The following is a 288,358-nucleotide window of genomic DNA, read 5'->3' as shown; positions in this document are numbered from 1 at the left end:
GAGCCCAGCTAGAAATTAATCTGGCCTCCATGGTAAAGGACAACACTCACTCTTCCTTAGGATAGGCAAACTTTCCTTGTGAGGCACAGGACAGCAGTCTGCTGCGATCACACTCCAAAGAGAGAGAGCTCCAAAGGGCCTCATTTCAGGATTTATGCTGATAGAGTCCCAAGATTGAGTCCCAATACTTCAGTCAGTATTTTTCCATTGTGGCCACAATTTTAGTCACATGACATGTGGACTTACACTACTTTTACCAGACAAGATGCCCTGGTTAGGGAGTGCCTCATCACCCTAAATCACTGCATTTGCACTAGAACAAGAGTTACCCAATTGTTTCAATGCACTGCTCCAGCAAGCAAGATCAGCAAACGCCAGACTGTCTAAGGCTACTGCACGTGCAATTGAAACAAGAATAATGTTTGGCCCAGGGCCCTTTTAACTAAATGAAGAACAATGTTGGCTGGTGTTGACACTGCAGTGAAGCCTGGGGAGGGGGATTGCAGGTCTGAACCACCACAAATACCTAAAGCTGTTTTTTGGTTGTGTTTTCTTTTTTTTCTTTAAATTTAAAGGAAAGTCCCCAGACTGAACATGTTGAGTGTTCTATGGCATTTAATTCATAATTACTGCCTAATTTCCAAATATTTATTCAATACAGAAATTTTTTTAATGGCTCTGTGTGTCTGGAATAGTCGCATAGGATGACTGCCTGGATGCAGTCCTGTGTGATGTGCTCCAGGTGATCCTGCTTTAGTAGGGGAGTTGGATCTCTAGAGGTCTCTTCCAACTCTGACAATGCCATGAAAAAAATTGTTTCTTCATATCTGACTAACACTACTAGATTTTTAAAAAAATAATGCAGTTATCCAGCAGATAATTTTTTTTGTTTTCTTTTTTGAAATTGACATTCATCTGGTTTCATTAAGAAAAAATATCTATTTTCAGATTACAGAAGTATTGGAGAGAGTAAAGCAGGAAACGGAAGAGAAAGGAAGCAGTATGACTGATGGCGGTAAGTATGTTTTTGCCTCAGAACATTCTCAGTGACAGGTACAGAATTTGTCCTTTATTGATGAAAACCAAGGACAGAATGGGTGACTAGTTTAAAATATCTATCAATATTAAAATTTTTAAAGGTGTCTAAGAAAATCAGGAGTCTAAACCTCTTTGAAAAGGTTGGGTAAATCTGCAGAAGGTAGAGATTCCAGGATTTCCCCCTTTGGTCAATAATTTTTTTTTTCTCTGCTTTGAAAAATTATCAACTCACTGGAAGTAATTCACACATTACAGGTTTAAGCCCTTTTACTCTGAAATATGGCAGTAGCTGTTAGGTTCCCTAACTAAGGTTGGCTGGAGTCAGTATTTTGATATTTGGACTTTTTTAGTATTTAAAACTATATACCTATTTGAATTAGGTTGTCTCAGACTCAGGATTTGGTTGTTTGAGATTTTTCCTGATAAATGCGTTCTGTTGCAAATGTATAAGGTGTATGAAATAAAATTAATTGCTGCATGTCACAGTAGGGCTAAATATGCAAGCTGTACCCATATTTAACTGTAACCATTACAGCTAATTTTGTTAAGTAGTTGTAAGCGTTACTGTCTACAGAATTTTTTTACACCTTTGCTTCACTGTGAAGGAGCTACTCGCCTGCCTTGCAACCCCTTTTCTGTATTATGGCTTAGTCAAATGTCAGGATACAATCTAGAGCCCAGAATTATAAAGAGCAATATGATGCAGCAGCAGCATCCCTAGAGTGATATTAGTGGGAAGTGATGGATCTGAAACAAAGAAAGGAGCACAAAACATTTTAATAGCTTTTCACAGGTTACGTGCCCTCCTGCTGAAGGTGTCTTCCATTCTGTACCAAACTCCAAGTTATATATTGGGATGAGGCTTTCAGCTGGGCAAAACACATCACTGACAAACCTATCTTAATGTTGATGCACGTCTTTATGCAGATCCTAGATGTCGAGAAGACAGCAAAATTATCATCGCCCATTTCCATCTTTAAAGTGTTTTGCATATTTAAAATTATGTTTTGGTACAATCATGTCTTTAGAGTAGAACGCCCTTTTGTTCATTCAACACTCCAATTTTAAGGAGTGAATTATAGAAAATAATGCTTTTGTGATAAGTATCTGCAAGAATTGCACTGTTTATCTTTTTTTTTTTTTTTTAACAGCTCCTCTAGTGAAGATTAAACAGGCCTTAACAAAACTGAAGCAAGAAACCATTCAGATGGACATACAGATTGGTGTAATGGAGCACACATTACTCCAGTCAAAGCTGAAAGAGAAGTCCTTGATGACTAGAGATATGCATGCAACAGTGATTCCAGAAGCTACAGTAGGTGCCTATTAAAACTGTTTGGAGCTGCCTCTGACTTGGTTTGCCCAAAATACAGTTTTCTACCATTTGCTTTTTTGGTAGTTTAGAGGTTTCCTTTTTGTTGGGGGAGGGGGATGTTGTTTTTTCACGTTTGTTTTTAACAAGGTACGCACAATGCACTTTTAAGAAGTCACATGCGCACTTTGGACACAACATCAAGCCATGTTTAGTTTTGTGCTATAAAGATTTACTGCGGACCTCTCCCAAATACAATAATAAATTCTTATTAATGAACTTGTGTCTACTTAATTGCAGAATGTTGCATAGTGTGAAAGTCTAGAGAATGATACCGACAGTCTGTAATCTTGATCTGGCACTGTGCTGAAAGAAAATGCAAAGGACTTGAAAGGAATTCAAAATGTCTATTATTTCCATTTACATACATTTAGTATAAAGCATTTAACTGATTTTAACTGATGATATTGAAATAATACAGCATTACCCTTTCTAAAAGGCTGGGTCAAAATTGGTATCAGCCTCCAGTGAAAGTAAATTGTTGAGTTGAATTGAATGTTATGAATTAAGCAACAAACTAATGTTTCAAAAATATTGGCATGCTCCTAGGGTAGCACTACACAGGTTTGTGAATGGACAACCACCCTAGTCCTAATTTTTTATTTATTTTTTTGGGGGGGGGCAGTGATGAGAAGTGGACAGACTGGTGTGGCTGTTTTGTGTAAATATTTTTATTTTTACATTGCGTCTAACAGAAACAATAATTACAAAATCTATGTAAGACCCAAGACTTTGGAGGATACTGTTTGGAAAATACTGTTGGCTATCTATTTTTTTTCCGTGTGTCATCGCTGCTCCAGAGTCACTTTATATTAGCATTGGGTCAAATGCTGCTTTCATTTATAGTATGTAGTAGAGCTCCAGGGACATCATTTGGATTATCTTGTTTTCTGCTCTTGTGTCCAAACACCTAATTCTGATCTCTGTGAAGGAAAAATGTTGCCAAATCTAGTTGTATAATATGGAATGAGAAGAAAAATGTAGGAGAGGGTTGGAAAGGGAATGGCAATGGGGAGCTTCCTTTGTCTTGGTAAATGTGTAAGCAGGGAGTGTCTGTAGATGTTATTGGTAGTGAAGGAGAGTGGAACAAAGAAGTAACCTTGTTAAAGTACTAGTACATCCTTGTGATTACCATTGTTCATAAGCCATGGACAATATTGGTACAAATTCCTCCCCTAACTATTGTAGGCAATTCCATTCACCTTACAGTTTCTCTCACTTAAAGGTGAGCAGTATTTTGCAGAATCAGTGGATCAGTTCTCTGTGTCATAGTTTGACTCAGGATCAGCAATTGAACCAGTGACAAAAATGCTCTCGATCCCCTCCCTCTCCCACCCACGTAGGGATAAAGAAGAGAGACTTTCTGGATTGAAAAGTAAACTACACAGCTTTAATTAAATACTAATGATGAAAGAAAATATGTACAATTATATACAGATGTGTTTGAATGTGCAAAACCCATTGCCATCCCATTGCCACCCCCAGCTCCTCCCCCAGCATCTCCTGAGCTGTGAGCAGCTCTGAAATGCCCTGGAGCTGCTGGAGAGAGCAGCAGAGCAGACAGGAGCTGAGGGGAGAGTGGTGAGGGTCAGGAACGCACAAGCCTAGGGATCAGTGGTGATGGATGGATGGAGTGCTGCCCGAAGCCAGCCATGGATGGAAGAGAAGGGAAGGAGAAAAAGGAAGTTGTCTTCTGTGATCCCTGACCTTACACGGAGCTTATGTAGATATATGAAATGGAATACTTGGTCAATTTGGCCGTCCATTTAGTCCACTCCTCCCTATGGGAGGGTTACAGATAGGACTTTTCTGCTCCTGTAGCAGAAGAGGCTGCAGTTTCAACAAGCAGAGCGAAATGACCTTGGCATCTCAGCAGTAACATCAACATTCCACTGTTATCAATCCACTAGCTGGAAAACTTGCTTCTAGTTAAAAGAGAGCTTACTGAAGGAAAAAAAAAAAAATCAGTAAAAAGAAAATTGGCTTCATCCTGGCTCAAACCAGGACAGTCTGAAAATGAAGATGCTTTACACAGTCAGTACCATAAGCCAGTTTCTTAACTTCATTGTTCTTCAGCATTTGCTAATAAGAAAAAGCCCTGAACCCATCAGCTTTTAATAAATGAAAAGCTGTATGTAAATGTCAACTATTACACTTTACCTGTGCAAGCAACTGTTGAAAATTTCTATGAATCACACTGGAAATCAGTGTCCAACTTCTTTTGCTGCCTACCTATATCCTCCCACATTCAGCTTAAATTAGAAATGTTATTACTCATGTTCCTCTTGTTAGGTGGTGTTGGTACTGCATATTTAACAGTGGATTTATTTCAACTTAAGATAAAGCAATCCCCTTCTGCATTGCCTGCAAAGCAGCTCACTGATGCTTTTGGATTGCGAATGTTGTGCTGTTTAAATGCTGTTTATGTAAATACTTTCCCAAAATAACTCCTCCTTCATGCTAATATAACAAACACAATTAATCAAAAAACCTTCCCTTAGGTATCAAGCCTCTTACTCTATTAGAAAGAATCTGTTGAGACAAGCATGACCAAAAACTCTCTAATGTGGTAGAAAAATCTCCAGAAGAAAAGCTATCCTCCTTTATGCCAAAGTAATTCTAAAATAGTGTGCTAATTATTTGTAATTAATCTACATTATGTTTCACAGCATTGTCTGAAACTGCATTAATCTAACAAGGACATTTCTGTTGTTGTCTCAAAAGGGATACATGGCCCTAACTGTCATCTGACAAAGAATGGTATTTGCCCATTTAGACAGTAAAACCACTTGACCCTGCTTAGAAAGCGGTTTTGCTAATCCAGCAAGTGGCCCCACCACGTTACTGAAAAGCATGAGGAAAGCAGTGAGATCTGTCACAAGCAGCCTGAAAGGCTGTTCTTAAAAAGCAATTATCTCTGTAAGTATTCCAGTGCTGGAGCAACACAGGAAGCAGAAGCCACATTAAAATTAAATCACTTGATTCACATTATTTCAGGCATTGCTTGTTATCTAATGCTATGTCAGATCTGGACCAACAAAACGAAAATGCCACTAAGTGAGCAGGATGCACATGAAGCTGTGCTGTGCTATTAAGCAGTCCCTCTTCTGAAGAATATTTGGGGCAGAAGGACTATTCTTAAGAGTTAACATTTATATACAGCTCTCTTCTTCCAAGGTTCTTCACTGTTTTCACTCCTCTGAAATATGCCAGCACGGAGACATGGTGTCCCTGTTACATCTCCTCGAAGCCAGATAGAACCTAGCTGTAGACAGATCCAGAAGTAGCACAGAGGGACAAACAAGGAGTTTCATTTGCTGAATCTGGTCAGAGAAGACATGGGTTTTGTCCTTGCCATGAGGACTGTAATACATCATTCTCATATATGGCCCCTGGGAGAGCTGAGACTTGGTTCTTGGAAACTTGTGGCTGAGGAAGGCTCATTGGTAGCCACCTCACTCTCCTGCCTGTACCCCCTAAAGCTCCAGAAAAGGAATACTAGCAATGTATTACTTTGTAAGGTTTCTGCAACTCTGAAATCCCTCTCAACCTCATAATATGACTCAATGTCTTATTTCCCTGGGCTGTCTCTAGGCTAGGATGTAACGCAAGCAAGTGCCCTGCTAAGAACTGGCAGTAGCCTCAGATCTCAGTACCCTGTTAGAGGTGCTGTTTACAGGCCATTTCAGATGTTTCAGAGTGATGTTACATGCATTACTACCTTTAATACATATAATACTCCAATCCCTATTCTCTACTATGCAATAGCATGTTTTACTGAATATTATGTGCTGTGCTGGTAAAAAGTGCAAAGTGAGGGCTGGATTTTTACCTCTTAACTCAGTTCTCACATAGAGAGCCTTCTGTGGAGTTAGTGGCTTACTGGTGAAATTGCAAGAGTTTAATAGTGGCTTTCAGTCATATGCGAAGAATTCAGTATTTTGGTAACAACACAAGTTATTTGTTTGAATTTGCATCAGTGAGTGCTGTGCAAGAAGTTCACATGACTTTGAGAAATCACTAACTGTAAAAAACAACACCCAGATCTGGTAAAACATTGTCACTTTTTTCTGCTGATGGTATTCAAGTCCTTCAGCTCTTCCTTCACCCAAAAGGGAGGAACTTCAGCGAGAATTCTTCCTTGGAAAGGAAAACAAATGCCCACCTACTATTAAACATTGCCACTGTGGGTTTGTTTTGTTTTGTTTTGTTTCTTTGAGCATAGCTCTGCTGTGCATTATCATGTACAAAAAAATCACTGTATTGCTAAATGTAAGTTACAGTAAGAGCAATTAAGTCATCTCTGCATGACCTATAAAAAAGACTAGGCATAAATGAAGAGCTTGTATGTGAACATTTCCAGCTTCTGAGCTCTTTGAATTTTGGTCCAAGTTTTGCAGCCTGGGCTTCTCTCCAAGTTTGACAAATGTTAATTTAAAAAAAAAAAACAGGGAGAAATCAGTGCGACGCTGTTTCTTTTCACGCTGGCCCTCAGCCCGCTCCCTGATGCCAAAGCTGCCATGTGCCCCCCCACAAGGCAGCTGCGTCTGCCTGTGCCCCGCCAGGCCCCGCACCTCTGCCTGGCCTTGGGCTGAAACTAGCCCGAGACTCCTGCCTGTGAATAAAACACCCTGTCCCACTTCCCGCCGTGACACTGCTTTCCACTTTCTCGTTGGCGTGTTCAGGCTTTGGGAAAGGGCTGGGTGTTTTCTGACAAAGGGTTGAACCTGGGGAAAAGCCTGGCCTGTGACGGCGGTGCCCGTGAGCTTAAGGAAGCAGAGAATATGAGCTCCACCTTTTCTGCATGAATACAGCTCATGGGTGGGGGGTTTCCACAGGAGGCTCTGAGGTAGCAAAGGTTGTTTTTCTCTGCCAATTCCTACTAACTGTTTATCTCCTCTTTCAGCAAACACCATTAGCAGGGCTTTCTCAGGAATTAGCTAATATTTAGCCATCGCTCCCAGGCTTGGTGTTGTTGGGGATGTCTGCCTTTCAGCCTCCTAGTAACCACCCTACTATTTTGCAAATAATTCCCAGGCAACACTGGTATGAGCAGGGTTGAGAGCTTTTTATTGAGAGCAAGTAGCAATTTGAATGCTAGTTTTTCACTTACTGGCTAGTTTTATTCTGTTCTTTTTCATTCCTGGTTTTAACTAAGACTGTTTGTATCTCAATATTCCATCCCAGAAGTGGCTGAGACATGCTAGTTACTCACATGTCTTAGCAACCTGTTGTAAAAATCAACAAAGATTAATATTTTAAGGTCAGAAGTACAGAATAATTCTTTCTAGTAACATTCCTCTTGATGACTCACTAATTGCAATTGTTCATTCAAAATACTTTCCTGCTTCTGTGGCTTTCAAAGGGTGTCAACATTTGAAGTGACATCCTAGTGTTATTCAGTAGTCACTTGAAGAACTAAACCATGGAGTGTAGGCGTCCCCTGGACCAAAAGTTTCCCAGCCCTCCTCTAGTTTTAGGGCTGAAGTTTCTCACTGTATCTTGTGAAGGGGGCTCTTGTAAGGTTTTTGAGAGTTCTATCCTTTTCTCAGCATTGCTGGTCCATGAGTATTTTATCTCCTTTCAAAGAATCCATTTGGGAAAGAATACAAGCCAGTAGTCAGATCAAGAGAGACAGGGTATTTGTGAAATTTTGCTGGAAACTAGTGCCAAAAAATGATGCAGAAGGTTTCAAGAGGTTTGACAGCATCTGTTGATAATTGTTTCCTTTGTTATGGGAAGTGCACAAGTTCCCAGTCTGATGGCAGGAGGGATTTCTGCCGAGTTTGAAAAATGCTATCTAACAACAGTAAAAACAATTAAAACCCAGTGATCTTAAGAGTGTTGTTCATTAATTTTGTACTCATCTGTCCAGCAGGCATTTCATTACAGCCTGCTGTAGAGTGCCCTTATTATAAGCTCAAGTAAAACGTACTTGAAGATTTTCATCATCTTCAGCTGTATCATTCTGGCAATAAAGAATAAAAAATATTGTTCTGGGAAGACTCTGTTCCTGGGCCAGAAAGGTTTACTCTAGGTGTGGCAGGTTTGAGGAAGTTTTTTGCTATGAGGATGCCAGTAACCTGACATTTCTGTCTAAACAAGAATGTAGTTAATACTGTGTTTGTGTTTCTGAGTTCTCTATTGAAAAACTGAATTGCTGGTAACTGTTAGAGAAGATAAACAATTGAAACTCAAATACATTTTCTCTGTGAACAGGCTTGATATAAAGGTAACAAATTCAAACTGATGGAATGAAAAAGTTTCCTTTAAAAAGCACTTCCATATTATCTCTGCTTAAATACAGATAACATGCCTTCACTTAGTTATATTCCTTTCATTGCTTCTACTTAGTCTTCATCTCTCTCAGGTACACAGCTTACTCCTCTGTGTTTCCCTCCAAACACCTGAAAGTTTGACAACATGACCCAAATATAACTGATGCAGGATGTTTGTATGAGCTTCTGCTAACCCTGGGTGGAAACTAGCTGGTGCATCTCTGTAGAGTGCCACATGTAAGCAGCCACTGCCAGGAGACTTGCTGACATAGATTCAGTGTGGGTGTCAAGGAGATTAGCAGCAGGAAGCTGTCCCCACCTATCCTGTGATATAAACCTTAGCTTCTCTACAGATCATCTAAGAAAACCCTGTAGGAGATTCTAGAAAGCCTGGCAGCCTGAATTTGCTATTATAGCTGCTTACAGAAAAAAAGGTGAACACCATGGTGCTTCATGTCACCCTTATGCTAAAGGCTAAAGCTAATCAAAACTCAGGTCTAATAAGGGGTGTAAGAAAGTGGTGATGAAGCTAGGTGGTAACTTCTGTGCCCAGAATTAATCAAAAAGCAGAAAATAAAGCACAGAGGCTGCTCCTAAATTCAAGTCTTCTCCTGGTGGACTTCATCTCCTGGCTTGTTTTTGGGGTCAGGCTAACTGTTCTTCTGAGTTAGGATTAGCTTTCCTAGCTCACCTGTTTTGTTTTTCAGATCTTCACCACCTAATCTTCTCATATGCTGTAACCTTTATGCCTCGAGCCTCAGAACTAGATGCATCTGCTTAGCTCTTTATCTGGAGAAGTGACATCTTTGCACTGAAGCTTTCAATACCTCTTATATTTCAACCACCTGCTTCTGCAAAGAAGCTTCCTTCTTATCTGCATCTCCAAGAGCTGTATTGCTCTTTCTCCTTGTAGGATAGAAATTCTTATCCTGTTGCGATATATTGTGGGTTGTTTCTGAACACCCAAATTTGCTGTTCCTGATTTTAGCAGAGTGAACCCAGCATTAAGTTTCAAGAATATAGCAATGAACAGGGCCCATAGTATACAGAAGGATCTCTCACTGCACAAGAGGAAACTAACTCTGCACCTGAGAAGAAACATGGCATTTATTTTTTAGTTACTTAGAATACAAAATACCAGTTTATCATTGAGGTTCCTCCTGACAAGCAAAAGATAACAGCTTTGTTGTGATGCAGAAAATGCAACAAGAGTAAAGGGCTATGAAGGCTTTTTATGACACTCAGTTTTTTATTTCAGCCCAGAGAAGGCTGATACGTCCTTTTCACTGTCTTAAGTGTGCTAGCTCTATTATACAGATCCTGATCTGTAAACCAGGCTTTGGCAAATGTATCCTTTGTGGCACTTCTGTGATCAATTATGCTTTACTCAGTGCCATAATTGTTTACAACACTCCACACTCTTCCACTGGGTGAAAACACATTTATTACAGACAATGGTGCCAGTGCTGATCTGTTCTTATTCGTTATTTGAGAACAAAAGCCAGACAAAAAGGCATCTGTTTTCAGCGGCTGGTCAGGTTAGTACTGAAGTCACTTCTTGGTGCTTTTCACCCCGTGTTGGAATACAGCTGCCAGTGCTCTGGGTCCCCTTTCATTCAGGACCACCTCCCTAGAGTCTGCGGACTCAGTTTGGGGCTAATTCTAGCACTGACCTTGCCTTTCATAAGCTGTGCAGGCAAGTTTTCACACTGAGTCATTACAGCCATACCTACAAATGGTGTATACAGTTAAAAGAGCCAACAGTGTAAAAATTAGTCATTTTTCAAGTGACAATTGCTATTTTGAGTGACTGTTTTGCATTACACTACCAGGACACCCAGGAACCAAGTGTATTTAAGCTTTCTGCTGATCTCCATTCCCACCATGTGAGCAGGTAGGGCAGTTATTTTGCTGTACATTATCGCTAAGCCACACCCTGCTGTTACTCAGAAATCATATTCCTGGGCATACACATCACCCCATCAGGAGGAAGTGACTGTGAGTTTCTGTGAGAAGTTGCTTCAGGCAAAAAAAGGCATTGCTCTCAGTGGCCAGCCCAAATTGGAAACCACATACCCGGTGCCTCTGCCTTGGAGAGAGCTGAAAACGGAACCAAGACCTTCTAGGCACCTCCAACGGTATCAGGGTGCAGAGTGAAGAAAGGCACAGTTACAGACCTAATAGTCATGATTGCTCCCATGGAGGATGGACTTAAGAGGACAAAAGTTGGTGAACATGAAGAAACAAGTGGACATTCCTGAAACAGGAAGGCTGTACCATGGAAAGAGTCATCTCTCTGGAGCTGGGTGAGGCTGTTGCTGTGATGCAAAGGGGCAGAAGGTAACTGCTATTGGACAAGAAGGCAGCAGCAAGGAAGCAAAAGCACTGGAGCAAGTATTTTTGCTACAAGAGGGAACAGCAAGAGAAAAGCACAGATGATAGGAAAAAGAAGCAGCTTGCTTAAAGGAAGAGGGGGAAAGAGGCATTGAGGGTGGGAAGAAAAGACTGGTATGAAAACAGAGTTCACTACAGCCTTAACATAATCTAACAAGTCATTGTACGTTCCCCCCAGCATATGTACACATGCAAACACCCCAAACAAACAAACTGTATGTTTACCAGAACTACCTTTGGTGTCCAAAAGGCATGAGAAGAAATCAAAGGAAATAAGCAGAGGTGAAAAAACAAGGGAAAGTCAGAAGGCTGGGTGAGGATGAAGGCTAAGCAATTTCAGAAACAGATCTGCAAGCAAAGGAAATTCTAAACGGAAAGCGAAAAGGAGGGGGAAGGAGCAGGAAGGCAGAGCCCAGTGAGCTGAATATGCTGAAATAATGCTGGGTTTCACATAGACATCCTTTGTTAACAGCTCTTCCCGTTCTGGCCTCTGAATAGCTGGAGTTGTTCCAGCTGCTATGTGGGGAGATATTACATTATCTGGTGCAACCACAAAGAAACAGTTAAGCACAGTGTAGACTGTTGCAGGAGTACAGCAAGCCCCTCCTTGTGACAGCTACAAGCCCATAAAATTGTCCGTGTTTGGCTACTACCTTGAGGAGAAAGGGTGAAAAAATTCTTACAGTAACCCTTTCCAGGGAACTGTATTTTTTTTTCTTGCTTCTTTTTTTCTCTCCCTCTTTGGAGATGAACTGTATTTATCCACTGTTATTTGGTAGATAAACAAGATTTCATTCTTGGGTGTTATATGTCCAGTATAATTTTTACAAGCAATAGGGAAATGTCAAACAAAACTAAAGCCATTTTACAGTTTTTTTCATTCACCAGTGGTAACTCCAATGGAGTTCCTGTTGAACACTTCCTTTTTTTTCCTGTGTGCAAGTTCAAATTTGGTGTCAAAGGGCAGAATCTGGTAATACCACTTCAGACAGGTTTAAAGGCAGTTATATTTAAATAAAATTTATTTGGAAAGACATCCATTGAAGGCCTGCTCCTTGAGAAGAGCTATAAGCTAAATTTAAAGTTGCCTCATATTACTAAAAAAATAATTTCTTCCTTGTTTCTTCCTTGACCCTACTCCAAACTGTAGACTTGTGATGACAAGCTGGTTGAAAATACTCCTGTGTAAGCAAATGCAGGTAGAAGAATGCTCACATGATGAGGCCAAAAAGCTTTACTTGAAAGAAGCCAGTTGCAGAGTTCAAGCTAGGGTTCAGCTGGAGTGCTGCCACATCCCTGGCATCCTGCCCCATTGCCACAGACCAACCATATGTCTCCATGCCCTGGGCCTGGGCCAGCCTGCCTGGAAAGACTCCTGGCTCCACAAACGCCCTCCAAGCTGGAGATACCAGTGCCTCGTGAACTGCCTGCACTGCTCTGAAAGCCTCACAAGCCCCAGCTTTAATGGTCACTTGGCTGTACAGGTAGGTGTTGGGATGAAGCCTGTCTGGAGATGCAGCACTCTGGCGGGGGTCATGGTAGGCAAAAGCAAACATACAGCCCCAGAACTTCATCTTAAGATTAAGCTTAAGCTTATCTAACAGGAAGCTTCTGTGGGTAGGGTTCAGCTGCACCTTTCTACCACTTCCCCCACACAAGTTGCCGAAGTACAGCAGTGTGTTGAGTTGGAATAGCTCATGGATCAAGTTGATAACTAATCCTGTAGGAACTCCCTCTGCCCACCCACCGCATACAGTTGGCTCAGCAGCCTCTTGGGAAGACATAGAATGGGAAACAGAGGAAAGGAAGGCACGTGGGACCTCATCTCCACCTCACAAAAGCTTTTAATTTCAAGAGAGAAGGGATTTTCTTGAATATGATTTTGAAAAAGATCTTCGTGGCTAAATTAAACATTGGACAAGAGAATGGCAGAATGCCAGCCACTTTATCTCATACTATTATAACAACAGAGATCTCATATAATATTATTACCCTTTTATACTCATTTTGGCCTTATCCCTGTTGGCTTGGAACATGTCCTTTGTTGTTCATTGATTTTATTCTTAAGAATAGCATTACCCTGAAACACAGGCTAGACTGAAGTTCATCTGCAAAACCATACAAGAAGACAGGACAGTCACATCCACCCACAGTGCTTTTCAGTGGAAGCTGCACTACTGTGGGCTCTAAAATACGCAGAAACTGGGAGCTTGGGGAGTGTGAGATGAAAAAGAGTGGAAACTGAGGAAGTGAGAAAGTAAGAATTACCATATACATTTGAAATGTATCCCAGGCATCCATGTCTGGGCACTGTTGTTACAGGACACGGCACTAAACTGCTCTTTGGGAAGACCTAGTACAGCCAGTTTCATATATTATACACCACCTGAATTTGGCTCTGAGAAGTGGTAAGAATTAAAAACTGAATCTCAGGGAATTTTTGCCATCAGCTGAAGCTTTGTGATTAGCAAACTACATACCATCACAAATCATATTGAGCATTCCCTGAGGAAACATCCCTCAATCAGTTCTGTTACTCTCTTCCAGCAGCTTTATGCACTATTCATAATGCTGCATAGAAGAGGCATACATGGCATTACATGCACATAAATATTCCTCTGAAAAAAATGAAATGCTTGCTAATCTTGTGGGGACATTGTGCTAAAATTGGTGTATCCATCAAAAGAAATCCAAATTCCATTTCATGCAAGCTCATCAAGGAAACATACACAATATGCAACCATTTCACAGCTGCCAAAAGAGATCAGTCTAATTTCTTTTTTTAGCTAGAAGGGGAAATCTAACCAGGCAAAGCTGTTGGGAGCCAAGAAGACTATTAAAAAAAAAAAAAAAAAAAAAAAAATAGGAACCATCCACACTTTCAACCAAAGACAGAAGAGTTTGACAGTGAAATGCATGCACTGGGCAAAGTGAAGTAGCAGTGATAATAATGTGGCTGCATGTGAGGCATGTCAATTAGTAAATTTGTTGGAGGTTTTTTTGTCAGCCTGGAAACTAGAGCTTCTGAAATAATTTTGTGCAGTTCTGTTTCTGGTATTCGTCTGTCCTTATCTCTTCTGTCTTTCCTTCTCTCTGTCTCAGCCCTCTCCCATACAACAACTGGTTGCATTCTAACAATATTTCTCTTTGTGTCTAAGCAAATACCATTAGATCCAAGTGTATCCCAAGGAATTTGAGATTATCATCTGTTCACATGTAGTGGTGTCACCGTTTGACTCAGGTCTGACAACAATGCTCTCGCTCGCCTCCCACCCCCACCCAGGTAGGGAAGGAGAAAGAGAAAAAGAGAGAGACTTGGCTGGATTGAAAACTAAACTACACAGCTTTAATTAAAACACTAATGAATCATACAGGAAAATATATACAATTATATACAGATATATTCAGATATGGGCAAAAACCTCTCGCCTCCCCCCCACCCCCAGCAACTCCCGCAGCACTCCCCTGAACTGGGAAGAGTCCCGAGGAATCCCGGAGCTGCTGCTGGAGAAAGCGGAGAGTGATGAGGGTCAGGAGAGCTCGAGCCTAAGGGTCGGCGGTGATGGATGAGCAGAGTCCTCCCCGGACGCCGGCCATGGACGGAAGAGAAGGGAAGAAGAAGAAGGAAGCTGTCTTCTATGATCTCTGACCTTCCTTTGAGCTTACGTAGATATATGGAATGGAATATCTTTGGCCAATTTTGCTGTCTGTCTAACTCAGCCTCCCACAGGGGGGTCAGAGATCTCCCCATAGTGTCTGAGCCGGCGGAGTGAAGGTGTAACCTTGAAACCTCAGTAGTTAGAAAAACATTCCACTGTCTTATCAGCCTAGCAGAACACACAGTTGCTAGTTAAAAGAAAGCTTACTGAAGGAAAAAAAAAAAAATAAGTGAAAAGAAAAATTGGCTTAATCCTGGCTCAAACCAGGACATTCCACCCCTTATTCCATACCATATATTACATACAGGCTCTATACTTTACCAGCTGTCAAATTAAGGATTCTCTCCCAAAGTCAGATTACCTTGAGGTACATATTGTACTTCACCATCCTCCATCATCACACACCAGGTATGTCCAGGTCCCTGAGCAAAAGCAATACCCCTGACAGGTTTACCTTTGCCTGAAGCAGGATAGACCCAAACACTTTTACCCAGCAGGTTTCTTTCACATACCACAGGGACTCTATCCCCATCTGCAGTATGCAAAAGGTCTGACTGGGCAGGACCAGCCCGATTGATGGATCCCCTGGTATTAACTAACCAGGTGGCCTTTGCCAAATTTTTATCCCAGTTTTTGAAAGTTCCACCACCCATTGCCTTTAGGATAGCCTTCAACAGACCATTGTACCTTTCAACTTTCCCTGAGGCCTGTGCATAGTATGGGATATGGTAGATCCATTCAATACCATGCTCTTTAGCCCAGTCAGTGACAAGACTGTTTTTGAAATGAGTCCCATTGTCTGACTCAATTCTCTCTGGAGTACCATGTCTCCACAAAATTTGCTTCTCAAGACCCAGAATAGTATTCCTGGCTGTGGCATGAGGCACAGGATATGTCTCCAACCATCCTGTACTTGTTTCCACCATTGTAAGCACATAGCGCTTACCCTGGCGGCTCTGAGGAAGTGTGATGTAGTCAATTTGCCAGGCCTCTCCAAATCTGTACTTTGACCACCTCCCCTCATACCACAAAGGTTTCAACCGTTTTGCCTGCTTAATTGCAGCACATGTCTCACAGTCATGGATCACCTGTGCAATAGTGTCCATGGTTAAGTCCACCCCTCGGTCACGAGCCCATTTGTATGTTGCATCTCTGCCCTGATGACCTGAAGCATCATGGGCCCACCGAGCCAGAAAAAGCTCACCCTTGTGTTCCCAGTCTAAGTCTACTTGGAGAGAGGTGTGGAAGTAAAGGGAATCAGAGAGGATGTCTCCATACTGTCGTGCTTTAAAAGTTACCTCATGTACAGTTGGTCTTTCATAACCTTCAAAACATCCCATGAAGGAGAATATATGGGCATGCGCTGCTGGTACAGCCTGAACAAACTTCCGGAACATTTGTATGTCACACTCAACATCATCAGGATCTGTGATTCCATCTTTATTATAGATCACTTCTCGCACAGCAATCTCTCTCAAGTAGGTGATGGCTTTCTCGAGAGTGGGTGTTCTGCTTCGGCGCCATCCGATGTCACCCTTGTGGGGATATCTCTCTCTCACAGCTGAAAGAAGTCGGTCCCACAGGGTAGTAGTTCCTGTCTTACTACTAAGTGCTCTGTCAATACCAGCATCTCTGGCCAGGGATCCCAACTGCTTGGCTTCTCTCTCATCCACATCGTAGGTCTCAGCACCACTATCAAAGCATCGGAGCAGCCAAGGAAGGATTCCCTCACCATCAATGCGGGCGAAGTCCTTTCTCATGAGGCGCAGTTCTTTCATAGAGAAAGGCTGGGCGAGGTCACCGTCGTCATCTGATTGAGGAGGGCCTGCTGTTCTTTTATCTGCTTGAGAGGTACCTGCTCCATCATCTGATTTAGAATCCTTCCCTTCCTCACTGTCAGCCTCTGTTTTTGTCTTTGCCTTGCTCCTAGTCACAGGGTCAACTAGCTTGATATGCAAGGGATTGGACTTTATCTTTGTAGAAGCAGTTGTTTTTGTAGCAGCAGTGGCAGCAGCATTGCCTGTGGGGGAGTTGCAGTGAGTAGAACAGCATCTTGCCCTACACATCCACAATATATTATAAACATTCAGCAAAAACATCCCCACTGCAACCATGCTATTCACATCAAGAGCTGGGAGATTCAGCTTGAGAGAATATGGAGAGGTAAAATTGAACCAGCTATTGCTGTTACCAACATGGACCGTTCCATTCACTTTAGGAGCTGTACCACTAGGACTTGCAGTGTAACTGTACACATACAGTGCCCCCATAGAGAACAGTATCATCATCCCTAGGATCACTAGGCTGGTAATGATACAGTTGATTATGGCTACAGTTCTGTCAATAAACCACAAAAGAATCACAAGAGCAGCTACAAAGAGCAGAATGCCCTTGGCTACATACCACATGTACAATTGCAGGTTTGGAAAAAGATCCAGTAGATTCATTGCAGCAAGTGTCTGTTCAGTTTTCAATCCGTCAGGACACTCAGCAGAATTATTTCTCATTGCTATCTGAGGAATTCTTCCCATCAGAGATGGAATTTTGGACACTCCCAATTGATGAAAATGTGTAATCTGGGCTTAAAATCGTGCCCCACGTTGGGTGCCAATTAATTGTTGTCACCGTTTGACTCAGGTCCGACAACAATGCTCTCGATCCCCTCCGCCCCCCACCCAGGTAGGGAAGGAGAGAGAGAAAAAGAGAGCGACTTGGCTGGATTGAAAACTAAACTACACAGCTTTAATTAAAACACTAATGAATCATACAGGAAAATATATACAATTATATACAGATATATTCAGATATGGGCAAAAACCTCTCGCCTCCCCCCCACCCCCAGCAACTCCCACAGCACTCCCCTGAACTGGGAAGAGTCCCGAGGAATCCCGGAGCTGCTGCCGGAGAAAAGCAGAGAGTGATGAGGGTCAGGAGAGCTCGAGCCTAAGGGTCGGCGGTGATGGATGAGCAGAGTCCTCCCCGGACGCCGGCCATGGACGGAAGAGAGGGCGAGAAGAAGAAGGAAGCTGTCTTCTATGATCTCTGACCTTCCTTTGAGCTTACGTAGATATATGGAATGGAATATCTTTGGCCAATTTTGCTGTCTATCTAACTCAGCCTCCCACGGGCGTTTCAGAGATCTCCCCATAGTGTCTGAGCCGGCGGAGTGAAGGTGTAACCTTGAAACCTCAGTAGTTAGAAAAACATTCCACTGTCTTATCAGCCTAGCAGAACACACAGTTGCTAGTTAAAAGAAAGCTTACTGAAGGAAAAAAAAAAATCAGTGAAAAGAAAAATTGGCTTAATCCTGGCTCAAACCAGGACAAGTGGGTACTCAACAGTTCCACAGGACAACCATTCTCCTAACCCAGCTTTTGTTTTCTTAAAAATGCCTAAGGGATGGTTGTTGTTTGAGTAGTTTAAATCAGCACCAAGAAAAGCCCTCCTACTCACCTCCTCAACCACCCCCAAACCATTTGCCATCAGAAACCCATTCAGCCCGAAGAGAAACCAGATGTTAAAATCCTCTGGAAAAAAATTTGGACTGTGGGCAGGGGGCTGGATTATTCCTCCCCACTGGAGAATGAACTGTCCGTTCCTTACATGTAGCAGCTAAACCAAGATGAAGGGAGAACATGGGCTGCAGAGTCCTTGCCTGGGCTCCGCTAGGACGCTGAGTGGAGAGGGCGCAGCCTCCTCCCAGGGATGGCATGCAAACTGTCACATGTGAGATGGCTCCAGGTGACTTTGTGCCTCAGAGACACACCTAGGAATCAAAACTTCTCTGCTCTCTGGTAGAGGGCAATTAATGATTTACTCCAGGAGTAAATGACTCCAGGAGTAAGTGAACCATGTCCAGCTTTGGCTCCTAATGCAAGTAGCTCCTACAAAGACACCATGGGGATATGCTTACATTTTTCTGTGTCAGTGGAGAAGTCAGTCTTCAGTCCCATGTTGCTTCCAGACACTTAATTAACCTCTTGGGACCTGAGTCACTGACTCTGAACAGAGTGCTATGTCTCTAGCTAGGTATTCCTCAGATGCAAGAAGTGGTATTACTGTAATTACTACAGTACCACCCTGCTGCAAATGGGCTGCCTGTGCTTGGTTAGCTACCACAGATCTTAGCTGTAAGCACAGTAATAGTCTTCTCTCCATGTTTTCACAGCCTGGTTCTTCAGAGGAAGGCCCTTTGTTCCCAACTAGGATGACAAATGGGTTTTAGTTTTATTTTCTCAAAGGGAAGCTTATGTGATTGTGCTGTCTGTCATCTGTCTACACTGATAAGTTTTTAACTGCCACAGCCAATTATAATTATTTCCAAAGGAAAAAATCGCTAGAGGCAGACATCTCCATGATAATTATATTTATATGGATTTTTGTGGAAGACTGCAGCAGACTGGGTTGAGGCTAGGGAGGAGGAGAGAGAGAACAGAGCCCAAGACCGCACTAAGAGCACGCCACGTGAAGGAAATCTGGGAGGCCTCAGCTGATCCTCAGCTCATCCTAGCCGAAGGCAGCCAGTCAGTCTGCAGGCGCTGGAGAGGCAGTCACCACAGGAGTCTCTCCAAATGGCTCACACGATGTGCTGCCTCTTGCCCCCCATGGGTGTTATTTCAGAGGGGACATCACTGTGGGGGCAGCTGCCATAGTGCAGAGCAGGAGCAGGCACAGACCTTCTTTCTGCTGGCTGCGATGGAAGGAAAAGATTTTGTTGGTTTGATGCAGGCAGTGGCAACACTTTGCCCTGGGCCTGTACTTGCAGGTTGCAAAACTTAGAGGTCGGCAGGTTGGGCTGGTAGGTGCCTTCAGGAAGGACATAGTGGCTAAGTGCAAGGCATGGAACACACTCCATGCTGTACCTAACAACACAATAGGTGCACTGCTAACAAATACTTGGAAGTGTGGGAAGTGTTCTCTGCTAATATACTAGTGAAAGCTGCTGAAGTTTGTAAATGTCTTCAGGTGACTGACCCAAGACACCGGAGAATCTAATTTTGATCTAAAAAGGGCTTCTAACTTACACTGCATGGGAAGTCATGTCTTTACACAGCTTTAAACCCATGAACCTTTCTTCTTAAATATTTTAGAAGAATTGACCCTCTCTTTGAGCAAATCCTGACTGGAATGAGTTTTCTGGAACTGTCCCTGAGTATAAGGTTATAGTTTTTGCTTGATGGAGCCATTCCCTGGAATCAAACATAGGTTTCACCATTACATAACTTTCTTGGAAGGGGAAAAACGTGTAGGCATTCTGCCTAGCAGATCACCATCTTTGCCACCTAAATACTGTGATTTATAATGTTGTTGATCACAGAATCACAGAATCTTAGGAGCTGGAAGGGACATCGCAAGATCATCTAGTCCAACCCCCCTGCCAGAGCAGGGTCACCCAGAGCACATCACACAGGAACGTGTCCAGGCGGGTTTTGAATGTCTCCAGCAAAGGAGACTCCACAGCCTCTCTGGGCAGCCTGTCCCAGTGCTCTGTCACTCTGATAAACTGATCCATTTCTCCAGGTGTCTCATTTAAGTGGAGGGCAGCTGCAGATAACATCCAAGACAGTTGCTCTATCAAGCTGTCTCAGGCAGGGGCCCATAGCAGGTGCTAAGTGACCTCAACTGCAAATATTTAATTCCAGGAGCCCTCATGGTAGGACAGTGTTTCATAGGGTGGTTTTTTCGTGGCTACTAAGGGATAAATTATGTGATGATTCCCAGCAGCTACAGCAGGTGAATAGAGAACACAAAATAAGAATGGAAATGCAAAAAAAAAAAAAAAAAAAGCATTCAGATACACAATTACAGAGTAAGGGAGCAAGGGGAGAGGGAAGCATGATAGAAGCACTGTTTCCCTAAAATAATTCTGTTTGACATTAGGAAAAATGACTGCATTTTATCCCTATCAAACAAATGTTAAATATTAGCACTTTTTCACAGCATTGCTTTATTTTTGACTAAGTCTCCAGCAACTATTACTCAAAGTTAATCCAGGCTTTGGTCTTTGGGAATTTTTTTAATGTCCTCAGAAGTCCATCAGTATTTATAAATGTCACTTGAATCCCATTTTTACCCTCTTGCCCAGGCAGGATCTCTGATAGAAGAAAATATTGTTTGAAAATAAAGTTCAGGGTTGAGCCTGTTCTAAAAATGTCATATTCTATAGAGCTGTGATGTTCAGCTTTCATAGCCTGCCCGTGCCCCCAAGATGGTTCTGAGAGTTAGATCTTAGGCCTGGAGAAATGGATACAGAGGCGAGTCTCAACTCTGCCACTGGCTAATTATACAACCTTAGTCAGTTAATTTAACCTCAGCAAGCCTTGGTCTCCAGATCAAAAAAGAAAGGTATAACAGGCTCCTCTGCAAATGTTTTGTGATGCTTGAGGGAGAACAAGGTATTACCTATCACACTGCTGGTCTCTTGTGACTTTGGGGTACAAATGGTTTCTGTGAGTGTTCTGGTAAGTACGTTGAGCGAATCCAGGAACACAGACTGACCTCTGGCCACTGCATTTCTTGCTGAGGGGGACAGCTCTCAGAGTCAGTTTCACAAATCATGGCTACAGATACCCTTTGCTTTAGGCATGCAGGCTTTTATGTCACTCTTCAGCATCTTCCTGCCAGCCACAGCAGTCGCTGCCTCTGGTATGTATGTCATTCATGCCTGCTGCAGTTTCACTTTTGTTGACTGCAGATAACGATCAATAGTGCTCCTAGGAGTACTAAACCAGTACAAAATGGCAGATCAGTGCCTAATAGTGATAATAAAAAAGTTGCCTCATTAAGAAACCTAAAAGTGTGCCTTGGAAGCCATAAATTATGGACTCATTCGTGGTTTTAAACATGTATGACCTATTGCTTTTGGAGCACTTGGAACCTAATATTCAAGTCAGAGATGGGTCTGTCCTCTTCACAGTGTCTGAGATGTGTCTGTGCAAGCTTCTACCCCATGCACGCACTGGGTGAAGAGACATGCAGGACAAAACGAGAGGAAAATGGTCACACCGATGTTAGGAAAAGAGGTTACAAGTACACAGCTATTCTATTGCAACAGGGTCTGCTTGGTGTACGTGGCTCAGTAGAGGAAGCTAAAACTTCCTCTCAGTAGGAATCATAAGTGTCAGAACTACCTTGCACTGCACAATACGGCTTCCTCTGAAACCATCAGTAAGCAGAGGCATTGCAGACCTTTCTCAGCAGCAGCAGGCAGAGCATTATGAGACAAAGTATTGCAGATGCACATGTAGCTACATCACACAGCTACCTCCAAAAAAACCCCAGGGAAACTGCATGCACAGAGAGTTGTCTTTCAAGGATTCGTGAAACCTGGTTCAGTGGTATAGAAGACAGCATCTGACACAGAGCAACGTTCTCTCATGCCAGGCTCCTGGCTGTATGAAATTCCCTATGCGTGCTGTTTTGCTTTTAGGCTAACGTGGGTGTATGACGTGCTACCTTAGCAACAGCCACAAATGCGTGCTGCAGCTGTAGCCTTCTCCTCTTTGCAGGAGGAAGAGAACATGCCACGTTTTCTTACAGACAACACGACACACTGCACAGCTCGCCACAGTCCTGACCCTGTCCCTCAACACCTGCCTGCGGCTCTCAACGTGCTGGCACTCTGAGGGCAGATGCATGAGCTACAACTGAAGCAGGCATGTCTTCCCTACTACCCTCCTCTCCGGCCCGTTTTTTTCTGGCTTCCAGAGAACATTATCTGATACAGTCTGGCAGGAGCAGGATGAGCTGCTTCGTGCCAGCCCCCTCCGAGTTTTCAGGAGTCAGATGGCTTCCGCTACTCAAAGCTTTTTACTGAACTTGAATGCCTGGAGTGCTTTATGAATATCTGGAGAAAACAAACACAGCAGTCAAGGCATCGCTATCCATTAATCACTTCAGGAGGGCTGAGGAAGAATTTTAAGAAAACAGTCTCGGAAAGCAGGGGTGGTGGGGGAGCGGGGGTGGTGGGGGGGTGAACATCACCTAAGGCAAGATTAACGTTGCAGCTAAAAAAAAAAAAAAAAAAGACCACGTGGGATATAAAAAAATACAGAAACTCAGTTTCTCTCAGAATTTTGATTCTGCCCTGGCTTTCGTCCTCTGTTGAACTTTGGGGCTTGTAAAAATACACACACACGTGTGTGTTCCCCAAATACATGTAGCAGTCCTTTTTTTACTGCTTCTCCAACCCTTGTGCCTGAGAACAAAGTATGCATTCAGCGTGCAAGTATCTGTAGATCCAGAATTTTGCGACGATTCCTATCTTTAAAAAACTCTTATTAAAGTGGGATACGTGTGGAGAAGAAATTCCTTGAAGCACTGATGAAACAGTCAAAGGCGCATTTTTCCAGACACGGGAAGTAAAAAGGAGCCTCTATCCTCTTCTCGACCGAAGGGCAACAACAGACCGCTTGCAGCATTTGTGCCGTCTGTACAAACTTTACATTTCAGTCGTCCGGCCGAGGGGCCGGCCTCTCCCCTCCTTCCCTCCCTCCCTCCCCACCGCCGCTCCCGGGGAGCCGGGGCGGGCGGCGGGATGAGGCGGGCTCTGACTTCTTGCCACGAGTTCCTGTGCCGCTGGCCGGGGCCGGGTGCCCGCAGGGGCGGGAACGGCCGGGAGAACCGGCTTCTCCTCCCCCTCCCTCTCACAAACGCAACGTGACTAACGAGACGGGGAAGAGGGAAACCGAAAGCGCCGGCCGCCCGTCCCCTCCTCCCGCCTGGGGGCAGACAAGGGGCCGGGCGGGGCTTTCGGCGCTTCTGCCTGCCCAGGGGGGTTTCCGCCGCGTTCGGGATCAACGAATCGATCCGGCCGCCGCTTCGGGAAACGCTGCGAGGCCCCCCTCGCCGGCGCGTCCCCCTGCTGGAGGGCTCGGCGCCGTCCCCCCCCGGGCAGCCCCCGCCGTGCCGGGCAGCCATTTTATTCCGCCCGCAGCCAGACGGCGGCCTGCGGCTCCCTGCGCGCGGAGGAGAAACCACGCGAAGCATCACGGCGCCAGGGCTCCCGCAGCGACGGGAAAACACGCCCCGCTCGCTGCCGAAAAGACAAAAAGCGGCTCCGCGCTGCCGGAAGGGAGGAAGGGCGCGCCCCGCACGTCCCCGCACCGCCCCCCGCCGGGCTCCGGCCGAGGGGCGGGGCTCCGGGCTCCCAACCGCCGCCGCTGCAGCCAATCAGCGGCAGGAGGACGCCCCCCCCCCCCCGCCCCCCTGCGCGGCCCCGCCCGCCCGCGCGCTCCCGGCTGCGGCGCTGCGCTCCCGAGGCTGCCGGGCTGTGTGGCCGCCGCTCGCCTCGCCGTCCCCCCGCCATGTGGCTGCTGCCCGCTTGGGCGCTGCTCAGCGCCCTGGGCGCCGGTGAGTTCTCGCCGTCCTTTTGGCTTTTTCCTCCCCCCCCCCCCTCTCCCCCTCGTCGTCCTGACCCCTGCAGCCCTGCCCGCCGCGCCTTCCGCCCGCCTCGGCCCCCAGCGGGTCCTGGTGCGGGCGCCCCGCCGGTCCCGGCAGCCGGGCCGGGCAGGCCGCGGGGGGCGAGAGGCGGCGGGAGGGCAGGAGGGCACGGCCGGCTCCCCTGGGCCGCGCAGCCGTTGGGCGCGCGGGGACGGGGGGACGGGGGGGGGGAGGGGCGGGTGCCGCCGCGGCGGGGAGGGGAGGGGGGGGCGGGGCGGGCACGGCGGGAGGCGGCGGGTCGGTCAGTCTGTCGGTCCGTCCGTCCGTCCCCCCCCCGCCCCCGGGCGAGGCGCCGCAGCGACACCGGGCGTGCAGCTCCCTCTGCCCCCGCAGCTCCCGGCTGGCGCGGGTGGCCGCCGAGCGGCGAGGGTGACGGCAGGCGGGCAGGGAGCTGCCGGGCTGCAGCTCGCCGTCCGCTGGCGGGGGTGGCCTCCCGCCCTGCCGCCTCCCCCGTGCCCCCCGGGGTTGGCAGTGGGTTGCCTCTTGCAGAAGCTGCGGGGTGGGGCGGAGACGCCGTGACCGGCGCTGAGCTTCGTGTGCTGCCTTGGAGAAACAGCGGTGTTTGTTTACGCTGCTCGTCAGCTGTAGGCTTTCTAGGCTTGAAGGGGCTTCTTGATCTTAAAAAAGAAAAACAAACTTCGGGTGCCATTGATACGTAAATGACATCTTGCAATCTTAACTTCCTGGTTTTTGTGTGCTTTAAGAAACTCGGTGGGGAGAGGGAGAGTTAAAAAATGTACACCACTTCCGCTGATGTGCCAATTCTGGATTGTTCTGCTGTCCATAAGCAGCACATCTAAACAGCAAGTATCTAAATTCATGTTCCTAAGTTAGCAGTAGACTGGCTTAAATGCTGGGTGCCCTAGCATGTTTTGTAGACAGTGAGAAATGCAGGTGTCTGTCAGGTACAACTGCCGAGTATAGGTAGTTTTGCCATCATGTGCCGTGCTCCTGATTGTGTACTGTGTATGTCAGTTGAAACAACCTTTCTGTTGCAGCTTCATGACTGCATAGTCTTCAGAAGCAGGCCCCCCAAACTGCTTAGTGTAAGGCTCTAAAATTGTTACCTTTATGTGACGCCTCTAAGCTGCTTATCCTTGAGAAAGTTTGAGGCTAAGAGCCCCCCTGGAAGTCTGCTGCCTTCAGGATTTGAGAACCGTTGCCAGCTTCCTCATACCACAAGAAGGTTGGAAGTTGACAGCGGAAATATCATCGGTAGTAAGCAGTCAGATCCCCTTTAGTGAGACAGCAGCCACACAACCCGCCCTGCTAACACCATCAGATTTGCAGAGGACAGAACCTGCAAATACTTGTCTGTGTGCTTCTGCTGGTGTCTGTCTGCAGCCTCCTTGTTATTTCCCCAGCACTGTCTGCTGGTGGAGCAGTTCACATGAGTACTTCTTAATTGGCTTCAGGCAAAATATGCCAGCTCTCATAGATTACACAGCGGCAAACTGGTGGAATCGGTAATTTACAACTCCCTGCCATTTTGTGCTAACACTAGTGAGAAAATCATGACCAATTTGTTTTAATTCCTTCAAGATGGTTGTACTTTTTTTGCTTTGGTAAATATTTGGCAATATAGTTGCTTCCTTTCTCAGTGATGGAGCCAGTGAAGGTGTGTAACTGTGCTAGCTCTAAAGGAGGGAGAACCCAAACCACCACACAAAACTCAAACCCTATCACTCAGAAACCTTTTATCATGAGGTAGTATTAAAATAAACCATGTGTGAAATTTGTTTCGGGAAGAACCACTGAAGCACTACAGCTTTTAACTGTGCTTTATTTTCCATTAGTGCATAGGTTGGGGGTTGGGTGCAGTTGCCCTTTGTTCTGCTTTTGCTGCTTTTTATTTTTTGAGGTATAGTTTAAAAATGCAACACAATGAGTAAACCAGAGAATAATTATTTCCTCGCTGTTAAGTGGTGTTCTGCATAATTGCGTATTTAGTCAGTTCATTACAAGCTTTACATATTCAGAAGTAATCCAGTGACTTTTGTGAGAATATTAAATCAATGTTTCAAGGGTGACTGCTTTTAAAATTTGATTTGAGACTGTTGCTTTGAAAAAATTGAGCTATTGCAAGTAGTGACACAACTTTTACTGTTTTCCTTTTTTTCTCCTCCTTCCCCCTCACTGGAATTTGTCATCAAATACATAACACGATTTTTGAGCAGATTTAGACATTGAAATACCAGTAGTGCCTCTGAAGTCACTGGAGCTACCCCCAGTTTTTAAGTCTTGTGTGCTTACAGTATTAGGGGTTGTGGTCTTGTTTTACAGTACATATCTTTTCCCTTACTTGGTTTTATTAGGTGGATATAGTCAAGCCACTGGGAAGCAATGACTACTAGGACAGCTATTAAACTAAGTTACAATTTCACACAAACAAAGAAAAATATAGAAAATATAGGATTCAGAGCCTTCATGTTTTGCAGTCAAGTTAATTAACCTCTTTCTGGTTTCTGGTGTAATTTTTAAATACAAATGTTAGGATTTTTTATATTTTCAGCAATTGATAAATGGGTCTTCATTTCAGAGCAAAACTTGGCATAGGGTTTAGGTCTTTCTTGGAATAATATTTAGTCATTGCTCCTGTTTTAGAACTGTGGTGCGATGTGGGAGAGAAACGGTAAAAAACAGCAGTTGTAACGTAATCCTGTGTGATGTTGATTTTTCATTACCTGCGTTGAATGCCATTGTTAGTAGCGTTAATCACAATAATTTATAAGACAGGACATTTGTTTTTATGAAGTCTCCATTTTGAGTTCTACTGTATATACGCTCAAAAACTAAGTAAGTAATAATCTTATTTACTGTATGGTATTGTATATGGACTTCCATCAGAAGAGTGGAGAGAGAATTTACAAGAAACGATCAAAACCTGTGGGCATTTGGCTCCACCTTCAGAGATAAGGAACAAATGACAGAGCTTCGTTGACTAAGCTGCCTTGCCTGCCTTCTTTAGTGAACTGTAAAGAATGTTTCTGTGGAGCTGATGCCTGGACCCCTGTTTTTAGATACCCATGTGATCAAAATTGCAAAAATTTGATCAGTGGGACAACCTGTGGTTGATGTTATGTGTATGCTTTGCAGAAACCAGTCATTAATGCAGTATTTCTGCATATGGCATTTTAGGGGAAGTGTCCAAGTCAATGGCAGCCCCAAGTTTTATTACCTTTTTTTTTTTTAATATAAATTTATGATAGGTTATGGTATCTATACAGTAAATGTATATGAGAATGGCTACGTCTTTGTATAGGGGAGCTATAATAATACGTTTTTTTCCTTGTTACTCTGTTAAAGCATTCTTGTTTTGGGGGAGAGTTTGTTTTGTTTTCCCAAGTTATGTGTTGTAATTAATTTTCCTTTCTTGCATATTAAGTAATAATTCTGAATGTGTCAATTTTCATTTTTCTTTATAGGTTCTGCCCAATTGTTATTCAATGTGACAGACTTTGTTGAAAGAACTCAGTGTAATAAAACTGTCATTTTACCTTGCTGTGTGACTAATCTAAAGGAAAACAACACAAAAGTCATGTTTGTTACCTGGAAAAGACAAGGGAAAGTAATTTTTTCTTTTGATGGAGAAAAAAATGAATTCTACAGAGATCAAATGGTCCCATCAGCTAACTTAGTATCTGAGGCGAATTTACCCAAGGGTATTGCCTCTCTAACAATTAAGAGTGCGGAAGCGGAAGCCGGAAATTACAGTTGTCAAGTAACAGAATCAAACAGAGAAGGAGAAACAAGAGTTGAACTTAGAAACCTCACAGGTGAGTTGCCTGCCATTGTTTAGAATCTTTTGGGAGAGAAAACAAGCAAAATGTTATGGGAAGGGGAACAATAACAAATATGACAATTTATTATTTAAATTGAAAATACAAAACCCAAATGAACCAGGCCTTCTAACTTGAATGCTAGTGTGAGTTATTTTGGATTAAGTTACAGGCGAGTGCTTCATTTGGAAAGATCCAAGCCCATTTTTTCATTCTGTAATAATGTCTGAAGATTGCTCATCTAATGCAGTAAAGCCTGTGCTTTCCTACATCTTTTGGATTTAGTTGGTGATATTTTTAACAAGCTCATGATATTAAGTTACATACTGAAACATCTTTATATCTTTGTAATATTGGGATGTATACATTCATCACAGTGGCTGTAGAGAGTTTTTCTTTGAAGAAATGCATCTTGCAATACTTAACTATGCTGGAAAAATTGCAGATAGAACTAGTTTAAGAACTCTGTAACTTGATCTGAAGGTGTGCAGTTTCCAATGAGGTTGTCAGTGCTTGTTGCTAGATCGTCACTTGTTACGATTGCCTAGCGTTAAATGTCTTCAGAAGACAATGTTGAACTAAAATTACGGTGACTAAATGATGAGTTTCTCATTCAGTGAGCCATTTTACCTTATCTTGTCAGACGCAGCTCATGTGCTCTAGTGCCTCACTTAATGGGGTCTGCTGTACATGTGCAGTCTGTGTAGTAAGTAGTATGGAGAAGTGAGAGCTTCACTGAACATGTGTGTATTGTTAACTGATCTGCACAGGAGACTTGCTTCTTGCTTCTGGAAAGCTGCTAAGAAGCACTGAATTTGTCATGTATGTCTGACACATGGAGTCTTACTGTGCACTGTAGAATTGTCCTTCAGTGTTTTTGCATTTGTCATGAAAATATTTATGAAGCTCAAACAGGTATGTCCTGCTGTTTAATTTAAACTGTGTAATTCACAGTTGGGCCTCGTTACTAACGTAACCATATACATTGCAAAACAAATATGATCCTGAAGTGGATTAAGAGGGGCACAGCCACTGAAAGAGAGAATGCTACAAAATCGTTCTGTTATTAGAAAAAAAGGGAGTTGTAGGTAGTTTCCTTCCTTCTTTTACAACTTCTTTCTCACTCAAACTTTTTCAACTGTTTTTGCTATTCAGTGTTAAGCTCTAGAAGAGAAAACAAGGCTTGAAAGTGTAGTAGAATTAAGTCTCATTTGCAAGTTTTATAGTTTTCTTTTTACTTTATCTGTTTTCAGAATTTTGAAAGCAGGACAAAGATTTCAAAGGAAACTGATGACATTTTTCTAATTTCATTTTCTAGTTGTCAGTTGCAACGAGGAAGGTACACCAGCACCAAAGGAAAAATGTGGTTAGTGAAGAATTTATAGTTGCAAGGTCACAATAGTTTTGAGAGTATATGCTAGAAAATTTAAAACTTTGTTTGAGGGTTTAGCTGAAGGTAAAACAGTCTCTTATTCTCTCTACATTCTGCATCGTTTTTTGTTGTTTGCTTCATGCTGAAGTCCTAGCAGATACCAGGCTTTATGGCTGCTTCTTTCTGTTTGTAATACCTGGTAGTGTCATCTGGAAATGCTACAGAGGAAGTGAAAACTGCTTTAGAGTATCTGCTTGCAGATACTCTCAGTTTATTCTTGGTTACATCAAACAGCACTGCTGGGATTTGCCTGTATAATTTAGCTTATCTAGAGAATGGCATCTATGCATTGAAGTTACCATTTAATATTAGTTGCCTTTTTGAAAATACAAATGAAACAAGAAACCTCCTTTAAACAATTCATTAAATTAGGCTTCTTTTAGTGGTAAGGAAGTTGGCAGATAATCCTCCATTTCTCTGCCTTTAGTATATTTTGTGATTGCCTTGTGTTTGTGTTGTAACCTTGTGGGGGGTGATGAGAGGGAAGAGGAGTATTTGAATTTAAAACTATCCTCAAGGTATTTACTTGGCTTTTTAAGTCTGAGGACTTACTACTTAATTCTCTTTTCTGGAGCTGTAGATACGGCTTTTAAATATGGAGAGTAAGTGGAAGGAGTATGCATCTAGATGCAGATCAGAAATTTCTTCAGAAGCAAGTGTGCAAGCTTGCACAGCAGGAAGTATAATGTAAGAAATGGGGATCTTGGATTTTGATGCATGAGTCTAAATGAAGTTATGAGAAGAGATGCAGGGATCAACTGTATTTTATAGTTCAGTGGAGATATTTATCAGAATTTTAGTTTGGAAGGTGGCTTACATGGTCTTTGAGTACCAGTGACTGAACAGCCTTAGGCATCCCAAGATGCAGGTGGGGGAAAAGCTAAATGGATCATGGTTGGAAGACCTAAAGGAAAATGTATTATTTCTAAAATTGACAAAGCAGTGTTTCCTTCTCACTCAGGTTACCTTCAATATGCCTTATCACACACCTGGATTTGTCAGGAATTGTAGCAGTTGGAGGTAGAATAGAACAGCTGGGGAAGCATTAAATTGAACTTTTCATATCTTGCCCAGTTCCCCTGCTTACCTTAAATACACCATTTTTTTTCTGATCTGCTGTGCTGTTTGTAGTTCCACAAACTAACTAGCTTGTGCTGCCAGACAACAGCATAAATATATCCTCTGCTGCAATGGAAGGTAAGACTTCCAGTTTGGAAAATGTTACAGTAGCTAGAAATACTGAAGAAGAAAAAAGAAGAAAAAAAAAAAAAAAAAAGTCACACACAAGATGAGAATGAGAAATAGCTTTCTTAGCCTATGTGCTGGTGTTGGCTGGGATAGAGTTAATTTTCTCCATAGTAGCTGGTATGGGCCTGTGTTATAATCCACAATGCAGAGATGTTTTCGTTACTGCTGAGCAGCGCTCACACAGCATCAAGAACTTTTCTGCTCCTCACCACCCCCGCCCCCCGGCGAGGTGGCTGGGGGTGCACAAGGGGTTGGGAGGGCACACAGCTGGAGCAGCTGACCCCACTGACCAAAGGGATATTCCATAATATTTTATATTGTGCTCAGCAATAAAAGCTGGGGGAAGAGGGAAAAGGGGGAACGTTAAGAGTGATGACGTTTGTCTTCCCAAGTCATTGTTAGGTGTGATGGAGCCCTGCTTTCCTGGAGATGGCTGAACACCTGCCTGCCATGGGAAGTACCAAATTAATTCCTCCTTCTGCTTTGCCTGCATATGCGGTTTTTGCTTTACCTATTAAGCTGTCTTTATCTCAAATTTTATCACTTTTCTGATTCTTTCCTGCATCCCACTAGGACGGGCTGAGTGAATGGCTGTGTGGGGCTTAGTTGCCAGCTGGGAATAACCTATGATAGCCTATTATATTATAACTCTTAATGCTAACTATAGCATATGTTATTGAACAATCTAGACCATAGCCTGAAAGGAGGAAAAAAATGTAAAGCTAATAATGTCAGTTTTTGTTGTCTTCCTACCATTTTTCTTTGTTTATTCTCTAGGGTCATGGTTTCTTCTAGTGGAAAGGGCTCTCATCATAGCATTGCTGTTCTTAGTTATTATTTTGTGTTCGGCTCAGTTTATTGCTATTGGTAAGTATTGACTCTTTAATTCTTTGCAATTACTGATTTGTCCTAAAATCACTTGTGTAAAGACATCAATGTAAGATGAAAGATAGTGTTTACATCTAAAAATTGTCCAGTAAAATTGATCCTGATAATAAACATCTGCTTTGTCAAATAACTTGATGTTTGGTTTGCTGTGGAATCCTCTGCTGTCATCCACACTGTGAATTTCTGGGCTTTCTTTTGGCATAAATCAGCTAACATGACAAAAGTGTTAAGTTGTGTACACTTCACAAGGTAGTTCCTAATAAGCACTATCACTTACAGACTTGGTCAGTAAGAGCACGCCAAGCTACCCTCTTCATGTGCTGCATAGTGGTCTGTTTCCTCTTCAATAAACCTTGCACTTAAGTACACATAACATACATATTTGGTATCAAACTATGAAAACACTAGTCTGGCGTAGCATTTGCAGAGTTTAGCACCTTTTAACTGAAAAAAAAAAACAACAACAAACAGCAAAACAACACCACAACATGACCTCATCAAAAAGATGTGTGTTTTGAGGCTTCAGTGTGCCACATGGTGCCCCTGTCATGCCGTGTGGATGCAGGCACCATGTTGAAGGCGGTGGAGCCCTAAGCAGTGGGATCTTGGCCAGTCTGCTCTGTTTGCTTGGAGGTCAGGAGTTGCTTCCTGGGGTAAAGTTTTTAGCAGCTGTGTGTGTTCATAGACAGTGCTATGATGTGCAGCCCAAAGGGCCTGTGTTCAGATCTAGTCTGCCGTGTGGTGATACTTCTACTGCCAGAAGTGTTGCAAACAGTGAGGTTTTTTGCATGTGTAATTTATGAGGGGTATAACTGATAATTTCTACTGTCGTTGGTTAGAGCAAGGAAGCTTCTCTGTTGATTCTCCATGGTATTATTGAGTCCTGAGAAAAAGAAATACTGTATTTTATGGTCATGAAGTCAGTATCAGAGAAGGACGGTGCTGTCTTTGTAGTGTAAAATTGATCATTAGTCTTTCAGCAGCTTTACTTACAATTTAACACCTACTTCAATTATTTTGTTAAATTATTTTAGAGGCAATACATTCACCAGTATCAGACATCCTTAGGTGTTCTTTATATACTGTTGTCCAACATCTATGCAGTGTAGAGTGTGCTTTGTGTCCTGGTCTTTCAGATAGTTCCCTGTGCTGCAAGTTTTCATCAGTACTTGAGTTTTTTCAGCCTTTTTCATTTTGTAGACTTCTAAAAAGTTAAAAAAGTCTACCTAAGTGTAGAGTCCATAAGAAATGCAAAGAAATCACACTCAGAGTGATTTATCGTAATCACAGATATATTCAGCCATCTATCTATATATAATTCATTACCTTTTCATGAAGCTCTGAAAGTAATATGTGACTCTTCCAAGGTCCTCCCATGGTCAGAATTAAAACTAATTATTTTTTTATTATTATTTCCATAGCATTAGACCCCTGAGCTTCATTATTGTTTATAATGGTTTAGGAGTATCTGATACATTAAGGAATTGTCATTGTCTTACATTTGGAGCAGAACTTGAACATTTAAAAATGTTCAATTAAAAAAGCCTTTTGATAGGAAAGTAATAATTGTCCTGAAATAAGGATGGATACATCTATGGAGAAACACTGTCATTTTACAGGAGTAAGTTGAGCCTGCCTGGGTTTCTTTTGAATCTCCACACTTTAATGCAAGATCTGTGTCTTCTGTGGGGAAAAGTAATCATGCTACCTCTAACTTAATTAATGTGGGTATACTCACTGTTTGTTTTTCTTCATTTTTTGTGGGGAGGTTGTTTCCTGGAATTGGTACTGTTTTAGTTAACCTTTGAATCCAGCAATGCTACAGTATACTTTAAATAGTTTGTTAAACTGGACATTATTTTTCTGTGTAACACCTAGGAATGTGTTTTCTTGGGTTTGTGGTGGGGTTTTTTTGGGGATGAGTGTTTTGAGGTTTTTTGTTTGCTTTTCTTGGTGGGTTGGTTTGGATTTTTGGGATTTGCTTTTACAGGGTTTGCTTTTAGGATTTAAGTATAGTATATCCATTACATAGTTTTGCCTTTGTGACTTGCTTTCCTTATTTGGCATGTTTATAATATGAAAAAACACGCTTCTCTTATAGATATGCAGGAAATTTTTACTATTACTACTATTCCAAATCAGTTTTTGGTTTAAGTGGCAGTAGTCCTTGAGAATATGACTGGGGTCCTATTGTGTTAGGCAATGTGAATATAATGAAAGACAGTTTCAATTACAAGAGAGAGTATTCAGTAACTCTTTGATAAGATACCATGAAAGATTTTGTTTTATGTACCCTCTGAAATATTTACCTCATGGTATTTTTTGTGCTACTGCATGTAAGTAGAATGCTAATTCTTTATATGCTCCTTGTTTTTATTTTTAAAGGTACTTCCAATATTTATTCTCTGTGATTTCCAATTTCAACACCTAACAAAACTATTGGTATATGAGTTTTCAGGCTTGCAGAAAGAACTGCTGTTGTTTGTGCCTTAGTTTTAGCAGTCTATAAGACAGAAGCAAACACAGTTTATCATGATGTTGTATTTGTTCCGTTCCTTCTTTTCTAAAGACCACTGAAGTGCTGCTGCTTTGAAAACCTCCCCTGGAATCAACAATTTCTGGGATGGCAGCTATTTAGCAGTGCAATTTTACTGAAAATTAGTTTTATCTATGGCACCTGAACGTATGGGTCATGCCATATCTAGTAATTTTTGCAGTGTTCTAGTGAGATGGGAACATCATTCTGTTCCCATGGGCACAGAGTTGTTATGTCTGAGCTCACAGAGTATCACGAGGAAGAGAATTAAACCTGGAATTTCTGAATCCCTGTCTGTCACTCACCCGAGTAACAAATTCACTGCAACATGATTTAAATGTCAGTAGTGCATCTGCTTGAATTAACCTGTAACATGTCTCAGTTATTAAAATAATGTATCACCTGAATTGTATAGAAGGTGAAATTAAGAGTTTGGCTAGAACACCAATGTCAGGTTTCATTTATCTGAGTAGATCATATTAACCATGTCAAACAATAAAAACAAACAAAATCTCAGTAGTACTAATAGTTCTAATTTTTAGGTGCTTGTTTCTTTGTTTAGGACAACAGTCCTAATGATAAAATCTGTTTATTTTAGTGAGACAATCTCTGTATCTGAATGTTTTCCTCTCTCTTTGTTTTGTCTTTAAGCATTAAAATATGAAATTGTAACTCAGAAGAAAATGGCCATTATTGTAGCAGGTATCATCTTCACAGTTGCTGCTGTTGTAGGCACTGTTCTTTTTGTTCAAGGTAAGTATATTAAAATTGCTTTCCTAGTTTAAAGGAATAAAAGCACATTAATCTCTTCATGCAGTAGTATGGAAGTTAGTACTACCTCTTAATTTTCGTCTACTAATAAAACATAGAACACAACATTGTGTTTGTCAGACCCTCAGATGATCATAAGGAGATACAGACTCCAGATTTATTTCTATCTTCTGTTCTGCTGCAGATATTAGGGTGAATGTTAGGGGCTAGGGAGTGACTTCTTGTGCTTCACTGGGATTTTTTTCTGGACCCTAAAAACTTGATGATACTAATAATACAATTTTGTTGCTTTGTGTTTTATTCCAATCAAGGATTTCTATTTTACTAATTTCTATACAAATGTTTGCAGATGGCTACACTGCACAGAATCAAGCTGGTCTTGGCCTAATTGTTATCCCTTCTGTGATTTTGGTGCCACTCCAATACTTGATGTTTCAAATTGGTGAGTATTTGTTTCTTTGCTAGCTCAAGAACGTACTGTGATAAAAACTGAGCTCTCTTTCCACCTCACATAATCTATGTACTCTTTTCCATTTTTATAAATCAGTGCTATGATAGTGTCCTGGATTCCTGACCTTCCTAGTATCTCAAAACAAAATACTTAACCTGTGTTTGTTTGGCTAGGTTGCTTCAGGGAAGAAGTATAAGTTAATGAGATTTAGGGCAGGACATCTGAGTGATTCCTATTCTTCCTTCCTGGGTCTTGGGACTGGGATGAAGAACTAATTATAAGAATGTATGTTTCACTTTTTCTACATGTGGTTATTTGTAATTTTTTATATATACATGTATTCTTATGTATATTTACACACAAGAGGTATAAGTGACTTGTGAGTTTTTTATTACACTGATGGGCTGAGCTTGGAATGTAGGAGAATCTGATCTCTAGTTTTACATGAATGATCTATCTTTTATGTTTCTGTAGTTAAACTTTAAACATTACGATTTTGCTTCTCTTTGTCTTTCCCAGTTTTTGATAGTCTACCACAAGCAACATATGCTCTGATAGGTTTGCAAATCCTTGGTTATATAATTGCTGTGGTTGGTTTTGCACTGTGTGTCTCAGGTAAGCAATCTATCTTCTGTAAAAGTGTCTTTTTACTTTTGTCTGCACCTGATGTTTGTTTATGTGTAACATTAAAATGCTGTGAAAATGGCTTCACTGCATTGAGTGTCAGCAAGTAACTTCTGTAAATGTATTTCAGAACTTCTGTGTAATGCTCTTTTGTCTGGTGAAAGAATAGCCCCAACACAGTATTACGCACATCAGTTTTATTAGTACGACTGCATCCAGTGTGACTGCATTCTATGAGAAGTTGTTTAAAAAAAATATTAATTGTTCTAATTTTGCAGTAGTTAGTGCCCTAAAGTCGCCTAAAACCAACACTGACTTTTATTACTGTACTTCTTACTGAGGCCTGGGGTATTTAGAAACTATACTAGAGTAATAATAATTTTCTCATGTTCAATTAATATGTAAGAAATACCTTGTTAATATCTCCACTTGTATGCAACTGATAACTTGAGTTCTTGGGAAACTAATACCATTGAAACAGTCTAAGAAGGCAAATGCAGAGACAGTAAGCTTGGAAGTGTTCTTGAATTTTTTTTAAGTCTGGTTGCAGCTGGCATGCTGTTTCAACACTGTGGAACAGTCACTCTTGTGAAGGAGCACCAATGAACACCGCATACAGTGGTACCCCTTATCCCTGCCTCTAACCCTGCCTTTGTCCCCTGCCCGCTTTCTCCTCTGCTGACCAGAAAACCCTACAGCAGAGAAAATTATCAATTTAGGACTAGGCATCCTTTGTAGTATGTTTAGTAGTAGAGTGCATACTTGTGTTCATTGGAAGCACTTTATACTCCTGATTTATTGTTTCATAGAGGCATTCTTCATTTTAGTTGCTTATTTGGTTGGAGATGTAAGAAAAACTATTTCTCCTTGAATCAGTTTATAAAGATTTGTCTAATCTGGGTGAAATGATAGATCTTCCAGTGGTGTTGTGCTTTGAGTGTTATTGTTTAGTATTTACAGAAGGATTTATAAGGAGCTCCCAAGCATTGTCAAATGTAATAGTAAACTGATGGGAGCTTTCTGGTAAAGCATTAATCCTCTCAAGTAATATGAAATGGAGGATGTATTTATTATACTCTTAAATGGAAAGCCTCCCTAGTTTTTTAGGGTGATCTTTTCAGAAGTCATATAAGGTAGATATTCTCTCTATCTCTGGCAATTTAGCTTAATGCCCCTTTCCTGTCAGCAGAAGTAGCACATCCCAGGTTGAGCTCACAGCTGCAATGGCTTCTGGACTCTGGAAACAAGGATCAGAGAACAAGAAGTTTCTGTAGTGAACTGTGGTTACATTGTATTAGTCAGTTTCTGCTCCCTGAAATCCCTGTAAATAAGGAGCATTCCTGTTAACTGTGGTGGTAACATTAATGTGTCACTTGTTACTGGTGGCACAGGTAACAGCATTCCTGTTACCATGCCTTAGAGCTACCTTCATATTCTGCTCCCTTCCCTTTTTTTCTTCTGTTTTATCAGTAACAGCATTGTATTTTGTAATCTAGTGCAATTACAGTTCAAAACAATTGGGATTGAAGATGTAAGTTTAAATTTGAAATAGAATGTTTTCTGTAGTATGCGTAAATAGAATAAATTTAAAATGAAACAATGTTGTCAACTGCAATGAATGTAGAGTAGCTAAACTTCAGTAGAATAGCACAGCTAAGCAGGATAAACCAGTAAATGTGTCTGTATCATTAGTAAGTATATACAGAAGAAGAAAGATGCAGAAGTAGTTTTGGGGTAGCTTTGAAACACCAGCTAATTGCATCTGCTTTTACCAGGCTTATTTATTTTGGTATTGAGTTATATCAGAAAATAAATGTGCTTTTACTTTGTCAGCTGATACAGTTTCTTGTATCCTATTTTTTGACAGCCTGTCCTCCATTACATGGGTCTGTTGTGATTGCTGGCTTAGCTATTATGGCTATTGCAAGTTTGCTTAGCCTGGCTGACATATTTATTATGGGTAAGTAACATTTAATAAACTACATTTTATTCTTTTTAGCACTGAAATATTGAGAAGAGCTATTTTCTCTTGTACTTTTCAGAGGCATACATCGCTTATTTGAACATAAGGTGTGATTTCATAATTACATATTTTTTAAAAATACTGAAAAATTATATATATTTGCTTTGTTATGGCCCGGGGGGGGGTTGTGGAATCTTGAATAAAGAAAATTACAGCTTATTATAATCAACTATCTTGAGATCAACACACCCAGATTTTTTAGTTTTTCAGCTGTAGGATAGATGTTGTTGTCTAAGCTCTGCATTTACACAGTTGGCTAGCTGAAGTTTAGAACGAAGGGAGCAAAAGGATTCCAACAACTCTATAGAGTGGGTATGGGGATGGTGCAGACAAAAGCTTATCAACATATTAATTTAAAGAAGCAAAATCTGCCTAGTGATTTCTGTTGGTTAGAGGTCAGTTAAAATAAGAGCAATTTGAATGGTCACCTTTCATTTTAGTGAATTCTAGTCTTTCTTATGCTGAATTTTAAAAGCCAGGAGCAGATAGTAATACTATGTTTTGGAAGGTGGTCTGTTCACCAGATCTCAAAGAGATGAGAAAGTAAAAGGTATAAAAGCTAGTCAGGCCTGCTAATAAAGCAAAAACCACAGCAATGCTGTGTGATTGGAATGCACTGCAGACATCTCTAAGCTGGCACACCACAGTATAACATTGTGTGGACTTTACAGCTTGGCTCTGAGAGCAGGGTGACTTTTTGAAGCTGTGCGTGAAGGCTGTTCCAACAGCTTCTTAGTCTGGATGCAGAACTGTGCAATTGAGGATATATTGCTTCCAGATTCAAGCTGCTGTGTATACAATCAGCGCAGTACCTAGGCTGCACTGAACTATGCTGTCTTCTAGGTTTAATATGTGTACACTGTGTGTGGGCATGGTCAAAAATAACAGAGCCTGAGGCAGGAAGGATTTCCATTAAAGAAGAACTTAAGGGTGGAATACCTAATATTTGATGCCTGAGATAGATGAAGATGAGTAAAAAATGTGATCTTTAAGCCTTTTGACAATGATAAAAGTAATTTTTATTGACTTTGCACTACTTTTATATATGGCTTTGATTCTGTGTGCTAATGGTCTGCATAAATATTGCATTTGTGGATTGATTATGCTGGCTGAAGAAATCAAATGTGACTGTTGGTGTAGATGCCAGCACACAAAATAAGCACAAAGAATAGTGTGTAGTGTAATTCATTTTTAGAGCTGAATTCACGAGTGAGACAATTCACAGATTGTATGTGATGAGATTATTCAGTTCGCAAACAGAGAGGGCTTAGAGGCTTGAAGAATTTGCAGATCATCATATTAAGTACTTCTGGATAGGGCAAGCTTCAATTTTGTGTGTTGCTACTCTTGCAAATTTTAGCACTAGATATTTTTGCTTGGTTGATTGTGACATCTATTCATCTGCTTGGTCACTTTTTTGTAATTATTCTAGGTTCCAGAATGAAAGATCATCCTCGTCCAGGGGTAAGCTTAAAATTAATAAATTTGGGGTGACTAGATGGCTCAGGGGATTGTAGTGAGATACTGAACCTTTCTTCAGTAGTTCGAATTCAGACCAGGTTGGTAGCAAGCAAAAGTTCTGGCTGTGTAACAGATGTCTAATGTTGAGTGAGTTGGTGGTCTTCATTGTCCCTATTGAGTGTGTCTATAGTACTGTAATTGCACTCTTACCGACCAGCTATTCTGACTGTTGTGCCCAAATGGAGTTTGAAGGGCTGTCACAAGAAGGTGGTTTGTGTGAAGGGAAGTTTGATGTTCTTTTAAAATGTAGTTTTTCTGACCTTGGTGAAAAAGATTTTTCATTAAGGTGAGTGTAGAATACAGTACCACTGAATTTTTTTATCTAGGTGGCTTATTACAAAGACTTACTTTTTTAGTTTTCCTGGGGTCTTTTACACAAGAACCCTTTAATATGCTCTTGAATTCCCAGCTATACAGGTGCTATAGCCTTGGTGGTTTTTTTACCTTCTTATTTTCCTGTAATGCCCCTTCATTTGATGAGACCATCTTAAAGCAGACTGTCTGTCCTTAGGTCACACAGAACAAATGGAAAAAGCACTTTGTTTTTTTTAAAGAAGGCTTTTCAGTCAGGTTTGTTTTTGGTGTTGTTTTTTTTAAATTCTAGAGTAATCATTCCTAAACCAGTAATTCTCATAGACTTGTGCAGTTCTTTTGAGTGATCCATTAATGTGAACTGCCTGATTTCTAGAGTTTTGCAGAAGCAACTAAAGATGTATAACTAGAAAATACTAAGATACTAAAAAATCCCATTAGGGCTGGCAGCCCTAATTTGAGACACATTTCCAGTTCTTTTTAGTCTACAGCCTGAGGCCCAACTATTAAAGAAAGATGGTTTCTAACAGTGGGGCAGGAGAGCTTATGCAGTTGGGACAACAGATTATTTAATCTTTTTCCTTTCCTTTTTCTCATCCATTTTCATTTTAAGGAATAGTATTTCAGAGGATTGGCCTCTTATGATGAAAGGAATATAAATGCACAGGGTTGAAAAGAAAAAAAAAATAGAGAGGAGATTCACAAAGTTCATTATATTATAACAATGACCTGAGAAGTGTGTTACAGATGTGCTTCTTTTAAAACACAATCTTGTCTTTAACATGCATGTTTACTTGTCAAATGGAAGCAAACAGGGCAAGAGGAGATCCTTTTTTTTTTAATCTTAGGTTTTGGTTGTAAATGAAATAGAAACCATCACAGTAAATAGCATTCTTTATGGAACTGTTCTCTTGATAACCTATTCTCTTCACAAGGCGATATAAAGAATAAAGAAATAGCCACAATTATGTACTAGTGAATGCTATGTTACTCTCTGAATTTGAGACAGGAATGAAATAAAAATAAAAATAAATTTTTAAAACTTGGAGGACATGTCTAAGGATGGACCTAGGATCTTGGAAATCTCAGCCACTAAAAAAACAGGTTTTGCAACTGCAGTTAGTGGAGGGTCAGATGCGGAGGAATTCAAGTGTTGTTAATTTGTGCCCATGAACTTATGGAAGTTATGGCAAGACCTAGTGGAAAAATTTGTATAGTACTTTGCTTGTTTCTGCCGAGGGCTACTCAGCATATATTCCTGTTCTTATATAAATATGTGTGAAGTAATTTTGAAAATGCATTTGGATTCTGTGTAATCTAAAGACTGTGTAAAACTCGGTGTTTAATTTTGACACTGGGGCACACTTACCAAATGATGCTTGGTATTTTCATGAATCTGAAGGGGAAAAGGTGCCTATTTCAAAATTTTGCATCTTAACCTTTCTGTAGGTTGTGTGTGTTGTTTCTGATGATGATCTGACTAAATGCACTACTATGGTGTATTTACTTTTGAGATTACATGTGATTGCTTGGCTACCTTATTTTTTTATTATGCTGCTGTATTTACTAACTGTTGGTCAAATCACAGAGCTAATCAAGTTAGGTTTCAGAGCTGAAAAGTAATATCTGCATGCCTTTTGCTGCCACCTAGAGGTATTTCTTACGACAAAAAATTTACAGTGGGGAAAAAATAATCTGGAATGCAGTTATTGATTGATTGATTGATTTTTTTCAGAACTCTAGTAATTAACTTTATTAACGTCCAGCTTTCTTCATTTCTGTAGAATCACTACTTACTGTATATGTCAATTAGAGTAATTTAACTGTGGCGAGCCAGAAGTAAACATGAAGGCTTTTTATACATATATATATTTTTAAATGTTTTGCAGAAAGCTGTAGAAGAACCACTAAATGGTAGGTGATATTCAAGGCTTATCTTCTAATTAGGGGATTAATTATGGAAAAAGGTTAAAAAATAATTATAGTTCTCAGTGCTGTTGCAGAGCACGCAAATAGCTTTTTGCCTGCAGCTTCAGACCCTTTGTTCCTCGCTACTGTGCTGGCTAGTGAGTGGCATTGTTTGACTGCTTTAGGACAAATCTAATATCACAGAGTATTGTATCCACCCTCTTCACTTTGCAAAAAGTCCCACTTCTAAGAGGATAAGAGGGACAGGTCTTGAAAGTTGATGTTAGTTCTTCTTCACGAGCATTTAACCTTGGTGGAATATTTACAGTTATAGCAAAATCTACCCTTGTTTTATGCTTTTGGTATTTTTGGTTGGGGAAACTACCATTATGCTAGGAAACTCTGGTAGTAGCTTAAGATGAGGGAAATTTATGGTGAGAAGGGAATGAATGACACTGAAATATTTGTAGTTTTCTGCTATTCTGTTCACTAATTGGCATGCTGAATAGTAGTTCTAACCTGAATTTTAGAATTAATCTGAATATTAATTACTAAGTATTTCTTGCTCTTTGGCTTATTACTAATCAATTTGCTTGGCTTTTAAAGATGCAAAAGGAGTGATGTTAGAGTGATGGTAAGTCCAAATATAACTCCAGATATTTATTTAAATTAACATGTATTTGGGGATTTTTAGAGTTACCCATTGCTAATATGGTGAATCCTGGAGGAGAGGTTTCAGGGCAGGTGCTGTTCTTAGTCAAATTATATTTCTTGGAAAAGAAAGAATACATATTTTCTGTAGCATACATAGGAGAAAAATGTGTATTTCTAAACAGTGAAGAGGATGAGTCAGAGAAGACTATTAAATAGTATGTTTCTGCTAAAATGTGTGAAGTAAAATAATTTGTGTGCTTCCTTTATGCTTATATAGTCTTTAAACTGCATGGACTGTTTCTTTGGTAGTGGGTTGTTGTTTTTTGAGGTGGTTTGTTTTTTTGTTGTTGTGAATATGGCTAAGCCTTCTCTGTGTCTCCTCTTTTAGACATTATTGAAGTTCTCTGGGTTTTGTTAGATTGTTTGTATTCCAAATATCACTCAATTTAGTATTTTCCAGGGTCAGACAGTCATGTTTAAAAGCAAACAGAACTGAAACACATCTTAGTAAAATTTAAGAACTGCTTAAGTAACTTCAACTGATTTTTGACGAGCCTGGGTGTTGAACTTTAAGATCTGAAGATACACTGTGCTTTTTGCCAGATCATTGTGTTTGATGTTTAAAAATCTACCAGATATTGTTAAAAAATATGTATGTTGCAGTGTCCTGGCTCACTATACAATTTCTTCCAATTTGCGATGTCCACAATGTTGGGATTAGTCCTTTCTGATTTTATAACCACCTGTAAGACTTCAACACTAACTACATGTAAATAAACTCTTCCCAATATACAGTAAGTGAGGGACTGCATTAACTTAGCCCAAAATTCCCACACTGGTACCTAAAGCAGGTAGCCAAGTTTGCAACAATTCTTAGTTCCCACTGCTCATATCTATCTGAAGAGTTAAAGTGTGCCTTGCCAGATCCTTGCCAGATTGCTCTCATTGAAGAGCTTAAATTTTAGATTAGATGTTCAAGTTTGAAAACAAAAACAGTATTTTATTGATTCTTTTCTATTCCAAAACTGTACTTCTTTTTCATGGAAGTATGATAAAAGAGCACTTGCTGATGCTGTTGATACTTCTGTTTCTTCCTGGAAACTGAGCAGTCATGTCATGAGGTATCACTACACTCTCAGCCTAGTACTCCTGCATCAAATTACAACAACATTTTGCTAGTCAGGATAAAGAATAAGGTCACCTGAAATCTGTTAATTTACTCAAAATGTTTTTATATCATGTCACTTAGCAAAGGAATGAATCAACTATGTGACAATAAAAAAGGTACTGTTTAGCCCTAATTGGAAGAGGGTTATACCAGCTGATTTTTAAAATGGTCTTCCTTACAAATACCTAGTACTGCTAGGTTTAGGTTACTTGACTACTACATGATTCATCCAAATATGCCATAGGATTATTGTCTGAGCCAAAAGGAATACAAGCAGTTCTGCAGTTCAAAGGACAACTGCCTTGGCATCTCATAAATGCATTAATAAACTGTATGCCGACTAGTGTAATCTGAAGTAGGAGGAGTGGAATGTAGGTCCTGCTTCAGAAGTGGCTGTTGCTTGTTCTTCAAGGCAGTGGTTTGAGATCAAGAAACAAATAGGTATTTGCCAGTCTGTTATATTCAGAACTGACCAGGAGATAAGGACAGGATCAGTACAGTTAGCACATACTGCTGAGGAACAAAGTAATGTTTCACTTGGAGATCCAATTTTAAAATAATTGACTGTTTCTTCTTGGGTCTCATTTAGGCTTATAAAAACCTGCCTCCTCTTCTAGTGCTGAGGAAGAGCTTCCAAAAGCACAGAAATTGCAAATTATCAATTTCATTTTGACTTTTGGGGGTTGTCTCCACTTTCTGACCTGAAAGATGGTTCCTAAAAATAACAGAAGGATTTACAGATAGAAAGCAAGGGCACTGACATGCAAGCTGGAGGCAGGAACTTTTTGAGCTGTACCTGCTTTCTACCTTAGCCTTCCCTTGAAAGTATACAGACACAGACACACACAGACACACAGACACACACACACACACACACACACGAGGGCATGAGTCAGATCCTGAAGGTTAATCACTTACAAAGTGGCATGTGAAGGTAAACCAACATTAGGAGTAAAGACAGGACACTTCGTTTCCATTATTTAAGTGTTAAGTGTACTTTCAAATTATAAAATAAAAAGAAGTAATCTTTTGAAGGTGTAACTTGGGTAGACAGCACAAAATGTTACTGTGCTTCCTGAACAATCATTTCTCTTTTAATTCCCAGAACGGCAGAGTTATGTGATATGTGAAAAGTACACTGTTGTTGGTACACCGTGGCCTTGAAGATGCACTACTCAAAGAGAAGAAATTCAGGAAACTAGTTGTTTTGCATGTGTGGCAAAAGTGCTTTTGATATAAATGATGTAATTTTATAGTCACAGCAGCTGTAGCAAGGAACATGTGTGCTTGCCCACATGTGATCATTATTTTCTTTTGTTATGGTATATTTGGTACAGTTGAGGGTGAGAATATAAAAAGCACTGTTTGCCCACTACAAGGTCTCCCTGCAGTAATCCTTAGTGGTATTATTTTCAAAAACTATAATTAGTCACTGCTTTGATAATGGGCCTGCTCAGCCCAAAGATTGCAATACCATGTAGACTATTGTTTTGTTTATTTGTGTGCATGGACAAGGTATGGTCATATGTCTATGATACAAGCAGGAAGTAGCGATTGTACAAACACTTCTGACAGTCAAACTTTTATAAAAAAAGCAAATTAAATGCTTATACACAATGTTGTGTAAGTACAAAGTTTACTCCCAGCTCTCCTTAAGTTATTAACTGAGTTCTCCTAATTCCACAAAACAATAGTACTCTTCTCCATGGCCAGTAGTCATGTATTCTCTGGTGACTGATATTTTAGTCCAGTGAGAGAGCTCTCCGTGCCTCTTCTGTATTCTTTGATGAAAAACTGCTCAGCTATTGGAGCCTAATTCAGCACTGGAATTACGGAGCAGAGCAGCTGGTAATTTTCATGCTGAATGTGGTTCTTCTGTGTGTTCATGTTGTGCGGTGTGTGGTACTGGAAGCAATTTCAGACTTTCTTAACACAGTGAATTTGTAAAACTCGTTGATGCTTCATAAAAATTGGAGTTATCCTATTTAATGTATTTTTTATCAAGTTTTAAAATCTGTTTTATTTAATGGAAGAAGGAGCTGTTCCATTTCTGACCCAAGTTTGTAATGCTGCCAGTATATCTCAAATACACAAAATAGACAATAAGAGGAGCCAATGAGAAGTGAGGAGGCTCATTTTCTGTATATATGCAAGAGGTACAGGTAAAAATCCATTTTCTAGGACTTGCACATTCCATGAGGTTTCACCATGTTTTACAACTGTTTTGAGAGTTGTTCCAATGTAGTTGGCTTCTCTTGGGCTTTGTGTATACTTTGTATACTTCATACTGTCTCCTGTTCACATTAAGGTAATATGTTTCAAAGGCACACATGGTTTTCTCCTTCTAACAATTAAAAAATTTGTTTGGAAAGCTGTTGCCAAACAATAATGTAATAAAATCCACATTTTAAAAGATTCTGAGTAATTTGGCAAGGCTTAGAGTTGGATGTTATGAACTAAGGTTTATATCCATGTTGTGGGTGCATGTTGCAGAGATTCAAGTCTGAGCATGTTGAGCAGCTCCAAGTCTCCATGCAGGCACCTTGCATCAAGAATATTCAACAAAATAAAATTGAGGTATCTGATTTTGCAATATGTACTCATAAACAGCCCTCTTGCTAGGGCTGCAGGACTGAACCCGTTAGAGCACCCATGGTCCAGCCCTCACTAAGATCAGTAGGACTGGCCACAGTGAAGAGGTTTAGTCATGTGATACAACATTTAAGAAGCACATAAGGTTTACATTTACTTTCATGCCTTCACTTATGTCAGTGGGAGTATTCATAGAAGGTTTGAGCTCCTATATATGAATCGTTTGGTAGAGATTTTTCCGTAATCTCAGCAACCTACCTAAAAATGGGAGATGACTCGCCATTTACAATGAAGTGTAAGAACTTACCGGATGAAGTACCACGCAGAGCTCCCTATTTATAACTAGTGATTCCCTCTGGCAAGTCAGAAGTTGAGCAGTCGAGAAATAAAAAAGAAACCCACTGGAATTCACTTGAGGTATTTTGCCTTATAAAATCCATAATGTACTACAGCTTAATGTTAATTTCTGTAAAGCAAACTGTAGTAGAACCTGTCTTTGTCACTGTGGGATGAGGCCAAACATTGCTGAAGCATGAGGAGCTCGAGGGCTGTGTATGGGCTGTAGAATCAATTGCCTCAGTAATGAGAGAAACCCACCATCCTGTTGTGTTAAGGGCTCTGCCCTGGATTTCTCGTGGGTACAAATTTAAAAGCAAGAGTTTAAAAAGTCATTGGTACACCCAGCCCATTCCCTCCAGGAGTCTTTAAACCAAAGTTGTTCACAACTGTTTGAGGCCATTTGTGTATGTATTTGTGTGTATATATAAATTATATAGACATTTTAAATATCTATAGATCCATAGTATTTACCCAAGAAAATGTTTTTATTTATGAAACATCAAACAATTTTGTAAATATTGTCCTAATATACTTCAAAAATAAAGTAATTTTAAGTTGTTTTTGTGAGAGAGTTTCTTGTTGATATCACACTGAACTTCTGTCACTGATTTCATAAATTCATAGTCATAGCTTTTCTTCTCCCTGCCTTCACATCCTCCCTCCTCCCAGGTTACTCGCTGGATGTACAAGTGTTCTTGGTGTTACTTAGGCTGCTGCTGCTGGTTTTGGTTGGGAGATTGTCATGGGCTTATTCCATGGGCACACACTTCGAGTTACTTCAGCATGACCTCAGGAACAGCCGTTGTTGTGTTGAGGTGGGTTTATCCTTGGACCACAGTCCCTTCAGAAGTGTACCTGCTGTATACATAACCTGCTTTTACATAACCACAGCCACAGATGCTTCAAGATGCACCTGCTGTGGTGCTGACTTAGACATGGCCACAGATGCTTTGGAGTGTCCTTACCCCTCGTGGATTCATGCACAGGTCACAGTCCCTTTGACTCATGTTTGTGCTGGAGTTCCAGCTGGTCTGCTACAGCTGCGCAGGAGCAGCAGTGGTGCCCTGGCCATCTGCTAGCCCAGCCACATGGCCACTGCTGTTATCAGAATGTTCTGAGGCACAGCAGAGCAAGTTGATAAGCGGTACAGCAAGCAGCAAAGGCAAAAAGCAGCCACTAATGAGCACCAGACTAATTTTCAGTAAGGCAAGCAAGTCCCAGGCCAAGCACAGGAGCCGGCCAGTTAATAGCTAAACAGCTGTAGCAGCTATAAATTTGATCTAGCACGTTCCAATGAAATTCATCGTTATCTCAGACTCTCTGAGCCCCATGTTTGGTGCCAAAAGGACTGTTGAGGTTTACCCTCAGCTGGCAGCTGAGCCCCACACAGTTTCTTGCTCACTCCCCTCTGGTTGGGCTGAGGGAGAGAACCAGAAGAATAAACATGAGAAAACTCATAGGTTGAGATAAAGACAGCTTAACAGGTAAAGCAAAAGGCACAAGCAAAGCAGAAGAAATTAATTTGGTACTTCCCATGGTAAGCAGGTGTTCAGCCATCTCCAGGAGAGCAGGGCTCCATCACCTTTAACAGTCACTCCGAATGTCCCCCCTTCCTCCTCTTTCCCTCAGCTTTTATTGCTGAGCACAATGTCATATATTATGGAATGTCCCTTTGGTCACTGGGGTCACCTGTCCTGGCTGTGTCCCTTCCCAACCCCTTGTGCACCCCTGGCCTTCTCACTGAGGGGTGGGGTGAGGAGCAGGGAAGTTCTTGATGCTGTGTGAGCACTGCTCAGCAGTAATGAAAACATCTCTGCATTGTGGACAATAACACAGGCCCGTACCAGCTACTGTGGAGAAAATTAACTCTATCCCAGCCAACACCAGCACATAGGCCTTGGTGTTTCTCCATAAAAAGGTCATCCAGTGGAGGAAGAAAGTTCGTAAATTGCCTTCTAATAACTTGGATTGGGCTGACCAACCATTAAATGTCACCAGAATATGCTGTGTGAGGAAGTATGAGCTGGATAATAAGCTCCTAGTGTAGCTTTAAAAACACTGCAGAGCAGTGCATACTTCTAGTCGGTCTTCGCAACATTGAAATGACATTTCTGTGAGAGGGTAATTTCTTGTGTCACTGCTAAAGCACTACTGCATAAGTTCCAGCTTTTCTGAAGTTGTGTTTGACATGCATTTAGAGTGGAAAAATGAGAAGGCTGTACATCTTGTCTGGAAGTGTTCCTTCTCACACATCCCCTTCAGTGGAGCTGAGCTGATGGGAACAGTTAAAATTATTAGCAATTCCCTGCATGTTTGGGGTGATTTTGAACCATGGCTGTTACGCCTGAAATGTTTTGTGGTTTCCCGACACCTTCCTCAACGCTTTCCTCTCTAAAGGAGCAAAAAACCACGTTTTGAGCTATGAAATTTGAAAGTTTGACATTTTTGCTGTGTGGGGACAAAACTGCAGGGTAAATGATAAGCTTAGAGTGACCCTGGTCCTACAGCTCAGGAAAACTGTGTGCTTGAACCTTGGGGTGAGAAGAACGGTGCTAATCTATGGGGTTGGAGAATATCTCAATGCAATCCTATCTACTACCTGTCATTCAGATTGTTCCAAGGTAAGCCAGGAAAACCAACCTAAACCTGTCCAGTCCAGAAGATTTCTGAAAGATCTCCAGTGTTTTAGGAGAGCAGCATAATTGAATATTTAGTGCTGTGCTTACCTTCCTAATAGCAACAGTGGGTATCTTCTAGCCCCTTCCACTTCACAGAAGAATTGTATTTATTTTTCTCCAGTGAATACTTTTCATGCTTAGCATTCTTTGCCTTTGTCATAGATACAGCTAGTACGGTCTTGGATGCAAACACTTCTTGCTTCAAAGATTTCATGATGAAAAAAAGAGCAAGAGCTGGACGGTCTCACATGCCAAGTGCTCACAGTTGTGTTGATGCCTACTGCCCATGTTCCTGAAATCCAGCAAGGGTACGGCCTGACCTGTTAGAGGTGCTCCAGCCCCCTCACAAGGTGCTCGCAGGGCCTTCCCATTATCTCATTTTACCAAAGTGACCTTCTTGCAGCTCTAGTGTGTAATCAGGCCACACAAAATATTTAAATAAGAGCAGCAGGAGAGATGGGGGAAGAAGACAGCTGCTTTGAAGATACAACCACCATATCCTGCAGATGGTAGGAGACCAGCACTCTCCCAGGCTTGTGGAAGCCCAAACTAACAGAGTGCTCTGAGAGCTGTGCAGTGCAAGACAGTCTTAGCCAAAAGATGCAATCCCTCTTGCTGTTACTACAGTTACTCCTTAGTATATTCCTCCATTTTCTAGCCTAAAATAGCTTGAATGGGGATGCTCCCCCTACTTCCCTTGGGACTCTGTCCTGGTGAGACTCCAGAGGGTGGCTGATGGATCAGGTTTCTGGTTCAGATTTTCTCCCATCACTATTAACTCTCACTCAGAGCCACTGCTGTCGGAGCCCTCAGGTCCCCATAGTCTGCCCACCTGGCCAACACAGCCTGCATGGAGCCATTCCCCAGGCTGCCCAGACTCTGTGAGGTGCAGCTTCTGAAAGGCCAGCTAAAGCATCCCAGACTCCTACACCATGGCACCAGTACCATATTTAATTTGCTTTTGATTTAATAACAGGTCTTCCTCTGTTGGCACTGCGTGAGTAAACTGAACTGCCCATAAAGAAACAGCCTGTGCCAGTGAAAGCAAAAGGTTACTTTCATGTCAGTGTAAAAGCAAATAAAGAAAAAAAAAATACAACATAAGAGCTTTTAGGCTTGAGCTGGCTAGATGTTTGAGGGCTATGGTGAGAAATGTAGGTTGCTTGCCTGGGAATTTCTTGTCTTTTCTGATTCTGCAGTCCTAAACCTGTTTTGGGAACTGTCAGTGCTCTTGAGTCTCAAAGGAACCTCATAGTCCACAGGTGAAAGAGAGAGAAGCCACAACTGATAAATAAAAAAAGCAGAAGAAAGCCAACCAAGTCAAAAGCTGCTCTTAGAGCAGCACAACAGAACATAGATATAAAATAAACAACTTGGAAGCTGTTAAATTATTTAACCTGAGCCTATACTTCAATGTATGTATGTGTTCATGTACACATGCAGCCACAACTTATTTTCTGTGCATTTGCAATCAGGAGGAGGAGATGGGTGACACACAGCCAGCTTTGGTGGGTTGGAAACACCTTGATCATCTGTAGCTTTAGCAGAGGACACAGAGGGAAGGGGAAAAAATGTATGTGCCGCAGCAAGCTGATACACACCAAAATCCACATGATGCAGAAAGGTGTCTCTCTAGTGTTTGATGAATCTGATTGAATCCGAGCTGGCTGAGTCACCTCAGGCTGTTGTTGAGAAATGCATCACATTGGGCTGGAGGAAGAAGAAGATGGCCTAAAAGAGGCTTGTCTCTCTTCCCTTCTGTTCAGAGGATTCAGTGTCCCAGCTAGATTTTGAGAGCTTTAGTTCAGCTGTGGCTCTGTTGGAAGGAGCCCAGGGAAAAAGACTGACCCTAAGTCTAGAAAAACACAGCCTTAAAGAAAGGATAAGAACTAACAGGTTGCTATATATGTATGTATATATAAAATAATAATAATAATAAAATCTGTGGCAAGGTACAACAACACAACGACAAAAGGAATGAAAGGGGCAATTATCACTTCACCTGATCTGTGGCAGAGAAGACAAAAAGTTGACTGTACTGGGGGAGAGACAGGCCAGATGATTTTAAAGCTACCTTTCTCCAGTGCTAATGCTGATGTTTTAACAGCTCAGAGAGACCAACTGGGGGAAAAACTTTCCACCATGACGGTTCCTTCCCATCCATCCCAACAGGGGGCTGCTGCTACATGCAGCACTGGGAGCACACACCAACAGGCTCTGCAGGATTGCCAATCTGGGAATGATGGCCTGTGGAGACCTCTGGTCCCTGCTGTCCTCTCATCCCAGGGCTGCTCAGCCACCACAGCTGCCTGGACACAAAATGACTGAAGGTGAGGGATGATGAGGACTGGGGGAACTGGCACCAGTGATGCTGCTTGAAAAAAGAGGTTAAGAAATGCTGATCTTGCAGAATATGAAGGACTCAAAGCGATGACAAAAATGAGGCAATATGTCTTTATCCATTATTTTCTCTACAGACGCTTGTGAGATCAGTGAAGTAGCACTTCAAGAAAACAATTTTAAAGGTTTGTCTAACTTTAAAAAGATTAACCTGTCTGATTGATGAAGTGTTTGATTTTTGGAGAGTCAGCAAGGAGACTGGCAGAAATCCATAACATGTTTCCCCATCAGATATGCCAAGTGCTGAGTCCAAGTCTGCAGAGTGCTGTGGGTGAATGCTTTTTGCTTTGCCACCCCAGCCACTTGCTCATGCTCCCCTTGGTGGGATGGAAGAGACAATCAGAAGGGTAAAAGTGAGGAAATTCACGGGTTGAGATGAAGAAGGTTTAATAGGTAAAGCAAAAGCTGTCACACAAGCAAAGAAGAAGGAATTTATTCAGTACTTCCATGGCAGGCAGGTGTTCAGCCATCTTCAGGAAAGCAGGGCTCCATCACGCATAATGGTGACTTGGGAAGACAAATGCCATAAGCCTCATTTTCCTTCTTCTGCTAGTTTTTATGGCTGAGCATGATGTCATATGCCACGGAATATCCCTTTGGTCTTTGGGGTCAGCTGTCCTGGCTGTATCTCCTCCCAGTGCCTTGTCCATCCCAGCCTCCTCCCTGCAGGGGGTTGGTGTGAGGAGCAGAAAAGGCCTTGACACTGTGTGAGTGCTGCTCAGCAGTAATGAAAACATCCCTCTATTATCAGCAGTGTTTTCAGGACAAATCCAAAACACAGACCATATGTGCTGCTATGAAAAAAATCAACTCCATCCCAGCCAAAACCAGGACACATGGGAATCCCAGTCTTCCCTCCCAGAGCAACAGGAACAGCCATGGGTAGGTCTGCAGCTCCCATGGCCACAGGTGGGAAAATCAAATACTGCAAAATCTACAAACAAAAATAACCTGCATCTTTTCTCCTCTCTCTCAGATGTCTCCGAAATTTTTGAAAACTCAAGGCTTGTGATGGTGGGAATTGTGTGCTCTTTTTGTTTCCTCTAGCTTACTTTTTGTTCTTCCTTGTTAAAGGAAAACTAGCTATCAATACTGAGCTTAGTGCAACTGTTTAATCTCTTTCTAAATTTTAACTCAGTTTCTAACTGTTCCTGATGTCATACAGTGTGTGGGATGCCTAGAGTGATCCCCATTTGTGTTTCAGAGGAGATTCCTCGCTCTTCCTGAAGATTACATCTGATGAAGGGGAAAGGACTTCATTTCACAGTAGTCATGTAGCAGCTGAATAGCTGAGTGTCAGACTCTAACCTAGGCTCCCTCAACAGCCAAAAAGGAGAAAAAGCACATCCACAAGGCAAGATATATCACCTCTTTTAGGGTGGGAGCAAGTCACCCTTGTGCTAGTATGTCTTTGATGTTGATATCTGAGATACAGAAGATTACCTTTTGGAAGGACAAGGTCAGTCACTAGCTGCATGTCCTAAAAGGGCAACAGCCACACTTAATTTAATAGTGAGTCTTTTTGCTGGTGGTGCTCTCTTAAAAGCCTCAGTTCCTGGTGTCACATAGCTACATGAGAATCTCTGCTTTCATTAAAAGAAAGGTCATCCCTCCTGGCCACTGAATCCCTGAAAATGTCAACTGTCCACTTACCGCAAACATAGATGTGTGCGCACACACACACCAGCTAGGCAGTGTCTCAGTGTAGTTATTTTAAAAGACATCTACTGAGTTTTGGCTGGCCTGGTGTGAAATTTCTGAGGTTGCATTTCAAGGGTTGATATGGTGAGCAGGTATAAGATCAAAGGAGAAGGTCTGGATGGATTTGAGCTCCTCAATCAATGTATGGACACAGCAGAATGGTCTTCTACATGTGTACGCCTCCAGTGACATAGGCCTCGGAGCTGCACTGATTGACTTCATTTCCAATTTGCAAAGCCACACTCCAGCCCCGTTGCTTTATCTCAGCCTGTAGGAGATCTGAGAGATCTGTGAAGATGGTAATCAGATTGTGAGGATGGATATTGCTGTTATGAGGGCAAACCTTCTATTAAGATGAGACAGACATGACTGCAGCTGGGGAACAGTGTGAGAAAGGACACTTTAGAGGGCCTGAAACTAAGTCTCATGAAAAGGGAAAAAAACTGCTTGTGATTCGTGGGATTGCCAATGTGTGCATTTGACTGGAAGAAGACTGGAAACTTGAGGACTCATGCATGAGGTCAAATATGGTTTTAGATCACGACAGATCATGAGGACAGCGGGAGCAGTGAAAATAGTTTCCATCAGGTGTATCTGCACCCTACTATTACTTTGGTTTGTAGCAGCTCCTTCTTTAGGGTAGAGCCTGCAGGACTAACAAAAAGAGAATCAAACCACTGTTTTCTCTGGGAATACCTCTGGAAACGTGTACATCTGGAATACATCTGGAAACGGGTGCCAAAAAAGGCACCTGTGAGGAGGAGGATGGCCAGCATTACATTTTAAGGACAGGTCCATGTGTTTCAGAGAGGGGGGCCCATCTTGCTTCCAGAGGCTGTTTGTCTTTGAGGGTAATGCTGTTCAAACTGACGGGAGTTCTCTTAAGCAGGGGATTATAGCTGCTAAAACAAAGCTAAAAGAGAGCAATTGGGGAAATATGTCATGATTATTCATAAAGGCCATTTAAAAAAAAATGTTTTTAGTGGCTTAGTTCTCCCTTAGTAAGTGTGGTTGTTGGAAACATGCTTTGTTTTGATTCAGATGGTATCTGCAGCTGGGTGAATCACTTGAACTGAAGCCCTGAGCTTTTGAAATACCAGCTTTTCTTAAGGGAAGAAGAAAAACAGAGCTGGAATTTAAATTCAGCTGATTTAAATAAGCAGTTTTAAAATACCTGCTTAAAAATTCTGGTGTGTTTTAATATCTCAACTTATTAAAGCAAAGAAGAAACAGCTTTTGGACTGACTATTTGAACAAATAGGTCTTTTAACTGCTTTGAAACATCATGATATTGACAAATGTAGAATTTGGGGGCTGGGGGGTGGGATGGGAAGGTGAGAAGAAGAAAACATCTACCCTTCTTGAAGTGTGTCTTCTGGTTTTCACACAAGACAAAAGCAATGCTTAAGGCTTATCAGGTACAGTTTCAAAGTGAAAGAGAGTAGCTTTAGGTTAGACATTAAGAAGAAATTCTTTACTGTGAGTGTGGTGAGACGCTGGAACAGCTTCCCCATAGAAGCTGTGGCTGCCTTGTCCCTGGAAGTGTTCACGGCCAGGTTGGATGGAGCTTTGAGCAACCTGGTCTAATGGGAGGTGTCCCTGCCCATGGCAGGGGGGTTGGAACTAGATGATCTTAAAGGTCCCTTACAACACAAACTGTTCTATGATTCTGTGATTCTGTACTGCTTCAGCCCAACCAAGCACAGACCAGGTAAGACCGAGGACCACAACAGCCTCTGGCACATCTGACTTTCCCAGCGTAGCAAGGGGCATGGTCTAGAAAAACCTTAATATTTGGTCCCTCTATGGAGGGGATGCTGGTGGCATTTTGCCTGCTGGTGTGCTACTAACAAATTTAAAAAAATAATTAATATTACTACAATTTTTTTGTCCCATACCCAGTAGTGTCACATACCTAAATAATTCCTGTTGACTCCCCTGAGAACTGAAGTGCAGGAAAGGCAGGGCCACCTCTGGCACTACATGGAGTACAACAGGTAGAAGGATGGCCTTGAGGTGCTTGTTAATGCTGCTTCGAGCCCTTTTCACTCATCTGTGACACTGAGAGTGGGGAAACAAGGTACGAAACAGGGTGACTAGCACTGCCCAGCCCAGGTGCTGGCACTGCTCCTGGGCCAGCAGGCTTCTCCCTTGCTTGTGGGCGATGGAGCCTCAGGGGCACACCATGGCTGCCTCCCCTGTCCCAGCCCTGTGGGACTCCAGCTGAGATGATTAGAAGCTGCTTTTTTGCTTTACTTTTCTTTAGCGATGCACTGGAGGTGATGTGGCCCCAGTTGTAGCTGTAGTTTGACAGACACAAGAAGCCCAGTACTCATTCTTGATTTTCTGTATGGCAAGAAGTAGTTACTTCAGTATAAGGAGACAAAGGGACTTTTACCATTGTATAGTGGTATATATATATAAATTATTAGATATATGCACATACATACATAAATACATGTACGTGTATTGTACATACATTACACTGTAAGGAGTGATGAATGCACTGTATTCAGTGAATCCAGGCAAGGGTAAACTTATTTTGCAGCCAGCAATGGTACATCAGCTTGAAAACAAGGAAAGAGATGGCTATGCAGATCTCTTTTCTTTCACTGTACATTTGCTTCACTCCAGTAACTTGTAGGCTTCATTAACAGACTTTATTAAAAGGCTAATCCTTCTTTCCACTTGGCCAACGGCTGAGAAGCCCTTAATGCACAGTCCCAAAGGGAAGCCTTCAGCAGCAACCAAGAAAGCAAAACTTGACAGCCCAACCAGACACTTTAAGGGCCAAAACTATGTTTTCACCTCTTAGGAGAGCTTCTACCTACAACAAGCCATTTTTAGAGTTTTCCTTGGCCATCATGGAGAGGAAGGATGAAACACCTCTGGCAGGGTCCAGGGCACTGGCCAGGTTCCTCACTGCCAGGGCCAGGGGCTTGCAGGCACAAGCTGGCATCACCCCACCACCAGCAGCAGACGTGGTCTTGGATTCCCTGACCTCTGGCATGAGCCCAGGGAGGACAGATGCCCAGGCAGGGTGAGCACAGCAGTCGTGAGGTGCTGGTTGTCTTGGCAGCTGTACTGCAATGTCTTGGGCAAGGGACAAGCATCTGTGCCACCATTCCAGCTGTAGCTGCTCCCCATTAGTAATAAAAACTACGCTATGCAGAACAAGCAGTTAGTTGAAACTGGTAAATTAAAAGTGTATCTGCAGGTGTAAGTTGCATTCTGTGTGAGTCCAAGCCCACCTCATACTGCAACAGCCATGCGGTGTCTGTTAAGCTGCAAGGAAGGTACACAGCAGTAACACAAGCTTTTCTAAGAGGAGTGGAAGTGTCAGGTCTCAGAAGGAAAGGGCAGAGGAGCAGGCATTCAGAAACATAGCCAGAGGAAAGGAAGAAGCACAGGCTTGGGGCTGGCTTGTAACCAAAAGTGACAAAGGAAATAATTAGGTGAATTTGCAAGGGCAATGGGGAATTAAGACATAAAAGGTATGGTGAAAATAGTAATATCCTATAATTTCCCCCAAATAAAGGAAATAGCATCAGTGCCACAGCAGTGACCAGAACCAAGAAGCTGAATGTAGTTATGGAAATCCCTGTGTCCTGGGAGTTTGGAAGCAGTATAGCTCCATCCTGAAATACAACGGGTACAAACCAGTTCCTGACATGTCCCACACCTCATCCTTGTGCACACAGCCCACCAAGCTGGTGCTAAGCCAGAGAAGTGATACAGCTAAACTGTTTTTAACTTCTAAATGGGACCTGTGAGTAGTTTTTTTCTCCCCCATTTTCCCTACATAGGCTCATCAGCGTGGTGTGTCAGTTTTTTCTAAATAGAAGCCACGGCTGCTTTTCAGCTAGCTTGTAGCAGGAGGAGTACTTTATCTGAGTCACCAGAGCCATCTGTTTCAGACAAATATTTTAGTGAATGATCTCTCTGCTATAGTTAGAAAATGTCTTTATTCTCCTGTTTAAGATCAATTACATGAAGAAAAAAGGCAGAGTGGGCTCTCAGCAGCTTCCTCGCACTCCCTCCGTGAGCACCTGCTGGCTTTTACCCATGTGCCTCGCCCTGCTTCAACATCACCAAATATTAAATGGTCCATGGAAACATTTTTTAAAACTGGGTTAAAACTATGTCTTGAAGTTTAAAAAGAAAGAGCAGTTGTAAATCATTTCTCTTCACTTCCCTGCACATCAGTCAGGGGATAAGAGCATAATGTGGAGGTAGGAGCTCCTCAAAATGTTGACCCCTTCCTATTCCTTGTGGTGCTCAGACATTGTCCAAGGTTCACAGCCAATGCTTCCTGAGTAGCACATCTTCCTCCCCTCCTTGTGAGGGGTTTGGGTGGCTTCAGCCCCAGCTTTCCCTTGCTTCGTGCTATTGGTGGCATTTGCTTCCCCTTCTCCTTCTGCCCCTCCATCAAACCCCAGCAGCCTTCACAACACACACATTGGGGTGGCTTTCCCTCGAGGTTGGCAGCATGAGACCCCACAGCAAGCTTTCCCATGCCACACTGCAAGCAAGCCTGGTGCCACCAGGCTGGCCAGCTTCCCGGTGTCCCTCCAAACACAGCTGTGCAAGGTGGGTGGCTTCAGCTCAGCTGGGTTCCCAGAGCCAAACTCCATACAGAACCAGGCCAATGCCCAGCCTCCTGCCAGCTGCACCAGTTTTGGTGGAGGCTGGTGAGGAAGCTGTGACACATGGGGTTTCTGTCAGGAATGTTTTGTCACCCATACACATAACCATACACAACACGTCTGAGATCAGTCAGCCCTGAGCCTTGAGATGTGGCATGCCATGGTGACCAGCCCAGATACAGGCCTTTACATCCTTGGCATATTGTTTAATGGGTTTTTAAAAAATACCCAAAAAAACTCTGGTGCTGGTTAGTGGTGGTGTTACACATTGTGTCTCCACCAACAGCCCTGCCAGGAATTGCAAATATTTCATTTGATACAAAATATTTGATCCAATAAAAACTCTCTGCAGAAGCAGCATAAGAAAATCATGAAGCAGTTAGTCAGAACTTACATTTTCTCTGTGCATCAATAGGGTGGCTGCAGCAAAAGCCGTCATTTCAGAAGCTGCTGCATTTATTGCCTTAGCAGTTCCTGAGCCCCAGCTTGTGCTAATGCCACATGGATGTAGAGGGAAAGGAGAGACAAAAGTTGCAGCTGAAGACCCTACAGCAATGTGGTCCTAGCAATACTTCACCACTGCTGCTCTCGCTCTGCCTATGCTTACCTGAGGCAGGCAGCCCCAGCCACTGGGGTCTTGCTCCTGCTTGCCCGATCCCAGCCCATGGAGGTGTGAGGCTTCCTGGGCTGGGGCCAGAGAAAAATGTTTTTGGTTGCAGGTCAGGCTTTGCCCTTGGTTTCAGCACAGTTCAAAGCATGGAGAAGGGTTTGGCTTCTCCTTTCTGCAGCCTGCACTTGAAAACAGGAAAGTGAGCAGCCTGCTGAGGTGTGTGAAGGTTGGACTTTCATCTCCTCTTGCTCTCCTTTGCACTCACAGGCAGGCCACATGGTTCAGACAGCTCAGGATTGCTCCTGGGTGGGTGCCTGAACCAAGGCAGGCTCTCCCCAAGGTCCCTCTCCCTCCCCACCAGCCAGCAAGGTGAAGCAGTATGATGAGGTCAGTTGTGGGTAAGTAATTTTTCAAATGACTCATAGAACCATAGAATGGTTTGGGTTGGAAGACACCTTTAAGATCATCTAGATCCAACCCCCCTGCATGGGCAGGGACACCTCCCACTAGACCAGGTTGCTCAAATCCCCATCAAACCTGTCCTTGAATACTTCCAGGCATGGGACTTCCACAGCTTCCCTGGGCAACCTGTGCCAGTGTCTCATCACCCTCATAATGAAGACGCAAGTAATTTGCTGCCAAGGACTAAAACAAAACAGCTGAGCTGCTGACTTGACATTGTAATTTTCAGGGTTTTACATACATCTGGTTGTAGTCTGTCTGTCTATCCCCATGCACACACACTGCATGTCCCCAGCACATGTGGCTGGAAGCTGTTCAAGGGAGGATCCCAAATACTCCCCTTGGCGCTTGCTTGCCTTTGGGACATGCCTGGCACAGAGTTGCCAGGCTATTAAATGCCAGAAGAAAATTAATGCTCATGCACCACCAGTGCAGCAGAGGGGAGTCGCCACAGCAGCTGCTCCAACATCACACAAGTCCTCCAGACCAGCACAGCCAGAAGATGAACTGAGCTGAAACACTATCCAGTGCACTGGTTTAACAGTAAATCTGGCACAACTTGGTGGTTGCATGGTGCCTCTCGGGTTTGGGTGGGACTAAGCCACACTTACTGGGTGTGTGGACAAGGGGGAACAGTTTTAATCTGGAAGAAGGTAGATTTATAGTAGATGGTAGGAAGATGTTCTTTACTGTGAGAGCAGTGAGACACTGGAACAGGTTGCCCCTGGAAGTGTTCGAGGCCAGGTTGGCTGGGGCTTTGAGCCACCTGTTCTAGTGGGAGGTGTCCCTGCCCATGGCAGGGGGGTTGGAACTAGATGATTTTTAAGGTCCCTTCCAGCCCAAACCATTCTATCATTCTGTGTTTTTTCCCTTTCAGCTCCTTTCATTTTTTATACCTCCGCACCCCATTCAGACCTCTCCAGCTGTGATGCAGGGGATCCCCACTTCCCTCCAAATTTAATCTTTAAATCATCTTTACTCCTAGTGCTTTTCCAGAGCTGCTGTACTCAGCTCTGGTGCTTCTGGAAGAAGAAGAGAGCAAAGCACATTGGAAATGGGTTGCTGTGGTGGCTGTGTGCCCTGGGGGGCTGTGGCAGTGGGGCAACCACAGATCACGGACCTCTGCACACCTGTGCTCCGCAAGTTTATTTAAAGAACATGTTAAAGTTGAGGTTTTATAAAAATGTCAGAGGGGTAAGCATGCCTAATTCCCATTAAAATTAACAGGAACTAGACATCCAGCCAGCTGGGGGGAAAAAAGAGAAGAAAAAGACATTAAACACCTGGCTAAACTGTAGTGATGAATCAGCCATACTCCAGCCCCCAAAGGATGAATCAAGTATACTTATACTGACAATCTAGACCTTTCTAGCAACTAAAATTTGCCTTAAAAGTCCATGTGTTATGAATACACCACTTTTTTCAGTAACATGCAAAACAAGGGAATAATTACATCACACGTAAATACCTATGAATATTTTCCATAAACTTAAAGGATCTGGTTTTAAAAATTTATTTTACTGCCTCTCACTCAATTATACAAATAACCCAGAGATTTAGAAACCAAAACTGGGAGCCAGGCCAGGCCAGTTTTTCATGTGGTGAAATTCCATTGACTGCAAGTGCATTTAAGGCACAGCAGCAAAAGCATCTCTTCCAGGAGCAAAAATAATGAGAAAACCTCAGGGGAAACTAAATCCCTTCCAACCAGCTGGCCTTCCTGCTGCCCTGCTCTAGCTTTTACATCAAACGTGCTCTCACTGTAATAGGAGCCTGTTGTAAAAATGGCTAGTCATAGAATGATAGAATGGTTTGGGTTGGAACGGACCTAAAAGCTCATCTAGATCCAACGCCCCTGCTTGGGCAGGGACACCAAGCCATGACAGTGTTTTCACCAGTGTTACAGTTTGACTCAGGATTGACAACAATGCTCTCAATCCCCTCCCACCCAGGTAGGGAAGGAGAGAGAATGAGGAGAGAGACTTGGCTGGATTGAAAACTAAACTACACAGCTCTAATTAAACACTAATGATAAAAGAAAATACGTATACAATTATATACAAATATGTTCAGGTAGCGTGCAAACCCCTATTCCCTACCCCCATCCCCAGCAACTCCCACAGTTCCGAGAAATCCTGGAGCTGCTTCTGGAGAGAGCACAGAGTGATGAGGGTCAGGAGAGCTTGAGCCTGGGGGTCGATGGTGATGGATGGACGGAGTCCTCCCCAGATGCCGGCCATGGACGGAAGAAAAGGGAAGAAGAAGCTGGAAGGAAGTTGTCTTCTGTGATCTCTGACCTTCCTCTGAGCTTATGTAGATATATGGAATGGAATATCTCTGGCCAGTTTTGCTGTCTGTCTAACTCAGCCTCCTATGGGGGCTCAGAGATCTCCCGGTAGTGTCTGAGCTGGTGGAGTAAAGGTGTGACCTTGAAGTCCCTACAATAGCATAAACATTCCAGCATTTGTTATCAGCCCAAGCTGGAACATTTACTGCTAGTTAAAAGAAAGCTTACTGAAGGAAAAAACAAAAAATCAGTAAAAGGAAAACTGGCTTCATCCTAGCTCAAACCAGGACAACCAGGGATGGCTTCCCTGTGCTCTGCACCCCATGTTTGCCTTATGTGCCTCTTTTCTACTCGGCTCTGGTGAAGCTGCACCTGGAGTACTGTGCACAGCCCCAGAGCCCTCAGCACAGGAAAGACATGGAGCTGTTGGAGAGGGTCCAGAGAAGGGCCATGAAAATGATCAGAGGCCTGGAGCACCTCTGCTATGAAGACAGGCTGAGAGACTTGGGGCTGTTCAGCCTGGAGAAGAGAAGGCTCCAGGGAGACCTTAGAGCAGCCTCCCAGTACCTGAAGGGGCTACAGGAAAACTGGGGAGGGGCTCTTCACCAGAGAGGGTAGTGATAGGACAAGGGGTAATGCTTTTAAACTGAAAGAGGGGAGATTTAGGTTCGACATCAGGAAGAAATTCTTCACCACGAGGGTAGCAAGGTGCTGCAACAGGTTGCCCAGGTGGGTTGTTGATGCCCCCTCCCTGGAGGTGTTCAAGGCCAGGTTGGACAAGGCTTGTGCAGCCTGGTCTAGTGTGAGGTGTCCCTGCTCATAGCAGGGAGGTTGGAACCTGATGATCTTTAAGGTCCCTTTCAACCTTAAACATTCTGTGATTTTATGATTCTATGCCCTGGGATTTTGGGACAGTTAAAACCCACTTAGTAACTAGAGGCAGAAAAAGCACAGTAGGACATTTGCAAGAGCCTCCACCTCTCCTGCTGCTTGTATCTGCTGGAGACCCTGGGAGAATACTCCTCTTCTCAGGTTGGTACAATTTGAGATTTTCTCTTCTTAAGGGATGGCTGGCACGGAGAATATTTGTGTTTGGCTCCCACTTGCCCAGTTCTACCTGAATAAAAAGGGATTTCTGAAAGTTTCCTAGAAAATTCCCTTTTCCAAGTGTTCAAGGTATTTTAAATATCATGGTGTGCCATCAGGAGAAAAGCAGACTAGATATCAACTATTTACAGCATAGAAAGCTCAAGTAAGTTTAAGCAGCGAGACATATTAATGAAAAAAAAAATCAATTTTTATGTAGGTAAGGAGAAATTAAAAGCAGGAAAGGTGGAGCTCTTTGGTTAAGATTTTACATGCATGAGCTGTGCTGCCACTTAGGATTCCTCTCCATGCCTTGTAATATCTGGCTTTTAATTAAATACTCAGGTCCTTAAGACAAGCAATTAAGTGCCAGCCCAAGTGTGCCCTCAGATCTATCTAAATGAACAACAGGAAGCTGATGAGATGCAGTAAGAGGCAGGAGGATTTCTCCCCCACATGGCTTGCAGTACCTAGCTATATATTTTTAAAAATCTTATTTTTAAATCCGAGGTTATTGCTGCTGCTCAGTGGCCCACAACCAAAGCTTTGAATTTTTTTTTATATTTTTTTTTTCAGCAGCAGTTTCCATACACAATCAAGAGAGAAAATATGCCTTGTAACTGAGATTTTACTCCAGCACTCACCAGTTGCTGAATAAAGATGTTGTGGGCTGCTGTACCCAGTCAGAGCAACCAGCTTTGCTGCTGCCTATGTTTCCAACTGATTCCTCCAGGTGGGATGTGCAAGAAAGGCTAAGTCCTGGCACAGGCACCCAAGGACCTTAGAGCTGTGTTTTAGGGCCAAGGGAGAAGTACCACTGCTTAGAATGGGGAACCAGCTTTTACTCCTGGCTTTTCCCCACCATACAGCAAGCAGAGCAAGATGAAGCCAGACATTGCCTGGATGCAGGTCTCTCGCTTGAATTCTCTGTTGACCTCAAAACAAATCAAGTAATCTTCCATATAATTTTATTAACACAAAAAGTAACTCTTTTTCCCAGGAGGAGGTGCATTGATGCTAGCGGACCAAAATGAAGGTACTGTTCAAAGGGTTGTGTTGTATTTCTGCTTTTAAATAAAGACAGGACATCTTGAAAATGGGCAGAAAATTATTTGGTAACTTGCTGAGCCATTTGCTTACAATGGAGTAAAATGAAGAGGTTCCCCCTTTGCCCCTGCATCCCCATCGTGAACACTTACTGGTGAGGAGCTCCTCTGTCCCCCTGCCAGCAGTCATGGGCCACCCCTCACCATGGGGCTGGCTCTCCAGTGTCCCTGTGTGATGGCAGGGGCACCTTTGGGGCCCTTTTTGCCCCTCACATGGGATCCTCCATCCCTCCTTGGAGGGCAGTAGCTCCTTGCCCCACAGTGTGTACATGAGCCCTTTGCAGCTGCCTGGCTGGGCACCGGGGCTTGGCGGGGAGGGCAGTTCAGCAGCAGCCTCTGCCTGTCCCCCCTAAAAAAAACCCACCTTGTGGTGCAGGGACCAGGGCGGTGTTCAGGAATAGAGAGGGAGGTTTTTCATCTGTCCCTCCTGGTGGATGTGCATGCAACACACACACACATTCGCCCACACACAAACTAGCAAAATAGGTGATCGTCAATGCTGAAGCAAAACAAATTCCATTTGACTTACAAATGAAGGGATGTTTTTACTGCTCTTTGGGAAGCTTTGCTGCACAGGCAGGGCCACCATTTCAATCCGTTTCAGGGTGGAATGGGGAAAAATGAACACCAGAAAATCATGCTGACCAACGAAGGCTGGATTTTTTTGGCAGCTTCATCTCCTCAGATGTCAAAGCTGTTTGTTTCTTACAAGATTTAGGGGGAAGTGGCTTTGCCCCCTTGCACCCTGTCCCCTGAGCCACCACACAGGAGCAGGGCCACATGCCCTCGTCCTGGCTCCTAGAGAAGGATCGGCTTTATCAGGTGAGTGACCTGACAGCAGCCCCCCTGTGCTGTGCCAAGGCTGACGACTTCTGCTAAAAGGAGGGTATGGTGTGGGGTGATGCTGTGTGTCCCTCCTGGGAGGTGACAAGTGAGCTCTGAGCAGCCATGGCTGAGGAAGAGGAAGGGAAGGGGGCAGAGGACACACTCTGCCTGCACACACAGGACATGGCATGCTCCCACCAGTTGCTTCTGGGGGTGACATTTTTGAAATGCAGAAAAAAACAACACAGATGTCAGGAGGAAGAGGAACTGCCATGAAGAACAGCTCCCCATTAGAAACAGTACAAAACAAAGCAATAAAACCCAGACAAGCAGACCAGGTAAGGTCAGGCAGTTTGCCATGTGCATGAGCATGTTCCTGGGAGCAGCGTTTCGGCACACGCTGCCCGGGTCTGCATGGAGCTGCTGAGGATGGATGATGCCAGCCCCACGCATGGGAAAACATGGAGCAGCCCAGGTGTTCTTTGACCAGCTTGCAGACCACAGCCTGGCGTGCACACTGAGCTCTGCCCATCTCCATACCTCAGGATAAACAGCTGGCACCACTGGGGCACCAGGCTGTTGAGAGAGCCAGAAGCTGCCAGTGATGGTGACAGTACCTGCCACCAGTGTCTGTGTTAGAGAAGTAAAAAGGGTTGTCGTGTGGAACTGGAAGACATGCAGTAATTCATCTCTGCCCACATGGTCTCCTCATGTCCTCAGGGATGGCTAGGAGGAAAGGCTATGACTGCTCCTGGTTGCAGTTCCTTCCTCTTCAGTAGGGAACGACAGTTTTTTTGTCCTGGGAGTTGCCTGGGCCCTGCCTTGTCAAAAGGTGCCGTGGGAGAGGTGCCCACTGCAGGTGGAGACCTGTCCTCCTGCCAGGGAGCAGCTGCAGCTCCACCAGCCTCCACCAACACTGACTCCCCTTTAGTGGACAATTAAGAAGCACACAGCTTGGCTTCAAAACATACAATATACTTTATTGCCTGCTAGATAATCAAAGTGAGGAGTAAACACCATAGCTGGAAAAAGCAGAAAAGGACCAGAAGAAGGAAAAGAATATCCAGTCACCAAACAAGTTATCAGGCAATAAACCATACACAATATAAATAATCTGTTTCCCAAACAACTAAATCTTTATTTTGCTAATGGCCATTATATGGTTAATTATCAGTAGTAAAATCTCTGATTTCCTTTTCTACACAGCATTAGTAGTAAGAAATATATAAGGGACTCTGCAGAAAGCAATACAAAGGAGTTATATACACAGGCACCTTCTGTGGAGCAAGAACAGAACCTCATCTAATAAGGAAGAGCTATCTACAAACCAGAAGACCATGGTAATACAATATTAGCTCAGACTTAGTTTAGCTGCAGCCTCTCCACAAGGTAGGCTAGCCAACTTATGTATACATATATATTTTAATATAGATATATATAGATTTATTATTTTAAAAATAATGTGAACTACCTGTAGTTCCTAGACTAATTTTAAAGAGGCAGTGTACCTTTCTGAAGCTTCATTTCAGGAAGTATATTAAAAATGGTATATAAAAGACTAGCAGACCCAAGCTTGCACATCAACTTCCAGGATCTCCCCTCCACATTTTTTTCTTAATGCCATGGCTGCCATCTGCATTGACAGCCCTTAGTCATCTGCATTGCTATTTATGTTGCTGTAATTGCTACCACTAAGTTTACCAGATTATAGTGTTAGTAATTGTCGATTATAAATAGCAATAATGCTGCAGTACACAGTCGAAGTCTGGCCGTGTTATGAAGATCTAGTCTGTATGTTCATGCAGAGTTTTGTTGTTTAATCTAAAAGAGTATTTCTCAAAGTGCTTCTCCTGCCAAGCCCCCCACGTTGTTCCAACCACGTCAAAAGGACTCCTCTCTCTAAGGAAGATGTGATGCCTCTCACCCCACACCAAACTCACAGCAGCCTTCACGCAGCATCCATCCCCCGTTTTATTTTTAGGGCACAACCCTTCCCTCTCCCACAGCCAACATTCTGAGAGGTACTAAATATGACTTATTAAGATCAAAATTGACTATTTTAAGAAATGCTTTTAACACAGTTAGGGCCAGGTCTCCAGCTGGGCTCTTTTGGCCTCACACTCCCGACAGCAGGCAGGCAGGCAGCAGAGCACTACCTTCCAAGAGCCAAAGCCAAGTGTCTGAGCAGGGGTCAGGGAAGGGAGAGATGGTTTCTGGGGACACCATTAAGCCCCAGCGAGACCAAGGGTGCCTTTTGTTGCACCCCTTTCCAGTCTTCTCCCTGTTTGCATCTTGGGGTCCACTTGGAAAGACAAAGTGGGAGCATGCATGTGCAAATGGGCAGCAACTCTTCTGATCAGACTTGCTGTTAAAAACAGGGATTGAGGGATAAGTGATGTCATTTTGCTCTCAGCCCAACTTTGCTGACCCTGAGGGTTTCCAGAAGCCTCTTCTCAAACCAGGGATGATACCCTGATGTGCAGTTGCTTCACTTCAGGTACCAATCTGGCTGTGAAGAGTCAGGTTTGCATGACGTGGCTCAGGCCCAGGGAAGACCTAAAACACAGCAGTGCAAGCACCTGGGTCTCCCCCTTGGGCAGAAAACCTGTTGGAGAGAGATGGCTGTGGGGGTGGGAGGGATGTTCCTGGCTTCAGCTCCGTTTTTCCACGTGCCCAGGTATCCCTCCCTACCTGCAATGTTTCCTCACAACCTGCCAAGCCAGGATCTGGCCCATGTGACTCTACATGGTCCTGCTAGCATGAGGGACCACTCTGCTTCCCTGAGACTCCTGGCCTGGCACAGGCCACCAGGCAGAAACAACCTCCAGTACAAGCACCAACATCTGGCCAGAAGTGTAGAGCACACCCTCAACAGAGGCTGTCTTTAGAGTATAGCAGAAAATATGTATCAAGAAACATGTGGCAATAAATAAGCTGTTTCCCATAATAAGCCTGGCATTTTGATAGGGGAGCTTATAAATGGGTATTTTAAAAGAAGGACATCCTGATGGAACAGGATGCAGTTGCAGTATTACAGAATGAAGGATGCATTCTATTTAAAAGCATACCTGTCTTTAGTACCTTGCCAGGCACACACATTCTTGCTGAATTCAGCATTACCCTCTGCATCTTTGCTTATCAAACAATAAAGCTAGAAAATTCCTGACTAATATTTTGTAGTGGCCCCAGATGCAATTTAAACTCTCCAAGCAGCAGGTATTCTTCTCTACCTCATCTAGGTGTCCATCTGGAGCATACAGCTAAGTACCAGAAGAGAGGCACACACAAAAGCTAGAACTTGACCTCTATGAAGTAAATAATGACTATACTGGGAAAGCCTCTGTGTACGGATGCTATTCAAAACTCAGTCACCTCAGTCCCGGCACTGCTGCAGAGTATTACTTCATCTTATTTGCATATCTGGACCCTTGGTGTTACACAGATGGACACATAAGTACAGCAGAAGGGACATGCTCTTTTTTTTTTTTTTTTTTTTTTTTTTAAATTTTGGTAAGAATTTTGTGCCTGCAAAGGTTACAGGATTAGTGTCATTTTTCAGTTCTGTTAGTAATTCCCATTCAGCTCTACAGGACTCAAAGCTCCTGCTGATATTCAACAGGAGGGAAAATATGAAAAGCACCCTGCTATGCTGGGAAGGGGGAAAAAAAAGCAAATTTTAAGAGAGAAACACTTCAATTAGATATAAAATACAGATTCTCCATTACAGGCAGCTCTTTTGTTTTTTTTGACTACTGAGGAAAAGGCTGAATTTGGAAGTCATGCCCTGGTCGATCCACTGCAAAGTGCAGCCTTTTTTTGTTGCTTTTGGCTCCACCACAACCTATTTTTGCTTATCCTGGATAGGGTTGCTGGGGCTGAGCAGAAGTGAGGAAATCAAGGGGACCATGAGGGATTAAGAGTCTATTGGATCAGGAGAGGAACCATGAAACATGGAGGAAAACACTTTTCCTTCTCTAAGCATCACTGAAGATTGTATAGATTGTGAAAGCTGGGAACAGCTGAACATACTGGTTAATTTACAACTGAAGTGCAGTTTTGATAGGCATGCACTGTATTTCATAGTTTGTTTGTGAAACCAGGCCCCAAAAAATCCTAATGCTAGGCCATCCCTGCCAGGATGTTTATTGGGTTTGGGGAAAACCAGTTCATCCCATCCATACACTTTGTTTCCCCTTTTATAGTGCTGTTCCTTCACAAGGTTGTGGAGGATATTGCATTTTTTTTAACTGCTCTGATGCACCAGTTTCCATTTTAGCCATTAAATGCTTTTTCTCTCAACACTGAGAATGCCAGCTACTGCAGCAGGTTCTCTGTGGACATACTGCCCTTAAAAAGTCAGCCTCTGGTTAGTATGCAGTTACACTGGGTTTTGCCAAAAGTTCTTACTGGAACTAAATAAACTTGGGTCCCTCCACTGATCCATGTTCCTTGCCATACCCATGCCCATAACTGGACCAGGCATCACCTGGAGCAAGCACCCGTAAGAGGCCAACATTCCTGAGGTCTCTGCTTTGTGTCCTGCCTACAGTATCACTTATTTTAGCTGTTTGATACAGCACCCGCTCTTATTTTCCTTCTTTGCACTTCCCTGTGTGTAAGTACCCAGGTCTGTACCACCACATGGAGCAGCTTAAGTAGGCCTGGCTTCTGAGCTGTGTGGTGCCGTGCAAGAAGAACAGAGCTGGTAGACCTGGGACCAGGTCCCAGCAGCACATCAGCTTGGCCTGGATGACCTTCACCTGGTGCCTGGACCATTAGCGTGGAAGAGGTTTGTTGATCTGTTCCTATAAGCCTACAACTTTGGCTGAGCGATGCAAAACCCTGTCCTAGTGCCAGGCACAGAACCACAAGAGCAGGCAGAGAGCTTCCCAACAGCACAGCATGGGCTGAAAATGAAGGCAGTTGCCTCCCTTGCTTGCGGGATGTGCTCTCCCTTTTGCTTCCCTGTTGGATTCCTGTTCCCAGTAATAGGAATTCTGCACAGAGAAAATCATGGTCTGTCCCCATGTGACTCTTCAGCAACCCCTGGCATCTCCCCAGGTACATCAGCACACCATCAGCTAGGGAGTGCATCACTCTTGCTAACACACTGGACTTGCTCCATTAGTCTCCTAACTGTTCCAAAATTATTCTACTGGTCCTGGTTTTGGAATTGAGGACAGCACTACAGGCACAGTTCTGCATCCCCATCCCAAAGCAGAGACTGAAGGATATCCTGGTCCCTGTGCTGCTGACACCATTGCGGGCAGCTTTTCCCTTGTCTTCCAAGGAGAGTCTGTATCTGACACCAAGCAGGGACTTCTTTGTGAGTGCACGAAATGCCTTGCCAGCAGCATCCCACCAGGGGACAGCCAGGAAAATGCCTGTTTCCAAGCCCAGAGGCAGCTGAGAGAGGAGGGCCACAGAATGAGGGCAGGATCCGGTGCCCGCTGGCTCACCAGGCTCTCAATGTGGCTGGCACAAGCACTGCCTAATGAAATGGATGCTGTTCTCCTTTGGTTTCCTCCTCACAATATGGCTTTAACGATGGACTCATAGTGTCTGAAAAGGATACTGAGGGAAAAGCTGGCAAGCAGGGTTGTTTTGGGTTTGGCTTTTTTTGTTTTTTTTTTGTTTGGTTTTCTGTTTTTTTTACTGTCAGAACTCTGTAAAAAAATCAAAGGCAACTGCTAGATAGAAAACACAGCACAAGGAGAAAGGTCTCTTTGAACCTCTCTGGTATGGCTATTAACTGTCAACCTGACACACCATTCAAAGGAAGAGATTTTCAAAGGCATGGAGGAGTCCTGCAGCTAGCAATAAGGTTGGGCTGACGTTCCTTGAAAATCTCATCTCAGATTTTACCTGGTCATTATTTCTAAGGTTGCATCTATAAAAACAGCTAAAATGCTTCTCTGACTAACATCTTTTGAGGACACTGTTTTTTTTCTCCAATACCCCAAAATTTTGTACTTAGGCACTGGGGGAATAAACACCCTCAAAAAGTAAAGAGAGTCGAGCACTGGAAAAAATGGCATGGGAAAAAGGTTGAGTCTCAACTAATGAAAGCTTTTAAGGACAGGTTCAACAACCACCCATCAGACATGTGATAAGTTTAAACTGCCTTAGGGCAGAGAAACTCTCTAGCTATCATCTCCAAGTCCCTGTTGGCCCTGTGACTGTGTGCCAAGTAAATACTGCCAAGATCTTATCCTGTCATGACTGGGATGTGTTTAATATCCTGACCGGCTGCTCGGTTTTCTGCCTTGGCTTGTTGCTCTTCCAGAAACATACACAAGCTCTTCAGGCATCCTATTAAGAATCAGGTTACATCTTCCTCACAAACCACCAAAAAAGCCTGACTACTTTTACAGTCCCCTCTGAAAAAAAGCAGGGAGCAGCAAACTAAGAACACAGAGAAATGTTCACCCCAAGATTTCAAAAAGCTTTCTTTCAGCCTTTTCTCATCTTGAAAAAGGTTGACTGAACTGTTGGCAAGTTGGTAACAAGAAAGAAAACCCCACACCGACAAGAATCACTGTGTCTTTTTAAGACCCTCTATTGGTTCTTGCCAATAGCTTGCAAAGGCTGGACTTTCAAAGAGTACTTGGTATGAACATGACTCCGTGTCAAAAAAAAAACAAAAGAAAAAAATCAAGCTATGAGCTTCGGACATTTTAAACATCAAAATGAAATGCCATTAGGAAATCTCACCCTACTGTGACATTGGTTTGTGATGCTGCATTTCATGCAATAAAATTGCCCAAAGCTGACCTCACACACCAAGCTCCTCTCAGCCAGCTCACAGTGCACAATTAATGTAACAACACTAATAGCAATCCACCTACAAGGAGTAAAAGGAACTGAACAAGCAGCAGCAGCACCGCCCTGCCACACTCACCTATGGACAGCCGTGGGAATCCATCTGTTTACTGTTTCTACAGTGAACAGTTATTTTAGCAGCTTGCCGACCTGCCCTCACCACAGAAACACAAGTGGAAAATGCAAAAATCGATGCTGGCCTTTCCTACAGGCTTGTCTGCACCCTGATTTTTTTTTTCCCCCCAATGTATCAATTTCACATGGATTAAAAAAGACCCTCTAGTGACAGCATTTCATGATTAAAGTCTGTGGCACCCTTTCAGATTTCAAGTTTGCTGATGAAATCAATGCCTGGTAACAACAATATGAGGATAAAAATGTCTTTACATCAGCAATAATGCCATGCACCCAGGGTCCTGAGACAACCACCACCACCAGTGTTTCAAAGAGACAGAGATTACAAAAGCAAGTCTGTGGTGCTGCTACAGCCAGCATGTAATCTTTGACTGTAACAACCGCAAACCCCCAAGAACTTCTCACCCAACACAAGCTCTGTCTCCCAAAGTGCACAGGACAGCTTTCAAACAGAAGCAGGAGAAAGATACAGAAATTAAAAGCAACACTTCACTGACTGACCAGACAGGCAGAGTAACAGCCCTTACTTTGATACATGAATCCTGCAGGTGCAACTCTCACTGCAGCTTTCAGCAGCAGGCACCGAGGGGGTCTCTCTGCACCCTTCAGCTGGCATCCCCATCCAATCCGTCTGGCCAGGGTGCCTGCTCCAGGGGGAAAGCAATGATGCTTCATATAAAAGTGGTCCTGATCTCACAGGCTTCCCCTACACATACCTGTTTGGCAAATCTATATGGTCAAAGTAACTGGAAAAGCTGGTATTATGTTTACCTGATCTGAAAGTTTCTTCAGTAATTATGGACAAATAACATGTAATTTAATTTTTTTCCCCTTTAAGAAAGAAATCTAGAAATGTGGTAGGAGTTTTATTTGCAAGTTAAGGCTTAGTCTGAGTTAGTGCAATCATCACAGGTCTAACAGGCAGTGCTGATGGGGAGTTTTGTTTTGTTTTGGTTTTTTTATTTAAAAGCATGTGACTTCAAGGTACATTAGTTCTTGTAACAAGCCATGTACTAAAAATGAACCAGGCCAAGTCCTCATGAACTGTGAATCTATTATCAACAATAAACTGTTACGAGGAGGAAATAATTTTTATATTTCAAAAGCCTGTCAGGTTCCTGATGCTGGCATTTTTCCTACAGAAAGCTGGGGTGCAAGAGAGCCCAGGGAGCCTAGCTTTGCTGCTGCACCCACTTTGCTGGAGGATCCCAACTCCTTGTGCCTATCTTTTTGCAGAAGTTGTGTCTGATGCACAGCCACAGTAAGGGAAAATTGTTACAATACCACTAACTAAAAAAATGTGGGTTTTTCAGAGTTGTGCAGTACTTTGGGAAGGTGTGGGACACTGCCCATCCTGCTGAAAATCAGTGGGACATTTTACTACTGATGTCCATCAAGTTTTTATCAACTCAAGCAATGAGAGGAGAGGAAAGGTGACTGAAATAGAAGGTGAGAAATCTGTAAGTGAAGCTTGACATTCTCAACTTCCAACAACATGAACAAAACCATACAACAAAGACATTTGTCTCTATCAAATAAAAACCCAATAGATTTGACAAAAGTGACAAAACCCAACCAGTTCATATTTTTAAACAGCTTTTATGCCCCTTCTATCTTAAGAGCAATGGACTTCCAAGGGCTGAGATTTACTGGACGGTGGTTTGATGTTGAAGGCAGCTGCACATTCCAGACGTGCCACCACGTCCCCCTGCAAGCACTGCCAAGTGTGACAGGCAGTGCTAGCAAGGGGCGCCCATCTAGGTCTGAGGCAATGTGCGGCATCTAAAAAATTATGTCCACCATTTTCTGCTTATCCGAGGTTTGCAAAACTAACTGTATTCGTGGTTTTATTAATCAAAAGTAGTAAAAAGTTGCTCATCTTGCCAAGCACTTGGGAGTGTTTTCTGAATGGTTTAAAAGCCCAGAAGTGTTTATTTAATTGCTAAAGCTGCTTTTAAACCCCTGCTGGCAACCCCTGGCTGTCAATTATAGAATTGCTTTGCCAAGGAGCAACAGCACATTTTTTTTCTAGTTTTTTTAAACAACCTGCATATTAACAGAGTCTCTGAACATTAAAATACTGGTTTTATACTGACTGTTTTCATAGTTCTCGCACATGGAACATGCATCCTGTGTACAACACTCAGAAATTAGTGAATTTCAAAATGTATCTGAAAATGTTAAATTAAGGTCCCAGCCCTACAGATAACCTGAATATTATTGTTCTAACCACCTGATGACCTAGGTACGTGAGGTACATTTTGCCATCTGGCAGACAGAGGAATCTGTAAAAAAATATATATTGTTTCCCCTCACCTTCTTATAAATAACCAAGTACATAGTACATGCTGCACGGGCAGTGCAGCTGTCAGAGGTCATGGCAGCAAACATAGTGTGTTCCAGGCAGTTTTTCTAGAAAACCCATAAAAGACTGAATGGATTCTGTTGTTACGTGTGTATGGGTGTGACTGAGTAAAATTCTGCTTAATTTCTATACAGACTTTTTATGAGCATCCCCGATCTTGGCTGTTCCCAGAGCGTGGCCCAAGCAAAGCTGCCAGTGACCCAAGGCCTCTTTTCCCTGTGCACTCCTGCAGCACTGGGCACAACAGGGTCTGTCCCAGGCTTGCCAGTGCCACCACCCTAAAATCCACGCCCCATCCTCTGAAGCAGGCAGTACTTGCAGTCGGCCACCCCAAGGAAGTGATCTCGGAGTTGCTGGGGAACCACTGGTGACCACTTTACTGCCTCACATCTGCAGCAGGGCTGCTACACCTGCCGGTGGGCAACACGACCGCACCAAGTATCACCGCACCACAGTTGCCACCGATCTGGAAACCTGTGGCCACCTTTAGAGCCACTGGTAAGCTACGAATATTGAGTTTCAGAAAACCAACAAACAGCAAATTCTCAGGACAAGCAGCACAGCAACAGAGCCTCCTGCCGCAGCAACCCTCCCTTTGGCAGGAGCACACAGTGCTGACGAGGTATTTGACTCAGTGAATTAAATGGGTTTAAAATACAGCTGTCCTGACATTTAAACCATAGGCTCTTTTGTTTTTCCCTATTGCAAGTCAGTACAATCCACCGTGAACCTGTGCTGCTACCTGCCAACAGCGTGGCTCCTAGGTCTGCAATCATACATCTTGCATGTCCTAAATCTGATGAGACACAACATTTCCTTTAGCAACCCTCCACCCTGAAGACTCTCTTCCTGGTGTGGATTTCTGCATAAGAATCAAGTAGTTATCTTCACTTTAAAGATCCCAGAGCTGAATGAACTATATCCTGAATATGGCATACTACAGATAGTTACTAGTAAAGGTATTTTGAAAGAAAAAAGTGCTCAGATGAAACAGTCATACAGCGAGTGCTTCCTTCCATTACTTTTCAGGGTAAAACTGCGCCTCGTACCAGTCAAGCACAGCGGCTTTTCTTGAAACACAGCACGATGAATTTTCTTATGCACCCATTAAAATGAACACTTGGTATTATTTATGATGCACACGCAACTCTTTAGCAACGCTTACTTCGCATGCCAAATTCATCCATCCTCCAGAAGCGAATGGGATGGTTTAGAACTGCATGACCCCCTGAGTAGCTCACATACTATTTCTGACTGAAAAATCATCGCCAGTCACTGAAGCAAAACACAGCATCTATTCCAAGCCACTGACTAGAACTGCAATTTCTCCTCTTATTTTTCAGATGAGCTGGCAAACCTCAATCTTGAAATTGGAACCTCTTGAAGACAACAAAGTAGTCCATCTGCTGTGATGGCAATTTCCCTGCCACCTTACTTCCACTAGCAAACACTGCTCTCCAAAACAAAAGGAACCCCAGCTTTGTTGGTGTAACCTGTCAATCTCTGCAGATAATTTACATAGCTGCTCTAACTGAAGACACATTATACCTCAAATTACCGCCTACTGAAACCTGAAGCCTTCATGAAGGTTGGTGGGTTTGTTTCATTTTGTTTTACAAAAATATATGTAAACATCTGCGGGCAAGAAGAGATCCCAGCTGCGTGGACAAAGTTCTTGTGGTATAGATCCACTTTGCTATCCCAAAGGGGAGAAGCTGGGAGGCATGTGGGGAAGGAGCCTCCCTTGGCTAGGACCCTGCTTCATGACAAATGCCGCAATCAGGAGTCCTGGAAAAAGGTTCACCACAGGCAGGAATGGATCTTTGACTGAGCCAATGAGGACCATCTCAGAGTGTAACTGTCTGTCAGAGAGCCATGCAATGAATTTGCTTCAGATGACATCACCTTGATCTGTGCTAACAACAACAGTGTGCTGCAAGCTGTCTGAATCAAAGTCACTTGTTTTGTAAGACTAAAAATACATTAATCCAAGATCTCAGGTTTACTGTTATGTCCACAGCTCCGAGCAAGCACTGCAGAGACAGTGGCATTACAAACGCCACAATTACTGGACACTGACGTCAAAATCAAGTACCTTAAATTACTGACAGATTGGAACTACCTAACTTCCAAATTCTGCTTAACTCCAGAAAGATGGCAAGATGTTTTAATCATACACACTGATAAGACAGCAGCATTTAGCGGGCTCCAATGAGAACAGAAATCTCATTACAGTAAACTTTCTTGATGTTGACATCTAAGATGGTAGACCTTGAAACTTTTGCCAACGTGGTGCTGAATCTTAAAGACCTCCAGCAGCAATAGAATTTTAAGAGTCTCACTCATGAAAACATGAGGACACAAGGTTTTTCATCCTAGGAAACTCTAGGTGTTGGTCAGGTATTAAGGGAACCCACCCAGACCTTGGAAGGAAGGGAATTGATGCTCAGATTGATCTGACTGGAGCCCAGTGGTCTGCCATGAATGGGAAGACTTCGTGGGCCACATTTCTAACTTTAGGATGTACTACAAAAACTACTTTTGGATTAGAAGGACATTTCTGAGAGCTCAGTTTTTTTCTTTCCTCCTCTTTTTTTTTCTTTTGTCTTGCATGTTGCTTGATGGCAATGCCATCCTTGTCTTAGTGTGTAAGCTGTAATAAATGCATCTGACACTCGATATTACTTCTCTGTATTCAAACATTAAGGTAACAGAAGTAAACAAAACACTACACAAGTGGATTAAAGTATTCAGTGTTTGCATTCAAGAAAATAACACTTTGGTGCTAAGCCTGACATTCTGACTGAAGTGGTTTGATTTTTGGGTCTATTTCAACTAGATCCTCTCCTTTCATGCTGTGACAAACAGGATCAAGTGCTGCTTTATATGGAGCAAACTTTTTGTGTCAGTTCATAAAGGCTGGATTTTCAACTGGACTTCCATCTAAGCCTGAGAGAGCTACATCTTGTGCTAGCTTGCTGCTGCTGAAGATCTGATGTTATCTTCTACCAGAAAGTAACTAATGAAGCCTACCTCAGATGTATGTCATTTTAAATATATTAGAGCTCAATTTCTAATGGTTTTTGTGCCAAGAACAGTCCACAAAAAGATGACACTGAATGGATGGTAGGCATTGTATCTTTCAGGTTTTATTTATGAGAACAAAACATATCAGAACTTTGCAGTAGATACAGGAACGCATAATGTATTTTGTTACAAAGTGCTAGTGTCCTACTGAAGAACTGACAGCTTCACAAGCTGATACATAGCATTGTTATGGTATGCTCAAGTATCTTTTCTGTCTCACCTAATGTTGTCACATTGTAGGAAAAAACCCCTCTGTTTGAAAGCAGAGTTAGCTGCACATTAAAAAAACTCAGGGATGTACAATGAAAAGGATCCAACAAATGTTACCAAGGGGAGAACGCTGAAGTGCCTGGCAGACGCGTGGCACTTGAGGAGGATGATGCCTTTCCACCTCGTATTCTTCCAAAAGTATCAGTGGAAATTTATCTTACCTGACACTTAAGAAATTGTCAGTGTAATGCCAAGCAGCTGCAAGAAGCAACATGGGAGCTGGATAAAAATCAGATCTAGATACACTGAGAGCTGAATTCAGCAGGTCTTTTGTTGGGAGAACAAAACGAGAGCAGACGAGAACAGACGGAGTTCAAGAAATGAAGATGACTGTTTTTAAGTAATTTGGTAATATAACAACAGACTAGAGACTTCAATGTCCCCGACTAGGCATACTACATTGAGAGAATAAGCATTAAGATTTCTTCTAGCTTTTTTTGCACACTGATTCAGACCTTTTCTCCCCCTTCCCCAAGTATGACCTTTACATGGCCTTTAATGCTGAAGATCTTTTATTCATGGCATTTCTTCGCAGACATACTGACGCCTACTCAGTAAAGGCAGTGAAAGATTGCATACATTTCTTCTTCCCTGAGTAAATGGCACGTAGTTAAAAAAAAACAAACCCCACACTAAAGGCTTCCCTTCTGCTACTTTTGACTCAGAGACAAGAGTTCTGCTCCCATGTGAATAATCAGCATCTACTGGCTTCATGAAGTCTGTACTTGGGTCTTCTGTGATCAGAAAAACACACTGCAATCAAGAAGACTTCAGGCATCCGAGGACAGGAAGAGACAAGATCCTCACCAGTCTACCTTTCAAGCCTCAAGAGGTCAAAATATATGGGTAGAACACAGTCCTTGTTTAGGTAAATTTCCAAAGTACTGAGGACCTTAAAGTTTAAACACAGACACTTGCTATTTATTTCTAAGAAAATTTACTTCTGAAGAAGTTCTCTTAGTGTCCAAAGATGGCAAATATGGCAAGGGCCTCTTCTTCATGCGAGATGACTTCTTTTATACTTGTGAGGACTATAAATAAGCTTCCCAACAATGCAAAGAAGACAAAATCCAGAAACACAAAGTGGATACCTGGAAAGCTCAGGAGAAAAGGCAAACTTTTCTCCCACAGCCTAAATGCACTGAGTCCTGTCTCTCTCTGTCCTACAATCTCCACCTTTATACAGATATAAATTCATTGAATTGTGGGGCATTTACACAGGCCTATGGATCTTTCCAACGATGTTGACAGCGATGAACCAGACTCCCAAGTTTTTAAAAATAACATGGAAGCTCCCATTATAGACACATGTAAGAAAAAACAATGGCCAGAAGTTCTTTGCAAAATGTGCGACATCTTTATAGCCATTGTGTACAAGTTGTATGGATGAGCTGACAGGAAACTACAGCTTACAGGTCTGAGGATCCATCTCTGGTGTTGGCATCTTCCATTTGCAGGTGGAAAACAAGCTTGCTTCTTTTTAACTATAGAAAGGTCAGCAAATTCATACTATAGCTAAAAACAAATTCTGCAAATACTGCTAACTCATCCATATTTAAAGAAAACAATAATTTGATAGTAAAGCAGATGAAGTATCAAAGAAGCTCTGTTTGAATAGTATTTATTTGCAATCATTAGTTTTAAATGGGAAACTGTTTACAGGCACACACTAGATAACCAAAATAGAATGAACATAAAGAAATCTATTTGAAGGTCCTTTTCAAATATTTCAAATATTTTATTAAATATTTTATTCAGTTTCATTATCACAGTTTAATGTAGTTTAACATGTTATACACATGACTTAACATGTGCACTTAAAAATATCAAATGAGAGGTTTTTGAAGAAAATACGACATTCTATAAATGTGCTTATTGACTTTAAAACTACACACATCTAAGAAGGCAGCAGCTCTGCTATACCATTGATGGAAATTAACTATTGTAAGGCATGTTTACACCAAGCTTTGGAGAGAATAGAGCCAAATACTGGGTCAAAATTCAGTGGAATTAATGTCTGAGTGCAGAAGTTGAAGGACTGGGCTCTAGGAAGAAAGACTATAGCAAACCAGTTGTGTTAAAACTGCCAACAGATACCAGATATTCAAAGTAAGCGCTGCTGAGAAAGAAGGCTTTTCTATGTCAAACCAGGACATTGCAGCATCCAGGTCAGCAGGATCTGTGGGTTTTTTTTTTCAGGTGTGATTTTTGAAAATCACACCTTATGGTGTAATGTTAAGTAAAGAGCCTAAAATCTAGCAAGAAAGTTGGAAAACTATTGTTTGAGAAACTTTGTTTTGTGACCTAACATGGGGACAGTTCTGTACAGAGAACATATTGCAAGTAACTGCATTCCCATGTGTATGTGTTTATGCATATGTATACATACACACAGACACGAGCACATCTATGCCTCTCTTGCTTTTATCACCTTCAAAGCCCCAACCATTGATTAAAGAGTAGCTGCCTGTGGGGGAAAATAAGGTTTCAGTTGTAGGGATGAAAAGAATAGATCAGATTATTACATTCAGAAGCCTGGTTAGTTAGCCTGTACAGGTGTGGGGCTTTTTTCAGTAGACTACAAGTATGGGTCTGCTGGTATACGGTAACAGTCAAGACCCAGAAACAACAATATAATTCTTTGGAAGAATTCAATAAATGTTAAGCTATTTGCAGTCGTTTTTAAAATTCTGTGTCAATGAAGGCTCTAGGTCACAATGACATGCCTCCCCCAGGAACATCACATGCAAGCCCAAGCTTAACTCCAAGAGCATAGTGGTCCATCATTGGGGTTTCTGCACTGTCATGGTGCAAACAATGCTGCCCCTTAAGTAAGGATGGTTTTCAGTGTAAGCTCATATGTGCTGAGTGGAGATCTCCTGTCATGTCTTCCTAGATTTCTGCCTTAGATGAGTTAGTGGGGGAACATAAAATATACATCCATCTGATAAGCCTCTTCAAAATTGTTGATTCAGTAGAAAATACTGAGTATATAAATTACTATAATAGTGCTTAGGTGAGAGCATAAACCTCACTGTGCCTTTTTATTGGGGAATTCAGGGGAGGAGGCCTGAAACTCTTTCACAGCCTAAACGCACTCGTTCACAGCGCTCAGGGTCCTGAAGAGCCTCAGCGTCCTGGCAGTTGTAGGTGACAGTTTCACAATATGTACAAGATAAAGAGAATGCCACAAGTAACACAAAACATGGCAAAGATACCTAGCAGCTCTACAATCTATGAAACAAGCACGGCAAACAAACGGCATCTAGTGGGTAATGTATGGTATATAACACACAAGTTGCACAGTCACGTTTCCTTGCGAAATCAGGATTGCAAACGTAAACTCCAGAGTAAGTTTCAAGAGCAGCATTCGGCTTACTGTGTCACCTCTGGCAGTATCTGAAGTCCCCCATCCCATCAGCACTGAATTTTCTGCTGACACAAAACCCGATCTCCCTGAACCAACCAGAGCAGGCAAGGCCCACGTCCTGCAACCCATATGACTATGGCAGAGGTTAAACAAAAACGCTCCAGCAACAGTTTGGCTACCACTGCATATTCAACCTTTATGTTGTCTGCGCTATATAAATGTTGCTCTTGGAAAATAAAGCACAGTGATATACAAATGGTATCAATGGCTGAAAAGATCACACCAATGAGCCTGAAAGCAAATGGAAATTAACAAAAGTAGTCTTTTAGGAGAGGTAGCCGTATTAGACTCAGCATTCCAAAAAAGGGAGTGCACTCGAAGGGTCAACATACATTATAGTCTCTTGCAGACCCATTATGGTTTTTTTTCTGTAATTTTTTTTTGCAGAATGTACACACCCAGGCACACACACGCGCTTATACACACACACATATATACATCTATCTTTTTTTCCCAATTCCCCTTTGTTGCCATAACTTTGCCATACTGAGAACAAAGGGCAGCTTTCCTTTCATCCTATCTTAGCTGTCCCATGTCTACAACTGTTGCCTTCAGTCTGTTCAGTACCCTTACAGCAGCTAAACAGGCAGTGGAAATTAAAACTGCTTCAACTTAATATCCTGTTCCAAAAGACAGCATCCAAACTACAAGGCATTCCCTCATTCTGATGTGAGTTACAACTCTCCTCGGTTTCTACTTGATACAAACTGCGGAGTGTTCTTCAGCCTTGTGCTACAAAGGCAGCTTTCACCCAGATAAAATGACCAAAGCTGAAATTTAAACACCACAAGTTCACACACTTCTACCAGTCCCGTGTTCCTGTGCCCCTTTCTAACAACACTTATCACTTTAGTTTCAAAAAGTCATGCACCAATGCTATAAAATAGAAACCCAAACTACCAAGAAGTCTCTTGCTCATTACTTTGGGATATTATATTAGTATAAAAGAGCATTCAGTCATCTTAAATAAATATATTCTATTTCTGAAATCACAGCACATTCAAGGGCTAGCTACTGCCACAAGCAGAGCACTAAGTAATCTCGATAGATGTTTTTAGAATCATATAATCATTTAGGATCAAAAAGACCTTTAAGATCATTGAGTTTTGATTGATTTGGTCTTATATGTGGAAAATAACCTACCGTGGGGTTAAGAATCTGCATCTCAAATGTTCTGCAGAACATTTTTCCCGTATTTGTATACAGTACTAGAACAATTAAGAAGACATTACAGTATTTTCCTCCCAGCTGCTCAGATCTGTAGCTTTGGCTACAGCAATGTATTTAGTATACCTCAAAACTACATATGAAATATCAAAGATCACTAAATAAATAAAAGCCAAGGAAAACTGGGACAGTACTGCATTTTACACTTGAGACAAGATTCCCCCCCTCCCATGGATAAGTCACAGAGGACGAATACGGTAAATGCTTTTTTTTTTTTTTTTTTTAAAGAAAGATTTATACACAGGTTCAGATCCAGAAAATAATGTGAAATGCATAAATATCAATAGCTTTAGCTAAGTTAAAATGGGTTCAGTAAAGTATGATACAACATATTCAGAATAAACAAAGCAGAAAAGCATCATATTTTGGTTTGCTTGAGATATACATAAGGTGCAACAATTTCTTCTCTAGAGGCATTTGTGGACAACGTGTTAACGGGTAACAGTGTTTGCTGGTATACTGAAGTACACACAATAGCAATTAGATTTTCCAAAATGAAAGCAGCTGAAATTAATAAAATTTAAAACAAAACAAACAAGGAAAAAACCCAACCCCAATACAGTAAGATATTGGTCTGAAATTTTTGTTGTGCTAACAGACTTTTTTACCTGAAAATACTGATACCCCTTCTAGTAGATTAAGGGAAAATTCTAGCTACTGAAATCAAGACATCACTCAGAGAACCAACAAAGGCAAATGCCTAGTGAACTATAAAGCTTTGCAGGATTTCTGCTACTCTCAGTGCCTAATCGCTTAAAAATTAAGCATATCTACAAAAAGGTTTATAAGTATCTGAAAACAGTCATATCCAGTAAACTGACCCAACCCTACCCCCTCTCTAAGGGAAAGTCAAGGAAAAGCAGATCAAGTAAGATATTAATCCATATAGAAAAAAGTAATTTTCTGTTTCTTTTAAAAAAGGTACCATTAATATACAGAAATATCTTCAGGAACAATATTGAAATTTAAATCGAGGAGGGATGGGGTGCTTTGACAAAAATATATCTACTCTAAAGGTTTCTGGAGAAATAAGTTAGTACCATTGTCAACGTGAACGGCCTGCACTGTAACATATTTGGATTTCAGCTAATTATAAAGTGGTCCAAAACTCCAACAGCCACCTTGCTGTGACCCAACAGTTTAAGTCTTAAGTTTCTCCTCTTTCGTTAAAATAACTTACAAAACTTTAATAAAATCTTATTAAAAATACTGCCATAGGCTGCAATGGCATTCTAGGGGCTCTTAATTATATAATCACCTGAATTTTTAAAAAGCCTTTTCACTGACTCATTGGCTTGTAAATTTTCTTGTTCTTTTGCTGTTGTTCCCTTCTTCCAACACATGTATCCTCCATGGTGCTGCTTCAGTGACACTTCTTCCCCAGCTACCTGCCTTCTGTCAGACCTTTAATCCTGTTACATCTCATGTGGTTTGTTGTATATTGTTTTCCCAACACTGAACCAAAGACTTTCACTTAACTACAAGAATGAAGGCTAAACCGAGTAAGCATTAATAGAGATACTGTCCATATGGCTATTACATCAAATTAGTTACAAAATAACCCCAAAACACATTATCAATTCAGTCAAGTATAAATAAGAATGCCTGGTAGAATGATGTAAACTTGCATCATTTCAAGACTTAATTCAAAGAACTTCAAACTCAATCTAATACTATCAAAAGTTCAGCCAGTATGACGAAGACTAATAGAAAATTATTGCTGGAGTCCAATTTGGTAAATTGTTGTGCTACAATGCAAAACGTAGGGAAACATCTTGTGCTATAGATGAAGTACCCTGTTGAATTTGTAGCTTTAGCTCAATTACTAGTGATCATTTTGCAATTGTTGGTAGGAATCAATGCTTGGTTATACAATGGTGTAAGTCAAGATAGCCAAGGTAACAGGCCAAGTGATACACTTTGCCTGCTTTTGGGATGTACTTATGAGAGCAAAACACAAAAATTCAACATAAGCAAAGACAGAAACTGGCAGATGGGTCTGTTTGGTAGTCTGAGTTCAGTCAAACGTTACTCTTCAGTTGTAGTTCATCTGTATACAACTTCCCACTTTTCCAACACAAACTGTAATTGGCCCTTTATGCAAACTCTGAGGCCGATTTGGACTGTGCATAGTAACTACAACAATGCCAGTGGCTGTAAAATATAACAGGTATGTGTGTTGGTGTACATGTGTATCGAAAAGTCACAATTTCAGGTTTCTCAGAACAGTGAAATAATACTAAGGTCACTTTTGAAAAACGCATTTGCAGTACTTTTTGTTTATAGGAAAGTTTCACCAAGTCGCTCAGATATCTAGGCAAAAAATAAAGGAACCCTTCAAGGCATGAAACAGAAGTCAATTATCTGCAGTATCTTCTTTTCCATACACCACTCCTTTTTCTAATGCACATCATCCTGGTTATTCAAAGCTAAATTAAAAAGAAGCAAACCCAAACATAGCCTGTCACAATTTTTGCCAGTAAACTCTACCACTCTGGTGGCAAATATAAAAGTGCAGAACATCTGGACCACATGGCTGCCCAAACACCGCTAACAATGGTACATCTGTCCAGGCTGCCTTGAGTTCTCTGGAACAGGTTTTAAATTCATTCTACAATATAAACGTAGGCATAACCTATTAATATAAACCATCTTAGAACTTAAATCTTCATGTACAAAAATGACTAAGAATATCTAATAATAACTAGTGCAGTGCGTCAGTGTTTTTGTCGTTTTTTTTTTTTTCATTTTCATTTAGAATAACTAGGTATTATATGAAACTAGTTGCCATACTCTCTGGTTGGTAAAAGAGTGTGAGCTAACAGTAAAGGCAGCCTTTTTCACACCAACCACCTATTTACTGTTTAAAAGCCTTCAACAGAAAGCAAGCTCTAGGATCATTCCATTTCTGTTCATGAATAGACAATTAATATCACCCTCCTACATACTGGGTTCCGATTTGAGGACCTGGCCCAAGTTGCTAATGTCTGGCTTCCAGTGAATTCTGGGCCACTCAGAGCAATAAGCACTCGCTTGCAGTCTATAGTTTCCATCATATGGACTGACTAGCTTCCCTTGGTAAAGAAAAGGCTAGGTTATTAGGTAAAGCACAACGTTTTACAATAAAGTGGAGCTTCACTGGTCAGCGCAGGAAATAAGCACTGGAGCCTGAGACATTTCATTTGGCTGTCCGTCATGTGGGAGAGGTGTGGCCCTCTGACTTCTGCAAAATAAGAAAAGAAAAGCCACTTATGATTATTTGTGGCACAGGAGGTGCTTTTATCAGTCCAGAAAGGATGGAAAACAGCACGTGATTTGGTTTAACATCTGACATGACAGCACCATAGCTCTCTGCTGCTACAGATGCTGCCATAGCAGTGTCAGACACTCATTTTGGAGGTATTCCTGCAATGGTAACACAATGTCCTGAGGACAACCTGCAACGCAACACAATGTCAGGCAAAACCAAGACGCAGTGGTATTTGTCTACACAAACCAAAATGCACAGCTGGAGAGTTAAGTTGGAGAGTACACAAGTGCTGCTACTCATTTTGTGGGGGAGTGGCTTCAGGCCTGCAAAGCAGAGAATACAGCTCACGTGTAGAAGGCAAAAGAAAGTAAACACACAGAGGCACGTGTCATGTTAATGCGAGTCAATAGTCAGCTTTCAAGCAATACGGAAATATACTCATCAGCAGAGTTGCACACTGGAATTACTCCAAGTTTCATGACCTAACACCTCATCGGCACAGCACAACATCTCTTTCATTACTACAGCAGTGTTAATGTACAAATGATCCCTTGGCACCGGGTATCATAAAAATAAACTGTGCCAGAATTATGTGCTGGAAATCAACATCAATCATTGTAGCAGATGGGCTTGGGAGGACTCCTTTGCAGCTTGCCTTTTAAAATACATACACAAAGCACGTCACCACCTGTTATCTAATCTCACAAGTCAGGTTCTATTTTTGTTACTGTATGTGGCACTTGCAGCAGCAATGAAAATCTGGGGCCCACTTCTCATTTCCACAAAGGCCACTTTACTTCACTCTTGCACAGCTAAGACCCCAACAGAAATCGAGGTACCAACTTGCTTCACACAGCTGGAGTGCAATGAGGTGGCTTTGGCACAAGCTGCAGCTCAGGCTCACAGTGCTTAACCAGGGCATGCACGAAGTAAATGAAGCTAAACAGGAGCCTTCAAATGAAAACCATGCTGCCACTTCCAGACATGTTCTAATTACAGGTAAAAACGACTTTAGGTTCCATGGCCCAAGGCTCGTTAAAATTATTAAATAATCAAATTCAGACACCGACAAATCACATCAAGGAAACCTCTAATGCTGTTCTCATTTCTTAATATTTGCAAATAAAGAGGTGAGCTGCAAAAGATAAAAAGTTATCAGAGCAGAAAACAGAGAAGCATCTAACTTGTCAGATTTAGGTTTCTGTTCTGACTTCCACTTGCCAAGACTGTGAGGGACCTGGCTAACTTTATACTGGGAAGAGTCCTCCCTTGTTTTCTTCCCCCTGGGATGATTAGAAGCTGGAATTTGCAATAGCTCCTGGACATGTGATGGTTTGGTGTTTCCAAGCCTCATGGAAAATGTTGCATTGCTCTAGCTACATGATGAGATGACAAAAGGTGGGCGTATAAAAGACCCAACCAGAAGGCTACGTAAAGCAATAGCTCACTTAAACAGGGACAAGAAGAGAACAAGAACTCTTAGAGGAACAAAGAGGGAAAAACCACAGCGAAGTGAATTTTGTTGTTCTCGTGCAATTCTGGTCAGTGTTAATGGAAATAAATGAAACCACAGGGGTGTGTGGGAGAGCAGAGCTCAGCACAGCACTTCCTAAGTTTCCATTCATGACTTCTGACCAAGGAAAATAACAAGTTGAGACTTTTGCCATCTTGCCCTTGTATTGCGAAGCTGGGAAGAAAGGCCAGGCCAAATACAGTGCGAAAACACTTCTCATCCAAAACAGAATTGTTTAAGCAAGACAACTGCTTCCGTCGAGAAGAGCTAGCAGACTTTGACTGACTGCTTTTTCTGGTAAGGCCCCTGAACTTCTAAAAAAGCCTCTCAGTGTTTGTTGCACAGCCTGAATGCACAGGATAACGTTGGCTAATGAGGGCCACAAGGCCACCAGTAAACTGAGGTTGTGAATGGTTTCACTGCCTTGTGGTTAGGTAGCTAGCAATCTAGTAATTGTCATTTGCAGAGACTGATGGTTTCAAACTGGCCCAGCACTTCCTCACTGACCTTCCACTGCAGAAAAGGATGCTGCAGCACCAAGGAAAAACACTGGATAATTAAGAGCCAATGAGAACTTGCTGTCATTGGTTTCCTGCCATCACAAGTCTAACATGCAGGATCTAACCATGCTGAAGTGATCCAACAGCCCTAAGTAACCTGCACATTCTCCATCTTAGCTGTGTGGAAGATCTACTCAGTAACTGAGAACCAACCCAAACTGAACCATCAACCAGAGTTACTTTGTCCCATGCCATTCTGCAGATGCTTTGCCTCCCACACAGCAAAGCACAAGAGTAAAAATAACAAGTTAGCTTCCTTCAGCCATGTTTAGCACAAAAGCTTCAACTGAAGTTCTATGAAATTGTGTCCACAGTCTTAGGTCACTGAAAAAATGCAAATCAGCATGCAATACCTACTTAAATCTGCTATTATCTGACAATCAGCATCTGGTAATTAGAAACCCTCAATCATTAGGATCTAAAGGAGCATACAAACCTGTTTATATATAAAAATTGGTGGGTAAGCTTACCAGGATCATTTTACTGATTGCTGAAATAGATTACATTATCGTTTAGGTGAAGACATAACACTACTAAGCATGCAGTGTAAAACAGACATTCACAGAAAGCTGTGAAAGAGGAAACACAGAGGCCAAACTAAACAGTCTGCAATTCACGTGCTTTCTGAAGAAGCTGGAAGCCACATACTATTCACTTAGACAACAAGGGGAAAAGAAAACCATACCTGTGTACATTTTCCATGGCTGCTACCTCTGCCAGAGCAGCTAAGCTAAAAAATGCAGACACTGCTGGCATATCTGATGTAATACTATTATTTTCTTCTCTCTCTGTATTTCTGGAGCATTCACTGTTGCAATCCGTTTCTGCACTTGATGTGTTTTGAAGAGTACTTTGTGGCAGCTCTTTTGGCTTCTCCTCTGCAAAAAAAGAAAGTTAAGCTTGCAAATGTAGTCCTTAAATTCACAGTAGCCCATTGATACTGGCTAGCGTGTTTTTAACTGAGTCTTTACCTTCAGGACTTCTGATTTTTGAGGTTTATGAAGTAGTTTACTCATTTTGCATTTAACTGACTTTGATCTTTCAGGTCAGGCAACAGAGCTTTTGAGTACTTTTTAGATACAGAGGTCCTGAAAGATTAACTGCAGATGATTCCTATAAGGACTGAAGCATTGACTGTCATATAATGGAATTAATTTTTACATCCTGTAACTAGGTGCCGTGTAATTTCTTTGCTGGACTGGAAACAAATAATGAAAGGTAACTGTTATCCATTTATTTCTGTATCAGCTCTCAGTTCTTAGACAGAAATATCCAGGGAGATAAGGCAGATTTGGGCATTCAAACAAAGTCATCCATTATCAACTCACTGATTCCCCAATAGGTTGATATCTGCATTTTAAAGAATGGCCTTTCTTAGCATGTATGGAAGCTAACTGAAAAATACTTCCCCAATAGGTTGCTTGTACTCTCAAACCTTCTCCAACCATTCAGTATTAAGAAAATTCAAACTCCCATTTTCTTACCCAGTGTCCCTCCTGCTGGTGACACTCGACCATCTGCTGTTCGGACAAGATGTGTGATCTTAGTTTTCCTTGCTTTCCTCTTCTGGCTGCCAACTAAAGGCTCATGCATCATTGCTGGCTCTGGAGTGTTTAGGGCAGATAGAGAAATTTTATTCTTCCAGGCAAACTCACTGGAATTTCTGTCTTCTGAGAGTATGGCTGAAAGAGGACAAAAACGTAGTTTTACATGTAGAAGGATTCAGCTACTAGCTACATTCTTTTAACATTTTGCATCTATCTGCATAAAGCCTTCCCTCGCAGGTACTCAAAGCATAACGCATGGCAAGGTATTATCTGAATGTGGCAGATGTTTGCAAGGGCATAGTAGTATCAGCTTTTAAAGACATCCCTGGAAGGCTCAAGTTTATAAAGTTTGCAAAGAAAACTGTGAGATGGACAGTAGTGCTTCAGTGGGAGCAGGGTATCCAACAGCCTGTATAAAACACTGCAACAGAAGATGCCTGCAAGTAGTCAAGAGACAAAATGTATTTAAGGAACAATAACAGTCCTCAGGTAAACTGATCTTAGCTCACAGATGGACTCACAAGCAGAATTCAGGAATTCCTGACTAACACCCAGACTTCCCTCTATAGTTTCTGTTGTCTCCTCTAAGCAGAGGGAAATACTGCCTTTTACAAAACAGCAGACCTTAAAAACCACCCAAAAGACAGCAAATATAAAAGCAGATCTGCATCACAGTTGAAGACAAGAATGCTAAAAAAGGAAAGCAAGCATGGGATAAAATTACTGTGACAGAAATACTGCCCACATAAAGTCAGAGAGCGAGAAAGAACAGTTTGAATCTTCCTCAACAACATCAGTGTTGGTGCTTCAAAGTAGCCTTCTGCCCTGAACTGGACCATGATCACAAATTTTCACCTGACTAAAGAGCCACTTCAACCTTCTCCATGAAGAAACTGGTCAGACAGCAATCACAAAATGTATTTAAGCTTCCAAAGTCTGAAATCGGTGTGTAGTCATCAACCATTTGTAATTTCCATTGATTTAATAAGCCACACTGCTGGTACCACTGGGTATCAGCACATCATAAACTCAATCTGAGACATCCTTTTTCCTCCGATAGAAGTACTATGAGGCCTACCCTAAGCTAGGGTTAGAAAGAAACCACAGGTAGCAAAGGATATGTCCAAGTAATTTCTTACAGATGTCTGTCTAACCTGTTTTGAACTGGGGGCACTCATGGCATCTGCACCAAGTCCTTCAGGTATTTTTTCAGTGCCCTGTGATCTTGAATGATTACATATTTTTTTCCAGTGCCTGCACCTCATCTCCCCTGCTGCATTTTCAACTCACTACTTTCTTTACTACCTGTCAGGTTGTATGCCATTTATTTGCAACAGTCCTTTATATACTTAACATCTGTTACTGTACCTACAGTTAGCTTTCTCTTCCCCACGATTTCTCTCAATTTTTCTTTCCATTTTAAAGATAAATTTAAAACCCATTTGTTCACTTTCTGGGCGGTGGGACCAGCAAAAATTACATGCATGGAATTCAAGCAAACAACTGCTCTTTCAGAAGGGCCCAGCACGGAACAAGACCAACCTCCCACACTGAGACTGTTTGTGTCACACAGGAGCACCCAACGCCACAAACCATGCACAACAGCCAAGCAGTCTGCAGGGACTTTGTCCTCTTTCATTTTACTGTGCATTTACTGTTTATTGTTTGTTTTGTAGATTTAATGAGCTTCCTATTTAAAGATATGGCTAATACAACCTTTATCTTTTGCTAGCTTCTGTAACTGTTAACTGTGAAGATGTGGACTAAGTGAAGGGATCAGCTATAACAGATTTTAACTTGTTAGCTGTTGCCCTTTATTCTTCTAAGCTGGAAGGGACCTTTTAATGTTTTATGGCATAAATATAAAATCAGATATAGTACATATGTATAAAAAACATTTGGAAATGTTCCAAAACTTAGCCTGCTTATATTCTTAATTAACCTTCGTATCTCCTCTCCTGAAAACATTTTGGAAGTTGTGCATTCTCTTTATTTTGAAAAAAACCCACACAGCTTCAATCTGCTTTTGTCAGTGTTTAGCTATAGCTGCTAACCTTTCCAGAGCAGAGCTACACTGTAAAACTTATTTTTTTGTAGAGAGAGCAAGAGAAATCACAAAAGATCTGCCCCATAACAGTTCAATTCAGTAAAGAGCTAATGACTGCAAATATGACTTTAAAAGTAATGCAGTTGGGCTACTCATAAGATAGTCTGATAAGCTGACTACACTGACTGAGACCAAAATCTTAATTGGAATGTGTAATTAAATAAGCGGCTTTCTCTCTAGATTTCTTATTTGGGAATTCAGAAGTGTTGAGTATGTATTAATGTAGTGGTTTGGTTGTAGTCCAACAGTAACTGTTAATTCTGATTTTGGGATTTGCTCTAATTAGAATAGTACTTTGACAGTGCTGTTTAGTTCCAGTTTGACTTAGTTTATGGCATTAATCTTAGTAATACAAGTAACTTAAAAAAAAAAAAAAAGTGTTTAATAGAAGTATTAAGACTTGATTTAAACAATAAACAAATGATAGAAAGAAGCCCGATTTGGTATGTTTTTATTAAATGTATTGTATATTACAGGCCATGTCAAGTCACTGGAAGTTAACTAGGTTAGTCAATACAGCAGACAGCTCCCTTTTGCATTTGTTTTCTTTCTCATATTGTACGCATCAAAACCCTCAAGAAATTAAAGACAAAATCTTGAATGGTAAAAATAAGTGATAGTTATTAAAGACATAAAACTAAGAAAATATGCAACAGGTTAGTTTGCAGTAGTATACCATGTTGGCATGTTTGACTAAGAAATAGCTATTAGGTGGCTGACAAACCCAGGATGCAGCAAGCATATTCCCTTTCCATGTTTTAAAGTTTCTCAGTCACTATAAAGACACCTGAGATTCCTTTATTTTTTGATCCTCCCCTAGCTCCAAAGCAAGGTCTTTATCAGTTCATCGTAACATTGCTGCCATACAGCTTTGAAGACGGAAAGATTAAGGGTGAAGAGTGAATGAGTAATTTTTTTTTTTATGGAGGGGGATGGGGGAAGAGGGTGGGTGTTGAAGGAAGAGCTTCTTTCTTCTCTAGCAGTCTTAGTGAAAACTGGGATGAGAAATCATTTCACTGACTTCTTTACAGATTGTAATTCTAGCAGACAAGAAACCTAACTCGGAGGAAATAATAAAAAGGCCTAATCCCCACGACCTTTACACTCAAGTCCAGAGGAGAAAGGAGTGTGTGCTTCAACAACTGCATAGCTTGGGTAGGTGCTGATAAGGGTCTTCATCCTGCACCCCCTTTCAAGATGAAGATCACCCCACTGCTTCCACTGACAAAGGTATATCTGTATGGATGTTCCAAACCAGGACTTGGTTTTCTGTGCAGAAAAGACAAGGCTAAACAAGTTCAATGCCCTGTATTTGTCTCTATTACTTCCTTTAATCCTTTTCATATCCCTTGTAGAGCTCAGCTGATTTTCAGGAGAATGTCGTCTAAAAATGAAATGGGGTTCTGCAACTACTGTGCAGTCCTGCAAACAGGTATCTGTATGATTCGCTTTCCACGACAGTAGCACACGCAGAACTAGAGCACTATTTTTGCAAGCAGAGCTGAGCACATGATAGGAAGATGTGGGCCTTCTGGCATGCTTACACCACAGTCACAAAAATGGCTTTGAGAGAAAAACATGTAGAGCTCTATGCTAGATGGTTTCCTGAGCTAGGTTTGTTGAAAGTTAGCATGGACAGTTTACTCTGTAGCCCTGCAGAGGGACATGTGGTCTCATTTCCACCCATCTACAATTGCAAGGAACCAAGTGTAGAGCGCAAGACGACATGCAACAGAACACAAGTCTGCCACAGCAGATGAGATACTGCCTTACTTGTAACTCAAGTCTTAAACTTATTAAAAAAAAAAAGGGAAACGCACCCAATGAAGAAAGAAAACAAACAACAAAGAGACCCGACTCACTGCTCTGGTGTTGCTCATTTATACCACTTCACTGTTTATGCAAAACTTGGGGCTGGAGATTGGAACAGTTCTGCTAACCCTGATTTTAAGGTTGCAATGCACCATGATACAACTAAAGCAAAACAAGGCAAGGTGCTCTCAGGCGCAGCAGTCATATGCACACAGTGTCTTTATCCCATGCTGAACAAGGATGGGATAAGACAAAACTTCCTTTGGAAAATGCACTCAAATCACAAAGGGGGTTTATGTTGAAAATGCTGAATTCGCTATTGATCTCACTCAAGACTAAACAGCTATCACCTTTGCATACATGAAAAATGAAGTCAACTGGGCTGACTCAGCACACCACAGAAGAAGATAAGCATTTCAGACTAAACCTCAGCAAGTCATGAGACATGTAAAACCATTTCTTCAGCAATGCCAATTTATCAGAGCGAGCTGCAGGAGTTCAACCACATCTAACAGAGAATGAATGCTCTGTAGGTCCAAGCATGCTGGTATCAAGAAGCAAAGGTGGCCTGTGAAGGTTTAATAATCTTTATTAACTCTCTTCACCAGTGCCTGGGTAACGACTTCACCAAAGAACTGATCCCAAGCACACTGACCTACACCCAGGTGGGTGGATTTTCCATCTCTTCTGATAACAGGATACTGTTGCAATATAGCTCATGGGGTCAAGAGGCACATGGAAGCTGCAGCATGGGCTGGGGACTAACAAGCAGGGCAACATCAGCTGACAAGGCAACAAATGGTCAAGCCACATGTAGGGGAACAGCTGCCTGGTTGGGAAGCTCTGCTGCATTCGCCTATGCTGACCCAGCCCTCTTCCAGCCTGGATGAATGCCAAAGGCACAGTGGCACAGAGATGCTGGTTCCCTCTGGTCTGCAGGCCCCACACAACAGGGCTTTCTCAGCAGAAAGTGAAAAAAAAGATCATTCTACTCACTGTCTGTTCTTGCTCAACCATACGTGCTAGGGCTGTACAGACTGATGTGTGTGTGGGAAAGCTGGTGGGTAATCAGTGGCAGGCAGTTAGCCCTAACAGCCAGTGGAGACTGGGGTCCTTCACATACCAGCTACTGTTAAGACTGGTCTATACGTCCATCTGGTGCAAAGGCCAACACTGTCCTTGGCTGTTACACAAATCACGTGAGAGCCCCAGCACAGCTCACTAAACTGCACCTGCAAGGAGTCAACAGACGTGACTTACCCCTTGTTATTTAAAGTATTGCTTCCCACGGGAAAGCCTTGACTGTGGAAGAAAGTGAATTTCTCAGCTGAGTGGTGTTCACACTCCCAAATGGGGATGGGTCCAGCTGTGCTTCTGTCAGCCTTCATAAGGAAGTGACATATCTCTTAACATATTCAGTTACATTACTGTGTGCTCTCCACTAGGAGCAGGGGTTGTGACATAACCACTGGTATTTTACTGGGCTGCATCTATCTCTATAAACACCTGCAAACTTTTTATCTGTCGACTTGCACTGCTCATGCTGTGTATGATGGCTCAATTCACTTAGGTACTCAGACCACAGACAGACCCAGACACCATCATCCAATCATGTCAAAATTTGCCTTTACTGCACTTTTTCTTCATTCAAAACACAGATGCACACAGGCACACACACTTTTCAAGATGACAAAATGTGAATCCAGCATGACCTCTGCAGACAGCAACCATTCCAAATGTTTCCTCTCTAGCTATAGGAATATTCAAGCCTTTTTCTCCAGCAAAATTAACTCAACAAAAACCAAAACCACACTTGTGACTCACCACAAAAAGGATTTGAAATTTTCATTTCGTGTTTAATTCACTGAATTGTGTATATTTGAACTGAAATAAAAGTGCTGGGTGAGTCAGAGTTTAGGGCTTTGCTGCCTAGGAACTCATGACAGGATGCAATTACATAGGCAGCACACGATGGTGAGGCTGCATGCCACCTGGCCAAGACCACAACCACAATGCACTTTGCTGATCAGTGCTTTGATTTCAGCATCACTACATGATACACTTAAAGAGCCGGCAAATTCTCCCCCATTGCAACTCAGAGAAAATGCAGTTCCCCACCAATACATATATGTCTCCCGTCTTTCCTTTGATGATTCCTACGTGGACTGTGTATGACTGCTAAGCTCCTTGTATCTTTCCTTCAGTCTTGGGAGTAACTTAGCAAACTGGCCCTGATCCAGCAAATGCAGACGTATCTTTACTGTTTCGACACGATGACATTATTCACATGCTTAACTTCCAAGGACATGCCTCTGCACTGTGCTGGAAAGGGGCCAGGGTACTCAATGCTTGTCAGGCTTGAATCTTTGATCACAGTGCACACTTCACTTGATATCAAAACAGGCTGGTTTTTTTTAATGAAATGGAGGTTTTGACATTCTGTTTAGCCACATTTTGTATCTGCAGATTTTAAGATACTTGTATTTTTTACTCTATCATGTAGCAAATGCTTTCTGTTTACCACTGGAGAATTTAAACACCTATTTTTCTTACTAATTTGTCTACAGTCTATTAATAATTCAGGGAAAAAAATCTGAATGGCACCCAATAAAAGTTGTGTTAAAGTATGATGCCTTTTTCACACCAGCATGGAAGCAAGATAGTTACATCTCACATGTGACTCCCACAACATGTTTGTTGTACAAACACAATGAACCAGAGGAAATAATTTCAAAATATGTGCGTCATTGAATGCAGCAGAGCTGGCAGAGTCTATGTGGGAAAACAGTACATATGCACCATAGAGGACTGAAAACACAACCTCAGGAAAGGACAGGAAAAGACTTGGTCAAGCCTTAGGGAAAGATACTAGGCATAAAAGGTAGCTGGGGGAACTGGAGAGTGGGACAGTAATTTTATTATCTTAGAGAGGGATACGGATGGTGGAAAAAAATAGAAGAAATTCACAGAGCTACTGAAGTAAGCAGAACCAGAGAGGCTCCTCTACATCACAGGGATGATGTGGGAGAGAACTCCACTGTGGAAGGGCTAAGGAACAGCCTGGGCATGATTTGGATAGCGTGGGCTACATTACTACAAAAGAAAGAAAAAATAAGGGCCCAGGGGAGCAGGCTAAGCTATAGTCCTGCATATACTGTACACTTGGAAATGTTCTTCAGAGTTGTGAGCATGTAGGTATGCAGGACAACAACCCTGCAACCACAAAGAGACTTCGGAGAGCTATCAGGAGGACAGTGGGCAGAGCAAGTCCAGGACGTAACTTAAAAAGCTGTCAAAGTTATCTTCAATCTGAGGCAAACAGAAAGCTGGATTTCTACAGAGGGTTGGTTGGTTTAGGTTAGTATTTCTGAAAGCTGGTGCAAAAATAAGCTGTCACATCCTGACCAGCTGCAGTCTGCAAAGTTCTAGACAGTGGGAAATCACAGGGAAAGGAGATAAGGGACATGCACAAATGCTTTGGAAAAGGGATAAATAATACGGTCTCTGATATAGAAGGGATGGAGATAAGAGCAATCAAAGGACTAAAGAGCTACAAGCTGTGAAAGATAAAAAGAGTTCAGACCCAACTGCAGAACTGCCCTTGTTTTGTCACCTCTGCTGCATGGCAACTGGAGCAGGGAAACTTTAATTAAGGGAGACGCGTATTAAAAACAAAACAGCGCCATACCGGAATAAGGTAGTATGATTGACTGGAGCCAGGGCCTAACTGAACCAAAGGAGACAAGGAAATGAGGGACTAAAGCAATCAAAGACTTGAGAGCTGAGTAGCCTCTGTCTAGAAGCATTTTCCAAGACTGAATTGAGAGAAGGTGATCCAAAACCTTATCTAAGTAATGCACCAGTACCTGTGTCCGGAACATTAAGCTTCTTTCTGTGCTTACATTTGCTGACAATTTTGTAGAATAAGTTCTTTTTCTGAGACTGGAATGAACCTACAGACAACATTAATAACACAGACTTTTAATTAGCAGTTTTAAAAACAGCACAGCAGTCACATATGTACTATACAACCTCCCTTTCCAATAATACAGGATGCCATTTCATGAAGAAGCACAAAACCTAACCTTCTTTCCAGAATGGACTCTGGAGGCTTTCAACAGGCTGTACTTCAACTCACCAACTCCCAATGCTTAAGTACATAACAAAGCATTTTGGAGAATTATGACCTTAGGAAAGCTTAGTCATACAATAAACCAAGAGTTTTGCTTGCTTTTTTGTTGAAAGATATGCATTCTTTTGGATGTGTATCAGGTTTGGCTAGAATGGAGTAAGCTTTCCTCACAGCAGCCTGGATGGTGCTGTGTTTTACACTGGTGACCAAAAGTGTTGCTAACACACCAATGTTTTAGTTCTTGCTGAACAGTGTTTACACAGGATCAAGATCTCTCTTTCTCTGCCACCCCAGCCACTAGGCTGCAGGTATGCAAAGGGCTGGGAGGGAACACAGTTGGGACCATGATGTATTTCATACCATATATAACATGGTGCTCAGCAACAAAACTGGGGGGAGAGCTTTTTCCAAAGCAGTCAATGCTCAGGGATGGGCTGGGCATCAGTTTGTTGGTGGCAAGTGCTGGCTTTTGCGTAACCTGTTCTTCCCTCACTTATTAAACTGTCTTTTATCTTGAGGCTTTTTTCTCTTGCTTTTGCCCTTCCAATTCCCTTCCCTGTGCCACTGCAGAAGGGTGAATGAGTCACGGAGCGGGGACTTACCTTCCAACCAGGGCCAATCCACCACAGAGTACTAGAGACCTCTGCCTTTTTGGTGCAAATGAGTTTATACTAAGTGCAGAAGTAAAAGGTGCCAGGAGAACAAGGTGACACTATGCACAACTCATAGTATCATTCCTGCTTTGATAGCAGAGTCTTTGCTAGAAGTAGTTGGAAAACATCTTATGTGACATCAAACCACAAAGTATGCCACTAGAAGAGGTCATCAAGAAGCCATCCTTTGCCTCATTAATGCAGTAAACAGTGATACAGCAACAACATAGACATAACAGATCAAAGATGTAAAATCTCTACACTGCAAAGCCACTTTTTTGGAGTTACTTTTAAAAAACTGCACTTTAAAGTCTTATTTCAAAAGACACACCAGGCAAGCAGGTCCTTCAGCTAGCTCAGAAGAGACCTGCCCAAAGAGCAATGAGATGCACTGCAGGTGACGAGCCAGCTTATAGCCTAACAAGAGGGTGTCTTTCCCACCTGCAGCTGACTTGGAACAGGATTCTCTCCACCAGAAGAGCTGGTCTCCTCACCTCCTCAGGAATCAGACACACATATCGGCTACTCAAACACAACTGCAACCATGTAGTAAAACGTGTTTAAGGTAATTCTACATCACACATCTGCAATTTACCATCACTGACTTTCTATATGCAGGGAAAGGAGAAAACCATGTAGTACATGGAAGAAGGATGGGAAAACCATTCACAGACAGTAGTGAATGGTTTTGAAATTCCTGAGAGAGTAATATTGAAAATTCCTGAAAGAAAGCTGAAATCCAGCCAGAAACGGGCAGAGAAACCCTAAGATTTTGTATCTGTTGGCTCACTGCTTTTTAAAACTGAAGAAATCACAACTCTGGGAAAAAATCAGTAACCTCCCAAAAATCTAGAAGTCAAACAACGAACCAAATAATGTCCAAGTCAGACACCATCTTAGGCAACAACAGTTTCACTCTGAATAGCTTCACTACAACTTGTATAGAAGTATCAGAAAGTTCAATGGAAGTTGAACTCAAACTGATTCAAGTGTTCTGCAAACTTTACAATAGCTTCCTGAGTATCACAGAGGAGGATAAGCAGTTTAATGTCACTGCAAAGGAAGGAATGAAAAAGCTCAGGTAGGCTGAGGGGAAGCCTGAGCAAAAAAAGAGAGTGTTTCTGAAAACTAAGGTCAAACACTTCATCCACATTAAGAGAGACAAGTCTTCCCACAACAGTTCTGCCAAAAGACACAGGCAGAGGTAAGTAACTAAATGATTTTTAGGACTTTTTTTAAAATTAGCATATTAGTGATTTTTGCAGGTGTTTGAATTAAGCAACGTTATATAGTACCACAGAAGTCTCCATTTCTACAGATCATTTCAATCAATACCACGGACTGTCAGCCAGCGCCAGCAACTCTAAGCAGAAAAATCGAGATGAAAAACCCAACAAAAAGATGCCAGGCATTGTAGGAAGAAGGAAACTTGTGCCTTTCATCTCTTCTATCATCTAAGGCACCTTTGCTCATAAGCTTGTATCTGCAGTATATAGGGTACTGGAAGGCACATGCCACTTGCATGTAGAATTTTGTTCCCAAACGCAAAATCCAAGGACACTGACTTCAGTGGGGTCAAAAGAGAAGCTGCCTTTTCATAAGGAAACTTCCAATTTCCACCCTTTTGGCTGTTACTCCTGTGAGACAGTGCCTGTTGACACTTGAATACCCTTCAGCCATGAATGCAGTGAAAGAGAAGATGGGCTAATAGCTAAATAGGTCAACATGTCATACTTGGACCTGAGAATGTAACTTCTGACTCGTTAAGAAAATTCATCCACACTTTCTCTGTCTGAAATACTCAAAGAGTGAGCTAGTGGATGTGTGCACAGTTCTCTGTGAAAAGCCAAATTACAAATCACTCTCACACTTGCACATACAGATTCTACAGTAACTGCTGAACAGACTATCTGGTTCTTTGAAAATGGCCACATCCCATCCTGCCTTTAGATTAAGACCTAATACAATGAACTGCCAAATACAGGACCTTTGCATGGCACATTCAGGTATGAAAACCAGTGCTTTTCTTTTAGTAGAAATGAACTGAACTAAACCAATATGGAGATGGGAAAATACAGTATGTGGACACTGGTGTGTAGGAAAGGCTGAACAAAGGGGCATTCCCAAGCCGCTGTGCTGGTTTTGTCTGGGATAGAGTTTATAGCCCTTTTCAGGCTCTCACTAGCAGAGGCCCTAGGGTCACTGTTTAGGCACACTTGCCCACGCAGGAGTTTACAGGATGCCTGGCTGGGATATGGCTGTCTCATGGTGACAGCAGGCAAGTACTCCAAGACTTCAAACAAATGACACTTGTCAATATTCAATACAAAGATAATAAATGATTGAAAAAACAAACTAACCTAAAAGGCTTGCTGTTAGGCAGCGGACTCTGGATGAGATTTCTTACAGAAAACTTAAAAACACTTCTAATGTTAGCTTACTTGCTATTGTTATACAGCCATCTGTAAGTGCAAACTAAGCTTTTTTCTCCTGCTTATCGCATACTCTACATGGCTCTTCCCTTCCCGAGCATTTCAGCAGTTGCCACAGGATTTAACCACCTGGTAATCCCAGGCTCATCCATTGTGCTCATTGAAGGCGGTAGGGATTTATTTCCTCCTGGGAATACTTCCTGTGGCCAATGGCAGCTGCTCTGGCAAGCAGCAGGCAAGAAAATGAACCCACTGCATGTAGCAAACCACAAACGAATTTCCTCTATATCCTCACCCTGCTTTCACAAAGCTCCCTATTTTAAAGGGCCTGATAAAGTAGAGAACACTTCAACATTATAATAAAAAAAAAAAACAACAGGACAAACAGATTTGTCTGATGCTCTATTTTTAGGTCATGATCTTTGGAACACTACAGCATGCAATCTCCAGGCATCTGAACACTCTGAACCGAGTCAAAAACAACCCCCTGAGCTAAGACTGAGAGGGATGCCACAAAGAAATATCTGCTTTAAGCTGATGTTTTATTTCTAATCCTGGAGGCCAGAGACAAAAGAAATATGTTGATAATCCCTTCCCCAAATAAATGCATTCCTCTCCTTGCCTTCCCAAAATGAAAGCCTTAACTAAGAGCTCAGTGTAAGTGAGCATTTCTTCACAGCACAAGGCAGAAATAATGACTGTGCCTGTTGCTCATTTTTGCATACAAGCGGATTAGTGACTCACTGCAGACTGCTGACTTCTATGTGGTGGGATGTTTTGGCATAGATGCCAGTGGAAAGAAGGAAAAAAGAAACCAGTCACAGATCCAGCAAATGTTGGAGCAGGCCATCTGCACAGATTCAGTATAGCTGAATTTTTCAGCAATTTTGTGACATTATTATTGTATATTCATGCTCCCAGTTCAAAATGCTTGAGATAGAATTTGCGGAAGTATTATGGCTTGTTCAGTCCTGCTCCCACTGAAGATCCCCAGTGGGAGCAGAATTTGGAAAATTTGGAAAGCTTGGGGAAAAAAATTGCCTCTCATTTAAGACAGTTCAAATTTTCCCTTATACATGTAGACTTGAAACAGCTTTCACACTACACAGTTTATATGAAAACAACTGGCTGAACTGAGGACTGGTCATGACAAGCACAACAGAAGGAGTTAGTGGACACTGACTCACTGATTTTCTACTTAGGAGTAGGAAAATGTCCTAATAAACCTGGCTGTTTGGGTTAGGTAGCAGATCAGGGTTCTTGCAGGTGTAGGTTAATGGCATTTGACAGAAAATCAATCTGGCATAATTCAGTGAAAAATACAAAGTACTAAGGCACAGAGCCTTAGTTATAAGGAGGGTGGGCAAGAAACAACCCCAAAATAAACAAAAACATTTGTTTTTATTCACCTGCTATCCCCCAGGGAAGTTTCAGTGTGCAGTACTCCAACCTATTTTCCACCTTTTAAATGTAATTTAGTTGCCACTGATGTGTAGACTGCAAAAATTAAGTACTTATCTGAGGACTGAGAATGTCTGGGAAGGTTATGATCCTGCAGATGCTCATTCAGAAAAGGTAGGGAATTATTTTAAAGATTTTACCAAACCTAGCCCCAAGTAATTACTATCTATTATTGGAAACATCCAGAGGCCCCAGTCACTACCAGACAACATTTGTGCGACACCTCTTCTAATTACCTTACAGAGACAACCTCAAGGAAGAACCAAGTAGCAGGAGCAACTCCACAAGACACAAAGCACAGCAGAGCAAACTTAAGGTCTTCTACATTCCAGCACAGTCATACCTGTAAGACTAAATGACCCTTCATGGCTCATGCTCATCACATTGCAAGAGTAAGATGTTACTTCTGTTTAATTCCAAAGGGGTACAAAACCATGGTAATTAAAAAAATCCAGAACCATTCCAAATCAAGCTCTATCATTTTGCACAATATGCCATCTTCATTTCCTGCAATATTCGCAGGAGCCTAGTATGCAGACCTGTATTCTTAACACCTTTGGAAGTCAGTATTCTCTAACAGTCTTTGGACTCATCACAGTTCACAGACAAGCCAACAGCGTTACGAGGCTTAATGGCCTGTCTGTACATCACAAATTAAATTGAAGATTCAGCTTAATGAATGTTTGGCTCAGCTGGAACAGTTTCCTTACCAAACTAGTAAGCTTGCTTGTATGCCGTTTCAAATCCACAACTCTAATTTTAAGCATCCTAACAAAAGAAAACAAGTTAAAAATCAATCCATTGCTATAGAATTTCTTTTCCAAAAGAATTATGATTTATCTGAAAGTTCTTCAGCTACTTCTTGATTCCTGAACTTCACTCTCCAGGGAGCTGGAGTGACTGACACAAGCTGACACCTTGCCCAGCTAACTTGCGTGAGCTCAGCATTTCTTGATAGTATGAGCAGATATCACTAGCTCCATCTAGATTTAGTCTGAGGCTGTGGTTAGATGTTCACTACAGAAACAGCAGTATCACTATCAGATATTCCTGCCCTTGGGCTGCTTGTTGCAACCCTACAGCTCAGTTGGTGGAAAAGTTCATGTGACTGTTTACCATCTGTTTCAGTGCAAAGTCAGCTGGCTTAGTTTTAAAGAACCCTTATTGTCAGCTAGAGGCAAATGCTCCATGGCCTCCTCCTCAGGGCTGTGCCAAAACTACTTACATCAGGCATGTAAACTGCCTTCAGTTATGTTTCTGACCTTCCCTTGAGACATGGCCAAATATATTTCAAAGCTATTTAAATGATGCAAACAAGGATAAAAATTAAGCTCTTGCACATGAACCTAGCCAAAAGCAGAATGCACTTCTGGGCTACCTAACTTGAAGTAGGTAGGATTCTAGCGTGCCATTCCCAAACAACATAGGGCCTGCAGAATTTGTAGACATACAGACACTTGAACAGGTAAATACTGCAACAGGAAATCCAAGCAGCTGCTATTACAATGTCAAATGCTAGAACATGGCAGATGAGATCTTGTTCCCAACAGATGCTGCTTAATTAACCACTGTATTATCACACTGTAAAGCAATTCTTTCATGCTCACTGAAGAAGTTCTGTTGAATACATACCATAAAAAAGGCATTTGAAGTAAGAATTCACTTGGTATTAGCACAAGTTGCCTGTTCCACATCTAATTATATAAATACAAAAAACAGTAACAAAATTGGCATGCACTAGAAAAGAACAGCTGCTCAATCCTGCATACTGTAATGTGATTATTTGTGAAGCAGGCAAAAGACACAGAAGTAATACAGGGTCACCTGGCTAAAATACCTGTCTTAGATCTGAAAACCTGCCAGTCAGTGGAACTACCATAGCAGCAGAAAAGGAAACCAGCTTCACACTATGAACTGTGCATAATGAGGACTCTTTTTGGGTACATAATTCCTTCATTTTGAGATGCTTCTGTACTGCACATATGCATCAGGATTTCCGACAGAGTCTAAAAGTAGTTTTTCCTAACATATTCTCATTTCTCTACGATCTCTTCTGTTACAAGTTGTTTGGATATAGAACAGCCAAATGTGCCAAGAGTTTCTCCCCCCAACAGCCTCAGCAGCTGAGCTGGCTATGAAATTAGTTTTCCTGTCCTTTAACCTTTTGTTATCATGTCTGAACGTTTTTGCTCCAAACTTATGATAGGAGTTAAAATCTTGATTAAAGAGAAAAAAAAATCCATGTATTTCATTCAGACATCTTTGGAATCTTACGCTTTAATTGATAGAGCCTAAAACTATAGTGAAATGCAAATGAGCAAAAGCTACATTTAAAAAAATGTCAAAATGTAACCTTTTGACTACCTGCCCTTTTCCCCCATTTTCTCTTGGGAAAACCTGTCAAATTCACTTCTTTCACAAACGTTCATGTTTTTGACAAATCTGCTTGCTATGAGGAATGTACTTCATATACAAACTCCAACTAGTTCTACTCAGGTTGAAGATCAGGAGTCAACAGTACAGCCTGATAACCAACCTAGGTAACTTCAGTGATAGAAAAATGTCTTCTTCAACTCCAGAACTTTTCAAATATAACAGTAAATTAAGAGAGTATAAATTTCTGAGCATAGAATTGATTTTGTTTAAGAATGGCACACGGTAATTTACCTTTGTTGGATTTTGGTTGTTCAGATGAGCCGCTTCCAAGCTTTCTCTTTTTCCTCGGAACAGCTGAATTTTTCCTGTCAAAGGTAATAGGACTGTATTGAGGGAGGCTGTTGAATTTCTTTTCAAATTCTTCTTCCAACTTTGCTAAGCTAAAGGGGAAACAAAACCAATCAAATTAAATGTAACTCCGTTTCTGGAGAAAAAAAACAGATTGTTTAGGAGCATGTGTGCATGTATACACACCTAACTACACAGAGAGAGGGGGAGAGAGGTAAGTGCACACACACTGTAAACACCAAACTAGTATATATTAGTCCAATTTTGGGATGAGAATGTACACTCCAGCTCTTGCATTTGTAACTCAGTACAAATTGATTAGATTAGTTCTATACATTAAAACTAGGGAAAAAACCCCCAACAAATCCATGTCACGCTGGTGACATTTAGCTCTGTTTGCTGCACAGATTCGTACGGGAATTTCCCTATTCTGTGAGGGGAAGGAAAAAAGAAAGACAATAAAGCCTATAAATAAACAAACCAATAAAATAACTTCACCTAAAAGTCCTTCCACAAGAATCAAAACAACTACTATTCAAACTAGACAAAAAATGTCAAACTATTCAATATTCTGCAGATATTCTAAAATCTGATGCTTTGGGATAGCAATGAGCTTTGTATGTGTTCTTAGGGATTATAATTCCTCCCCTCATGTTTCATTTGTTGTAAGGTGGAAAATCCAACTAGCTCATGCTTTCATGAAATCAAACAATCCGCATACATCTGCCCAAGGTGAATGACTGTAGCTTTACCTACAACTCAAAAAATCCACAGACATAGTACTGTTGTCTCTAACAGCCACATGAAAATAAATCACTCTGACAGGACGGTATGGCACAGCATTTCTGTCAACAATGACTATGCTGTCTGTTCCAGAAATGTTTTGCAACCAGGCAGGAGCACAGAAAGGAACTGTGTTTAAAATAAAAGGCAATGAGCACAGCTAAGTAGATTATAAATAGCACTGTCAGTGACAGGGGAACAATGACGTTTTGCACTCATCTTTAATTCTGTTTGCTATGGAAAACCTGAACTTGACAGAAGCTGGCATTACTGTTGGACCTTATGCACTGTACACTTAGAAGCATCACAAGAAACATGATGCTTCCCTCTGCTCTGTCAAGCAGCACTGCAAACAAATTGCATTCTGAAAGCTTAGGTATACAGAATGATAATTCATTTTAACTCTGGAATTATTAGGTCTTTTGGCAATCTTCCATCTTAAAATACAGCCTTGGGTCTTGGCAGACTGTGTGCAAGTGGGGTTTGTTTGTGGTTTTTTTGTGTGTGTGCACCTCCTGTTTTGTTTTTATATCACCAAAATATCTGACACGAGTGGTGCTCAGTCTGCTACCTCTCTCTTCCATGCAGATGTTCCCTGACAACCACAAAACAAGCTCATTTTCTGCTCTGACAGCTGTCATGCAACTCCAGCCTCCACACCAGCTTCTCTCCCACTGCCTGTTGCCACTTGCCTCACCTCCTCCCTCAAGGGCATATGAGAGGCGGTGGCTCTAATAAGGAAAGAACTACCATGAAAGCAGACGAGCTGCCACCCTGGCTAGTAATTTATAGCTTGTGAGACATGTCAGCAATTAATTATTAAAAAAAAAAAAAAAAATCATTCACATTGTAATGAATTTTCAGAGCATCTCACAAGCCTGGTTAGACAGGTGTCGCTGAGCGGAGACCTTCATGCCGTACAGCCCAGCCCTGCACGGAGATACAGGCAGAGAACTATTCAGCAAAGGAGGAGGCTGCACAAGGACAAAGCAAATTTGACAGGGACCACTGGGGAAATGTGGGCAGCTACTGATGGAGGAGGTAAGATGAAACAGGGGAAAAGACAGAATTCTAAAGGGGTAAGGACCCTCTCCCCTACACACATAAGAAACCAGGGTGAAAGGTAATGCTGAAAGGATCAGAAAGAGTTGGTAGGAGCAGGCAGAGGTAAAACCAGCTCTTCAAATAGCCAGAAGATCATGTAGTGCAATGAACAGGGATAATGAATACCTTCTCTAACACTTATGTTTCACGAATTACCAATTCTGCTTCTACAGAGTTCACTAAACAATATTAATACCATGACTGAATCAAGAATCAAATACGTATTGGCAAAAAAAAAATGATTGGCAAATATATACCTTCCCCATCCAACCAGCTAATGATGGTAGGACAGCATTTGTTGTATAAATTCGCTATTTACACATTTTTCCTAGATAAAATAGTATAAAAAGAGTGAATACATTGTAAATACTTTCTTTTCTTTTTTTGCTAGGAGATGCATTCAGTTTTAACACCATTAGATGTAAAAAGTTTTCAATCTTTCAATTTAAATTTAAAAAATAGTTATTAAACTTACATACAATGCACTGAAAATGCAGGAAGTGTTTCCTTAATTTTTCTTGACTATTCAAAGCAAGCAAGACTTGGGAGATTTTAATAAATTTAATGTCTGCTGTGAAGTGAGCTGCAGCTGAATTTCACATGGGCTAGGTTATAAAAAAGGCTACTGCAAGCCTGTACAAAAGAAACATATTACAATTTTAAGCATGAAGTATGAAAAACCTATTCCTTTTTAATTAATTTTCACTCTCTGAATATAGGTAATTGGAAGTCTTCAAGAATTTGCAAGTAAGTATGAATGGCTAAGCAGAATTAACAGCTATGCCTACAGCTAAATAAATCTGTAATACTCTGACAAAAATTGTTATTCATACTCTAGAAAAGTAATTCTGTGTGGCCTTGCTAAATTTTAATGATTCGTAAACATTAATCATTCTTCTGATATATTTAATTTCTTCATGGTGTCCATGAACAGTTTAAATATCTTGTCTCTACACATTTGCCAATATGAACTGTGTTTACTCTTCCTCTGTAAGCAATCTTTTCAAGCAGGCAACATGCTCTGTTCTTTCTAGCTTAATTCTGTTTATGATGATTGAATGCCTACACAGAGCTTTAAATACAGCTTGTGAAGTGCTCTGAAAACATAACTAATCCTCTTCAGCAGCTCTTGAGCAGGTAAATATTGCACCTTTTTTTTTAGAAGTGAGTAAATAACGTCATTCAAATCTGTTTACAGTACTGTAAACCAGGAAATATCTCTAAGGAATTACTTTGGTAGATAAACAAGACTATCTAGAACATGACTCAGCCCAGCAGGTTTGTAATTTCCAGGAAATCTGTCTAATTCTCATTATTTGGGTGTTGGATGCAGTTCATTTAGCTGTAATGAGAAAGACTCTTAAGTTACCAGACTCACCTAAAAAAAACTTTGGACAGTGTTAAACCGCAACTTACCCAAAAACAAAGTCTTCCTTTGGCTTAGTCTTTTTCAGTTTTTTGTTCCCACTTGTCCCACTTTGGGAAAAAGCCCAGTTTTCTTCATTCCAGCATCCTTCATGATCTGATGAGTTGCCTTTTCCTGAGCTTCTTTTTCCTGAGATGAAGACAGAAAATGGTTTCTCATCTTTATAAAAATGTGCCAAAACAAAGTGGGCTCAGAAGGCACTTAGGTACCCATTCAGTACCGCAACTTACAATGACGTTCTTGAAGGGGCTACAAAATACTTAAACTGGATGATATTGGCAGAGATTTCCTCCCCTTCCCCCCCAGTTTTCATACTAACTCTAAAGTCAGGATCTCTCGAGGTATAAAGGAGGAGAAAGAGATGAGTGGATTTATGGTAATAAAATTCCCTAAATTACAAACACTTTTTTATTTTCTAACTGTTCTAATTACATATATAAATCTACTAACCGAAAAACTACATTTCAAGACATCTCACTGAAAGCTTTCAAAAACTATTTCAAATTCATCCTTTCACAAGGTATAGGGTTCTCACTCACCACCTACAGCAAACCTAACAACCAGAGCAAGAGCAGAACACATTGCCTCTTGCAAGACTGAGAACTATGCTCTTGCTCACGACAGACAAACTGTCTGTACATAGAAACATGCTAGTTGTTCAGGGTGACATACAGTACAAGTCCCACATTCACCCATCAGCAAACTGACAGGTTAACCAACACAACCTTTGGTCAAAAAGCTAAATCTCAGATTATGAAAGACAAAAAGGGAGAGGTTAAGAGCTTGTGAGGTAAGTAGAAACACAGATTGCAGGATTCTGAAGACCTGCCCTGGACCACAGACTCTGTCCCTTCCATCTGCCCGCAGCATCTCAGGCGACCAGATACAGCATTCCCATCACCCTCTGATCAAACTCCAGATTATGCGTGGACTTTTGTTTTTCCTCCCACTTCAGGCAGGATTTTGCAGTTCATGCTGCAAAGGGAACACTCAAAGCCACCCACCTCTGTCCACGTTAGCGCGCAGAGATGTGAGCATGCCCTCTGACACCAGAGTTTTATAAAGAGCACCTTTGCAAGATCTCTCTGACTTCCTGGAGCCGCAGGTTTCTATCTTTTTAACACAGTCACTGTCCTCAGTTTTGACCTGTCCTGGTAAGCTCTGGGGTACCACCTCCTCTGTTGGGGTCAGTGGTTCCACTTTAATGTTATCAGAAGCCTCACAGGGTACTTCCTTGCTGGCAGCAATATTAAGGAAATCAGGAGGCTTAGATTCTTTGGTGGTCTCCAGGGGTTTCTCCTTCGATGTTTTCTTCTCTTTCGATTTCACTTTTTTCTTTGGTGATTTTGTATCCAACACGCTTCCCTTCACATTTGAGACAGGGCGGGTTTTTTTGCGGGGAGTTTCCGCAAGTCTCTCAGCACCCCAGTCCCCTTTTGCAACAGCTTCAATCGTGTACATCACACTTTCAATGTCCGACTCAGAGGACTGCCGCTTTTTACAAGGTTTCTTGGGGGTGGATTTTTCATTTGTGTGCCGGTCCAACTTATTTTTTTTCTTTTTCTTCTTTATCTTTTCTGGTTTTAGCCCAAGGATATTAATATCAGCCATTGAAAGCTCTGGAGAGCAGCACATGTCCTTTGTGTCATCTTTTCTCTCAAAAGGATTGCTCTCCATTGCGAGACTAGTAAAATCTCTGCATTTTGCAGTTTCTAGTTCCTCAGCTTTTGTCTCATCCCAGTTTTGCATTTTCTCTGATTGTTCTATTTTTCCTTTAAAGGAATCTTTTATTGTTGTCTTCTCCAGTTCTTCCACTTCCATTTCCTCTGGAACTTTCCTTCCCACATCTTTGGGTGCTTCCACTTTTGTTCTCCCAGGTTCTTTTACTTTTACTCCTTCTGAAGCAAGGCACATCTAAAACGAGTTTTAAAAATACTCCCATGAAACAAACATCAACTGTTAACATTACTTACCTATATTAACAGGAACTTTACACAGGGCATCTCTCTGGCATCTTAGTTCAGGACAGTACTGAAAAACATGCTGAAGCCCTACTGAAACTGATGTAATGTGATGATGATGGCTAAGTGCTAGAATAAGGCTGGTGGGAAGACTCCCAACTGATCTCAGTGGTGTTTCCATGACTCATTAAGTGCGTTTTATACAACTTGGAAACCCAACTGCTACATGGATTTTCAGAATACCCTAAATGCAACAGAACAATACAATATCTCTCACTACTGCCACAGGCAAGTTACTTGAAATCTCATATCCATACCCCTTCAACTCCGAAAAGTCCTTATATACAGTTCTTTCCTCCATTTTCCAAATGGCCCTGAAGGAGGGGGGAAAAAATGTTACTTGAATCTCAGTAATCGAGATTATTTTATTTTACTTCCATGTACAAAATAATTTAGAAGGCAGTAAAAAAAGACTTCCAAATCTTTCTTCTCATGTCACAGAGTTATTTTGCAAAGAGCTGCAAAGCAGCAGTGGTTGCCATAGTTATCTTCTCCTGGAGATAACATTAGTGGAAACCAAAACCACCATACTGTTTGAGGAACAATGATAGAGCTGTGAAAAGGCCCTCAAATTGCCAAATTCCTGGAGCACTGAGTTGGAAGATCCTCTTGGTTTTGGATCATCTGGAAGCTACAGTAACACTGCTAGAGAGGGTAGTCCTTTACAGCACCAAGCAGCTGTCCTTGGGAAGATGTGCATTCTTCTTCTTACTCTCCCCCTCAAAGCCCCTCAAATTGAATTCCCAGTGCTATTTTGTTCTTAAATCAAATGGCATTCAAACAGCCACCTGGAACAAAACCAGATGGGAAAAGGCTTGCTTTGAACCAGACATCAGAAGCTTCCTTCCTGAGCAATAGCTCAGCTCAGGGGCCATGTGATCAGTATGGATGTACCCTCCAGATCACTCTGTTCTCTTCAGGTCAATTCTAGATTCCTCAAATCAGCAAGGCACTTCTTCCTTGCCAACTAAAAATATCTCTTACACCAATATTTGTATGAGCATAACACTAATGATAGAGAACTGTATTAAGTTCCTGAAATTCTTGCTGTACTGAGTAGATCTGGCTTAGGTCAAGCAAGTTAGGTTGAATACTGCACAGACTGGAGCTTGGGCAGCACAGTGTCTATCAGGAAGTGGCTTAAATTAGGCAGAGGGAACCTCACAACATGCTAAGACACGTTCTTGGTACCAAGGTCCTTTTGTCACCTTTTTGCAGCACTGCAATGTAAACATAGCCTGTAGTTTCCAAAACCTAAAGATCAATTTTTAAAATGCAACTCATTGGACAGTAATAATATTTTGTCAATGAAATGAACACACCCCATGCCAACATTTTTTCTTTATGTCTTTACTGCTTCTGCAGTGGGCATTAGTAAAGAGGGCCACAGATGTGGCTACAAAGAAGTGAATTCAGGTTTGGGTGCTCTAAACAAACTTGCAATTTGTAATCTTTAAGATTGAGAAAGCTTAAAAAAAATCAAACAGCTTAGAAACAAATGATCCAACATTTCCATAAGAGGTCACTGGTTTTAACTGTTTCCAGAAGAAAGATCTGCTGATAGTATCATAGCAGAGCTCCTATGTAAGTTATTGACCTGTTGATTCCCCACATAAAAAAATCAGTAGACATGAAAAGCAAAAATAAATGAAAGCATCCAATGATTTTGCACAGGTATTTGTAATGGCAATACCCTAATCTGACTAACAGACTAATTCAGCCCTCTCTCCCAATTCCCTGCACGCTCCCAGGGCCAAACCAAATAGTCAAACCCTGTTCTGGCTTCCAGACTTCAGCAATCAACCTAATGAACTTCTCTGCCCCACTGAATCTGTGGTAATTAGTCACTAGTATTTTAATATTACCTCTGCCAGCTGAAATAATGCTGATGTTCCACATTGTTTTGTTAAATCAGAAGGACTTGAATGTGATGTACTTGAAGAAATCTAAAGAAAAAACAGAGGAGGAGAAAAAAGAAAAACATTATTTTACCAGCACAATTCTTTTATGTCTACCACATGGCTTTTGAATGGATTATTTCCTCCCTCTTCCAAAAATTCATTGATAAGATTATACACTGAAAAAGAAGTGCAGACCTGTGTGTGTTGTTATAAATAAATCCCTGGTGGTGGTTTTGAAGGCTGATTTGGACATGTGACTGCAAAATAATTTCATTATCGTAGCTGAAGGTTACTCCTGTCCAGCTATGGCACTGCCTGTTGATGTCCTATAGGACTTATATGAAAAAGATGCTACAATACCAAAATGCAGGAAGAGCTTCAGCCTTTGGAAACCTTTACTACTCCTCAAGACTATGGAAGGCTGACTAGCCAGCAAGTATCTGATTCTCCAGAATCTTTTTCCTATATCAGGTCATAATCCTTTTTGATGCTTTATTGTTTGTTATCAGTTTTGAGCTAGGTGAAAAGAAATTATCTTTTTCTAAAGAAATTAAAAGGATCAGTCTCAGGATTGGCCATTAGTATGAAGAAGAAAATATTCTATTTTTAAGGACTCTCTTAATCTCTGATCAGGCTTGCAGGTTTCTTATACTTGCTTCCTTAGAAAGAGGGGGAGTTACACAGACTAGGGAACTAAATTTACAACCTTTTAGCTCCCCCTATCCTGCCAAACTCAGTCTTCCCTGCTCTCAACCAGCATGGGCCCACAAAGACAACTGTGCAGAAATCAATCCATCATTGCCGTAAAGGAAAAAAAAAAAAAGGTTAACAATGCTGTATCTCTTATGTCTTCTGGAAGCTGCAACTTTTCAGAGCATCTCCCAAGCCCTGACCCTTACGGATCAAGTCTCCAAATGCTGTTGCAGCCAAGCCTTATTAGTGTTAGAAGTCTGTAGCAGAAGCGGCCTCCCTACCTTATGGAGGTGACACGCACTGACTCCTACCACTGCCACCCTTCACTCCCCTGCCTCTGCATTTGAGGCTAAAGTCAAAATGTGCATTTAGGCACAGCAAGAGACTCAGCAGAACTCATCAGCAATAGCCTCCCAGGCTTCAGACTGCAGTGTAGCTGCTCCAACCGTTTTTTAGAAACTTAGAACTCCTCAGAATGTTTTAGAAAATAATTTAACCCATTTGATTTTATCACCATCTGTGAAATACTGTGAAATATCAAAAAGGATGGTAGAGGGGAGGGCGGGGAAAAAAAAAAGGAGATAAAATTGGTTAATCCACATAGCTGGGAGATGAAGGAGGAGCAGAGCAGTGGGGTGTGCTGAAGCAGCCAGACCCCTGCCATGCCAGCAGCATGGAGACAGCAGTCCAGTCCCCTCCAGTGCACAGCATCTGCAGTTTGGAGTTACAGCACCATGGCACAGATGTCTGCCAAATTAACTTGAAAAGCTAGAACACCCTCGAGGTGGTAACAAACAGTTTATTTGGGATGCTCCAAACCAGGTCCTTCATTGCCATCTGAAAAGTTAAGCTGACTCTTCTCCTTTTATTTATCCAATTACAATCCTACATTAAAGAGATTTCCAAAATTAGAAAATACCAACAGCAATCATGTCCTAAAAGAGCTAGAGATAGGGAGGATTTGCTTAGCACATCTGCCATGCTTTTCTCAGTTTGAGTCAGAGCCTTTAACATTCATTTTGTATACTAAATTAGGCTGGTAGAAATCCATTTGAGCAATCACTGAGGGAGAGATCACAGAAACCTGTCCAACAAGCTAATGTCATGCTGCCAGACTCAGCTTCACTTTTTCCACCAACTGCAGTACAAACTGTGCACTCCTGTGGACAAGCACCTGTCCCTCCCCCACATTAGGGCTTCACAAGCTTCACAGTGACATCACAACTTTTAATGCTGACCTCCAAAAGCCAGGCTGGCCACAGCAAAAGCCTCACTCTGAATACCACTACTCAAAGCCTGCTGCTGTGCTGTACCAGAGAACACCTCAAAACTTCTGGTGTCCTTGATTAAGTGTTACTAGCCTTTCTACTGTCCCAGGCCTGCAACAATCAAATGCCATAATGGATCACTGATCACAGCTAGGTGTAATCACCCCCGCATAGGCACTGCTGACAATGTCGCACACACCTACAAACTACACTGCTGTCAGGGACTGCCTGTAGAATAAAGCAGGTTTTCTTCTATTCATTTAACTTCCTATGAAGTCAGATAGTAGCATTACTATCTGTGGAACAATGCACGAAATACTTTGACTTTAGTGCTTTAAATCTCTGTTTTTGTTTGTTTTGTTTTGTTTTCTTTTTCCCCTGGAAGAGATTAACCTCACCAGTAAGAATCTATTTCTGAATGCCACTAGATGGGATCCAGAGAACAATTTTCCCCAATGAAAAAGGAAGTGATATAGGAAAAATAAATAAAAAAAAATTAAAGGTAAACACCAAGTAAGGTGATAGCATCCTCCCTTATTTACCTGGAACGCAGCACATATTTTCATTTTCAATCATCAAGAAGAGTATCTGCAAAGCGTCTTGAGGTTTTTGAGTGATTCATAGATACAAAAGGGGAGACTTCAAGAAGATATATTTAAAGGCTCATAGAGAATTTCTAGGACTGCTGGGAAACCTGACCTAGTATTCTTGATTATCGTTGACAGCTGCCAGTTTCAGAGCTTATTACACTGCTTCAACTTCATACAGACTCCTGATGAGCTCAAAGTCTACTTTTCTCTTCTTATTCTTGGTCCTCATTAAGCAACACACCTTCCAGTCCTTCCACCAAAGCTTTATTTTTTGAATCTTGCTATCCAGCTCCTCATTAAGAAGAATGCTGCTATTGTCCTGAGCATTGTTATTTTTTAAAAAAGAAGCATAACCTTTTCTGTGTGATCTCCAAGAAACTATGCACATCAACAAGTGTAACAAGCAAAACTAGGTCCTTGGGGTCACTGCAACTGCCTAATTATCTTATTATTTCATTATTTACTAATTTTTGCTTCTGGAAATACTAAACTTGATGCTACAGCAAAACTTACACAATTCATACTTTTTTGGGGGGGAAAAGATACACACATCTTCCCACTGTGATATTAATGGGTATAACTTTACCTCTGCCAACTGGAAGAGTGCCGACTTCCCACAGTGCCTTACTGGTTCAGGACTTGACAACTGGGAAGTATTTGATGAGATCTAGGTTTTAAATGAACAGAGAAGAAAATATTTCAGAGGCACACAGGAAGGACAGCAAGAAAGAGAGAAAAAGAATGAAAAAAGTACAGAGTCAGTTAAATCAGTTACTTTTAGATCTTTTCAGGAAGTTACTTTTTAGATCTTACTTCAGAAAGGCAATCTCATCCAAGAGACAACAGGCATTTAAAAGTCTGCAGAATACAAGCAAATAAGAAATTTCTTCCTCAGACTAGGCTCATGGATTCTTTTCCACTTTTCTGTTGTCCTCAGCTAATATTCTATCATGTCATGTATTTTATGTGACTAAATGAACAAGACGCACCTCTTGCTTAAAAACATGAACTGTGGTGGTCAAGGTCAAATAGAATTCCCCCAGAAAGCCTGGACAGTATTATCCATTTGGTTAGATTACGAAGAGAAACATTTGTCCATAAAGACACTGCTTGTCTCACTTTCTTTAGTTAGAAAGAAGATGACCTTACATCTAGAGACCAAACCTAGCCTTCTAGTTGGTATGCCAGCACCAGTGATGAGTAAATAACTACCACTGCACTTCAGCTCATTGCTCTTGCAGCCAAATTATTTCTGACTTGCTTCCAAGTGCAGCATTATCAATTCACCAACACATGAATTAATAGTTTCTCATAGTTGATCTTTTTTTGGCATGTCATTACATGGTAGTATTTGACCGAGAAGCCTTTAAAAGCCCTATGACTAGGTGCAAGAGCACCGGTGTTTCCATTACATCTGCCTCACCACAAAAATCACGCTCATGACCATGATCTTTCAGATGCAAAAATTATTAGCTTAGCTTTTCTTTATATTTAATGGCTTTCTTTTGAACTAGATTATTTTGAAGAGTTTACTTTTCAATTGTCAATGAGATTCATTACAATCTCTCCCCTCAGTCAAAATCCAGAACATTCATTTTACTCCAAGCTATTTAAAATACGGGGAATAATACTTGAATGTGTGACAATAATAATTTTTAATATTAAATAATGCAAAATCCTAGTTTTGCTTCGACACAGCTCAGTGAACCTACTCAGGACCCCACTGGAGAAGTGATCTTGTACACTTCACTTTGCAGGAAGAGGACATCAAATTTTATCTTTCTACTGTAATAAATTCTCAGCTCTTATTAACTTTTTCAGTGCAATATGAATGGTAGAAAAGGGACAGAGAATCACCTGCCTACTGAAGTATAACCTGAGAACATGCAGCCATATCTTGCCTCCTGATGGACAATGTGAGGGAACAGTAAAGAATTTATTTTGACAAGAGAATGCGTGCTCCTAACCAAATGCAAGCAAGATTCTTGCAATACCAGTAGAAAGAAAGGAACCCAACTTTTCACTTCAGAAAAAAAAAATTCCCTTCATAGCCAAGTAAACAAACAGCAAGGGACAAACTTAGAGCTAACTCTGCCGAAGTTGCTGGCCAAACATCAGAAGTAAGGGGATGGCTGATCAGTGGGCTTTCATTCCCTGTCTTAACAACATCTTTCAGTTTTAATTAGAATAATCAAAACCTGCAGTACTACAACCACAAATTGCCCGTTCTTAAGTGGATCATTAGGATCTAATTATTATCTTTAATTACAAGGCAGGTCAGCATTTTAGCTACTGTATTACATCCTAGTTTGCATAAGAAACATGTCATGGTAACACTTTTCATTTCCCTTCAACACAGATATTTAATAATTTCAGCATACAGGCAAACAGCAAATATGTTTGTCTGTTTTTTGTAATGGCTTTACCTGGGAAGATTACAGCTTTACCTAAGGGAAGGCTAGAAGAGAAGATAACGACTGGCTTTCATACTCCCCATTTCAAAGCATTTTGACCAGAAGTCTTGGATTCAAACCTTCTGCTCGGTACAGAAATAAACAGAAAGGGCTGCCTGCAAACCCGCTCTAAATGAGTATATGAAAATGCAGCATGGACAAAACCATCCTTAAGTATGCATTCTTCTTAAACGCTAGTAACCTGCTAGATTACCAAAGGAAATTCCACCTTGTTGCATCCTGCATGAGACTGCGTTTTTGGTAAAATTACCTAGAAAAATCTTCAGAAAAGCAGCTAAAGGTCTTGTGTGGTTTGGATTCATTTTGGTTTTAAGATGGCTAAACTCACAGTTTTATTGCTTCCACCCTCAGCAAGCATTTTATCTGTTTAATAATGGATGAGAGTTTAAGAAAGTAAATCTAAGAGGTACTTGCACTTCTCCATGAAGCAGTCATCACCGTCTGTTCACATTGCCAAATACACAACCAGTAAGACCAAGAGAGCAAGGGGTCCCATCTGTTCTACTTCCCTCACATGGCCAGGAAGATGACAGCAACCAGCCCATGTGAGCAGACAGCTTGCAAAAAGCCACCACGCTAAGAAACACAGCCCACTGCTCAGAAATCACTGGCCTATATAATGGCTTTCCACAAAGGTACAAATGAGAAGAAAAAAACTGGGGCCAAGTATTTCCAAGATAAGAGGGGGAAGAGAAACTCAGGAGTGTAACTTGGCAACACTCCCAAATTTCAAAAAACTCTTCTGAGGATGCCACCAAGGTACCTGTCTGCACACACACAGGACCCGACCAAATCTTACTCCCAGGACTTTCATCATCTGTTGTGGCAAGTCACTGGGCAGGCCTCATTAGCCATGACAACCAGATGAAAGGCTAGCTGATGCTGTAAAGAAGGAACAGTCCCATGCTTCATCTACTTATAACAAGCTGTTTCTGAGTGACAGGGGACTTGTACTCCTGGGGTGAAGGTATCCATTTTAAATTACAAATCTACTCAGTGGGATCACTGTCTTCACAAAGAGGCACTCTTACTCACCCTGCTGTAAAGCCGGCTAAGAGAAAGGGAACATATGAAGTACCTCCAGCAAGAACCAAAACTAAGCTGGGATGGCTGCCAAAAGTCTCCAGGCAGATCAGACCACAGCACACATTTCTTCACAGGTCTACTTGGCTACTGGCTAAATAACTGCTTTCTCTCCATCTTTCTTTTGTAGCTCTGTACATTGCTGACAGCAGCCTACTTACCATAATTTACCTTACTACATGCAGTAATGCAATCGTATAGAGAGGACCCTGTAAGAAGTGGTGCATGAAGGAACAGGATTTTTGCCAAACTGGACAAAGACACCCTGTGTAAATGAAAGCCCTTATATTTGAAAGAGCACTAACAGCTTTAATAGCAGGAGTAGAAAGCTTAAAGAGGTTCCGTAGCATGCTCAATACTTTCCCCTGAAACAACCTAAATGAAATCAGGCTGCAATCTTAAAAAAAATGCCATTTCTCTATTGCCATAGATAAAACATGATGTTAGTCAATGAAACTAAGGTTTCACAACTGCAGTATAACACAGGAGGAATAATCAAAGCCAACAAGGGTTTTTTTGTTGTGTTGTTTTTAGCTTTTCCAAATTTCTGTCCCTTACTTACAGACACTGAAAAAGCAACCAAAAAATTGCAACCCCTTCCAGATTGCACACACGTTTTAAAATTTTTACAGGGAAATAGACTAGTCCTAACTTTAAAACTGTCCTTTCCAGTTTCTAATTACCTAAGCTCCTCTTCTACCTAACATTTGATGCACTCTGATGCGCCAAATGAGCTGGCTTAGCATAGTGGTGCAGTTAGCAACTCAGTGCACTGTCACATCCGTATCACAATTTTCAGGTTGGTTATTTTGTTGTTTGTTCAGTTAGGAGAAGAAATGATTTTAAAGGTTCTGTGAAATTTTGAAAAGTATGGCTAAGCCAGGTTTTACATGACAACTTGGAAATGCTGTACTAATGACAATTCATATCCTGTTCAACTTTGCAGGTATCTTGACATTGCTGTTCAATTAAAATATAGGATTGCTACAATTTTTCAAACTAAGTTAGTAGATTCACTTGTGCAAGACTTTGCAATCAAATTCACAAGAAATATTCTCCAGCTTGTATCTTTTACTTGGTCTAAAGGCCTGGCTTCAACACATGCCTTCATCCTGCTCAATCCCACTAATTTTCTCAAAAAAACTTTCTAAATTAACTTGTACCTTAAAAAAAAGGTGGCATAAATGAAAACATCTTAATGATTACAGAATATCTCTACTGTATCTCTTCTAGGGGTGTTTCATAGTCAGGTCTTTTATAGCACCTGAATCAGAAATTGTTCTTTTGTAATTGGACCTCCTAAAAAATACATCAAGGCCCATCCTAGCCAAGATAAAAACTCACAGTACAGAATTAGCTTATCATTTAACAAAAAGATGGGTGCTGTATGTAGTCAAATCTCATTAAGCACACGGAATAACATACAAGGTAACTTTTCATGCCATTGTGCTCCTGTACAATAGCACCAGCTCCAATCCCAGCGTTTCCAGACACCTCCTAAATATACCTTTAGCATAACCGATTCTGCAAGCAGTACCAGACTCCCCCAAATGGGCAAGAAGAGGAAAGTCAATGGAAGTGGAAAGTCAATTCACAGAGGCACATTTAACACACGGGAGAAGAAATTCTTAAAAGCAATCTTTAAAAACTCAAAATCCTCAACACATGGAGGAAGAAGGATAGCTTACATACTTAGGTGTAATTTATAGGCTTTATAGGTCACCACCTAATGATGCTGTTACATATCCTTGTAGCTGCTGTGATAAGCTTCCTTTGACCTGAGGTTTATTTTTCTAAAGGCTTCCTGCCTCTAGGGCAGCAGTCATTTTGCACTGCTGCATCCTCTTCTACAAGCAGTGCATAGTGTCATTTCAGAATGTCTTTTATTTGGTTTCTTCCTAGATGTAAATTAAAAGGCCATTTGGAAAAAAAAAGGCTGCAGCAGTCCTGTGGTATGACAGGCCAGGGAACGCTCACAAGCCCAGTGCCTTTTGTGCATGTGACAGCTGGTAAAACTGGCCAACATCTCTTCAAATCACTCGTTATTCCCCCCACAATTTTCTTAACACAATGCTGTCATGAAGATTAATATCTGATGGGAATCCCTCATGAGACAGGGTGCTCAGCCATTCAGTGACAACTCTTAATGGTTCCTCGCTTGCTCCCACCCTCCTCCACCATATTTCAGCCTTTATACCTCAGCAAACTGAAACAATGCAGACTCCTCAGTTTGTTTTACAGCTCCCGGGACTCCAGGCTGTGATGTGTTTGAAGAGATCTGTCAGGATAACAATTATTTTGTTATTATCTAATTCTTCAGTTTTAATGTCAAACCGCAACGTACTAAAGTTTTGATCCATCATATAGAAAGATTTTCAGTACTTAACAGCATGCAAACAAATCCCAGCCCACCTGTACAAACAGGTACAGAACAGTATCTGCTTTCCAGGAGACACGTAAATGAATGATCTCTGAAACACCAAACTTGTGTTATTTTTCACATGGAAAATCTCTCCCAGGCTCAGACTTTTTTGAGAGCCTTTTATTTGCCCACTGATATGTCAAAGGAGAGTAAGCAGCAAAAACTTAACACTATCTTGTATTTCATGGTTCAATGAAAGATCTGAGACTGAAGAACGGTAGTGCTGACAGAGCACCAATTGCTACTTAGCACAGAAGCCTAAGTGTGGACAGGAAGACATGTACAGGCCAGTTAAGAAGAGATACCAAATCCATCCCAGACACCAAGGAAATTGTGTGTTATACTGTTTAACTTGTGTCAGTTATTTTTGTTGACAATGATACATCTGATTAATGCTAGATTTCAGTACAGGTACCAATTAGTTTGCCAATGACACACATATGTACCATGCACTGGTTAGGTGCAGCCTCACTACAGGCTATTTAACATCCTTGAAAATTAAGACTAGCTAATATGCATTTCCAATTACTGATCATCAATGAGCTGCTTCTAAACTGCATGTTTTAGTGGTGCAGATGAGCTTGTTTCTAGGCATCCAGTGAAGTAGTTCTTTGATGGGTAGGGAAAGTCAGAGGTCACAAGCCCTTAGCAAGAGTGTGTCTTACAGCAAACAACACAATTCTGGCCCACTACTAATTAGGTTGGGACTCAAGGTCTTGTGGGTTGATGTTAAAACAAAGAAAAAACAAACCAAAACAACAAAAAATAATCACTTTTTTTCTGACTGCTAGGATTGCAATATTTTTGCTCTGCAAGTGATGGTGTTTAGAGAGGAATATGAAGGTGCACACAGCAATGAGTATTAAAGACATGGAAATCTGAATCACAGCTGGTGTGAAAACAGTAACAAAAACAAGCCTCTGCTATGACAAAATTTCTTTCCATATGCACTTACTCAAACACCACCGAGCATCCTGTACAATCAGTATTTATAAAACTAAATATTTATATGTCACTTGAGTATGACCGTTTCAAAAATCGGAAGGATATAAACAAGCAAGTGATGCTTGTAGAGGACCAGGATTCTTTGCAACCTCATTCTTGTTGTGTCGTTTATGTCAATGAAATCCATTCAAACTTGGAAGGAACAGTAAATATTTAAAAACAAAACAAAACCAAATCTGAAACAACCCCATCAAACCAGCACAGTTGCACTGCTAGCAGCAAGAGGAAATATATTGTCAAAAGTGTTGTACATTGCAAAACTACAGCACAGTTGCATAGAGCTATTTGGTGGTTACAGAAAGAAGATTTTTGAAATTCCAAAACTAGTTTATTTTGACGGACTCAACAAATAAAACAGCCAAAATAGATAAAGGACATAATGTAACATCTAAATGAAGTTACTAACTTTAGTTAGTAACACTCTAGTTTAAAACCAAGTGCAGTAGTACTTCAAAATCTGACCTGTCTACCTGATAAATGATCCGGTTCCAGAAACTCAAAAAGAAGCAACAAATAAAAGCTTGAATTTTAGTGAAAGACTTCTGATTTCTCTTCCAGCTAAACATCAGATGCTTCTTAAAAGGAAACACTGGGGAAGACAACCCGTCGCAAAGAAACTCACCTCTGCGAACTGAAACAACGACGACTTCTGACAGGATTCTGTAGAATTAGTTGCATCAGACTGGCAAGTATTTGAGGAAATCTGGAAAAAGGAAAGCTCAGAGTAAGACCTCAAAGGTGCTTCTTTCAAGCTAAGAACAACAGTGAACAAAACAAAATACCAGGCAGCAGTTAACAAGGAGCAGTGTTTACGAGAAGATGGGCAATCTAATGTTTCACAGTCCTGGACAGGTTTCATAAAATTTGTAGGTGAACATGTAGTTTAGCACCCATTTTAATGCATTTGAAAATCATCCAAGAAGACAGACCAAAAAAATCCCAGGGATTTTTCTTTTATTTTATAATTCCAAACCTTGCAAAAGAATTTTATGCAACAGAATAATAAACTGATTATACTGGGCTACACACAGAGCTACTTTGTATTAGTGATTCCATCAACACTGTTAAGTCTGCAATTTGTACTGACATTCTGATAATGCGAAAATTACTTAGAAGCTAACAAAAAGTTTTGAAGACACTGATGGTTGCTAAGTGACAGAAATATTTATTGGAAAAATAATCCCCAATTCCCTCACAGCATGAAACTAAGTAGTTACGGGTACCACAAGCCTCAAATTGCTCAAATAATGTACCTAAACATTGACTTACAGGTGCGTATGAAAGGCAGTGCAAGAAAGAGTCATAACTTCTGAAATCAAAATACAAAGAAATGACTGCTCAAAACCAACAGTCTTATTCGAATTAACACCAAGTTTGACCGTACTGCTCTTATTAGCCAGAAATGTGTTAATCTAGCAACATTCTATAAAGGAACTGTATCAAATATGATACATGCATTAAATGTCACACTTGAATGCGAATGCGTAAATCCTATAGAAGCATGAGTTACCATTAGTATAAAATAAGGTATGTGACATGCTTACAGGAAATTAAGAGAAGGACACTTTGAGGAATTTTAGGAAGATAGCAGGATGGACTTTTTTTTCCATTTAACAATTTTTGATTTTTCATGAAATTTCAAGTTATTTAAAACATTTCACATCATAAGTGTTGTTTGTTTTTTTTTTTAATTATTATTTATTACCAAAACAAGTATGACAACAGCATTTATTAGTCAATGGACACGTGAGGTTTTGCTAGCAACTGCATCTGTTGCCAGTAAGCAAATAGCACCACAGAATAGCCAGGCCTACAGCACATGCAGTTCATACTGCTGCTGCTTCTCTGAGATGCTTATGCACTGCATCAGCACCACTGGCATTTTGTTTCAGGAATCTGCGACCCATACACCTCTGAAAACACTTGATCCAAGTGTAGCAACCTACAGGCCAAGGTGAACTTTATCACAAGACAATTTGCTTCTGTACACTGTAAAACTTGTTTCATCCCTTCATGCCATTGAACTTAGCGGAAGAAGTACCTCCTATGATCTGTGCTTTCATTATATCCTTAAACACCAAGCAGGGTATTTTATCAGTGTACTGTGGGAATATACCAACCCAAAGGGTTACGAATAATTTATTTTTAATGCCTGCCTTTTGCTTTTTCAATGGTTGCTTATTACTGCTTTTCTCATTCTTCTGCATGATCTGTTTACAATGTCTGTGCCTCAGCAGTGATGAGATCTGTACCAGGGACGCACACTGAACTTGCTGCTGTTGAGTGACCCATTTCTGAAGGTCTGAGTCTCAGCACTGTTGTGAAATATGTCGAAATATTGCTTGTATGTCTGAGCGCTCATTTGGTTATTTCAGGCCAATTCACTGGTGGAATTCTCCCAGGAATAACCAACTTTGGGATTTGTTTTCCACATAACTGAAATTTTCTGCAGTTTGACTGGCTGCCTTATGCAGCTTTGTTTGTTGTGCTTATTGAAGCACTTTCACAGAATCAAAAAATCACAGAATTACCTTGGTTGGAAAAGACCTTCAGGATCATCAAGTCCAACCATTAACCTAAGACTCACAAGTCCTTAACTAAACCATATCCCTATATACTATGTCAATATGACTCTTAAATACCTCCAAAGATGGTGATTTCACCTCTGCCCTGGGCAGCCTGTTCCAATGCCTGGTAACCCTTTCGGTGAAGAAATTCTTCCTAACATTCAATCTAAACCTCCCCTCCCCTGGTGCAACTTGAGGCCTTTACCTCGTTCTGTCACTTATAACTTTGTTGAACAGAACAAGCCCCACCACTTTACTACCTCCTTAAGGTAGCTGTAGAGAGCAAAGTAGTTTGTTCGTAAGCAGAGCCTATTCAGCGTGCTGTACAAGAGAGCACTACTTTGCTGAGGAGAAGCAATGTGGACAATGAAGCCACACGAAACCTCTCTGTTCCCTGAGGCCAGTGCTGCAGGGACCCATATGCCAGACCTCTGCCTACCCGCCCCACTGGAGACTGAAGCTTTGCAGCTTCCTCTGCCTAGCTAGGAGCATGTCCACATGGATGTGTCAACATGTGCCTGAGATAGCAGGGCACAAACCAGCCCTGAGTTGGGAGCCAGTGACCCATGTCACCCCAGAAGCACCATGCTGGAGTGGAGGAGCCCTCCTGAGAGCAGCCATTATGGCTCACCAGTGCTGTGAAGCACTTGCTCCCCAGGCGGGCACGGAGGGGCCAGTCTCCTTGTCCCTGAAGCCATGTCCTGCAGGCAGGCACAGCTTCTTCACCTTGCGGTACAGGAGCCACAAGCCATGGAAGGTATCAAGCCCAGTTTCCTACAGCTTTGTGTGTAAAGGGACAGATTGCTGGTGCCAAGTAACTCACAGGTCATTTCGTGGTTAGAATAACCATACTTCCCTTACTAATTTCCTTTATCTTTTAGAAGTTCATATGGTTGCCTTTGGTTGGCAGAACCACTAATTTGAACTTGTTTCTTCTACTCCGCTGCTCCCCACACACTCCCTGCCTGTGGGAAATCATTCTCTCCAGGACTTCTAATCTCTGCCAGGAGGAACCTGATCAAAGCATTAAAATAATTACTGGAGAGAAGGGATGCACAGATAGTGCCACTGCACACGACTCATTTCCTGCTGTAACAAAACACCCTCAACATCTCATTCCTTCTCCTCTTTCTTCCTCCTGGCTTGCCCTCAGCTCCACCGAGGGATTTCTCACCTTTGATTTACACCCCGGGGCAACACTACCCTGTGCAAACCCGGCATCGCGCGCAAGGTAACTTTTTGTTCTCAAAGAGAAGGAAACCACCAGGGTTACGCCTCCGTGGCCTCCCTTTCCCTGGTTATCACAACCTGCTCTAAAACAGATCGCGCCGAACGCAGTCGAAGGGCAGCCTCACCCTCCGCACTGACTGACACGAGGCTTTAATGCCCTCCTGAGCCCGGTTTTGGACGACACATCCCATTCCGGGATTTCTGGGCAGTAACCTACAGACAGGCCACTAGGTGCTGCTCTAAGGCAAGCAAAGGGCCTGATGGGCGAGCACGGGAGGTGGGCTGAGCGGGCAAGCAAGGAGTGCTCCTCATCCAGCTGCAGCCTTTCTGCCAACAAACCTGCCATGAGGACCAGGCTTTGCCCAGGCACAGCGACAGTAGCTGGAGCAGACCCGACCGGCGTTTCTGCTTGGGTGCTCAACAAAATACGTTCACACAGACGCCACAGTCTTATGTAATGCATGAAAGGACCCAAAAGCCTGGTGGAAACTCAGTGCTTGTCCAAGTCCTTCGTTTACTGCTGGTAAAGTCTGTGGCTTCTCTTCTGCTTAGTAACTCCAGCCCCTACCTGGAAAACAATCAGGTACCAATACCAAATCCTTTTATCAAAATTCTCTGTTGAAGGAATAACAAAAATAGGAACCTAACTGATGACATGGAGATGGCAACTGAAGCCTCAAGGCAATTTTGTAAATATTGCTGCTATGCTTCTTTTCTGTCCTCCCGCTGCCACCTGTTCACTGTTACCTGACATCTGGGCTTCTGACATCTTGAAGGTTAAACACCTGATGTAGAAAGTCCCTATACATCCATTTAACATGTGCTTGACAGAAAAACAGCAGGCTTCGCTTACGTTTATGTGGGATTAGCAGATCTGGTAAGTATAATTTCCCTCACCTTCTCCCAGGTTCTGAGTAAATTATGCCAGAGCAGCCCTCCTTTCTACTAACAAATTTTAAGGTGAAAAGAGTATTTAATACCCGTGCTTACAAGGCCACCCAAGTCTGCATAAACATATATATGCACAAGAAGTCAAACTGCGAGTTGACAGGTAATCTTATCTCTGGCAGTCCTCCACTTCAAGAACCTTATATATGCATGTGTTTTACATGTATACACACATGCTTTAATGATAATGAAGGCTATGTCATACCACTCAGAACACTATTTTAAATGCAACACTGCATGTGTTATTTAAGTAGAAATGCCAAGATTTTCGATATACAACATGCATCTATATACTTACATGCGTATTAAAAAAATACCTGTGTTTTCCATAGTTAAGCAACTTCTCAACCTCTTCGCTGTCAATACCTCAGCAGTCACCTTAGTACACCAAATTCTCACCTATGTCAAAATGAACTCTAACACAACACAACCCTCCTTCACTGAAGAGGAAAGCAGCTTATCACCTCTACAATAAATTCTTGGCCTGACTGAGCATATCATTATTACCTCCTAACATGTTCGGCTAACCTGCCAAAGGCTGGTTTGAGTGTGAAAGTTTTCAAGCACAAGCATGGAAATTCAACCATAGGTTGTCCCACAGGCATGTAAAGATGAACATCTTATGACTCCTCTGTCCACACACCCAAGGATGGGAAGCCAGAAGTGCTGCTCAATTATCCAAGCCTAAAGAGGTTTAGGATCTTCACTGCATTAGGGGAAAACATAAGCCTAAGAAATATTTACTCCATATCTAATCACCAATGAAACATCAAATCAAAAGGAAGCAAAGGAAAGATGCACCAGGGCTGCGATGCAAAGAAACTGAGGAAGTTTCCCAGAGCACAGAAAGACAGTTGGAGACTTGATTCCTGCTGCTACACAGTTAGAAGGACTGAAATTCCTCCATTTGGGTCTCCTTGAGAATACCCAGCACCCAGGTTGCTCTGGAGGATGTATTTTACACAGGGGATCCTCCAAAAGAACTGGACATGAACAGTATTGTTCCCTGGGAAAGTTCTCTGATACTTACTGCTTCTCACATAGTGCAGAACAATTAAAATACAGTAAGGCATTAGTAAGTACAGGCTAGTTTCTGGCCCACTCTGATTCCAACAGCTAACAAATCCCTCAACTAGCTTTGTTCAGGCTGTATTTCTGACAATTACTTTCCTCTAAATTTAGGCGGAATGCCAATTACACAGCTTACATCTTTGAGGCAGAGGGCCAGGTTTCAAAAGAAGACTTCAGGCTCAAAAGAGCATAGCACACTATAGCTTGTACATAAAGTAAATATTGCATCACAAGGCATGTTGCATGTTTCTATGAGAAAAAACAGGGTTTTTGTAGGCACATGGGAAATGTGCCTTTTGCTCAAAAAAATTAAGCTCTGATTAAGAAAGTTCATATATTATAACAATCACACAGCATCTTTTTCAATTTGTCTCTACATCCGCATGTAGATTTTAATCCTTCACTGCCATCTGAAATCATACTACTTGAGGCACCCTTCATGTAAAATCAAGAAAGCTCAACTCACAAGGTCACAGCAAAGACTCTTCCTAATGGAACTGAGTACCTTTAACTACAACACACCTTCCCTCTCATTTAAACATAACAGCATAGTGAAAAGTTTTTTAACTCCAAGCCGAAAAATTCAAAGTTTGAAAACTACAGGATGTTCTAATTTTAGTACAAAATATTTTCTTTTCACTTCTCTGCCAACCTTGTCCTAGTGCGTCCTATTCTTCATGCTGCAACACAGAAAGCCAGCATCCACACTTGCACAAAGACTTCCACTGCTCAAACTGATGCACAAAGCATTGAGGAGTCTTGGCGCAGCTTTGGCAGTAAAGGAGCAATCCATCTCAAATGAACTACACATTTTGCATTTGGGGGCATCACATGTAGATAGTTAATTATTGCTCTTCCTCCCAATAACAACAAAATAAATAAAAAATAAACTCTCTTCATTTCCACTGCTCTTCTTTCCAGGCTAGGGATTTATGGCAGTGACTACCTCTTTTACTCAACATACAAGCTATCTTTTGAACAGCTTTCAGAGCTAGCCCAAAAAATAGATGATAAACATTAACCAGTGTAAAGAAAGATCAGAAGTTTCTGCCCTACTGGAGATACGCAGGAGCACTTTTACTTATTAGACATCTTCATAAAACCAAGGTATTTCTGATGTCAACTGAACTATAAACACCTTTTTAGACATAAAGACTTAATGAACAGAAGTAGACTCAAATACTTAAATTACCTGTCAGCACTTGCACAGTTTCAGAATGCATATACAATGACACTGACTGCATGGAAATTATTAGGTATTTATTTTGCTATTAGTACCAAGGCCACAGCTGTGTGAAGCATTTCACAAGCATATGAAATCTTTGCCCAGAAGGGCTTCCAAACCACCTGTTCTTTAACACAATGTTTCAACCCTTCTATCTGTGACAACATTCTCTCATGGGGCAGACTTGCCTGGTCTGATCAAATATTCAGACAGCAGAGTTAAGAATGAACTGATACAAAAACTGGGCCCACACTCATGCTTGGGATACAAGACTCATACTACAGGGTTCACACTTCAGTCCCACCTGAGTTTACCCAAGGTTTATCTTAAATTTCATTTTCCACTGGTCAAATATTCCTCTTCCAAGCTCTCTTTAAACTGAGAGCTTGTGATAAGGGAGAGAAAAAGAGTTCCTTACCTCCTGTGCAGTCAGGGCATGTTCCCCTGCTAGAAGCAGCATACTCAGGCCTCCCATTTGTGTAGGATCTGTTAAAAAAGTAAACCCAAGTCTTAAGTTTATTCATTTGCTTGTTTAAAGAACCTACCACTTGCAGTGCTAAACCCCCGGAAGACTACTTGTCACAGACACTCTAAGCAAGCTACCATAAAAGGCAGTTCAAGAGAATCACAAATAACCATTTCTGTACCCTCTGGGAGACGCTTTCAAAGCTGTTTGAAGGATTTAATTGGATTTGTGTGCTTAACACCCCATCGTGTGGATTTACAATTTTACTGCCAAAGGTTTTATGTACTACAGAGATGAATATCTCTAAAACAGCAACTGTAATGATCTCATACATAAATATACACAAAGATGCTGTAATATTGCATGTTTGTAACTTAATGGATGCTCCTACTGAGGGAGTGGTTCCCTTCCTTAGCCACTGAACAAGTAATAGGATGAAACAAAAGGACACGATCAAGCTCTGAAGCAAAATTTCTCTTTTCATTTAGCTTTAATTTAGAGCTGCATGTAGTGGTGAAAAGTGCCAGCCTGACAGTCCTGAAGCATGAAGCACTTGATCCTCTGTGCCAGAACAGCGCAGGCACTGGCCAGGCAAGCTGCCTGCCTTCTTGTTGCCCTGCCAATATAGTACATAACTGAGGAAAGTAAAATGGAGATACAAATGTTCTTTCTCCAAGTACTTGATGCTGACAGCTTCTCGCCTCCAGCCTTCCCGCACCCCAGGAGCTCGGAAAACAACAAGAAGTGAAAGCAATGAACACTGGCACTGCATGACTCATGGAGTGGCTTTTCCTCTCAGAACAGCGCTTGCTCTTCAACAGTATGAAGAGTAATTGTCTGATTTGGGGGAAGTGCCTCGGGAGCAATGCAGGGGCCCAATTTAACAGAGTGTCATGTAAAGAGTGGGAGACAGTTTGTGGCCCAGAGGTCCCACACAACAGCCAAAATGTGACAGAAAGGTACGCACTACTCTTGCTGTACTGCTGAGACACCAACTTCAGTAATGGTGCTTCACTAAGCGTGCACTCACATTTTTTCCCTTCACTCAACTATACACAACTTCTCTCTGCAACAATATGATACACGCGTCCAGAGCCATTCCCTGGAATGGAGGCCAACTGGTACAATTACCTTTGTCCATTTGGTTGCATTTTGTTATGCAAAATTTGGATGCAGAATAGCTGCATTCAAAATATCCATTGGCAAATCCCCTGGCCCATTCCCACTCATGAGTGGTGCCAAGGAATTTGTTGAGCTTTTCAGCTGACATGGGCCAAACCTGTACAGGTAAATCTCCAAACAATTTAGTGCTAGACACTATCAAGGTCCAGTTCACAGGAATACTCACTGGTGCTATTTAATTCAAAAGCATAGATGCTGCCGAAAGTTCTCCCTCAGACAGCATCTTGCACTGATACTCACAGGCTGTTTTGTCAATTTCAAATAAGAAAACACACCGTTTAACATAAAAACTAAGAGGAAGGAAAAGAATGACAGCTAAGTGGAAAGTGAAAGTTTACTTTAGTGCTTAAACAACTTGAATACTGTAGCAGCTGTAGCAGAGGGCTACACTTGAGAGGGCTGATGCTGCAATGATCACATTCACCTGTCAACAGCAGCTGCCTTTTCCCTACACCCTACACCAGATCACAGGTGAGCCATGTCATGAGAAGAACATGCTCAAATACAACTTCCAGGCTAGATGAGCAAGAACATCACTAGTGGGGTCTGCAGGTCAGAAGCCTAATGCTGGTGTCACACCTCAGGTTCTTGATGCAATGATAGGTCAACAGGAGAGAACTAGAAGTGGGGTAGTTACCGTTGGAATACCAAAAATAAAGGAGAGATATAGCCTCTGTGGGACTTAAAAAAGAAAAGCAGATGTTACTCTTTATGTATTATATTTTTCAAAATGAAATGTAATTTGTAAAAAGCAGTCGAGACAGGATTAATGATTATCAAAAAGTAAAGCAGATTTCTTGGAATGATTCTGGAATCTGCCATGAAGATTTCAAAGGTAAAAGTTTTTCTGAGGTAGCTCAGATACATTTTAGTTCATCAGCTACTATACAGCCTGTATTTTAAGAGAGTTTGTGTGGGATATAAGAGTCAGAGTTGAATTGAACTATCACATGAAGTCAAGGAGAAGAGAACACAACAAAATTTATTTAGCATGAAGTGGTATACAGTTGACAAAACAGTACTCCATCTGGCATGGCAGACTTGCCATCATTTGAATGCTAACATCGCTGTCAGAAGCTGTCATTATCTTATGAGCTACTGTTACACTCAAGAAACAGCCAGCCTTCTCTGGCACGAGGACTGGAGTGAGACTCCTATGAATTACTACGTTCATTCACTTGGTATGCAGTAAAAAAAAAAGTAACAAAAATTAAATCACATGTAGTGCAGAAGAGGGCCTTCTTCAGAAATTAATGGCTCCATAGATAAAACAATGGATAAGATTAGTTTCAAATTAATTCTCTGCTCTGACAAGTATTGAGTCAAGATCTCTCTGTACTCCAAAACTCTACATTTGGATATTCCAGCAGGAGCATTGGGGGATGGCAGATGGACCAAGACTTATTACTTATTCTTTGCGTTAAGTCAATAAACCTTTAAGGAGCATAGAAGTTACTCCTCTGATAGCAAAAGCAGAACTGTATGAAGGGGCTTGAAATTTTAAAACTGGTCTCCCATACATCATAACTATGTAGGACAAAAACCTTTATTTTGATCACATTTCACAGTTTGTCCATAGCCAAAAGTAATTTCATTATGGGAATTTCCATACCACTTTACTGGTAAAAAGGTATACATGCCTTTTTATCCTTTTACACTTGTTCCACAAAATCATTTTCCACTCTCCAAGCTCATGATTTCTCTAAGCAGTGTCTATCTGCCAGGTAGATAGACATCTCCATCTCCAACTAGGTTGGAGATGACGAAGTTTCAAATAATTCAGTATTAATATAATTATAAACTTTTAATAAAAAAGAAGAAGAAAAAAAAAGGAGTGGTGGTGGAAAAACTGTATTCTAACTTGACTGTTAGGTCTTAAGCTTCCAGCATTTAACATTTATGTTTCTGTATCTCAAGGTCATGATTGCAATTTGCTATTTGTGGTTATCAGTGACAGATTATGTGCCTTTCACTGGCTCAGGAGCTCCACCTACACTTATTCATGGATCATTTTTTTAATGTTTAATAGGTTAGAATCTGCCCTTCTGAGGTATAATGCACAGAAGAGCATATTTTAAGTGAAATTAAATTACATTTCTCTTGATTTAAATGTCAGTTAGCTCCACCAGTACATTCATCCACAAGAACGTTAACACCTCCAACTTCATAGACACCCAGAAATTATTTTTGTAAATAGCAAATTACTAAACAAAGTACAATGCTCTATGAAAACCAATACACAGTATCAGCATTTTCCTTTTTGACTAGAAAATGGAAAATCTCTAACAGTAGATACATAGGAATTAAAAATCAATCAAATCTGGACCTCAAATGAGGTACGGGTCATGATGTCACATATCTGGACTTGACTCTCACGAGCAATCACGCCATATGGGAATTTTTGGAAAGCTGTTATGCTGACATTTAACTAGAGTTTTGGCAACTTAATTAGGGACTTGAAAGGTATTTGGTATTTGCTCTACAGTACCACGTGCAGTAAATAAAACTGGTGCCACAGTTCAATTCCAACACTGCAACCTCTAACAAAATGAGGATGCTACATCTGAGTAACATGGATGAAAATCTCACCTGCCATCCCGAAGTTAAGCTGTGGCATTTCTTCACTTTGTGTCACTTTCCTCGGGCTTGGTAAATCTTTTGCAGAGTCGGATGGAAAGGCCCATATCTTTTTCCTGTTGGTAATAGTGGATGACTGGGTTTTCACAGGTTTGTTTGTTGTGGGGCACCACTTGTACCCTGGATTTGCTTTCATAAATGCATCCTTGTACTAGAAAAGAAAAGGAAAAATTTCCAGTCATGACATTATACTATCCACAGGGCAACAGAGTGCACTGCATGTAAGAGGATTTAATACAGTAAATAATCCTTAAATATCTTGATTATTAATAGTTTAATCACATGCTTAGAATCTGACCGCCAACACAATCTAATAAGAAGAACTATTAAGATAAACAGAGCTGTATTTAAAGAAGTGAAGTTTCTCTTTGTTCTCCTGTGGGTTTATCACCCAGAGCAGGCTGAAGTTCTGATACTGCAGACTCCTCCCCAGTGCTTGTATGCTCACTCCCTGGGAAACAAAGACAGCTATTTGAATTCTTTTGCAGGTACAATCTTTCTTTATTTTCTAGTTTGGATGAAATGAAAACAAACATTTAGCAATCAATGCAGCATGACACTCCTTACCTGGCACATATTTTTTGCTAATAGTTTTGTATTTTAGAATATGTGAGTATATGCTTTCCTAAACCAGGCACCAAAAATAAACCACTATCAGTATTGCCTCATTTTGAGTAACTTCTGATACTTCATCCCCATTGTTCCTTCCAAAATCTTATCACACTGTGTGGCTGCATAAAATAAACTGGGACCATATAAAACTTTGATTGGCCTTGAGCACACAGCACACATCTCAGTTGTTTGCTATATTTGTGGTACGAGGCAGTAAACTAAGCCAGACTACACATGATGGGTGGGGGAAAAGGTCTGGAAGCTACACAGGTAGCAGAGGTAGAAGGAAGGATGAGGGCCAATTTTACTCACCAAATGCAACAGTGATGTTTTCTACATATTTGCTGCCCAGAGCAAACAAGATTTTTGAATGTTAAGAGCAATAAAAGGAGCACATTTCAGTATTTTTTAACATTGTTGTGCAAGGTGGAGAACACGAATCAGAGGAACATGCCACGCATTCCAGCTGCCAATGTTTGCCTAAGAGCAGATAGCAGCATACAGTACTGGCTGCTGTGAGTCTACCCTGTAAGTACCAGTGCTCACTGTGGGTAGAAGGAACCCACCCAGTACCTCCTCATGCACTTGGTATCTCTCGATGGCAGCAAACGACCAAAAGAGGGAACTGATCCTCAATTACATGGCAGGGCAGCTGCAGGAAGGTTTTTCTGTGATTATACGTTCCCACCCACCCAACTGTCATCAGTCTTGGTTCTGGCACAAAGAATCACCTATGTTTCACGCATATGCCAGCACAGAAACACATGCAGAGAGGAAAAAACCAAAAAAGCCCTTGGTTATCAAATACAGAATCAGCACCAAAAACTTCCTCTTCTGATGGAGTCACTGCAGTGTTTTCCCAGATCAATAAGCAGCACACCTTGCAGCGGGATCACCATCACATGTGTACTGCTTACTTTCACTTCCACCATAACTTATCAGCTGACTCCTGCTACCTCCAGACTGTAGCAAGAATAAAAATGTTTCAGTTTACAAAAGCACAGCACTGCATGAAGTGCTGTATTTATAGAAATGGCTATAAATAATAAAAATCTGCACGGATGGCTGACCCACATACATGCAGTATTTTCTGAATAGGGTGTATGTATTAATGTAAGGACTGCAACACCTCGCACCTCACTCCTTTTTCCCTTTCCCTCAGTTTAGTTTGGGAGCTCAGTATACCAAAAAAATAGCTTGGTAGAGGGAAAGGAAAAGGAGGGGGTAAGGGAAGAGGCAAAAATACACAGAGAGGCAGCTTTGCTTTCCATTGTTAAAGTCACAGCCCACTCACAAATCATGTTTCTGCCTGCAGAGTGAAATGCACAAAATTGCTAGAAGTTAGGTATGTAAGCTCTTCATATCAGTGTTACTGCTTTGAGTAATTGAATTATTCTAAGGAATAATTTGACAAGCCAACAAGCTGCCCATCAAATGAGAGCCAGAATGCATGCCATTTGCAAGACGAGGCAGCAATAAGCTTTTAATCAGTTTCCAACAAGAGCAATTCAAGTGAGGTCATGTATTAATGGATTTTTTTCCTCTGCAAAGCCAAGAAGTGAGCATTAACTTCACTCTCCATTGTGGAGGGAGCAAACCAAGGGCGGACAACTCATTGGCCTCTTTCAGAGTTTCAACACTCAAGATAAATGAGAAAGAAAATATAAAACTTACACAGTGGCCAAGAAGCAGTTTTATAAAATACACAGAGACCTGATCCAAATCTCAGAAAGACTTTCAATATTGATTTTCATGACTATTAGACCAAGGTCTAAAATGAAGTGATGGATTCTGCTTGCCAGAAGATAACTTAATGAGCTACCCAGTAATTAAAAAATGCCAAAGGCAATAGCAAGCTTACTGTTTTCCTCCATTTGACCAACTGTGCAGTAAACCAACGTAGCACAGGCAGCCTAAGAAAGTCTCTAAAGTTGCTTTTAAAAAACCCAAAGTCCTTAACTTGGAATTCAAAGATTCCATCCCTTGAGCAGCAGGAACAGACCAGCAGGGTCACGTCCTGATGTCCCAGGACATGGTTGTAGGATTGGTCTGATGTACGATTTATTTTTTGTGATAGTCTGGGGAAGATGTATTATGTGGTAGGACTGGTACCACTTAAGAGCTGAGGCTAAAAAAGGTGCTACACTTCAACATAACTCCCTGAGTTGCTTTCATCACCAAATAAAAAAGATTTGCTTTCTCTAGTGTGGTGAGAACAGGAGCTCACAAGTGGACTCCAGCTATACCTCACGGCAGCAGTTAGCACGTGCTTAACTTTAAATGCATGCTTAAATCCCACCAACTGGCTATTAAACATCACATGAATCCCAGAGATCCAACATTTTAAAAAAGTAATACAGTTAAATAATTTAAAAAATCCCCAGAAAATACTAAATTCCTTTTTTCACTCCTGAAGGATGCAGGGTTCACATTACATGCTATGGTCCATACGTCACCAAGTGAACTTGCTGGACTCTGGCCAACAAGCCAGAGCATCTGTCCCCTCCTCTCCTGAGGGGCTGCCAAAGCAGTGGCCCAGCAATGACAGCCAGCTTCCAGTCTAGCTGACTGTATCTGCCAAACCACTGGCTGAGCAGTTGCCCTGAGAAGCGTTCAGCTCTGCCACTGAATGGCAGCAGCCTGGATTCATCAGGCTGCTCCCTACAGGAAACAACTCTGACTGCCTGGATCTTGCCGATGCAAGGCTGTCTTTTAAAATGAAGTGTTTTCTAGCAAGGGAAACAAGGCTTGAACAATAATAATCTTGCTGGCTGTTTTCCAAGGCAGCTGATTGTTCCCAGTCCCTGAACAGGGCAGTTGCAGCGAAAGCCCTGTAAGAGTTAACAGAAAAACACACTACCAAAGTAACTAAAACTGCTGGAGCATATTAATGTATAGTGATAATTCTTTTTTCCCTCAGTTAAGGGAAATACTAACAATTGGCAGAACATTTGTGGTTCCACTTGGAGTATTTATCACCTACTGGGCTTATACCCTAGACAATGAAACTTCCAAAGTTAAGCTGATCTAGAAGTCTGCAGGATAAAATAGAAAGCCTGCTCCTAAAGAGAACACCAGCAGAAGGTGATACTGAGCTCTGCAGGTGTACCATGAGATCTCCAGTGTAGGTGTTGCTACAAGTGACCATAAACCATAAGACTGAAAACAGAGGAAGCAGGGGCCAAGGTGCAGACACGTACATAATGGGATTTTCCAAAAACGCCTAAATGAAATATAGACCTCATTATCCTCTCAGTGGGAAGCAGGGAAAGCGGTCCAGCCCACTAGGAAACTTCTCCTAATTTTACTTGCCAAGAAGTTTGCGTGCCTCACTATGTTCCAAAATATATCTTGCATATAGCTAGACATATAATAAGTAAATATATAAATGCCTAGATTTGCATACTGCTGAAACAGTTACACTGCTGGTACTAAGCAGGTAAGAAATGGAAAGCTGCTTCCTTCATGCTTGATCTAAGCTGACTTAGTAAACTCTGTCTTCAAGTAGTAAAAATATTTTCAAGACTGTAAAACAACAAGGGTTGTAGCCACTGCAGTAGTGACCACTTCTGTCAGGCCCATTCCCATCTCAAGAATAATGATTCAGAAGCTCAGAGAAAACAAGACATGTTGTGAGGGGAGTGGATATGACGTATGGTCCTTTGGAAGATGTCTGTCCTGCCAGGGCAGTGGCTAGAGGCTATGGAGTGAAAACTGGAAGTCAAAGGGCACTGAAAAGCTACATTTAAATAACACTAAGTTCATCAACTGTATTTTAAACTTAATGAGCTTATACATATAAGTACTCAAACAGAAGATTATTGGTACAATGGTAATTTTATGTCCTCCCAAAGGCATTCACATTCTTGACTTTTAAATGAGTCCTCCTTAGGAAAATGGAAAAGACCAATAAATGTTTTACACTAGAGTTGACATTAACATCTTTTCAACAGTCTCAGCAGTAAGCCTAACTACAAAAGACAGTGTTAAAACAAAACTGATTCACACACACAGAACAGGCTTGTGATGGTGAAGAAGGCACATGACAGCTGCTAATTACTGTTATAACATACAACTGTTTAAAGAATAAAAATTATACACTATCTGTCTTCTACACACTCTTGGAACTAGTTGTAATGATGAAAACTACTTAGATTTATTGTTTTGCTTTGACACTGAATATGCAATTTGCTCTTCATGCCGAGAAGAATAAATAAATCACTACAGAAACAATGATTTCTACAACAATATGATTAATAGTTTCAGATCTGTCACTTCATACAGAAGTTCTGCTATTATTTTCCTTCTTAATGAATGAGTTCACTTCACAGCAAGACAAAAGGCTACAAAAGAGCAGTCCCCTGAGGTTTGTTTCTTCCAAAAATTATTTTTTCATTTTCATCTTTCTTTTCCCTATATCTGTACTAGATCCCCCAATTGCCCTTTTCCCACACATTTCAAGAAGCATTGCTAATTTGTAAATGGAAATGTAGAACAAATCAGGAATAGCTGGAGAAAGCTGAGACTCCAGTATTTCAGCACTGTGTCACAGACAGAGAACTATGGAGGAGGTACTACAGGCCCTGGCATCAGAAAGGACCTGCTGTGCAGAAAACTTTGTTTTTCCTGTGGACCTTTCCATGTTTGCACAAACTACTGAAGAGCCAGACCTTATATAGATGTGTTAACAGTATTGGACAGCCTTGGGCAGCAGGGCAGATACAGGTACAGGGCAGACGCAGGTAGCATTTTCCCCAATAATTTCCCAGCTATCTGTATTTCCCATAGTGCGTGAGCATTGCTCGACAAACAAGAGAGACGTTCTTCCTTCTCACTGGCCCTCCGTTATTTTTTCTAAGACTGAATTAAATGGTTACCTGCAATCTACACCACACACGTAATTACAAGGATCTGTTTTGGGGTGATATTATAGGGCTAAGTAACTAGCTACATGCCTCTCACTCTACTATGGATACTCGCAGCCTTTTTGGGGCCAACTTACCAAGCAAGCTGTTTCTTAAAAAGCCTCATTTAAATTTTAAGTTCATGTAAAAATACTTTGCATAATATGGGGATAAATCTCTTTTACTTTCTCCCAGTTAAAGGACTCTGCCTGTGTACTGCTCTCGGATTCAGGTATTGGGCTCTGCCCCACCAAAGGCTGCTCTATCAGAAAATCATTAACAATCCATAGGAAGAGTACTTCATGAAGCATCAAAGGTAAAGAGGGACTACATTTGTTGACTATGCTTTCGGTTTGGTCCACCTGTATTATAATAGTGACATGTATCATCGATAGCAAATGCACAACTTGAGGTATGCATCACTACAGTCAGTTGACACTGAACTGTGTAGTTTATTGTTTTCAACCACCACACACTATCTGCAAAAATTATCAGGTGGTATCTATGACAAAGTGCATATATGCGTACCACTGATTACTAGAACCAGGTTAGTTTGTGTACACAGACCAGTTTCTTTTCATTCTACTCCAAATGACTAAGTGAAACAAAGCAAGAACAGCAGCAGCTCCGGGCACCATAATCCCACTGGCAAAGCTGAGGAACCCAGGGAAGAGAAAGACCCCACAGAAAACATTTAATACAGAGAAACGGAAAACGGACAAATGTGTAATGAACTCCCTTTACACCCACCATTCAGAGAGAACATACCTCCTTGGCCATGTCAGTGTATTTCTGCTTTTCTTTTGGATCTAGAACAGCCCACCAATCCGCCAAGATCTTGGTCGCGCCACGGTTATCCAGGCGAGGGTGTTCTTTACGCACGAGAGAGCGGTGGCGCTTGCAGAACAAGAGAAACGCGTTCATTGGTCGGCGAGCTCGCTGCTCCGAGGACTCGTCGTCTTCAGTTTCATCAGCATCTTGCTCTAAACCATCAGCGCCAAGGAGCGTCACCTGACGGAACCGAAAGGGAAGGGGTGTAAACTCAGTTATCCGTGCTTCCCACAGAGACTGGGAGTCTGTGTATGCTGGATGTGTGAACGAGGAAGATGCATATGGATACACACAGCTATCTCCAAAGGCCATCTGTTCTGTCCAGAAGGTCTGGAGTTCTACATCAAACCTCCTTAACTGATGGTTCAAGGTTCATTCATGCCCTCTGCAAGACTTACAGTCAGACTTGCAACTGAAGCAATTTCTAAGCTGCACACCATTCTCTAGTAACAGTCCTAAGGGGGCTGGAAGGAGGAGAGCCTTCCTACCCTATTCCTACAATCTAGAAACTATCCCAATGGGATGAGGTGAGCAGAACTACCTTTGACCTCAATTATGTGTGTTTGCAACTATAGATCGCATAGGAAGGAAAGTGCACAGCTAAGAGTTGTCTCCCCATCTCCTGCCACTTATTACTCATCCTGTGAGTGGTACTGCAGTGCAGCCACTGACACAGCTGCCCAGCCACAGCCAGGGGACAAATCTCAACAGCACACACTGCCAACACGTGCTCTCTCCACTTACAGGCCTGTACATTCCTACAAAGGACACACCACAGAAGAGTAGATCTGACTGAATGAAAAGACTTGCTGTATGAGAAAGAAAACCATCTCCTACTTAACTGCAACACTACTATTTTATACCGCATTGTTGAAGCAAGCTGGTAAGGTTAACCGAAAGTACTGTCAGAGTATCAGTCTCCTTGCTGCTCCTTATCCTCATCAAGGTCGCTCTTATCAGTACGTGGCTCAAGACAGTCTCCTCAGCACTGACCTCTCCCTTCCTGGCTTAAGAAGGAGTAAAGGGGATGCAGATATGAACATTGTCCACATGACGGAAACATCACATCTCCATAACCCATTCCTACTTCTTCTTACTGAGGATGAGTCTAACTGTACATTTGTGAGATGCCACATTTTGAGGTTCTTACGAAAAAAATGGTAATGCCAGCTTCATTGAGTAGTACTGAAATACTAAGTGTCAAACCAGAGACAGATTATTTCACCCATGCTCTCAATATTCTGGAGGGTAAGTGGAATTTCATGTGCAAAGATAACAAAAATTGTTGTCTTCCTTTTCCCTTTTAATCTTTGTATTTTTTAAATCTTCAAAAAGAGAAAGAGAACTATTAGCTTTGCATGTTCTCAGAGCCACGAGAAGCACACATCAAGCACAGGCTAATTCATGTCTAAAATAAATGTTTTTAAAAAACATGTCAAAAACCCATCTTGAGCAATCAAGGCCAAGATGTGGAACACGTTATTAAATAATCCAGCTAAAACTCTTGAAGTCTAACTATAAAAAAAGGTTTTGTCGAAGATTTTAAAAGCATGATTGACAATTGACTTTTTCGTGTTACTTGCTACTTATCCTTACTGCCTTATGTACACACCATAACTGCTTTTAATTGGCTGCATTTGTTCTTCAAAGAGAACAGCAAGAAGCAAAAAAAAACAACCAAGAACACACCTACGGAGAATCTGACCCACCATTATCTTTCTACGGTCGAAAGTATCCAATGAAGTCTACCTTATCAAGATCTTCCTCTTCCTCTTCTTCCTCTTCCTCTTCAGAGAAGTCAAGGAGTTTCTTGGCAAGGAGAGGATGCCACTGAAGACACTTTCTTTTTGGTCGCTTCCCAGTTCCTTCTCCTTCTGTCGAATGATCCTTATTCCTACTACTGCCTTTCATTACTGTGACCTGTCACAAAAAAAATAGTTTTAAGTTCACACCAATCCCTTAAGCGTAAATGACCTCTACATAGATACATGAATATATGGTGACTGATATATGTCACAAATACTGGAGTACTAATGCAAGACTCTCAGAACTGGAACGGTAATCTATAGTTTTATTCCAATCATCAAAACAGCATGGAATATCTTTTCCAACCCTATAATTTCCACCTAATGCCCAGATTAAGTATCAATATACAATATACAATTGAAGAGCACTAGCCAGTCCAGCTCTTGAATGTGCTCCTGTCTGAAGGGCAGCAGAAAAGCCCTCACATTTCACTGATCAAGAGAGTGAGACTCCACAGCTCTCCCACACCTATGTCCACTGTACTTTTTAACATTTTGTCACTGAAAATGCCAGGATATCCCTCTTTTTAGCAGTGGAATGTATCACCAGCCATTAATCTGTTAATCATGCTTTTATATAAAGCAATGTTGATGTAGAACCCCATGACATTATGAGCTTGGATTTCCCAAAAGCCACTAAAAGGTGCAACAGGGAAATCTGACTTCCTGCCTATGAGAAGTGAATTTTAATACACAAATTTGAAACAACCAACCAGCCGTTGTTTGGAAGTTATCCTGCCACTCCTGAAGTACTCATCAACGGAAGCCCTCACACAGGAAACAAAACTACCTCCTGAACCAAGTGCATGCAGAAGCTAAGTAGTACTTACAGACCTACTTTGTATATGTCCTCAGCTAAAAAATACCCAGAACTACCTCTCTGTAAAAATACATGCTTAACACATGCTAACTACCAGTTTAAGGAATGGTTTAAGAGATCTGCTACCCAGGTAAGGGGCAAATAAATATACAAATAAAGAAACCCAGCACTTCTGCATACTGAAGCCCACAGGAATCAAGTGTTGCTGGCACACAGTCTGGTCCCTTGTAGCCTTCTGTTTACACTGTGTAATGTCAATGATAATCCTGACAGGAGGACGGCTGGCTTTCTAAGAAAACAACACAAACATCCAAACAAACTGAACCTGGGGAGTGGATAGCCAGCTAGATCTTGATAAAGTCCACAAAACCTGCTAAGTTTCACAGGGGCTTCTTGTCAGCTGGATAAAGAAGGTAGGCTAAGTCCTGGTCCCACAGGCAAAGCCAGAAGAAGTTGTTGTTGACACTCAGGAAAATGGTACGCAAATAGGGTGGCAAGCCTTATAACTGCAAGATTACATGGCATTTTGGATCCTGCTTTCTGGAAAATGCCTGCTAGAGCACTAATGTTTCAGCCTATGGCATCAGAAGGGAAAGCTGCAACACCTGTACGTACAGCAGCTGTCCAAGCCCTGGTGCCATTGTTGGGGCGAAAGCCTCACGAGAACCATCTCCCACAGAGGCTACAGCCTGTACAGGTCTGGTCATGCTCCTAGATACCCCACTCATTTAGTGATTGCTAATTTTGGTTTTGGCTGATCTCTTCCATGTGTGTTTTTTGATGGTTAACTGATTGGCACTTTGGAAATATGACCTTGTTTGCACCAGAAATGTGTGTAAACAGCTGCTTCTCCTTCAGATGCCAACACAGAAAACCGAAGGGCATTCAGGCATTGCTTGCTGGTGGAAAAAACTGAACTCTGAAGGAAGCAGATTCAGAAATTTTAATCTGTATTTTAAAATGGCATTTTCCTGGTCGAGCTTATCAGCAGTACCTGGCCCCACCAGCTAAGGAAGCCCTGTAACTTCATAGCAACTTGCCATTAAGCTCCACACTCTGCTGTACCACTTCTACCTGTAGTGCATTTAAACTCTCATTTCACGGCACCTTCTCTGTTCATTTTCTGTAACCCACTCATCTTTCCATCAAGTACTATATGGCACATAATCACACACCATTTCACTTACATCTTGGTCAGTGACTTGCAAAGCAGATCCAAACACAGAAACAAACAACTTTGGCTCTAAAGTAACACTTCAGTGTGGAAAATCAAGCCAAAATCCAGTATCACCAAATGCAAATCTGACATTGCTTCTGTCCCCTGGTGACCTCCACCATGTAACCACACTGCACTGTTCTTTATATCTATCTCTCTTCCTAAAGTGCTGAATCAACCCTGCTTTTGTTTGGAGTGTTTTCAGACACAAAACCACAAAGAAACTGAGCTACTCTTTGACCAGGAACTTCAGCTCCTGTGGGCAGCAGAGATTTGTTGAGAGTTGGAGTTTGTTAAATGACAGAGATCAGCTTCTTCCCATAAAGAATATGGCCTATTTTCTGAACAACATAAACGCGCTTCAAGCATGATAGGCAAGTCAGCCACTCCAGCCCTTACCCCTGACTTATCTAGATGAGCTAATTGTGTTGTTTCTGCCTAGAGATAAGTATGACTGGTAGCCTTTTCCTTGTTAGTGTGAAACTAATTTATTGCTTGAGAAGTGCTTCATGATCCTCCTTTACAAAGCTCAGCTGAAGTCTCAGCGCTATTTCAACAACAGCAAATCCTTTAGCTGGCACCTCTGCCTGCTGCTCTTCAAGAGATGAGAAAGAGGAAACTTCACAGAACTTAAGTGATCCCACGGTGTATTTTACACACGTTCTCCATCACCCAAGGCCCTGCCGCCTGTGCTACACACCGAGCTCAGCAAGGCAGCACTGACCTTCAGCACGGGTCAACTTGCAAATTCCTAAGGGGAGTTCTATGCATGAAGACCAGGTATTGAACAACCAGGTACCTCTACAATAAATTAATCAAAGCTTACTGCACATTACTGCTGAAACAGAAACCTATGCTCAGCTTCAGGAATTCTTGAATTAATGAGTGGCATCATGAAGAATGTTCTGATTCTCTATTACACTGCCTGAGAGTTTTCCTCTTAAAAAAATGTATGCTGACACAGTGTGATGAACTTGTTTTTCCTTTGAGTTGCTTCATCTTCCTTATTACCAACCTACACTTCATGGGCATTTCTGCCAAAACTGTTGATATATTAACGTACAATTACATAATTATGAGAGAAGCCGTTTCATAAAAAGAATAATCCAGTCAAATACAAATCACAACTAACATGGACATTTTCATTATTTTTTTTTTTTTTTGTATGGAAGGTTTTGGCAAGACAGCGTAACTACTTAGAGAAGAGACTCCATGGCCAAGTGAATGGACATATGATTAAACAACAGCTCAAGTTTTACTGGTGTTATTCGCTTGCTGAAAGACAAAACATCAATAGAGTCTATTTAGTGGACTCTTCAGATTCTATTTATTTATCTGATTTTTTTTTTCCTTTCGACACATCTTCAAGCTTGTTTTGTAAGGAAGACAGGAAGCTGGCAGACAGAAGCAAGCAAAATAATACTAGCTCCTTCTCTCCCTGAGTGCTGGCAAGGACCCATTCAAGCAAGCCTTTTCAAAGAAAGCTGGACTTGGACCCTACAAGAACTGAAGCATGTATTTAAGCTTGGCAATTTAATAGCTCCACAGAAAGTCACACAACAAGTCACGGGCAGCCTTTGCAGTAATTTCGGCTTAAAAGTATAGAAGACACAGAGCATCCAAAGTGCAAAGTTTGCAGTAACTGGGATTTATAAACCATACTAAAATAAAGTACTTTTCTCTACAGTATCAGTAAAAATATTGTGTATCTTTTAAGGCAGACATAATGACTTTTATAAGTTAGCATGAGGAAAAACAAAACAATTAAAAAGTATCCTAACAAGACTTTACAAGATAATTCTCAGCTCTAAGGATGACAAAAAAGTGACAGACACTAGGGAGACAGTAGGATTATTCCAACAAGACAAAAGTATGGACAGCTTTGCTTAAAATACGCCACATATGCTTTATAACATCACCAGAAGATACATGTCAAGGCTGACATTCATGATTCACTGACAGCAAGAGATACCTTCAGGGTGATGTTCTCTACACCTATCTTTAGTGCAGATACAGACCTAACATTACAGAGATAACTACATGAATAAAAAAACCTAATAATTTGTGTGTGTGTGCGCGCTGGATGTATTACTTCCTTTCTAGTCCTGGAAACATTAATCAAAGAATCACAGTTTTCTTGGATTTCTCATAAATATTTATATCTAATAGGGCTTCGGAGAAAAAATAAATAAATTAGATTTCATAAGAAAAGAGATGGATGGTGGGGGAAAGCCGGGGAGAAGGAATGATTGCTTAGATTTTTGTGGACTACATTTCTATTTCAATTACACAACTGTATGCAAGTCTTCATTTTTTAAGTGTTCATTAAAAACAAGTGTTTGATTACCTTCATTAACATTCAGTTTTGCTTTCCTCCTATCTTCCTCTGTTATTTACAAAACCTGATACACACACGTGACCAAGTTCTGCAGTCCTAATTTTGGGACTATATCACCTCATGGCTCATCTGTCACAGAGAATGCCACTAGTACTTCTACTAGACAAGCTACACTTCCAAACTAGGTCCACAAATACCAAAATCCTTACAAAGGTTTTCAAAAGTAACCAAGCGCTGTAAGGCACACATTGTAATACAGGCTAGAAAGAAATCCTAGATGTGCAAAAGCAGAGCCCCAGAGATGTGAGTTGTGACTATGGTGTAGTCTCAGTTGGAAGGTTTTCCATGGAAGAATGTTTGAATTTGAGCCATACTCATTTCCATGAGGACAGTGGAAATGAATTTCTGTTTTCCTGTTACCTTAAGAACGTATTTCCCTTTAGTCTAGCTGGGCCCTTAGCTGACTCCATGCAGATTACTGATGCAAAGGAGCACAGGGAAAGTTTCAAGTGGATTTTCCACACCTTCTGCTCTGTTTTATGCTATCTAAATTCTCTACTACTTCATAATAACAAAGAGAGAAAAGAGAAATGAACTATGACACTAATGGCTTAGTGTTTTGGGGTCTACCCAGTCAGTGACCTGAGCTGTTTCAACAAAGAAGCAGCAGACTGGGAAATGAGTTCATGTTCTCACAGGCTGAAGAGGCATTTGAGTTTTCAAATAAAAACAAAAGGAGATTGCTGGCAATAAAATACACCCACACAAATACAAAAGGTGTTTTAAAAAAATAGATTTCTTTTAGCTCTGGAATAAATGAACCAGAATATTTGTATAATGACGGACAAAAGCTGGTTGGCGCTAATTACTGACCAGTCAATGAATATATTCTTTATTGTTTCACGGCAGAGAGCCATTAATGAGCTTTCTAATTTTCGGAGATGGGATGGTTTAATGGGGGACATGCTGAGACTCAATGGAGTCCTGTTTGCCAGCAGAAGTTTGGGATAGATGGTCACCACATGAAACGCTTAGCAACACAGCAACAAGTCTTCCTTATTTTTTAATGACATGCTTCTCCATATCTAGAAATTGTTTTAAACTATATCTTACTCTAAAAGTCAGATTTGAGTTACTTGCTTTCTTTGTCCTCTAATACATAAAATTAAACTCCAAAATCATAAAAAGAATGTCAACAGCACTATTTTTAACTTTTGGGCTTTTTTAGGTTAGTCTTTCATGCCTACCAAAGATGAATAAAAACAACACATAGTAAAAGCCAATAGATTTTAAATTTTAGCTCTGCTCCTTCTCTGCGTATTCAAACATGCACAAAAATTAAGATGTTCTTCAGGGTTTTGAATGCAAATAAAACAACCAGGTTCTGTCTAGTACAAAAAGTACTTTATGTACAACTGTACTCACCATTAGCATGATACCAGGATGCTTCAATTTAAAAAAAAAAAAAAAAAGGGAGGGGAGAAGAATAAATTTGTTACTAGTGTTCACTTGCCCTTTTTATATGTATGCCCATTAGTTTTGCTTTTGATTAATACTGTCATACTTAGTTCTTCAGAGCTATCTGTAAAAATGGTTGTAAGGTTATTTGATGTGCTAGCTCTTTCCAAATCTGCTTTTAAAATGGAAATCACACAGACAGCAAGTGCAGAGGAAGGCCCAAGAAAACTTCATACTCAACAAGAAATCCTCACACATTCAATACACAGAAAAAAACCTGCTTATTCTGTGCAAGGAATACCATGCCCAGAAGTGCTTGTGGCACCATTTCAGGCAACTAAAAGAACATTAATCTTTCTGTGAGACTTAAGCATAATGTAAGAAATAAAGCTTGAAAAATCATAAGGAGATAAGTAATCTACTGCAAAGTCTTTCAATGATGGATGATTTTAACTAGTGATTTCTACTTTTTTTTTCCCAGTTCTCTTTTTTTCTCTTCATTTATAGAAGACAACATGAAAAAATAAAATACTATTTTATTAGAAATACTATTTAATATAATACTGTTCTGCTTTGCAGTGAGTTCTTCAGCCTTTAGGAATGTCTTAATTGAGGGAAAGCCAGGTAAACCATGCCTGCTACAAAACTGCCCTCAAAAAACACGAAATGGATCCTATCATTACAGTGCATGAGTAAACTAACTACGAAATTAAAAAGAGGAAACTTAACATGGATATTGACTATTGGCTTTTCCTTACACCCCCTTCCAGAGGAAAAAAGCATAACTCGCTGGACCTTACTTGGCCGAGTGAGCATTTCAGCCAATACTCAGCCTGAAATTCAGTATGTAACCCAAACTTGGAAGTGCTACATTAGCTACAGTTGTGAAAAATCAAAGAGTGTATCACAGTTAGGCTGCCAGCAAGTGCTTATTGTCAGCAGGGCAAACTACTTGTTAAACTACAATTTAGAATTTGTAGTCTGGAAAATACATTAAAATAAACAAAATTTAAAAAGGAAAAGAGAACAGTAAAATGACAGGGAAAGATGGGGCAAGAAAAAGAATGAAAACGGGCAAAAAAAAAAAAAAGAATCAAGAAGAATAGCAAAGAAAAAGTAAAAGCTGTGCGAAAACTAGAATCATTTAGCTTGACAAAGACAAAATAGCAGTCTTTGTATGCATAAAAGACATCTATTTTCTACAACCATAATGCAGAGCACAAGTGGGTGGCCTCTGCTGACAGGGAGGAAAATGGAGGCCAAGCCCTGGAAAGCATTCCCTCACAGGCAAAGGTGCAGGAGCAGCAGAAGGGAAGCATTTTTTGGGGAGGGGGCGTCACCCAGCACCCCAGGACCCCCAGGGCTGTGGCACACAGGGCAAACAAACCACACAAGTCGCTGTGTGCCATTATCCCTAACCCATATGCTGAATGTAAAACAAATTAATCTAATTATGAAAGCTAAGTGGTGCATGATATTTCAAATATGTAAGTAAAGAAGTATTAAAAAAATGTAGTCAAACTGCACAGAACACAAGGTGTACTGTCGGACAGGAGTCTGGACAATCTTTATAAAAATTACTACCCCCCACCCCCAAGTTCTCTGAAGTCTTTCACTGTTTTTTGGGGGTTTTTTTTGGTTGGTTTTCTTTATTATTATTTATTTTTTGTCTTCTCTTTGGATGTTCTTTCCCAGTCTGAATGCCAGGTACGAGTCACTTATTAGGTAAAGTCAAATCAGTACATTGATCTTAAACTTATCAGTGTTGGAAGGTAGCAATTACCAGGCTTGCGGGAACTGTCTTCTGGACCTACAGAAGTTGCCTTTATAGAAAACAAGAAAGGGTTTAGGAAATGCTCAAGCTTTTATTTTCCACTGTGAGTTATCCTAAATAAACCTAACATTTTAAAAAAGTAATTAATTAACGTTAATTTTTAAAAAATAACAAAGTGACAAACACTTTTCAAACGGACTTGCTGAGGCACAACAGGTTCGGACCTGCTGGACCAAGTTTTAATGAACCTCTGGCGGATAAAAGCCACGAAAGCCACAGGAAACGCCTGCTGTGTTTGGGCAACACCGTTTCTGTGTGCTGGAAACACACCGCTTCCACGTCAAAACAAAACACCCTCGCCAGTCAAAACCAACGCGCATCCATCCACAACCCCAACACCTGCTCAGTAGGTGAGCATGACATCCAGGAGAAGGAAGGGCCCCGGGAAACCTGCCTGCCTCAACGACACAGCAGCTGGGGAGCAGGAGGAACCAGCAGAGGGACCCGTGGAGGACGGGCCAGGGGGAGGGAGGCGGCGGCATCAGGAACGCCCCTGCTGCGCGGTGACAAGGGCGACCTGCGCCGGGGCAGAGCGGCCGGTGACCGCCGCCCGCACTGCTGCCCCCGCAGGAGGAAGGGGGGCTGGAAAGGACCGCCGAGGGACGCTGGACCCGGCGGCTGTGCCGTGGCCGGGCAGGCAGGGGCTGCGGGGCAGCTCCCCGGGGCGGCAGGCCGTGCCCCCGGGGCACAGCGAGGGGCACGGCGTGTGCCCGGGGGCTGGAGCAGCTGCCGGGGCACAGCGGGAGGGATGGGTCCCACCAGGCACTGGTTCCGCTGTCCCAACCCGCGGGCCAGGGGCCGGGCGCGTTGGCTCTTCCGGGCCTCTGCACACACGTGCCAGCTCTCCCGGTCGTATCAAGCCACCGCCCGGCGTTCTGGGAGGGGGAAACGGCAGCGCAGTACCTGCTGCGGGGCGGGAGAACAAGCCACGCCGGCATGCCGGAGCTCTGCTGAGCGACGCCCCGGCAGGAGACCTTCGAAGACCCAGAGGAAAGCCTCCGAGGTGCTGAAGGCTTTTCCGGAGCAGGGTCCCTGCGAGCTCGGGGCTGCAGGGGAGGGAGGAAGCAGAGCAGGAGTCGGGGCGACAGGCGAAGGCGTCCGAGTTGGTTACTATAGAACCCCGGGGGTTCCAAACGGCCAGCCCGGAGCAAGGGGACCGGCGCGGGGAGGCACCTCCGGCTTCACCTTTTAAAAGTAAACCTACAAAAAGAAACCCCCAACAAACCCAAGAACAAGGCACGGAAACGAAGCGCCAGCCGAGGCACCCAGGCTACCTGCCTGCACAGGTGCGCTCCGGCCAGCATCTGGCTGGTGCAGCCCAGGGGAGGTCGGCTCGCCCGCCCCCGTGCTGCAGAGCACACGCGTCTGCCTTGCGGAAGAAGCAGGTTTGGGGACGTAAGTCACCAACATCTTCATTCAAGCGCATGAACGTCTCCAAACCGGAGCCTCCGCAGAAGGATGCCGTTCACAGACTCACATAACCCTCATGGCTGGAAAAGACCATTGCGTCCAACTGTCAACCCCCACCCCCCAAAAAAAAGAAAGCCCAGTAGAGCATGTCCTGAAGTGCCTCATCTACACAATTTTTAAATACCTCCAGGGATGGCGACTCCACCACCTCCCTGGGCAGCCTGTTAATTCAAACAGTCTGAAGCCCTAACTCTTTTGTATCAGCATTATTTTTCAGACTGAGCCAATTTCTTCCATAGTCACTTTGGACAAAAAAGCAGTTGTCTCAAGACTCGTAAGCAAGACAGGCCTGTTTTTGCCTTGAACTTAAATGGCAGCAGGACATATACTACTGCAGGATCCATTCCAGCCTTCAGCAGCTGCAGAGGCAGAAAAAACGAAAAAAGAAACCCAGGGAGTCACAGGCCACAGCTAGACTTACTTCACCAATACTCTATTGAGACTCACTCCAGTGACTCATACTGATAGTCAAAACTTGGAGAGTGATAAACTGCAAGAGAGAACCAGTTGTTTGGGTGAGAGATACCTTTGGGGAACACCAGGCACCAACCAGCCCAGGTGCCAACCCACCACCCACAGGCCTGCCAGTGGCCATGCACATCCCCCAGGGAAAATACAGTTCCATTAGCCTAGTGGTTTCCTTTACCTGGAGCTCCTGGAGAGCAGACAGGTGTTTCCCTCACTGCACGCTCCGTGCACGCAAACACAAGGGAGAAAGGTACTGCAGAGCAGCACCAGATCTCCCGCATATGCAGGTGAGGTTGGTCACCCTGGAGACGGGTACACTGGGACCCCTGTGCTACTAAACCTGGCCCTACTCCTAGGTGAAGGAGATGTGATGCACTCAGTCAGAAAACTTCAGTATCTTTTTGCTCCAAAATAGCGTTCCTTTTCGCTCGTACATCTGCTGCCACAACCGGAGAGAAATCCAACAAACCCAGAAGGCGAGCAAAATAAATGCCTGAAATTCAGAACACAGAGCAGGCAGAACCCAACCTACTTTGCAATGCTTCCTCCCACGGAGAGGCGGATAATGACAACAAGCTCCACAAAAGCCTTCTGCTGACGCCAGAGCAATTTATCAATAGCACCCTTTTCCTCCAGGGACACAGACTGTGAAAAGCAATCACCTCTCAGACAGGAGACCAGTGCTTGTCTGCAGAGCATGACAAGACCACAGCAACAACCACCACCCAAACCCTACCAACTTTCAGCAAGGTAAAGCAGGGGAGAAATTTTGACCGAGAATAGTTGTCCAACAGTAGTGAAAGTAAGTGTCCAGAACTGAGGGTTTACATACACACCTGAACAATTTTCCTTTGTGCTCCTGCATGACCAAGACTACCTGAGCCTGCATAAACAGCAGCTCTTCTTGGAAGATAGCTGTGATTGCTGTGTTTTGCCATTATTTTAATACTGCTTTAAAATTTTTTTTTTGTGATTTGTTAACTGGATCATCAGAGGTTCCCTCTAGCTTTTGCAAATCACTAAACGATTAATCTCAGAGTAAAGAGCTTTAGAGCCAGTGAGATCACAGGTAAGATGGCCACAGGCAATACTTTACTAATTTCAGTGCAGGAAAATGCAATCAGCTCATTCCCAGGAGGACATCTGCATTCAGCAATAGCTTCCTCACTGAAGGGCCTTGTGGGTAAGAACTCAAAAGTCAAATTGGAATTTTATGTGAACAAGAGGGAGTTCTGCTTACAGCCTTCAGAGGATGAGACCCTATGAATGGAAGAAAAAAAAAAAAAAGAGGCAATTTTTCGATTTGTAACTCCTAAAGCTTCATTTTTATCTTCATTAGTTGGCACAGAAATTGCTCTAGGGTGCAGTCATGGCAGAAACATGCATGGCCAAGTGCTTCTGCACAGCACGAATCAGCACAAAAAAGGAGATGTTCCTGCAGCAGTGAGTGCGGCTGAATGGGAAAATTGTTCAACTCTCCTTTTCACCTCTTGTTGATTGTGCCCTAATGTCTTCTGCAAAGCCAGGACAATGCGGCTGTGTCCATCGCTACTGTAATCCATTCTAAGGTCTACCATGTGCATAAGGAAGCTTTCATAATAAAATTCAGTCATAATTACTACCAGTGTCAGCAGAACCATATACAGCTGTGTGAATAAATGAAAGAATTAGTCTCTTAATACATATTTAATAGGCCACAAGATATCCTTGCACAACCAAGTATTATAGTTGGTATAGTTGGTCTACTTTTGCTCTCTTCAACTCAAGTACAATAGGCTAAGATAGTTGTCCAAACAACTCCTCAAAACAGCTACTACCCATGGCTCCCATGGAAGAAGAATCAAATTAAGGCTACAGACACTATTTACTCAGCTTTGCTCATCTTCAATATTATTAGCTCATAATCATGGTAATGTAACTTTTACACATCTCAGAAACACCAATAAAGAGGCTACATGAAAATTTCAAATAAAACACTCTCGTGCAATGATCACTGAAAGAAATGCCCCCAAGATTTACTTGATAATACATTCATAGCTACTATCAGATTTTCTACAGAATCAAATCGTCACAATCTCCTTCCATCCCCTCCTCCTACTAAGAGACAGAAAGGGTAAAGCAAAAATAGTGAAATGTGAACCCTTGGAGTTTGGTCCCTGTTTGTTTTTGCCTGAATCCTCCCCTACCAGACTGGGTTAATTTCCAAGCCATTGACCTAAAACAGTATTAAAAGAAATATTAAAGCAGCAACACTTTGTCAAGATACCTTGTATCTCAAATTAGACACAACAGAAAAAGGTAAACAGAATTCTAGGACAAAGCAGAATATTGTTAAAAAGATGGATATAAATAAAAATAAGTGGAAACCCAACAATTTTGTACACATTTATCAGTTATACATGTATTTATCTTCTTTCTAAAGGCAGCATTTAAAGCACCAGGAATGAGCTTTTAATGCAGACTAGATTCCTCAGTACAGTGGTTTAATTCGATCACAGAAGAAGGAGGTAAAGCTAAAAGAACTTTGGCTCTGTTTTTGGAAATACCACCACCTCTCAGAACTATGCAGATCCACATAAAGTCCTTCTTGGTCTACAAAAAATTGTAATTACTATGAAAGCAGATGTACTATCTCAATACACCATTTTCAAGTGCCATCTAGTGGTTATTTTCATTTTTACTTCAAATTGGTATTTAAAAACAACTCTTCTATTTTTAAATTTTAAAGTAAGTTTTTTTATTTTTTTTTTTCTGACATGTTAAAGTCTGTAAGTAATCAGGGCCTCAACTGATTGTATGGGAAAACCCTGGAGAATAAAGCATGTTCTCAGCTTTCCTCACTCCAGATAAAAAAATACACAATGCCACATGAAAAGGTTTCTATTTTATACTCAATCCGGATTTCAAAACATTTGAGCAAAAGTTGGGAACATGGAACATTAATATCTTCCAATTAGGAAAGAATAAGAGAGATGAAATCTGTTGCAAAGAGATCAGAAACAAATGCACAGTCAAACTGGGAAGAGAGCTTGTAACTCTGATCCCAGCCCCTGCTTCCTTCTGCTGCCTCTCCCTTCCAGAAGGCGTAAGATGAAGAAACCGAAAACTTTCACATTCAGCAACTACCTCTGGGTCATTTGATAAAAAGCAATGCCAAGCTTTGGAGATGCAGGCATTCACAAAGCTGCCCCTCAATACAAGAACAGGAAATACACGATGCCAGAAAGAGTAATAAAATTTAATAATGCACAGATTTAAAAAAAAAAGGAGAATAAAAAAAGTTATTTAAAAAACCCTCAGAAGAAGGAGAACTATCTTACTGCATGTCTAGCCTCCAAAAGGCAGGCTCAGCTATTCACAGAATTGTCACGGCTGGAAAAAACCTCTAAGATCGCCAAGTCAAACAATCCACCTGCAAGGTGGGGGGAACAACACAACACAACCCACCTAAACAAACAAAAAAGCACTCGAGCACATTAAACTCCCCTTTTAACACCTATCAAACTAATAAAAATATTTTTAAGTCCCTTAAGCCCGTGTCTCATTGCCTAAATTATGCATTTCACTGCTCAATTAATCCACTAAATAAAAATGGGCATTTCATTTGGAAAGCATGGAAGTTTTGGCCAACATGGCTGCTAGCCCTTTTTAGGCTAAGAGTTTTTTTGTGTGTTCTCTCAAGGTGTGTGCCCGTTCAGAGCCCGCACATCAAAATGATCTGAGCAAAGTTAACCAAGAACTTCCCCCAGGATGCCACGCAACACCAAGTCTAAGTCTACGGCTTTACTGTAGGTGAAATGCAGATGCAGGTGACTTGTAAGCTAAAATTCTGCATGCAGTTTCAAGCTACTTTATTCAATGGAAAAAGTCTAAAGGTCAAACTCACTCAGCTTAAGCAAATAAAGATGAAAAAAGAGGAATATTCTTACTGTCTTTCAAACAATTTTAAAAATTGCTTTGAGAGCTGATGAATACCAGTATGAATTAGAAAATCCTCTCTGATGGTAAACAATATTGACAAAGATCAGAATTATGTAACTAAATGAACCCATATTTAACAGGTTGGCATTTCTATGTAGTGTTCCAGCCACATTCTCCTGAAGCTCAGTGGATGTTGGGCATGAATAACATCAAACCACTGTAAGAAAGCAAGCTACCAAGAAAATCTTTTCTGTGCCAAAGATGTATGTTTTTGCCAAACAACAGTTTTCAGCATTTTTGTCTAAAAATCTCTCTCTCAAATGAGTTTCAAACTAAACCAACAAAAGTAAGTACGGCTGTACACAATGCTCCCGTTCTTAAGCCATCTGCATGCTCAGTAATGTTGCAAAAATGCATCACTACCGTGAGTTCTGCTGAACATAACAATAATAGTCTCTTTTAAGGAAAGAGAGCTGGCTTATTTTTAATTTATAGAAAGATAATCACATGATTCAGCAACGTCCACTTCAAAATATCTACAGCTAGGAATTTGACATGAGCTGAATGTGAAGGATTTAGGGCAAATATTTTTGCATTGTTCCCCTTTAAACTAGACAATGTAAGTTTTTATGCACTAACAAATCATTATTTCAAAAACAGGAAAACATTAAGGACTACATTCATAGCACGTGAAGGTCTCTAGTGCTGCTCAAGGCAGGCCTAGCTTCAAAGCTGGACCTGCGCAGCCTGCCCAGGGAGGGAGAATCCACCACCTCTTTTTGGCATCTGCTCTACCGCCTTCACAACAGAGGATACTTTTACTTATGCTCAACCAGAATTTGCTTTGTCTTGACTTGTGACTACTGCCTCTTGCCTGTCCTTTCACTGTACACCTCTAAGAGGAGTCAAGCTCCACCTTCTTCGTAACTGACCTACAGATAACTGTAATCAAATGGAGCCTCCTTCAACCTTCTCTTCTCAGCTGGAACTCAACCAGCTCTTGCAGCCTTTCTTGCTGTGTCACATACTCCAGATCCAACCACCTTGGTGTTCCTTGGTATCTCTTGTATGGGGGTCCGCAGTTTCAGCAGAAATGCAGAGCAGGAAAACTCCTTCTCTCAACCTGCTGGATATGTTCTTGCTCACACAGCCCAGTCTGCTTTCAACCAACCATCCAGCCAGCCTGTATTCAGTTTAGCTTCAGGGAAGCTAATGGAAGTGTTAAAAAACTTGGTACCATCACAGTAAGGAAGGCCCTCTGCTCTCCCCTTTCCCATAGCACCTTGTCTCCATCACTTCATCACATTAATCAGGCACAATTTGCTCATGGTAAATCCACACTTGGCTGTTTACAGTCACCTTCTTGTCCTTCACGTGCCTGGAAATGGCTTCCATGAGGACCTGTGCCACAATTCTCCCATGGACCAAGCTGAGGTCAGCGAGCCTCCTGTCTCCCAGATGGTTTTTTTTTGTGCCTTAGCATACAATTAAATACCTCAGGGTCTGATTTCTTCCTCTTGCATGATCCATGAGAATGATGACACATTTGACCTGCAGTAACCTGAGATTACAGCCACTTCACCATAATTGACAGCAGCTGGAGAACAGGAAGCACAACTTGTTTGGCTTGTTTGTTGTTTTTTTTCCCCCCCTTTTGTTTTGGTTTTTTGTTGTTGTTGGTTTTTGTTTGGTTTGTTTTTTTGGTTTGGGTTTTGTGGGCTTTTTTGGGTGTCTGTGTCTAGTTTTTTGGGTGTTGTGTTTTTTTTTTCTTTGTTGTATTTTTTTTCTTTGTTGTGTTTTTTTTTTCTTTGTTGGCTTTTTTTTTCTTGTTTTGTTGCTATTGTTTTTTTGTTTTGTTTGTTTTCTTCCCCCCAAAAAAGCTACCTAATACTACAAATTCAGGTTTGCAGACACCTCTCCCTCACCACATAAACAAACAAAAAATAACTAAGGTTTAAAGACAGTGGGTATTTTCGTTGTGTTTGGAAATGCAAGTCCAATTTAGTCCAAGCATTTCCTCTTATTTTGATTTTTTAAAGTTTATTTTTCAATAGGAGGAAGAGCATGAAGCTACCACGATTCTGAGGAAAGCCCTAAGAAACAAGAGAGCAAGAGTAAGCAAGTGAGCTTCCTCGTCAAGCAACGTGTGTAATTTAAGAATAAGAGGGTTTGTGGCACCTAATGAACAAATTCGTTCTAAAATCCAGACGTTTAACATCCTCGGAGAGCTGCTGTGAACAGGCCATTTCAGCAGTCTGCTGCTCTGTGCTCAAGGGCTAAAACATAAGCAAGTCTTCCCTGAAAGCCTAGGTCCCTGATGAGCTGGTGAGCAACTGGACAGACAACCCCACATGATTTGCTGATCAAAAGTTTATTGGAAACAGTGAAGATGCTCAAGGACTTCAATAAGCTTAGGCGGTATTTGCCATGGTTTGGAGCTTGGGAAAAAACAGGTGGAAGGTCTTAAATACTCTAGAATTGTTATGCAAAGCATTAATTTGACAGCAATCTCTGTGATACGTAGGTCTTCCACAAGCCTTAGCATCCCATTGCAAGAGAGTGCAGTCAGCTCTCTGAAGAATCAAACACTTAAAATCAACTGAGGCAATTCCTTCTGTAAGTAATCCAGGTTTGCACTGAAACTTCCTTGGGAAGCAGGAGAGGGATTTTCTTTTATTTTTAAAAGATTTTAAGTGGAAGGGCACTTTGGAACACAAAAAAACCGCTCAAACCTGGCTGTGGATCCTTGCTTATTAAATGCTAGGCTCTTAATGAAGCACTCTTAGAATGGGAGGATTTCATGTATATATGACTGCAAGTATATACCATTCATTCAGCAGTAACTCAGAAACCTCTGTCATTGAAACACAGAGTGGTCCTTTGTCTTTATCTTCCAATGCCCATTCCCAGTGCAATAAAACCCAAAAAGCTGGATACTTCTGACCATTTCTAAACAGAGATCTGAAAAAAACTGTTAAAAAATCCTCTTAAAATACCAGCCAGTAAGTCTCAACTCATTCAGGCTCTCATCACTCTCAAAAAATTATACCTGTGTGTATCCAACGTTTTAAAAAGCGTGAGGAAACAGACGGGTTTTTCTTAAATGCTTTGGGTATCAATAATGGCAGGTTACAGTGGGGAAGAAAATACTTGTTACACAGCTTCAGTTCCTTGTGCTCCTGTAGTGAGTACATCCTACCACCTCTGTTACTTTCATTATCTGTGACCCAGGTTCCTCCATTGATTTAAACTGCACCATTACGGTACAGGAAAGAGGAGGACTTAACTGTGGATGTACCAGGTTGTTCGATCAGTCCTACCGTTTTCATGCTATGAACTCAGAAAGGGGACTCCTTCAGTTCAGTGGACTCTAAGCACATTTCCCCCCCTCAACAGTGAGAGTCCTGAATTCCTGCTCTTTGGGAAAACCTCAGCATCTTCATGAAGTTGTACTGCAGACAATTTAAACTTATTTCCTCCTGATTGGAAAGATTTTCTCTGGAACGTGAAAAGTGGAAGTTGAACTGACACCTCTGTGATTCAACATCTTTACTGCTCTTCTGTTTCCACTGTGTCAGATTAAATGGCTCATCCCAGTCTTGAAGACTAAAACCGAATTTGTGAAAACTGTGTCTTGGTAACTCTTTCTGACACTGGCATTAAATACCTTGTTTGCCTTGTATCACAGTTAAATTATGACAAATGAGCTCTCGTCGCTGTAAATATTCTAAGAGTGAAGTCAGCTAAGAGGAAAACATATGCCACTTCCAAAGTCAATTACCTTTAATTCACACTTCCACTGCATAGGCCTAGCACTGAAGAAACCCACACAGACAGCACCGACAGATTCCCAAAATTTGAAGGTAAAGTACTCTGTAAAACATATACACACAGAGTATTTTCTTGAAAAGAAGAATGCCTCAAGACCACCCATGGTAGCAACTGCAAATTCCAGTGACAATGCAAGCAGCCAGAAACCTGATTTAAAGAAAAAACGAAAAAAAAAAACCTGTAGAAAAACATTTATATAGGCACTCCCAAGTAACACTGAAGTCTGGAAAGAGTGCTAACACAAAAAACACAGGTTCCATCTGCTGCCAAGTCCCACAGCCTGGGATTCAGCTCTTTGTGCTCGTTATGAATATAAATAATGTGAAAAAAATCTGCCTTTTCATTTGGGTTTTGTTGTTGTCAGCTATGTACACCTCAAAAAACACGGAGTAAAACTGTAAACTGGAAGAGCTGCTAGTTAAAAATGATGTTGCCACAAGCAGCGGATCTCTGCCTGCACTGTTTCATTATATAACTTTTGGCAAAGTTTTCTGAAGAACCACCAAAAAAGCACCAGAGGCTGATAAAAACTGAAAGGAGAAGTCCTCTTCGTAAGATGTAAAATTTAGTTTGGCTTCTCATTTTGTTTACATTATCACCTATTTAAAACTCCCATTTTTTAACTGACAGACAAAGACAAAGTAGCTTAATGAAAAAAAACTTTCAACAGTCTGGCTCCACCTGGGTGGTGAAAACTGCTCCTGTAGTTCTCCAGTAGAAAAAAAGCAAACAAATACACCTCCAGCCAACATAAAAGAGCCACTTCACAAGCAAGCCACACCTCAAACAAGACTAGTTAAAATTACAGGTAGGCATTATGGTTTTTATCTTCACATCTTTATGGCCAGAGAGAAACAAAGATGAAAATACTATTTTTCCCAGGTCTTTTGATCACTAGTGGGGATCTTTGTAGATTGTTTAACACATGTAAAATTGAGCTTTTGTAAATGCCTCCACAGTTTTAATTAGCTTCATAAAATTTATTATTATGGTATGAAGATATTGCTAGATGAAAATACAGATAGGTGCTTAGACAAAATCTATCTACATCTAACTCTGTATGTTATGTTAGGTCCTAAACTTGAGGTTTTACATCTAGCTACTCTGCCATCAGCCAAGGAGAAACGGCAGCTGTGCCTGCAGAGAAGTAAAAATATAGTTTACTGAAATGAAACTACCAATATAAAACTATTCCTGTAAAGAGAACAGTTGCTGATGAAGGCCCTTTCTCTAGGTTTAAGTACTGGACCTCTTGAGTGGAGGAAAATTTCCCATTTTCTCTGTTGAGTGGCACAGCAATGACATCAAGGTTTATCCTTTTAATAATGATTTCCTGCACAATGAATTATCAATTAAAAAATTGATCACGTCAAAGTAATTGAAAATGACACAGTGTGGTAAACCTGCTTTTAGTTTTTCCCTAAAGCAAATCAAACTCCCTTTTCTGTATTCAACAGGCACCAAAGCAGGTACTTTTAAACTACAGAGAAGAACCATAAGAGTCACCCTCCATCTTCATATTTTCCTGTACTGCACTCATTTGTTGCAGTAGGAAAACTATTTGCCCACCAACTCCCCCCCAAACTTTGTCTTGCCCAAAACATTTAGTCATCCCTTGTAACAGAGGGGAGCAGAAGCCAAGAAGACAGCACATTGACCATCCAGCACCAACAAGGAAAGTAATAATGAGGACCCCACACTGCACCCAAACAACACCCACCAAGTCTTCCTCACCCATGTTATGTCCTTATGCACACAGCTTGCTTTGGTAACACTCAGGTCAATGCAGTAGTGACCGTCTCATAGTGTTTCTACAGTCACACTACCATGTGGCAGGCAAGTGGCTTTGGCCACCCACATTCCTGCCTGTGGCTACTGCAGGGCAACAAACTCTGTTAAAGACACCAGGGCAGCTGAACAGCATCAAGGGCCCTTTCTTGCTGCACACCAGGGGCTGCAGGAAGGCGAGTGTGGGCATCCCTCCAGTGTTGAAGGATGACAACTGGTGTGGCATGGCTGACAAGCACTTCCAGCTACAGGATTAACCTTGAGGCATTGTGGTTTTCTATGCTGCAGATTCCCTTCTTTACTACATAACTCAATGTTCTTCCTTTGTCATCAAAGTCAGGAGAGATTTCACTTGAAACAGCCTCAGTGGCCTCAGAGCAGTGCCAAGCACGAGGCCATACATGTCATCCCATCAGCTCCACAAAGCCTGTTGCTGGTCCACCACCAGCTTCCCTTCTGAAGGCTTTAAGTTAGGACTTCTGTACACCTTCTCATCTGCAAGACCTGCAACAGGGACAAACAAACTACAAATGAACCTAAAAGCATCAGGAGAGAAGCTGCACAGTGAATAAAGAAACAAAGGCCCCAAAGACGAGTTATTTTCTAGTTATTATTATGTAGTGTTTACTCTAAGGTTGATAGACGAGTGTGTGTGGAGGGGATATAGGACAGCAGATATATTAGAATACCTTGGAGATAACCTGAGAAAACACCTCTTCTTATTAAATAGACTGCATATGTAATTAACTGATTTTTTTCCTTGACATACATTAATGGGAACAGTATCTCCACATACAAAATTATGAACAAGCTGTGTTTGCAATAACCACCACATATGAAAAACCCAACACCACCCAGACATCTCTTTGGAGAAAAAACAAGAGATCATAACAAATGAGAATCCCAGGATTCTTTGTTTCCGCCCTATCTTGTTTTGCTAAGGAAGCCCTGAAATCTCTGTTGTGCTAGCACAGAAACCCCATTAAAAAGTGTAATGTTATACCAAGCTTAGATTCCAAAATAATCAGCATGCACAAGAGATGGGAAACAGACCATTACTGAACTACTGACATCCTTCTATTAAAAACGTTTTCCTATTCATCCTCATAAAATTTGAGACTGTGCCTTCCCTATTGCATGGAAAAGCAGCTTTTACAGTTCCACTAATGACCTATCATACCTATACCAAGACTACGGAAATCAAATCTTATTGAAGGAGAAAGATCCAGAAAGAGTAAAACCAAACTGAGAGCTTATACAATTCTTGAAGACCTCTACTGTACCACTCTACGACATTATTCTGGAGCATCTCTTCACCATACTCTTCCTCATACACTTCCTCAGCAAAGCAAAAGATAAATTAGATAGGTAAGATAGGATAAATACATTCAAGATTGTATTTTCATATTTTGTAGGCTCTAGAATATAACTGAGCATTCTGTATGCATTGTTATCACACTCAACAGGTATTTAGTGAAGAAAAACATCATGACTTCTGCTGATTTTTTAATTTCTACCTGATAAAGTTCTAATGCAGTATTTATTTCTTTGCACAATAAAAGCATACAGGAGTGCAAAGAGTGTTCTGAAGTGGTCTCACTGAAGTAAACACTATGTAATTTACCAGAAATCAGACTTTTTTCAGTTGTATTATACATATAGTGAAATAATGTCTGAATTGAAATAGTTGAGATACAGTTTTACATCTACAATTTCTGGATTTTGTGGTTCTATCAAACTTGTTTATTGTAATGTACATGCATATTTACAAGAACAAGGAAAGGGTTTTTTACCCTCAGAGAGAGAGGGAGAGACTCTTCTGAATTGTGGATTGTTTTATGACCTTAATGCCTAGCAAGACACATCTCAGAAGACCTTTTATGCTGCAGCCTGCTCAAGCTCAGTGACAAGATGCACTGTATGCAAGCTCTACATCAAATCAGAAGCCAGTTACATCACTGAGTGTTTGGCATTTGACATTTTGCTTTCTCCAGGTTACCTGTGTCACATCACTTTTCACAGGCAACTACCAAAATTCTAATCAGCAAAAAGATCTGTAAAATTTCCTACTTGTTTAGGCTACGGAAATTACATTACATATACAAGAATAAGCCCTAATTTACACAGAAACTCACATTAGTAAATTAAAAACAATTCAGATACTTCCAATTAATATTTCAGTCTAAGGATCATTTAATCTCACTTAGCTTAGGCTGGTTCCTCAACACCATGAAGCTCAAAGCACACTAAGACAATAAAGCTGTACTGAATTATGGAAGTTACAACCATGATATATGTGATTGTTAGTGTGTCACAAAAACTGGACTAATTTCTGATGAAAGAAGCCAAAAAGCTGAAGACAAATAATTTTGAGAGTTCACTACTTAGGTTAAACAGATGAGCTTAGAAACAGGACTAAGTTCTTGCAATTTGAGCAGCTCAGCCACATAGCTGACCACACACGTGCACTTTAGCCTACAGCAAAAGCCAGGTCAAGTATAATTTTGGCTTATGAAAGTCAAATGATAGGAGATTTAAAGAGAGAAAATTCAATGAAAGGAGATTTGTGGAGTGTCCCTACTTTACCTCACTACTGGGACAAGAGTATTCCCAGTGAAAGCAGCAGATACTCCATTATGAAAACTTTCTTCTGAGTGGTCTGCTGCAAGGTCCATCTCATGAGGCCAGTGCTCACACCACAACACCCACCAGGTATTCACACTCTGGAGACCACTATGACCATACAGAAGTCTCCATATATGAAAACAATGTGCGTTCCTTACCACATGACTGGCCACATACCCAACATGTAACACCTAGCTCTTTCTTAATGCATCTCTGATGATACGTTGGGGGACACAGCAGCAGCTGGCAAGTTCTGTTACCCAACCCATTTGTTTATGACTGTGAAAACACGTTCAAAAGGCTCAGACACAAAATCAGATGCTACCAGATACTGGTTATCCAACTCATCCTATCCCAACAAAACTGCTGCCCAGATTAAAAAGCAAACAAGGACTGTCTGGAGCTGAACACACGGCCTGCGCTCCTCCATTTCTGTGTGAAGGAAACAGCACAATACTGGATCTTCTGAGGCTTAATCTAAGCAAATACTAAATATTTAAATATCAGTTTGGGCTGAAGGAAAATGGTGAAGCAGGCATCTTCCTGAACAGTGGGACAGTATTAAATGTCACAACTAACCACCTCATTCTTGAATCTTGTTACCTATTTTAAGTCACAGGTCCCAGCCTCAGCAAAGCCACTTTCTTCAGCTGACTACATTGATTCTCAGTACCTAGAAGATGTGCCCCGTGTTATCGATGAACTCCTTGTGCCCCCGGGGCCTATAAACCCTTACCTCTGGCTTGACAAAAGCTTTAAGAGTATCTGACACTTGTGTCTGATACAGAAACAGTAACCAACCTCCGAATTGGAAAAGGCTCACAAACACAAGGAATCACAGAATTGTCCAGTTCAAAGGGACCTCTAGAGATCATCCAGCCCAACTCCCCTAGCCGGATCCCCTAGAGCACATTACTCAGGACTGCATCCAGGCGGGTCTTGAATATCTCCAGAGAAGAAGATTCCACAACCTCTCTGGGCAGCCTGTTCCAGTGCTCACCCTTACCATAAGGAAGTTTTTCCTCATATTTAAATGGAACTTCCTATATTCCAGCTTGTACCCATTGCCTCTCATTCTGTCACTGGGAGCTACTGAAAAGAGTCTGGCTCCATCCTCCTTGAACCCACCCTTTAAATACTTACAGGCATTATTATATGTTATGATCCTGGATATAGCTCAGAATTACACAAGCCAGAGAGTGCAATGTCCCCCCAACTTGTCAGAGGCTAATCCACTTGGACTTTGTCTGAAAATCAAACAGAGGGTGATACAAGCATGGAAAGTGCTCTTTACCATCACTTCCCAATGGATACCAAGTCTTGCCTGATAACTCCTACAATAAGCCACAAGATATTTTAATTCTTAAGAGGCTGGGAGGGGTGAGAGAAAACAGGAAAAAAATAACGTTAATAACATAGAAGCATCTCAGATGAACACCTACTGACATGCCCATGCATCCACTCGAATTAAGATAAGATTGTTGCTACCTGCATTATGTTAAATGAAGAGAAAGAGGGAGATAATACTGAAAAGAGAATCCTGAGTTTCAACAGTTTTCCTTCTTGTTTCTCCACTGCTTTCTCTTTAGAACAGAACAAGGTGAGCAGTAAAAAGGTTGATCTGATTATGTCCAATTGATAATAATTTTAAAAGGAAAAATATAACTTTCATAGGTTAATTCAGCTTACGCCCCCAAATAAATTTATGCAACTGGATTTCTAATTAAAGCTTGGCATTAGACGTAATTATTGCTAAAACTATTCATATGAGCAGAAGTTACTTTCACTTGAATGCTTATGTAGCTTGGACAAGTCTGCAAACATGGCTGTGAAAAGGTAGCTGCAAAAATAGTGCTACTTCCTTATGGCTGCTCCTGGGCTTTTTCAGACCACTCTGAACCACTTGGGACCAACCCCTTTGCCTTGCCAGTCTTTTCCAAGCTAGCCTAAGGCACCTTCTCCAAGAAATGCATGACAGTTCAGCAGAGGAGAAGCGATTAACAGCACATTTGCCTGTAAACTGGCCAAAGCAGAGCCAAATAATTGCTATATGTACTGCTACTAACATGCAACAACTTCTGAGAGAACAGCAGGAGCTCCCAGCAAGTACCTGCACAGGGGCAATGAAGTTACTGAGACCAGGAAGATGCCTGTGCACATCTGAAACATGGGATGACAGGTCTTGAAGTTGTGTCAGTCTAATACCAGTACTACTAACAAGTTCATTTTAGTGTCCTCCTCAATTTAAATTATCTCTATAACATTGGTAGAGTAGACAGTACTTGATATTCAGTACCACATATACAATATATCAATGAAAAGCTTGAGAATATAACTATCAAGCAGAGTAAGGCAATTTTTATTCCATTTAACTAATTCTCTTAATTATCCAACTGTACCCAAAAAAGGCATTAATTGCAAGCAGCTGTAGATCATCAGCATAATCCATATAACACATTTTGCAACAAAAAAAAAAAGTTTAGCTAGAGCATGATAACAGAATACCTGAATGTAACGATACTGCGTTTCCCTGAGCATGTCTTAAAAGTGCAATAAACGGGTAAGAAAATAAATTGTTGTTTTCAACGAAGTTTCACTCAAGTTTCATCATTCCTTAGAAATGTTCAGGAAAATTAGGAAAAGAAATTAAGCAAAACATTAAAGCCAAGTCTTCAAAAAGGAGAAGAGAATATACCCAAGCTCTTGCAACTACTGAAAGGGTGGTCAGACCAAGGCAAGTGAACACAACCATCTGAAAATCAAGAGCTGAGCAGTCCAGGGAAACACAAAGCAGGGCAGAAAACGGAAGGTGAGGAAGCAGAGGTAGAAAAGAAGACAAGGACATCCAGAAAGACAAGCTTAAATACAAGTATCAATTAGCCTCCCAAAGTGTTTGTGACTTCTCAAGCGTTTATTCAAATACAAGTGTCTTGGTGATATGTCTGCAACAGTCAACCTCTTCAACAAACACCTTCTGAGGTCTGCTGTGGCAGCTCTTATCAGCCAAACACAATAATGCAGTCTACTGTCACCTTCAGGTATCATAATTTTGATCTGAGTATGCTGTACCTGCTATTGTTTTAAGCAACTGGTGACATGCCTATAAGTGAGAGGAGGTGGAACAATACCTTCCATTTGCATATATTCTTCTTAACCATTACTCATCTCTCATTTGAGCCCTTATCAACAAGCCACACAAATTTAGTGCCCATTCACCCAAGCTGCAGGAATTATTAGGTTAAGAAACAAAGGCAGAAAGCAGTGGATGTTGAAAGAGCTCTTTGTGCTAAAAGGAAGAAATCCTACTGCATTTTAAATCTTATGCGTGAACAATGTGCATGTCCTTCTCTTCAGCTCTGTTGAACATTGCAACTCACAACAGTCTTTGCCAAACTGAGGCTTATGTCTGTGCATAATTGAGGCCACTGCTCTTTTCTCAGGGCCTGCGCAGGGGCATGTTTACTAGCTGTCACACTAGAACAGCTTAAAATGAAAATGCACCAATAGAGAGTGAGCTTAGGGAAAAGAAAGATAATGAAGGGTGCTTTGGGTGTTGTTGCTCTCATCTATCAAGGTACTTACACTATTAGTAAGGTAAGAGGAAGATACAATCTTATGGAGAGAACATCTCAAGACCAGAGGAGGTTCCAAGTAAAGGGACTGAGTAAAAAATTGCAAGATTAAGTCATTATGAACTCTGTAGTCTGGTGTCTAACTCTGAAGCTTCACAGACTTGCACTTGCAATATTATTAGCTGTTTTAAAATAGAATCATCAGGAGCTACTTTAATAAAGTCAGGAATTTTAAAGTCAAGAACTTAAACCAACATAATTTTAAGACCAGAACCGTTAAAAGTCAATAGATACCATGAAACCCATAAAAGCAGGAGTTGTTAATAGCAACACCTCTTTGAAAACTATTTTTATAAATTCTTGTGTATGAAAAGGAATTTTATCAAACATAGCTGATAATTCCCCCTTACTGACATTCTTACACCAGGTATCAGCACACTTAACATCTCAACTAATCAAACTACTAACACCAGTGCTAAATGAACCTTTCACTACGATATAGGCATGTTGCAGATGTTCTCTCGCTGTTTTTGCAAGATGAGATAACCAATAAAACAGAGTTATGTTTGGGATCCACAAGACACTTGAGCAAATACATTCTTTTACTGCATTTTATTAATATACATGCTATTCAGGGTTAAAAAAAGGAAAGCACAACCAAGACAAGTAAGTGGGCATGAAATTCCAAGATTAGGAGGGCTGCTTTTTATTCATCTCAATGTCATTTAAAAGAAAATCACTAAAGCCATTAATTGTGAGGTATTTTCGATGTTGTACCTTAAAAAGACAGAAGTATTGCTGTGTTCTCTTTTGGTGCATATCATCTCTTATACCAGTGTAAAATGTTTCCCACCTGCATGGTAAAACCATCTTCAAACTTCATACTGGGAAAAGAACTACAGAGATCTAGTACAATAATGGTGACTTTGGCCCCAAATATCAGGCCACTCATTTATATCTGAAATATTCTTTTCTTTGTCCACCGCAAGGAAAATTTAGTGGAGTCTGAGTACAGAACATATGCATACACACATTTTCTATGAGATAATGTATGTACAAAGTGAGAGCTGGATGGGAATCTAGCCTGCCCATCAATCCTGTCAGTTAGGATTATTTCAAATAAATCAGAGCAAGCAAATTTAATTGCATTGAAGCAATTCAGAAAACACACAGCAACAGTGAAATCTTTAATACAGCATCTTTAATAATACGAAAATAATATTTTTTCTATTTACTTTATTTAAAAAAGCAACAAAAAGGTTTCTTTTCACTAAGCAACTATGTCTACTTCTTTGGATGTAATTACTAGCTTGCAGCTACTAATTTATTCAGAGAAGTACAAGTCTGCCCTCTAGTGACTAAACTATCAAAATTCAGTGATACTACAGCGGCATTATTTTTTTTTCCCTTTAAGCACTGAAACATTTGAATCCTAAGGCTTTCTGCTTCTAAGACAAGGTGGGACAGAAAAAAAAGCATGCAAGAAGGCTGAATTCATACCATAAACATAAGATGACCAGGGCTGTGTATTAAAGTTGTTCTTATTAAGAATAAGAATAAGCCAGTTTGATTTGGTTTTCTTTGGCACAATGGAAGGCATCCAGTTTGCTAGAGGAAGGCAACAAATAAAAAGCCTGAAACTTACAGGAAGGTCTTGGGCTGCATGGAATGCCAAAGCCATGCAAGCTGCTCTAGGTAAAACAGAGATGGTATACTAGACAAAAATAATTAAAAAACCCTAACCAAACAAAAAACCCCAAACATAAACACACAAAACCCACAAATAAACCCCACCAACCTGCAGGTGAAGTTTGCTCTGTTTTAGGCTCTGAAAGGAAACACACAAATTCAAATACTGAAAAAGGAGATCAGAGGAACTGGGTTTTCTAAGAGAGTAGATGTTTGATTTGAGGTTGAATCAACTGGGGAAGAGGAAATTATCTCTTCACAAATTAGAACCATGTACTGCAAAAGCAAACATTAGACATCCCTGAGTTACAGGTTAAGAGCAAGAATGTCAAAGTGTTAGTGGATGAGTAATTTCTTCAGGTGTCCTGTAGATTACTGAGGAAACAGTTCCTGAACCCTCGTCCTCTTGAAGACCCTCCTCATGTGGCAGAACACACTTGGAAGGCTGAAAAGTCACCCTGGGAACAGAAACAAACACCTCCACCCATGTTATCAGATTAGACAACTTTATAGCTTGTTGTCTTGTATTCAGGGAACTAGACTTTCATACCTCCAAATCATATTCTATGTTCAACTCAGACACACAAATATAGAAAAGTTAGATGGCATGATTATTCCATTAGCATGTCACAAATTCTTGATATCCAGTGGATTCTGCTTTCTTTCAGAAAAAAGATGACAAAGCTCACAGATGTAGAGGAGAGGAATATTAAAAAAAACCTAAGTCACACTAGTGGGAATTGAAAAACACAAAGCTGAAAGAGCATCCTTCTCCAACTTCATTAGAAAGGACACATCAGTAAGCAACCATTGCTCTTGGATGCCTGGGTTTTTGTTTATTTTTGTGAGGATTTTTTTTCTTCTGTGTGTTTTGGTTTGTTTTTTTTCATGTTGAATATTTTATTTTCAGTAGTTAGAATTGGCCCAATACTGGAATGAAAAGGTTCAACTGCCCACAATGACATTCAGAGTTCAGGATGAAGCTCACAAGCCATATTCTTTATTGCATCCTGACCCAACGGAATCATCTATGCTGTTGAAACTGCCCTCCTCAGCTGCTGAGGAAGGACTAGTGTGTATCAAGAGATGACGTGAAAACTCCTGGCCTTCTGCTATAGTAAAATGTCAGGCACAAAACAAACTCTTCAGGCAGAGTTTGAGAGAACCACGAAGATATTAAAAGAAAAACACTGGGAAAGGATCAGATTTCATCTCTATAACCAGGGGTGAGGGGTGTGAGGGAATTTTCAAGCCTCCTATTTAGTATGCAATAGACTATATATAAAGTTATTTACAATATACTTTTTTTTATATATTTGATGTATATCTATGCACATACACAACTTGAACAAACTAGTCTGCAAAAGAAAGAAATTTAAGCTTTCTGCAGAATTTATTACACTGCTACTTTATACTTCGCAAAACACAAGTTTTGTTGCTAAATCGTCCAGTCCTCGTATGTGCAACAGCAACCTACATGCTATTTAAAAAAACTCAACAGATCAATACACTGATGTCTCATTAATTCTGCGAACAGTAGTGACAAGAGACATTTCAACTCCATCACAGATGCACATACAACCCTTTATTTTTCTGAACAGTACGCATTTCAAAATCTCATCTGGATTACTTCTTTAACTACACCAATTTTAACTGGCTTGTCTCAAATTAAAAACTTTGCACTGACAAACTGCTATCTGCTATACTAAATGGAGAAAGTATACGTGCACAAAATGGCATTAAAAGTAAAAATCCTTTCCCTAAGTACACACTGCTAAAAGTAGCGACGTAAAACTGACACTTTCTGACTCAGCAGATCATCTCCCGGTCAGCGCTCCCTTTAACCACAGGAAGAGTTGTGTTAGTCCTCAGTCCCACTACCAGCGCCGGGCCAACAGAACGACAAGCAGGTAAACAGATCACAGCCTCAGCTCTGCCTCACCAAAGCTACTCGCCAGGTTTTGTCTGCAAGACCAGTTTCTGCGCAGGTTTCCCTTTCTCCCACATTCGGCCCAACGGGATAGCCGAGCTGCCAGACACGGCAGAATCAGGCCTAAAATTAACTTTATCAAGCACAGTAAAACCCCAGGAAGCACCCAAAGAGCTCTGCTATCCCCAGCTGTGTTTAGCAGGACAAACAATGCGCATTCCTATCATTCTTCCAGCTTTTTTGTTCAGCCGACTTGTGAGAGAAACCCTACAAGCAGCCTGCAGCCCAACAAGCCTTTTTCATATGATAACGCTACATTTACTGGGAATTCCTGAACACCCTCTTCCATCTCCCACTGGTGTGCTTCCCAAGTTAATCCACACACCAGTCACCTTCAAGCTACATTTCTAGTTTTGCAGAAGTGTTTCAGTGGAATGGACAGATGGACAGACAGGTGTGTAAAATTGCTGCAGCACTCCCATGTCTGGAACCATAACCAGGCCATTTAATGAGCTAAAGTAACAACTGTGACTGGCAGGTTAGAGCTTGGGAGTACAGTTTATCTTCCCAGGCTCGTTTGTGCTACTTCCAGCTCAACAGCACCCTTATCCTTATTCAATTCTCTTTTAATGCCGAAAATAAATTGGAAAAGCATGAATGTGCCCTCATAAGAGAAGGGAAGAAATAAAATTAATGATAAAATCTTCTCCATTGTTTTGTTTTTGAATAATCTGACAGACTTTATTAAAAAATTAGAGCTCTTTTATAAGAGATTTGAAAGCAGTACAGTGAAGAGAAAAATTATGACTATTAATTCTTCTTAATTCTATAGAACATTATTAAATACTGAGAGATGATGTATAAAGGGGAAAAAGGAAGTACCAAAAATTTTGTTAAATTCTCTGACTCATCAAAATCCTGAGGCAAAAAAAAAGTCCAAACCAAAAATACTCCACTCCACAAGCCACAGTGTAGCAAAACATTCCTCAACACCAATACCTTGTCCTATATTGCAGTTGTCAGTTTCAAAAATCAACTAAAATGGCTTTTATTTTCACATCTTGTAATCAATTGGATTATAAAAGATGGTCTAAATAATGGGATAGATATTAAAAATACACACACACATGCAATTTAGCATCGAGAAAGTATTTGGCCCAAAACATGCTGTTCTAGCATCAGTCAATAGCTTTGCAGTCTCTTACTTGCTGGTGTACAAAATTAAATAAAATCTTTGAAGTGTTACCCTAACAGTCTTCTTTTGAGTTTTATTGGATAAGGCTTCCCACAGAGGCCCTAAAGTGGAAAAAAAGTGAAGTGGAAAAAAAAAAGTGAAAAAAAAGGTGAAAAACTTAGATGGTAGGCACCCTGAGAATCTGGACAAGCACAGAAATGTGTACCAAATAAATTGCAGGAAAGGGATTTTTCCTAGCTAGTTGAGACAGGATTTGTTTTTCATGAGCTCTGCATTTACCCACATTGTTGTGTATACTTAGAAGACGGGTGTGCAATACCCTATACCAGGCTTCCTATGAAAGCCAGCAGCTACACACACTGAGAGCAGCAGGATTACCACCCATACAAAAAGGTTACAACATAAATAAACGTCAGGTAAAGAAAACAAATCTTTTTCAAACATATCTGGTGTGTTTGCATCCATATACATTTTCAGTGTAGCAATCCTGACAGAACCAATGGTTTTACTAAAGCACAACACCCAAGTAAGATTTCTCATCCAAACTAATTTGAATGAAAATAAGGATTTTCACAGTGAGGCTGCCTTCCTCAAAACCCCTCTCCAGTCCAATTTTGTCTCAAAATGGGAGGAATTGCATTTAAATTAATAAAAGAAGGATATTCTAAGTATGATTGTGAGTCCACAGTTACAGAACAAAATATTTCTTTAAAGATAAAAAATAATCCTAGTTGCTTTTGCTCTGTCATCTCAATGATACCGCCTTGAAACTATACCACAATACCAAGTTTTACACACTGATTATATAAACTTGCTATACATGTATACATTTGCGATGCTTTGCAATCTTTTATCATTTTCATCCAAAGGTGCCTTCAGTTACATTTTAAGTTCTTTCCATCCTCTTCAGCTCCTCTTACACAGAAGAGGTAACAGCTCAGCTTTTAAGGTAGCCCTCACATACTTTTGGGTGCAATAAAAAGGAAGTGTGCAGGGATGGAAACATCATCTTCATGGCAAGAAGTCAAGTAGCCCATATGCTGATGAAGTGACACATGGCTTTCTCTAAAGCTTTTCTGCTTAAATACAAGAAAATGGACCTGTCTGGATGCTGATCAGTGATCACAAAATCTCAGAACAGTAGGGACTGGAAGAGACCTCGGGAGACAATCCTCCCGGCGATGGGGCCCACCCCTTCGTGGAGACAGCTGCATCTGGAAAACCTTCCCACAAAGGAATCCTCAAGGAAGCATACTCTTTCAATAGGCACCACTCCACAGTTTTCCCCAAATCCTGGATCTTAATTAGGGAAGTTTATGTTTAGTGCTGCACATCGCAAGTGGCTTTCCTGCAAAAATCAGGCCATGCAAAACTGCACATGAGCTAAAGATGTTGAGAGGGCTCTATTCTAGCTAGCATCCCAGCACCTCCACCTCATTGCAGCTTCCTGGAAAACAAGGTATGATACCAATAAATTCCTCTGTGAGGAATCCAATTAACGCAGTAATAAAGAGAGCAGTAGGTATCAGCTGGGGATTCCTACTCACATATTTATTTCAGTACTGTAAAATATAAAGTTACTTTAGGTTCACTGCAGAAGTAGTCTTTTTGACGTAAATTAAATAGTGATTAGTTATAAAAAAATAGTTTCACAATAACCGAGTGATCAGTTATGAATCTCTTGGAAAAACACTTCAAACTTACAAATTATGAAAAAAAGAAAAATCCATGTCATTTTCTGAAGCAACGTTTATGTCTTAGGTTCTTAATTGCTTTGTGCAATCACTCAGATATACAAGTATTTATTCTGATATGTAATTACAGAAAGCATCTATATTAAGTACTTTCTCCCTTCCTCATAAAAGGCATTTACAGATATCACAGGACTACTCCTTAAACAACACTATTAACTGAACGAAAGGCTGGCAAAACTGAAATAACCTGCGTGGACCGAAGGCCAACACTTTTTTCCCCTCCCTCCATCAATACCATACACAGACCAACACAACCACTGTCATCCATCAGTCTTCCACCTCTTCCTTAGCCTGTCTTCAAACACCATGAGCATCCCCTAGGATACCGAAAGAAAAGCACCAAGGATAATCATGACTACCTTGGGAGACTGATGCAGCAGCTGGTCGCAACCCTGACAACAGCTGCAGTGATCACTGCATTTTTTATTATGAGTTTCAGAAAAGCTAGTTTTTAAAGTCTATGAGGCAGTACCTTTATCTGAATGTTGCCTGTTCAGTAAAGATTTAATTACACTGAAACAGAGCCAAGCTACTCTGGAAGGCTTGCCGATGCCTAAAACCAAGCCTTCAGTGCCACATGAGAAGAGCACGAATACCCAAAACTTTCCCATGGGTTGGCAGACATGCCAGTGGACTCTCAAAGGACACCCACCCTCCTGGAGCAGAAGACAGGGGCCAGGCAGAGCACCTGGACACCCAATGAGGATACTCTGGGGTGGGAAAATGAACTCTACCTGTCGCAGCAATGTTTAAAACCTGCCTCCCTCTCCTGTGGTCACCAACTTGTGAACACTTACATTTGGGCTCTATTAAAAATACACAAGCATGCCTGGAAGTCAACATAAATGAGATTTGGTGGGAAAATTATGCGTAAGTGTAAATACTCTCAAGACCAAGATGTGGGTGTCATGTCCTCTGAGCAGCACTCCTACTGGCCTTGTGAAACTTTGGTGAGATGGGCTGCACTCCAAAGTCCCTGTCAAGCAAGCTAAAATTTTTTCTCGAATCTGACTTTCAGCAGAAGGTGCAAACCAGTAAAAATAAAAATTAATACTAGTCCTATAAAAAGCATAAGGACCATGGGATGAAAACCAGATAAATATTGTCTGGGGGAAAAAAAAAAATCAAAAAAAAAAAAATCAGGAGAACCAATTATTTGTTTTATTACAGCCTCACATGTAAGGACAGAAAGGCAGGGAATATTGGCTGTAAAAAGCCTTCACAGAGGCTGCCCCAGAGGAGGAGAGTCATACAGGAGCACGGCACACTCTGAAGCATTGTATCTCACTGCCTAGCCAAGAGACATGCAGAAGCCAAAACCAGCATGCCAGGAGCTCCCTAAAGGCAACCTTCAACAGGGACAAGCTCCCAAGTAGTTCCAAAAATGCATCAGGAGAAACTACCTTTGCTCTACACACTGCTCTGGGGCCAAGGACAGGCAGCAAACTGCACAGCTGGACAAGTTGTTACCACTGCAGTTAAAGTGCAAACTGATTATCTTTATTTAGAAGCACACGTAGAAAACTTTCACTTTAGGAGATGAAGCTGCACATTAACACCAGACTTCCTCATGATGGCTCTTTTGTGCTGTTACAGCGAAGAACAGCATTTGTGTCTTAAGATGATGCAGTAATACTCAAATCCTTTTCCTAATAGCCCATTTTGAAGTTACAGTGCGTTCTAAGGACACTGCATGGCAACGCACTTGTATCATCTCATAATTAACTGTAATTACTATACAATCATTTTCAGACTTAAATGTAGTTAACCATTAACCTGTATTTGTAGACTGTATTTGCTGAACAGTATGGTATGTTCCTTCATTTCCCAAAACTATGTAATCTTGCAGCTACAGACCTTATCAGAGTGCTCAGCTAAAACAGTTTTTGTGGGGGTGGGAAGAAAGGCCATGGACATGAAGTTATTTTTTAAAAAATTAATACAAAATGCCAGGTTTCTATAAAACTTTGAACAGGGGGACTACTAAGAGAAAAAACACCATGCACCAATATAGATTAGGCGTTGACCTGCTAGATAACAGTTCAATGGAGAAGAATCTTGGAGTCCTGGTGGACAACAGGTTACCCACAGGGCAGCAATGTGCCCTTTTGGCCAAGACAGCCAATAGTATCCTGGGGTGCATTAAGAACAGAGTGGCCAGCAGGCCGAGGGAGGTTCTCCTCCCCATCTACTCTGCCGTAGTAAGACCACATCTGGAGTATTGTGTTCAGTTCTGGGCTCCGCAGTTAAGAGGGACAGGGATATGCTGGAAAGAATCCATTGGAGGCTACGAGGATGATTAAAGGACTGGAACATCTGTCATACGAGGAAAGGATAAGAGACCAGGGGCTGTTTAGTCTTGAGAAGACTAAGAGGGGACCTTGTAAATGCCTATAAATATCTGAAGGGTGGATGCCAAGAATGGGCCAATCTCTTTTCAGCGGTGCCATGTGATAGGACAAGGGGAAATGGCACCAAGCTACAACATGTGAAGTTCCACCTCAACATGAGGAAAAACTTCTTTATTGTTAGGGTGACAGAGCACTGGCACAGGTTGCCCAGAGAGGCTGTGGAGTCTCCTCTGGTGACTTTGAAGACCCATCTGGACACGTTCCTGTGTGATCTGCCCTAGGTGTTCCTGCTGCAGCAGAAGGGTTAGACTTGATGATCTTCAGAGGTCCCTTCCAGCCCGTGATTCTATAATTTTCATGCTTTCTGGACAAAACCCTCAAAGCTCCCGTTCCTGTCCTTGTGCATGCACTGGAGTACGAAAAAGTGGCATCAAGAAAAATCTTTAAGTTTTCAGCTGGATTTCCTTACTTTTCCTTATTAGTATATGTCTCCAACATAGTATAAATGTGATTAATTTGTTTCTTCTGTGAAAATGAATGTATTGTTAACAGATTTGTAAAGAATTTGCAGTAAGAGTCAGCTGTTGTGAAAAAAGAATATAACAATACAGTGTGAAGAACACTGTATTCAGAATTTATTAACTATTCTAGTGGTACAGACAGTCAACAGCAGAATGCTGAGGATGACTGAAGAACAGTTGTATACACAAAATTATGCATATTGAATCTAGGGTTGCTTTTCACCTTTTTTTTTTTTTGTTTGTTCTGTTTTTGTTTATAGTTTGGTTTTGGTTGGTTGTTTTTTTTTAAATGAGTAATGTTTATTAGGTTTGTGCAATCTCAATTATTTTACTTGCTCTGTATTCTATTCCAAAGTGAGGGACACAGCTCTCCTAACTTTTAAGAAGGTGCCTTATGCAGAAATATACCACAAGAAAAAACTGAGAAAACCCATAAATCACACAGATGTATCAGCTATTATATTCAAATAAATGTCAATTTAGTGCATTTGAAGCCTGTTTTGCTGCTCCTTTACAATTGAGAAGGAGTAACAGAAATAATTTAGAAATTCAGAATACGCATCAACTAGTTGCCATCAGGACTCCACTTCTACACAGATCTGCCCCAGCCCATCTCAGGCTGTAAAAGTGCTGCTAGAAACAGTCCATATCTTTGGAAACCTACAACTTTCAACTCCTAAGTCAAACTGCTGGCTCCTGACCTGGCCAGTGCAAGGTGTTACTCCAAGATCTGCACTACCTGATGTGGAGCTGCTACTGCAACCCCAGTTAGGGAACCAAGTTTACTGAATAAACACATTCTTTATCCTCCTTACTGCAAATGCAAAAACAGAATGTGTAATCTTGTCCAGCATGATGCATCAGCACAACCCATAAATAGATTGTTTAGTTACAAATTACCTGGAAATGCTATGCTGGAAATGAGCCAAACCAAGATTATTAACTTCTTCAAAGGATTCTCTATAAACCAGTGAAATTAGCACCAATATAATCCTAACATTAAGTATTAGTGCAAACAACTGGTATTTAAGTACTTCAGCACTCTTTTTCTCTAGGTCTCCTGAAGGCCAGGAAGGGAAAGAAGATGGTAGGAGTCTGGTCACCCTGGTTGCAGAGGACTTCTCATGCACCATAGGGTGGCCTAGGCAGTTTTCACACAATGCACTGGAACGGGCTTTTATGCCAAATCCAATTCTGAACAGTACAAAAAGCATTCATCTTAAAGCAGCTTTGGGAGGATGAAGAAACTTAATCCTAGAAGGAAACCCCGTGCCCATGTACAATAGAAATCCCACCCACACCAAAACAATTTTCTGGATGCACATCAAAGAACATGCCCTCTTCAGAATGAACACTTAATACACCCGTCTCAGAACTGTGTCAATATTGGCACTAGTAAACAAAACCTGACTTCTAAAACCCACACTGGGAAAGACTCCAGTTGTCAGAAACCTAATGACAGTGCTAGTGCAGTGTTACTTCACCCGACAGTAATATTGGTACAGAGCTTTGCAAAATAGTTTAGAGTTTACAGTTATCTAATGGAAAATGGAAAAAAGGCAAAAATGGAAAAGGCAAACTCCTCCAAAGACATCTGCTAAGGGTCCTCAATTAGATTTGAAGTTTACAATTAGACCTTGCTTCATCATCTAATGCTTGTATTTCATGGGAAAACTGTTGGAAGTGGATAAGAAATACGTGAATCTTTACTTCTTAATCCTAAATCCACTACCTTGTGTAAGTAGAACTGCTATACAACCTTGTGTCAAACAAAATTCTCCCCTTCATTCAAAAAAGGTTCTCAGACTCAAGCAGTTTGCTTTGTGCGTATTTCTCTAAATAAACACAATGCAACCTTCATTATCTATCTCATCCCAACCATTCCCAGTACTCCCTTCCCCTGAGTCTTTTCACAAGACAGAACATTACTAAGTACACCAGTTGACCATTCTGAAAATTTACTATACTAAGGGTTGGAACAAAATATCAACAGGATTAGCTATTCTATCACCACACCATAGTCAATGAACAAAGAAGAAGCAGAAAGGTAGGCAGACAAGCACAGAGTCCTGCGAGCTAGAGATCTGCAGAGTGATGCCAGCACCTTGCTCAGCATATTCTCTGCTGCTGTCAGTACTGCTATTTGATTCAATTCAGACGCTTGAGAGATCAAGTTGAACATAAAATATACCACCCTCACTTGTGCTCCTGACTGCTGTAGTAGCCTGATTAATTCCTGAAATTCCAAATGCCCTCACAGCTGATAACCTGTATACTTCCCAGCGCTCATGGGTCCAGGAGAACAAGACGGACATGGCAGAGGCCAGGGAGACAGGACCAGCACACATGCATACACATGAATGCCTCTCTCTTTGCACAGTTCTAAATAAAATTAAGCTGCTCATGTCATTTTGACTGCCAGATCAGCTCTAGTACAGTAGATTTCCAATCCAGCTCATTCAACCCCCTTTGATCCATGCTACATGCTGCCTTCTATTCATATCTAAAATCATCACTAGCAGCAGCAGGAAAACTAGCATAAATATAACAATAAAACTCTAAAGAGTGAGAAGTTAATGGAAACTACAGGATTATGGGATTTTTAAATTTATTTTAATGTTATTAGTCTGATATTAACATGCTGCAGAACAATTTTATTTCTTTTGCTGTACTTAATTCACCCAAACCAAGTAAGTTGAAATAGATGGTGATCAGCTTCCTCCCTCGTCTTGCCCTTGAACCTTCCTCCTTGATCTTTCAATTAAGGAAGGCAAAAGGATGCCCTTAGAAACAGGGTTTTAGGTAAACCGATAAAAACATGGAAATTCCAGAAAGCAAGTTAAATAGAACATTCAGCATAACAAATAAAACAATGAAGGTGCAGCAAAAAGGATGGAAATTATTTAAGCAAATGGCAAAAATATTATTTCAATATTTCAATATTTCTTCTCAGTCTTGCCATACTTCATTTAAAAATCATTAGTCTAGTTTTAAATTATGGGTTATGCAGTGTCGCTTTAGACCAATATGCAGCCTTCCAGTATCTGAAGGGGCTACAGCAAAACTGGGAAGGCACTTTTTACAAGGATATGTAGCAAAAGGCCAAGGGGTAAAGGATTAAAACTGAAGAGGGCAGACTGAGGCTAGACATTAGAAAGACACACTTAAGTGTGAGGGTGGTGAGACACCGGAACAGGTTGACCAGGAAAGTTGTGGAAGCCCCATCCCTAGAAGTGCTGAAGGCCAGGTTGGATGGAGCTCTGAGCAATCTGATCTAGTGGGCGGTGTCCCTGTCCATGCAGGGGGTCTGCATCTAGACGGTCTCTAAGGTCCCTTCCAAACCATCCTGTGATTCTATGAAAAATCCCCAAATATGGGGTCTTGGGGCAGAAAAGAAGGTAGGGAGGAAGGGAAGGATGTCTGTGTATGTTTGTCAAGGTATGTGTATTTTGAAAGTGAGTGAACGAGTGATAGGTGATGTTTGCATATATAAAGAACTGTATTACATACACCTCCTACATGCATACATTGTAACTGGAAAACCCATACAACAGCTGCTTTTTATCATGTCTTTGTGACACATTCAAAGAACTAAACCCCAACATACCTCTGGGTAAACATAACCCTCAAAAAGGATATTAATTTGAGGGGAAAATTCTTAGTCCTGGTTTGCAAAGATTTAACTTAACCCAGAATTGCATTTTTGGTAATTTGCTAATTCAAAAGGATTTTTGGACTTATCAACAGTTCTGAAGTGTTTAAGAGAGAAAAGGAAAAATTTTAGCTGCATAAAACTTCCAAACATGATCAAAATGGAAAGTTAGTACACCAATCTCTTACTTAAAAGTAGATACACACTCTTTAATGTGTGTTTAGATCAAAAACAGGACGAGCACTATGCTTACCATTAACATTGAAACACATAGAACTTCACTACTTCAAAGAATAATACAAAATCTTCACAAATCAAGCCAAGCCTTACCTCTATGGGATTTTTGACTAACAAGAGCGATTTTGAAAAAATCAGTATAATCAACTATGTGCACTATTGTGTTATAAAATCATAGAATCATAGTATGGTTAAGGTTGGAAGGAACCTTAAAGAACACCAGGTTCCAACCTCCCTGCTATGAGCAGGGACAGCTCCCACTAGACCAGGTTGCACAAATTCTCATCCAACCTTAAAAACCTCTAGGGAGAAGGCATCCACAACCTCCCGGGGCAACCTATTGCAGGTTACTACCCTCATGGCAAAAAAATTCTTCCTAATATCTAACCTAAATCTACGCTCTTTCAGTTTAAAACCGTTACCCGTTGTCCAATCACTACCCTCTCTGGTGAAAAACCCCTCCCCACCTTTCCAGTAGGCCCTCTTCAGGTACTGGAAGGCCACTATAAGTTCTCCCCAAAGCCTTCTCTTCTCCAGGCTAAACAGCCCCAACTACCTCAGTCTGTCTTCACAGCAGAGGTGCTCCAGCCCACTGACCATCTTATCTTCATGGCCCTTCTCTGGCCTGTGTCCAACAGCTCCATGTCTTTCCTGTGCTGAGGACACCAGAACTGTACACAGTACTCCAGGTGGGGTCTCCCCAGAGCAGAGCAGAGGGGCAGAATCACCTCCCTGGCCCTGCTGGCCACACTTCTTTTGATGCAGCCCAGGATGTGTTTGGCTCTCTGGGCTGTGAGCTCACACTGGTGGCTCATGTCGAGCTTCTCATCAACTACCATCACCAAGTCCTTCTCCTCAGGGCTGCTCTCCAGCCATTCTCCCCCCCAGCCTGTATTTGTGCTAGGGGTTGTGCCGACCCAGGTGCAGGACCTTGCACTTGGCCTTGTTGAACTTCATGAGGTTGGCAAGTGCCCACCTCTTCAGCCTGTCAAGGTCCCTCTGGATGGCATCCCTTCCCTCTAGGGTGTCAACCACATAACTTGGTATCATCAGCAAACTTGCTGAGGATCCTGCACACACCTTGCACTAGGAAGCAGTCATATTTAACACTAACTAATGATTCATTATTACATCTCAAAAATAAAAATTGATGTCAGAGAAACACACAAAGCAACAAAGGCATCACCTAATTACCTTGATAAAGTGACTACATGCTTAGTATAGACATTGGGAAATACATGCTTATGAAACAGAAACATCGCTTATGCTATCTCTAAATTACAGGAAGATTATTTAATCCTGAGTATTGTAGGGTGTGTGGACCCTCTGAGTAGCAGTGAAATCTGTAGGGAGTTGGTGGAAATTCCACCTGGGTCTTAATTTCAATACAGTCTGTTCAAATTTTTTCCAGTATAATAGGATTCATCCATCCACAAGATGCAAAGAAGAGGAAAAGTTAGTGTAATACTGCTGGTGGTTTGGGTGGGGGGGTTTTGAGTCATTTTTTTGTTTGTTTGGTTGGTTGTTTTTTTAAACCTTGCAGAGTAAGAGTTGTAACAGCAGAGCTCAACATAAAACCAGGTATCACTTGTAGTTCAGTCAACAAGTGGTACAATTTGTAAAATTAGCTGCTTCACATGTCCATTGCCTCACTAAATCAACCCTGACTTTAAAGAGGTCTGGACCTTTGCTTTGAAAATGCTTTCAAAGTACATATCAACAAACTGATAAACCTCACAAAACAGTGATTTGTAAAGGTTTATTATCCTGTAAATACTTTGACTTAAACTAAAAACCATGCTAACACTTCCTCCAGTTACGAGTTATACAACCTGTTTATTTTGGTGCATCTCATTCAATGGGGACCAAGAATAGTCCCCTCCTCCTACCAGCTCTTCACCTCCACAGCTTTTTTCAGCTTCGAGTTTACCTACCAGCAGGCTAAAGGAGTCATCTAGTGGCCACAGACAATTCCTGCAGCCTCATCAGCTTCTGCAGTCCGGCTGTCAGGGTGAGACACAAGATGTTTGAATCCTTAAAGCACATGCAGCACTGACAAGAGTCCACTGGCAGAGCTCCAGCTGACGGACCATTACCTGAACTGTGATACAGTCCTAGCAGATAGGTTCATGATATTCCATGTTCATGTTCCCTGTCACACTCTTAAATGTTGGCTTCCCAATCCTGGCCCACATCAAGGCCAAATTCAAGTTCTGCCCTCCTTAAACATGCTTGGGGGTAGACACAGCTGTGTTGCTTCTAACCCACATGTAGCTCACCATTCCTTTTCAGGGCCAGGTAAAGAGAGTCTCTAAGTAACATCACTACACATGCAAAGCATCAGTTCAAGTGACAGTCTTGCCCACCAGTTAAAGAGCAAAACACCAGCACAGCAAGCTAACTCATCTTACTCATTTCCCATCCCTCCTCCACCATAAACTTGCTGCGTAGGTTTGGACAAAGCATGTAAGTATTCAGGCAAGGTATCTCAGTCATGGAAGAACTATCTGCCTAATCACATGCAAAACTCAGTAAGAACCATAGTACGTTCAACTGGTATTCTAAGTATGATTTAAAATAACACATTGATAAACAGTTATTATCTATAAAAAACTTTTTAAGCTTCATAAAAATCTGTAATGGCTTAACAGCTCTCTGTTCAACATGTCCAGTCAGGTAAACTCAAGAAATTTAAGCCACTATAATTTTACTTGAAAACCTCAAATATTCAACCCTCAGATGATCATTTAAACTACATTCGAAATAAAAAAAGTGAAAAAGGAGTACTGATTTTCCACATAAAAACCTTATTTTGAAACAAACTTGGATTTTTACCAATTTTTGCTACTCTGTCTTAATGTGTCACCTGTTGAGTGACTGAACTGCAGGCAGCTGACCAAAGAGCAAGACTGCCTGAAGTTTCTTTTTGCTCCTGGAAATCATTTTGCTGCAATACTAATCCAGGCTCTTGTAACAAGGCATTGATATTCTGCCTTCACAGACTAGACTGCAATTTACATCTTTATTTTTTAAATGTTTGCTCAGAAGCAAATCTAATGCAGTAAGCACCAGGAGTTAAAAATTCTCTCCCCCAATTTTCTAACACACAAACACACACACTACCTATGCACTTTAATTTAACTTAATCTTGGCAGCAGCAGCCCTATCTCCCAGAAATCAGAAACTATATATAATCTTCAGTCCTCTCACAGATAAGCCGAAAGACTTACTTCAATCCATACTCAACCTGTGTGACTCAGAGCCTCTATCTCCCTCCATCACCTCAGTCAGAAAGATGCCACCTAGCTTTCCCCATCAATCCTATAAATCACTTAGGTAATTCAAGTGAAAAGTGATATAAAAAGGCAAACTATCATTATGGTATTAATAAGGAGTTCTGACCTATTTTAGACCGCAGTTGAAGGTGGTATAGTTGTGATACCACCGTTTTCCAACAGGTGAAGAAAAGCAAGCCTTGCCAGCCTTAATGTCAGAGTTCAACAGAGAAGGTTCCTTCAAAATCGTGTAGCACAAGAAGCAGGTAACTGATGTTTAAAGCTAGCGTTTAGCTTTAAACTAGTTTAGTTCAGCCATCCTCTGATCCCTGCAGGTAACACCTCCACCTTGCTTGTCCACAGGTCAAGCAAATAAAGTGTGGGTGAGATCTGCCTTACATGGAGGGCCTGGAGAAAAACTGGCTCTAAAGCACATTTATTTCTGTAAGGCGAGAGACGTTATCCTCTTAGGTCAGTAAATGACCAAGAGGTGTTTCTTGCCATTCACTATTCAGGAGGCCCAGTCATGGAGATGCCCAGAAGCCAGAAAACAGTGTAGCAGCACTCTGAGGTTGCCACAACCTGGATCTATTTTGCTTCAGTTTTTAAAACAAGCCTAATTTGTATTGTCAATAAAAATAATATTGATATTCTGCAGTATTAACTGGCTAACATCATATGAAGGGTAAGCCTACTCTTCTCTTAAGACTTGAATACAAATTTATCCCATTCAAATTTTATTTCTCAATTTTGTTTACATATTTTGCATGTAAGATCCTCCTCGGAAAAAGCAATGAAAGAGCAGCTTTACTGCTGGTCTAAAACAGCATGCCAAAAATGTCACTGATTAAATGAGTAGCAGACAGTAATAGAGACCTACTGATTTATACTGTGCTAGGCCAAGTCACATCGCTCTGTCTCACACCATGCTTTCAGTGAACTGCAAAGAGTGAGGAGAAGTAACAGTCACTCAAACCCACTTTATTCTGCTATTACAAGAAAGATGCACCCACTTTTGTTATTAAATACATATATGTACACACATAGACAAATATGTTTAAGTGTGTATGTATCTACATACATTTTTTTGCAGCTACATGGAAGATAAAAACAAAAACCACACTATAGGCTGGTTTGCAAAGCAGCCACACAGCCAACAGTGGCAGAGTTGAATAAAAAGACAAGAAATGGCAAAATACCACAGCGACTCTTAAAGTATCTACCCACATCTGTGCACCAAAATTAAAACACGAAGTTCCTTCATTGTAAAGAGGTAGGCGCTGGTCTCTTCTCACAAGTAACTGGTAATAGAACAAGAGGAAATGGCCTCAAGCTGCACCAGGGGAGGTTTAGACTAGACATTAGGAACAACTTTTTCTCCAAAATCGTTGTTAGACATTGGAACATTTTGCCCAGGGAGGTGGGTTGAGTCACCGTCTCTGGATTTGTTTAGAAGTCATCTATATGCGGTGCTTGGGAATATGGCTTAGTGCTGGCCTTGGTAGAGCAGGGTTAATTGTTGGATTGTTACTGGTAGTGATTCTGTGATTCTGGAGTTTCTACTACTTCTTAATATACAGATCAGCCAAAGCATGGTTGTGCTTTTTGTTAGTGCTGCAAATACCTGGGCTGATACACCTCCTTTTAATAAAAGGTTTATTATATTGATCAGACTTCTATGACCCCAGAAGACAGCCATAATTTGTCTTCCCTAAAGGTCTTATCACAGACTACCTGCGACCTTTGGTTACCTGGGCAGCTACCTCCCAACCACAGATGTTTCACAAAGGAAGCATATTATACTCATCTTCCAGAAATGGCATGATTTTACACAATTATTTCCAGGTATAATTCAAGGAGACTGATCACCTTAAACACATCACTGACTAAAGCATAAGCATCTCCAGACAAACTCTCTTTGCACCTTAATTCCTCAGCTGACATCAGCTAAACAATACCAGTCAACTGAAGATGCTTTTCTAAGGGCCCTGCCCTCCTGTCATTCCTCAGCTTGCTGACCTGCAGGACAAGCTGAAATACCTCTCACAGAACTGTCAGAAGCAAAGGATTTATCTGCTTTTATGTACATTTGTCAACCCATACTGCAGGAAATTTCATCAGAAGCAAGAGTGTAAATTGCTGATGATATTTTAATATCTGAAAGCTCAGCTGGAAAGTACCTTTTTTTCCTCTGCCTAATCACCATTTCACCGATGCAGCAACTTGGATTCCTTGTCACACTCGAGGTCCACCAGACAGCAGATGTCCATACCTTCAGTCAACATTTCCAGGTGGAGATTCATAATTCACAGAGCTTAGTGGCATCTACCAGAGCCTCAGTCATTCAGTAAAAGCCCAGCATCTAATTCTGAAAGCCTCTACCACAGACATATTCCTGTTATCATTTTGAATGAACCACGAACAAGATAGATGGGAAAGCCTCAGTTGTGCTGCTAGAACTGTCTTTTTTAAATGGGGTCTGGCTAGCTAGCTGCCTTCTTGTAGCCTTGAAGGAGGAGAAAATAGCTTAAATCTAGTAACCCTTTATTGGCCTGACTAACAAGCACCCAGTTCTTAACAGAGTTCTATCAACATGGGAGGTACTACTGCTGACATTCTGTCAATGTACACAGGCCCACATGGAATTTGCTTACAGTTTTACCCAATAAACTTGCAAGTGTTTACACACCCAGTTGCTATTTCTGAGTTACTCCATACAGTAACAAGCTTCAAGGGGCATCATCAGTCACAAAAAGAAAGTAATTCAGCAAAGTACGGAACACATATAGCTACATTACTATGCTTTTAAACTAAATGTTTGTGTAGCCAGCTGGGAACAGGAAAACTCAAATTATTTTCACTTCTCTTACAGACAGTTTCACGTTTGAATTAGTTTGGGAAACATATTATTTGAACATCTGCACAAAGATATCCCTTCAATTTGAAAATATTCTCACCTCCCAGTATAAAAAAACCCCACCACCCTACCTTACAGTAGTCACCTAGCAGATGGAAGATGAGGGATCCATTTTGAGTAGCTTTACTCTGCACTGGATGCTGTTTATCTTTAGTTGAAATGCACAAGTTTTTACAGTAGCATCTTTTGGGGCTGCTTTTGAAAAAAAACATCCTCTGTGAAGCATTACAGAAAATATGTTCTGCCATACTTAAGTTTCACATCTCAGAAATCTCAGATGGTGCCAAGGTTTCAACTAGGGTTAGCTGGCCATCAGGGAAGACTGTGTCCCAAGGCAGCACACCACAGCAGCTTCCTGCACCACCACAGCTGTGAATCTGCTTCCCACCATGAAGCTCACCCAGTATCATCTTGGGATGGAAGTCCATGAAGAGCGATGCTGCCATTACAGCATGTCCATGAAGGTGGACACAACACTGTTAGAAGGTGTTAGAAGGTGCTGCAACAGGTGCAGCAACTCTACAACCTCACCAGCCAAAGCTGTGTCCTTACAGAATCATGGTAATGGCCCAGCTGCATCGACTCCTGAGGGGCTAGGTTCCTCAAATTCAGCTGTCATTTGCTAACAAAGAAAGTCCTATCTTGGATTTGCTCTCATTAACTGGCTTCTCCACTTACAGGAAGAGGAGAGAGACTTGGTTTTCCCTCCAAAAGAAAGATATAATAAAACCAAAACGTCAATTTTAATATTTTTTTGTATGCTTGGGATTCTAGGTAGTTCTTTCAATCCTTCTGGTTTTATAAAAGTCAACTGAATTTCATGCTGTGCAAGCTTGATAGGAACATTTAAGTAAGTTCTCATTCTCATCCTGAAACTACCATTCCTTTTGTTCCTCTCTGAAAAACACAATTTTTGTTTTGTATAGTTTTCATGGGACAATATCTTCTTGCAGCTTAGGGTACTGTAAACTATTACTCAAAAATCTGAAGAGTCGATGTACCACATTTTGCTGTGGCTTTTCAGGTTACTTTGGTTGCTAAGAGAAGTAGAGATTATTATTTTCAACTCTTCACTATCTGAACAACTTCCAAGCAAAGCAAACATTGATCCTTATGACAAAATCCACTAGCATGGATTTCAGTACTTGCACAGAGTCTCGAAGAGGGTAACAAAGCCCTGAACAAATGCACGGGTCTACACTAGCAAATCTCAAAATCAGACATTTATCTTGGGATGTAATATTTGACTACCCTAGCCAAAATAGAGCCCCAGGGAATTCATGTAGAAAAATTTATCCCTGCTTTTTGCAGCACCTAATACACATAACAAAAGCTTTAAAACCACTAACAAAAACTTCCTGAACTCTACAAATCACACATAAGCAACAACAATCACCTTGCTATCTAGAAAACAAACAAAAAATACTATAGTACTGCCCACAAATAAGTATTCTTCTCCATGCTACTGAAGGAGAAGCTACCTTTTCTTTTAGAGATCCTCTACCAGTAGCCAAAATCTCAGAGTAACTGATCATATGTACAATTGACAGCATCAACTCCAGATTTATATTTAACCAGCACCTCGAATCTGTAGTAAAATGGTATTCTACATCCTGACGGACCTACCTTGCTAAAATCGCTTATCAAATACACTCACTGGAAGTTCCATGCAACTTTTAAGAACAGCCCAACATGCATGTTATGCTGGGTCACATGAAGTAAAGCTATGCAAGGCAGCACCTACTTCAGAAAGGATCACAGGAGAAAGATAAAAGCAACATCACAATTAAGACGTTATCTTCAGCATCAGTAGCTAACTAATGCTATCTGGACTGGAAACCATCTAGACTGCAAAATCACATTTAAAAGATGGACGTATGTCCCCAGTAAAAGAAATATTGACAAGAGTGGTCTATTTCTGGAGATACTTCCTTCTCCTCTTGTATTTTACTCAGCCTGCCCTTAAGGCTCTAGCTTGACAATCAGTAAGATAGCATAAGCCGGTTCTGAAGCCAAAAGCAGTCCTGTCCCTGGTCCTGCTCCTATTCAGCACACTCCTGGACCCTTTTTTGGGGTATCACAGCTGTTCAGTTCTCTGATCTTATTCATGACACAAAACATGATCCTGCCAATATTAGTGAGTTCCACCCTTAGTGGACAAGAAAAAGTTAAGCAAGTTAAAATCCCATTCATTTTAGCTATCATCAGTCCAGTACATTACACAACTGCAAAAAGAGTAGCACGGCCCGACGGGGTAGGATCCGAAGTGACTGACGCTGGGACTGTTTCTTTCAAGTGACAGTGTTGCCATTTAACATGGTGCTTCCTTATTACCTCTGTCAAATAAGTCTGAATCACTTCTTTGTCAGAGAGCTGTAGTTCAAATAATATATTGTATCTTGTATCTATGCTGAAAGTGTAGTCAGCATTACACATGTAATGAACTGAATGCGAAAAAGACTCTGGGACCCATACCCTTAACTCTTCATGCCTATAAATAGAGAGCACTTATTAACACCCTTGCAATCTCTCCAACAAGGAAGGACCCAACTTGCAGACAGAACTTCCCATTGCACTTCAATGCACTCCAAAATAAATTAACAAATTTCCACAAGTTAACAGAGGACCAGGTTGCCAAAACATGACAGAGAAATAGCAACTGCTTTGGACCCTAGCTGTCAGCAAGGCTGGAACATCAGTAGGAGTCCTTGACTCTACTGATACAGGTTGGACTTTTTACAGCCGCCTCCTATCGATCGGAAATAAAATTCTGAAGGTAAGTAAAAAGTGACTAAAATGGCACAGAAGTCTAGCAGCTGTTGAGCTTTATGCTTAACATCACGCCTGTGTTCTCAGTGCTGCAGAGTTTCTGAACTGACAGAATGCAAGTAAAAAGGTAGTAACACTGGTAAATAAGACTTAGGTACTTGGGCTCACATGAGAAATATATTTGCATCTACAGGATTAAGCACATTTTTCACACATTTCTTGTGGAAACAACAGCATTTAGAATTCTCTTTGGAATCAACACACTGAGGCAAATGGGCACGCATCATCTTTCTAAAATACTGATATGAACAGCACATAAAACTTCTTTAACCATGGTTTTATCCTTCAGAGGAATGTCATAACATGGTTAATTTCTTAAGCACAAGTCTATAGCAAGAAGTATATTCAGCAGCAATGAATTTACAGATTGCATGGAGGCAAAACCATGCAGTGTAGTGCACACAGCACCTGTAATGAAATACAAAAGATGTAAAGCCATCCATGACTGGAATTTTTTTTAATTCCTATACAACGCTCTACCACTACCACAGACTGGACAATGAAAGTGGTTTGATGTTTTTCTTTTGAACCTTATGTGTTTATCTACAAAGCTGTTCAACCACAAGTGGTGTGACCCTGTGATACAACACACTTAGAATATACGCTCCTACCTGCCTCACAACTGAAAGCAGCAGTGCTCATTTTCACCAAGGAAAAAAGCAAAGTCAGTCACATCCCAAAACGTTAACACAAATCAACCCCCAGTTTCTAATTTATCATACCTCTCTCATTTTTCATCAGAACCCAAACTTCTTGACACTGAAGTTTCCCTGGAACTACTTTCAGTACAGCTACTGATGAACTTCACTAAGAAAGAAGTATCCCTCACTCCCACAACTAAGCAAACAGTAAATTTGTTCCATTTTATAGCAGGACCAATCATTTCAACTCGGCGTTACAGAAAAGAGCTACTCAGAGCGTGCACTCTGGTTTGGATCAAGAGCACAAGCAACCCTGGTCAGGCCTCAGAGCTTGGGACACATCACATCTCCCGTGATTCCAATCAAGATCCTTGATTTCTTTCTGTAGTCCTTTGTCACCTGGGGAGCAGCTCAGACCTGTGGAAGTGCCCCACTGCTGTCATGGCAGCATCCAACACCCAGCTGGCCCACCACAGCTACGCTTTTTGAGTGGCTTCTTACAAAGAGTCCTCTGCAAAATCACTCAAAGCACCACAGTCAGAATGAACAAAATTGTCCCATTAGTATCACTGTCCACAGGCATTAATGAGAAGACAGCAAAAGGATACCACAACACAAAGGAAGGAGCAATGTGCCTCCAGTTATGGAACAATGATTTTAGAGCTCTGTTAGAAGGCACACACAGAACGATGCTCACCTGTTCACAAAACCAAAAGTTGTTTAATGAACCTGTGGTACTGACATTCTTCACTCCATAGAGAAAAATAATTTAAAAAAATATTTTAGAACATCACAACAATGTAAGAAGATGTGTTTCTTTACAAGTTGTCAGCTTGTTGCAACTGAGGTAGTCTTCCAAACAACCTGTTTTCTCTCAACCAACCTAGCTTTCATCCTGAGGGATGCTCAGCAAGTGTAAACATTTTTTGTTTGTTTTGTTTTTCTTCTGTGTAATTTTGTTTCCACAAATTATAAAGTCAGGTTATTCCCTCATATTCACCACATTATTCTGGATCCACAGTTATGGCTAAATCACTGTCAAGTCTCTTTCTGCCATTATTCAATTCACCTAAAAGCTCTGAAACTACCTATTGGGAGTTTTTTTTTTCCTCTTGGAAGTTGTCTGGAGTGAACCTTACCTTTATCATCTGTCCTTTATGGCTATATTCATGCCATATCTAGCAACACTTTCAATGAAATAAAAACGTATTTCCCCACTATTTATAAAAAAAAAAAACAAACCACAACTTTCATTGACTACAGTTCTCTGCTACAGCAAAATCCATCACTTCCTGAGCATACTCCATTACAGTATTAGTAGGAGCAAAAGCATCTAACCGGAGAGCGTAACAACGTAATTGCTCATTTCTTGTTGTTGAGCCCGGGATGGGTCGTGACTCTTGGTTCCACCTCCAGCAACTCCCCGGCCCTACGCGACGCAGCAGCGGCGGCGGCGGCACTCACCTCCTTCGCCTTCCCCCGTCACAGCCCTGGCACAGGAATGGTTTCGGTGCAGCAGCCTACCATTCTGCCTACAGCTCTGCCTCGCCGCAACAGAACCCAATCAGCACGACGCCGCTTTTCCACCTTGGCGTGCTCGCCTGCCAGGAGAAAAAAAAAGAGCCTGCAGCCACCCATCCAAAAAAAAAATATATATCTAAAAAAATTAAATAAATAAAAAAAGCAACTCCGGACCGACGAAAATAACTCTTTTTCAGGGGAGGAGTAACAGCGTGCGGAGGAGCAGGAGAAGCAGGAAGCTGATCTCAGCGGCGCGGGGAGCGCGGCCGGGCCGGGCCGGGCCGAGGCGGGGCGGGGCGGAGGGCGAGGAACGGCGGACGGGGCGCGGAGAAGCGGCGCGGCGACTGGCGGCTGAGAGCGCGGGGCTGCGGCCGCACGGCCAGACAGACACCCCCCCCCCCCCCCCGCCTTGCCCGACCGACCGACCGCCCCGCGTTACGGCTGCGGCGGCCGCCAGCACCCCCGGCCCCGCAACACACACCGCACCCAGGGACCTGCCCCCCGCACCGCGCGGGCCGACGTCAGGGGCGGCGCGGGCCCCGCGCAGCGGCGCTCACCGCGCAGGTAACCGGCCCCGCCACCGGCCCCGCAGCGCCCCCCGGCCCCGCAGCGCCCCCCGGCCCCGCGTCCACGCCTGAGCCGGCCTGACACGGCGCGTCCTGCGTGCGGGGACGGATGCAAGGCTCCTGCTCTCCTACCTGGGGGGGGGGGGAAGGAAGAACTCTTTCGTGCGCCTTATAAAAACAGCAGATGGTGGTGTCTGCTGAAAGATGGGGCTGCCATGTTCGGCGCGGAACTAACTTCTCTTGAGGAAGTTGTTAAAAAGAAAAAAATAAAAGGCAGGGGGCGGTGGGGAAGAGAGTCTTGAGGAGAGAACGGCTTCAAGGACTGCACGGCTTTTCAGGCCAAAATCCAAACCCGCACCGAGCTGCGGCTTCAACTCGGTACCAGCCTCTCCCACCCTGTGCGAACCTTCCCTCCCTCTCCAAGGCAGAGCTGCGGTGGGCTAGCCCCACCAAGGCCCCCCACTTCCCAGGCTGCAGGGTCCCGTCTCCCCCCCGGGTCCCCAGGAGGGCCCATTGGGCTCCGGCAACACGGGGCTCCCCGCCTGCCTTCCCGGCCTCCGCAAGAGTCAGGCTGCGCCTGCCACCTGCCACGCTGACCCCACCAACAAACCTGGCTCCCGAGGAACCTATCCTTAGGATAGCCTTATAGAAACCCACACAAAAGACAGCAATGTATGACATCCTAAATAAATGGGAGCTTAGAAAGCAAAATGTTGAGGGAAAGCCAAAAAGACACAAGGCAAGGTGGACTGACTACCCCGGGAGCCACCAGCCATTGTTTCAGAAGAATTAAAACCCATGGCTGAAAACAGCATGTCAACGGATCTTCCCAACACTCACACAGCCAGGATTTGATCCATACCTCTCAGCAAAAAGCAGACAATCCCCGTGCATTCATGGTTATTCTAAATGAGACCACGGAGATAACCATGGAGAATATTCCTACCTACCTACTTGTCTTTCTCTCTTTCAGGTCTGAATGTTTTGCTACATTAGCTTTGCACAGCAACATCTTCAGGTACTTTACACTAGTGGTACAGAGGGGACACGGGACCAAAACAAAATGGTAAATAAGTTAAAGTCAAGTTCCTACACTTCTGAAAATCCTGTCTGATGTTCTCTACACTAGTGACAGAAAAAGGGAAATGAAGCAAGGTGGCCAACTAATTTTACCTTTACCGCTTACTTAATATATTTTCTTATCTGCTCAATACAGGAACCTGTAGCATCTCTTCAACTCGTATTTGGAAAATCCTGTTCCACAAAATTATGAAACCTAGCCACTTCTAACCAAGCATTTAATGACTCCTTTGATACTCACTGCCTTGTTAACTTTTTGACACTGCTTCAAAGTATGTCCTACACTCAGTCTGCAGTCAAATCCAGAATGAGCTGGAGACATCACACCTCTTTCCCTACCTCTCTGCAAAGCCTGCTGGCCCTTACTTCCAAGAGTGGATAGAGAGGACCTATGCCTTTGACTTCAGCCCTGCTATTCAAATTGATATTCAGTTTTGAAAGGGCACTTCTTGGTCCTCCCAAATACTGGCCTGGTATGCTGTTGCTACAGTGTACTAGCCTCCTTCCTCCTCTCAACTTCTTCAGTTCAAGTACGCATGTACACCAGTGAGTATTTAATTAGATACAGAAGTGCAACCTCTGGCACTCATGACATGATAACCAAAGACAATCTATTCTAGCTACCTAGAGAACACCAGAAGCACTTTACAAAAAAAAAAAAAAGCTTTCTTAGTAAATAAAAATAATTAACCAGTTTATGAGATTGACTAACAAATCACTTTAGGCACATCTTTAACTTCAGCAATAAACATCTTTAACAGCAAAGACACTTCATTAATTTCAGTCTATCTTGACTCAGTAACAAACTAAAACACACGTATTCAGAAGTAACTTGCTATAATTTATTTTGCAAACAATTTTTACATATTCTTAAAGTCTCTCCTCTATTAGTCTACTTCAGTCTGTTGCTACTGAAAGGACTTTATCCGTAGGATGACAAGTCATACAAAGAAAAAGTTGGGGAGACACCAACTAAACTATTGCATTGTTTTCAGTACAAAAAGCTCCATTTCTTTAACCCTGCCTTTCTACGCAAGAAACTTCCTTGAGAAACTACAGTAGCATCTGCTTGTACTACAAACAATTCTTCTCTGCTTCTTTGCCCCTCTCAAGTTCCCTTGACTAAGGTCACCAAAATAACAAGTAGATGTTAAAATCAAAGTCTACCATTTGCAGGATTTCAGGGGCAGGACAGTGAAAGCCATTATTAGGCAGCCATTCTTCTCAAAATGTAGTAATTTGTGCTTAACACTACCAAACAGACTCAAGTCACTATCTTTGCTGGCGAGGTCTCCAACTTCTGTACAGATACAGCGTTAGATCAGCAGCTTTTACACTGCAGTCATTATTTCCTGCTGGTCTGCAAAAGTAACTAAGAAGACTAGTCCACTGCTGGTAGGTTCACATTCAATTTTTCAGACACCTGTATCATCAAGAGGACACTTTTAGTGTTTTACAGTAATAATAATAAAAAAAAGTTCAAAACCCAGTACTCTGAATGGTGTAATTTTTTTTTTTTTTTTTCTCCACAGAGAGAATACAAATTTTTTGAAAGCCTGAAAATGGTCATGGAAAGGGATCATCTAATGTATAATACTCCTTTAGCTACTACACAGGATAAAAACCTACCTCAGAAAGAAGATATGAAGTAGGAAGTAGCAAGCACCTACAAGTGTACACACTCCTCTGCTTTCAACTCATTCACATACACTTAGAAGTCCAGGCAATTTGAAGGAAGTAGTTATATTCTGTACTCTTTCAACATTAAATTTTTATATTGCTTAAACTACAGTTGTCAAAATTCATGTATATGTGAAAATTTCTGATCTGTCATCCCCTATACATTAAAGGCAGGTGGAGATTAGGCACCAAATTGTCTCTGTATTTACTCAAAACAAGCTAGCCCAGAGACAGTTTGAACATAAATTTACTCATGCCATCAGTATACCTGTCTTCTCCTGAACTGACAAGGCAGGATGACCACTCCTGGCTTGTTACTCCAGCACTTTATGAGCATTAAAATTACTTAGAAAGTGACCAAAAAAAAACCAGAAAACCTGGTGGAAGAAGATACAAAGGGAAAAAATAACACTGATGGATTTAGATGGTTGAAAGCCTTCTCCTGCAGCAAGAAAATGTAATAGCAACAACCAAGGAAACAAACCTTTTGAGAACATAATTAAAATACTCCAAAACTTAACCTAGAAGTTCCTGTCCTTTAAGGCATGCAAACAAATTCCCCAATCAATCAAATTTGCAGTATCAGTCTACTACTGTAATCTTGCCTCCTGTAAAAGTGGCAAAAGAATTGTACTCACATAGACATACAGCATTTGCAGCAATATTAATAAATTATAATATCCACTGAAGATAAATATTTTTTTCCAATGCCACAAAGGAATTCAGTATTAATCACTAAATCTAGACAAAGTCACAACTCAGCTCAAAATGGATACGATCTCCCAATCCAATGCTTATATAACTCTCCAATAACACAGTTAATGTAACACTAAACAGAAATTAATTCATAAACCTTTCCAGAAAACACCATTAACAATCTGTGCATTCAGAAATAGCAGAATCACCATTTTAATGATTCCAAGATCTCGGCATTTCTTAGAAGTTGTCTCAAATATTTTCTTATGTGCACATGTATGCACAAAATCCTTTTGAGCTATGCAGTACATGAACAGCACACAGGCAGCAGCAATTTTCCATCACCAGAAAGGCACTGCCCCATTAGCTACTACACACATCCACACGTCACAAGTGTCAGAACAACTTCAGGTACAAATGTCACACACAACGTGTAAATTACCCAAGCCAAAAATCCTACCATAAGCAGCAAGCTGTCCTGTTTTATCCCTCCCCCACACTGTTATCCTGAGAAGTTAAATCCCAGTTCTTCTCTGCTATAGGTGGGAGGCACTCAGATACTTCATACTATGTGGCAGAGCAAAATCCTAATATGGTTCCCCCATTTTTACCTTTATTACCAGAAGATGATACTGGCAAGGTCAGAGATGCACAAGTTTACTTCTCACAATGTAAGATCACGTATTAAAAAACCCTCACCACATTTCCAGGATCAGAATTTCTTAAGATTAGGAGAGTTTTGTCTAGTTTTTGCTTTAAGAATAATGAGAGCTGTTCTCCATGAAATAAAAATGCAAAAGACTTTTTAAAAGAAAACTGCATTAGTATAATCTACTGTATTTTCTCATTCTCCTATCAGAAACAATTTATTAGAAATACATCAACTTCTGTTTTTTAGAACAACCCAGTTTTCTTCGTAATGTACTGCTGCAATATTCTTTAAGCATATTCTTAAAAGAGATGCAAAGTTTCAAAGACCAGTTGCAAAGAAAGCTATTTCACTCTGCTAATTTGAATCAAGCTTTATGGTTCCTATCATGCCCCCGAATAGAAAACTAACTGTGATAAAACATCAAGCCCAATTAGAAACAGCCACTACACACAACTATTTATTTGAATTATTTCCTTTAGAGTATGTGTAATTGTTTTCACAGAATCCTTTAGGATTTGGGCCACCTAGTATCATCTTTTCTTCAGAGGAAAAAAAAAAAAAAAAAAAAATCACATCTCATTCACAAGGTACTTCACTGAATTCAAATCTCGATACTCTCATTTAATTTATTTTAATAAAATGCTGGAAAACCACCATGGCAGCCAGAGTTCCGCATTAAGGACACATGCTTTTCTTCAGGTTACAGTATTAGCTTGCACATTAGAAAGCTCAAATTTAGCACTTATTTGAACAATAAAATAGTGACCAAGTGCAATGTAAGACTTCAGCACCAGAACTAGAGCTCAGACTTTCGGAGCTTTGCCCCATTTGTACCACATTTGACAAAGTCCTGAAGCTTTGTTTTCGGCTATAAGCTATGATCTGTTCCTTTCAGATTTAAGAGCCAAAAATCTGACAGACTTCTGTAGGCATGGGAAGAATGTGGGGAACAAAGTGGGCAAGATTGAGAACACAGGTAGACAAGAAGTTATCCATGGGACAACAATGTGCCCTTCTGGCCAAGAAGGCCAATGGTATCTTGGGGTGCATTAGGAGGAGTGTCTCCAGCAGATCGAGGGAGGTTCTCCTCCCCCTCTGCTCGGCCCTGGTGAGACCTCACTTGGAGTATTGTGTCCAGTTCTGGGCTCCCCAGTTCAGGAGGGACAGGGATCTACTTGTTAGAGTCCAACGGAGGCTACGAGGATGATGAAGAGACTGGAACATCTGCCTTATGAGGAAAGGCTAAGAGACCTGGGGCTTTTCAGTCTAGAGAGGAGAAGACTGAGGGGGGATCTAATTAGTGTCTATAAATACATGAGGGCTGGGCATCAAGAAGGCAGGGACAAACTCTTTTCACTTGTGCCATGTGATAGGATGAGGGGCAATGGATTCAAACTTGAGCACAGGAAGTTCCACCTCAACATGAGGAAGAAGTTCTTTACTGTGAGGGTTACAGAGCACTGGAACAAGCTCCCCAGAGAGGCTGTGGAGTCTCCTTCTCTGGAGACTTTTACGACCTCTCTGGATGCCTTTCTGAGTGATCTGCCCTAGTTGTTTGTTTGGTGGGTTTTGTTGTTTGTTTTTGGTTTTGTTTGGGTTTTTTTCCTGCTCTGGCAATGGGGTTGGACTCAATGATCTTTGGAGGTCCCTCCAACCCCTAATATTCTGTGATTCTGTGACTTCAAGAAATGTGTTTTCTCCACATCTGTGGACAACTGGCAGCTGTGCCAGCCACAGCAGGAGTCTCTGTTGCAGCACCAAGCAGGAAAGGGAGTGAGCACATAGGAGAGATCAGGTCCCTGAAGGTGGGATGCCATCCCGTTCCTGGCATATCCAGCTTGTATTTTCCTCCATGAACATGCTTCCTAGAAAAGTAAGCAGGGCAGCAGAAACAGCAGGGAAATAATTTTCATTCGTTTTCACTTAAGAGCAAACGCAGCCTGACCTTTAAGTGTCTTTACACCATTTCAACCTTCAGCTGCTCTCCCACCTCCCCAGTCTCCCCTCCCACCCTTGCCCTCCAACAGCAGGGGCCCAGGCACTCCCATCCTGCCTCAGGGTGCCCTTTCCTCCACAGGGGTACACCAGCACACACCACAGCTTTGGCAACAGCCAGGCCTGGCACGGCCACCCCTGGGAAGCAGAGCTGCTAGAAGGACAGCTGGTCCCAGCCAAGGCCATCGCAGCTGTGAGCAAGGACAGAAGGACTCCTCCCTGGAAATCCTATGGCGGGGGGGGGAGGTTTATGCCAGCAAGAAAGCACCATGTTAATACAGTACCTGACATGCAAATCCAGAAAGTAAAGTAAAATTTTCAACCCTCCCAGTGGTTTTATGAGATGTCACCCAATCTTGAGCTGTTCTTTTATCACCAACTGCTTCCTCTGAATGACTGCAAATAAACTGAATTTGCCTCTGCAAAACCATGAATTAGCCTTGGCTAATCGCAAACTCACTTAAAAAAAAATAATAAAAAATTTCATCTCCAGTAATAAGTGTTGCTTTGGTTTTTATTCACCAGAGCAAAACACTTGCTGTAATCTCTCGTGACAATGTCCACTCTAAGCCAAAGACTTGACACCAAAGCTGGACATGTGAATCAGTGGCTATCACATGGTCTTTTCTAACTAAGAGTTTCTCTGTGTTTTGTCAGCATACTATCTAAAACTAAATGAGTCACTTTTCTCAATCAAAACCAAATATGACACTTTTTCTTCTCTGGTCTGTGGTTTTCTCCTCAGTGTTTTTGTGGGACTCTAAAGCTAAAAAAAGTTTCTCTTGTGCAACTTTTTACTTTACTATAAAATAATACAAAACAGATTACCAACATTCAAAACTGAACTTTTATTTCAAACACACAACCCCCCCTAAGAGAAACCCCTAAATCTGAACATTTTTACCTTCTATGCTATGTTCAGCCACCAAAAGCCAATGAACTATGTATACTGATTGATGCACATACAAATAGAGCAAACCTCTTCATCAGGGCTAATGGTACAGGTTTTGTGCATTCAAATATAAACACACACGTAGGGCACCACAGAAGAGGGTGGAGTCTCTTCCTGCCAGTCCAGCATGAATGCAATGAACACTGATGTTAATCTACATGTTAGCTACCTGCTTGTGTAAGTCCGGCAACAGCATTAATGTATTGTCCCTTCTGTAATATACAAGCAGGTTTTTTGTTTTAAATTGACAGGAAGAAAAGCTTTAAGCTAGGCCACCCATTACCAAAGGATGCAATTATTTATAGATACAAACTATGTCCTAGGTCTATTCAGAAGAGCAACAAACTCTCTAAGTGTTAGGGTAAATGCTGACTTGCCCCTAACACAAAGTGTCCTATTCCTCCATCTGTCCTGCACTCCTTAAATTAAACACAGGCTAACAATAACAGCCATTTACATGAAAACACCAAGCTGTGAAATGAAGTGGCTGCAGAGCTGTCCCATTGCTCCTTTTGCTTCTGATACATTTTAAATTGCCACAGAAAGGTACAATGGCCCATGAGAGTAAAACTTCCAGCTGCTGCTGTTAAACTTCAGAGAAGTCATCGGCTGTGTTCCTGTGCCTCTCACCTAAGCCAACCATCACTATTCCTCCCTGGGACCCTGCCTGGTAAGGCCTGGGAGAAGGAAGAAGAGCAAAAGCAACTGCTAATTTTGGTGCCAAAAAGACCTGAGACAGGGCAAGCGAGCTCCTCTAGGAGAAAGAGGCTGCTCCAACAAGTAACCTGGAGAAGTTCAACATCTTCTCCAACAATCACGTTTTTATTATAGCAATTCCACTATTATAATTTGATCTTCTGACTTGGGTGTTGATGTGGATTGTGAACTTAACTACATCACTTGTAGACCAATGTGGTATTACAAAATGCACAGACAATTTAATAATTGTCTGTCAACAGACACTTATATAAATCTTCAGCATAGTAAATGCTGCATTTATTATTGTTTGGTTTTGTTTACTTTTTCTACAAGAGAATGGAGGGAGCATGGGGCAGAACATTAAACATGGCCTTGAAGTATTATGCTGGTATAAAAGCACGAGGCTTGGCCCAATAACTGGAGCACTAACTAGCCAGTCAACACATTTACAGTTTCTTTTAATTTGGACACACCTGACTTTCCTGAAGTCACTAAAAGACCAGCTTAATCTACTTAAGCAATGGGTTCTAAATAAATACTAAATCGACTAGTACACACTAGCTACTTTAGATTACCACAGGTAACTTGGTCTCACTGTTGACTTACTTCTGTATTTCACATACGTTCCCAGGGATTCTAGTTTTCAATTACAGCTTCTTACAGGAAAGGCAGAAGAGCAGGGCAAAAACTCTACCCTGAGCACTAAATACACTTATCTTCCCCTGCCTCCCCCACACCTATAAAATTCAAGAGCAAGCCCTCTAATAAGCAGATCTTATTCCTGACTAGTTTTCACTTTCAACAACAAATGGTAATACAAAAATAAATACCAAGTTAATTGAATAATAATTTCCCAAGAGAAAGTACTGTTTTCAACATTCATTGCTATAAAAGAAACCCATACCCAGGATTTGCAACTTGCTGGTGTAGGAAGAGCTGTTACTACAGCCTAACCAGATTTTGCATCTTGAAGGGATGTCCAGGTTGTGCCCTCATTGCATAAGGCACCGTCAGTGACTGGCCCCAAAGATACTTTCAGCAGCACTATGCTCCAAGACACAATCTTGATTTAAACCAGCTAATCAAGTACAAGGAACTCTGACTACAGAAGCCCGGCTCAGCTCTGCATGAGCTAATTTACCCTTACTCAATGCAGGTTAAATTAGCACGCACAATGCTCCATGCTGCTGCTGCCAAACCACTTCTTATACTTCTACCTTACTGAAAGCACACTCGGGTAACTACAAAACACAGTGATCTACAATGTACATACCCTTAAGGTTTGAGATTACAGATTGGATTTTAAAATGCTACATTTTAACAAGGTGCTTCCAAAAAGTTGGTAGTAAAGAACTTGTGGAGGTTTTCTTTATAAGACCCTGAATACTGCACAGCCAACTCTGTATGTCTCAAAATCACACAAATCCAAATGCAAATAAGATTTGGGAGGGATGCAGAAGACTCTCAGCTTTGTTAGTAAGCAGGCGGTGTGTATTTGCCTGTTTGGCTGGCTGGACTCTTTAGTTGAGTTGGGCATTTACCAGAGGCCAGTGATGCTCTATTCCCAAGAATGTCATGGAGAAGAGAAAGCACTCAGCACCTCAGTAGGGGATCTGGTGGATGGGACAACTCCAATTGTTCCTGAATGAAATAAAATCAGCAGAACAATTGAGACACTTAAGACAGCGTTTGGCAGACAGAGAGAGAAGACCCCAGGTTTCCTCGAAGAAGATATTTACATTGGAAAGGCACATGTCCATATCTCCCACCTCTATTTCCTCTAGCAATACTGTGATGAATTTAGAGTAACACAGCAATTGTCATCAATTGCCAAGCTATTCAGTAATCTTCTAGGCCTCCCAGATCTCTGAAGTAACTTTAAATACACCACAAAGCGCATACATCTCATAATTTATCACTGCTGAGAAACCCCACTCAGCACTCACTGCTCTCTGGAAAGCTAGCACTCTGCCAAAAAAAGACCTATGTCACTATACATTCTGAAGCCTTTTTCTGTATCAACTCTGTGGATGAATTAAAGCCAGTTGCTTGCACTAGTCTTTCTAGTCCTGGTATTACCAAGATCACTGACCTTTTGTGCATAAAGAAACTTAAGAACCAAACTTTACCTGGCTATAGTATCCTAAATGGGCAGCAGTAGCAAACTCTCCTCAAGACACATTAAAGTTCACCTCTTTATAGCACAGAGAAATTACCCTTAAAGGACACTGTTGAACACAGATACCTTAGCAATACATTAACTCCCATCCTAAAGTTTACAACTGATTTATTTCATCATATATACATACAGGTATGTGGGGTTTTTTTAATATTTCAAGTCAATATACGTGACTTTCTGCACATGAGTTGCAATGGGAACAAGGCATCTATTTCATCTGCATGACTGAACATTTTGAACAGAAATACTGACAGATATAGGTAAGTTTGCTTCCGTAAGTACTAAATGCTTAATAATGCACAGCTGATAGAAATTTAAATACTGATAGTCAGTTCAAGCTTATTGGTACATAACTCTGTAAATCATGCACCTGTTCAACTGCATAGAACAGATTTCAGTAGTGTGCTCATCAAATGCTGAATCCTTGCTAAATTATTTACCTTCCTAATCATTATTTTAGGAAGTGTATGTAAGAAGTAAAATTCTTTTCAAATTAGAGGCAAGTGAAAGGTGTAACTATTAGAAACTACAAAATTTTCACTTTAAGATTCTAAGGATCATCTGCACATCCACTAACATTATTCAGGTCTGCTCTAATAACAAAGATTTTCCTAAAGTTCATGCATTCCTGCAAACAAGAATATAAAAAAGAAATGTTTCTGAAGCTTTTATATTTTGGCACAACAATGGTATATAGTGCTCTCTTATGGCAGCTGCTGAAAGCACCTGTTTCTACATCTTGTCCTCTCTCCCCCTAAGATGTGGGTATTTTACCGGGCAATGCATGCTAGTGCAACAGGTCTGTATGTCACTATGGAATTGATTTTAAATGCTCTTAAGTTGCTTCCATCATTGCTAGAAAAAAGAATCAACACTATTCCATATACAGGCATGGAAGAATTCTCATTCAATGCAACTCATACGGCTACTCCGGATACGTCGAACACAAATGCTTAGATTCTATAGCATAATGACAAGCAACCGACATGAACTGTGACATGATAAACTGATATTTTCTTTAAGAGTTGAATTATTTTTACTCCTAATATCGGTCTACTGGTTAGGAAAGCTACTTATTCTCAATTTCACATTAGTCCTAGTGAATTGCATTGTCTGTCCACATAAACAGAATTGTCCAAATTCCAAAAGATACCTGGCTAACGTACAGCTGAGTCTCCTCATTCAGAAAATAAAAATGGACATCTACTGATTTAAAGTAAGATCTCTTAACACCGATCAAGAAATTCACAAGTCTCAGATCCAACACTTTGTGGTCCAATGAGCCAGGGCAACATCTTACTACTGTTTTGTTCAGTGTTACTTCTACCAACTAAAATCCTAAAGTTCACAGATTTCTAAGGCAGGCCAGGAAGATTTTACAAAAATCAGAGACTTAGAACTCAACGTGCAAGATGAAGTAAGCATGAGCTTATAACCCCAGGTCTCGAATCATGCCTTCAATGAGACACAGTCGATTAACCCCCGTGTTCTTGCAGTGCTTTACATCCTGATGGCAGAATGTTTCAGGAGAGTGCTGACCATCAGCAGGTAAGCAGAAACAAAAGCAAGAAAAAGTGAAACAAGAACTCCAGCAGCCTAAAGAAGATCAAGGCACTGGGAAGAGAAAAGGAGTAAATTTCAGCCTTATGCTCTATACACTAGCCAACACAGTCTCACTGGTTAGGATGAGCTATTTTGATTACTTCCCATAAACCCCAAAACCTGGATACTTTTAGTGACATTTTGAGTCTTCAGTTTCCAAAGAAAAACATCTCTACAGCCTCATTGAAGCAGCAAAGAATTCCTTTACTTCCACAGTCCCTCAGCCCTGGATGCTGTGCTGTACCTCATGATCAGCACTCCCATAATGTCAAGGTGAGTTTGCAAATTAGAGATGCTCACTGCAGATTTATTAAACTGTGACCCTCATATATGCCAGCAAGTTCTGCATGGCTTCATCCTCACTCTCTATTTGCAGTGGTGATGCACATTACAAGCAAATTACCACCAATAAGTAAAAATAAACATCCTTTTTATTGACAAATGTAAGAATGCCTGAACTTTACTTTGTCTTTTGAAGATTCTTGAGAGTAGAATCTCCTTCGTTTCCCCAAATTATTCAGAAGTCCAAGATATGCCTACACAAGGCTGTTTTCTGAAATTCTGGTCTAACTTGTTCCATGATTTGAATGCATGAAATCAGCAAAATCAGTTTGTTATCTTTACTTCATACTACAGCTCTAGCATAGAACAGTTAGCTCCTGCCACCTTGTGGGACACCATGGATTTCCCTTAAAGCTCGCTTCAGCAGCAAGCTTGAGTCAGTTAAAAAAAATAAACATTCAGGAGTTACTTTTGTTTTGTTTCACCATAGTGAATGTTATAATAAGAAAGAAATATTTATGGAAACAGTATGCTATTTTGAGTGTTTTTTAGTTTGTTTTTCCTAGCATTGTTTATATAGTCGAACTGCTGGATTTAGTAATCTTACAGAGGGCATTTTAAATATTTAAGTAACTATCAAGAATCCTAAGTTTTGAAAACTGATGCATCTATGTAGAAAATAACACTATGATCAAATACTTGTCACAAGCAGTACATTTCACATATTTTAAATAGATTTCACATAGAAATAATAAGAAATTAGGCTGAAAATCCTTGCACTGAGGTGTAATTTTTAAACCAAAGAATAATCTCAGTCCTAAGAATTATGCACATTTTCATTTTAATACAGTGATAACAGATGTCCGGTTCTCCCAAAAGATCTGATTCCATGAAATTACTTTTTAACTGCAATTTGACTTTCTATTTTATGTTTTTGCTCTCCTCAGCCCTCTTCATCCGTATCTTACAAGACCCAGTTAATGAGTGAAGTTGTCCAAAGGAAAATCAATACAGTAACCGACCTCGTATCTTGTGTACTGCACCTCAGACACCTAACTCATCACACCTACTTTGTGGAGGTACAAAAAGGAACCACAGCTGCAAACAACACTTGAATAGATTAGGTTCTCTTTGTATTTCAGTAAAATCCTTGCTGCTCCAGATCTCAAAAATGGAAAATCAGAGAGGATTGCAGATTATGTGACTCCATGAACCTGATAAACAGCCACAATGAAACCGCTCCTTTCTGTTCTCAGAACAGATTTGTTGCAGATGCACAGAAATGCAAGAACAGTTAGGGAGCACTTCTTGCCTCCCCATCATCCTGTAACTATTTCACTGAAACCTTCAGAGATCTACCACGCTGTATACTCGATGCTAACTGTAGCAAACTTAAATCCTTCAAACTTCCTTCTAGTAAAAGAAAAGCTGCCAACAGACTCAAAACAGGAACAACTTTTCCTGATGCAAATAATCACTATTAAAGGCCTTAGCAGCTCATTAATAAACTCAAGAACAGTAATTGCAGATCCACAGCCAAAGGAAATACAGCAGGAATGTCCTCTTTCATCCATATGCAGGATGGATTTTTGATAAAAAGTGAAAAAAGGAAAAAAATGTCAGGCAATTAATCAAGTTGGCAAAACACACCTGAGGGACAGACATTTTGTGTTCTTGAGTAAAAACTCAGACAGACATGCAGGAGTCCTAAAAAAAGAGCCCTCAATCTGAATGATCAAGGAATTGGAACTGCAGGGCATACCCTACCTGCCCTAAATACTATGGCCAACATCTTGCAAGGGCAGCCCAGGTGCCACTATACTCTTACCTCACTTTGGGTATTAGGAATACAGGTATCTCCTCATCATGAGATATTTGGTTCAGCCTTTTCCCTGCTCTGGAGCACCATGACATTAAGTCAGTTTCACAGTAACTGCATGCACGTATTTAAGAGCCACCTTCAGTTCTTGGCTACAGAAAAAAAGAAACAGCATGCTCTAGCATCACAATGGGTCAGATCCAACACCCACTGCAGGTCTCAACAACACCATAAAGCACAAGAGAAAAATACTAGAAAATTCCACTCACATGCAACTGAATCACATCCTGCCATAGCCTCTTATTCCAACATTACTGCTCTACTAGTTCTACACTCTGCAGTATTACCAACGCAGCAGAAAGATCAGTGGGTGAACTTTCCGCTTCTCTACGTGCTTGTAGTAGTCTAACTGCAGTATCAGGGAGTTGAGCTACTACCTCTTTCCTCAGGATGGTTTGAAACCAGTGGCACCATAGACACACTTCTCAGACCCTGACTAGAAGTCCTCTTTTACGAGAATGTAACCAAGTTGGACTTGATAACAGCACTCCAAGCAGCAGGAGGCTGAAAAGCACCTGATTATTTTCAGTTTTCACTGTCATCCACAGCACTCTGAACACCAGCAGTGAAAACTGACCACCATTAACTTTAAGCAAAGGCATGAATTCTCTGAGGATGCAGAAGCATCTGGTCCAGGTCAAGGAAGCTGCAACCTGGTTCCCATCTCAAACACTATTTCTTAGATGTCAGGGTAAGACTGCTTTTACTTTTTCTCAGAATACTTAAGTTTTTGCAAAAAAACCCAAACATTATTTGACTTTTGCAAACTTTTTTTGAGGGAACTTTCCAAGAAGTTACATAAAATACTTTATTCATGTATTAACTGGAGGAAGAACTATAAAAAACCCCAAAACACTGCTGGACCACTTAACCCGCCTGTTTTTATTTTATCTATACTCTTATTGAGCTCCTTTTCCTGTCAACTCTTTAGCCTCATATTTTAAGGAGTAAAGGGGAAAATTCTGAACTTAATTGCCTCTGTTTCTTGAGAAACACCTCTAATAATCACTCAGGATACAGAATTTTAAAACTTCTGTATGTATCAAGTCTTAACAGATTTCCAAGAAGAACCTCTCTGCTTCATAAACTTGAATCCACAATCAGATCCATCTTCACCAGCTGTTTCATTGATGCCAAGCCACAAAAGCTTACCCAGAACTGTGCACGTGCCCAAGGATCTGCACCAAAATGTCTCAGAGAAGGGTCAGGCCCCTGTAAGATTAGCTGCATGTAGGGCTTCATCCCTGCAACTATAATAGGGAGACTGCTGTGACAGAAGCATTGCAGGGCTGGGCCCTAAAATAGTATATAAAGATCTTTGTCCTCTCCACAACTGAAGCACAATTCTTAAAAACCAACCAAACAAAAAAACCTCTGTATTTGTGAAATAAAAATCAATTATTTGGGTGACACGAAGGACCAGCATTCTTCACACCAAGCTCCTGAAGATCTATATACTGTTCCCCCATTTTTTATTTTGTTGGGGTTTTTTAGAAGGTTTTTTTCAGTGTTGTTGTTGTTTTGTTGTTTTTTTTTCCTTGACGATAAGTATTTTTATTGTACTAATTCTTTCCCATCTCCCTAAGATGCATGGCCCCTGTCTTAAAGATAAACCAAAAGAAGGAGAAACTCAGCCCAAAATATGTAAATTTGGCAGTATTTAAAAAAAGGACAGCAGTTAAAAACCTGATAGTGCTGGCTGGAACTGGAGAGCAAGGGGATAACTCCCTTGGTATCTACCAATTATTCCTTATTATCTTCTTAGCTTTTTACTGTGGTGGTTGTTGTTTTTTTTTTTCACAGTATAGCACATAAATGGCCGGATTTGAAATCAAAAGGTAAACAAGATACCAAGAATTTTCTTTGCAATCAAGTTCTCATTTGATCAAGACTGTGCCAACTGAGAAAGTGAAACACGCTAAAAACCCTATGTCAACACAGCTCTGAACAGTACTAGCCTAATAAATGAAAGCACGAGATCCATGGATTCTCAGTCTAACTTGCTTTAAAACGCAGTCATTAGGCTTCTTTGCTATTGACCTACGTTGAACCTACAAGTTTAAACTTGGGACCTGAACTACAAAGTGCTCCACAAAATGCCACACTGCTGCAATGCCAATTTCCTTCCAGCTAACTTGTGCGAAACCTTAGAGCAAGAAGCTCAGGACAGAGAGGTGAACTGAACACTCAGAAATATGTAAATAGAGACCAAGCCTGGCCCAAGAAGTCCTTTTGAGCAGTAGGACATTTTAGCTTATTCCTGGAACTAGCATAAATATATTTCTATCGCCTTCACACATCTCAGACCACAAGCAGAACATGCTTATGCATCCTTGCAAAAGTGACATAGGAAGAACGTAGGGCAATATTCACACAGAGCTGAGTTAAGAAGAGAACCTGGGTTGTAACAACAAAACACAAGGTGACAACAAAGAGGTAGATGGTGTAATAAATTTAACAGTGACAGAGAAACTTACAGGAACTTCAAGAGTGCTGTACTTGGTTCTGCCACCAGCCATCTGGTCTTACCTGAACATCCCCAGGTCTACTGTGCAATCTGCAAAACGGGGGTGGTAACACTGGTTCTGAAATGTTTGTAAAATGTAGTTAGTTGATGCCTGTAAAAGTACACAATAGAAGAGCATAGTGTTTTTATACTCTAATAATGTGCTTTTTAACAAAATATGAAACACGTGACTGACAACACTGTCTGTGTTCTACAGTACACACTCTTAAATATTTTGTTTATATACCTTTTAGAAAGTTAATTGTTTTGACTCCCCAGATAGGATGAAATGCTAAAAATCAACCTGAAGTCCACATCTCTAGGGAAAGCAGATGTTTTTCTCAATCTTCACAAATGCTTAACAAAATTAAGCCCTGGAGTAAAATCTTCCCCAAGTATTATAACACCACCACAATCAATGAAATTGCTATTTTAGCCTTTGATAAAGCCAACCCAAGGTAATAATAACAACAACAACAACAACAACAACAACAATAATAATAATAATAATAATAATAATAATAATAATAATAATAATAATAATAATAATAATCTGGACAACTCTTTTCAACTTTCTGTCCTGCTATTCAGTACCAAGTTTTTCGTCCAGAGATTGTACAACACTTCACAAAGGAAGAAGCTATCACCATCCAAAGTTTGTAAATACAGAAACAGAAAGAGAAAGAAAGAAGCAATCTTCCAAGATCATGAAGCAAGTTAATGGCATAAACTGCAGCATCAGCCAGTGTTTTGAGTTTTTTTCCCCTGTTCCATCCAGCACAATTTTCAGCCTTTGCCAAAATCCCAGAAGGAAGTGTTAACCTATTGTTTGAATGTAAGTGCAGAGTGGAAATGTATTTTCAATTACCCCTCTGAATGTATTTGAGCTTAAATCGTAAATTACACTAGATACAGCACTGCATATGCCCCAGGTAATATTTCAAGAAGTTCATTCAGTGCCTGGGACACATTTTACTAGACACTCACTCCAAGATTGTTCTTCTTTGCTCCTAGCAGTAGCAAAATATAATTTAGGCATTATTCTATGAGTTTGTCTACCTTAGAAAACAGCCTTGCTTCAGCTACACTATAACACAATAAGAACACTACAGCACCAGGACACGAGTTTATACCTAGCACGGCAATTTTTGTGTGTGTGCTTTACTTCTATACCATATATTATACCAGTAGTTCTCAAAAGGCAAAAGAGCAAACCTTCAGAAATGCAAGCACACCTCAGTGAAGGGGATTTTACTGCTTTTTTTTGGTGTCTGTAGCTGAAAAAGTTGTAATGGCACACAGTACCTTATTCTAAGATTACTACAGCCATGCTCATATTTACACCCACATCTGCACAACAGTAAAATTCACACCAATCACCAGTGTCATTATAGTGGCAAAGTACAGATGATCCTGAAAGAATCCTCAAAGAGATTCACGAAGGCTTTCTTAAAAGTCAGCATTTTTTTCCCCCAAAGTCAATAATAAAATTCTCACTAAACTCAGCATGACAGTGATTAGATCTACTGGGGCACAGCTCCTGGGCAACAGCAACTCCTTCTTGGATGTGAGGTGGGGAAATCATACATATGGTTACTTGCCCCTGTCACTTGCAGAACTGGGGGGGTAGAAATACCTTGAAAAGTGACAGAACACATTCTGCAGAGAGTAAATAAGGTGGGACAGTTTGCAAATTATACTCCTCTGCAGCATACCTTATACAAACTACAGAGTGCTTGGGCTAAGACCACGCACCTGCCCTTGCACACGGATCTGCTGTGAAAGAATGCTTGCCAGTGACACTAGTTTGGTTCAGCACAAGCAGAAACTCTCCTGGTTGTGAAGATACAATTTTCTGGAAGTTTCCGAGTATAAAACAGCCCGTCATCTAAATATAGACTGTTGGCAGGATTATTTCACTAACTTGATCCATCTGACTAACTCTCCAAAGCAATGGGGGGGAAAAAGTAAGCTTTAATTGCAGTGATGGAACCAAACCCTCTCCCCTACAAATGAAAAAGGCAAAAAAGAGTGAGGGTGTCTCATTCTTCTCATCAAGTGTTACTAATGCAGTTGCAGCTATATTTTAAATGTGCACTGCTCCTAGCTGGTTTTGTCCCCATGACTAATGCAGCCAAATTCTGTTCAGCAGCCCTGCTGGAATTGCACAAGTTCACACCAACTCTGAATTCAGACAAAATCCAGATTTTTAGCCTGACCAGTAGCCTGTTTCAATGTAACCTAGCAGGAAAACACTATTAAGCACATGCTTTAGTAACGGGCTTCTCTGAGACATCTCAGCAGAACACCCATAAAGACACCAATTGTCCTGAGAAAATCTTGGCTCAAATACTTACTTTCTGAATGGAAAGAAACCCTCAACATTTCACATGTTGGGGGGCAGAGGGGGGGCAAGGGGAGAGGAGGAATTAAGATAGAGCAATAGTTCAATCCTATGGAAATGCAATAACTATAACATCAGCCACACCAGTAAAGTACTCTGTTTAAACACTTATGCTAAACAAGAACTAATTGTTTTAGGGCAGCTTCATAAAACATGAATGCTTCAGAAATAAACAGCTTTCATCAGAAAAGTTGCTTAAATATGCAATTACTTTGTTTCTGTAGTGATCTTGTATCAAACATACGTGAAAATGAAAATGACGACCCTTTCAGGGTGAGTGATTCATCTCTGGCTCATTCTCCGCTTAAGAAAAAGAGTAGGTAATACTCAGTAACTCTTCCATTTCAATTTATAAACATTTGTGACCTATAATAGCATTCTGACCTTTGCTTCAATTTTCTTCTAATTTCTATTTAGCTTTCTAATCTTACCTTTTTATATTTGGTTATACAAGACCACAATAACTGTTGAAACTTTGAATACCCTATACACTGACATGGAAGAATATGGAAAAACAAGACAGGGACAGGATCACGAAACCTGTGTTTGCGCTGGGAAGAGAAGGCCATAAAACCACTTCTTTAAGCGTGTAACTCCTCCTTTGGGGCAGGGACAAATTCGCAATATATGAGTAGTTTGTGTAACTGTGCCACCAGGCCTCAGGCACACTCTACATTTTTGAGCACAACTCTTGTACTACCTGAGGTCTAACTCTGCATTCCTTAATGGTCAGAGATACTGCTACATGGTTCCCCTGCTGCAGAAAAACTGTGTTGAGCTGCAGAGTCAATACATGTTATCAAGCTCTCTGACTCTGCCCAGATGTTATTAATATTTTGGTAGGGTGGGGGTTAGAATTCTTCACCCATGCGTGCTCAGAGTTGCTATGACATATTTACCATTTTTTTAATTTTTTTTTTCCTTACTCTTGCTTCATTCAATACATTAGTAATACATTCAGCATCAACCAACTTGGCTTCACTTTTGGTTTCTGGACACCAGTGGTGCCAGATTAATTCCTGGAAGCTATAAAGTCCCCACTCAACCATTGAAGGCATAGTCACACACCACATAGTCTTGAAGAAAGGTTTTGCAACAGCAACTTAAAAAGAATCACTTCAATTTCATTTTCACATTAAGCACATAACTGTATAAACAGATAGGTATCTCTTGATCTGTATCTGCTAGCAGCTAAAGAGGGGTCTAGGGCCCACAAAGAAAGGTTAATATGGCGACAGCGTCACCTACTGAGCTACTTTTCATTCCTTAATGGCAGAAAATACTGCCCAAGGCATCCATTATTACAAGCAAAAACTCAGGATAATGGATACTGAAGTCATCTGAGAAAATATATTCAGCTTAACAGAAACAGATACAAATGAATCCTTTCTGAACAAAGAAATCAGACTCACATTTCAAGCAGATGTTATTGATGCTAAGTGTATTTTAATATAAAATGCCTAATTGTACTGTACCTTTACATTATGACAAACCAATGTTAAATTCTACTGGACTATAACTCAATTTATATTAAATTAAAATGATCCACAGATGTTTGATGTCAAAACTGTAAACAAAATTCAATTACTAAACACATAAGTCTTCATCAAAGGACCAAGAATGAGCATTAGCTTTAGAACTAAGTTACCTGAAAGTAGTAACTTCTATTGCATTTGCAGAAAAAGTGTCTTTGCTCCATAAGTCACTTAGCAGAAGTCTGGTGCAAAGTTGATAAACTAACTGGGAATTGAAAAAGCAAGATCACTTGTTTTCCTCCTCATCTGAGAAAGCAAAGCAGAGAAGTTCGAGTCCTACTAGTTCTAAAGGTTGCATTTGGTTACTGCAAACTCTATTTTTATTAACTTATGTGCATGTGTGTTTGTGCATGAGTGTAGCTCTATTAAATAGGACATTTTTAAAAACCACAATTTTAAAAAGCACAATTTGTCACTTTCTAAATTAGTAATTCTGTAACAGTTGCAATCTAAAGAAATGTATGTAAGCCAGGTAACAACTTAGAAAGTGTGCAGGCATACAGTGCATCTCTGAACTAACAAAAAAGTAGTGCCCAATTTAGTGTAAAGGCTATATTTAGCAACATATTTTAACGGTCGTCTACCAATAGATTGCCTCTGAGAAAACAAATACAAAAACGCCAAAGCAAAATGAGATTAAAAGCACCAATTTAAATGAAGTGTTTGTTGACCAAAATCATTATTTAAATCAGTTCAACAGACAAAGCTAGAATGTCAAGGCATCAGACATGTAAGCATACATACAGAGGGGCTCATGACGACCAGGAATATGAGGTGTAAGAACCTCCCTGCTTTCCCTGGGCCTGCCCCTGCTACCTCCTTCAGCCCTGCTCAATCTGCAAAGCCTGTTAGCTCTCCACAAAATACCATCCCCCACTCACAAAGATTTTTTTTTTCTCTAGGATCCTTGAATAAGAACACATACTGTCCCCGCTGGAAGACCTGCACGGTGCCCTTCTCTGCTGGGTCTGATTGCACGGGGATGTCTGTGATGACTGCCTCACCTCCCGTTTTGATTTCTCTCTTTCTGTCTCCAGAAGTGAAGAGTAACAGTAAACTTCAAATGCAGCCCTGCGGGTCCACCCAGAAAAGCAAGGCTGTACACAAGAAACTAGATCACCCACGGCACACAAAGCAGTAGGACAATGCTTAGACAAAACACAGTATCTGGCCAGTTTTCTCAGGTGCTTCCCTCCCCACACTCCAGCATCCTCTCACTTGCTCTGGCCCTATGGCCACATGGTGCAGGGAAACAGAAAGCTTGACAGGGACATCGTAGAGAGTCCACTTCACTATATAAACAAATAATCTGTTTCCTCTGGGCACGTCTCTCAGGAGGGCAGGATTTTCCTTTGCTTATTAAAAACCAGGAAGACTTTGCAGGCACACAGGCCCAAAGCTTTGTTTGGAGCTCCCACCTGAACAACAGGCCAACTTTGAGCAACGGCAAACTATGCAGAGGTTTCAAAATGTGCAACTAAGCACCTAGATCCCTTTGACAGCTTCCTCCAAAGGAGACTTAATGGTCCAGGCTGTGGTGAGGGCCCTCATGGTGTAAGATTTTGCCTTGATCACTTTTAACCAGAGACTTTATTTACCCTCTGGTGCTCTGATGTACAATGCTGCGGTGAGACAGATGAGCCCAAGCAAGCACATGCAAGGAAAATACTGATTTACTACCAAGGGGAACACTTAAAAGTTAATTAATGGGACATGGACATATTTAACCCACTGTTACACTTGGCCTATTCATAATTTACTCCCCTTATTTAAGGTTTTCTGTGCTAAGAAATAAAATTAAAAACTTCCACCCCACCCCCCAGTTCTGATACTTGCACTCTTTATTTAGTTCCAACCAATTTCAAAGAATGGCACTGGAGCTTCTGTTTACCCTTTTGGCACTGGAACCCATTTTAACCAATAAAACAAGTAAATTATGAATAGTTAATTGCATGAACATATTTAATATATTTGCTGCCAGTTTTGTCATTCTTCATTTTGCAGACACTAAGCTTCCCCCTATAAACACCTGTTTCTCCAAAAGCAGCTGGAAATTAATTATGCTATTTTTATTTTCTTATTAATTCGTATTCCATAGCTCTGTAATCAGTGCTGGATCATGCTGCAATTTTGTGTACTTGTTTCAAAATATATTATGAGCACTTGATGACTGATGTTTAACACAACGTATGAAAGAGTATCTCAAACAAATTAGAGGGAAGAAATACAAATAATGACACTTTACTTAAATAAGAAAAAGTATTACAGACATATTCAAATAAAATAAACCCTGAAACTCAGAAGTTTGTGGCACAGAGCACTCACCTATTAGAATTCAGCCAGGCAGAAAGTTTGCAATATTCAATATGAAGTCTGGGTATAAAGAAAGCTTTTGGAAAGAGAAAGCATATCTGAAACCAGACTTATCAATTAAGTGAAGGTGATAATGCTACTTCTTTTCAAATCTAACATCTCCAACCACTGACCTGCAGCACATCAGAATGCCACATAACCAACTTGGAAAGCAAACATACTCCAACAAAACAGCCCATATGCCAAAAGATGCATCACCTACCAATTGGCATTTGAGCACTTCAAGCTCTTGCTTCTCGCTCATGGGAAATCTGCGTATTTCAGCAATGTCTCTATTCCTAGCCTTTCCTGCATCGCTCATCATCAGGTCGAGGATTGCCTACAAGCTTGTGCACTGATCACTAAGTACAACAGGTGCACAACCCTGGCACTACTATATGCACATCAGTAATTAAGAATAATGTGAAATCTGCAGCTTTCCTAAGGAATTACAGGCCACCGGTAACTTCAGGCAGTAGATCTGCAAAGGGAGGCATGTTGCTGATGCAGCTCTGGTTCTGGCTTTTTGTTCAGGAATCCAACTGAATAGCTGTAGCTGCATGACTGAGCTCTACAGATACATTGATGTTCCTGTATTTCGCTCCATAAGGAATAAAAAATAAAAATCAGCATGATGTTGCTAACTGTAGATCACTGTAAGCAAGATGTGACTCAAAGACCACTTGTGGACAGCAAATCAAACACGGCCAACCACAAAAATGCCTTTTTCATCAACCTGGCAAAAAAAGAACTATTTCCTCCCAACTTTTATGCACAGATTTTAAGGCAGAACATCACAACATTTCAGCTCCACTGACTTTCATGGATTTGCTTCACATTGAAGATGCTGAAATAAGATAGGAAATCAAGTTCTCACTCACTCCTTTTATTCTCTCCCAAGGTTTTCTTTATCCAGCTTCATTTCCAAAACTCTCATGATGTTGTTCACTGAAATACTGCTTTGACAACCACAAAACAATGCATTCTCTCACACACATAACAAAAACCTAGGATTATTTGCTTCATAAAAGAACATACAGGCTGAAGAGTGAAGACTTACTGTTCTACAACAAGAGACATAATCCTAACTATTACTGTGTAACATGCCCTACCCACTCTCATTGCTGGATAACTTCTGATTGTTTAGGACATGGGTACAAATGAAAAACAAAAAACCCAGCAAAACAACAAGAAAAAGGCAGACACCTTCTTATAAGACGTATGTTTAAAAGTCCTTACACAGCTGGCAGAAAAAGTATAGTGGGGAAAGAACTGAAAAGTATGGATTTAAAGACAACAACAGTAAAGTATTTCCTGACACGCTTGGCAGTACAGGGTAGTCACCAACCACTCCATGACCTAGTCTGCCAGAAGCCCAGGACCAGGTTCAGGCTCTCCTAATTTGATTCCTGTCACAAACCAGTTCAGCTCTCATCAACAGTAGCAAGGAGCAAGCCTTTAAGATCTGCACTTGGTCCTACCACAAGGAACTCTGGGTTTCAGAAGAGCAGGACAAAGTCCTTCCTAAGAGCCTGGACCGCAGAACTCTTCCTCTTGCTACTTCTACATGAGGAGAGCAAACCCACAGGTGGGCATGCAGTTAGTGTGGTTTTACAACGTCTAAAAGCACACTCCTCAACAATCTGCTATGCACATATTACCTTTAAGAAAGAAAAAATATTATTTTTAAAATAGAAACAAACAAAAAACACCAAACAGGCAGAGGGAAGAGACCTATTCACACTTCCTCTCAGCAAGGGAAGGTGTAGACAGGATTTCTTAAGCTTCTTGTCAAAAGAGCTTCCACCTGAATTAAATTCCATAGATCCCATGCTGCATAAGTCCACTGAATTATTTTTATCTTTGTTGAATGAGGCTCACTGTGACATGAAGGGTCAATAAAATGCTGTTTCTTATTTTCAGCGATTGCTACATTTTATAAAATCTCTTATATCAAAACACCCACATGGAAGATTTCTGACAATAAAAATGCCATGCTTCCTAAGCAACTGATTTTCTTAGTATAGTCTAATGAAATCCTGTTAACTTTCCTCCCTCTTGCTAAAAATCAAAATTCTGTTGTACTAGCTTTCTTTGTACTCAGATAGGCCTGAAGCTAGTTTATCGTCACATGCTAAATTGTCCACACTCATAAGCACTCCCTATTACATTATGCATTTGTGTGCTATAGTGGAAAAGGCACAAATACTGAGAAGTGTCAAAACCATGCTTTTCTTCTTTGTTAATCCATCTTTTATGTAACTGAATTTATAAATATTAAAAATAATAAAATGCTGCTATTGTGAGAATACTACAATTATGTCTACATGCAGTCATTAAGTAAAGTATGCTTTCCTCCTCAAACACAACTCCTACTTTAAATCAAAGCCAACTGATATTCTCAGTCACACTAGTAAGCAGCAAATCTGAAAATCTTACAAGATTAAATATTTCAGTGGTTTAGAAATAAAGTTGAAATTAGTAAGTCACTACACTGCCAGACAGGACGTAACACTGCCACAGTGCCAAAGTAGCTGCTTCTGTCAGTTCCACATTTCGTAAGTAAATTAGTTGCCATTTCTCCTTAGATTATTAATGGGAAAAAGAATTCTAATGTAAAGAACTACTTCAGATGAATGTGTATTTTTACATCTTTGCTATGAAAACTAGCATCTTAGTTCATACAGTTAATAGAAGGAAGCTGGCATTAAATAGTGTAATAATCATATAATATACACAGCAGCTTAAATACCATGTTTAGTGGCAAAAACTGTTAAGTGAGTTCTTGTCCTACTTTAGACTCTCCTGTCAATAAACAAACAAAACGAAAGTCAGTAATTTCTAAGCACTGTTCTGAAGGTTTTGTTTGTTTGTTTGTTTTTTAATTATTTGAAAGCATTATGAATGAAAGTTGAGTATTAGCAGAAGACATCCACCTGGCACAGAATCCAGTCAGACTATGCACATGTCAAGACAGGCATTTACCAGGAAAGCCTTCAGTGCAGTAGCACACAGCAAGGAAAAGGATACAAAACTAGAGTCAAGATGCGGATTTTATTCCATTCCCTGCTAACACTAACCTGCTAAGTGACTGCAGGCAAGCCTACACTCCTTCACTGCTTTGCATCTCAGATGGATAAAACAGGGATTAAAAAATGACTGCTCCTTGTTCTGGGGTGTGTGATTACAGTATGGTTTATGTACCTCACCAGACAGGACATAAGCACATGAATAAAGCAATGCCTATGACTGCAAATTATTAACAATATTATTATTGAGAGAATAATGTGCTTTTTTTTCTTTCTATTCTAAGCAATGTAACAGCAGCCCATCGAGCCATTCTTGAAATAAGAGTAATCCTTTCGTTGGTTCAGGTCTTACCCCTTCTGAAACCGTCAAGTGTGACTGCTGTGCTTTTTGTGAAATTCACACATTGACTCGAACCAAGTCCACCACAATGCTCTCAGACAGAAACGCTGCATTATTACTGATCCTTAAAAAATAAAGTAATAAAAAGGAAGTAAGTCCTAATAAACTTTTGACATAAAGCAGAATGAAAAAGCTTGTGACAATAATACTGCAGGAAAAGAGGGCAGAAGAGACAAGGTTAATACTGTGTAAGTCAGAAAGTTAACTTTTTCCTGTTTCTTCTCAAGAATATTTTGAAATACATACAACTATTATTTCAGTTCAGCTTGATACACTCCTAAATAACGAAGAAAACAAATTAAGGTTACAGTAAGGTAAAACACTATCCATACCACTCAAAAAACCCCAACAAAACCAAAAAACAGAAAAAAACAAACATAAAACAACAAAATTTAATTAACTCAGGAAAACTGTCCCAATGTATGAGCACCACATGACTTAACGATACAGGGAAGTACCACCAGTCTCCATTTGCAGGTAGCAAAAGGACATACAGCAGTACTTTCATGAGTAAACCCTATCTCTGCATCTGCCAGTGGGACACAGTAATGCTGCTGACTCCACCAGCAGCTGCTTTAGGCCATCCCCACAGCAGGGCACAGGAAGTCCAGCTGAGGTTCAGAATTTGGAAAGTGGCTTCTGTTTCCTTTCAGTTGCAACTATAATTTATAGCACCTTTCTCCACCCAAGAGCCACCTTCAAATAAACAGGGAGGCCTGAACACTACACCTGACATGTACCACCCAAAAAGAGGTGATGCCCAGATTTCACTGCAGGTGCACTTACAACCTTTACACTACAGCAGAGCCTTGCACACCTGAGGTCTCTTCTACCTTACCTGCACCTCTCCCACTGTTACATGCCATAGAAGAGTAACTGTCCTCAACTCGCTTGGAGAAAACTTCCTTTCTTCACACCACACTGCTACCAGTTCTTACGCCAGAAGACTGCTCCACCTAACAGCACAGTGACTGAGCTTCAGAGACAACATGAATACTCATCCCAAAGATGAATGCTAGCAACCTGGAAGAACTTTAAGCTCTGAGTGTGAGCAACTGTATCAGGGAATCTAACATGACTTGCCTTCTGCTTAAAGATATTCACATGCATACAAGATCACAAGCTATGGAACCATGAATTTACAAACTGTACTGAGATCATTCTGTATGAAAAGGAAAAATATTAGCTATAAAATAACTGCATTATTGCCTCTGATATTTTATGTAGAAATCTGACATTTAATATCTAATTATTCACACAACAGCTATTAAGGAGAAAGGTTTTCTTCCTTGAATGGGAAAATAAACATGGACGAATTCCTCTTACTGTCACTCCCACACTGCTCCTAAATAAACCTTCTGCTGAAACCAATGAAAGTTTTGCAGGCAATGAGTTTAGGGCAAGCAGCCCCCAAAAACCTCAAATGCATGAAGGACAAGCTTAAATATTTCGAGTTTACTGCAACACAGAAAAGTTATGTTTCTGCTAAATTATGTGTCTGCTTGAAATGGTTTATCAGCTTGCTGTGCCAAGAGAGAAAGCAGTATATAACAAACTTTTGAGACCAGGGGCCCATTTTTGAAGCATTTACAAGTCCCCTTGCTAAGTGGCTCCCTCTCTTTTAGCTTGTGACACACCAGCATGGCACCCAGCACTTGTTAACTAAGACCAGAACCCAGGTGTCTCTCCTGTATGTCAAGACTGAATTACTAAACTTCATTCATGAATGGTTACTTTACTGAGAACTGAACAACAAAAGAAATCTTAGCTTTACCAAAATAAAAGCTCCCTAAAGTAAATGCAAGTTTATAGTTATGGGCAAATCTAATGAAATCTCTATGGTCCCCTTAACTAGGCACACTCTTTTTATTAACTTTTTTAAAGCTATGAGAAAATCTGTTTATCTACTTCCTCTAAAGCTTCTATATTACACCTTTTGCTTCAAAAGGCTACCCTACCCTGTTATTTGTAATTTGTTCAACATCAAGTAAGACCTACATTTATAGTACTAGGCACAAAATCAAGGTCCACTCCTCTCAAAGTTGTGGGGAGATTATGACCACCCCTTCATTTCTAGGACCAAGCTTCCATGTATCCAAAAGACTTCATCAAGTAAAACTAGATAATTACTGAAGATACTACCTGAATCAAGGCCCCTGTGCTGTTCTTGTTCAGCATATTTTACTATTATTTCAAATAAAGAAAAACTCCTTGGCACTTACAGCACTCTAATCTGACTCTTACCTGAAAACACAGAAAATTAAGTTCAGAAATCAGTGCACTTGTATTCAGCTCTGAACAACAGTCTGAAGCCTATCTGCCAGTTTTCGAATTTTCCAATGTGATTTTACTTCGCAAAAATTGTTGCACCAATTACTCTACACAGAACAGGATCCTTGTCAGTAATGCTGTAAAACCGAAAGCAGTATTCTCCAAAGGAACTAGCATGTCACAAAGAATGTCAGTAATTTAATTTGCTGTTTATACTCTCAGACACCCATCTCACTGCCCACAAAATCCAAAAAATTGAAATTCGGGTGTAATTCTACAGCAACTAGAGAACAGGCAGAGTTCTCCCTTCAAACGATCTCCCCACAGTGGTTATCCCAGCCTTAAGACTAGTTTTGTGGTCATAGTATCACACAAGACCAGCTGCTCCCAAGAGCCGCCTTCGAGTCAGCATGTTTTTAGGACCATCGCTTACCCTATGTCTGCTACACAACGCCTGGAAAAGGTCAAGAGTATGTTATTAATCATTCGCATGTATGAATACTAAGCGTACCCCAAATACATGCCTTGCCTTGTTTTTAATTATGTACACAATAGTACCATAAAAAATAAATCAACTCCCACTTCCCCGGTTTGGGCTAAATGCAGTCCAGTGCCACTGTGGGTGATTGTATGAGAAGTGCTTCAAGTGCCACTCGTTTTATGTCATCTGTGAATGTGACCCCACAGATTTAGAATCTCTCCTTTAAACTACCTGCTTCTACTTCAGCTTAAAACATGTCAAATCCTTCCAAAGGTGTAAAAAGTTTTCCCAGCGTACAGCTTAAAAAATAGGAATACTAGTAAATTAGTCACTAAGATTCATCTTTTAAATTTATAGGTACAGGCATTAATCAACGCCAAAAGCAGTAACACAGAAAGACTATGGATGGAGTCTTCATTAGTTCTGAGTTTACGTGTTAAAACGGAACCAACTCCTATTGTAGTGGTATTACAGTTCTGCTAAACTTCTCACTGATTCTCGACCTCCAGAGATTTCCAATTACCTATTCTGTTTATATGTTCATATTTTTTCCTACCACTGAATTTTAAAAGGACTTGACATTCTCATTAAGTTTCTGACCTGTGGGTTATACTTTCCACATTCTAATGTTACTTTGGTTTAAAACTTTTGCCCTAAGTCAAGCAGCTGATTATCTGTACAAAGCAAGCTTTAAGTTGAGAGAGATCTAAATATGCAGTCTTTAAATTCTCAGGTTATTCATACCCACCACTTCATACAAAACTTTGTAACCTTGCAGTTGCTACAAGCACCCCAAGACGTGTCTTCTGAGGTGCTAAAACCTGAACAACCATCTTCCATGTAAGAAGTGGCAGCACGAGGAGCTCTATCTTATCAACAACAACCGAGTTCTTTTTCCATGTGTACAGTTTATGTACTTACCCAGGAAGGCAAATGGTAATCACAGACAGACGAAGATGAAGCTGTCTCAAAGCCTTTGTCATGTGATAGTGACCTATAAAGTATCAAATAAAGGCACATCATCAGCGCACCAGGATTTTACAATATTGCAACTCATCACAACATCAACAAAAGAGAACCCAAAACTTGAAAATTGCTTCCTCTTCACCCCAGTCCCAGAGAAGTTGTCATTAAAACAAGATGACAGTCGCAGGAAACAGTAAGGAGCAAACAAAAGATGCACCGTGTCTTTAAAGGGCATTAGGACTGGGCAAATGGAGCAAATCATCAGAGTGTGCATCAGCAGGCTGGGTTACTTCTCCTCTATGTCTCCCGTACACACGGATGCATGTTTATGCGCACACACACAGACACATATACCTACACACCGGGATGCATCACGCAATTATTTACATGCATACAGAGAGAAACACGCAGGCATTATCCAAATAAAAGGCAGAAAGTTGATCACCATCTGCAAGGATGGTGATACATAACAATAACCCCGGGGAACTTACACAAGTGAGCGATCAATCCCCGCGCGTGGGTAAGCCAAACAACGCAAAATTAACAACAAGAATAAGCCGCCAGGCTGCAGGTACGAGATCCACCCGGGGAAACAGACAGACCGACGGACCGACCGGCCGAGGGACGGACGGAAGGCTGCAAGGCTGTAACACAGTTGCAGGTAATGCCCATTCCCCCCCGCCCCGAAGTCCTGCGACCTCCCAGCCGGCCCCTCCGCCACCGCAGCCCGCGGGGAGAGCGACGAGACCCCCGGCCGCCGCGGGGGAAGCAGCGCTTGCAGCCGCCGCCCGCCCCCGCCCGTGCAAAGTGTAGGGCCACCGGAATCCGGGCTCCGGGGTGGGGTGGAAAGAAAAGGTATTAAATATGGAGAAACACCGCCGTGACCCAGGGCTTTCCCGTCTCCCCCATCCGCGTCCGTCCCCCCCCCCCCCCCCCCCCCGGTCACCATCAAGTTTGCATCTTAGTTACAAAATGTCGATCTTGACGGCTGACAAGACACAGGGAGAGGGGGAGAGAAAGAGAGAGTACGAGTGAGTGAGAGAGGGAGAGAGAGAGAGAGAGAGAAGAGAGAGTCCATCTTGCTTTGAGGGGGGAGGAGAGGAGCAATAATGCAGCACATAAATCTCACCCTCCCGGGGGAAAAGTCTGCACAACACCTTTGGGGGCGGGCAGGGAAGGGGCGGCGGCGCGGGGAGGGGGCGCGGGGGGCTCCCCGGCCCTCCCAGCTGCCCTCCCCGGCGGGATCTGGCGAGGCAGGCTGGCAGCAAACACCTCCCTGCTGCTCCCCTCCTCCTCCCCGCGGGCCCGGGCGATGATCCCGCTGCTGCCGCCGCTGCCACCGGGGAGGAGGTGCCGCCGCCGGGAGAGCCACATGGAGACCGGCACTCCCGTCCCTGCCCCAGCGGCCGGGCCGGGCCCCTTCGCCGTCCCGCCGGGCTGCGGGACTTGGACGTGTCACCAGCAGGACGGGCAATGGTTTCGGCGCCCCAGGCCCGAGTGACCACCGCCGGCCTGGCGGCGCCCCGGCCTCCCCGCACGCACTCACCTCCGGAAAAAAACTTTTAACCGCGGGCCTCCCCCGGAAAAAGTGGCGAATCCGCCCCACACACGGTTAAAGCCCCGCGGCCCCCCGGCTGGGCTGGCGGCGAGCGGGGGAGACCCGGGCACGGTCCTTCCCCGCCCCGGCGGGGAGGGAGGGAGGGAGGGAGGGAGGAGGCAGGGAGGCAGGCAGGCAGGCAGGGAGGGGGCGGGCAGCCGCCTGCCGGTGCCTCTCGCCCCGCCGCCGTACATGTCGCCTCGGCGGCTCTCGCATCGCTTCGTTTTACCTTCCTCATTCGGCGGCGGCGGGCTGCCACCGGTATTTCTAACGCAAACCTGCTGCCGTGCGGCGCCCGGGATTAACGCGACTGCCTGCCTTTTCCCCTGACTCCAACCCTGCCTTCCCCGTCCTCCTCCTCCTCGCAAACCCACACTGGATCGGCTCTCCTCACAGCCATGCAAGTTTCATACATTGCAAATAAACCCGAGAGGAGGAAGAGCTAAGCGACTGGCTGGCTTGGGGGGGGGGGGGGGGGGGGGGGGGGGGGGGGGAAGGGGAGGAGAAGGAGGGCTGCTTTCTGTAATTTACCAGCGACCCGATCTCGCAGCAGCAAATAACAGCCGATCACCCACCCGGCTCCTGGCGGCGGAGAGAGCCATCACCGAGGCGGCCGCCCCCTCCCCGGGGCGCCCCCCGCCAAGTTTTCTGTCATCGCGACCACCCAATGTCACAACTTACCTTCAGAAATAGGACTTCGCGCGGCCGAGGCCTGCCGCCGCCTGCCCCCCGCCCGCCTCCCGTTCTCCCTCTCCACCTTAAACTTATTGACACCACACAATCCCACATCTAGGCGAAACCCCGGCAGGGCCGCCGCCCCCCGCCCCCCTCGCTGCCCACCGGGGCCGCCGCCGCCCCGGGTGCATCGCCGATGACTACCGGAAAACGCACAGCCCAACTCTCCGGCCGAGCCCGGCCGCTGTTGTTGTCGGGGTCGGCGCCCGGGTTTTTCCTCCCGCCCCCACCCTCACCAGCGCCGTGCGGCCGCCGGATCGGCTCCCTCGCCCTCTCCGGGTTTATTCCGCCGCCCCCCCCGCCCCCCTCCGTTCCCCTTTCTCCCGGCGGCGGCGCGGAGAGCCCCCCCAAGGCCGGCGGCAGCCGATACGGATCCGCGCACTCTCCCCCTCGCCTCGCCTCGCCGCCCCTCGGGATGAAGTTTCGTTTCTGCCTGCCTGCCGCGATTTCCCTGTCAAGTCCTCCCCGGAGGCACAGACCGAAAGGCAGCCGATGGCCATCCCTCCTCCTCCTCCTCCTCGCCCTCCTTCCCCTTCCTTCCTCCCTCCGCCGCGGCCGCCGCTGCTCTTGCCTCTCTCCCTGTGGCGGCGAGAGGTGCCTGGTTTCAAACGCAGCCTGGCACTGGCTGGCCTACCCCTGCCGCCTTCTTCTTCTGCTGGGGTTTTGTTTCGTGTGCTGGGGCTCTTTTTTTTTTTTTTCTGTTTGTTGTTTCTGTTTGTTGGTTGTTTTTTTTTAAACGGACTACGATTCATTTTGCCTCCCTCCCTCCCCCCCCCCCCCGCCCCGGTGAAACACCCCCGGTCACCCCTGCCCTCCCAGCCGGACAGACGGCACCAACCCACCCGTCCTCCCCTGCCCAAACTTTCAAGCGAAGGCAAGGCTGACGAGAGGGAGGAAAAAGTGACTGCGAGCCGCGGCAGCCGCCGCGCAGGGCAGAGGAAGCTCCGCGCCTCCCTCTCGGCCGCCAGCGCTGCGGATGGGGGCCCGGAGGGCTGCCCCGCCGCCGGGGCTCGGGAGGAAAGTGTGGGGCGAGGGCACCCCCTCTCCCTGCCTGCCGCTGCCCGTCTCCCCGCCGCTTCCCCCCGGCGCGGGGGAAGAGGACGGCGCGCACTCACCTCGGCGGGGCCGGCGGGCAGGACGCCGCTGGGCCGGAGCGAGGCGCGGCGCGCAGCGGAGCCCCTCCGCCTCGGCGCCCGCGGAACGCGGCTCCACACAGAGCCATGCAACCCGGGCAGCGCCACAACACTCCCCGGGATATAAGGCGGCCCGCCATTGGCCGGCGCGCTGAGGGACGGGCTCGCCAGCCATTCAGCGGCGCCGTTACACCCGCGGCCCGCCAGGGAGCCGCTGGCGCACACACTCTCCGCACACACTCACACAAAGCTCGTCGCGCTGCTCCCTCGCAGCGCCTGGGCAGCCGGTGCCGGAGCGGGGCAGGTAGCGGGGGGCCCCTCGGCCCCCTGCGCCCAGGGGAGCGCGGAGCCGCGCCGGCCGCAGCGCCGGCAGCCGCTGCCCATTGGCCGCCTGGGGAGGGCTGCGAGAGTCAACTACGCCTGCCCCGGGCACCGCCGCGGGGTAAGGGCTGCGGCGGGGTGCGGGCACGGCCCGGCCCGGCCCCTGGCGCAGCGCCCCGGTAACTCACTCTGTCCAGCCGGGCGAGTTCCATTCAGAGGCCACGACACGGCGATCGGGAGAAGTTGAGGGAGGCAGCAGCGCATCCGCACAGCCCCTGCTCGGGGAGTAAACACGGGAAGCCGGCCCCGCGCTCCGGGAGGAGCCGGGCGAACGGGCCGAGGCCGGCGGCCGCCCCCTGACCCGGCAGGAGGGTGTGAGGCAGCGGCGCGGAGCGGGGATGCGCCGGAGCAGCGCCGGGCTGCCCGGCTGCCTCAGGAATCCTGGCCCAAACGTGGCGAGAGGAGAGGCCCTCGCCGGCCCGGCGTCGGCACCGAGGCAGCCTGCGCCTCAGGTTCCCGCAGAGGCAGCGGGCGCTTGCTTGCTGGCAGAAGTCGCCAAGTTTGGCGCTGGCGTCCGCGCCGTGCCTTGTGCCCTGCCCGGGTCCCTGCCCTGCGCCTCGCCTGCCTTGCCGGCCACATGGATGTGGAATCCCGTCTGTGAGTTGGTGTCACTTGCAGACTCGTAGGGACAAAGCGACAGCGTGAGGCCGGCAGCTTTTGGGTGACTGCGTGGCGATTGTGCTGACGGGTGTTGGAAAAGCCCTGGGGAAACGGTAGTCTGACTTTTTTAATGGGAAAGCTCCCTTCTGTAGGACTCAAACAGAAGGTGAAAGCATACTGTTTACGCTGACCTTCCATGTGCACGTTCTCAAGGGTTTGAACATTAAAAAAACCCCGTAAGACCACGTTTTTTTAATGGAGATTAACACCTGGCATTTATTCTGAGTTAGGAAGCACTGTCTCTAGGTGGGATTCTGACTTCCAGTCAGCAACTGGCATACTAAAAAAAAGTAGTATCGGAAATAGTTATAATAACAATGGAGACTGAAGTGCACTCGTTTTTTGCAAGAGAAGAGCAATGCTTGTCCTTCACAGTAGCTTCACATATTCAGCACCGCAAGGATGTTGCAGCAGAGTTTATTCCGTATGTTCTCTATCCTGGGCTTTATTCCATTGCAGTGTGACTGATTTTAGCATCTGCCTGTTGCTTGCCTACTTGTCTTTCATTCTCGCCCCCCGTTTTCTTAGGGCAGAATTATATTAAATAACCCTGAAATCATATTTCTTATGTCTGAACAAAATGGTGGGTTACCAGGTGATTTTAGAAAAATAAATCATATTCATGTTTCTGATAAGTCATTTTAACTTGCCCTATACATTTTTTCCTTACTATGTGAGAAAAGTATTCTAAGTGCCCCAACCATCTTGCTACTTGTAAGAAGGACTAGGTTAATTAGTGCCTGAGTAATATACCAACATCTGGATAAACATACTCTGGGTTTAATGCTTTTTTTTTTTTTTTTTTCATTTTCAGCACTAAGAAAGCAGAGCTGATCATCCATCCACTGGAAGTCAGGTGTACATCAGGTGTCACACGTTGGGACCCCGGCAAGTGAAGGCACACAGATTTCATTAGTCACTTTTGAAAAGGTTGGCCTAATTTTTAGGTAGAGCTTCCTTCTGTCATTTATAGATAGTTTAGTGCTTTGCAATTGCAGGTAAGCAGCAGCTTTTCAGTATGCATAAGCAGTTGCCAGTAAGAGGCCTAAGCCAGACAATTTAAACCTACACAGTAGTTTCTTACTTTTCAGTGCCTTGTTTCTTGGATTCTTTTACTCACATTAATAACAGTACACTATTGAGCCTCTCATACCTCTTAATTGCTAAAATCCTGCCAAAGTAGGTAATTAGTGAGCAATATAAGTTGTGTAGATGCTTGATAGTATACATGAAGTTATTTTTCAAGGATGCTTCAATTTCTTGTTAACAGACTCTATTACACTTGATGCTTTTACCAGCCATTTCAGAGAAGACCTCAAGATCTGGACACTTTGCATGTGATGTTCTTTACAGCTATATGAAACAGATATACAGTGCTACTAATTAGAACAATCATGTTTTGTGTCCACTTTGCGCAGTTACAAATGGCTTCAGGAGTTGCAAGGCAGCCATCTATTAGGCCTGTAGAAGCAAAAGTATTTTGTCACCCTTAAAGAGAGATGAGTAAGCTAAAGTACACTGATATGGTCAGAAAATAAAATGCTTGAGTTTCCACTGCTATTATTTGTTGCATCTGTAGTGAGAAAGAGAACTGTATTTTCTTGGGCTATCAATCCAGGACCTTCTGCAAACAGTGAGGTCATAAGGGGTGGAGGAAGATAGTATTTTTGGGTTTTCTTTTCTCATTATACAATTTTAAGCAAATGAATCTCTTTGCATGCCCACTTGGAGACATTTCTGGCTTTAGTCAGTCACTGTTACTAAGCATTACAAGGTGCTAGCCAGAGTCTGTGAGGAACTTTACGAGGAACACCAAGTGCTGAAATTTTTTAAATTGCTTCCTCATTATTAGTTGTTTTAAAACAAGGCACAAGTTGCATTTCCAGATTTTTCTGCAGAAACTTGTATCATCCGATGGTAATTTTCTGTCACTCTGTGTAATTTGTATTGGCTTTGAGAATAATGGTGCCCCAACCCTGTCTGGTGGACTGCTCACAGGTACTGAAGTCAGCCAGCACTCCTCTGGAGTCGATGCAGTTCAGCACAGATAAAGTAGTTCTGCTCAGATGCAGATGCCACAGGATTTGGGGCTTTGGTGCATTTGTGGCATTGGTTTGAGTTCATCTGTGTTTGCCTGTTTTGCACTCAACTGACAGTGGAGTATCTCCCTCCCAGGCTCATGTCCCCTCTTAGTTAAACCATTGCAAAACATAAAAGAAAAGACAGGAGTAGCTATGTGTCTATGATCTGTCAAAAGGGAAAAAAGTATTTCTTAAGAGAACTTTGGTTTTTAATAACAACAGAAAAAATAGTAGCATTGCTATAAATAACAGTAATCAGGATTTGTTCTGTTCCTTTCCTTTGAGGCCTGCAGTGGAGCTTGCTAGAGTTGCGGAGGTTGGGGGAGCAAGGGGGGGCCCTCTGAGTTTGGTCCTTGATTACCATTTCCTCTCCTCCTCCTGCCCATAGCAGAAGCTACCTGCTGCCTGTGGAACCAAGCTGGCCACTGGTAGCTCTTCTGGGCTGAGAGAGAGACTCATGCTTCCATGGCCATTTTAAATGTATTCAGATAATAAAAAAGGAAGCCTGGACCAGCCAGCTGCAGCCTGAGCCTGCAGGCCCTGGATCCCTTTGAGCTGCTACCATGGCTGACTACAAGTGACGGTTGTCATGTGAGCAGGGAAGGAAGGCCATAAGGCAACTCTGGGAGCATATGCTTTATCTGCGTTAAGCTTTGCACACAGCCTGGGGAGAAGCATGGGGGGAAAAGGGTGAGGCAGATGCAGCCTTATGGAGCCTGTCCCACCTCTTGCTTTTTTCCTGTGGCTTGTGCCCACCCACAGTCCATGGAATAGCGTGGCATCCTCCAGGTTAAAAAACACTGGAGCAGGACAATGCATTAGTGGGCCTATTTTCCTCACCAATGCACTTGTATAACATGGTAACATTAATAGCAATTTATGTGCAAGCAGTGAAGGGAGGAGGCATTTTATCTGGACTAAGGCTGCAGAATATCCACTTCAGAGTCAGAACAAAGCTACAGGATCAGTGCAGGACAGCCATTCTTGAAGAACTACACTTTTAGGAAGTTATTGTTCCCACCTAAGCCCCTTTTAGGAACACTTTCAGTTTCCTGACAACTCACCAGAAGTTTGTAGAAGTCAAAGAAAGGGCCCACTTGTTTTGTTGGTTTCTCTGTAAGATGGGGCAGTTAGACTCTGTATTTCTTTGCTCCTATTCCCAACTCCTGTTATTTCACAACATTAAAATAATCAGGATAATTTCTTCTTTGAAATTTTGAGATGCTTCTTCTGAACGTTAGCTAGCTATACCTGTGCATCTAATACGTACTGTCTCCTATTAACTCTTTTTCTAACTTTGTATGCCTCTTTTTACTAGTGGAGCATTAACAACTGCAACCCTCTGACAGCCGCTAAGAGCGCTAGATCCTACAAGCCACTTCTAGCCTAAGCTGCTCACAGTTTCATTTGACAAATTAGACAAGAGAGTAGGAGGGGGAATGGACAGGTGAAATTACTTGCCAGGAGTGTCACAGTTTGGAAGCAGCAAAGTCAGTTTCTAACTCACAGTTCATTGCTCTATGCATTTATTTCTCTGTTGCTCTGAGATTTCCCTTTTATTGCTCCTCCCTTTTTCAGAGAAATATTGCTGCACCTTGAGGAGCTGTTTACAATATTTTCCTGTTTTGGAAGAATTGAGTAATAATTTAACCAGAGCATCCAGATCCATTTGAGTTTATCACCTTGGCAAAAACTCCTGATTCTGCAAGACATTTAGGTATATGTTAAATTAAAATTCACAGAATTGTCATAGTTGAAAAGGACCTCCGAGATCACTAAGTCCAACCATCAACACAAAATAAACCAAGCAAAAAACTAAACCAAACCAACAAAAAAAACAAAACTGACGCCAAACCACCACCACCAAAAGACAAACCAAAACAGACAAAAAACCAAAACCAAACAGCCCCCCTCCAAAAAAAAACCTACAACCTCAGCCATTAGAGCATGCCCTGAAGCATCCCATCTACACATTTCTTGAATACCTCCAAGGATGGTGACTCAACCACCTCTCTGGGCAGGCTGTTCCAGTGCCTGACCAATCTTTCAGTATTGAAATTCTTCTTAATATCCAATCTAAACCTTCCCTGCTGCAACTTCAGGCCGTCATTATTTACTTGGGAGAAGAGGCCAACACCCACCTCCCTACAATCTCCTTTCAGGTAGTTGTAGAGGGCAATGAGATCTCCCCTCAGCCTCCTTTACTTCAGACTGAACAACCCCAGTTCCCTCATCTGCTCTTTGTATCATTTATTTTCTAGACCCTTCACCAGCTTGGTAGCTCTTCTCTGGGCATGGTCCGGCAGCTCAATGTCTTTCCTGTGGTGAGGGGCCCAGAACTGAACACAGTACTCGAGGTGCAGCCTCACCAGTGCCAAGTACAGGAGCCCAAACACTTCCCTACTCTGGCTGGCCACACTATTCCTGATGCAGGTCAGGATGCTGTTGGCCTTCTTGGCTACCTGGGCACACTGCTGGCTCATGTTAATCTGGCTGTCAACCAGTACCCCCAGGTCTTTTTTGTGCCGGGCAGCTCTCCAGCCACTCTTCCCCAAGCCTGTAGAGTTTCCTAGCGTTGTGACCAAATGCAGGACCCAACACTTGGCCTTGTTGAATCTTGTACAATTGGTCTTGGCCCATCAATCCAGCCTGTCTAGGTCCCTCTGTAGAGTCTTCCTACCCTCAGGCAGATCAAAGCTCCCACCCCATTTGGTGTCTTCAAACTTACTGAGGAAGCACTCCATCCCTTCATCCAGATCATTGATAAAGACATTGAAGGAAACTGGCCCCAAAACTGAGCCCTGAGGGATACCACTGGTGACCAACCGCCAACTAGATTTGACTAATATATATGAACTTCCTAACATCTAGCGTATGTGAAATATGCAATATCTATAATAATGAAGCAGTTGCCTGCTGAACTCTAAACTCTGTAAATGTTGTTATACAAGTATACTGCATTACAAAAAATACATAAATCAGGTCTGACCTGCTCACCTGAGGTTTGTCTCCTGCTGATTTAGTCTAGTGTAAGAAAATTAGTTTCCGTAGCCAGTGACACACAAGAGAGCAGTGGGTCTACCTTTCACATACAGTAACTTGGCACTCCTTAAGACTTACTGACAAAGTCCCCATTAGAAGCTGGGCCAAAGGAACGCAGCTTTCCCACAACCCCACATTTTTTATTTTTATAGTTACTGCTTTAACTCTCTTGTAAAGTGCAATAATATTTAACTGCTTTAAGCATAAAGTGTAATTGGAACTCATTTTTCAATTTTAGATGGTTTGCCCCTTATTACACTTCAGGGCTATGAAGTAGCTCTCTCCCTTCTCCACCCAAGGGCCTCTTTTTCCTATCTCTGTTTCTGGTATTATTCAAACATTTATTTGTTTATTTGCTTCTTCTCCTTTTTTCCTGTAAATGTTCATGGTGCTTTAAAGAAATCACAACTCTGAGTGTCCTCCTCCAACATCCAACATATCACCAGAGGCTTCAGAGCTACCTCACAAATACATATTTACTTCTGCTGTCTGGTAGAACAAGGGCAGTCAAGAAGCACAAGGTTTTGCCTGCTAAGTCCACTGCTTAACTGAAGAGAATGTCATTGAGTCTGTGCTTGGCACGTGGCAACTCTCTGCAGTGACTCAAGTGAAAGAGCAGCACACATGAAGTCCAATCACAAATACTTGCAGTTTGGTGAGCTTCCCAGCTGCATGTCTCATTGCCCTGCTACCATGCCTGTAGTTATGTAGACTGCAGCACACTTATTTGGCTGCACAGTGCTGCTACCAGTTGTAAAGTAAACAAAGCAAGTGACCATTTGACCCTAAATAACAAGAGCATGCATTAGTTACTGAACATAGCATTTGACTCTTAACTTGTTATATCTAGGGAAATACTGAGCATTGCAGATTTACTAGCAGTGATCTTGTTCATCTCTGCAAGGGAGAGGCTTCAAAGAAGCAGAGATCAGAATTTTATTCCTTCAGGTGGTGGCCTTCTGGGGACACAGTGAAGGAGCCCTAGCTCAGCTCCTGGCAAAGAGGGCAGATGCATCCAGTCCAGTGGAGCCCAGAGGCAAAGGACCACATCTAGCCTTCCCTTTTTGAGGAATTGCTTTTGGAATGAAAATTATCAGCTTTGAAGAATGATGTAGGGTGGGAACAAAACTGAATAGATCTTGAGACCTTCCAGGAAGAAAAAAAAAAAACGAAAACATAAAATAGACAGGAACAAGAAAACAACACTAGAAATATTCTTGCAGGAGCAACGCTTTGCAGTGCTCCAGTGCATCCAGGTGAGAGGCCTCACAAGAAGAAATTAAATCAGAATATTGCATTGTTTCTGTCTCACTGGGTTTAAATGGAGAAGAATGTGAAGCTTAAGAAGGGTGCTTTCTCCTGCTCCTCCTTGCTCCAACATGAGAATCATTGGTAGGCCAGCCTGCAAGAACTAGCCCTTTCAAAAATATACTGTGTGCTTTCTGGGATGTGGCTTTTCCCTGAAGTTGGTGGGTTCTTATGGCTTTCCCCAGTGCCAGTACTCTAGCAAGGAAAGTATTTTACTCTATAAAGTAGGCAAATTCCACACTGGAGTCTGTCTGCCAGCCTTACTTGGTTTTGCCCTCAAACACCAAGGGTGGGTATTTCCCTTATTCTGACTATCTGCATCTCTAGCTGCAGCATATGTGTTGAGAGCTCTGCATCACTAAAAGTTATAGCCTTCCCTAGTTGTAATGCTATCTCTCCTTATAATTTTGTAAAAGGTAAGTGGTGGAGCTGATCCATATTTTAAGTTTTGACTTTATCAGCAAAAAATAAGTTTTATAATACTGGGCCATTTTTTTCAAATTATGAGTTTTGTCAGTTGCTGATTTGGGGTATTATGGTTATGTATGTGGAGGGAAGAAAAGGTATAAATACTTGTATTTGCATGCAAATGTTTAAATTTTCAAATACTTTCTAAATTAAACATTTTCGTGTTTCAATTTAAAACTTAAGATCCTTTAAAGTGCTTAAACCTGAAACATAACATTTTTAGTGCACTTCCCTGGCCTTCAATGTCAATTTGCTTCAACATAAGTTTCTGAAAAATAATCGAGGCTGACACAAGTTATCTGTTGTCCCATTTTTTTTATTTTTTTTTTTTAACTTCCAACAATTTGAAGAATTGGTGGTTTGCATAGCCCTGTCTGCAATTTTTTCAAACTGAAGTTGTGGAAGACATGCAGAGACTTACGGTGAGATTTATGGTCTGTAATGAACTGGGTGTTCATAAAGAAACCTTAAATTTGTGACTCTGTTGAAGTCCTACTGAGAAGAACTTGTGCATGCTCAGCAGTGCTCAGATTAAGTTAATAATTATTTCCCCTCATTCTTAAATTTTCAGGCTGACTTTTTGCTTCCACTCCACTTTTCCTGTACATATAAAAACCTTATTTTGAAAAGTATTGGAGTGCCTTAATATCCAAACCTAGGTCCCAGTCAAAGGAAGGTTTATATACTCACCTGTTGACTTTGAGGGAACTATTAATGCATGTAAGTTTAAGCCTGTGAATGATCTTGGTTTTTCTAGGAAGACCTGTCTAGAAACAAGTGACTATGCCTTCCAAGGTCTGTTGCTTCTCCATCTTCCTTGTGAAGCTGGAGCTTTGTGTTGAGATGCATTTCTTGCTCCAAAACTTTACAATCAGTGAGGGACATCTTGACAGAATAAAAAGAAGTGACAAAGTTCTTGTTGACTATAGTGGGGTATTCTCCAGCTACCATCAATTTATAAGTACTTGTCAGGATCTCTTATTTTGCAATACAGATGGATGGCAATGGCTAGACTGAACACCTGTCTGAGATTTCTCAGTCATCCAATGCTACATCCCAAATTTTTGCTACTGGAAAGAATTGATTGGTATAAGCACATTTACTTGTATACGTCTTAATTTTGTTTATTTTTATTTATTTATGTTTTCTTTGTGCTTCTTAGTGGGTATGCAAAGTACCAAAAGCTGAAAAGAATTGCCCCTCACTGGCAGGTCTGCATCAAAGTCAGTCTTCACATACTTCAGCAACAAGAAAATACTCCTGGTATTTATACCTTTGGGATACAAAGCCCCAGAAGATGGGGCTGAAGATGAAATGTTGTGTACAATGTTTGCCAATAGGAGTGAAGCTAATGTTTCCTTAGGGACAAAGCCATCTTATTACTCCTGACAGAAGACTTGTTGCAAGGTGGGGTAATGGCATCAACTGCTGAACTGGGTGACATGGGGAGGTTCACGCATCAGCATTTCAGCTCTAGAGCAGGAAAAGCCACTGTGCTCACTCAGCTCCTCTTCCTGCTGCTGCACCAGTGGCCAGTTGCATTAAACAAGGGTTATAAAAGCAGATGAGGAAGCAGACAAACTGCTCCAAGTGTGTGAAGACAGCAGAATGTGGCCCTAAGGATTTTGGGGAAAATGTGGCAGATGCCATGGTGGAACAGGGGATATGTTAAGTATCTCGAGCAGCTGGAGTGACAGGTAATGGTAATCTCTGCATGCTAACAGTAAAAAACAGTGTGTACGTATACGCACTGGGCTTTCTACAGAAAATTGCTGGCACAAAGGGCTTGTAGCAATCTTGCAGAGGTGTCAGCATTAGCTTTACTGGGATGTGAGGGAGCATAAAGGTCTCAACAAGCTCTTGCAGGCTTGAGTCACTGAAAAGATAAAAAGGAGCATGCAGCTTTACCTAAATTACCTTCCGGTTCAGTAGCAGCTAAGGTTCAGGACCAGCGTCCAGTCCTGTCCAGTCTTTTACCCATGGTGCTTACATGTAGGCTACTGTACTGCCTCCAAACTGTAGGCATTTTATGTTCACCTCATTTCCAATGGTAAGACAGTAGGTATTATTTATGTTTGTTTTACAGGTAGAAGACTGAGGCACCAGGAGGAGCAATGGCTCTTGCCAATCTATGGTGGAAGATGGTGGCCAAACAGGAGATTAAACTGAGTTTTCTCCAGACTGAAGTTACAGACATACAACCACAAACAACCCTGTGCCTATAGGCACCCTGTAAACTGGCTCAGGCATCTCCCAAAGCCAGTCATCATGAAATTTTCTTAATGTTCACATGGCTTTCAATTTTCATTTCTCTTCTTACAGTTGTCAAATACCTGAATCTGTGCTCAAACTGGCATTCAGTCCCATCTGTTCACTCTCATGGTTTGGTCCTGCACCAGTGCCATTCCTCAGTCAGTTGGAAGCAGTTGAAAAATTTTTAAAATGTACTTTTAAGGCACTCTCTGCTGGAGAAAGATCTTAAAGCCCTGGTAGACAACAAGTTCTCCATGGGACAACAATGTGCCCTTCTGGCCAAGAAGGCCAATGGTATCTTGGGGTGCATTAGGAGGAGTGTCTCCAGCAGATCGAGGGAGGTTCTCCTCCCCCTCTATTTGGCTCTGGTGAGACCTCACTTGGAGTATTGTGTCCAGTTCTGGGCTCCCCAGCTCAGGAGGGACAGGGATCTACTTGTTAAGAGTCCAACGGAGGCTATGAGGATGATGAAGAGACTGGAACACCTGCCTTATGAGGAAAGGCTAAGAGACCTGGGGCTTTTCAGTCTAGAGAGGAGAAGACTGAGGGGGGATCTAATTAGTGTCTATAAATACATAAGGGCTGGGCGTCAAGAAGGCAGGGACAAACTCTTTTCACTTGTGCCATGTGATAGGATGAGGGGCAATGGATTCAAACTTGAGCACAGGAAGTTCCACCTCAACATGAGGAAGAACTTCTTTACTGTGAGGGTTACAGAGCACTGGAACAAGCTCCCCAGAGAGGCTGTGGAGTCTCTGGAGACTTTCAAGACCTGTCTGGATGCCTTTCTGCATTATCTGCCCGAGTGTTTTTTTGGTCCTGCTCTGGAAGGGGAGTTGGCCTCAATGATCTTCAGAGGTCCCTTCCAACCCTTAATATTCTGTGATTCTGTGCTTCTGTATTATTTGATGAATAATCATGAAATAAGATGCTGACTTGTCCAAAAAAGTGAAGTCTCTCCCTGGCTGCCCTCACAAACTGATACACGAAGTTAAGATGCTGTGTGCACCTATTCTAAGAAGAGTCCTGTACCAAACCCTGTCAAAGTTACTGGAAAGGATCATATTCATGTCAGTCAGCGCGGTGTGGTTGTCAAAGCTCTGCTGTTCTGATGGGATTGGTATAATTTCAAGCTGGGCATCTTTGCATCCACACATGCAGGTGTTACAGGGGTGTCTGGAGGAGTGGAGGAGAAGCTGTGACCATGCGTGCTCTTCTCTTTCCTATCCTCACTACACTGAGTGTTAGCTGGTGTGGGAAGTGTCATTTCCTTAAGGACAAATCCTCCTGATCTCTCATATGATAGCTGACAGGAACCTCTTCACCTTCCAATTTCAAGTAAATAGGTTTCATTAGAGATTTTTCATATTTCTTGTACAACACATACCAAGCAGAACATTGATCTTCATTGTTTGTATTTATTATCAAAATTTAAAAAAAAAAAAAAGGTTTAAGTTTACCTTTGTCCAAAGTGTACATTCACCCAGTATATCTGTGAGGTTAATCATATGCATGCAGGGATGAACATATCCAAAATGCAACAGTTTGTCCTTAATTAATACCTTTCAGCATAGGAAACAGCAGGGGTAATACAACAGACATCCCTATGGATTTGAAAATTGGCAAGCCCATTTCTAGAATGTTTTGTCCTGTTTATGAAATGGAGCAGGGGAAAAAAAATTAAAGGTGCCATGTACACAATATGGTGTACACAAACATGAAATCTGGACTGAAACAATTGGATATCAATTGTGATTGGAAAAAAATTACTGAGGGCTAGGAGAAGAATCACTTTAGCTATCTGCTAGTTCAGTTTTATGAGACAATTCTCCGAGTGAAGTATTGCCAATCCAAATGAACTAGCAGCAGTGGCCTCAAAGTGGTACTAGAGGGAAGAGCCTAGTTTTACAGTTGCCCAACTGAGCTGCCTTGACCATCAGTGGCTCTAAATCAGTCAAGAGTTAGACACAGGATATGTCTGGGAAGCTATGAACTGGCATGGCTCTTAGTAGCAGAATGGCTAGAGAATAAGCACCTCTCCTTTGATGTTCAAGTTAGGTCTAATCTGTCCATAGTCCTGTAGGAAAATCAGACTGCAAGGATGCCACCATACATCAAAACTCTGTTACTGAAGTGGATGGTTCTACACTAGGGATTTTTTGTAGTTCTTCTTTTGTCAGTGTTGCCTCTATATGAACTTGGTTTGATTTCTGATTAGAAACATTGCACTCTGAGGGAAAAATCCTGCTCGCTGTTTCTGTGTTGTGTTTTCTGCTGAGTTGTTCCATCACCAAAGGAAAGGCTGGAACACCCCTTCTCCTCCAAGACACATTCAAGTAGGAATATGGGGCACGCTCTGTTTAATGTATTTTCTTCACCACCTTCATGTCTCTTTCTGTCTTTTCACTGCATTATTTTTTCACTCTGCTCTCACTCAGATAGGTATTGTCCCCATTTTTTTCAAACTAGTTTATTTTATTGATTTTCTTATTTCAGAATTTCTCCTTATGCTGAACACAACCTTAGTAGCACTTTTAATCAAGGAAAAATGAGTTACTTCACATGGATACTCCCTTATGGGTTAGTGCCAGTAATAGATACAGAATCCTTCTTCAAAACTAGTTTTTAATTTACTCAACTGTAGTAGTCTAATGAAAGGGTCCAAATACTTTTAGGCATTTTTCTGTTATGATGAATAATAATGTGCTTTTTTCAAGGGTACTATTTGATGTTGGCTTATCAGTAAACCCAAGAAAATTGTTATTGCTACCTTCCCTGTTAAGACCACTCAGCATCTTCCCCAAAAAAGACCCAGCTGGTGAAATCTAGTGCTGTTTTTATTACAATGCCAACTATTATTTAAAATTTTGTTTTGACCTCTTTTGTTCTCGAGCTTTGTTCAGGGCTTTCACAGTAACACAGAAGTAAGCCCAGGGTGTGATTTTGTCAGGTTGCCCCAGCACTGAAGGTCCGTAGGGGTAGCCTGCTTTCTTAAGGCAGTAACTGAGCATGTATGTTGCCACTGGAACTCTTGCTTTCTTTCACAAAACTTCTGTGTCCTTGGATAAATTATGTGGATTGCTAGCTAGTCAGTTTTCACTCTGAACAAGCGTGTGTGTATGTGTGAAAGAGGGGAATAATATCCTGCAAAATCCAAATATTTCCATATGGTAATTGTCCTAGTCCACTTTATGTATGGTTAAGTAGTGTTTTAGCACAATAATAAGATGAAGGTGAAATTCTTCAGGTGAATTAGCTTTTAGAAGCCCTCATTTTCTCACCTTCTGTGGGTGCAGAGATAATGCAACAAGGATGCTAGCATCCTAGCACAGGCTGTTTCAGCATTTACTCTTTCCCAACACATGGTGTTTGATGATAGCATCCTGTTGATCTTTGTCCTCCATATAAAGCTCTGTGAAAGGCTGTAAGAAGACATTTGTGGAGCTGGGGACTGATGAAGCCATATGATGCTGCTGTATCTTCATTTCAACCAGAGATTTTATGAAAGTATCAAAGGGTTATTTCTTATCTCTGGCTAAATCCAAGGATTCATTCCCCAGCGTCATCAAACTAACACCTTTCTTTAGTATAATGCATACATGCCTTTACAGATATTTTAAAAACAGTCATCCATCATGTGTTGTAACAGAAAACTAACCATTAAGAAGCAGACTTCCTTGCTTATTCTCTAAGGGTGGAATTCAATTATGCAGAGGAACAAAATAAGGTTTATATACCATCCAAATCCCTCATAGTTCTATTTGTGCTGACTCTTTACACACGGGTAAACTCTACCACAAAGAAACAATTTCTGGGTGATGTCTGAGTGCCACAATCAATTAAATTTTGTCTGTAGGACCCCTGTCAGTATTGTGTGTGGAAGATGGAAGAGATGCCAAGTGGAGTTTTATGCCTATTGGGCCTGGCTCATGCCCAGCTGAAGTTAGTGGAACTTTTGCCACTCCTTCCAAAATCAACAGGATGGCTCCTTCACTCACTCCCTGTTTCTCTTGCTAAATCACAGTTTTCTGATATTTTCAGGCATTTGTGCTCATCAGCTTGGAATCCACACAAAGTTGGGTTTCATAACAAAAGCCTGCCCTGATTTTTTAAATTCAAGTAGACAGAAGAGAGCAAGGTGAGTGACTTTTTTTTTCCCCTTGCTGATCTTGATGAGATGCTGCAGGTTTGCCAAAGATTACTTGGGTTTTTCCTGGCTAAGGTGTGAGTGAAGACTGCAGCAGTTTGAAGTAAACTGGGGTGTTGTTTTTGTAGGTTTTCTTCTTAACTCACTGGAAAGGACAAAATGCACATGTGGGAATAACCTAGTGCCACTCCCTCAACTGATTGCATTTTAGCAGTGTGTCACCTACTTAAAAATACTTTGCATTATCCTCAGTGAAAGGTCTCTCTTATTCCCAAGCAATTTGTTGTTCCAGAAAGGTTCCACTCTCCTCATACAGAGCTTACAGCACCTTGCAGGCCTGACACAGAGACTTTGAAGTAAATGGAAAGTATCTTAATGACCTCAAGGGTCATCACAAGATAGTGATCCCTGTGGCCTGCACAAGGCAGGTAACACCATCCAAAAGCACCTAATAACTACTGACAGTCAGTGGGCCTTAGTCTCCAAATCACCTGGATGACTCTGAAAATCTTTATCCCAGGGCTGGCTATACTTTCTTAGCAGTGCAGAGCACATGAATGGTACTCAATGAATAATGTAAAAAATCCTCTGAGTACAAAAATCTCTCTGTTCAGGAAAATTATGATTTTATGCTTTGCTATTTCTTTTGTGACAATCTTTTTGTTAGCATCCCTTTGGCTGTAGTGTTTGCTTAAATTACAAATATGTACTATGTGTCAAAATAAAGTACTTTTACTTTGTGCCTGTTGAGTTGTGAGTGGATTCTGAAATGCCTCTATGCTGCACCTGTTGGGCCCATTTTACACTCTCTCTTGACTGGAGACAATGAAAACTCAATGCCTCGCAGTTCGCCAAAAATAAAATGGTTAGAGAATTTGAATTACAATTTAGAAGAAACATTGGCTGTTGCTGGCACTCCAGGACCAAAAACAAGACTGCTTAAATGCTAGGGTAGGGATAATTGTTCCTACCAGAGCCAGTCCTGACTTGTAGGTGGGCTGAAATGAGCAATGCTACAGACTGATGGGTGCAACTTGTTCAAGAATGCTTGAGGTGAACTATGGCTTTCCTGATGTCCCTGGAGGGGGCGAAGCCCAGGGTTTGGTATCTTTTCTTTTCTTCTCTCTTTCTTGCAATAATCCAAGCAGGAGTGCTGTGAGCCAGTGGATTACTGAGTCTCTACCACCATGACCTGCATCACCCAATGGGGTTTGTAGATGACATTACTGAAGGAATGTACTACTTCAACCTCTGAGAAGAAAAGGGAATGTACTGTTCCCAACACTTAGGGCATCTACATGGTAGCTAAGAAACTGAAGATATTTATGGCACTAGCAGAAGTTAAAAGAATGAGCCTTGGGTCCAGACAGGTGGTCATTCTTGTCAGAGAAATTCACTCCTAGCCAGGGGAGCAAGCTGGTATTGCGATACTGACAACAGATACTCATATTTGGCTTACCTGATGGAAGGTGATATGATTGATAACAACTCATGAGGAAACAGGAGGGCACTTTCTCAGAACCTCATTCTTTGTGTAAGCATCACCAAGGTGGAGGTGGGCATGGCCACTCAGACCTTAGCTTTGCATGAGACTCCGCCTTGAGACACCAGGCTCTGTAACTTCTGCCCTCTTTGTGGTTACTTCACAAGGTGTCCTGCAGTCCTCACCCCATTTCTTTCCCCAAATACCTGTTAGAAAAGACAGCTTTCAGGCATCTCAAGCCTGAAAGAAGTGCAAGAAGTGAAAAGCCATTGCTATCCAGTTATGTGCTTTAATTCAGAGACAAAAGCAAAATTTTGGACACAGTTTCTCTAGGAGAATCTATGAATGACTAACTGGGCCTGTGAAAAGGCTCATAACCAAAGGGTTTGTGAATGGAGAGATTAAGTTTTATTGTAGCTGTCCCTTTGTTAAGTGTTTGGATAATATGTAAGCAACAGATTATGAGGTCTAGAACAAGTAAAATCAGGTGGAGGTTCAGTTTAGTTTATATTTCTTTAGGCTACTCCTGCTAGTGATAAAGAGACATACAGGCTCCCCTTGGATCTAGTCTCACTTGGAATTTATTTTGGGGCTTGCTCAGCTCCCCTCACAGTCTATAAACAAAATCTAAGGAGACTGTCTTTTGACAGACGTACTTAACTGCCTGAAGTTCAGTGGTGTCACAATTCCACTTAGCTTTCCTTTGTAAAGGTTTAGAAGAACAGAGGACCCAAATAATGCTAATTTCCTATCAAAATTCAATAGATATTTTATTTCTTCACCTTGTTACAATCATTGCAATCATCAATAGGATGCCATTATTTTTTTAGGCAACACAGGAAACCACTTATTTTTAATGATTAACTCTTTACCTCCAGTGGGATATTACAGAATCACAGAATCATAGAATCTTAGGGGTTAGAAGGGACCCCGAAAGATCATCTAATCCAACCCCCCTGCCAGGCAGGGTCACCTAGAGCACATCACACAGGAACGTGTCCAGGTGGGTTTTGAATGTCTCCAGTGAAGGAGACTCCACAACCTCTCTGGGCAGCCTGTTCCAGTGCTCTGTCACTCTCACAGCAAAGATTTTTCTGATGTTTACATGGAACCTCCTATGTTCCAGTTTGCACCCATTGCCCATTGTCTTATCACTGGACATCACTGAAAAAAGCCTGACTCCATCCTCCTGACACTCCCCCTTAACATATTTGTAAACATTGATAAGGTCGCCCCTCAGTCTCCTCCAAGGTAAAGAGACCCAGCTCCCTCAGCCTTTCCTCATAAGGGAGATGTTCCACTCCCTTCATCATCTTTGTGGCTCTGCGCTGGACTCTTTCAAGCAGTTCCCTGATCATCTGGAACTGAGGGGCCCAGAACTGGACACAATATTCCAGATGTGGCCTCACCAGGGCAGAATAGAGGGGGAGGAGAACCTCCCTTGACCTACTAACCACACCCTTTCTAATACACCCCAGGATGCCATTGGCCTTCTTGGCTACAAGGGCACATTGCTGGCTCATGGTCATCCTCCTGTCCACCAGGACCCCCAGGTCCCATTCTCCTACACTGCTCTCCAGCAGGTCAGCCCCCAACCTGTACTGGTACATGGGGTTGTTCTTCCCCAGATGTAAGACTCTACACTTGCCCTTGTTGAATTTCACCAAGTTTCTTCCCGCCCAACTCTCCATCCTGTCCAGGTCTCTCTGAATGGCAGCACAGCCTTCTGGTGTGTCAGCCACTCCTCCCAGTTTAGTGTCATCAGCAAACTTGCTGAGGGCACACTCTGTTCCCTCATCCAGGTCATTGATGAAAATATTGAACAGTACCGGTCCCAGTACCGACCCCTGAGGGACTCCACTAGTCACAGGCCTCCAACTAGATTCTGTCCCATTGACCACAACTCTCTGACTTCTTCCTTTCAACTAGTTCTTGATCCACCTCACTACCTGACCATCAAGAACACACTTTCTCAGTTTATCTACGAGGATGCTGTGGGAGACAGTGTCAAATGCTTTACTGAAATCAAGATAAACCACATCTACCACCCTGCCATCATCTATCCACCTAGTTACTTCCTCATAGAAGGCTATAAGGTTGGTCAAACATGCCTTTCCCTTGGTAAAACCATGTTGACTGCTCTTAATGACCCCGTCATCCTTGATATGCCTAGAGATACTGCCAAGAACAAGTTATTCCATACCTTTCCAGGTATGGAGGTGATGCTGACCGGTCTATGGTTACCCGGGTTCTCCTTCTTGCTCTTCTTGTAGAGTGGAGTGACATTTGCTATCCTCCAGTTCTTAAGCACCTTAGATATTGACTACTAGGGGATGGGAATAAAGGTGTATCAAAACAAAGAGACTGAATGATGACTGGTCCTTCAAATGACAACTCCAATTTCTTAAAAAACAAAGAAATATCAACGCCTTCTTTTATCTTTATGTCTCACATCATACAGAAAGAGGTCTTGACACTCCTTGAGAACAACTCAGAAGCTTCCACATGAGGCATGCATAAAGAGCTGCAAGCTGACACATAAAAAGTCTTTAAAAACAATTCTGCAACCATGGCTCAATCCACTTGACTAGAATAATAAGGTCTTTATTTACACCTCCCCTGAAAAGCTATGCTTGTGTAGAATGTTGCTAGAGTTCTGTTATACCTTGAGAGCTGTTTGTGAAGACAGCCCTTGCATGAGATGTAAATGGGGTTTAGCCAAGTTACAGGGATGCTCTTATGCAGTTCCTTATATCAAAGGCCCTGATTTTGAAAAGATGTAGTGTATATGTTTATCTTGCAGGCAGAGACCTATCTTATTGAAATAATGCACCTCTGTGAAAAGTCAAGTGTGTGCATAAGCTTCTGCAAGATGGGTCTGAGTCTGTGAAAATGTACTGGGAAATCTGTGTAGTACCTCCTCAGGTTACTTCAATAAAAAAGCATGTTAATAAGAAAGCGTGTTAAAAAGCCTGTCTGTATTACTGTAGAATTACAAAGTTAGCTGTATTAAAAATAACATTTTATTGCAAAAATTTTCAAGTTGTTTTAGCAGATTTTGTTCTTTGACAAAATGTATTGATCTGATCCTGGGAAAGTGACTGTAGTGCTCAACAGAACAGTTCCTGCCATTATAATTTTGATGTTCTAAGGTTGTGTAATGTTTCATGTGAAAAGCCTCTGTCAACTTCCACTGACTGTTGAATCTTAAAATGATTCATCCACACAAAAATATTTTTCAGCAAAGCTTCTGAAGCAGGAGGCTGACCTCATTGCAAAATACAATCTAATTGAGCATATGTTGATTTTAAAAGAATGTACATATCTATTTATCTTTTTTTCTCTTTTCTGATTTATTTTTGTGACTCATATGTAACTCCAGCATTTAAAAATAGATGAAAAAGGAAATTCATTAGAAGTAATACACTTTGCAGAATAACATTGCAGAAGCATGTATTTCTGTTTTGTAACTTTTAATGTTTACATATAACTAAATAAATATATGAAATAGTTAAAATTGTCAACATTTCTCAGTTCTGAACTAAGGAAACTTTATATTGCCAATAATCTTAGTCCAAGCTGATATTTTCAGATTTTCATCTCAGTATATCTGAATATTGTTGCCAGTCAGATTTTCCATGTATCAATGGAGAAATGTGATTTCTGTTTCTGCCTTTTACAATTCCTCAGCTTCAAAGGGAACACATTTCATCCTTTGTTATTTCAGTAATGTTCTAAAATATTTGTGTGACTAGATGTTTACAAACACATACAGAGGTTCCTCTCATGTTTAATATGGGAGAAAACATAGTAGACACAAAGGTGTATTTGATTTTTTTTAAATACAGAAGTAACTTTCAATGAAGTTTTCTCTGTTTTGCTTTCACCCAGATGAAAAATACTTCTTTTGCATGAAAGAAAGGAGTTTTAACAGCTTTTCTCTGACTGTGTTCTTAGGAAGACTAACTGCTTCACTGGTGTGTGATGTTTTCCAATAAACCCTTGATAGAAACTAAACATAGAAACTTTCATTCATTCCTTAGTCCTGTAGCAGTCAGTATTTTACAAACTTGGGACCAAATTTCATAGTAAATGTTACAAAGATCACTGTGTTGCATAAATCCACAATTTCTCAGGCATAAGTATATTGCTATTAAACAAATATTCCAGCCTTTAAGCTAAGCTGACAATTTTATGACCACTTGCATGTCCACATGTTGCAGTATTCAGCTAGAAAGCTGAGCAAACTAGAGGTCAGTGCAATCCAAATATGCCAATCCAAGTGAGACCAATTTGGAAAAATTGGTGTCTAAAAAAACCTAATCAAAATCATTGAATCATGGAATAACCCCTGTGGGAATGCAGGGCTTTTTTATATCTGCTCTCAAAGAACAAAAGAAGGCCCAACACAAGTATTGTACGTCACTAAAATCTCTCAACATGATTAAATTGGATTGAAAGTGGTGCTTAGGCCTTGAAATGGTCTGATTGACTTCACCTTTGCTGACACTGGGAACTGAACTATGGAACTTCAAAGTGAAATATTGTAAACCTCTGTAAATCATGAAGACCTGAGAATTTTAACAGACATTTTTCTATGAAATTACCAAGGATGAAGACCAGAAAAACACCCTGACACCAATCAAAGATTTAATGGTGTACAGTTACTATAACACTTCTGCAGTAGCTGAATGAAACCAATGCCACCACAATGATATGGATTCTAAGCAATAATCAGATGGAGAAGAAAAACATATCCCAATACTGACTGAGCCCTCCACTGTATAATTTTCATAGCTATTTAGAGCCCCTGATAAAGAATTTCAGTTCACAGATGCAAAACCCTTTTAAGAGAGCAATGCTAGAAATTAGAGACCTCAGAAGCACTGACCTAAATAGAAGCTACTCCTTCCCTAAATGTGATTTTTTAGGTTTCTTTCTGATTTAAAGGCTATTTCACCCTCTCCCCATTCTAATTAGTGCCAAGGAAAAGTGCTGAGCTGCCCAAGAGGAAGGCTGTAGCTTTTCACGGAGTCCAATTGTTCCACTGAAGCACCAGTTTTTGGACATAATCTAGTCCTGTTAAGTAATTGTATGTTGTCTCCATAGAGCTATTGGGTCATTTATGCTGTTTTACTGTTGTTTCTTTATTATTATTTTCAGTTGCTGAATCACTTAAAAGAAGTGATACAACACTGTCCTAAGATGACTACTCCAAGTGAGCAATTGCTGTAGTTGCCATAGGGATACTGAATTAATGCAGATCAGGTAGGAGATATCCAGAAAACTCTATGAGCACAATTTTTTTCTCCCAGCAGCTCCATGTAACCAAAATAGGGGAGGTTACAGCACCTCCATAATGCTGGGCCTTAGTCTCTGGATGGCCCATGCTGAAATGGCCACCTGGCTGCCTGCACCCTGCTTCGACTGGAGATGTGGGCACCTGCTCACCATAGAAAATGGAATATGGCTCTTAGGTGATTTTGGAAAGTTACCACAAGTTCTCTAGGAGCAATACTTAGATACTTACCATGAAGACTGAAATGCCACTAATACTGCATTTGTAATAAATCCACCAAGGAGAACTGTGGAAACTGTTAACCCAAACCGTTCCATATTTCTGAGACCAAGTGATTGTATTGGGGGACCTATAGAGTCCAATTAAATTTAACCAATATTTGGAGTGGAATAGCTTCTCTGCAGAGGAAGGAACTATTATATAAAAGGTGTTCAAAACTATGACAGGGGCAAATAATCTTTCCATGGAAGAGGACCCATAAGTGAGCTGTGTCTTAGGAATATTTCGGTTCTATTATTATTAAAGTTATTGATGACATAGGGTGAAAGTGGAAACTGCATAGAGAATGAAGATGATTATATTTAGTTTGTGTATTTGCAACTGCTCCAAACAAGACTAATTCAAGACTCTATTCATTGTAGATAGAGCCTGTAAATGCAATGACAATTGCCTTAATGTCCTCAGAAAACACTAATGAAATAAATGCTAAGTGGCCAATACACACCGGCACTCACAGACTTTACATTTGGAGCACCATTTACTCCCAACTTACTCATGAAAGAAGTGGATCTTGTAGCCTAAAGGTCCTAAGATTTGTATTTTCCACTGGAAGCTACAGGGTAAGTCTGATGACATTTATGACAGCAAGAATTGGCTCTGCCCTCAGGTGCTTATTCGCAATTGTACACGACGACTGAGTTTAGCACTAGATCCTTTGGTTAAAAATACACAAATAAGTAGAGATTTAGACTGTACTAGTTTTGAAACTGCCACAGCTCTTTATTATTATGGCAGGGCTAGAGCCCCAGCTATTGTGCATTGATGTAGTTCAATTGTCTGCAGAGAAATTGTAGTGATTTACTTCAGGTCACTTAGAATATCAGCTCAGGCTTTCAGCCCCCAAAGTGCAAATTTGTGCTGGAAGAAAAAACATGCTGGCTAGGAGCAGGCTGCAAATCTAATGCTTTCTTTGGGAAAGGTGGTATGATCCCAAGCACTGTGCATTGGATACGTTAACAGTGTAAGGGTTAACTCTAAAAGGTATATCCAAATTTGAGCCCAGATAATTAATTTGAAATAGTGAGAGATATGAATGAGATTTTATAAGACCAGATGTAAACATTCCCCAACTAAATGGAATGAATTAGCAGCCAAGAAGGAATTAGAAGACACACTGTTCACTGATAAGTAAATACACAGAAACTAATTTGTCTTGCTTAAGAATGGACTAGATGGCTCAGTATCTTCTCTATGCCCACTTGTAAGACTACTGTCTGTCCTTCCTATTTACACTGCCTTTAAGCATAAAGCTCTGCAACAACTTCTAAAATATCCTCCTTCCTCCTCATTTTTAGGGTTATTATAGTATTATTAACAATATGCATTAGTACCTTTCAAAGTTGTCTGATGGAAGCTAATATTAATTAATCAATCCTTTTTAAACCCCTCAAGATTTAAATGAAATAAATAAACATTATCATATCCATCTTCCTGCTGAAGGAGATGAATCACAGAAAAGTTAAGTCGTTTCTAAAGTCATAAAACAAGTTAGCGGCAAGAGGTAGAAGTAAACAGCCCTCGACTTCTAGACTCCTACTGTAGTGATTGCATTAGCTTGACTTGCTTGAACCAGTATGTCTGAATGAGATAATTTTATTCAAAGGAGTTCTCAAGTATGTTCACATTTAGGCATGATTCCAGTATTACTGTAGCCAGTGGGAAAAGAACAGCAGAAGATTTTGGTGCTAATTTATCCTTTCCAGTGAAGGGGAAGACAACTGCAAGACAGTGTGGATGAAATAATTTTCCTAATGGGGTATTTTTTTAAAGTTAGCAGGTGTTAGTATTGTATACTTGCAAGAAAGGTCACGTGCTGTGTTCTGGTATGATCTCACCTTCCTCTGTAAATGAGCATTTAATACAACCCTAATTTCCTTGGTCAGGCACGCCGCCCTCCACCTAGTCTCCTGGACTATTCAGCCTTACCATATCCACAGACGGTGATGACAAAGGGGTTGCAGGGGTAAAACCTAGGGTTCAGGAAGGGTCACTTGGCCAGCCATTGCTGATGCTTTGGATCATCCTCTGCTTTCCTGTTCTTGATAACAGAGTGCACAGAAGGCAGGAGGGAGGACAAGTGTGGAGGAGGGCTGCTGTTATGCGTGGGTGGTGATGCAGCCCATGCCTGTAGGCTGCTGCAGTGGGGAAGTCCCCTGAGATCTGGTGGTTGTTTCAAGTGGGTCCAACCACTGAGAAGCAGGGAATGCTGCAGGTATTTTGGGGACAGTGGCCTCTGCAGGATTTATGCAGAGTATCTAGCCTTAAAACAGCCCTTGGGGCTCCAAAATATATGAAAATAACACAGCAGCTTTCTGAGAGTTGCTGGACATACCCGCCGTCACCCTGGGGAGTAAAACCATGCCAGGGCAGGTCTACCAGACATTCCTCCTGCTCCCTCCCTGAGGCAGTAGAGTAACCATCTGTATACCACTCTGATACGTCAGCACTAAACACCCAGCTTGTACATTACACGCTTTATCTACTGCTCTGTACACAGCCTATTGACACATGACAGCGGTAGCAGGACCTCAGCAATTTTCCTGATTTCTCCTGTTTATTCCTGATTTCCACTGGCACAAGAGAAATGGATCATTGCTGGGCAGCTTTTTACAGAGTAACTGGACTGACAGTGGAAAGGAAAAGAGCTCACATTTAATTTCGGCTTCAAAAATATCGGTGATGAAAAGGCCTTGTGCTAAACTTTTGTGTCGGTAGACTCACCCTGCTGGGAGTAGTTTAAACCAGACAATTGAATAACCCTTGCTATTAAGAGAAGATTTAAAATATCTTAATCAATGCAATCATACACCAAAAAAAATTAAGTGTAGCTGTAAACCTCATTAGCACATGACACCATGCTCAATTCCACATGCAATTACCTGGATAGACCATGCAATTATGCCACATAATTACTCATGCGTTTTACAAATGAAGTTGCATGTCTACAGCTCAAGATGATGCAGGGCTTTCATGTCAACCAAAGTCCTCTGGTGTGTTTTCCACCCTACACACCTTCTCTTTTTAAAAGCAAGGAACAGAAGTTGAAACAAGCCCACTAAGAGCACAAGAAAAAATGAAACATTGTGTTTTAGGCAGTGAATTTTGCTGTAGGACATTAGGACAAGTTGATGGAATTTATTGGCAGATGCTTGTTTAGAACCTGTAAGCTATTATTAATGTAACCTGTTATTGCTGGTATCTATTAAACCTCTTTATATGCTCTAGGCCTCTCCGAGGGCATAAAAAGAGACAAACAAATAGGAAGTTCCCAGGCAGAAAATACAGCCAGGCCATGTTCTGAACTGTATCTAAATCTACTCAGTGCATCAAATAGCAGGAATTACACTGATATTGGTTATAATTCCCAAATACTCTGTGATAATCTGTTTCAGCCTCTGCATAGGTTTAGCCATATAGACCTTATTGTACTTTACAGAAAAGCAAGACTACCTCTAGAGGCCAGCTGTGTCAACTCCAGCTGCTGGACTCCCACCTAAATTGTATAGGCAGCGCACAAATATCACCCTTAAAGACAAAAGCCCTGATATGCCAGTGCCTTGTATCTTACTTTGGCCTTTAATTGTATTTGTTCAAACAGAAGTGGGTACAAAATGCCACAGATCTGATTGCCTTGGTCTGCAGTACCCTGCAGAGAATGGGAGGAAAGTTAATACTGACCACTACTGGATTCACTTGTCATTCAAAAAGCAAATAAAAAGCTCTCAAAGAGAACTATATTAAAAACATATTTCATATAACCTTACTTGAAACATTTTGTTCTGGGTTTGAGAGTTTCTTTTAATTGTTTGTTGTTTCTTCAACAAAAAGAAAACAGCTTTAAAACCGAGTTTAGAGAAAAAAAAAAAGGTTGAAATAAAATGCACAGAAAAGAAATAAGTCATTCAGTAATGCAGTGAAACAAAGTCAAACTCACACCATGTTTTCCTTCTTCCAAAAGCAAGATTTGTGCCAAAACAAATTTTGGTGATTAATATGCTCACCAGTAGTGCCAGGTCAGCTTTATTTTTAGTCAGTAGCATAGTCCTTGCGTTCTTACAAAACAAGGCCCACTGGAGTGAGTGCAGTCTCAGCCCTAAACATGTGAGAAAAAAGGTAAGGCACATGGTAAAATAAGCCACATAGAGAGCAAAAATTCCAACAACCAATACAGCCTTTATGAAATTAGACAGTTATAACGGGCCTGCTTTCCCTGGGAAGTGTGAGTAGCCTCCTTGTTCTCTGTGTGAGTATCTTCTAACTCTGGCAGGTAGCTACACCTTGCCCTCTGTCTGGGGTGAGAGTATTTGGGCAAGATTAAGAGAGAAGATGTACAAAGGAAATGCCCAGAGAAAGACATTGCAGTGTATCATCTGTCTAATGTGACACTGAATGTCAGTCTAGAAATATTAACATTTGGCTTTGTGTTTAGCTATGTGCTCTTGTAACCACTGAAGAAAAATGATGTAAAGTGGACTACCATCATGAGTTTTCTCTTGTGTGCTAAATCAGAACAGAGCCAACTGAAAATAAAGCTGATTTTATTCAAAGGGCATTGGGAGGTCTAATCCCCAGTGCTGGCCAGCACATCCTCAAAGCTAATTGTAGCAGCCTAAAAATCTAAGACAAAATATTTTGCCATTTTTCTGTGAACATCTATTTGCAGTTAAACTTTAGAATTTCTGAGCAATTTTGCTTTACTTTAGATTACAATGATTACAATTTCCTTTTTTTTTTTTTTTTTTTTTTTTTTAATTGGTAAGGCTGATATATATTTTAAAAGGCATTTTAAGTGTTTAATTTTTAAATACTTTTTAAAACATACCCCAAGGTCCTGATGTCCATTTTGAAATAAGAGTATACAGTATCATGCTGGATAAATTTTACAATGAAATCTTCTATCACTAGATTTGTGGCAAAGTAGTAATATCTATTTCATACAGTCATTTAAATGTGTATATCTCAAAGCCCTTGAGGAAAGGGGTTGTAATCATCAGCACTGATGATTGCTGCTGATGGGGAAACTCGGGAGATAAAGGGATTCACTGAAGGTCGTCCATCACACCAGGACCACAGCTGCACCCCGCTCTCCTTGGAGCTAGGCCGGCACTCTGTCCCATGGCTCCTACTGACCCCTTAACAGGTTGATTTTTTTAGTTGGCTGTTGTTTGGTGGTTTTGGTTTGGTTTGGTTTTTCTGTTAGTTTGTTTGTTTTGTTTTGTTTGTTGTTTTGTTTTTTCTTCAAGTGATTTGGAACTAAGAGCAAAGCATTCAAGCAGAGTGTGTGCACATTTCCCCCTCCTGTGTCATTTTTTCCTCTCCTCCCACATTTAATATGTCTGAGCTAATTTTTTTTACAAGGATTTGCTGGAAGCAGTGATAGATAATAGGAAGGTACTCTGAAGGCTGAAATAAATAAAAGCCATGATTTCAGTTCAACTGATGTATTCATCACCTTGCTTTACGTAAAAATCCTTCTGTCCAACTCTCTTCTATCACAGACAAACAGATCATACAGTCTCTTTTATAACTGTATCACTGTAATGGATAGATTTCCTTCTCTCACCTCCTCCTGGAAGGTTGCTCCAGCCTCTCTGATGCAGGAGGTAGAAACTGTCTATTATCAGCTTATTCATAGATAGCTTTAAACCATCTGTTTCCATGCCAGCATTGTCTTCCAGGTTAAACACAATCCTAAGCTTTATGTATCCCTGAGTGTGTACCCCCCAAAAACCTACATTTGCTATACTGAGTAAGAGAAGCTATATAATGCATTAATCTAATGGAAATAGGGGTAAAAAGAACTTCCTTCTACTTCTCTTATCTCTTGCTAAATGCTATTTAGGTGGCTTAAGTAAGATATAAACTATGTAGTGACTCTTGGCAAAAGTTTAAATTCATTCAAGATTATTTCAGTTATAGAAAATTTTCGTAGCTTGACCTGTTTGAATAATTTGTCAGTACTTTTACCAGAGACATGTGTTTTTTGTTTGTTTGTTTGCTTTTAGAAAACAGACATTCATTGAGAATATATGCTGTCTTTTGAAGTTTTGTAGAGAAAATACATTTTGAGACAACATTGTGTTTAAAGAAATACCAAATACAGAACTATTGTTAGGGAATTTTGAATTGTAACCTCCATTTCACCCAGTAACATTCCCTCCCTGGGAAATTCTGTCTTTGTAGAAAATATCAAGTTCCTTTGAGTTTATTCTGATTTGTCATGAATAGTCCCTGAAATTCTGAATACTTTAATGGACAAGAAATTCTATTCCCTCACAATTCTACTTCCAGTTCTTTCCCTTACAATAGATTAAGTGTAGATCTATGGTAGTGAATGAGACTACACTCGTGCTTGGACATAGGTTTTAGCCTGTGATTATTTAATATTTGCTAAGTGGTTTTAACCTATGATTAATATTGACAGTGTTAACAATGCTTATTATTGGCAGTACTCCTGCGAGTAGACATGGTGGGGGGGCCAAAGCCCATTGAAAAGTGACTTCACAATAGAACTTCAAACTACACTGAGGACAATGCACAGAAAATGTGATAAGAAGGAAAGATAAGATGATAGAAGAACCATCAAATGTAGGACCTTTCAGTCTTATTCTCCCATACCGGTTTTTTACAAGCTGCCCTGGCAGCTCTGTCACTTAGACAGCCATGGGAAATGCCAAATGGAGACATTGCAGAAGGTTGGAATTACCATGATTGTCATCCTGCTCTCTGATTATAATTTTCTCAGGCTGAATCAGTGTTCTTCCTCCACCACCATGACACAAGCATGGATACATCATCCCTGTCTGCCCTGGGTTGCCTCATGTGTGTCCTTGTAGTGGTTAAATGCCACAATTCCCCTTTCCCAGTGCATATTAATGGAGCTGCAGCTAACTGGGAGATCCTGCTGCCTTAAGAGATGCTCTAGAGTAATTCTGAGCACACTGTCCAGGTATTTCTTTCTTATTTTTTTCTGGATAACCTAAGAGCCTGTGGAGCTCTCTGATACAAATTCAGTATATCTAACATGTAACATTTAATTTGAGACGTTTGTTTTTAAAGGTGTTTGATCTCTGCCTATACTTTTGGTGGATTTCTGGCTCTTACTCTTGTGTGTTGAGACAGAGATAACTTTTGCATTGGTTATATGTAGTTCACCAAATCCTATTTGAGCCGATTACTATATCTTGTCTATTTCTTTTTCCCCTGGACATTTCCTTGGTATTATAATGTTGATTGTTTTATTTTCAAAATTGACAAAGAAGACATCTCTCTGATTTAATCCATAACCATGCTTGAATTTATCTAAAGAAAATTAACTTCTTTTTCCCCAAGAAGCAAAGGTGTTGCAATAGGTTTTCTTTCATAAAATAATTAACTTGTATTTCTGTTTGGACTGATGGCTGTGTTTACACTACTACTCCAGAAATTTAGTATTTCCAGAACAGGGATTTTTACTGAGATCTACTTGCTCAGAGTACTCTTTTCTTCATGATTTAGCTCCTGTTTTAGATCATTTATTTTTGACAGTGAAACTAGTCCATTTGGTTGACTTTCTTAAACATTAACTGCTATAACTTTCAGTTAGACTGCCAAGGTTTCTTCATTTACACATGAAATCATCCCCTTCTCCTTTCTGGGAAAAGACAAGTCAGATCTGGCATTTCTTACTCTCAAGGAGAGAAAGAGGAGAAATGGTAGCACTACCTCACTGGGATTGCTTTTTCTGATTTACAGCTGTGACTATCAAGTAGTTGGGGAAGACAGTCAAGGGCAGCCAAGCTCCATGTTATCTTCCCAAAGCTTCTTACAGAAAACCGTGCTGCATTCTTTAATACAAATTATTTCTTACAAGTCCTTTCTCTGATTCACCACTGAACTATAGAGGAACACTGTCAAATGTTGGGCATCTTCTAGAGCATTTGTGAATCAGAGATTTCCGTTGGGTAAGATGGAAAAGCCAGGCTTACGGAGGATTTGGGATAAGCAGGCAGTAACAGCAACCTGTTGGCTGCCTGTGATTGCAGGGGATGGGATTTGGTGTCCACAGTGCTTCTCCATTCTCTGTTTCTCAGCCTCAAATCTCTACCTGGAAGCCAGGAAACCAGGTCTGACTCTTCAGGGAAGGAGGAAGAATAGCTTTAGAAAACAGGGTAGGTTTATCAGCTGTAGATAACAGTGATTTTTTTAAAAAATATTTTTCAACAATCTAGTTCATGAAGCCACCACTAGCTCCTATTAGGCACAGACCAATAGGCACAGAACAATTAATTAAGAGCATCAGAAATTTCACCTCATCTCATTTGATGACCACTTTGATCACTTCACATTGTCTTCTCCAGGGAAAGGCTATAAATTATTAAAAGTGAATGAAACAATTGAGTTACAAGGTTTTAGCTCTAGGAATTAGATTGCTTTTTTCCAAGGGTGCATTTTTCTTTAGTTAAAAGTTCCTGGAAATAATAATAGGGTTTGTGTTGCTCGGCGACTTCTATCAAGAGAATTATTTCTTGGAGATAAGGCATCAATTACTCAATGACTTCTGCCCCTTTTAAATCAGCAACTGATAAGCACTTTTAGATGTTGAATCAGAGGGAGCCTTAAAGATATGATCTAGATCCTGTGCATCTGTGCCTGATCCAAACTGGGAAAATAAAAAATAACCCCAAGAAAAGAATATGCACCATTAGAAATAAGATCAGGATTTTACTCTGTGTTTTATGTCTCTGTAACCTTGACTAACAATCAGTTTGAGGCACTAGATCTACAGTGTTATGTCTTCTTGTGTTTGCTGTACCTTTTTCTGCTCTCCATATGACAAGCAGAAATGCAGGGCTGGACCCACATTTCATGTAAATTAATATAGCTCCACTGAAATCAGCAGAGCTGCAATGGTTTGAAATTGCTAAGGATCTTTTATTTATATATTTTTAGAAAGTACATAATATCTTAGTTCATATGAAAGTGTACAGTTATCACAGCAGTAATCTCTAAGACATAGGCCTGCCTATCTTTTATGATAAAGGAATTACATTTCTAGGTGAGGTGATAAAAATCTATTATTCCCAGGAAGATGACTTGCGGGAACCTGAATAAATTCAGCACACCCTACTCTATAATAGGAGCTGAAGAAGTGTAGTTACTGACCTAACTAGTGGAAGAGGTCTCTGATGTTAATGTTGTTAAGCTAGTAAGACTGTGTTGATGTCACTCAGGGATGGATAGTGTTGGTGTTTTTATGTACTGATAAATAAAATAATAATACAAATTGTTACTATTGTTATGGCCATGCAAAATGCATGGAACCAGTACTGGGTACAAATATATTGTCACACTGTATGTTGTAAAAATGTAATAATTTCCAGTAAACAGAGTTCAACCATGTCACAAGACTTAATTCAGTCCACTGCTTGCTCTTGTTTTTCCTGGAGCCTGTCAAACATGGAGAGGGAACAAATAGCTCAGAGATTTGGCACCTTAGCATGCTTCCTGCTGTCATCTTTCTTAGGGACTTCACACTATCTGACTGGACTATCAAGAAGTATACATGTTAAGTGCTGAAACAGAGGTGTCCCCTTATTCATGTGGCTGACGGTGGAGGTATATCAAGTTGTTTGATGGGACTGTATGACATATGCTTGGATGTTGGGAAAGGATGGAATCAGGAACACAAGACAGGAATTTCAGCTCATTTGATGGAGGAGGCGGGTATGGCCTGTTGCCGTAAGAAGTAGGACAATGTCAGTGCAAAAAGTGGTTCTCAGGCAATGGTTTGAAGGCAACATTGGGCCCTAAAACTGGGGCTAAGGGCAGAGTATAAATTGCCTGCAGCACATCACCTACTCAGCAGCTTTGTCTATGGCTCAGCCAAGTCACAGATCTCTCACTTAACACATAAATATTCAGCCTCTTTTGAAGCGATTGTGAACATAATTTATGAAATTATCAATTTTCAAACAAATATGTCTTTATTTTTAGACTTCTGAGTGTACTTCCTCATTTTCTTGCTGTTACTTCACACTACTAAATGCCTGAAATATTTCCAGTTGCAATTATGCAGCGGAACATTTCATTGTTGCTTCTGTTTGAGTTTTATGGTCTGGATAACATTTAGTCATAGTGAATGCCTGCCATTTCTATTCGTTATTTACTGTTAGTATTACAACTGGAGAGTATGAGAAGTGGACAGAAAATATATCAGATGACTTTGCCAAAAGTCGGAGTACAAAGCCTTGCTCCAGACAATTGCTGAGGACTTTTACAAGTCAGTGCTGCCAGGAGTAAAGCCAAGATCTCTGTGTGCATGGTGCATTGGCTGCTGTGGATAGAGCCACCCCTTTGAACAGGGAGATGAAAGCCCCAGCACTGGGGAAGCCACTGGCCTGCTACTGTGTGGCATGATCCAGCAGACACAAGCCTACCTGTATGATAGCGAGGGAGAGAGAGGGTGGGTCTAAACCAGTTTAGGGCTTTCTAGCTAAACCATACTTTGAGAAACAGACTTTTGGGAAAGAGTCAGAAATGTTGCTTTGCCCTGCAGGGCAATCCTGAAAGATAGCCGTGGAGAAGGAGCCTGGAGAAGGCAGCACAGGTAAAATGGTTTGCCTGGCATGAACTTTTAATTGTAATTAAAAGTGGGAATAAAGCGTAGCTCCTCATGTTCCCAGATCAGCATTGTGACAAGTCAATGACACTCTGTTCTTCTTGCTCAGGTTTCCAAAATGGCCGGTCTCACCCCGCCATCCTCCACCCCCCAATGAAGTAACAAGCCACCTACGATCTTTTTTCTGTCCTAGTTTCTTTTCTGAAAAAAATCACAGCACCGCCAACCACTTTTGTACGGCAGTCTCAGTCGTCTTTCACTACACTGGTCCATCCAGCCTGTTATTTAAGTTCCCCCTGAAAAAAACCCTACCACTTTCTTCCACAGTGCCCACACAAAGTGAGTCAATGTTTTTTCCATTCATCTCTGAGAGACCAGGATTGCATCCAATGTGTTTTCTTAAAAAAAGAAAAAAAGGAAGAAGCATGGGTAAAACCACCAGGACATTCATACAAATCAGCTGAATAGTTGCACGACTGTGTTTCTACAACCCTTAATCTTCCTCATTCACACCCTCCCTACTATCAAACATACCATGTGGATCTAGCTGGTTAACTATTAACTTACTTTGCACCTAACAGAATATTTAAAAAAACAACATAGCAGCAAATTTTTTCTATGTCATCATGCTTTTCTTTCTGAGATGTATAACCCAGTTAGATATTTTGATTAAGATGGTTCCTCTCCTCCACTCCTATAGAAATCTAAGCTCTACGTGGTGGCTCTATCTCTGCAAAGCTGTCAGAGTACAGGTGTCATGGACTCAGAGAACAACATAAATGCCTGTTTTCTTTGATACTGATTTTGCTTGTTTCTGTGTTGTGCTTAGAGTCACCCTTGGCTTCTTCCCTGGATTTCACCTGGAATTAGCATGGAGAGCTTAATTTCCTGTTGCTGAGGTCAGTGATGGCAGGTTAGCTTGACAAGGCAGTGAGACTGCCTTGGATTTTTTCTGATGCTGGAGAGTTCAGTTGATGGCCTGTCAACCAGTTACAGGCTGCCCAAACATGTCAGGCCTTCAGCCTCCTTCTAGCAGCATCTTGGGAGCGTGTCATGCTGACTTTGGGTACAGTGAACCACTTTGCTGCTTGCAGCATCTTGCAGCAGTAGAGTAACAAGGGTAAAGCAGTTCTGCTGCTGATGGAAAAGCCTCATTTCTTGCTGAGACAAGAAAGGTTGAGCATTACTTGATTGGTGTTTTAATGGGTAGGTTCCGTTTGCACTGCTTAGTATTGACAAAATATTGAAGTATCTTTGTATGTGAAGAAGGACTCTCCACGCACAGGCTCACTATACCTTCATGCTGATATACGTCTAAGGTCCAAGTACTGCCATAGAATGTAGATTTTTTGTGCGGTTGTGTTGGTAACTAACAAGGTGTGACAGTAAAGACAAGGATTTACCACGGAGTTCTTAGAATCAGATAATGGTTTGGGTTGGAAGGGGTCTTTAAAGGTCATCTAGCTCAATGCCCCTGCAGTGAGAAGGAACATCTTCAGCTAGATCAGGTTGCTCAAAGCCCCATCCAACCTGGCCTTGAATATTTCCAGGGATGGGGTTTCTACCACCTCTCTGATCAACCTGTTCCAGCGTTTCACCACCCTCAGTGCAAAAAATTTTCTTCTAATATCTCATCTAAACCAAATCCAAATCTTTCAGTTTACAACCATTACCCTTTGTCCTATCACTACAGGCCCTGCTAAAAAGTCTGTCCCCACCTTTCTTACACGCTCCCTTTAAGTATTGAAAGGCCACAATAAGGTCTTCCCTGTCTTTCCTCTTCCTCTGAAGAACCAGCTTTAAATACCACTAAGCCAAAGTAAAGGTCCGTAATTTATGGAGCCACTTTAATCACAACAGTTACTGAAATAGCGGAACTGTGCAAATGATAAGAAAAAGCTTCCACACTTATCACCTGCAGCCTCTTTTCCTAAACTATAGAATAATAGTAATAAAAAGGTACACACTTTTTTCCCTAGGTGAAGTCTACCAAAAAACATGAGAGACCCATGGTCCTTTTTTTCTCATGGGGAGGTGCACAGCAGTGAGGAGGGGAAGAAACAAAGCATCTCTGGGTTTCAGTGGGTTTCAGACCTCAGCCAGATGTGAACAATCCCTATGCATATTCATGAGCTTTCTAAAAGGTAGAGGCAATGTGTTATTCCAATTTTACAGCTAAGACATCAGGATGCTAAGGAGTGTTACTCTTTGTGCCTCCCTGGAAGTGTTCAAGGCTAGGCTGGATGGGGCTTTGTGTAACATGGTCTATCTGGAGGTGTCCCTTCGCATGCAGGGGGGTTGGAACTAGATGACCTTTAAGGTCCCTTCCAGAGCAAACTGGTCTATGAGTCTATGACTAAGCCTGGCTCGGGAAGACTGAGGGGGAAGTTCTGCAAAGCCAAGGCTGATGCTTCAGAGTCAGTCGCAAGGTGCCAGCCAGAGGGAGCAGGTCTGCGGAGTGTGCTCCCCCATTGGCAGATCCGCAGGGCATGGCAGCCTCCTGCTGCCTCCAGGGGACTGTGGGGTGCCCGGTTGATCCTGCAGCTTGGTGGGGAGCATGGTGAGGAGGGGGATTGTAACCTGTGCTTCTCCTCCATGTCTGGGCCGGGAACAGGTGCCTGTGCTCAGCAGGGCACAGGTGAGCAGCCTGCAGGGCTCTGCACTGCATGTTGTCGCTCTCCTGTCCCCTCAGGTGAGTGCTGGGTGATCAGCATTTCTGAAAAAATCCTCCCCAAACCCAGCAGTTCATTTAGTCTAAGCACACAAACAGAATTTTAGGAACCCAACTTGCTTTATAAAATACATTCAGGTAAAAAAGAAAGGCAACTTAGACATGGAGACATCAAAGCAGGACATTTCCCTTCAAGACTTGACAGTGCTAGGTTAACAGTTGGACTTCAGAGTCTTTTCCAACCTAAATGATTCTATGATTAGGTGAAGATTTTTCAGCAGCCTTTCATTCAGCTAAATTCTGCAAACCCTGACATGAAGCTTTTTGTAGAAAGGCCCTGCGATGGCAGTGCATCCAGTTCCTGAGTAATTAGGGTTCTTAATACATTTTTTGCTTCCCTGAAGTAAAATGAAATTGCAGAACTGATTTAAATGCATTCAGGATTTCATTCATTGTCCGTAAAGCAGCATCCTTGGTTTTGACAGATTTAACTTTCCTGGTATTCTAAGAACAGTATAATTGTTGAAGGTTTTCACAATTCAGAATAATATAATGCCAAATGCATTCCACAATCAAAAGGAAAGTCTTAAGCTGAAAAAATCTGATATTGTTTAAACAAATGCACTCACCACTTGACTTTTTATTAAGTCAGAAATATTAAATAAATATGGAACATCTGATGTCTTCCGCTGTCAGCAATTAGTGCAACTGTATCTGAGTATACTTAAAGTTATACCAGGCTACAAGATGTGCACATGAAAACAGTCTGGGCCACTGAATGCAAAAATGTTATGCTAACAACTCACTTCTGAAGTAAGGAGAACAGACTGCTGGACTTTAAGTGACAACATGTGTGTGCTAAAGGAATTGATATGTCACTGCCCTGTAAAATTCACCTCCATGTAGAAGGCCCTATGCAACTCTTCAAAAGTGTGTTTAAAGGATCTAGCTTTGCAGATGTCTCCTACGGAGCTGAAGGGAGGGTTTAATCTCCTCTGAGCAGAGGCTTCAGCAGTGATCATCAGTGGAAGTGTAAAAAGTGTAAGAAAACTCCCTTTACATTGTCTCTTGCTGTTCAGCAAGCCATGAAAGACAAGGTTTTATTTAAAAATAAACAGGTCAGAGTTTACATCCTCTGAACAGCCAGCTGGCTTCACTGGGTGACCCACTGGAGTCTTCTGAGAGTGTCTAAGCTTTGCACTGGATCTGTATATTCGTTTAACACCTAAGTGTAAGTGAATCACAGTGAAATGGTAGGCCACAACTTAAAAACAGAAGGAAAGGTGCCTGCCAAACAGGAGTAATTGGCTGCAGATATGAGCTTTCCCCAATCTCCAGCCCATTCATTTCTGCAGAATGACTCTACAACAGCGTCAAGGTAAATTTGACATTCTTATGGAAAACCACCTCTAGGTGGAAGTATTGACCCTGCAGACAGAGATGAGATCATAAATATCTATGTGGCAGAGGTGATGGCAACGTTTTTTTAAAACTACTTCCTCCAATTGCTCTTGCAACTGTAATTAGACGAGGTGCCTTGAGATTTATATACCTGAGGGCAGGTTGCAAAGTTCACTTGAGCCAGAAATTTGTTTCTCTCTTGGCCCAGATCCAGAGACCATGGTTCAAAGAAGTGCTTCAATTGTGCTGGGCATTTGCCTTTGATGAATGAAGCAGCAAAGGGTGTATTCTTGGTTTTAAACCTGTGCCTACATACAGTCCTCAGACTCCATGCTTGCCATCTTGACCCTGTTTTGATCGACATTGTGGCCTGAACCTGTGGTTCTTGGCTTATTCAGTGTAACAGAAAGTTTTGATTTTAGCTGGACAAGCCAAGAACTTGGCTGCTACTTCTCTTTCCCTCTTTTGAGAACAAATTGCAAACTCCTGACTCCCTATTTGAGTAGGTCATTCAAAGGATTAGTTCTGTACTTTGAGTGCTACGGATTGTAACCCATATGTAACACTAGGTACTGTCTCAATTACTGCCTTGAAGAGTGAAGGTGTGATTCACAAAGGATCACAAACGAGCCTTCTCAGACTAATTTCTACAGAGATGCCGGAGTAAGATGGACTGTTTAGTTCACTTGTTAGTGACACTTTGTCCTTTCTCACTGTCTAGGCTCTTTGTTAGAAACTATAAGGGAAATATTCCACAGGCACAGAAATGCTGACTTCCACTGAATTTCAGCAAAATTCAGATGCCCCACTTCCCTTTGCACTCTAAAGGTAAACAATAAATCATGATGCTACTGGAAAGGTTTACTTATTTTTTCTTTTCCTTCTGCTTCTGTTTTATAGTGAAACTTGCTGAGGGTTTCTGTTGGGTTTGGCCAATATTGTCATAAATGACTAAGAGATGCAGGAGAAGAGCCCGAGCTTTTTCTTCCCCACAGGTAGGTTTTATTTGCCATCAAAATCATTGTTTATATCAACTGAGCATCTCTCACTGAACCTTTGTCATGCAGAGGTGGGACAGTTGCCTTTAGATCTTTGAGCACTGTGGTCACAGCTCATGTCTACCTACCAGGGGTGGTGGCTCAACTTCTCTCTGTACCTGAGTGAATTAACTTGTGTTTTTCACCCGTTTGATGAATGCCATAAATGTGATGCTACTGGGTACTCTAAGATGCAACCTTGACAATAGATAGTGTAGCTCTGTCCCTTGCTGCCTGGAATACTCCCCTGAACTAGAGGGCAAGGTTAAGCTGAAAGCAGGGTACCAACAGAATAACTTTGGACCAGAATTCATGGCCAGGTAGAAAAGCCTGTGCCTGATGCTTTCTACATCTCCTGCCTCTCTAAGAAGGGCTCTGCCATTTGTACAGCACCTAGGTGGTGCTTCCACCAGCACAATCACCCTTCACTAGCTTCCAGTAAGGAATTGTTTTGTTTTCTCTCTGCCACCAGGTCATGCCTTAATCCAAGTTTCTTGGGTCCTATTGAGTTACGTCCTGAAAAGGTGTGTGCACAGGTGAGTAGCCAAGTCAATGAGAGAGTTGATTTTCATCCACACCAGAATGTGATATTAACTAATTCAGGCATAAAATGGTATAAGTTGATTGCTCTTTGGAGGAAGGTGGTCAAAAGAGGATTGACATAGAAAGCAAAGGGCAGAAGAGACTAGTCAGCTCTCCAAACTGAGACAGGAATTGCTGGACACAAAAAATATTTTGCAGCCCCTCTGTAAAGAAGGGTATATAACTTTTTAATGTATTATATGTCTTTAAATCTGTATCTATCTGTAAGTTTATTTATACAAAGATTGATGTATATCTTTCACTAGATATCTGTATATATGATTTACACATACATAAAACTCATTTCCTTAGTCAAGATAAGCTCAGATCCATTACACAGACTCAGCCAAATCACAAACACATTTAGACTTTCCATCATGGTGCACCCAGCTGTGGTGGTGTGTGGACTGGACCAACAGTCTGAGAGGTACAGGGAGATATTGTTATTTAGCGGAGTTGAATCTGCCAGAAGGTACTGGGGGGGTGGACTGTTAGTGGACTCCAAATGTCAGCTTTCCCTGGTGCAATTCTCACTGAGACTGATCACTGATCCTGTTAGAGCCAAATGTGGACATCTTGTGCAAGACCGGATCTGCGAAATAATTTTTTATTACCCACACCAGATGGAAAACCAACAGAGTGTTTTCTAGATGCTCTTATTTTTAAGTAAAGGACTAGCTGACCAGGAGAAAAATAAGGGTTTTATTATCAACAGGTTGTGTATGTAGTGTTTCCTTCAAGCTACCATGGCACAAACTTGTGTGATGTTTTATACAAAGCATATAATTTTCTCATAATCTCTTCAAGTATCAAGTACAAGGAAATGGCTTTTTGTTCACAGGGTAGCTCACTGATTGATTATATGTTCATACAGGGTCAAAGTCTGATCTTATTTATACCACTGTAAACTGTGTGAATTGCTAGATTCTTTATAGAAGACTATCACTTCAATTTTAATCTTTGTTGCCACCAAAGTATTTGGACTAGTTACCAATGATTGCTTGGAGTTATTCTGGAAATTTGAACCTTGTTTTCTGCCTTTTTTATCTGGTTATCTAAATGATCAAGAAAGAAACTCAAAGATGCAGTTGCACACTTGGGTTTGTGCTTTGGATTCTGGCATCTTTTTTGCACCCTCTCTTTATTAAGGGAAAAAAAAAATCTAAATGGCAGAGCATATATCCTCCAAGCATTTCATTCCACCCACACAGTTCTTTTTCCTTAAAATAGTGGCTTATTCCCAAATGGAAAGGCAGCAGTCTAGTTAGAAGACAGGTTATGTTCAAGACAGAAGGGAAGGAAGTAGCTGAATCATAGCAATTTAACTCCAGCTGGGTGGACGCAAATCCAGCCACTGGTTAGAATCATGGAATCATTAAGGTTGGAAGGGACCTCAAAGATCATCAGGTTCCAACCCCCCTGCCATGAGAAGGGAACCCTACCACTAGGCCAGGTTGCACAAAACCTTGTCCAACTTGGCCTTAAAAACCTCCAGGGATGGGGCATCAACAACCTCCCTGGGCAACCCATTCCAGTTCATCACTGGTTGCTGCTATCACAAGCATAGTGTGATTTTGGATACAGGGAATGGCATATTGTTTGGAATGAATGCTAGAGGTCACAGCAGACCATGCATTTGCCTTTATTGCTTGCACTCCAGCAGGTGCAATATTAATTCCCTCCACTCTGTGCACAGGCATCTCTAGCATTACTAATGAAATGTCAAATCATATTTTTATTTACCTTCTTTCTTCATTACCTGAAAATAACCACAGTGACAACCCCCAAACTGGTTATTTGGGGGTTTCTAATCATGCCATCAGTAAAAGTCAGTCATCAGTAAAGAACACCGCTTTCTGGAAATAAGCTAAATGGGTTCATTTGAGGCTTTTCATAAAACAAATGTTGCAACAAAATTAATTTGTCCGGCATTAGTCATCACCCTTTCTGCATGTTAATACTGTTTATTCTGGAAGAAGCTGGATTTTTGTTTTGTTGAAAATGTCTGCTACACTTAGCACTCACTAAGGGCAGAAAAGGCACACATCTGAATGTGTCATATTAACATGCTTCACTGTCCTGCACGGCCAAGTCATGCAGGCTGGTTTTGGTTATAGATCAGTTGTTACTATTTTCCCATGAGTAGCGACTTACACCTGCTGTCTTGTCAAAATCTTTGCTGCAACGCGTTGGAGGATGGCTCTTGTTTGTGTTGCTTTGCCTCAGAACCAGGCTTCTGAGGAACAGAAGCATTTATTCAGATTGTTCCTTTTCACCAAAAAACCTTTCAAGAGAAGCAGTATTTAGCAAGTTTCATTCCCAGAGTAAGTTTCTCCTGTAATGTATAGTGTGCTAACAAAAGCAGGGAAACAGGTGTGTAGAGGCACCTTCTCTAGACCTACCCCCTTTATCTTTTTCTTCTATAGTTTTGGTTTTTTGCATGTTGAGAGGTTTTTAGGGAAGGGAGTGTTTTGATTGCAGAGGGTTGCTCAGGAGGCAGAAATTGCAGCTGTAGGGCTCTTGGTTATTCCTGGGGAGCGCTAGGTTTGTGCTGCCCACAGATGGCAGACAACTCACTAGACTTTGTTTTCAACAGCTCGGAGATGGATGTCTTCTCTGAATCTGAATGGCTTCACTCATGGTTGGAAACAAAGAAGGGGATGAGAGTTTACTCAGAGCTCTTGACTGGGCCTTTCCCAGTGTTTAGCCTCTGAATTTAACTTTTCCAACAGACTGATGAAAAAGGGTAGTGTTTGGGGCTCTGTTTAATCTGAAGATATCGGACATGAGAAAGGCAATGCTTTCTCCAAGGAGTCAAGCAATCTGTCTGCACCTGCAGGTCTCTCTTTGAATGCCATTGATTAATCACAAGTACATGTTAGATATGTGCCAAGCATTCTCCGATCAGAGAAGCTTCCAGTCAAAGGACGGGCACTCACAGAGAATTTAGAGGAAAACCAGGCAATATATTCTTGTTTGTGGAGTAGCTGCTGCAGGACCTAATGCATAGTATTTTGATCTTTTGTAGGGAAATATTTTAGGAAGCCTACAGACAGTGTCTACTAGGATTAGAAAAGTACTTAATAGTTTGTGATGAAGAGGATGTTTGGCCTCCCAGCTTTTTATTCAACACCTGTGGCTTGTCCAACTTACGATGATCCAGCTCCTGCTCAGAATTACTGTGGTAGGTAAGAGGAAAATGACAACTTTCTCTCAAGGTGTGTTGAGGATATTTCACCTGAGGCACATTTCAAAGTGTGTCAGGCTTTTGAATAACTTACTGGTTTCTCAGAGGGGTTTAGACATGTCTGTGAATTATTTATTCTGCCTGAGAACTTGCAGAACATTGGAGATGTTGGTCAGTTACATCCCTCTGGTGTTTCAGTTTCTCGGCTCTGTAAATAGCCTTTTGTTAGGTGGACAACTGAGGAAGGGGAAGAGAAGTTTTGATTAGTGAGCCACTCTGTTGTGATTAGCAGGAAAGAGATGATTTAATAGAATCATAGAATCATAGAATCGTTTGTGTTGGAAGAGACCATAATGATCATCTAGATACAAACCCCCTGCATTGGCAGAGACACTTCCCATTAGATCAGATTGCTCCAACCTGGCCTCCAACACTTTCAGGGAGGGGGATCCAAAGCTTTCCTGGCCTACAGCTCCTGCCTGGAAGCAGTGTGTTGTCTTTGAGAGGAAAGCATTAGCCTGATATTAGATAATTTAAAATTTAATCCTGTGAAGGCTTTAAAGATTTATATAGATTATCTGTATGTTATTTTGAGTGCAGAGTTTCATAACCTCTGGCATAAATTGCCTTCACAATCACTGCACTTTTCCTCAGCATTACAGATGTTTCATCAGTTCTAACTTGTCCTCTGATTGGCATATCACAGGTTTATTTAGGATGAGACTTAACTGCAGTAGAGACTTAAGTACTTATGCCTAAGTGCAGACTCATAACTGCCCACACCTGCCTTGGAAAGTTATTAGCAATAGTAAGATTCCTCAAAAAACTCCATGGAATTCTCTCTTCTCAATGTGGATTAGAAAAGATGGTGGTATGCTTTTCAAAGAGAAAGAGGTGTCATTAGTGTGATACTCAGCAAGTTGAAATTTCTATGGAAGCATGACACCTAAAGCACCTTCCATGGTGCTTTGTGACATTTTTCTTCCAATGATTTTATCCTTCATTACACAGCTAAATAATTTTCAGGTTCTGGATCCTAGTACATTGCTGAGTTGTTGTTATTAAGGAGGAAATCGCTATGAAACAGAAACATAACTGTCAGGTTGTTATTTACTGTGGAAGCTCCTGTGCATGTGTGCTCAGATTCACTCAAAATGAGGATACTTTTTGTACAGACCTTAAGGCTTTATCAATTGACCACAACTGACCTGTTAACTCCCAGTGACAATCAGCATCAGTATCTACAATGTGCTGGCTTCCCTTTGAGAGGTGTCTTGCCTAAAGCTCAAAAAAATGGACTAGTAATCCCAAATAACCTTAGTTTCTCCAAATTAGTAGTTTCATGTCCTACATGTCCCGCAGATGGAAAATGAAATAGAATGATAAAAAATTAGAGTGATGAACCTTCTGTGACAGAAATATTAAATGTTGAAGCTGTTTTTTTCCATAATCAGAGGACCAGAATGGATTTAAAGATCTCAGCCTACAGGAATGTCAGTGTTTGGGACAGGACTTACCAAAAAAGATGACCTTTTGGTCACCTTGATTCATACATCTGTATTATCTTAGACTGCATTTCTCCAGTGATCAAACTCTGGTGGCTCAAAGGATTGCTTGTTGCTTGGGAGACAAAAATCAACATCACAGTTGTAGTTCAATAGTTGATACGACTCCATTACGGAGGGCCTCTCTCTCTCAGGTTAAAAAAAAAAAAAAGGCAAAAAAAGCAAACCCTGCTAAAATTGTTAATCCATGAACTGACTGGTCAGATGACTTCACAGAGACCTGCTATTACTCATATACAATGTACTCTTGCTTTCTTTCTCCATGCTCTGTGTTTTGCATATCTGACATCAGTAGTGCAGCTGTATTATACTGATTGCTTTATATTCTGAGGCCTCACTTCTAATTACTGAAGAAGAAAAGAGATCCCTGTCACATCTGTTGGAGAGGGAGAAAGGCTGCAGGCCCACACCAGCTCCACTGAGGTTATACTTCCTGCTCCCTGTGCTCTGGTCAGTGGTAGACTGATATCATGTTGCACACTGTATTTTGTTGCCTATCAAATTAGCACAATCCTTTACTCCTAAGGCCCAAGGATCTCAAGCCTTCCCACAGAACAGTTATAGCTGGACACATCAACCTCTGGTTGCCTGTGTTGGACACACCTGAGATTTCCTGTCTTCAATAGCTTGAGAGAAAGAGACCATATAGCAATGACCAGGGCAAACAGCTATGGATGTGTGACAGCTGGAGATGGTCTTGTTTCTTCCTTGAGGGTCATCAAAGTATAGTAATGCTGAGTCTGTCAGGATGTATGAGGCAGGCAAAGCATTGGCATATTAACCACCCCAAAAAGAAGGGCAAAAAGAGATTTCCAGTGCACTGAGAGGACGAAGGAGTATGTTACACTGAGGGTGCAGCCTGGAATGAGCTTTTGGCTGGGATCTCTGGCAATTTTCAGAAGCAGGCTTGATCTGTGCTAAGGTACAGATCTCGATAGTACAGAAAGGAGGAAGATTGATACTTGCTAGTACCATTTCTATTCTGGTCCTTACAAGGGTCATTAATCCTGTTCCTCAGCATGAGTGACAGAGGAGGTCAAGAATGCATAGCTTGTCCTATGCAGCTTGACCACCTGCCAGGTTGAACTATGGGGGGATGCCTACTGTTTCCTCCAGAGACCACTGCAGGGGCCACTGTGGGTGACGCACGCTGGGCTCAATGCATCACTGGACTGTTCTACACAGGCAGCTGCAGTGTCACTCTGAAAGGCAGGGTGCCCTGTGCCCATGGTCTCTGCCATTCGACATCCCTTCCTTCTCTCCTCCGTGAACAGCTTCGCCATCTGTCACAAGGGTGACCAAAGGAAAACCAGATGATTCACTAAAAAGACCTCTGACTTCTTGAAAAAGAAGTGGGTTTTTAAAATTGCAGAGCCACTAAGCAGCAGCACCCTGTGCATCCAAAGCGAAGTTGAGCCATTAACAGTTTGAGACACTCCTGTAAGGCAAACACACCACTATTTCCTCCCTTCTTCACAAGCAAGGAAGCTGCAATATAAGTGACATAGCTAAAGTTTCAAGCTAGGTGAATATCAGAGAAGCAATTAGCTTTTATGCTCCTAACTACCAAAACTGGTGTTTGCTCTTCAAGGCAACAATGCCTCCAAGGTCTTTTGTTGCAGATTGAACAAAACTAATGCAACTTTAATAATGTGTATACATATTTTATGCCTCCACCATGAGGACATGGATTCCTTAGGCTATATGATTTTGATGTATAGTTGAGAGCGGGGTAGATGTAATGCGAGGAGATGGTCACGTAATAAAAGCTGTAACAGAAGAGATTTTTCCTGGCTGTGTGTCTGATTCCTTTCTTAGCATGAAGTCTCTGGTTTTGGAGTGGGAATGTGAGGTTTTCTAATTTATGTCATCCAAGTTCCTGAAGCTAAAAAACCCCGTTGATTTTGGTGCCATGCCGATCTTCTTCCATTTTTACATCAGAGGACCTTACTCCTGACAGGTTACTTTTTTTTTTTTTTTTTTTTTTTCTGAAATATGCCAGTCCTTTCTGCTCTCTAAGTGTAAGCATATATATTTACAATGAGCTGCCTTTTCCTGTCCTGTTTGAGGCACAAAATCTTACTCTTATCTTTATAGATTAACATTGCTTGATTTTTTTTTTAATTATTATTATTATTTTTATTTTTTTTTTGGTGGGGGTGTGGAAGGTAGTTTTTTCATCTTCAGTGCAGCAAGGGAGTTAAGGGAGTTAAGTACACTGAGTGTGTGTCTACATAGATATAAAAGAGGATGCACCCTGCTTTGTGTTGAGACCTGCTTGAGGCTGCACAAATGTCTGTGTGCAGCAGCAAGAGGAATAGCAGCGTGCGGACGAAATTCGCGCATGCCTTAAAAACAGGGGAGTCGCCTTTAAATTCAGGACGTGAGTTTCCAAATACAGTTTTCTGGAAAAACACCATCAGAATTGGCACTCCTTCTCCGGTGGATAGTTGGATGTGAAACAGCACGTATCATAGGGCTCAGAAGTTGTGTCTCTCTACCTAGATGCAGGGGACGACGGGTTTTGCAGAGCAGAGCCCCCGGCGGTGCCCGGGGTAGGGCAGCAAGGAGCAGGTTTCCCCACACCGGGCTGTCAGGCTGCAGAGCCTGCCTGCCGGCGTGGGGATCGCTCGGTGGAGCAGAAATCCGTGCAGGGACGAAATCTTCCTCTCCCCGGCTGGCGGGTAGAGATGTGGGCCATCTAGTGGGGAGAGAAATTAATAGCTGAGGAACGCTCCCGCTTGCGGTCCCCCGGTGAAGCCTCTGCTACCCTGGCAGCGCAAGAGCTACAGGTAGATAACTCTTCTTAAATTCAGGAAGGAACAGCGAAAGTCAAGTCGGTGTAAAACATCCAGTGGTGCTAATGTTAATGGCATTTAGTTTGCACCAGTATCTGGAGACTTTTGCAGAAGTAATGAACCAGTTTTGTTCCTTCTCTTCAAAAGAAGTGACCTGCCCATGTGAAAATGAAGCCAGACTATTATGTGTGCCCTCTCCATATCTTTTGTGTCATGTTACTTCAGTAAACCATTCAGTTGCATTTGATCCATGCCCCTTAATGTCAGCTTAGCTTATTCTTCTGTTTCATAAGTTCATACGGTCGAGGTTATGCTGAGTTATCTTTATTGGCCACAGGGAACTGACACACATCACATAACCTTTTGTGTTTGTTTTTATTGAAGCCTTACTATTTTTTACTTTATTTTTCTTTTTTCTTTCTCTTTTCTTTTATTCTTTCTTTTTTTTTTTTTTTTTTTTTTTTGTTAAGTCCGTAGGTGCCTGTAAGACTGAAAATGAGCAAATTTTCAATTCCTAAAATAACTTGTCCCCACCCTGCCCCACCCTCTCCCCCTGCAATTTAGTGAGTGCTCTTATAATAAACTCATTGAAATATTGTTCTAAAAGGCAGTACATTCACAGGAACAGTATTCAATCTCACAGAACAAAGATCTATATTAAGATTCATAAATTGAAACTAGATAAAATGCAGTCACTGCAACTGCTTACAGCAAGAGGGTGCCCCCTGCCTTGCTGTGCTGAGACACTCACCCAATGCAGATGAATCCATGACCCAACTACATTGCCTTGAGTGCAGCTGTACCAGAGAAATACTGCTGTTGTGAGGGAGGGAAGGAAGATGCTCCTGTTAGCTGTCAAATGAAAACAAAATATCTAGCAAAATTTGTGTGAATGATTGCTTTGCCCCCTCCAATTACCATGATGATTAAGATGCTTCATCAACTTTCATGTCTGGGTCCTGCTGCTGGAGGACAGGGCTGGCTTTGGCCAGAGGTTGAGGTTGTTGCCTTAAAAAGTGGCAGCTGTGGCTTTGCTGCTAGTGTCAAGCCAGTCCCATAACATGCACCCTTCCTACTCCCTGGTCCTGGGAAGGAGGCTGGGCAGCACTGCTGGATTAGCTCCTTCAAACACAGGAGCCAAGTGCAGGATGGAAAAGGAGTTATCTGGCCTGCTGAAAGCTGGTGTTGCCTGGAGCTGACGAGCACCCACCATCCAGAAAAGACAAAGCCTGAGTGTTGAGCTTATTTGGACCAAGGAGAACCTTTCCTTGGACTGCTAAGAGAATAATGCAACTCACAAAGTGTGGTGGGGGACATGAGAGTAAGTGCCATCATCCTTGGAAGAGTACAATAATTTTTGTTGGATCTGCTGAGGCTCTGCTAGCATGTATGGGCTTCCCACACAATGGGGCAGCCTCCTGTGAGCACGTCTGACACTCCAGCCAGCAATGGATGCACAGTGTAGCAAGGCAGGGACCAATCACCTTGGAGAAATGAATAGAGTGGGACAGAAAAGGATGTTTCTAACAGCAGAATGAGTGAATGCCTTGGGTGGTATTCTAATGTCCATGAAAAAGTCTTCCTCAACTCGTTTTCAACAAGCACTGAAGCCATATGGGATTTGAATCTGACCTGCTACAATCCATCAGGTGGCAAGTTATGACAAGACTTGATTAAGCCTACCTAACCCTCCCAACAAGCCTAATTACAGATATCACAGAATCACGGAATGGTCAGAGTTGGAAGGGACCTCCAGAGATCATCTAGTCCAACTCCCCTGCTGAAGCAGGATCCCGTAGAGCACATTACTCAGGACTGCATCCAGGGAGGTCTTGAATATCTCCAGAGAAGGAAATTCCACAACCTCCCTGGATAGCCTGTTCCAGTGCTCTGTCACCCTCACCATAAAGAAGATTTTACTCATATTTAAATGAAACTTCCTCCGTTCCAGCTTGTGCCCGTTGCCCCTTGTCCTGTCACTGGGAACTACTGAAAAGAGTCTGGCTCCATCCTCATAGCAGCCACCCTGTAAATACTTATAGGCATTAATAAAGTTTCTCCTCAGCCTTCTCTTCTCCAGGCTTAAGAGTCCCAGCTCTTTCAGCCTTTCCTCTTAAGGGAGATGCTCCATTCCCCCAGTCATCTTTGTTGCCCTCCATTGGACTCTCTCTAATAGTTCCCTGTGTCTCTTGAACTGGGGAGCCCAGAACTGGATGCAGTATTCCAGATGTGGCCTCACCAGGGCAGAGTAAAGGGGGAGAATGACCTCTCTCGACCTACTGGCCACACTCTTCTTTATACAACCCAGGATTCCATTTGCCCTATTGACGGCAAGGGCACATTGCTGGTTTATGGATAATTTACTACTTACTAGGACTCCCAGACGCTTCTCCTCAGAACTGCTTTCCAGCAGATCCATCCCTAACCTATGTTGGTGCATGGGGTTCTTCCTCCCCAGGTGCAGGACCCTACACTTGGTCTTGTTGAACCTCATTAGATTCTTCTCTGCCCAGCTCTCCAGCCTGTCCAGGTCACGATGAATGGCAGCACAGCCTTCTGGAGTGTCAGCCACCCCTCCCAGTTTTGTATCACCAGCAAACTTACTGAGGATACACTCTGTTCCCTCATCCAGATCATTGATGAATATGTTGTACAAGACTGGACTGAGTATTGATACCACTGGTTAGAAGCCTCCAACTTGACCCTACTCCATTAATCAAAACCCTCTGAATTCAGAACCCTCTGAGTTCTGTCACACACCCAGCTCTCAATCCACATCACTGTCCGCTCACCTAGCCCACACTTCTGGAGTTTCCTAATGAGGATGCTATAGGAGACAGTGTCAAAAGCCTTGCTGAAGTCAGGGCAGATGGCCTCTTCTGCTCTCCTCTCATCCAGTCAATCAGTTGTATTACTTCTTGATTGCAAAGTTTTCCTCCCACAGAGTTTGATGCTTAGGACAATTAATGTTGGCAATTATATGGCAATTGTATGAGGTAAATATATGCTTGAAAGTATCAGCCTTTAAGGTAGTGTTTCATTTTTTATTTTACCTTTTATAAGGGTGGTGGAATATAGTGAGAACTGGGGAAGTTGTGTTTGCTGCTCTACTGTTACTGCCTTATTTCAGTTTCAAACACAGTGTCTTGGGCCATTTAGATTGGAGAGGGAATTCCCCAGTGAACTAGTTCCCTCCTGGTCTCTTTCAAATTCATGGCTCATAAGATCCCAGAGAACATAAGCCCTGGCTAACAAGGTCATATATTCAGAAATTTTATGGATGAGTTCCTGGAAATCATGTGGCAAATGCCCAGTTCTTGTCTGTATAGTGGACTTGACCTTATTGCTTGTTTCTGACTTCACAATATATACAGAAAGGCAAATTACATGAAGTACTGGAAATGAAAGCAAACTACAGTCCCTGGTTTCACAAATTCCATAAGCACCTGCATAATTCAAAATGTGTGTGTTATCCCATAAGTTGCAACACATTTGCCTAGATGTTAGCTCATTTTTTGTGTGTTTCTGTGACCTAAACATCCCACCAAGCATCTGATACAGTGATTTTCTGCTGTGGTAAGATCCTTGTAGTACTGACCACACAGGCTTTAAACTCATCACTTGCTTTGCTGCTGCCACCATGAGACTCACACTTCTGATGGACTGACAGCCTTTCTTAGAAGCCAAAATGCATGTCAGTGTTACTCATGCTGAAGCTCCTGTGAGAACTAACACGTTTTCCTTGCTGATCGCATTGACAGTGTTCATGATTCAGACAGGCACTTGTTGCTTATTAAAGCTCTGTGTGTCCCTCCCCCGCAGTCACTTCCTGAGGTGTGCTCTGGTACTGGGACTCCCCACTCTCCCAGGTCTGGGGCTCCTGTAGGCCTGCAGACATACTCCAGGGATGCCCTCTTTGCTCTCATCCTTGGGGACATCTCACTGGGAGCAGAGCCAGCCATGAGTGGCATACAAACGGAGCTACTCCATTGGAAAAACCAACTGGGAAGCCTTTGGAAAGCTTCCGACAAAGTGTCCTCCAAGACAGCAAAAAGGAGCCAGAAGACACTCTTTCACCTTTAGTTGCTCTCAAAGCTGTGTAATGAAGCTACAGCCAGTGCTGCGTGGCTTCCCAGGATGGGGACAGAGGGATAGTCACACTGCCACAGTGCCACTGACACCGGCTGAGAGACTGGTAGGCAGCCTCTCGCTGCAGAATGGGCACGACTGCAGGGGTGCTGGGGGGCAGCTCAGAGACTTGCCGAGTTTTGGCTGACATCCCACTCTTGACAAAATGCCCCAGGCCCTGTGGCCATGGCAGGGACATAGGGCTGGCCAGCAGCACCCTCTCCCTCGCTGTATTATTCTCCTTGGCTTTCCAAAAGGCCCTGCCACCTGCTGGCTGCCTCAGCTGGATCCCTTGATTTTGGAGCATCACCTGGCCCTGGGAAGCCCCTCACCCCAACAAGCACGTGTGTCCTCGGTCTAGCAACTTCATTACCCTACTTGTGTTGCAGGGTTTCAATACCATGATTGTTTTGCACCACGCAAAAACATTCATTTAACAAGGAAGGCCTAGCCTAAGTCTAGTTTTTATAACTCTGATTCCTATTTTATTTATTGAACATGAATTGTAATGCTGAGAGGGGCTCTAAAGCCATCTCTGGGCTTCACGTAAAGGCCAGACCTCTCTCCTCAGGGTTTGCTGAAGAAATGTCTTTTTTTTTTTTTCGCTCTCTTAGCCTGCATGCTTTATTCTGCACAAAAATGAAATTGTCATCATTTTCACCAAGCTGCTGAGAAGCCACGTTAAAATACAGGCCCAATAAACTCATGGGGGGATCCTAATTATGCTGGCACAAGCATAATTTAATTCAGATTGCTATAACAACAACCAGTGTCCATGCTTGCTGTAATCACGTTAAGGCCTATACACGAAATAATTAGCATCTTTATATTTGGTAAATAGAGGTCTGCTGCAGGTCAGCCTCAATGAGGACACAGCATTGTTAGAAGCCAAGGCCTTTTAGAGCTTGTGCAAAACGGGCATTTCCAAATAAAACTCCACTGAAAAGGACAAAAGAAGGGCTTGATTGTCAAGGAAGCACCTCCACTTGCCTCTTACACAGTTTTTGTTCCTTCTTCTGAAGAAAAAGGAATCAAAGGGAGCTGCATATAATAGACGCACTATTTGATCAGTTTCCTTTGCACAGATGAGCGTGGCCCGACTGACTTCTAAAAAGCCAAGAGAGCCTTCCTGCAGTTCCAAATCTGACAAAATACAGGGGCGTTTCTTATTTTTTAGACATTTCTATGGTCGTTTGGCCTGGGACAGACTTGCCAGAATTTTGAATGGTTCAGAGAAGTCTGAGGGGACTTCCACATGTGAGCCAGGAACCGAGAGGCCATTACTCCAAAGCATCCTAGTCATTTTTGCAAAGGTCTTTATTACTTAAATTTACATAAATAACATCCCAATACTTTGAAACTTGTATATATTTTAGTTTAGATAAACAAAAGAGAATATAACAAAGGTAGGCATGCTACAGAATAGTATGGAGAAAATGTGCTGGGGGCATATGTATGTGTCTTCTATTCATTCAGAGGCAATTGATGTTTTTCAGTTAAAAAAGAGCCTGCTTTATAATTGCAAGACTTTTCATGAAAATAAGTAATTGCGTTTCATTTTTTCAGTATTTTGTAACAGTGCCACAAAAGTCCTTATCCTTCTAGACTGATCCTAAAATTGAGGTACCATCTCAAACATCTTTACCTTGCAGTTTCAATAAGAAGAAAATAATTCTTAATAATTTTAATAAAGTCTCATCAATTAAATGGTTTGAAATTCTATGAAAACTCTCACAGAAACCTACATTTAGGTTCATTAGACACAATATTGAAATTTCAGCTGTTTCCTGTTAGTCTGCCTTTCATGTATGTTCCAGTGCAACAAGATGGGTCCACTCCATCAAATTAGGAGGCAACTCGTTCAGTCAGAACTGGCATATTTATTAATGTCAACAACTTGTAGATCAGCCTGGCATGTGGATATTGTTGAGTCTCCAGCTCAGGATATTTTTACAGCATTTATTATGTGTTTCTCTGGATCATGGAAAAAGCTTTTTTGCTTTAGAAAGGACAACTACATTTCTCCCCACAGAATTTATTTTTTTTTTCCTTTCCAGTGCTGTGCACCTGATGCAGCCAAGTTTCTCAGGAAATTTAAAGCACTTTCCCCTTATCCTTAAGTCTTCATACCCTGCATTTTCTTATTTTTTTACTTGATTTAGTTAATCTCCAGTCTATTGTGCAGGGTAATTTCACCCCAAATATAATACTGAATGCAATCAGAGAGGGAGCATGATGGCCAGGCAGAGCTTACTTCCTCTGAAGACACTTTTTCTTATAGAACAACATTAATAAACTAACCTATGAAACTATGCCTGCCCAAACAACATTTTTTTAAATTATTTAAAGCATGTTTTCTGGGCTGTTTTCTGAAAGATCGTGAAAGTTTTTGGACAAAAGTGAATTTTTGAAAGTGTTTGCAACAGAATCATTTAGGGCACTTCCAGCTAAGATCAGACAGTAGTTCCACAAAAAAAAAAAACCACAACAAAAAAACAACCAAGCCAACAACAGCAACAAACCAAACCAAACCAAAAAAATTCAAACAAACGCACAAAAACAACAACAAAAACACCAAAAACCAAAACCCACAGAAGCCTAGAAAAAGCTCAAATTATTTTTTCAAATATTTACCCAAAATTTTTTAGAACAAGTGGTGGTAATGTAAATAAAAAAAACAGAAACTAAGTTTTCCTTTCTTTGGAACCTTTTTGATTCTCTGTTACTCCTCTATGCTGCCACCAGAGGTCAGATCATCTGCAACGCGTGTGGATGTGGGGAGGGAAGACAGTGGTGGCAGTTTTGGCAGGATGCTGCCCTTCAGCACACCCAGCCAGAAAACTCCCTCTGTGAATTATACCAAGCTCCAGGTCATAAATGTGAGCGGGGCTTTCTCAAATCCCTCTCTGAAGCGGACATGCTTAAAAAACAGCCAGCGGTTTATGGAATTTCAGTAAAGTCCTCAGACAAAAAGCATGGGGTGGGACTGAACGGGTTATGTGCTGGGGCACCTCTGCAGTCCCAGAAGTCAGGTTTTCAAATTTTGGTGGTATGAATGGTTCTATACATTTTCTGCCTCTAAAAAGGAGAAAGTCTCAAGGCATATAGGTGATAGAATATATTTATCAGTAGCAAACTGTACACAATTAGTGCTGTTTCCCTCAGCAGTGTTTATGTTGGAGTGATTCTCTATCATTTACACTGACAAACTAAAGAGGACATAGACTTTTCCCTCTGAGTCCTTCTCTTGCTTGTTTGACATTTCAGAGTCCACTTCTCTTCCTGACCTCCCACCCTGCTGAGATGTCCCTGTGTCCTTGGGGCTGCTGACTGCAGTGACAAAAGTTCTGCACCAAGACCTCGGGATCCTCCCATATCTGGTTTCATGCCTGTAGGATTTTGCATATGAAATCAGCTCGAAAGAGTTAAACTAGAATTAAATCCAACCACATCTAAACCCATTGCTTACTGCTTGCTTCCAAAATCCTGTTCTGCATATTTGGTGATTTATACACTTTGTCTGGAGTTTGAGGATGAGCCAGTTCTGAAAAGCAGATGTTGTAGACAAAATGCTATCCCAGGAGAATTATTATAAAGCTTCCTATAGGCATCACTTTGCAATTTTTCAGGAGTGCAGTCAAATATCCTTGTTAGGCACTCTGTGACATGGTCAGGACTCATGTTATTAATTCATACACTCTTGTCCTTTCCACTCTCTGCTAGACAATAATCAGATGTGCTGTTGTTCATATCATTTGTACTGTACCATGTCTGAAGGTCACACCTCAGTTCAGAGTTACAGCTAGCTATGACTTTTTTGGTGAAATGCAAATGTGTCACAGTTCACAGATAGATTGAAGCCAAAGTCTTTTTTTGTCAGTGCAGCACGCTGTGGTGTAATCCAGGTTTCGGTGGGAAGGGGTGTACCATGTGGGGGCTCCGGGGCAGAACTGCCTAGGGCAAGAGGAAGGGGCATGAGAGATGGCATCCAGAGTATCAGCTGCAAAGCAGAGGTGTTTGTTCTGAAAACCACCATACCAAAAAATGACCATTTAAAAAATAAATGCTTGGGAGGCTTGGTTCAGCTTCAAGTGAGAATGTGTGCAAATCCAGAGAACTATGCCTTTATTCTGTCCCCATTGCTCTACATACCCTGTTATGCTATTCATGGTGCAGAGAAAAGGCAAGGCTGTCTTCCCTGCTGTGCTAGCAACCTGAGAAAGCACAACAAAAGGGTGGGAGAGCAGTGCAGTTATTCCCATCGAGCACTGCATGGCTCCGTGCTACCTGGCAAAGTGGCATGATTTGTGCTGCTGAACTGCTCTGTGTGTTACTGTGGAAAGCTATTTGCATCTCTCCTTATGGAGGAACAGGGAAGAAGCCTGTGGGAGGATCCCCTTCACCTTCCAACAGAGAAAAAAATAATCCTCACCCTTCCTGTAACCCTACAAACTGCAGACAGCAATGGCTGAAGTAGTTCACTGCACTTCTCCTGCAGAAAGCAGCAATGCAAATTACATGTATGTGTCTTGTCAGAAAAGAGCTCGTCAGCCTGGCTTAGACCTCAGTGATTGTGTTTTGTACCATTCATCAATGATATTCTTTCAGAAATGTCTGAAATAGTACTGTTATCATACTGACCCTTACTGCTCCTCTATTTCTGATATTTTCCCCAGAATGACTAAAATAAGGATTTCAGGAAAATGTGTCAAAATCTACTGTGGAGAGTTCTTTTTTTTTGAATTGCTATTTGAAGAAGCTTCTTTTAATTTACTGAAAGTTACAGGCATCTATATGACCTAAGGAGGGATTTGATGCTTTTGTGTATTTTTTTTTCCTTTTCTCATGTAGCAAGTTTTCTAAAGCACTCCCAAAACACTCCATTTTGTCCTATCTCCACCTTTTGTGATGTTCCACAGCCAACCTGAGAAAAATCAGGAAAGAGAACTATGCCAGGCTCATTTCACAGATGCCCTCTTGTTTTTCTGTTACAAGAATTAACGACAAAACTGCTTCCTTTCCTCATAATCATTACTGTTTTCCACAGCTGTCACATTGCCTCCAGCTCAACCATCCTGTTGCCACCAACATCTCCATGCAGGAAATCCATAGTGATCCTTTACTTGTTTTCACGGCTTGCCTTTATAGTCCACCCGTAGGAACAGCAGGGGACATGACAGTCCTTGCAGTCAAACCTATATGTGCCACATAATTTGTCCCCAGTGTAGGATGCAGCCGTGCCTGGCACAGGAGCTGCTTGCCAGAGCCCTGGGCGATGCGGGAGCACAGCCTGCCGGGAAGCTCAGCCCAGCTGCACACGGGTTTCCCAGCTTGTCTCTCCCAAGCTCGCATAGGTGGAGCTTATCCTTTTTATTTTTATTTTTAAGGGAAGAAGGAATTTTTTTCATCCTGTAGAAATCATGCGTGAGGACACATGACGAAAGCATGCATTGTCCACCCTCCCCCACCTCCTCAACTGCCACAGTCTTCTGGTGTCTTCTCCTCCGTAATTAGGTTAAGTAGCTCTTGCAGAATGAGCTAAGAGGAGATACAGAGCTGGAGCATGGAGACACCTGAGGTCGGTTAAGGTTATTAGGCTCCAGCAGCATTGCTGCAGGAGGAATGCTTCCCTCGCATTTCTACCCTTTTAGCAAATCCTTGTGGGGAACAGCTTGCCTTTAAAGACAGAAGAATTTGTGTTAGAAAAGAAAGAGCAAGAAAGCTGCTTTCAGTGATCATCAGACTCTCTTCCCTACTCAAATGAGAGACCGATGTTTCCCTGCAGTCTCTCTGTTCTGGCTCTTTCCTGACTAATATAGTTCCTTGTCTTTAATTTATGTGTTGCCAAATGTGCCTTACTGGTGTTTCAAAATACAATCTCTTCATGATGCATGTATATATGCACACATATGTACACATATACACATGTACTTCAGTAACTCATTGCTTGCTCCTAGTGTGTATCTATGGAAAAGAGTAATTCCTAAAGATATGTATTCCTCTCTCCAGAAAAGACCTTTTGAAAAGCTTATTTTTGCCAGTCCTGATCTCAGGTTTTAATTGAGGACACAATGGGGAGCTCTCAGCAGAAGGTGCTGCTAATGTGACACTAACTGATGTGCCTGGATGTAGATTTCCTCAGCAACCAGGATGCTTGTTCGCAGCTGAACAGAGAAACTCCAAAATGACAGCAGTGGGCAGATCAGGCTCCAGAAGCAATGTCCCTGATGATTTCTTTCCCTTGCAGTGGGTTGAATGTTTTAACTTTCTTGCATCAACCCTCTTCAGGCTTTGGCTCACATGTCTGAGTGAGGAACTGGTTCCCAGTGGCAGTGCAAGAGAAGGTGTTACAGAATTGCTCAACCAGAATAAAATGATGGCCAGTGACTTCAACTCCTTCTTCATCCCACAGCCAAACTGCAAGCAGGGCATTCACACCAAGCTGTGCAGCTGTCTGAAGGGGTAGTTGTTTGCTTTGGGTGGCTAACTTCTTTCCAAGAAGTTAGCATGGAGCAAGAGGCTCCAGGCAGATGTTCATCTAAGATCTTACTCAGATTTTGGATTTTGGTAACTCTGACTGTAGGCTCTTACGGTAAAGCCAGGGAAAAGACAAAGCCGTAGCACCTATACTGAGAGCACAGTCTTGGCTGGACCAGACCTTAATTCAGGAGCTTGGTGAGGACACAATCATGAGGCAGAAAAGCCTGATGTACTTTAGGGGTACCTCATGAAATACTCTGTTGCTTTCTACAACCATGCACTGAGCCACAACAGCATTGTACCAGGACTCGAGAATTTCCATGCTGGCCCCTCTGCCCTCCCATTTTGACCACTAAACGAGATTAAAAGTTCACTCATGAATTTCAGTGATGAAGCCAACCACCCTGTTTCAAGGAGTTTGCCATGAATTAGATTAGGAGAGGGACAAGGTAGCATGAAAAGAGATGCTTACAGCTGATTGAGTGAATGAGGAACTTCCAGAATGAAGGTTATGGGAGGTTGGTGTTTAAATGGAAATAGGTCATGACTACTGCTGTGACACCACACTTAAAGCTTTATATTCAGGAGACTCAGCCTCAGCTGGAACCTTCTGTGCCATCACGCAGATTCTACCCATGTGTCCAAAACTCGAAACTGTCTGCAGAAGGACATTTTATAGTACACAAGCAATGGAGTTGGCAAGGGGAATATTGAGCCATGCGATGGGGAGGCTTAGATGGGGGTGGCGGCTTTGAAAAGTCTGACAGTGTTCAAGCAGCTGCTGCAGGAATATGTTTTCTGGACTGCAGATACTGAGCAATACTGTCACACTGGTGCAGTTTTGTGTGTAAGTAAACAGATTTATTTATCTATGTATTTATTTATTTATTTTTTGCTGTGTGAGCACATTTATCAGTAAAGCGCTGGGAGGAGAGAATGGGTGCAATAAACTGTTCCATGGGAAGCGAAGTACCTGAATTTCATTGAAAGTCACAACTTGTAAATCTATAGCTTGCTTCTATATCCGAGGCTTTTAAAAAACAGTATCCTTAAGTTTTCCAGATGTCTTAGGAATGAACATAACATTAAAAACCTCCGCACACTTGAATTAAAACTCCTAAGGTTGAAAGCACATGGGCAATCAAGAGGATAAACAATGAGAAATGGGCAATGGAAGTGAAAGGGATGGAGCAAAGGGTGAAAGACAGGTCAAGTGTTGGAGCTAGTTCCCTAAAAAACTACAGTTTCTGGAATGAGCAACTAATACTGAGGTCTTCACTCCTTGGGAGCTTCTGTTTCTCTTTGTTTGAAAACATTTAGATAGCTGTGGCATAGTGATGAAAATGTTTATAAATCCAAAGCTTCATAAATCTGCAGGAGATGTAAATAATTTGTCATCTGCTATTTGCTAGTCTCTTATAAAAATGTCAATCATCCAAGCAGGGTTTGGCTAGGCTAGCCAAATTGAAATAGAAAGTACTGAATAGGGACTAAATCAGGAGCCGACAGCCAAGACAATCTGCTTTCCTTGAACACATGCTTCTTCTTAAGAGACTCCAGGGTGACCTAATGTCTGGGCATTATAGATTTCAATGATGCAGACAAGAGGCAACCCTTCACTTATAGCTGGTGATTACCATACATTGCAGGCTGTCCGACGCCAATGCCTTGGCATGGTGCTGCTTTGGCCCCTTTCCTTGAAGTGCACCTGGACAATGGCAAAATGTTCTTTAGGGAGAAGAAGGCAAAGCAACAGTTCCCTAATCTCGTGGGCGAAAAGAGAGCAATACAACACACTCCCCTCTCCTCTCCTGCCTTCATCTCTTGTGTAGTGCTTTTTGCAGCAATTCTCCTTTGAAAAAGAAAACAGGTAGGGCGTTTTCCTCCCTGTTGGTATGCTTCAAGCCAGTGGCAAAGCCAGGATGCCCCTCTGCTTGGAGCATGTCAAGTTTGGCCAGCCCCTTCTCTGCATAGGGCAGGGGCACATGGTGCCAGCCTGCCACCTCTGCTAGGCTGTGGGGCTTGACCCTCCCTATTTACATGATAGTATTATACCATGGAAATATATTAGCAGTAATGGCTATTAAATGAGGCAGGAATATTTTAAGAGAATGAATTTTGTGTGGAAAACAAACAAACAAGAAAAAAACCCCAACTTTAAGTGGCTTAAGGACTGGCAAACTATGCAGAAATGCTCTCAATAATAAGATGGTAGACGTTCATCTGTGACAGAGCTATCCTCAGTCCCTCAGCTGCAAATGCCCATGTGTTTAGGACTCTGAGGAGCAGCACAAGTTACCAGTGACTGGCTGATGCTCTCTGTGCAGGTATACACCGTTGGTAGACTTGCATGAAGTATTGTGATAAAAAAATATGGCAGACCAAAACTGCTGAACACTTCCTATCCTTCTACCTCTTCCAGTGGATATTTTTGAGAATTGCTACTGACAGGATAACTTAAAACAGATTTTTCTTCATTTTACTTTGAGGTTTTTTGGTTCTGCTTATTTCAAAAAGGCAGCAGGTTATTCTTCTTTCAAGATCATTATTAGTTGTTTTTAGCACCACACAGTTACATTCATACATTGAGACCACAGCACTTTAGGTCTGGACTGACCTCACTCCAAAAGTGTGGTTCAAGATATGAAGAGCAACAGAATGTGCTGGGAGGCCACACATGGTGAGAGATTTTTAGAAGCTAACCTGCCTCATCCATACCAGCTTGGAGGAAAAGTCCAGAATACTCTGGCTGGCCAACACAGGAAGAACAACAACTACCATTCCTCTCTTGGATGGTCAATGTACACCTTTAGGTATGACTAAAACAAATAAACCAGTCAAACAAATTGGGTTTTTCTTTCTTCAGTAACAGCCTTGGACTTCTGACTGAATCATCCTAGTCTCAACTCCTGCTGTCACTCCAGGAAGCACTCAACCATGTGGTGTCTGCATTGCTGCTGATGGAGCAGTGGGATATGCACCAATATTCTTAAGTGATTCCTTTGTTCCAGTGGTATTTAATACTGTGAAAAAGCACTCTTAAATTCTTCTTATATGAAGTATAATGAAATAAATTTGACATTATTTGAAAAACAATTTTTGAAGGAGTTTGTTCATGATAAAAGCAAAACTATCAATTTGTGAACGTTCACAAACATGAACGTAGACCACTTTCATTTGCCATTTTTGAGTGATCAGATGTGTGGTATCTGGAGTGTTAGAAACACAGGAGTCTAAACCATATGGTCATAGGAAATAAGATCACCTCATCTTTTCCCCTACTTCACCCTGATTGTTATGTCATTCCTAGCAGATTGTTCACTTACAGATCCTTAAATACCTCACAGTGAGACTTCATGGCTGTTTTAGGCAGCCTCTTAAAATGCTTCATGATCCCCACTGTTAGTCCACCAGTCAGAGAGGACAAGAGATTATTTTTCTTGTGCCACAAATGTTTTGATGGTGTGGTGGGTTGACCCCAGCCAGCAGCCAAACACACAGCCGGAGAAAATGTGTGGGTTGAGGTAAAGACAGATAGATCAATTGCTGATGCCTGAAATTACCATTGCAGGCAAAACAGGCTGGACTTGAAGAATGATGTTAATTTATTGACGGCATTTAATTGCTGATTCAGGTACTGGGAAACAAAGAAACCAAACATCTCAATACTTAGGGAAAACACATTTCCTCTGCCTTTCCCAAGATCAGCTTCTACTCCAGACAGGTATTGTCTCTTCATCCTGGTCTCCACTCTACTTGTTATGGCCACAAGTTACACTCCTTCCCTTTGGTGAGGTGATGAGGGTACAGGGCCTTGGGGTCAGGGCACAGTGGCTTCTTTCTGCCACTTGTTGTTTCTCATCCTTTTCTTTTGCTCCTTCTTCCTTCCCACTCTTTTTCTCTTCTCCAACATGGGTCCTCCACAAGCTGTCGTCTCTTTGGGGTACTACCTGCTCTGGCATGGGTTACCCAAGTGACATAGTCCCTTTGGAGGTGTTACCAGCTCTGCCATGTAGAGCTTCCTACTTCTCAGGCCTTGCTGTTCCTTCTCTCTCAGCTTTTACGACCCTTTATTAAATACGTTATCACAGAAGTGCTGCAGATTCCTCTGGTCAGTTCCAAAGTGCCCCCATCTTGGCTGAGGGGCTCAGCTGTGTCCTGTGATGTGTCAGTTGGAGCCAGCTGGTACCAGCTGCAGCCTCAGGCTCTCCCCAGAGAGGCCACTCCTGCAGCTCCCCACCACTGCCACCTCGCTATGCACATCCAGACTGGAGATGTTCACCATTTTCCACTCCATGTCAAAATGAAACAGACTTTAGTGCTTTTGTGCTCAAGACAGTAAGAAAGGGAGACTCAGGCACTCCCAATGGCCAAAAGCAGGTTTGTTAGTGTCACACACCAGAGATGTTCACCTTAGTGTCTCAATTCTCAGAAAGTGTCTTGCCCTGCAAACTCCCCAAGCTTGGGTTGTCGGGAGGAAAATGGTGGTGGAGACAGGAGTGGTTTCCTTTTGATTGTGGCTCACCAATGCTAAAATACTGACACTTTCCAAAGAAAAATATTTTTGTTGAAGAATCCTGGTTGATTTTCCAAACATGTATGTTTGTTTCTGAGGAATCCCTGAAGAGATTCATATAGGGAAACATAGCTGATCTACCTCCACTGCTGAAGGACAGGGCAGGTGAGAGCTATAATGAAATAAAAGGGCTTTGTCAATCTCAAGTTCTGCTTGCAAACAACAGAGGTGATGGCAGTCATTTTGTTAAGGCTCTTCAGGGTGATCGAACAATTTTAATTTGCATTTCTTTGCTGGATTGGTAAAGAACCATCCTTATGCCATGAAAGCAAGCCCCTGCTGATGCGTTCCACTCAAGGACTCTTTGGCAGTTTTTTAAACACAAGTATTCCATTCCTTGGCTACTGTAAATCAGTGTAGGTCCACTGCAGCCAACACATTTCTAGGAAAAGGTGGAATGTGGACCCATGTGTGAGGTAAAGGGCAGGAATAACACTAAAACAAAATGGTTTTAACGGCTCTGATTCTCATCTAAACCCCTGTGGATTTTTTTTTTACAGAAGTACTCTGATCCCACTCGAGTTGCTCAGAGTCTGGTAGCTTGTACTTGTAGGTAGAAGTGGCAGTAGATTACATGTATTGTAACGATGGATGTAGCAAATACACACTCATTTCAGTCCCCAGGGTAATATATTTATCTTAGGAAAGCAATGGAATATTAGGAAAGTATGATTTTTATAAGCCTATAATTACATTTTTGCACAGTTCTATTTCCCCAGGGCTGAATTCACATTTATCGGATTACCAAAGTAATCCAGAGCAATGTCACACTGTTATGGGATATATTGCAGGTGGCCAAGGCTACTTCACTGGAAGGAAGTGCTGGGATTGTCTGCTTTCCTTGAATCCGTGGGAACTTTAAAAAGACTGTGAAGTCAAAGTACCAACCTTTTTATTCCCCTCTACTTGCATGTGTCCTCACTGCGATGCTATAAGCAGACTGTACACAAAGTTTGTCATTTTGTGAAAAGAAATCTCCAAAGTGTCAGAAATCTGACAATAAGTCCTTTATAGCTTAAAAGTCTTCCGAGATCAATCACAAAATTCCAGGAAATATGGGATTGATATTTTTTTATCTTCTCCTTGCAAGTCTTCTGTGAATTGGTCTCAACTCCTGATAGACTTTACATCGTTTTTCTTACTTCAAGCCCCTCTCTTGTCTTGGTCTATGGTTTGATATCAATATAAATCATTAAATCTCAGGGTCACACTTTAAAACTCACAAAATGTCAAATCACCACAGTATTCCAATATCATAAATGTAAAAGGGCATCTTCACCTTAGGAGCTGGAAAGCTGCTCTAGTCAGCAGCAAGCTCTGTCATACTCAGGATGCCGTAAAGAAATAAACCTGCATCTCTAGAGTGTCTAAACCACAACTCTACTGCTACTTCCATGCACTTCTTTGAAATTGAAAGTTGTCATCATCCACCGAATACCACACTGATTCAAATTAATTTCTGTATGGATTGGTGGTAGGATTGCAGCAAGGATGGTCTAAAATTGTAAGTAAGAGTAAGTTTGTGGGCTGATGGAGAAGGAAGGTGTGCTCAAATGCCTCACTGCTTGCCAATTTTTACCCCATTTGCATTAGTTAGTCTAAAAAAAGATAGGTTTATGTACAATCTACATGCAGTCCTTATTTAGCTGCATGCATCAACTGTATATTTTACCAGTATCTGAGAGCCTAATATTCTTCCTGACACCAACCCTTGCCTCACTTTCACAAGGATGGAGATCAGTATCACTGTATTTATGTTGGCCTGTTACTGATGAAAGAATCAATAGGAATTAAGCCCTCCCATCTCTAGTGGTAGGGCCTGCCCTGGCCAGATCTCTGAGCATGACCAGGCACTGCTCTTGGCCCCATGCCCTGTCAGGGGGCTGTGATACCGCCAGGAGCAGCTGCTGGTGGGTCTTGCAGGGCTCAGCCCTGATGCTCACCAGCTTCCCTTGAAATTCTGGATCTGCATGGGTATACTCAGAGTCACACATCAAACCCATGGCACTGTGCCTGTCCACTCTTACTGCATCTCTTTGATCATCCAGTGCTCTGCATGTACCCCTCTGATGCATTTCTTCCTCTCAGCTGAGCTCAAAATCTAGAGCTCTTTTTGGGAGTTCTGCTGACTTATCACTAAGGGCTACATGCAGGTGAGGTATTGCTCTTTTCAGAGTAATCACTTTTGCATTTCTACATGAAAACTCAATATCTTAGTTTGAGCTCACAGCTTCCATTCAGACGTAATTTTAATATAAAAGCATACATTTGGTGTAAAGAAAAAGGTGATGCTCTAATTCTCAATGGGGGGAGAAATATTATACAGACATAGAAATAAAGGTGGTCTTTCTACAGATTTTATAATAATGATACTATACTATTAATAAGCATTGCATACCGCCCATTTTCTTTTCGGGCTACACAGGGATAAGTAAGACTATCACATATACACTAGGAGAGAACCAAATCCTCTGCAGCAAGAGAAGAACCAGTTCTCAAGTTTTATTTCTTTTCCATGGAGAAACAGTTTTTTTAGCAGTGATAATGAAATGTTTGACTTAAAATCGGATATTTCAATTTAAAACAAAGGTATCTTTTAAGTCTTTAGATTATATGTTACTAAGTTGTCTGCAATACCAAGTTACAAAGGGTGGCAATGAGGGTAGATCAGACCTAGAAAGGGAAAAGTGAAAAATAGTGACCACTGCAGATTAAAGGTATTCTGTGACAGAAATATATTTCAGGACACAAGCCAGCAACAGTAAAGTGGGAGAAAGGGAGGCAAGGGAAGGAGAGGGAAGGGTTCGCACATGGATGATTTATGGGCAGTCATTTGGCATTGTGCAAATACTGCAGCTGTGGCTTTGCAACTTGTGTGTCAAACTGTCACAATAGACCAATGAAAGCACTCCACTGAGTAGTAACACCGGGTCAGCTGCTTTTCAGACCAGGAGAACTGAAGGTGGAGGTCCCATGGAGATGCATCTAATGCTGAAGGCTTCAAAGTATCAAGAGCTCATGCAAAATCCAGAGTAAAACTAGGAGCAGTTTAACTGACCATCTGTATGCATAATGGTATATGTGAGCCTGTCCTTTGGTGTGTTGGTACGATCATATGCCAAGGCACTGGGAGAGAATCATAGAGTCATTAAAGTTGGAAGGGACCTTAAAGATCATCAAGTTCCAAGCCCTCTGCCATGAGCAGGGAACCCTACCACTAGACCAGGTTGCACAAAACCTCATCCAACCTGGCCTTAAAAACCTCCAGGGATGGGGCATCAACAACCTCCCTGGGCAACCCATTCCAATTCCTCACCACCCTTATAGTGAAGAATTTCTTCCTAATATCTAACCTAAATCTCCCCCCTCTCAGTTTAAAACCATTACCCCTTGTTCTATCACTGTCCTCTCTAGAGAAAACCCCTCCCCAGCTTTTCTGTATCCCTTTCAAGGACTGGAAGGCTGCTATAAGGTCTCCTCAGAGCCTTCTCTTCTCTAGGCTGAACAGCCCCAACTCTCTCAGCCTGTCTTCATAGCAGAGGTGCTCCAGGCCTCTGATCATCTTCATGACCCTTCTCTGGCCTGTGTCCAACAGGTCTATATCTTCCCTGTGCTGAGGGCACCAGAGCTGTACACAGTTCTCCAGGTGGGGTCTCACCAGAGCAGAGTAGAGGGGCAGAATCACCTCCCTGGCCCTGCTGGCCACACTTCTTTTGATGCAGCCCAGGATGCAGTTGCTCTCTGGGCTCCAGCACACGCTGGTGGCTCATGTCAAGCTTCTCATCTACTATCGCCCCCAGGTTCTTCTCCTCAGGGCTGCTCTCCAGCCATTCTTCCCTCAGCCTGTATTTGTGCCTGGGGTTGTGCCCACCCAGGTGCAATACCTTGCACTTGGGCTTGTTGAACTTAATGAGGTTGGCACTGGCCCACCTCTCCATGGGCTTGCTTCTTTTGCTGCTTGTGCTGCCTTTAGATATTTAGGAATGTTGAGAAGCTTACCCAGAAAAACATCATTGGTCTCCATTTGCTCACAGGATAAAACTCAAATCATCAGTCTTCTTCTCCAGGAGGCCCTTTCAGTGTTGTGCAGCCTCTGTTTTCTGAATAGAGAAGCATAAGGGAGAGCTATTGGTTTCACTTGACAACCCAAATGAGGGCAGGATGGTAGTTTATCACGAATGGTAATAAAGTGAGGGATGTTCTTCAGACATTCTTCAGATGGTCTTCCTTCTCTTTGCTACTGTTTCTGAAACCCAAAAGGAATTGAATTGTGTATCACAGAAGTTGAAGTTTACACAAGTCTAGTAAAAATGAAATGAATGGGATAACAGTAAGATATATTTCTCTGCTGTATTCAGGATAAGTAATAAAACAGATATAATAGTTAAAGGATATTTTCTATTA

At 41.7% G+C, this 288,358-nt stretch overlaps 3 protein-coding genes across 19 annotated transcripts in view; 2 read left to right on the top strand and 1 right to left on the bottom strand.

Annotated features, from left to right (window-relative positions):
* The window catches only part of IFT57 (intraflagellar transport 57), a 20,876-nt gene extending 18,247 nt beyond the window's left edge, over positions 1-2,629 (top strand). Inside the window, exons 10-11 of the mRNA XM_051638218.1 lie at positions 949-1,015; positions 2,190-2,629. Coding sequence (XP_051494178.1) covers positions 949-1,015; positions 2,190-2,368 — 246 coding nt within the window. The 3' untranslated portion in view covers positions 2,369-2,629. The remainder of the gene's footprint in view (positions 1-948; positions 1,016-2,189) is intronic.
* A 21,348-nt stretch (positions 2,630-23,977) lies between these two features.
* On the top strand, positions 23,978-46,988 carry CD47 (CD47 molecule). Of its 6 annotated transcripts, XM_051619434.1 has the most exons (12): positions 23,978-24,092; positions 27,608-27,958; positions 29,280-29,327; positions 31,419-31,508; positions 34,717-34,818; positions 35,186-35,278; positions 35,807-35,902; positions 37,779-37,871; positions 39,367-39,398; positions 41,657-41,681; positions 42,282-42,309; positions 44,603-44,658. In XM_051619434.1, exons 1-11 carry the CDS (start codon positions 24,047-24,049, stop codon positions 42,305-42,307), a joined length of 1,002 nt encoding a protein of 333 aa, XP_051475394.1. In that variant the 5' UTR covers positions 23,978-24,046; the 3' UTR covers positions 42,308-42,309; positions 44,603-44,658. The 6 variants fall into 6 exon arrangements, with proteins under 6 accessions (XP_051475394.1, XP_051475385.1, XP_051475405.1 ...); XM_051619425.1 differs by lacking the exon at positions 42,282-42,309 and having other exon boundaries at positions 44,603-46,988; XM_051619445.1 differs by lacking the exons at positions 29,280-29,327; positions 42,282-42,309 and having other exon boundaries at positions 44,603-46,988.
* A 31,920-nt stretch (positions 46,989-78,908) lies between these two features.
* On the bottom strand, positions 78,909-224,125 carry BBX (BBX high mobility group box domain containing). Of its 12 annotated transcripts, XM_051623963.1 has the most exons (20): positions 222,875-222,889; positions 220,555-220,707; positions 220,019-220,091; positions 206,649-206,704; positions 189,801-189,937; positions 139,949-140,119; positions 138,137-138,379; positions 131,805-132,003; positions 127,986-128,053; positions 121,149-121,229; positions 119,297-119,377; positions 114,129-114,209; positions 110,956-111,036; positions 108,074-108,983; positions 107,060-107,198; positions 103,700-103,848; positions 96,221-96,307; positions 88,373-88,570; positions 87,574-87,766; positions 78,909-84,788 (listed from the first exon to the last, which is right to left on the bottom strand). In XM_051623963.1, exons 6-20 carry the CDS (start codon positions 140,108-140,110, stop codon positions 84,701-84,703), a joined length of 2,760 nt encoding a protein of 919 aa, XP_051479923.1. In that variant the 5' UTR covers positions 140,111-140,119; positions 189,801-189,937; positions 206,649-206,704; positions 220,019-220,091; positions 220,555-220,707; positions 222,875-222,889; the 3' UTR covers positions 78,909-84,700. The 12 variants fall into 12 exon arrangements, with proteins under 12 accessions (XP_051479923.1, XP_051479933.1, XP_051479912.1 ...); XM_051623973.1 differs by lacking the exons at positions 220,555-220,707; positions 222,875-222,889 and adding an exon at positions 224,038-224,125; XM_051623952.1 differs by lacking the exons at positions 220,555-220,707; positions 222,875-222,889 and adding an exon at positions 223,511-223,616.
* Positions 224,126-288,358: the final 64,233 nt, after the last annotated feature.

The sequence above is a fragment of the Apus apus genome, chromosome 1 (assembly GCF_020740795.1).
Source record: "Apus apus isolate bApuApu2 chromosome 1, bApuApu2.pri.cur, whole genome shotgun sequence".
NCBI classification, from domain to species: Eukaryota; Metazoa; Chordata; class Aves; order Apodiformes; family Apodidae; genus Apus; species Apus apus.
This window is presented reverse-complemented; position numbering and strand designations above follow the sequence as displayed.

Excerpts from the sequence above, each read along its gene's own strand:
- BBX (XM_051623924.1), bottom strand. The coding sequence starts at position 221,854 with ATGTACGGCGGCGGGGCGAGAGGCACCGGCAGGCGGCTGCCCGCCCCC. Across the intron at positions 220,092-221,609 it reads TTAAAAGTTTTTTTCCGGAG|GTCACTATCACATGACAAAG; the intron begins GTGAGTGCGTGC and ends GATACTTTATAG. Across the intron at positions 87,767-88,372 it reads ACCAGCAGGAGGGACACTGG|AGGAGAAGCCAAAAGAGCTG; the intron begins GTAAGAAAATGG and ends CTTTTTTTGCAG.
- CD47 (XM_051619425.1), top strand. The coding sequence starts at position 24,047 with ATGTGGCTGCTGCCCGCTTGGGCGCTGCTCAGCGCCCTGGGCGCCG. Across the intron at positions 29,328-31,418 it reads AGCACCAAAGGAAAAATGTG|GGTCATGGTTTCTTCTAGTG; the intron begins GTTAGTGAAGAA and ends TTTATTCTCTAG. Across the intron at positions 39,399-41,656 it reads AAGATCATCCTCGTCCAGGG|AAAGCTGTAGAAGAACCACT; the intron begins GTAAGCTTAAAA and ends AATGTTTTGCAG.